This window comes from Perna viridis, chromosome 11 (assembly GCF_037379345.1).
Source record: "Perna viridis isolate PV_CMFRI_1.1 ecotype Kerala chromosome 11, ASM3737934v1, whole genome shotgun sequence".
NCBI lineage: Eukaryota > Metazoa > Mollusca > Bivalvia > Mytilida > Mytilidae > Perna > Perna viridis.
This window is the reverse complement of record NC_142455.1, coordinates 8,668,851-8,957,208: the sequence shown is the minus strand read 5'-3', so window position 1 is coordinate 8,957,208 and position 288,358 is coordinate 8,668,851. Positions and strand designations below refer to the sequence as shown.

The 288,358-nt window shown below is 33.2% G+C and overlaps 14 protein-coding genes across 32 annotated transcripts; 7 read left to right on the top strand and 7 right to left on the bottom strand.

The window, feature by feature from the left end:
* Window positions 1-3,739: 3,739 nt before the first annotated feature.
* LOC148602882 (uncharacterized) lies at window positions 3,740-6,071 on the top strand. The gene is made up of 3 exons (XM_088553955.1): window positions 3,740-3,795; window positions 4,277-4,411; window positions 5,645-6,071. The coding sequence occupies exons 1-3, from the start codon at window positions 3,744-3,746 to the stop codon at window positions 5,773-5,775; spliced, it is 318 nt and encodes a 105-aa protein (XP_088410081.1). The 5' UTR covers window positions 3,740-3,743; the 3' UTR covers window positions 5,776-6,071.
* Window positions 6,072-22,138: 16,067 nt separating this feature from the next.
* Window positions 22,139-26,945, top strand: LOC148602881 (uncharacterized). Of its 2 annotated transcripts, none has more exons than XM_088552353.1 (3): window positions 22,139-22,237; window positions 26,188-26,322; window positions 26,634-26,945. In XM_088552353.1, the coding sequence occupies exons 1-3, from the start codon at window positions 22,186-22,188 to the stop codon at window positions 26,762-26,764; spliced, it is 318 nt and encodes a 105-aa protein (XP_088408479.1). In that variant the 5' UTR covers window positions 22,139-22,185; the 3' UTR covers window positions 26,765-26,945. The 2 variants fall into 2 exon arrangements, with proteins under 2 accessions (XP_088408479.1, XP_088408480.1); XM_088552354.1 differs by lacking the exon at window positions 22,139-22,237 and adding an exon at window positions 25,487-25,640.
* A 3,624-nt stretch (window positions 26,946-30,569) lies between these two features.
* LOC148602880 (protein fem-1 homolog B-like) lies at window positions 30,570-35,043 on the top strand. Its single transcript, XM_088551729.1, has one exon. It carries the CDS (start codon window positions 30,600-30,602, stop codon window positions 32,502-32,504), a length of 1,905 nt encoding a protein of 634 aa, XP_088407855.1. The 5' UTR covers window positions 30,570-30,599; the 3' UTR covers window positions 32,505-35,043.
* A 484-nt stretch (window positions 35,044-35,527) lies between these two features.
* LOC148602879 (peroxisomal carnitine O-octanoyltransferase-like) lies at window positions 35,528-62,289 on the bottom strand. 3 transcript variants are annotated; one of them, XM_088551730.1, is made up of 16 exons: window positions 62,134-62,289; window positions 58,591-58,724; window positions 57,570-57,694; window positions 55,860-56,041; window positions 54,888-55,015; window positions 53,935-54,140; window positions 53,298-53,411; window positions 52,003-52,104; window positions 49,418-49,501; window positions 48,778-48,885; window positions 47,521-47,651; window positions 46,130-46,253; window positions 45,742-45,820; window positions 45,038-45,131; window positions 43,595-43,714; window positions 35,528-38,506 (listed from the first exon to the last, which is right to left on the bottom strand). In XM_088551730.1, the coding sequence occupies exons 2-16, from the start codon at window positions 58,715-58,717 to the stop codon at window positions 38,371-38,373; spliced, it is 1,860 nt and encodes a 619-aa protein (XP_088407856.1). In that variant the 5' UTR covers window positions 58,718-58,724; window positions 62,134-62,289; the 3' UTR covers window positions 35,528-38,370. The 3 variants fall into 3 exon arrangements, with proteins under 3 accessions (XP_088407856.1, XP_088407857.1, XP_088407858.1); XM_088551731.1 differs by lacking the exon at window positions 62,134-62,289 and adding an exon at window positions 61,850-62,026; XM_088551732.1 differs by lacking the exon at window positions 62,134-62,289 and adding an exon at window positions 61,277-61,420.
* A 7,471-nt stretch (window positions 62,290-69,760) lies between these two features.
* LOC148602878 (uncharacterized) lies at window positions 69,761-73,362 on the bottom strand. 3 transcript variants are annotated; one of them, XM_088552887.1, is made up of 2 exons: window positions 73,291-73,362; window positions 69,761-71,597 (listed from the first exon to the last, which is right to left on the bottom strand). In XM_088552887.1, the coding sequence occupies exon 2, from the start codon at window positions 71,590-71,592 to the stop codon at window positions 70,057-70,059; it is 1,536 nt and encodes a 511-aa protein (XP_088409013.1). In that variant the 5' UTR covers window positions 71,593-71,597; window positions 73,291-73,362; the 3' UTR covers window positions 69,761-70,056. The 3 variants fall into 3 exon arrangements, with proteins under 3 accessions (XP_088409013.1, XP_088409016.1, XP_088409014.1); XM_088552890.1 differs by having other exon boundaries at window positions 73,265-73,312; XM_088552888.1 differs by lacking the exon at window positions 73,291-73,362 and adding an exon at window positions 72,734-72,872.
* Window positions 73,363-77,183: 3,821 nt separating this feature from the next.
* On the bottom strand, window positions 77,184-102,597 carry LOC148602877 (uncharacterized). Its single transcript, XM_088554051.1, has 9 exons — window positions 102,510-102,597; window positions 93,164-93,369; window positions 91,998-92,072; window positions 91,267-91,338; window positions 87,472-87,543; window positions 83,530-83,601; window positions 80,707-80,778; window positions 78,817-78,971; window positions 77,184-78,296 (listed from the first exon to the last, which is right to left on the bottom strand). Coding segments are annotated over exons 4-9 (438 nt in total). The 5' UTR covers window positions 91,332-91,338; window positions 91,998-92,072; window positions 93,164-93,369; window positions 102,510-102,597; the 3' UTR covers window positions 77,184-78,294.
* Window positions 98,859-137,419, top strand: LOC148602876 (serine/threonine-protein kinase Nek10-like). Of its 5 annotated transcripts, XM_088554045.1 has the most exons (26): window positions 98,918-98,970; window positions 101,425-101,496; window positions 104,924-105,028; window positions 116,070-116,130; window positions 116,467-116,687; window positions 117,394-117,520; window positions 117,860-117,938; window positions 118,215-118,282; window positions 118,699-118,778; window positions 119,368-119,454; window positions 119,991-120,080; window positions 120,593-120,724; window positions 121,273-121,360; window positions 122,000-122,044; window positions 123,136-123,495; window positions 123,892-124,065; window positions 124,727-124,868; window positions 125,456-125,680; window positions 126,227-126,305; window positions 126,622-126,751; window positions 127,542-127,612; window positions 128,451-128,600; window positions 129,546-129,760; window positions 130,359-130,990; window positions 131,829-131,961; window positions 132,387-137,419. In XM_088554045.1, exons 3-26 carry the CDS (start codon window positions 104,997-104,999, stop codon window positions 132,575-132,577), a joined length of 3,612 nt encoding a protein of 1,203 aa, XP_088410171.1. In that variant the 5' UTR covers window positions 98,918-98,970; window positions 101,425-101,496; window positions 104,924-104,996; the 3' UTR covers window positions 132,578-137,419. The 5 variants fall into 5 exon arrangements, with proteins under 5 accessions (XP_088410170.1, XP_088410175.1, XP_088410171.1 ...); XM_088554044.1 differs by lacking the exon at window positions 101,425-101,496 and having other exon boundaries at window positions 98,859-98,970; XM_088554046.1 differs by lacking the exon at window positions 98,918-98,970 and having other exon boundaries at window positions 101,433-101,492.
* Window positions 137,420-138,695: 1,276 nt separating this feature from the next.
* LOC148602875 (nucleolar MIF4G domain-containing protein 1-like) lies at window positions 138,696-158,952 on the bottom strand. The gene is made up of 14 exons (XM_088554050.1): window positions 158,630-158,952; window positions 157,019-157,150; window positions 155,983-156,124; window positions 154,336-154,416; window positions 152,696-153,482; window positions 151,849-152,048; window positions 149,624-149,736; window positions 148,143-148,236; window positions 147,370-147,591; window positions 146,121-146,240; window positions 145,503-145,630; window positions 144,238-144,402; window positions 142,758-142,889; window positions 138,696-141,469 (listed from the first exon to the last, which is right to left on the bottom strand). Exons 1-14 carry the CDS (start codon window positions 158,849-158,851, stop codon window positions 141,191-141,193), a joined length of 2,817 nt encoding a protein of 938 aa, XP_088410176.1. The 5' UTR covers window positions 158,852-158,952; the 3' UTR covers window positions 138,696-141,190.
* Window positions 158,953-161,802: 2,850 nt separating this feature from the next.
* On the bottom strand, window positions 161,803-205,163 carry LOC148602874 (integrin alpha-8-like). 2 transcript variants are annotated; one of them, XM_088553064.1, is made up of 21 exons: window positions 204,851-205,163; window positions 188,087-188,229; window positions 185,840-185,931; window positions 185,279-185,470; window positions 184,369-184,429; window positions 182,323-182,433; window positions 178,831-178,937; window positions 178,334-178,396; window positions 177,505-177,645; window positions 177,129-177,240; window positions 176,156-176,332; window positions 174,657-174,863; window positions 173,291-173,466; window positions 172,615-172,752; window positions 171,452-171,942; window positions 170,323-170,500; window positions 167,707-167,865; window positions 167,067-167,195; window positions 166,102-166,191; window positions 164,986-165,111; window positions 161,803-163,729 (listed from the first exon to the last, which is right to left on the bottom strand). In XM_088553064.1, the coding sequence occupies exons 1-21, from the start codon at window positions 205,009-205,011 to the stop codon at window positions 163,580-163,582; spliced, it is 3,204 nt and encodes a 1,067-aa protein (XP_088409190.1). In that variant the 5' UTR covers window positions 205,012-205,163; the 3' UTR covers window positions 161,803-163,579. The 2 variants fall into 2 exon arrangements, with proteins under 2 accessions (XP_088409190.1, XP_088409191.1); XM_088553065.1 differs by lacking the exon at window positions 204,851-205,163 and adding an exon at window positions 188,643-188,661.
* A 102-nt stretch (window positions 205,164-205,265) lies between these two features.
* On the top strand, window positions 205,266-235,051 carry LOC148602873 (polypeptide N-acetylgalactosaminyltransferase 11-like). 2 transcript variants are annotated; one of them, XM_088553067.1, is made up of 13 exons: window positions 205,266-205,350; window positions 209,605-209,775; window positions 210,280-210,361; window positions 211,663-211,829; window positions 212,976-213,103; window positions 213,647-213,891; window positions 214,318-214,435; window positions 215,634-215,786; window positions 216,666-216,797; window positions 218,267-218,350; window positions 220,865-220,978; window positions 225,195-225,341; window positions 226,850-235,051. In XM_088553067.1, the coding sequence occupies exons 1-13, from the start codon at window positions 205,284-205,286 to the stop codon at window positions 226,979-226,981; spliced, it is 1,740 nt and encodes a 579-aa protein (XP_088409193.1). In that variant the 5' UTR covers window positions 205,266-205,283; the 3' UTR covers window positions 226,982-235,051. The 2 variants fall into 2 exon arrangements, with proteins under 2 accessions (XP_088409193.1, XP_088409192.1); XM_088553066.1 differs by lacking the exon at window positions 205,266-205,350 and having other exon boundaries at window positions 208,907-209,775.
* A 98-nt stretch (window positions 235,052-235,149) lies between these two features.
* LOC148602871 (uncharacterized) lies at window positions 235,150-249,677 on the bottom strand. 2 transcript variants are annotated; one of them, XM_088553062.1, is made up of 5 exons: window positions 249,595-249,677; window positions 242,967-243,042; window positions 241,991-242,427; window positions 241,133-241,301; window positions 235,150-240,022 (listed from the first exon to the last, which is right to left on the bottom strand). In XM_088553062.1, the coding sequence occupies exons 2-5, from the start codon at window positions 243,016-243,018 to the stop codon at window positions 236,127-236,129; spliced, it is 4,554 nt and encodes a 1,517-aa protein (XP_088409188.1). In that variant the 5' UTR covers window positions 243,019-243,042; window positions 249,595-249,677; the 3' UTR covers window positions 235,150-236,126. The 2 variants fall into 2 exon arrangements, with proteins under 2 accessions (XP_088409188.1, XP_088409189.1); XM_088553063.1 differs by lacking the exon at window positions 249,595-249,677 and adding an exon at window positions 245,461-245,551.
* LOC148602872 (uncharacterized) lies at window positions 245,815-248,045 on the top strand. Its single transcript, XM_088553073.1, has one exon. The coding sequence runs from the start codon at window positions 246,253-246,255 to the stop codon at window positions 247,243-247,245; it is 993 nt and encodes a 330-aa protein (XP_088409199.1). The 5' UTR covers window positions 245,815-246,252; the 3' UTR covers window positions 247,246-248,045.
* On the top strand, window positions 248,765-252,234 carry LOC148602870 (uncharacterized). Of its 4 annotated transcripts, none has more exons than XM_088553068.1 (2): window positions 248,765-248,938; window positions 250,359-252,234. In XM_088553068.1, exon 2 carries the CDS (start codon window positions 250,380-250,382, stop codon window positions 251,373-251,375), a length of 996 nt encoding a protein of 331 aa, XP_088409194.1. In that variant the 5' UTR covers window positions 248,765-248,938; window positions 250,359-250,379; the 3' UTR covers window positions 251,376-252,234. The 4 variants fall into 4 exon arrangements, with proteins under 4 accessions (XP_088409194.1, XP_088409198.1, XP_088409197.1 ...); XM_088553072.1 differs by lacking the exon at window positions 248,765-248,938 and adding an exon at window positions 248,949-249,662; XM_088553071.1 differs by lacking the exon at window positions 248,765-248,938 and adding an exon at window positions 249,693-249,828.
* Window positions 252,235-270,457: 18,223 nt separating this feature from the next.
* On the bottom strand, window positions 270,458-275,066 carry LOC148602869 (heavy metal-binding protein HIP-like). Of its 4 annotated transcripts, none has more exons than XM_088553529.1 (5): window positions 274,836-275,066; window positions 272,749-272,910; window positions 272,316-272,456; window positions 271,892-271,996; window positions 270,458-270,961 (listed from the first exon to the last, which is right to left on the bottom strand). In XM_088553529.1, the coding sequence occupies exons 1-5, from the start codon at window positions 275,041-275,043 to the stop codon at window positions 270,582-270,584; spliced, it is 996 nt and encodes a 331-aa protein (XP_088409655.1). In that variant the 5' UTR covers window positions 275,044-275,066; the 3' UTR covers window positions 270,458-270,581. The 4 variants fall into 4 exon arrangements, with proteins under 4 accessions (XP_088409655.1, XP_088409653.1, XP_088409654.1 ...); XM_088553527.1 differs by having other exon boundaries at window positions 270,458-270,992; window positions 271,893-271,996; XM_088553528.1 differs by having other exon boundaries at window positions 270,458-270,992; window positions 271,893-271,996; window positions 272,773-272,910.
* Window positions 275,067-288,358: the final 13,292 nt, after the last annotated feature.

Genomic DNA, 288,358 nt, shown 5'->3' with positions numbered 1-288,358 from the left:
GGAGAACATTGTTAATACTTATTGCATGTATTTTTAGAATATTGGTCACTAAAGCGTGTTAAATAAAAAATCATCATCCGAGGAAGCAATAATAAAGAAAATGATAACTTGAAGAGGGAACCATCATCTCGTAGATGATAATACAAATCCTAATTCAAACTATTGACCAAACTTTACGACAAACGTGTTGACTTTTCATTCAGAATTGTCAACTTTCCTTTCGTTTGTAGCAACATCCCTTCAGCAGGTGATAATACAAATCCTAATTCAAAAGGTTTGATTACGATTATATACAAACTCACAGAAAGTTTAAATACAAAAGTTGATACCAATATTACATTTTATGAAAGCAGCATTTTAATCTCAGTTTCCGCCATAAAGATGATGTATTATCATAAAGCAATCCTAATTTCGGGAATTTGATACATGGCATCTATCATAAAGAACTTGAGATAAAGGATACTATAGACACTGTGAAGTCAGTCTCATATCTTGACCTTCACTTAGAAATTGATGGTAAAGGAAAACTATTGACCAAACGAAAACGAGATGACTTTTCATTCAGAATTGTCAACTTTCCTTTCATTTGTGGCAACATCCCTTCCGCATCTGCGTATGGAGTATTCATATCACAACTCACACGTTATGCCAGAGCTTGCCGAAACCACGCAGACTTTTCGTATCGCGCTAGACTTCTAACAAATAGGCTTTTGGAACAGGGTTATGTTGCTACAAGATTGAGGAAATCGAGTTGCTCATTTGCTTTTGTTGCTTTGTATGTATGACTTTTAGTTACTTTGTGTTCTATGTTGTGTATGTCTGGTTTCAATGTCTGGTTTCAATGTCTGGTATTTGTGCCTGGATTACATTTTTTTGATTAGCGCTATAACCTTGGTTTCCTTGATTAATCTTAAACCGCGAACCTCAAGAGAAAAAAACATTGCTAAAATAATTAAGAAGTTAATGGAATAAAAATAGAATTTATATCGATCTATCATCATAGATATGACGATTAATAAAGTAAGGGGAAATACAGGATAATTGCCAGACTATAGTAAACCAGATGCTTAACTAGTTCTTTTTAAGTTTTATACATTTCGGTACTGGTATTACTATCACATGGGAATTTACAAGCTAAGGACGTTCCGTCAAAGTGGTGACCAAATTTCGTTTTAAATGACAGAAATTTTCAACGTAATTTCGAAAATGTGTACAAAACTCAATCATGCATACATGTTCATTTTAAGAATAAACGTGTCCATATTCCTATCCAAGCAAAATTCAATACCAATGCCTTTCGAAATGAAGTGTATTGTTTTACCCCCCCCCCCTCCGATTAAGCATGCAACTGCAACGTGTTTACGTTTAATTTGATTATATTGTTTCATAATATTTTTTTTTCAGTTGTTTGGTTAAACAGAGATTCTAGTAAGCTATTTGCTGCACATTTCAAATAAGTTTTTGGAGTTGATTATCTGTTTGTATTCATTAATTTTCTGTACACAGGGGTTACCTTAATAATGTTATTCTATCTGCAATGTACTCATAAGAGGTAGCAGTTAGCTCTATTTTATATTTAGTCGGTATGAACTAATCTTTTTTTTCTGTTCACACTATGTTTCGGATAACATTTGGGTCAAGACGACCAAGGCTGCACATCCTCCTCAGGTACTCTAGCCTTTCATATCAATAGAGCCAAATATATTTTGCAATAAGTGTTCTCTGTCAAAATAAAGTATATATGAGACATAATTTGATGACTCATTAATGTATCAGTTTTCCGGTATATATGCAATTGGCATTTAAAATATTACAGCTTGAAAAATGATATCAAGAATTAGTTGTTGATTTTTTCTTTGTTTTCTTCAGTTCGGTACGTTTATTCAAGATTAGTTCGCAAGGAGAAATGATTTTTTTTACATTGTATTATTTTTCCTTTCCACTTTATTTTATGAAAAATAAGTTTCCCAATGAATGGTGCGAAGTTTTTGTCCTTTTTAGAAACGCCCAGAAAATCAATTGCACCTCTGTTATCATAGACATGCATTCTACACATGCAAGACATGCGATCCAAAGGGAACAAATGCACGACATTAACCGTGATGAACACTTTATAGAACCTTAAGCACTTAAATAGATATCAAAGGTCTTACCAAATTATCTACCTTTCCCAATGAATGGTGTAAAATTTAAATCCTTTTTTACGATCCAGTAATCTGAACAAAAACGCATGGAAAATTAATTGCACCTTTTCCACACGAAGAAATACAAGACATCAAACGTAATGAACACTTTATAATCCCTTAAACAGGTACATGGATATTAATGATCTTACCAAATCCTCGTCTCTTAATCTACTTTTCATATGATATTGAGGATTAAGTTTTTCTTATATTTTTTTTTTCGATACGCTCATCTTTTATCATAGACATGCTCATTTTTCTAAGGCGTTTGACAAATTACAGGCAGTGCTGCCATTGATATCACAGAAGTACGAGTTCGGGTCCAGCGGAGGCAGAGGGAAAGGCGCCACAAATGTGCTTCCCAGATTTTCTGTTCTAACATCGTTACATTTTCAGTCCCTTATAACCTTTCCTCATCTTCCGTTTTTTAACTAACATTCTGAGACATTAGTCTCATATTTATTGGTTGAGACGTGTCGATAAGTTGATCTTTTATCCTATATGAGGACAACACCTTGATTGGCTTCACTGTACTACCGTATATTGTGTATTAAGTTTCCAACCTAGATTTTTGCTATGAAGAGGAATGGTCCGGTCAGAAAAAATATAAATTGAGTCGGGAGCTGGACTTAGTGCAGGTGGTTTTGCGAAAGGTGTCACAGTAGGACGAGTTCGAGACCTCTGGCATTGCTTTCACAAAAAGTCGCAAGTGTGAAATTGATCGTAATTCATGACGTCACAATGCTATTTTAGTTTATGACATCATTACTTACGATCAACTTTACACTTACGACTTTTTGTGAAATCGAGATCTGGAGCGAACGACATCACTGGGATTTTTTCAGACCCAAATATGATTCCGATTTCTTCCCTGTTTCAAACTTGATTCGATGGAGCTGTGTAGCGAATAGTGTCGTCAGATTCTAAGTATGTTATTTATTTGATGTGACATGTATCCCTGATTCTATATTCTAAATAGCAACATCTAGATGAGCTGTCTAATGTACAACCATACATCGTGTCCAATGTTTTAAACCTGGATAAAGTTTTCAATCACAATATAACGTATGTGAATGGTATAATTAAGCCATTCTTTATTTTCTATTTAGTGTTCCATTATGTTTACAATGAGCTGGACATTTATGTCGATTATAAGCTAGGCTTTGCACTGGTCCTTCTTTTTGTTATTCTATTCTTTATGAAACGTGATGAATTATCAAAACTATGGACTTGAAATGATGCACCAACATATTTTTTTTAAATGACGGGAATCTCACTGCAATTTCAAATTACTTGTCTTATTTCTAATTCTAAGCATATAAAAGAATAAAACCTCATTAATGCATACCTGTTTATTGTTTACTCATGTATTCATAACATGAATTAAAATACAAAAAGTGGACGTTACAGACTCATTAATGTATCAGCATGCAAATTAATATATATATATATATATATATATATATATATATATACATATATATATATATATACATATGTATATATATATATATATATATATATACAATTTAACAGGTACACAGTTATAGGTTGGAGAAAATGATGTGTAGAATTTTCTACCCATTAGTGTTTCTTTGGCTTGTTCAGTTCGGTAAGTCTATTCAAAATAAATAAGTTCAATAAAAAATTATAAAGATAAGAATTATACTATTCTAATTTCCTACTATTATACAGCACTGTATGATCTCCCTTCATCCCTAATCTTGTGAGAATTGTTTTCTTTCATTTTCATGATCGATTAAAACTAAGTAGCCTTCATCTTCCACATAGACGACTCATGGGAATTATCACATTCATCGTCATGAACACTTTAAAATTGAAAAGATATCGAGGGTCATTTCAATCTAGTATGTCTAAATCCCACCTTGATATGAATGATTTTTTTTTATTATTATTATTCCGTGCGCTCATCCTAGAAACGTTTATTTAATATAATATTCAACCACAGAAACGCATGTAATCACTAGTGAAAATTGTTGTTGTAGATATGCCTGACAGACATTATGTTATGTTTATCCTTGTTTTGAACAACAAAAACGAAGAAAGTTTTGCTTTACTTTTTTTTACAAAAGGGAATGCAGGTTATAGATCATGTGCTGCTGTGAATGGTGAGTGTAGCACCAGAGACATGAAAAGTTTTGATAGAGGAACTACTGTCGAATTATGGCATTCGGACTGTTTTCTGCCACGGCGGTGCTTTGTAGACTGTAAGTGCTATCGTCGTTAACTGGTATTTAGATAATTGAGCGTTATATGTTCAATGAAATAAAACTTAATAAAAAATGGAGTACCTCAATTTTCATGAGAAACTTTCAGTACGATCTTGCTATATTGTTTTTGTTTGTTTGTTTGTTTTTTTTTCTTTTGTTTTATGTTGTTTTGGTTTTTGTTTTGTTTTTGTTTTGTTTTATTCTTTTTGTTTTTGTTTTTTTTTTTTTTGTGAGTTTTTTTAAGGAATACACTTTGCTCAAATATATTGTATATTTCATTCGAGCTAATCTTACATACATCCTCTCTCTATAGTTCTATGAGCAGGTATCACAACGTTGGCTATAAATGTTTTAACATATGTATGTTGTGTAATGAAACCTAATTACCTACGAGAAAATTTAGCACGACATGATCTTTACAAGAGTAATCAAGGGAACCAAAGTTATCAAAAGAATGTAATCCAGTGACAAAGACCAGACATGGAAAACAGACATATACAACAGAGAACATAAAGTAACTAAAATCATACATACAAAGTAACAAAAACAAATGAGCAACTCGGACTCCTCTAAAACTGGAAGCATGGACCAGGTGCACCGGTAGGGTAAGCGTCCTCTGCTTTTCTAGAAATACCCGCCGAGTTGCTCATAAAAAGTCAAGTCCGGGGTAGACAAACGAGGAAAGGAAAACTATGACCCGTTGAATAAATCAGTTTTCATGGTGCAGATAGATACACCATAACGATCCACGAGTTCATGATGACGACCATAAAACTTCTGTATTGATGACTTCAATCTTATAGCAACATAACCCTGTTTCAGAAGCCTATTTGTTCCAGCGCGACACAAAAAGTCGGCGTAGTTTCGGCAAGCTCCGGCATAACGTATGAGTTGTGATATGAACACTCCATATGCAGGTGCCGAAGGGATGTTGCCACAGATGATAGGAAAGTTGACAATTCTGAATGAAAAGTCATCACGTTTGTCGTAAAGGTTGGTCAATAGTTTTCCTTTACCATCGATTTCTAAGTGTAGGTCAAGATATGAGGCTGCCTTCACAGTGTCTGTAGTATCTTTTATCTCAAGTTCTTTATCTCAAGTTCTTTATCTCAAGTTCTTACAAGTGTTTTCTTTTTTTTTCTTTTTTTTCTTTAATTTTACTTATATAAACAGGGAACTACCCTCTGAAAACTGATATTGAATGTCAAACAAAATTACTTTTTTGTCTAGGCACAATCAGATGCAAGAAGTACAGGAACGGGTTTTGTTCTGATGTTTGTCCTCTGCAGTTTAAAGCAGACAGGGGTCTTTGTCGATGCGGAAGTGGACGCAGTGTCTGCTGTTACAAAGACCTGGAGTAAACTGTTTTGATCAAGGGTTTAGATACCGATGAAAATACCAAATCGTTACAAAGATTATTTTGGCAATCAAGAATGCTTTGTTCAAAGCATTTTGTCAGTATAGTTAAAAGTGAACCAAGAACTTTTAAAAAGATAATATTATGTGATTAGTTTTGATGTCCGTTCGAAACTACAAATTAAATTGTAAAATAAATGTTACCTCGTAACAGTCATAGTTTGTGTTTGTGAATTGTTTGTGGTCGAGCAAGTAAAATTAATGTAATTTTAAAAAATACCGATCAATGGACTATAGATAATCAATTTCCGACTACTGAGATATTGAGGATGTAACATCAACATTTGGTTTTTTTCTTACAAGGCAGATTCACAAAATCTGTAGATCATCTGTATGTTAAATAAAATTTCACGTGGCAAAAAAGAAATATCAGTGCAATAATGCTATTAGTATATGCTGAAGTTGTTTTCTTTTTCAACCTGAAGCCAGACCTGGCTAATTAAAATTTAAATTTCATTTCATTAGTTTAATGTCCATATCCACGTGAAAGCATATTCTTATTAGCGTTCATGTGCTTTTACAGGGACCGGGACTGAATTCGATTCCGTCTTTGCAGAAATGAAACTGTATTTGTGTATTTTATTTAATTGATTTCCAATGAAACTCATACAAAAACTAGAAGAGAAAAAGCCACCTCACGCTGAGACTTCGTTTTTTTTTTGTGTTTTTTTTTTTTGGTGACTTAAAACAAATCGATGATGGAACAGAACGAGGTCACAAAAACGAATGCGACAAAATTGATTCTTGTTGTCTCTATTCAAAACAAAAGAGCTGTGGTACAGCAAATTTTACTGATCACAATTTCTCGCTCATAGCAATAGTTGCAACCGTTAAATGCCTCCAAAATCCGTCGTACCTCCATGCCAAACAAGTAAACATATATAACATTATGAATATTAACTTAACAAATAACCAATAAGATAGCACAAGGATTTCAAGCTAGTTCATAAGTATTTAAAATGGCTAAAAGATTACGATGGCAAGCGTTAAGTTCATTTGCATATTCCAGAAAAAAAGATTTTTAAAGCTAGTATAAGAACATAAGTACTAAAATGCAAACCTCAAGAGTAAAACCACACTAAAATAAAAAAAAATAGTTATTATAATTGTTTTTGAAAATGACATTAAAAACCTTTAGATGGTCGTAGGAACAATTCGTGTTTGAGTTGATTAATTTGCGAAAAATCAAAATATTATTAAAGAGTAATCAAGGGAACCACAGTTGTAGCGGTTATCAAAAGGATGTAATCCAGAGACAAAGTCTAGACATGGAAAAAATATACACAACAAAGAACACAAAGTAACTAAAATCATACATACAAAAAACTAAAGCAATAAAAAAAAATAAAGCATCTCGAACTCCATTTAAAACTGGGAGCATGGACCAGGTGCAACGGTAGCACAAGCGTCCTCTGCTTTTCTAGAAACACCCGCAAACTTGCTCATAAAAAGTCAAGTCCGGGGTAGACAAACGAGGAAAGGAAAACTATGCCCCGTTGAATAAATCAGTTTTCATGGTGCAGATGGATACACCATAACGATCCACGAGTTCATGATGACGACTATAAAACTTCTGTAGTGATGACTTCAATCTTATAGCAGCATAACCATGTTCCAGAAACCTATTTGTTAGAGTTATAGCGCGATACAAAAAGCAGGTACTGAAAGGATGTTGCCACAGATGAAAGGAAAGTTGACAATTCTGAATGAAAGGTCAACTTGAGGAGTTTAAGAATCCAGTACATAGACGGTAAATCACTATCTTTGTTCTTGGCAGAGAAACCAAAAGAGGATAGCACAAATTTGTGGTTTTCCACAATCTATTCTTTGGAGAGTTTTGTAGCAGTATAGGTTTTATCACTGCTTTTATTTTCTACGTCTATCTCTGATCATAAACATTGAATGTAAAACGTTTTGCAGACAATAACAATGTTGTTTTGGGTTTTGTCTGCTGGTACGAGAACATATTTGTCATGTATAGTAGACAATGTTTTTGCTACATCGGGGTTTTTGAAAACTGATGTAGTTTTTGCAATCATTGACCTACTTGAAACTTTCATTCGTTTCAAAATTTAAGACCTCACTGCCTTTAACCACTCTGGCAGAGAATCAATGTCTTCTTGTTCTCGTTTTATCCATTTTCTTGCATAGTGCTCCACGGCATCCATAAGAACTTTAAAGTTATAATTCCAGTTGATGGAGCGTGGTTCACTTTGTCCATGCTTCCAGTTTTTTTCTTTTTCTTTTTTTTTCTTTTTGGAGTCTGAGTTGCTTATTTACTTTTTGTTGTTTGTACGTGTTACTTTGTTATTTTGTGTTCCCTGTTATGAGTCTCTGTTTTTTTGTTCCTGTCTGGTTTTAATCCCTGGATAGCATTTTTGTATTTCCGTTTGAAACTGTTTTCCCTTTGTTACTTTTGTTTACCTAAAATGCTAATTATGAAATATAAAACAGTATAAAAGGTATAAATTGAAATTTTTAATTTTCTTGTTGTATTTTTGTTTTGACTTTCGGTGTCACCATATTTCTGTTGTAATACAATACACTCCCATTAAATCGAGGTCAAAATATGGTAAATATGGTATTTAGTATAACTGTCTGTGGACAAAATCAGTGAAAGAATCGGTAGATCTTTAAAAAAAAACAAATTAGTAATAAGAGAAATTTAAGCTTTGTCATTAAGAGAAAAATGAAATTGAGTGACCACATAAAACTTGACGAAAGATATAGTAAAGAATTAGAGTTAGTATTGGTACTTCAAAAAGACATTTTAAAAGGTATTTTATTAACCAAAGTAGTTTTTGGTAGATAATTATGAACAAGATAATAAATGGCAAGTATAATAATGCAGTGATGATCTCTACTTGTCTTTTGTTAAGTCTTCATTTATTTCTGTTAATATTTGATAATTTGACGCTCCGTCAGAATGTTTGTCATGACTTACCGGCACTTTTTTCAACATCTAAGTTTCTCGACATTGGATTTGCTTATGCATTTTTTCTGACCAGTACACACCCACTTTTCTTTCGCTACCCTGCTTCATCGGATCATATTTGATACATTGTGTACTAAGTTACAAAAAATGTAGCCTAACTTGCTGATCTAAGGCTCTTGACAATATACAGACACTGCTGCCACAGTAGTACCCGTAGAGGAAAATGCCACAAATTTGTTTCCCAGATTTGCCATTTCAGACACCGTTAGAATTTTTTCAGCCCCTTACAACTCTTGCTTTATCTTCCGTATATCAAAAATTATTCGCTGGAGCAGTACAAATGAAGTTATTAGACATGTCACATTCTGAGACGTCTGTTTCATATCTATTGGTTGTGACGTGTGTCGTTAATTTCACCATACATCGTGTACAATGTTACAACCCCAGATAAAGCGTTAGATCACAAAATAACAATGGTATAATTAAGCCATTCTTCATTTAGTATCTAGTTTTCCATTCTGTTTACCAAGAGCTGGCAATCTATGTCGATTTCAACATTTGACAAATGACAGTTGGTAAAACAAGGATATGAAAAGATAAATTACCAGACCATAGTGCACCAGACTGTTATCAGTTCCTTTTTGTTTAGTTATTCCTATTACTAATGAAGTTTGGTGAATTATCGAACTATGGACTTGAGAAATTGATGCGCCAAAAGATTTATTTTTAAATGACAGGAATCTCAATGCAATTTCAAATTACCTGTCTTATTTCTAATTCTAAGCATGTGTAAGAATAAAACCTCATTCTTGTATTCCTGTTTATTGTTTACTTATCTTATGTATTCATAACATAAATTAAATAATAAAAATTGGACGTTGCAGACTCATCAATGTATCAGCATTCAGGTATATGTATATATATACAATTTAACAGGTACAAAATTAAAGTTTGGAGAAAATGATGTCTAGAATTCTATACTTATTGACGCTTCTTTATTTTGTTCAGTTCGGTAAGTCTATTCAAAATAATTCAGCACAGTAAAAAAAAATATTTTACTATTCTACTTTAATACTTTTATACTGCACTGTATTATCTCCCTTAATTTCTTATCTTGTGAGAAATGTTTTCTTTCATTTTTACAATCGATCAAACCTGAAACGGTTTCATCTTCCACATAGACGATCCAGAGAGAACAATAAAACTTCATTCATCGTCAGGAATCTTTAATAGTTAAACACATAAAGATATATCGAATGTCTTTCCAAATTATAATTTCAAAACCCCCCCTCGACATGATATTTGATAGGAATTATTTTTTTACTAGTCAATCACACGTTTATTGAATATAATATTTTACCATAAAAACGCATGTATTTACTACTGAAAACTATTGCAGTATATATAAGTAACCTATGCTTGACTATGTAATGTTTATCCTTGTTTTGATTATGTGGCACAACAAAACAAAGATTATGTTGTTTTCGTTTTCTGTTACAAAAGGGGATGCAGGTACTCGTTCTTGTGCTGTTGTCAATGGTGAGTGTAGCACCAGAGACATGAAAAGTTTTGATAAAGGAACTATTGTCGAATTATGGCATTCTGACTGTTTTCTTCCACGGAAGTGTTTTGTAGACTGTAAGTGCTACCGTCGAAAACTGGTATAAAAATTTTGTCATAAGTTCAAATAGAATACGCCTTACTAACAATGGATATCATAGTACATGCTTCATTTTTCATGATAAACTTTTTATACCAACGTTGGCTATAAATGATTTAACCTATCTATATTGTGTAATGAAACCTAATTACGTATAGTACGAGATAACCTTTATTTTCTTTTTTTTCTTCAATTTTATTGATATAAACAGAGAACTACTCGCTTGGAATAATTATTGCATTTCAAACAAAATTACCACTTTTTTGTCTAGGTACAATCAGATGCAAGAAGTACAGGAATTTTATTGAGTTCCATGCAAACTTAAAGCAAAAATAGAAGAGAAAAGGCCAACCCACGCCCTTACCCGTGGTCTGATGAAACAAAACAAAGAGATGGTTGATCAGAACGCGGTCGAAAAAAAAAACCAATACAACAAAACTAGTTATTGTCGTCTCTATTCAAAACAAAAGAGATGTTGTGCGGTGAATTTAACTGAGCCCAATTTATTGCCCAAAAGCAATTATCCCAATTGTTAATATACTGCTTCCAATGACCAAAATCCTTGTACCTCCATGCCAAGCAACTAAACATATCTAGTACATGTATAATGAATATTAAGTAAACAAATAACTAATGATGGCACCGGTATTTACGACACGAGATTGTCGTGTTTTAAGCTAGTACATAAGTATTTAAAATGGCTTAAACATTACGATGGCAAGTGTTAATTTCATTTGCATACTCTAGAAAAAAGTAGAATTATTAAAGGTAGTATGAAGAACATAAGCAGAACAGGTTGATATTTTTTTATAGATTTGTATGTATTACTAGAATATTGGTCACAAAGGCTTGTTAAATAAAACTTATATCATCCGAGGATGCAATAATGAAGAACATTATAACTTCAATGGGGATACATGATCTTGCGGATGATAATACACATATTAATTCAAAAGTTATGGTTGAGGTGAAATACAAACTCAAAGAAATTTATGAGAAAAACCTTACTAAAAATAAAATAGTTTTTTATAATTGCTTTCAGGACTGATATGAAGAGCTTTTAGATGGCTGTAGGAACACTCAGTGTTTGAATTATTTGATCTCGGTTAAACTTGACCATTGCGAGACAAAAATTAGAATCGACTGACCACATAAATTTTGAGGAAATACAATATTAATATGATATAGTAAAGATATTCATGAAGGAATATGAACTATTATCAGTACAACCAAAAGTCGGGTATACAATAATACTATACACCCAGACACTGTTTTAAGATTTCTGTCTTAAACTTTTTGACTTTTTATGAGCAACTCGGCGGGTGTTTCTAGAAAAACAGAGGACGCTTACCCTACCGGTGCACCTGGTCCATGCTCCCAGTTTTTAGTGGAGTCTGAGTTGCTTATTTACTTTTGTTACTTTGTATGTAAGATTTTAGTTACTTTGTGTTCTTTGTTGTGTATGTCTGTTTTCCATGTCTGGTCATTGTCCCTGGATTACATTCTTTTGATTACCGCTATAACCTTGGTTCCCTTGATTACTCTTTGATTACCGCTATAACCTTGGTTCCCTTGATTACTCAAAAAACAAGATAACGAATGGCAAGTTTAACAGACATTGAAGTGATTATCGCTGTTGTCTTCTGTAACATCTTCCTGCAATTGTTTCTGATTACATTGTTTAAGATAAAACATCTTAAACTGAAACATAAATACTCTAGGGGATTTGATATTGACAAATATGTCAATTTAAGCATTTTGTCGGTGGGGTAAGGGTCATATTTTTCATTTCACTCCAAAACCATAAGTTTTACTGCAATTTTTGTGGTACCAATGGAAGACTGAGATACTGGGCTACATGATGATACCTATAGAATGTAATGCACTTCGTTTCGACGATAAGAAGTTAGAAGAATAAAGGTACCTGAACATGATATGTTGGTTGATGAGTTGGGGATGCACGGGGGGAGGAGGTATCTCAGCCCACGTATTTATTGCATATATCAATTATCCTGGTATTTATTCACTTAAATCATCGATAATTGGTAGTTTTACTTCACCGGATTATATATAAAAAAAAGCATTTCTTTGAAAATAGAAGTAACTGATAAAGGAATAACAACAATATAAATGGTATACAAACCTATACTTAACTAAGGATCCAATTTATCATCTCTAATGTGTTGACTCACAATCCGTGTTATTGTTTCTATATAAAATGATCAATTATCAAATTCGTTTTTTATAAATAAAGTGTAAAGGAAGAAGAGTAAACTTTGAAAAACATGAATCATTTCACTGTGCATACTAATCTTGAATAAACTTATCGACATATTGAACAAAACAAAGAAAAAGTAACAAGCATTTAATTATAGACTTTATTTTTTCAAGCTGTAACCTTTTAAATGTCAATTGCATATATACTTGAACACTGATAAATTAATGAGTCAGCAACGTCGACCTTTTTGTATTTGATTCGTGTAATGAAAATATAAGTTATGTCCTAATTCGCTCTGCTCAAACGAACATAAAATATTTATCAATTAAATAACGAACTACATGTATCACATTTGAAGGGCCACCTGCAAGCATAAAGTGCTGCATTTTATTACAAAAATGAAATACTGAAACACGACGTGTGGTTGAAGTCAAGTTCGTTTATATTTGAGCTTGTCCTGATTGTAGGAATGATAGAACATCTGTAATGAAAACAAAATTATTATAATAATTTTCAAGAGAAAAAAATTGCCAGAACACTTGAGTTGCAATGGCTCGAATGATAAAAACCTCGCACCTTACAATAACTTTCCAATTTAAAGAGACACGAAAAAGTCGTGTGTATTTTAACTAATCAAAACATCTTACCTATTTATAGCACACACGTATCAATATTTACCAACAATCCATATTCGATTCAATATATGCCATTAATAAATATATATGGTGAAACAGTAACGAGCATTATAAGAATAAACGGGTCCACATTCCTATTCCAGCAAAACTCAATACCAATGCCTTTCGAAATGAGTTGCATCTGTTTAATCATACGAGTGTCTGTCTTATCCATCCGATTAAGCATAGAACTGCAACATATAGGTCCGGGGTTTGATACATACTTATTTAATGAAACTTAATTATAATATATGTTAATAGAGGCCACTATGATAAAATAATTACAGACTTAGTTACTTGGTTATTGAGTGTACGGGCATTAATGTGAGCTGACCACTCTCTTTTAGACTGTGGGACAGCATAACTCCCTCTTTCTCCAGAGGGATTTGTGTAGACCTATATACGATTTTTTTATTGATTTATTAATTTGAAACACATTTCTGTTTGTTTGTCAAATTATATAACTAATTATTTATCTCTATATATTACACTTCATACAAAAATCTTAAATTCTGATTGGGTAATAGGTGATGACTTATTTTAGTCTTTTCCCTGTACAGTCTTACTTGCCCCGCCCCCACTGAACAGTGATTGGTGGATCGATATAATAGAAGGTGTTACGCATCGTATCACACTCTGTAAATATATCATCCTCGACTTCGTCTCGTGTGATATTTTAACCTCGTGTGATACTACAGCGTAACACTCTCTACTACAGGCATTATGTGTATAATATAAATTGTACATATGTTTCCTCCCGTTGCATATTTCGTATGCGCCTGAGTTCATTGAATGAAGTGTTCTAATGGAATTTATATCGATCATGTCAACCTAGAGACGACGGTGGCTAAAATAGGGGAAATACATGATAACCTACTGACTAAATATAAAAAAAACTGCTACCTCCTATGAGTACATTGAACATTACCGAGGAAATAACATTATCTGCAGCAATTAACTTTGTTACAACAAATAAATATGAATGTTAAGAAACAATAAGAATATGTTTACCTAGTGAATGATATGATATTTTTGTTCTTTTAAACGATCTAGTAATCGGAACAGAAACGCCTAGAAAATTCATTGCATATTTTCTACACGTGGAACACAGGCGATCCAAAAGGAACAAATACATGACATTGATCGTGATGAACACTTTATAAAACCTTAAGCACCTTAAGAGATATCAAAGGTCTTACCAAATTATTGTCTTTCATGTAATATTTATGATAATTTATTCTTTTTAATTATGCTTCGATACGCTCAACTTTTCTCATAGAAACGTTGAAGTTTTTTTTTTTAAATAAGAAACGCATGTAATTACATATTTTATATATTTTCTTCAAGCTACTACTCCAAACATCATTTCTCTTCATTTTATACGTACATATTACTTGGCACGTAACTGTTTTCATAAATATATCAAATATCCCAAATATATCATATTAATGGTGTTATTACACGACAATAAAATCTGGAACGTGATGGCGAAAAGATCTACTGTAGAATGACCATTACAGGTATTTCCCTGTTTATTTAACTGACATAAATTAATGAAAACTACTCACTTGTAAATTGATACTGCATTTCAAACTAAACAGTCTCCTTTTTTTCTAGGCACAATCAGATGCAAAACGTACAGGAACAGGTTTTGTTCTGATGTTTGTCTTCAACTATTTAAAGTAGACAGTGGTCTTTGTCGTTGTGGAAATGGACGCAGTGTCTGCTGTTATAAAGACCTAGAGTAATTAAACTGTGTTGATCACGAATTAAATACACGGTCAGGATACCAAACTATTACAATGATAATTTTCGCCATAAAAATCCTTTATACAAGAATACTGTTAGTTAAGCTAAACAAAAACAAATGGAACTAACGAACTATTATTAAATGCATCATGTTCAATATTCATTCGAAACTAAATAAAATCAAAATGTTTAAGAAATATATCGCACAAAATTCAAAGTTATTTTATTTTAAATGTTTTTAGTCGAGCAAGTAGAATCCAGTTTCTGTAAGAGACATCGATCAACAGTTTTGAAGACGATGAACAATCTTTTTTTTCTGCTGTTGTATTACGAAGTTAACACGAACAAGCTAATAAGAGTGCGACAGAGAAATCGGAGACACCGAGTAGTTTTCACACCAGGTGGTGTCACAGAATTATTTTCTCATTTCAGCAATGGTTCCATTGTATTTCAATGTTTGCGGAGTTTCTTTCGTTGCCTTTCACTGACAAAAATAAAATGTGCGATTGTCCAGCCAATTTTTAACGCCTTGGGTAATGTTTCGTTTTATTGGTAATTACTTAAGGTTTTGTTTTTGTACATATAGTATATAATGAACCGCTTTCAAAATTTATAATTTCCATACTCACAGCTGTCAGATATGGTCTCCACTCTTAACAGAATACCACACACACAATAATCAGGACCTTTGATTTTTCAAACCTTTATACCTCTATTCCTAAAACTCAGTTTAATTCTAGTCTCAAAAATAATATGCATCTTTACTACTAAAGAAGAGACTGTACACCTAGATACAGATACGTAGTGCCTGGTAGAAATTCCTCCTACTTTGTAAAGGGACGATTATTATAACTAACCTTCCAAATATACCGAAGATGTTTTCAAAAAGCTTGAATTTTTTGTCGACAACACAATTGTCAAGTGTAGTGAACGCGTTTTACAATACACGGTCTGCATTTAAATGGGGACGTGTTGTGCTCCTCTACCCACCGACTTATTCCTTCACTCTTAAGATGCCTACTTTATAGCTGATAGAATAGATGGATAGATGGAACGTAGTTTTACCATATCATTTGAATTCGTTATCCGCTATATAGATGGCGTATTTTCGTAAAACAATCCTTGTTTCTGTGATTTTGTACATTGCATCTCTTCCAAGGATTTTCAGATAAAGGATACCACATACGCTGTGTAGTTGGCCTCATATCTTGACCTAAACTTATAGATTGATGGAAAAGGAAAACTCATTACCAAACTTTACGACAAACTTTACTTTCATCAGTCGCAACATCCCCTCAGGACTTGCGTATGGAGTTTTCATATCACAACTCATACGTTGTACTAGAGACAATCGGATAATTAACATACGTACCTAACGTTCTAACTCAACGAAAGAATCTCAGAGTCAGTATTTTAAATTATGGTTATCTCCCTTACCTCAATTTGTGTGATACACTGTAACAGTAAATAATCAAATTAGAAATACATTAAGTTTGATATAAAGAAATTAAACACTTTGTTGTTTGCCTTGTAAAAGTGAATTCTATTTGTATTTTTGGCCCATGGAAAGTTTATTCTTTTGTGTTAATCTCTGAATCCGCAACCTGTTTGGAATATATTTCTTATTATAAGCATGATCTATTGTTGGCCATGAAAATAATGGGTTTAAACTTTATTTTCAAATGTTTCAGTCAGCTTATTTGACAAAATGTACAATTGACTATATAGGTCATAAACATCTATATATATACGTCTTAAAACTATATACTAATATTTAAGTTACGTGTAGCACAGGTTAAGACAAATCTTTGACATATGTATGTAAAATTGTTTTTTGCATACTTTAATACCATACACATGTTTTCTAGGTCTGAAAACGGGTAGTTTACATTAAAAGATAAAATGATCGGTTAGCATTGAACATAATGTAAAATTACTCAGTCTGCGATTCAGATACACTGACTCGTTACGATTGACTATATAGGTATATATATATAGTTCTTTTTGTGGATATGCATAAAGCCAAAGCTTAGAGGTGGTATTGGTGCATTGTCGTTGGCATATAGGTTTTCTCCCTTTTGAGAACACTGAACAACCTCACAGCAGTAGATGTTGCGATACACATTGTCAATAGTACCAAAATTAGTAATTTAAGCGAAATGCATATCTTTTCAACACCCGTTGCTAAGGGGGTTCATAAGTTTGGTAAGATTCCCCTCCCTTTAAAACAAATAAGCACTTTTTAAGTCGAAGGTTTTTTTTGGTCTGATTATTGACTATTTAAGTCTATACCACTTCGCGGTGTGGGGCGCAGGACACGCTTTGCGAGTCCACATAACCCCCTCTACAAACACCTGCCTACGATCATGTTTACGTCCGTCGTTCATAAATGTTTTCCTAAATCTGTCTGATGCGGATGGTAAAAAAAAATCCGCCTTAGGCCCAAGGTATGAAGAAAGTAATTACTGCATAGTGAAGTCAATACGACATGTACGTTGATGTTTACATTACATACATATATAGTGAATACACACTGTTACCTCCAAAGACAGATATGACGTGTACAACGTTTTTTTGCATAATTCATTGATGACATCTTACTTGAGTCTCCTTTTCTCTCTTTTTCCCGACTTGTTACTTAATTGTTGCTTAGCCGATGTGTACACACGGTTGTTGTGACGTAAATGTAGCTGCGCCACTGTTGTTGGTGAAGAAAAGTATATATGTACATGTATACCAACTGATATTTTAATCTCAAATTTTAATCCCTGCTATACAGCTATACATTCGCTCTAGTTGCTCATTTGCTTTTGTTACTTTGTATGTATGATTTTAGCTACTTCATTGTTTTGTTGTGTTTGTCTGTTTCCCATGTCTGGTCTTTGTCCCTGGATTGAATTCTTTTGATTACCGCTATAATCTTGGTTCCCATGATTTTTCTTTTTTTAGTCTTTTTCTTGTAGACAGTGTAACCTAAGTTTTTTTTTTTAAATATGTTGGAAATGATTATAAACATATATGCATAATATACCATTTTGAAGTTATTTGATTTCTATTTTTTTTTTTTATTGTTAACATATCATAACTTATATGTGCTTTTTGGAATGTTTTAAAATTCGGGTTTTAGCATGTCCAATATCTTTGTAGGCATACCACGCGAACTAGTTAAACACAAATAAGAAAAAAAAACAAGTACTATCTTTAAAAAAAACCGACGCATTTAAATTTTACTTCTATGTTTCTACATTTCTTCAAGGAGTTATAGAAAATATTTGTAAATCCTCGAATTCTTTCAAGAAAATAACACATGGCACGCAATTTCAAATTTTCGATACAGTTTTTTTAACGTAATTTCAATTTTTTGTACAGTTTTTATGAACGCCACTAAGTTATCAGTATTTGCCCAATCGGGAAAAGAATTGCTATCAGGTGACTTGCGTTTCAATAGAAGAGCGTCCTTAAGGTCAAAGGGTAAAAAGCGAACCTATACCGACTGTTTCGGAAAAACAAACATAAAAAATTACCGAAGTAAAATATTCCCCTTATCCGTCACGTTATCATTTGCAGATATATATGAACTTAACAATAAAATGCATTTCCATTTTCAACTAATATGTTTTGATGCCAGAGTTATAAATGTACAGGAGGTTATGATGTTTTAATTATGTTAATCTGGAAATTAGTTTAAGGACGGGAAAAAAGAATTGAGTAATATCATATATCTACGTTATTAACCTGATATGGAGGTTCACCACCTAAAACATCACTGTATTGTATGAGGCGGTAATGGTTATACGTAACCTCTGCTTTTACAGTTATATAGGTTTTAAATGCTTTTGTTATGGTTTTTTTTTTTGTTGTATAAACCCCATAACTGTGTACTATGTATCTTCCTGTCTTAATACCCCCTCTGACTCATTTAGTTCACGATTTAGACCAGGACTGTCCCTCCTTATTATCTCTACGACTTCCCCTTCTATTTTCCTGTGGTAGAATGACCTCTTTATATCCTACCAATTGATTTAAACTTGTAATGGTATTTCTCTCATGAATAAAACAATTATCTGCACAAAACATGATAAAGTTAATGGACACTGTGAAAGATTTGGACCTTGTGTATGTATGTTTAACATTTATTTTCGTTGCTTATTCATGTCAAAAACGGAGTTCTTTATTTAGTTGATAATAAGTACTGGTTATCGTGTAAACTTTTAATGAAAGTTCTATTAATGTAACGCTGATTCCGGAGTTGTGTCCGGTTTTCGACAAGCCTTTATAATGCTTACGTCAGTAACCTGTTACGTCATTGTCAGCGTTCATGAATGGCGAACGGTTCTCAAAAATGAAATGCATGCAATTCAACATTTTCAACCTGAATGAGACGGAAAGATCAAAAGGAGAGAAGTGAGGAGAACGTGCAATATCGACTGATCAGTGTACGTCGATTCTAGCTCGAGCTGGAAAAAGGGCCTTTTTGTGGACTCTGTCAGTTCTGTTTATTAATCTCGATAAGTTTACTGCTTCATTCTTCAAATTGAGAGTTTTATTTTGTTTATGCTTTGAAGTTCAGGGAAAAATCATTTTTACTTGAAGCTGCTTTGTATGAAATTATATAAATAGGTTAAATCACCTTCAACATCACTATAATATCACTGTGTGTATAGGTAAACTATGGAACGCTAGTTTTGTCTCCGTCAAGGGCAGTGCAAAGGAGTTTTTGCTATATTAAATGGGTATGCAAACTTCGCAAACGAATCATCTACATATATGATAAGCTGGCGTTACTCTTAAAAGTAACAATTGGAATTTCTATTATCGTACATACATGTATGTGGCATTTACGGCTTTATTGTACCGCTGAAATGTGACTTTTGGGCCCGCACTAGCCCCATTCCAGGAGGCACTATGTAGTAGGTCAATTTTTGTCGAAATAAAGATGTCAAACAGAAAATTCTAGTCCTCCCCTAGAGGCATGATTAAGAAATTTGTATAATAATTCATGATAGTAAACACATAAAATGTTTTGTTTTTTTTTTTAATCGGGCACTTGGTTGTTGGTCGCAAGAGGCGGTATGCCAAAGTAAAAAGTGAAAGCAAGAAAACATTAATTAGATCAAGGAGCTAGATATTGACAGACCTAGAAAAAGGAACACAGTGACTGCAAAATCAGAAATTGAACTACATGTATCCCTGACACTTTAGGGAAATATATGTGTAACCAATACCCCGCTACAAGGGTTTCCGATACATGGTAAGTTCTTTAAGTTAACCCGTTTATATTTAGGAGAGAGAACATTGCGAGAGGGGACAGAAATATTTCGAGTACCTTATAATTACAAGTATTTACCAAATGTTAATGATATATATTACACAACATTCAAGGTGTTTTTGAAATATTTTGGTCCCGCAAGTAGAATCCCTGTTTCTGTAAGAGACACTGATTAATAGTTTTGAAGACGATAAACAATCATTTTTTCTACTTTGATATTAACATCAACAAGAGTGCGAGAAAGAAATCGGAGATAGTAAGTATTTTTCTCACCAGGCGGTGTACCAGAATTATTTTCTCATGTCGCCTTAGGTTTCTTTGTATTCCAACTTTTGCGATGTTTGATTCTTTTCTTTACATTGAAAGAAGAAAAAAACATTTGCGATTGTCAAGCCCATTCTAACGCCTTAGGTAACGTTTTTGTTTATTTGTACTTACATCAGATTTTGTCATCTGTGAGACAAATAGAGAAATTTAGCAAGGCTAAAAATAGAAATTTCATGCAAACAAACTGTGAGACATGTAGGATATAATGAACCTCTGTAAAAACTTTTAATTTCCATACTCACAGCTAATAAAGATGATCTCATGTTTTACCAGAATACAACAACATAAAGACCTCTTATTTTTCAAACCTTCATACATCTGTTACGTACATTTAATTAAAATCCCCTGAAAAGACTGTACCCCTAGATACAGATACGTAGTACCTGGTAGAAATTCCTTCTACTTTGTAAAAAGACGATTAAGAATATTCCCGACATTGGATTTGCATATGCATTTTTCTGACCAAGTCACAAAAACATTTGTTTCGCAACCCTACTCCATCGGATCATATTTGATACATCGTGTACTATATTATTTACCTAGATTTCTCATACACGGAGGAATGGCCCGGCCAGCGCAAGCTATATTTTTGTAAAGCCTTGCTTGCCAAGTGATCTAAGGCGCTTGACAGAGTACAGGCTATGCTGCCATGGATGTCACAGTAGCACCCGTGGAGGAAAAGGCCACACATGTGCTTACATGTACAGTCCTTCCTTATCTTCCGTTTATCAAATATTATCCTTCGGAGGAGTGAATCGGATAGAGACGTCACATTATGAGACGTTCGTTTTATATTTATTGGTTGTGACTGTTGTTAATTTGATCTTTTATCCTATATAAGGACACCTTAATTGGTTGTGCATTAAGTTTCCAACCTAAATTTATGGTACGAGGAGGAATGGTCCAGCCAGAAAAAATTTTATAGTAAATATTTCACCCGGCCGAGGGGTCTTGGGCTGGACTAAGTGCAGGCTGTTTTGTCAAAGATATCACAATGGGACGAGTTTGAGACCCCTGGGGGAACGGCATCGTTGAGACTTTTTCAGACCCAAATATGTTGTCTTTCATGTTTCAAATTTGAAGTTCGATGGATCTGTGTAGCGAATAGTGTCGTCAGATTATGAGACGTAAGTATTTATTTGATGTGACATGTATCCTTGATTCTCTATGCTACATAACAACATTCATATCAGCTGTCTGATGTACAACCATACATCGTGTTCAAGCTATGGACTTGATGCGCCCAAATATCTTTTTTTCTAAAATGACGGGAATCTCAGCGTAAATTAAAGTTACATGCCTTATTTCTAACTCTAAGCATGTGTAAGAATAAAACCTCATTAATGCATACCTGTTTATTGTTTACCTATGTTATGTATTCATAATATAAATCAAATACAAAAAATGGACATTTCAGACTAATTAATGCATCAGCATTCAGATATATATATTCTGCACCTGTTAAAATATATAGATATATATACATATATATTTTAACAGGTACAGAATTGCGGTTGGAGAAAATGATGTCTAGAATACTATACTTCTTATTGTTTCTTTGTTTTGTTCAGCTCGGTAAGTCAATTCTAAATAAATAAACAAATATAAAAAATCAGAATTATACTATTCTACTTTCATATTATTATACTGCACTTTATTATCTTCGATTTTTCCCAATCGTCTGCGAATTGTTTTCTTTCATTTGTACGATCGATCAAAACTGAAACAACTTCATTTTCCACATAGACGATTCAGAGGAACAAGAAAACCTCATTCTCTGTCATAAACCCTTTAAAATGTTGGCACGTAAAGAGATATTGAATGTCTTTCCAAACTAGTATTTCTTAATCCCCCCTCGACATAATATTAAATATGAATTATAGATGTTTTATATGGTCAAATAAAATGAAATTTACTCAAAAATGGATATCACAGTAAATGTCTCATATTTCATGAGAAACTTTTTTTAACGATGTTGGTAAATAGGTAGTTTTTTCATAAACTTTGCTTAAATATATTGTATATTCATTCATTTGAGCTAATCTAACATACATCCTTTCTCTACAGCTTTATAAGCAAGTAGACATTGTGTAATAAAACAACATTACCTACATAAAATGACTTTTACAAGAATTTTCTATTTCTTCTTTAATTTTACTGATGTAAATAGAAAACTACTCACTTGGAGATTGATATTGTATTTCAAACTCGAAGTACTTTTTTAATGTCTAGGCACAATCAGATGTAGGAAGTAAAAAATGGGTTTTGTTCTGATGCTTGTCCTCCGCAGTTTAAAGTAGACAGGGGCCTTTGTCGATGCAGAAGTGGACGCAGCGTCTGCTGTTACAAAGACCTGTAGTGAAATGTGTTCATCAAGAATTTAATTATCGATTGTAATACCGAATGGTTCCCAAGATCATTTTGACATTCAAAAATGCTTAGTTTAAATGTTTTGTCAGACTGGTTTAAGTAAACGAACAAATTTTTACAATATAACAATAACATCAATGTAATGAATTCATTTGAAAATTCCAAGACGGATAATGAGTCATGGCCATTGCCACTATATATCACCTAAGATGCACGATGTCGTCTTCCTTTCATACAAAATCCTCTTGGAATCACATTCAAACTAAAGTCTTTCATAGCTATATCACTCTACTATACTCCCTTTACAAAATAATCTTGACACTCCTGTTTCTGAACCTTCCTCATCATTATACAAACTTGCGGCCATCAATTGAAATATTGGTTTTCACAGCTAGACTTTTTAAACCAAATCGTGTAAAAAGTCAGGATGAAGAAAAAAGATTTTCTTCCACTACCGTTTGTCAACAAAGGTGTAGTTGCAGTTTATTTTGGCTAACATCCTTCTCCACAAAAACGTCACGAACAAAATTCCACGGTATTTCAAAGACAAATAAATACCGATTACATTTTTCTATACTTTACCTATTGCATCCAAAATTTTCAATTATAATAGGTTATTGCAAGGTCCTTTTAAAGGCCCCAACACTAAATGGTGTTGTTTTCTTACAAGGCGGGTTCGCATTTTATTACGTGCGTAAATATTCTTTCTGCAAGAGCCGGGATTGAGATCAATTTCGACTTTGCACAGATGTAACTGTATTTGTGTAAGTTTTTTGTAATTGATTACCAATTTAGTAAAACGAATACAAGAAAAATAGTTCTTTTCGTCTCCATTCAAACCAAAAGAGCTGTTGTGCAGCAAATTTAACTGAGTCCAATTTCTCGCCAAAAAAAAAAACAGTTGTCCCAGCCGTTAATGAAGTGTCTCCAAGGACCAAAATCGTTGTACCTCCATGCCAAACAACTAAACTCATCTAAACATCATCGGTATATTATAAATATTAACTATAAAAATAACCAATATGATAGTACCAGGATTTGCAGACATTAGATTTTCGTGTTCCAAGCCAGTACATAAGTATTTAAAATGGTTAAAACATTACGATGGTAAGTGTAAAGCTCATTTGCATACTCTTTAAAAATATTTGACTTTTTAAAGGAAGTATGAAAAACAGGAGGAGAACATGTTGTTACTTTTTAAAGACGTGCCTATATTACTAGAATGTTGGCCACTAAATCTTTTTTTTATAAAACTGATATCAACCGTTTCAAAAGATTCGGTTGCGATGAAAAACAAGTCACAAAAATACAAAAAATGATAACAAAATTACCTCTTATAAAGCAGTACTAAGAACCGCAAAAAGATAGCTGTAGGAACAATCAGTGTTTTGAAATGATTGATCTTCGAAAAATCTTAATATTATTTGAAGTTCAGCTCGACCATTGTGAGACAATACTGAAATAGAATGACCACATACAACTTGAAGAAAGACAATATCAATAGGATATTGTAAAGAAAACGATGGAGGAATATTAGCTTGTATCAGTACAACCGAAAATTAGGTATACAAGATTATTATGCTCCTAGGCATTCTTTAAAGATTTATGAACAAGAAGATTAAAGGCAAGTTAACAGACAATGCGGTGATTATCGCTTCACGTCTTCTGTAACATCTTCATGCGATTGTTTCGGATAATATTGTTTGATAGAACTTTTCAATGACATTTAGTATTAGTTGATGGTCCTGCAGTTTTTTTGCAGTTTTTGATAAATTCTGATTATGAAAATCGTCACAAGTCATCAAATGAAGCCCAGAAGTATTGTGATAGTACTAAACAAAAAACACCAAATAAGGCATTTTAAACTAAAGCATACTTTAGAGGATTTGACATTGAAAAATATGTCAATTAAGCAATTTTTCGGTGGTGTAAGAGTACATATTTTTCATTTCACTCCAAAACCCTAAGTGCTAGTGCAATAAGCCTGTTTAATTGTTATTGTTTAATGTGTATATGAATTAACTAATTATTAATCTCTAAATGTAGGCTGTATATATGTTTGTTCCTGTTGTTTACTTCCTGTGCGCCTGCGGTCATTAAATAAAGTGTTCTAATGGAATTTATAACGATCATGCCACCCTAGAGATGACGGTGATTACAATAAGGGGAAATACATGATAATCATGAGACAATAGTGAACCAGATACTAAACCACTTCTTTTAAAGTTTCATATATTGAGATATAACTATCACATGAAATTGGGGAATTTTACAAGATATAGACGTTCCATTAAAGAGAACACGTGGCCGAATTTATTTTTTAATGACGGAAGTTTTAAATTCAATTTCAAATTGCACGTCATATTTCTAATTCTAAGCATGCATAAGAATAAATTAATCTTTTTTAGATGCCTTTTACTGCATACCTGTTTACTGTTTAACGAAATTCTGTTTTCATTAAACGAATTAGAAACAAAGTACTTTTTGCAGATTCATTAATGTATTAGTGTTCAGGTACATATACCATTGGCATTAAAAAGATTACAGCTTGAAATAATAATGTCTAAAATTTGATACTTAATGGTTTGTCTTTGTTTTATTCAGTCCGGTAAGTTTATTCAATATTAGTATGCACAATGAAATGATTTTTTTTAAAAATTAAACTATATACTTCTTTATATACTGTATTCTATGAAAATTATATTCCCCAATGTATGGTGTGAGATTTTTGTTCTTTGTACGATCTTATCGGAATGGAAACGCCTGCAAATCAATTACATCTCTTCAACACGTACACAGGCGATCCAAATGGAACAAGTTCACGATTGATCGTGATGAACACTATAATCTCATATGCACGTAAAGAGAAATCAAATATCTTTCCAAATTACTGCCTCTAAATTCCTCATAATATGATATTTTATATGAATGAGTCTTTTGTTAAATTTATACTTCCATACGTTCATCTTTTATCAGAGAAAATTTCATTTATTTTCGTACACATTTATGTAAGATTAAAGCATAAAACCGCATGGAACTATTGGTGAAAACTGTGGTTGTACATATCAGTAACCGATGTCTGACTTTCTCTTTTAGTAATTCTTGTTTTTGAACATGTGGTACAAAAAAACCATTTTATTATTTTTTATATAAAGGAGATGCAGGTTATAAGTCATGTGCAGCTATAAATGGTGAATGTAGCACCAGGGACATCAGAAGCGTTCCTAAAGGAACTATTGTCGAATTGTGGCATTCTGACTGTTTTCTTCCACGGAAATGTTTCGTAGACTGTAAGTGTTACCGTCGTAAACTGCTGTTCAAATAAATGTTTTTTATAAAATAAAATAAATGAAATTTACCTAAGATATCGTATTTCATGAGAAACTCTTTGTACGATTTTCGTCTCTTAAAGAAACACTTTGAAGTGCATTGTATTATTTCACGACATTACCTACAATAGACTTTGGTATGAGATGGTAAATATTTTTACAAAAATGGCATAAACTTTTTTTTTGGGGGGGTGGGGAGGATGTCTTAAATAGCTGGTATATTTCTACAAAGATTAGAAAACTTGGTTTGTAAACATTTTTTTTTTGTCTAGGCACAATTAGATGCAAGAAGTACCGGAACGGGTTTTGTTCTGATGTTTGTCCTCCGCAGTTTAAAGCAGACAGTGATCTATGTCGTTGTGGAAGTGAACGCAGTGTCTGCTGCTACAAAGACCCATTATAGACTATATAGATCACAAATTAACTTACCGATTTAAATACCGATTAATTACAATGATCAAATTTGCAATCAATAGTCTTTTATCCAAAGAATACTGTTAGTTAATCTTAAAGTACAGAAATTAATTTTAATGAGATGATTTTTATTATTCATACGAAATTAAAAAAAATAACAATTTTAAAAATTTGTTTAAAATTTTGTTGCACAACATTTATATTTTGGAGAAATGATTGTGGTCGAGCAAGTAGCACCAATGTCTCTTTTCGAGATGCAAAGCAATGGATTTCGATACTATAAATAAGAAATTCTATTCTGATGAGATATTAAGAATTTAACATTGATCTAAAATGCCAGAAAGGCAGAAAATGGTTTTCATACAAGACGGAGTCACAGGATGTTTTTCTCATTTTTTGTGGTGTTTGATTATATGCCTCACACTAAAAATTTAATTTATGATTGGTTAGCCCGTTTTAAAAGCTTCATTTAACATTTTTTTTAATTACAAAAGGCTTTATTGGTTCGACACGTGTTGTATATAAATAATCTGTGGGTTAGATAAAGTTGCTTAAGTATAGAATTTTGCAAACAAAATGATAAATCGTAACGATCCACGAGTTCATAATGATGACAATAAAACTTCTGTAGTGATGACTATTAAATTGTAGAAACATAACCCTGTTCCAGAAGTGTAGCATAAAATACTAGTTTTGATTACGCAGAAGCTGAAATAAAATTGCCACAAATGAAAGGAAAGTTGACAAAAATAGGTCAGTGTGTAGCAGAACGCAATGTTGGAAATTGGAGGGCCGAGCGTTTGTTGAAAAACACGTCAACCGCACTAGCTGGACGAATATGTTGTCGATCATTCATGTAAAATTCCAGCATTCTCAATCTTTCATACAAAAAAAACGGAGCGTCTCTTCCAAAAACTGCATATTAATATTACCGTAACCGAGGGAACCAAGAATTGGAGTGAAATTCAAAAGAATATAATTCAAATATAAAGACAAGACAGGGAAAACAGACACAAATTACACGTACAAAGAAAAAACACAATGAGCAACCCGGACTTCACTAATAACTGGGAGCATGAAATAGATGAACCGGTAGGGTAAGCGTCCTCTGCTTTTCTAGAAACACCAGCCGAGTCGCTCATAAAATGGTACATCTGGGGTTGACAAAAGAGGAAACGACTATATGATACCTTGAACAAACCGGTTGTCATGGTGCAGATGGATACACCATAACGATCCACGGGTTCATGATGACGACATAAAACTTCTGTAGTGATGACTTCAATCTTGAAGCAATATAAACCTTTTCCAGAAAGCTAGTAAGAAGTTTAGCACGGTACAGAAAGTCCGCGTAGTTACGGCAAGTTCTGGCACAACGTACGAGTTGTGAAATGAAAACTCCACATGCAGGTGCTGAAGGCATGTTGCCAAGTTGACAATACGGAATGAAAAGCCAACGCTTTTGTCGTATAGTTTGGTCATGGGTTCTCCTTTCCCATTGATCTCTACACAAACATACACGCAAATGTCTTAAAACTTTATAATTTACAATTAGGTACTTGATATTGTTTTTCCGTTTTATGGTATTCCTCATCAATGGGTAACTCCGGATTTTATAAATTTTCCAAAATGTCTTTTATCTAGAATTTCTACGTGAATTAACATATTTCAAAGCCAAAATAATAGACAAAATTAGCCCTATTATCACCAGTTACCAATCAAATCACCTTCCACAACGGATACTGAATACTTTGGAAAGTCTTATAACCCATATGAGTAAGAAGAACGAAAATAATGTAAAAAAAAAAAACCATAATAAGTGAAAATCATGTTTTGTGTCCATCTAATGTAACTACAAAAAATATATTTTTTTTTATAAATGATCATGAAGCATCTCAAAATTAACCAATTCCTTCTTAAGTAGTATAGCAGAATCAATTGTGTTTCTCTGGGCATCATTTCAGTGAAAATTAAAATGTCAAGATATTCATTAAATTGTATTTAACTATAATACAATGGAAGCATATAGACCTATTCTGGTCACTGAACTTAAAATGAAAGGAAAAAATGTTGCATTTAAAATACATGTAGGATTTATTTTAGCAACCTCCGAAACAGAGGTCCTTGTATCTCCTACGAAGGAGCTACCAACCTCTGTTTCGGATATTGTTATTTTAGTTGTTAGTAATTGTTAATCTGTTTTAAATATGTTCAGCATGTTCAGTTTCAACTGCATATGATTATAGATGAGAGAAATGGGTCTTAAGAAATTACTGTGTATTTAAGTTGATTTTTACGAATAAGAATCAACTGAAATGCCCCAAAATTCAAATGAAGTATTTAGGTGAAGAATTCCACTTGTCTCGTATTTGTCTGCACTCATGATCGGTAACAGATTTTTTTTCATTCTCAATACATCAGGTACCCCTGTTTATTTGAAGAAAAGGAAAGGCATTTATGATCAATATATTTTAAACTACTTTGTCTTCAGAAACAGAAGTGATCGGGATAAAAAAAAAATAAATAAAAAGTCAAATATGAAAATATCCATTCTTCTCTCTTAACCATCAGGCTTCCGAATTAGGTGTGCATTATAAAAATCATGCTCTGGTTCCTAATCGGATATCCAATTTTGTTTATATACTTCCCTGTGTTAGTACCAGTTGGTTACAGGAAAAGAAAATAGTTTTAACCCGTATCCATAAACGCACTCTAACAAAACATACCATTCATTACAATAATCACGCACTGGTTCGGTACGAATTTTGACGTGTACCTTCGGTATACTCCCACCCCATAATATCAAATGGTTTCTCCCTAATTAATGAAAAAAAAATAGCATTCATTTAATTCGATTTACAATTAAGTCATTTAATTCGATTTACAATAACGTCTTAGTGTCTCAAAATCCTCATGGTGAACCTGAAATTTGCGCTCATGTATTATGAACAAAGCATTGTTTGGTACTTAAATAAAAGTTTAAACATATAAATCGCCCATCGAAAATGTTTAAGGCATTGACCTCACATTCTCTGGAGCATCCGTGACATTTTATATATTTTATGTGAGATCCAGTGGCGGATCTAGGGGAGGTGCCATCCCCACCTTAGAAAATTGCAATTTTTAAAAAATTATTGAAAAAGGTGTTCAAGACATCCTCAGAATGCAGGATTTGAGGTTTAATATTTCAAAATTTTCTTGGAGGCATGCCCCAAACCCCCTAGCATATTAGATAACTTCGTGACCCTCACCTGTACATGTGATCTTGTCAATAATTCTTTTGCCCCCTTCCACCCACCCTATCTAAAACTCTAGATCCGCCACTGCGATCGACCGAGTATTTTTTATACTGAGGGAGCCCAGGATTTTTTTTAAATACAGTTATTCCAAATTTATACAGCCCAGCCATGGACAAGCAAATATTATGATTCAATATCGCCTCACCCTCCATTAGTTCACAAGGTTGATTTTTAAATAAATATTTTGACAACGGCTGTTGCTTAAAAATATATTATTTTCCCGTTTTAAAACGCGAAAAAAAAAATCAAAATTGATATACCTCCTCCCCCACCTCGAGAAGAAATTGTTCTAAAGATGTGGCTTATTTATTGATACGAATGGCTATCTTTGTCTGCCCAAGGATTTTTATAGTACTTTGATCATGACTATATATAACTACTTGGTTCTTATTCTATATTGAAATTTTAACGTGATTAATTTTCTGGGCCGAAGAGAAAGGAGGCGAAGCGAACATAATATTGAAAAAGAATAAATTGTCGTTGCAATCCCCTCTCTCGAACATTCTCAGAAATCGAAATGTCAAAATGTCCAACATTTGTAAGAATGATATTTTTAATAAACTGAAGAAGAAAGTCCACGCGTGTGCTAGAGATGGAATGGCAATCAGTTTATTTGCGATGTTATGGAATTCTGACAAAGCGGTAATTCAGGAAGTTTTGAACCACAGAACGAAAGAAAATGATCAAGAAACAACCCCATTGATAATAGCTGCTAGGAATGGTTCAGAAAAGGTCGTGTCGATTCTTCTCACTAATTTTATCATTGACATTGAACAAACAGGAACTGTTAAGTTTGATGGGTATACCATTGAGGAGGCCACTGCACTATGGTGTGCTGCAGGCGCTGGTCACTTTGGTATTGTTCGATTGCTTATAAACCAAGGTGCTGATGTGAATCACCCAACAAAAACTAATTCTACTGCTTTGAGAGCAGCTTGTTTTGATGGGAGATTAGACATTGTTCGATACTTAGTAGAACATAAAGCTGATTTTAGAATTCCAAACATTTATCGTAACACATGTGTTATGATAGCAGCATATCGTGGACATTGTGAAGTTGTAAGGTATCTTTTAGAAAACGGTGCAGATCCCAATGCCATAGCACATTGTGGTGCCACAGCATTACATTTTGCTGCTGAATGTGGACATATAGACATTGTTCAAGTATTAATGAAACACGGTGCTGAGCAGATAAGAAATGATCACCATATGACTCCACTTCTATCAGCCGCAGAAGCTGGGAAATCAGATATAGTGGATGCCTTGGTGTCAGTTACAAACTGTACTAAAGAAAATAAGATTGATGCCTTAGAACTTCTTGGGGCGTATTATGCTAATAATAAATCTGACTATGACATTGATAAATCATTGCAATATTTTGAAGAAGCTTTGCATGTGCGATATTGTGATCCAAATAACATTGTTCAGAAGAAAGCATACAAGCCAGTCCCAGCTTATGATAATTTTGTTGAATGTGAGACCATAGATGATTTACATAGACTTAAAGGACGTCCTGATGCAGTTCATATGTTATCTTTGACAATCAGAGAGAGAATATTGGGGCCAGACAATCCCGAAGTAGCCAATACTCTAATCTACCGTGGTGCTGTGTACGCTGACAACACCCGCTTTCAACGTTGTATTGATTTATGGCTACATGCTCTAAAGCTACGACAAAGAAATGATAGTTCAGTAGCTAAAGATTTGTTAAGATTTGCTCAGGTTTTTTCCCAAATGATTCACATAGGAGAGCAAATAAATTTAAAAATTGTAGTTGAAGTCTTTAAGAGGGCCGTATCAGAGCTTGTTTGTGATAAAGATAGACTAAAATCTGAGGATAACTATACTACATCCATAGAATGTTACCAAACCAACATTCACACTTGTTTATACCTCCTAGTCATTGCTCAAAAGTGCAACACAAGTGATAGTGAAATGGAGAAGTTAAAGAGTGCTGTGTATAGATTTGTTAAACTTAATCCAAGATTAGAGAATGACTATACACCCCTTCACATGGCTGTTGATTTTTCAACTTTAGTAGATGATTTTTATGTAGACAATATAGTGACATTTCCCAATGCACCGTTAGCTGAGTTACTGATTGAATGTGGTGCATGCCCAAATGTTGTAGACTCTCAGAAAAATACACCACTCCATACCATAGTAAGACATGATAGTGCTATTGTAGAAGTTATAACTGTACGACAAATAGTAACTTATTTAATTAAAAATGGAGCCCACACTGATATGTGTAATGTAGAAAGAAAAATTCCATCTGAATGCTCACTTTCCGAAGAAATTAGTTCTTTAATCTTAAACTTAAGTCAGTTATCTCTAAAATGTTTTGCTGCTAGATGTATACAGAAAAACCAGATTCCATTCAAAGAAATTGTTCCCAACTTTTTAGATGATTTCATTCTAATGCACTGATTTAAGTGTCATTCTGTGTCATGCATGTATGATTATTAGCCCAGAAAAAAAAATACCTGTATTTTTGCTAACATGCTCTGAAGATCTAGGGTTAGTAGGTACATGTAGGCACAGTTCAGTACTTTTTCAAAAGTTTTTGACTAGTTTGCTTTTGAGGCACGTTTAGACTTTGAAAGTGCCTGTCAAAAAATGGTTAAAAACATTTAGGTGGGCTTAAAAAGAAGGATTGGTAGGGTTAGATTGAACACGGGTAATTTTTTAGGCCTTACATGTACAGTACAGCTCGCAGCATAGTCTGATAAATACAGGTATTGGAGGTACATTTTATATGCCAGGTATTTATCAGACTATGCTGCGAGCTATACTGTACAGTACATCATATGCATTTTGTACATGATCATGTAGGCCAATAACTAGTCAGATTAGTTATTGAGTTGTTGCAATGTCATAATTTAGTTTAAAAAGTAAACATGGTATGTAAACAGAGAGTTTTTTTTTCACATTTTAAAATTGTTAATTGTTATTGCATGCATCATATTTCCAGGCACAGCATTGATTTGTTTTTAATATTAGGCTAAATTAAATAAAATACACTGAATAAGAAATACTCTACCTTTTTTATTAAACATAGGAAAACATTTAATAGACACATGTACACTACCGTCAACCAAAATTTTAAGTAGCACTCCAGCTAAGGATCATGCAAAATGTGATTCATGGGTAAAAAGCCTACATATTTTTATTTTTGATATTTTGTTTGAAATGTCATAGTAAACAGAAATTAACATGTGGTTTATCATATCACCCATGCTCTTAGGAGATAAAAATTGTATAGAATGCACTGTAGATTTCAAAATTAAGGGAGATAACTCTGTAAATGACACTCATATACAATAGAATCTACTGGATTTTCAATGTTGATTATCTCCTAAGAGCTGGCAGATTTGAATGAATAATTACATATTTCGTAGTACAGACCCATGAAACAACTTAATTACAAAAATAAAATTATGCAGCCTTTTTTAGGGGTATCACATTTTTTTCAGATTTTGCATGATTCTTACAAAGACAGCTACTTAATTTCTCCACTCTTCACAGTGGAGTCACTCATTCTCCAGACCACTGTGACTCCATTGCAACTCTACCAAAGTCAAAACTTGGATAAAATTCCTCCCTTTCTATATTTTTCAATATTTATTTCTGTCCATTACTTAAATGTTGTTATACTGCTAGGACAATTAAGATACCTTGGTATAATGACAGGATTAGTAAACTACAGACCATTTTGTAAATGATGTCTCCATTGAGGAGAGTGGAGAAATTAAAATTTGTGTTGACAGTAGTGTATGTTCAGAATTTGTCTGATTTGATTCTAAAATTATAGTTGAACTGATGGAATTTTTTACCATTTAATTATCTGATTTGTCATACATAATCATTTGTACATGTCATACATCAGTGTTCTAGGATTTTTCAGAAATTGAGGTTTCCTTGGGGGAAAATCCAAATAAAATCAACTTTCCCACAGTCAATGACTGCTTTCCTAACAAAACAAATCATTACAGCACATGAAGTTTTCAACTTGCCACGGGAAAGTGAAACTAAGTACCTAACTTTCCCTGACCCAAATTTCACTTGCCCCGGGTGACGGGAAATAGGAATCTTAGATGTACATGTACTGTACACGTACACAATATTTGTATTTGAAGCTTCTTTCTATGCACCTTAAATTTTGAAGGAGTTAGTGGGTTTTTTTTTTTATTATTTTACTGATACATGAATCTGACTATGAATGTAAATTGTATGTGTACAAAATGTACATTTATATAGCAATCCCTGTTGGACTGAACTTACAAATGTACACATGTGAATGTATAGCGGGTACATGTTATTTTCATGGGGTGCTAATTTTTGCATATTTTAGCAGTCTGTCTAAAAGGACCAAAATAAATTCTGTGAAATAAAAATGTATTACATGTAACTCTGGCCTTAACTACTTTGTGCACTACTAAGCATCCCCTCAAATAAGAAATACCTAAACTTATTGTGTACAATGTACCTTATTGCCTTAAAATCACATTTTACACCCATCAAAATTTCCTGCTACATGTATACAGTATTTTCCAAGTGATATACATTGTACTTTCATTATAAACTAAATTTAACACTTTGTGGTATCAAAATTACCAGTAGAGGTTTATAAATGTTTATGATGTTGCTAGGGTACTGTCTGTAGATTCAAAATTGTTTTCTACCTTTCTTGTACTGGCTTGAAACACAAAATTTGATGTTTTTTTTTTTTTTTAAGTTGGCTCAAAATGGTGAAATGCTTGTAATGACCTTCATGAAACTGAGATTTTATTTGCTGCATGCACGGTATACATCTATTTTTATCTTCATGTTACCTTCTTTCATTGATGTGTGTAACTATTTTTGTGTGTAATTGTTAAACATGAACATGAATCATGTTAATTGTTCCCTTGCTTTTTACCATTGTTGATTTTGATTAGAAAAAAAATAATAAAACTGTATTGGTGCATATTTCTTCAATGAAATTTAAAGATATATTACTGTCTGTACACATATGTACATGTACTTCAATGTACCAGAATGGTGTTTAATGGTTGTCAATTCAAGAATTTAAAGTACAAGCACATGTAAAATACAATTGTACACACGTGTACCTGTGGCCCATCCAGGTATGTGTTTTTCTTCATTTGTTCTTCCTAGCTTCCATACTTAGCTTTTAATTTTTCTCAATGGATTTTAATGAAACTTGCATTGACCTTGCACACTGGCAAAACCTTGAGTGAAAAGAAAAGTACATACAGTTATTCTTTTAGAGCAGGTCAGAGGTCAAAGTCATCACTGCCATTAAAGGCCAGTCATTTTAAATTATACAATATATATTTTTTGTAGGAAGGGGTCCTCAGCAATGGTCATTTTTCTTCCACTCAAATTCATCCTCAAATACAGTTGTATATGGTATTAAATCATAACATAAGAAACTAAGACACTGCATATATAAATGTAATTTTATTGCATTGGTATTTGCTTACATACAAATGTACATAATTATAATTAATAAAAAAATAAAATACGATTAAAACAAATACAAACAAAAAATACACTGCATCAACTTATGCCATTAACAGATTAAAATGATTTAAAACCAGTAACAAATTGATTGCAATGTTATAATAAAAAAAACAATCACACACAAATACATGTACATGTATTAAATTATAATCAATTAAAATGACAACATATAATCATCAGACTGAGCATGCCAAATTCTGAACCACTTATGTTCGTCCATTCCATAATCATATGATAATGTGTAATCACAGTTTCACTTCAACTTACATTAAGTAAACTCCTATTTTCATTAAGTACCAGTCCACATAAAATTCAGACACAGCCAATGGTAAAGTGATATCATGGTGTAAAAAAAAACCCACCAAACAAACAATGCTTTTTCAGTCTACATTTGCTATATTTTCACTTAACAATAACCATTTCTGCGTTTACATGTAGATCAGCACTTTTCAGAAAATCATACATTCATCTCTTATTCAATTCAATCCAAGAACAATAACTCTTTCAAAGTACCAGTTTTATTTACAATTTACATTGTATATAAATTCAATCTCCAAAGCGCAACAACCAAATGAAAACTAAGACTGGTTATGTAATTTGTAACTGTTTCTGAACAAGAATAAAAACTGAATTTGATGGGTTTTTGACATGCACAAATCACCTACTGTCTGATTTTTAGAAATACTGCTTCTTAAGGCCAATAAGAGCTTGTCAATCTGTAAAAGTTGCATATACATAGGTGTTCAGTTGGTGGAAGCCTCCTAACATTACATAAAATATTCAACAATCTCCCACTCAAGTGCCCCTGTAAAGTGGGAGATTACCTGTAAGTCGTATTCAGAAATTTCTCTCATCTTGTTTTGAATTTTCGGTTTAAAATCACATTTAATGACTACAATTCTATCAATTCACAAATTGATCTTGAACCTGTAGTAAAAATGAATTTACTATCATTGCATTAAAGGGAAACATTTGTATAAGTTATCTTTCAGGGGAAGGGATTCTGGATGTCATCAGATATTGTCAAAGTGAAGATGAAATGAAATGATGTTCCAATAAGATCTATCGGTAAACATCAGACATGTCACAAAAACAAGACCTTGGCAAAACTAGCTAGCTCCAGCTTCGAGAAATCTATTAAGTGGAAGATTTTTCACTATAATTTTTGAAGGTCAACACCTATGTATAAGGAAGGCTCACCCTAGTGCCCTCTTGATGTTGTCTTGGTTGTACGTCTCTCTAGATTGGTTTCAATTTGTATTCGACACATCTTTCACTTACAACAAAAGTTAATATGAAATAAAGTAAAACAAAAACAAACATGAAATTGCATATGTCCTGCTAGGCATACCCACATCCACTAATATAGAAGGGAAAAGACTTCATAAGTAAGATGTACTTATGTCTAATCCCTTTTGCACGTAATTTGACAAATATGATATGTTTAAACTAAACTAATACAAGAAGTTGATATTGGTGAGCAACCAGAATCACTTACAATGTATGCCCCATTCATATGAAGCTACACACCAAATTAAAATCCATCAATCTTTTGGGAGCCAAAATGATTGTGATGAAATTTGTATGCACGACTGGACAAGGTGAATTCAATATACTATACACTTGTTGAGTGGGGATATAATAATGTACACAAATGATGCTTAGACTATGGTTTTCCAAATAGAATATTTTCTCATTTCTTTTCCCATCAGACAGTTGTTTGGAACAGGATGAGAAAGTAAAAATTAAGAATTTATGGCATCCCTGGGTAGGAATTCAAGTTCTCTTATGAGGCTCAACAAGGTAAGAATTTCAAGTTTTCTAACATTTAGGCTCTCCAAAATAAGAGAACACTGAGATGTCGATGTTTTCTGGTAGTGTTTGATTCTTTTCTCATTTATACAAATAATTTTGAGGACATGATTTTGGGTGGAACATCCTGCTTGCCTGTTTGCTTTTATTCCTTTGTATCTTTACAACTGAAGACATTTTATTGTTGTGTAACAATTTTTTTTCATGTGATCAATAGGTGAGATATATATATATATATACATACATGTATGGAAATTAAGCATGGATAAAATTACATCTATAAATATCCTTACTTTAAAAGTGAGAGACTCATTAAATGTTATAAGAAAGACAAATAATAAAAGGTTGATTGAATTGCTGTTTGGTGATGGTGTATATATTAAAATACTAAATATAATTTACTATATCAAAAAAAAATCTTACTTTAGTATGAATTTTGGTTTTATTTCTTACCCTTCATGCATTCAATGATTTAAAATGAAAGTTTCCGTTCTGCATAAATGTTTATTTTCATTGTTGCAGAAATGGCTAAGTATTTCTGATTTAAAAAAAATACTTATACACAGTCTTGTTTGGTAGTACAAAAATTGGAATAAAAAGATGTGATCAAATACATAATTACATTTAGGTTTTCTTTGTATATCCTCTGGCTACAAAGCCATGAGGTTAAAAAATAAATATTACTTTGGTATAATATACATAAAAAAAAAACATGGTCAATACATTTTCAGGATCACAATCCATCATACAGCAGTTGAGGTTGACAGTGTATACATCTGAATTGGATATTACTTCTATTTACCATAGATATAGGCGGATCCAAGGGGGTACTTAACCCCCACCTTTTTGCTTGAAAAGTTTGGTTGATTATATAGAAAACACTGGATATCTTTGGAGCCTGACCCCCTTTTTTATCGGTATATACAACTATCTGTGCCATCACATTATCTGAATATCACAGTTTAGCATGAGCCTGATGTCCTTTCTCTACTATATCACCCATCTCTACCAGACATCGATGGACTTCCTTTGTGAACATCACAGAGTCTGTCTCCTTACAAGATATCCAACATGATACCACACCCTCTATTCTGTAATATAAATATTAACATGTAATCAGCAGGAAATATTACCATTCTCTATACTACTTCAAACTGGAGATACTGTGAGTAAAATACACAAAGGATACCCCCAACACCCGCATATTTTTATGCTGGCTTGAGTAACTGAAGCTTAAACATTTCAATACAATGGTGCATACCATTCAAGGACAGAATCAGGAAATGTATGGTATAAATAATAAAAAATCAATAATTTAAGTTTCAGCTCAAATGTCAAGGTCATTCAAAGGTCATGAATGTGTCCAACATACTGTCTTATGGTGATTCTATTCACCCAGACAACTTAAGAGGCTGTCTCTGACAAAACCATGCAAAATTATAAATATTGTCCAAAAGTCACTTTTTAATTTACGATAAATACCTATTGGAGATTGATAATGATAAGATGAAATACCTTACTACACATTTTTTTTTCACCCATAAGCAGTTTTATTTTTAGTAAAAGCAGTTTATTTCATATTAGGCCATTTTGTTTGATTTGGCATGATGCCAATTCAATCCAAAGTCAGGTGGTAATTTAAGCTTGTGTTTGTATGGTTTCTTTAAAAGGTTATAATTGCTGAAGTAATGCTTTAAAATTGCTAAAAACAAGTTAGATACACTAAATACATATTAATTGTGCATGTGTAAAAGAAAATCACTGGGAAAATGAGGTTTTTATGTTTTCTTTGATTCAAAAAGAGATATTTTTTAAACAAAAAAACATACAAAAACAACCTTTTTAATTGAGAAACATCAATTTTCTATTATTTTTTGTTACTAAGGCCAAAATAGTATTTTTTTCTTCAAATTCATGTTTTCAGTGTGTGAAATTACTTAAATTCCAAACTAACAATTTTATATGAAATCAAGATGGACATAGTTCATGAGGTACGACTCATCATCTATGTACAACACAAATACATGTTTCTTTCCCCAGTACAAAAATACCACAATTTACCTTAGATTTGTCAAAAAAATTAAACAATATTTAGTCTAATTGCTGATGATTTGGTTATTTTTTATTTTCTTTGATGCATATTAAGTGAGCATATTAACGTATAAAATGTCTTGCCAGAATCTTCCTTCTAATATATAACTTATTTTATGGCATAAACTGAGATGAATAGATGTTTGTTTGGCGATAACTGTGGAAAATCCACCTTCTACAATGAAGCTGAACAATTTGTTGTACTATATCAGTGTGGTAAAAACACACATTCACATTTGTACCTGGAGTCTGTATACCAGAAGATGTACTGATTCTCTACAGAAGTGGACGCTTTGTTGTCAACACCACTACCCTTTCATTAACAATATGTCAGAAACATAGAGATGAACTTGGCATACATTGGCGTAGAAAGCAACGGATATGCCAATCTCCATTAAAAATGGAAACCCTACATCAAACAAAAGTTTTGTCTCACATGAATCCATGTAAAAAAATCTTATGATTTTGACCTTGAGGTCAAGAGTCAAGGTCATCTTCTGGTCATGAATGTATTGGCTCATCTATCATGGTGATACACCCATGTGCCAAATTTGGTATGCCTATATGAATCTATGTTAAAAAAACCTATGATTTGATCTTGAGGTCAAAGGTAAAGGTCATGAATGTACACTTCATATCATCTTATGATGATACACCCATGTGCAAAATATGACATGCCTATGTCAAAGAACAAAGAAGTTATTACCAGGACACATATTTGCACAGGCAGGCAGACAGAGTGATTCCTATATACCCCAATGCCATGTTCACAGGGCATAATTATACATGTAATCAGCAGGGGATGTAACCACCCTTTATACTATATCAAACTGTACATGTAATCAGCAGGGGATGTAACCACCCTTCATACTACAAGAGGCTCCCAGGAACCTGAATCGCTCACCTTGTTAAATTTTTGCCTTTTAAGGGCAACAACTCTAACAAGGAGTTGTCAGACAATTTTGACTCCATTTGATTCATTGGACACATTTGTAAGCCTTATAATAAGGCTCATTTCAGCAACTGAAAGCTATTGGCTAAACAGATTTGGAGACCTATGCAAAAATCTGCTGTCTGACCACATTGTTCTATTTTCAGAAACGGCAGCCATGTTTTTTCAGCAATCAAAAATCATCAATGTCACCTTTCATTGAATTTTGCACAATAGTTTCTGAGGAGGAAATTTATAATAAATTTTGTAATAACAGCAAAAACAGCAAAAAGCATAAAAAAAGAGCAATAAATCCAACATGGGTCAACAGATTTTCACCAATATTTAACCACAGATGGATCTCATCATGCTACATACTTTTACCAAGTCATAATTTGGTTAAACCTAACTGTTTTGGAGATATATGCAAAAATCTGCTGTCTGATCCCAATGTTCTATTTTTAGTAACAGCAGCCATGTTTATTAACCGATCAAAAATCCAAATGGTTATTTTGTTAAGGATACCCTATAAAACAAAAATGCCAACTTTCACTGAATGCTGTAGAGCAGTTTCTGAGGAGAAGATTTTTTGAAGTAATAACACCATAAACAGAAAAAAAATGTCCAAAAAGGGCAATAACTCCAACATGAGTCAACAAATTTTCACCAAAATTTGACCACAGATAGATCTTTTCATGCTGAATAATATTACCCCGTGACATTTTGGTTAAACCTAACCATTTGGAGATATATGCAAAAATCTGCTGTCTGACCCCTATGTTCAATTTTTAGTAACAGCGGCCATGCTTTATAACAGATCAAAAATCCAAATGGTCATTTTGTTAAGGATACCCTTTAAAACAAAAATACCAACTTTCATTAAATTCTGTAAAGTAGTTTCTGAGGAGAAGATTATTAAAATAATAACATTAAAAGCAGCAAAAAACGTCCAAAAAGAGCAATAACTCCAACATGGGTCAACAGATTTTCACCAAAGCTTGACCACAGATCTCATCATGCTGAATAATTTTATCCATGTCAGAATTTGGCTAAATCTAACGGTTTTGGAGATAAATGCAAAAAAACTACTGTCTGACCCCTATGTTCTATTTTTAGTAACGATGGCCATGTTTTTCAACGGACAAAAAATCCACATACCAGTTCTATACACGATACCCCAAGAAACATTCATACCAAGTTTGGTTCCAATTGGTCAGGTAGTGTCAGAGGAGAAGATTTTTGAAAGAAATAACATTCAAAATAGCAAAAAAACGTCGAAAAAGGGCAATAACTCCAACATGGCTTAACATATCAAAATGAAAATTTGACCACAGATAGATCTCAACATGCTGAACACTTTTACCCCCATGTCAGAATTTGGCTAAAGCTAACGGTATAGGATATATGCAAAAAACTACTGTCTGACCTGTATGTTCTATTTTTAGTAATGGCGGCCATGTTTTTTCAGTGATCAAAAATCGGTCATTTCATTAAGAATACCCTATAAAACAAAAATGTCAACTTTCACTGAATTTTGCAGAATAGTTTCTGAGGAGCAAATTTATAAAGTAATAACATCAAAAACAGAAAAAAAACATCCAAAAAGAGCAATAACTGAAAGTAAAACCATGAATCAGTCGTAGTTTGTAATTATTAATTCATTGACTGAATCGTTTTAATACAGAAGTCAACAGACCATTTAAATCAATATACAAAATGTGTTTGCAATTTTCTTTTATAAATAATCAACTTTTTTTTTTACCAATCGGAAGTTCCCCAAAACATACTAATAAAATTCTCGTAAAATGTTTTTTGTTCTTGCTATGTGATGTAAAAGTCTGAGAGATACGATGTTTTGGTTACATGTTAGAACGTCCACGTGTGGTCGAAACCAAACTCATTCACTCGCTCTGATATTTTGAGTATGTGATGAAAAAACACAATTTCCAATATTTATCTTAAAATAACTACATACAAGGTTTTTTTTTAAGTTTATTTTCGATCTGAGCATGTAAAAGACTGACACAAACATCCGCTGAAGTTTGATAAAATGTCCAGCATGGGCTGTCAAAATTTCCAGACCTTTGGTAATGAAGATTCTGTAAATGTTTTATTACATTCTACTCAATGGTATATAATAAGAGATGGGTACCTCTCTGTTGAATAGAAGGAAGAAAGTATAGACACCCCCATCACTATATACCCCCTCCACATTTTGTAAGTGGTGTGTATAATAAAATGCTTCACAGGAAGCAGCTTGATACAACCAAAGAGGTCATACCCTGGACAGTTGAGCTAAGTATGGATGCACCATTGAAGTTTGAAACAGCCTTGAATTTTGATTAGGATTAGACTTGGACACAGGATAAGAATTGGATAAGAAACCAAATGGTCCTTTTTTGCCCTTAACTCCTAAATGGTTCCAGTCACAACCTCCAAAATCATTCCCAATCTTAATTTAGGAGTATGGCATTTTGTAGCACAGTATCAATGACATCTGTTCTGTTTAGAAGATACATGAGATATGATATATATAGATATCAGGAGAATGTTTGCATCTGGCCCTTTTAAGCCCTTAATTACTAATTGGTTCAAGTCACAACCCCAAAATTAATCCCAGCCTTCCTTGTGTGGTAAGGTACCTGGTGGTACAAATTCAGAGGCTACAGTTTACTATTTGTCAACTTATTGTCTGGACTTTTTTTAGAATGCCTGTTTCTGACCCCTTTTTGGCACTCACTCCTACAATTTTTAAAACAATCCCAGTATACACCAGCAGTATAGAGTATTTTGGTGCAATATAATAAACATTCATACACATTTACCAGATGTATAAACATGTAGTTAAATACTATAAAATGCTTCTTTTGGCCCCTAATTCCAAAAGAGTTTAGTTCAGAACCCCGAAAGTCAATACCAGCCTTCCTTGCCTGGTATGGAACCTTATTTTAAAATTCTATAATGATCACTTAACCAAGGGTCTACGAAAGAGAATACAGAAATCAGCAGAATACGATTTTTGAGCTGGAAAAGTTTGGTTAAATAAGCAGAAAAAGCAGAAAATCACTGAACCACCAAAGGCAAATTTGCAACCCCCCCCCCCAAAAAAAAAAAACAAAATATCTGGATAAGCTACTGGTATAAAACAAATACATACTTATCATTCTCAATATGATAAAACATTCCATATCCATTTTCCACCATTGCTGATACTCCTCCATACACTGTACTGTAACCGGTAAAACTGGTGGATAGTATGTAGTTACCTCCCCCTCCACTGAAATTGAACATGCACTCATGTTGTCAGATTAAGTACTTTTAACCAATTTACATCCACTGTCATGCCATATATGACAGTAATCAATTCTTATGAGAAAATTTACTCAGCTAAAATATCCCATGACATGAGATTATAGCATCTTACAATAAAACAGCTGAATAGAAGAAAAAACTATTTGACCACCCCCACTACATTAAAAATAATGAGAAAGCTGGATAGTTACAACTGCAAAAAAAAATAATAACAAGAGGCTCTAAGGAGTCTGATTCACTCACCTGGTTAAATTTTTGCCTTTCAAGGACAATAACTCTAACAAGGAGTAGTCCAACAAATTTGACTCCAATACGACTTTGGTAGGACTTTGGTAAAGATCATTTTCCACCCTTTTATGGGCAGTAACTCTTACATGAAGTCATCAGACAAGTTTGATCCCTAAAGATTTTTTTGGGCCTTATAATAAGGATCATTTCAGCAATTTAAGAATTTGGCTAAACCTAAAGGTTTTGGAGATATACGAGAAAAACTTCTGACTGACCCCTTTTGTTCTATTTTTAGTAACAGCAGACAAGTTTTTTTATGGATCAAAATTCCCTACATCAATCCTATGAAAAATACCCTAAGGACATTCATACCAAATTTGGTTTTAATTGGTCTAGTAGTATCAGAGAAAAAGATTTTTGAAAGAAATAACATTAAAAATTGCAAAAAAACATCGAAAAAAATGGAAAAAACTCCATTATGGCTTCACATATTGAAATGAAAATTTTAATGCAGATAGAACTCATTATGCTGAATACATAAATCTCATATCAGAATTTAGATGAACCTAATGGTTTTGGAGATATATGCTAAAAACTACTATCTGACCCCTATGTTCTATTTTTAGTAACCATGGCCATGTTTTATGGCCTCACATGGCCATTTCTGCTAGGTGAGCTAAAAATTGCGAATACTTTTTTTGCATTTTTGGAAATGTGTTCTCCAGGAGTTTTAAGCCCTAAATTGGGAGGTGTTAGGATTCACTTCCGATATTATTGTCATTTTTTTCCCTGCCTTTTTGAAGGTCTAGATGGCATCAGGGTTGTTTCTGGTTTTGTGAAAAAAAAAAAAAACTAATTTTATAGCTCATGTTAATTAGTTAACATGTAGAAAATTTACTGACAATGACCTAAAACATTTTCACATAGACACACATGTAATTTGGATAATAAAGCTTTAAATAACTTATAATTAGAGATTAAAAATGACCACAAAACTCTGATCTTTCGATGTACAACTGGTTCTGTCTAACCGACTCACAAAGAACTATTCATAAATTACCTCTTGGTAAAAGATGGATCAGTAAATATCTCTGGTACTGGTAAACCCTCTTCTTTGGCTATGATTGATAGTCCTAGAAGATGTCTGTCACAACCTGAAAAATCAAAATACTTGAGGAATGAACGCATCTTAGTAAGAAATAGTCAATGTCACAAAAAATGAGGCATTAATGGAACATTATGCAATACTCCACCACATAATGCTAAAACAGGGGGATCATGGCTTAATGTTCAAAATGGACTAACTCAAAAACTTCATATTAGATTTTCCTGAAAATTGAATGGAATTTCTATTTTACAGTATTAGATAATTGTGCAAAGTTCTAAAAACATTCACTGATCTAATCTCAAGTTATCACCTGGAAATCATCAGGGAATGGACACACAACTTTTTAGAGGGTATCAAATAATATCCAAAATACTATTTCCTATAATGACACCATAAATTCCTACTAATTTTACACATAAATTTTTTGTAACACATGGTTTTGGGAGCATGTACCCTACATACAATCTGGATTTGATAGAAAGTCACATGCACTTTAAAATGGGAATAAAAAGAAAAATATATTTGAGAAAGAGTTAGTCTAAGTTATCTTATATAGAAGCAAAATTGAAGTAGTTGCCATCCTAAAATAGGAAAATAAGTATCCATGCCAATATATTGGAACACAGCAAAACTTACTATAGACAGTCATGTGTTACCTTGATTATTTTGAGCTTTAGCCATCAGCTTGTTATGTTTGTCTGCTGCACATAAATATAAACTGTATCTTGTTTGCATCTGGAATATACATCCATCAATAATTCAATTAATTTGTAATAAGCCTTCTGATTGGTTAGGTCTCTTTTTGTATAAACTAACTTGGTACTGTGACATTATTAATGCCGATTGGTCTGCAGTTCACATTTCAAGTAATCCTAAACTATGTAATGTTTTGATTAAGAATAAAATCTTAGTTTGGACAGAAATTGATCAGAAAACTTAACCATTGCACAACTCATTCAGTGTAAACTGTCTCAAAGATGATTTTATCACAATTTTTAAACACAATTAGCTAAAAATTGAAGTTGATAAGGAAGTGATTCTTACAGAAGTATTCATATTACACATAGCTTGACTCCACTCTATAGCCTCCACTGTGCACGATCTCATTGTTTCTGTACGGGCATGGTAGTATTTCCTGGTTGTTGCTGTTTCATATGTCGGTGCAGGTCTAAAATATAAGTACAAGGCAGCATAAATTTATGCTTGTCTCACCTTTCTCCCAAAGCTCAAAGGGACACAAGATAATAAAATTCCTGACAATACACTCAACTATACATTATGCCCTAACTACGTACAAAGTTTCATGAAATTAGGTGCAGTAATTTCTGGTGAGTTGCACTTACAAAAGTGTGGCCCACCAACAGACAGCTGGACAGGGCAAAAGCAATATTTCTATCTACAACCCAAATTGCTCACAAAGTATGTTTAATCAATATAATTAATCCACATATAGTCCCTGATCCAATCCAGGTAACAGATCGATGGCCACTGATTGAATGATTGCTGAAGGATTAACAAACAATGACTGGTGACTGACTCGATTACGGTTTTGTTATGTAAAATGACAGATGATTAGTTCATATAAATTTTAAATCTGTATTGAAATGAATCCAATATAGTGCCATATCAAATGTACTTTGACTTTTAAATATTAAATTCACATTCAGTATTTCATTTAAAAAATCAACTGTAAAAGAAAAGTAATTACATTGATGTCTTAATGAATATAATTTCCTAAATACTTTTAAAAATGGAAAAGCCAAACAAAGGAATCCAATAAATATCACAACCAATCAGCCGTAACATGATGGAAAATTGAAAGGTTCACCAATTTAACAGACTGGTTTGATGGATCAAAGACTGATCGAAAACTGATAGGTGACTGATGACAATCATACTTACAGGTGAACCGATCAGTTCAGGTACTGTACCTTTTTCCTCCATTGGAAGTCAAAATAATTGTTAAGAAATTCAAACTATCCGTTCTTCGTGTTGCGGTAATATGAACTAGACAGACTACCTACTTAAGTAACTGTCTTTGTAAGAATCATGCAAAATTTTAAAAATGTGATACACCCCAAAAAAGGCTATATATTTTTATTTTTGTAATTAAGTTGTTTTATGGGTCTATACTATGAAATGTGTAATTATTCATTCAAATCCGCCTGCTCTTAGGAGATAAAAAAATTGAAAATCCAATAGATTCTATTGTATTTGAGTGTCATTTACAGAGTTATCTCCCTTAATTTTGAAATGTACAGTGCATTCTATATAATTTTTATCTCCTAAGAACACAGGTTATATAAAAAACAATATTAATTTCTGTTTACTATGGCAATTCAAACAAAATGTCAAAAATAAAAATATGTAGGCTTTTAACCCATGAATCACATTTTGCATTATTCTTAGCTGGAGTGCTACTTAATTATACTTACTTTTTATAAATTTTATAATACGCATACTGTAAGGCAAGTTGAACATGTGTGTCAGGATGAAGTTTGTAGCGCCGTAAAAACTTCTTGCCATATTTGGAAAAGGTTGACGCATGAAACTGGATGTTCTTCCCCTAAAAATATTGAGTTCAGTAATATGTTCATGTTACAGACAATAGCAATACTAATAAAGCCTTCACTATATGAAGTAATAATGTCAAAGGAACGAAATTGACTGGATGTTTCGTTCAGTTTATTTTGGTTCAAGCCGATTACCCAAGCTAACTGACTTCAGAACATACTATGAATAGACATGTATCCAGCTTTGACATGCAATGTAGTTATATTACTCATTTTTTTACATGTCTAAACAGTGTTTACAGATAGTATAAACATGAATATTGTACATTTATGACTTTTTTATTTGTTTACTTTCTTTGATTTCGCAAGTCCATATATGAGGGTATTACCCCCACCTTTTCATACACAGGATTCGATCATTTATAAAGCATATGCATTGCTCCCACATGCGAGTACTTGATGTAAGAGAATTCTTAAAATGGACTTAGACACAGAGTTGTGAAAAAAATTGGACTCTGTCCAAAATTTAGGCTGTACTCTGGACTCATCTTCATTTTTTGAGGAAATGGTGCACTCAAGGGGGAAGGGGGGTTACAGCCCCATAAAACAATATTTGCACTGCTAGAAAATAATATGTACCGCCTCGCTTTCAAATTAAGAATGTGATGTCACAATATAAGATGATGTGCATGTTTTCTCCCTTCTTCCACACAAATGATCCAAAGTAAACTATATGAAGTACTTTAACCCTGCTGCATTTTTTGTGTACCATGTCAGGAATTTCTGGCCTTTGTATGTATTGCTTTGTTTTCACCTTTAGTATATTCTTATGTTACTTAGTATATAAGGGAAACTCTTTCACTTTACTCACTGTACCTGTGCACAATGATGTTTTAGGGCCAGCTGCTACCTGTCCTGTGGTGTGAACGTTTCCTTGTCGTTCATTGGAAATCCATAGGTGACCTTTGGCTGACATTTTCATTCTGGTGTGGTTGTTGTCTCTTTGACATATTCACCATGCCTGTCCTCATTATATATACATATAGAAAGTAAAAAATAGCAAATATGTCAAGTTACTTTGGGATAAATTGCAATATATGGACCCTCAGTATCCTGAAATATTTGCTAATTATTACATTCCTAAGTCATGGCTAATTACAAAGAGTTTTAGATATTTACCGTCGCTTCATACATCTGTTTGCCTATTTTCACATGATCTTTTATTGCGTCATCAATGTGAAACACTAATTCTCTTGGTTCAGGTAAGTTTCTCACTTCTTGTGAACCCTATATTGAAAAGAGACTAATATTAGTTCCAAAAACTTTCTTCTGCTATGAATTTATTTTTTCAATAAATTTTGTCTTATGCCAAAAAAATAATGTCTGTTTCCTGCCATCAGAAAGAAAAAAAAGGTAGGTATGTAGGGAAATTATTTTATTTTTCGAAAACATTTTACGTTGAGTTAATGGGGAAACAATCTAGACTTTAACAGTGCTAAAGCCAAAATGGCCATAAAATGTTTAGGATAGGCACAAAAAACTAGGGTAGGTAGGGTAAGAGGAAACAGACATATTATTTTTTTGGCCCTAAAGTTTACTTCTCTATTAGAAAAAATTTTCAAAAATTCACACTTGTAGGCTAAAGTATAAAAAGTCAAAAACTGAATTTCAAGCACAGGTCATTTTACAGGTCAGCATTCAATGTACTGTAACCTACTGTAATTTGTTTGGAAAATTTTGAAATCTCCTTTAAAATATTTGCTCATGAAATTCATTTGCAAAAAAAAAAAAAAAAACCTCCACAAACCATTGAACTTACCAACCAGCGTCCTTTATTTTTAGCAACATACAGATCATTATAGTATGTGCTAGTCACAAGTACCATAGCATCAACTGGAGTATGCTGTAATAATAAGACAACAAATGAAAAATGAACTGCACCATGTGTACCTTCAACTATGGAGGCTAGTATTGGACAGTTTTCTCCCTCTTCAAACTTCTAATACATTATACATCAATTGATTGATTGATTATGGTTTAAAGTAATATATTTTACGCATTTCAGGAAGAGAACAACTGACCAATCGAAACAGACCAACTTGAACTATTCTAACACTCTGAATTATAACTTTATTGTGGTAGCTCCCAGAAGCAACAGCTGGTAGGTAGGCAAGCCACCCACTCGGGCACATTATTCTGACTACAAGCCAACTATCCATCACTCTATCCCCTCAAATACGGTGTACTTGGAAGAGACTTATACATCAATAACCTAGGGTTGTAATATATTTTATCTATGCTACTTACTGTTAAACATTTTAGAAAAGACCATTAATTTTTTTTCTCAAGTGACAGATGGATATTTGTTTCAATACATCTGGAAATGAACTTTGTATCATCTTTTATCTTGCAAAACCTTAAGAGTATTCACATGAAAAGAAAGGTTTTCATTTACAAATGTAAATTCTGTCACCTCAAATTGAAATTGTACTATAAATATTAACAACTGACATATCACAAAATGCATCCAGCTACATGTATATGACTTTTACGGCTGTGAAACAGGAAAGCCATTCCTCTGAATGCTGTCAATTACTTGACTAAACACAGACTGCCATCACACGGATCCAGATTAGTACCAATATCACAGTAGGCTAGCCTTACTTAATTACTGCAATAAAAGGTTCCTACTCTTAAAATATTGCTCACATCACACTGCACTATAATCACAGTATCATCTGCATCATAGTAAACTATTCATTGCATTACTCACATCACAGTTAGCTATAAAAAAAATCACTCATATCAAAATAAGATATTCTCACAGTACATGTATAACTTATGTATAACTCAGTTACAGAATTTGCAAAAATTGTTGGACCTGTTGGTCGTGACCAAAAAAAGATTGGTAGGTCTGACTTCTTTTACCTCTTAGGCAGTCGGCATGTCCAACAGTCATATTAAGAGTTGTCTGTTTGAGTTATTGTTATTGTAATATCTGGCTTTGGGTACTTAGCTGAAAATTAAAACTGGTGGCCAGATTTTAAAGTTTTTTCACAATACCAAGTGGCTTACCAGTATCAGTATAACAACATGGTGTGGCAGAATTTTTCTGGGATTGACATGATTTTTCTTAGTGTCTGACCTATGTCTGACAGAAATCTCTTAAGTTTCGTTAACTCTGAAGTTAGCAATCATCACAGTCTCACTCAAATTACAGTTAGCCATCATCACAGTCCACTCAAATTACAGTTAGCCATCATCACAGTCCACTCAAATTACAGAAAGTCATCATCACAGTCCCACTCAAATTACAGTTAGCCATCATCACAGTCCCACTCAAGTTACAGTTAGCCATCATCACAGTCCATTCAAGTTACAGTTAGCCATCATCACAGTCCACTCAAATTACAGTTAGCCATCATCACAGTCCATTCAAGTTACAGTTAGCCATCATCACAGTCCCACTCAAATTACAGTTAGTCATCATCACAGTCCCACTCAAATTACAGTTAGCCATCATCACAGTCCACTCAAATTACAGTTAGCCATCATCACAGTCCACTCAAATTACAGAAAGTCATCATCACAGTCCACTCAAATTACAGTTAGCCATCATCACAGTCCATTCAAGTTACAGTTAGCCATCATCACAGTCCCACTCAAATTACAGTTAGCCATCATCACAGTCCCACTCAAATTACAGTAAGCTATTATCACAGTCTCATTCAAATTACAGTTAGCGATCATCACATTCTCACTCAAATTACAGTTAGCAGCTACAGTAACTAAACCGATCCGTGCAACTAAAATTGCGATCAGTCATTGGTCACCAATTGGTTTTTAAACAGTCATCGATCTGTCAAATCAACTGTTAAACCGGTGATTGCATAATATGACCACTGAGCGGTCAATATATTTTTCGGATTCTGGTGTTTCCTTTGTCAATTTTTACAAATATCTACATATTGCAATATAGTTAAACATTAATTAATTACTTTTGTTTTATATTTGTTTTATTTTTAACCAAAAAAAAAACAATATATGGATTTGATATATTTGTATTCAGGTAAATTCAATATGGTAGTATATTGGGTTTGTTTCAATGGAAATTCTTAAATTTACATGAACCAATCATCAGTCATTTTACATCACAAAATTGCAGTCAGATCGGTCACTGGTCATCAGTTATGAATCCGTCATCGATCAATCAGTCAGCGATCATCAATCCGTCAAATAGTTGCGCGGATCGGTTCAGGGACTGTAGCTATCATCACATTCTCACTCAAATTACAGTTAGCATCTAGCTATCATCACAGTTTCACTCACATCAACACTACACTACTCTTACAGTCTTGCATCACAGTTAGTTTAAATTATAGATTTAATGACAGAATTACTCACATCACAGTTAGATCCACAGGTTCCATTCTCAAAGAAGATCAAATTCAGAGTTTTATCAAACCATTTGTCAGCTGCTTTCCTAGCTAAAGATTCTATAAACATCTAAAAAAAAAAAAAATAAGTGCAAATAAACAACATTCTTCAAATAACCTAGTAATCTGAAGTCCTATTCTGGTAAAAATGCTTGTAGCCCTGTAAGAATTAAAAAAAAAAACCACCCCTGTAATATAGTTTGAGCCTGTGAGTAAAATGGTTTACTGTGAAGACTAAAACAACAGTAAATATTATACATAACTTTAATTGAATTTCAAATTATTTCTTCCATAAGAACTCATAAATTGTTCATGGCTTTCAACTCAAAATTTCCTCATTAAACTAGAATTACCATCAGCATGACCATAATCAATTCTCCTCCCCTATTCATATATACATTTTCAAAAAGACACATTTAACATTGACATTTATTTATGAACCAACAATGCATGCACATGACATATTGCACATCAATCAATAAATGTCCCCAAATATGCAAAATTGGTGTCCCTATTTCAGTAAATGACTATAACTATATTAAACAAGTAGAAATCCAATATTCCTTCAGATCAAAGATCTAAAAAGTATGTGTTCGGTAAAATACTGTGATTATACATACAGTTCTCAGAGAGTTTTACCAATATTCATCAAGCAATTCAAGAAACACCACTGATAGAAATGCTAGGTCCTTCAACAGTTCATCAGATTAGAATGACGAAGTCCATGTTAGGCTAATACAAGATGTAAATGAACCTGGACTACATCAAAAAAGCATTATCATCATCGCCTGAAAGTTTCATGTAAATTTATTGAGTGGTTTCTTAAGAGTCAAATGAACAAAATGTATGACCCAATCCATCTATCTAACAAAGCCAATGTTATGCTAATGGAAACATGAGAATAGTGTACTATTACATGAAAAGCACAAGTCATTTAAAACAGGCACCTTCTTCCATTACCTGAGGATTACAAGTCATTTAAACCAGGCAATTTCTCCAATTGCCTGAGGATTATTTTATTATTGAAACCAGGTAGCCTCTCCCTTTACCTAAGGATCATGTATCATTGAAACCAGGCAGTCTATCTCTTTACCTGAGACCATGTATCATTGAAACCAGGCAATCTCTCCCTTTACATGAGACCATTTATTATTGAAACCAGGCAATCTCTCCTTTTACCTCCCTCTCCATTTATATAATTATGTATTTATATAATTATGTATCATATAAACCAGGCAGCCTCTCCCTTTTATAGAACCATACCTCAGAATCATTAGTTGGTGAAGCACCATCCAAACTTATTGTACATATACAGGTCTCTATAGTCCGTAAATGATGAAAATTATCTGGATGGAAAGACAAAAGTTTGCTTCTTATCTGTAAAACAATATATTACGAAGGATTCCAATTAATGACATACCTTTAAATTGAATAGGAAATAAAAAAACAAAACTTGCTTGTAATAATAAGACTTGTATTTGCAAAAATAATGAATTTTTATCTACTTCTTGAAAGGCAACATCCCACAATGGCTATGTGATACAAACAAGTGATAACACATTTTAGCCACTGCAATTGGTTGTTGTGTGATTGTGTTGTACTGTCTATAAAATCTGATTGGTTGAAAATGAATTTATAACATTTCTTACATTATTGTCCCGTTACAACTGGTGACATCAAAAAGGTGTGACCAGTAGAATTTTCACCATGACAGATACAAAAGTTAACCAGCCAAGTATTCCAAAAGAATCGAAAAATATGAACTCACTTTATTGACTTTAAAAATGAAATTAAACTCGCCATGGCTCATTTGTTAATAATTTGAGTTGATATTTTGCAGTATTTAACTTTCACTGATTATGAACCTATAAATACCAATGACATCTGTAACCAGTCTTACTTGAGCCCACTTAGTCCTTTCAAGAGCAGTTAAAGCACTGATTCCCTGTCCTACTGGTTTACTGTTACAATAGTCTTTAATTCTCTGTATCTGGAGGCTAATTTCAGGGGGAGATAATACATTAAAACCTTCATCAGCAATGTCAAAACTAAACAGTCTCTCCTTGCACAAGACTACAACATGTCTTGGTCCATTCCCTTCTTGTTCTGAAATCACATAAAAAAAATGGGGGTCCTCAAAATGGAAATCCTAGGTACATGTAAAAGGCATATTCTGTAGAACAATAATCTTATAATGGGAAAAAGTACATTGCACCTCCATACTCAACTTTTTCATACTTGGGGATGAATGGATTTCATACAGCACTTTTTCAACATCATAATGATCAATTCTAATTCGATCAACTAAAATAATTGTCATTAAGTGCAGGAATTTATAAGAATCGGGCAAATTGAAAAATAATTCGTGCTCAGAAAAAAAAAAATAATTTGACAATGTAGGAACATAGTTTATGGTCTATTGAGGATGAATTGACTATTTGTTTGTCTTAAAACTGTCAGATTATGCAGAAAAGGGAGTTCAAAGTTACAATACATTGATAGGGGAAAGAAAGTTATCTCCCTTTGATGGTGAAATTGCAATTCATTTCTCATAAATTATATCTGAATTACTGACACTTAAAATAAGAAATGAATGCCAATTTGGCATTTTAGATAACATTTTGAATAAGATTTCTTGGAAAGACTTGAATTTTTTTTCACCATGATTCACACATTGCCTGATTCTTACAGAAAATAGCACTTTAATGTCTAATTTTGTAACATTCATGTTAAGAATACAAAAAATAAACAATTTAAAGTAAATGGTGGTTGAATCTTCACGAAATTCAATGGAGACAGACAAGTACAAATATAATACACCCAAGATCTTTTTGAACTTTGACCTTGACCTACCTGTAAGGAAGTTGAAGGACAAATGATCTACTTTAACTCCAGGAATTCTACAGGAACTGTAAGCTCTTTTAAACTGATTCATACACATCTTGTTTCCCTTGCTGTCTTTATCTATTTTTAACCTCTCTCTAGAAGAAAAAAAAGAATAAAGTTTATAGTACCTGTGAATGGTTTTTTTTTTGTAACTGCTGACCTACTAACCTATAAAAGATAGTTAAAGAGGGTCAAAATTGCTGAAAAAAATATAATTAATTTGGACTAAAGTGTATGTCATGAGTCTTCACAAATAGTAGTATTTGATGACCCTAAACTGTTTTTGTAATTACTTAGAAATGGTCTAGTCAATACAGGTGCTTAAAAATGATAAGTGTCCATAAAAAATCTAATTATGACTTGAAATATTTTGCATGTGAAATGTTAAGTGTCAACATGCAAGTTCCAAGAAGATATTTTACCTGTAATTTACTTCTAAAATGCACCTTTTGTGAAGATTGATTATTATTTAAGCCTAATATGGCAGAAATTTCATGCATCTCAGGAGCAATCAAACAGACCCTGTTTTGTACTGGTCTGACATGTTGAGCCAATCAAACAGACCCTGCTTTGTACATGGTATGAAAAAAAACACCTTTTTCAAAGTTTAATTTGACTATTCACGCCATCAGAATCAAGGAAACAAGACGAGATTTTCCATATCACTTCGGTAAATTGAGTTACAATTTCTAGAAATCCACTGAAAATGAACAATTCAAGGGCAGATAACTCTGGCAAAACATCATTTTTCTAACATTCTGTTGAAAAATTTCTTAGCAAATCCAGTGGTGCAGAGATCAAATAATAACCTTTTCAAATAGAAAAAGTATATTTGAGTGAAATTTAATTTGATTACGGTGACTTTTTGGCATGCATGTTTCTGATTTTTCCCATTTTGCCTGATTCTTACAAAAACTCACACTTAATTTGTTGACTTACTCTCTGATCATACTCCAGAATTTAGCAGTGGAATGCATGATTATGCCTGCCCTGTACACTTGTGTGCCTGATTGAGGAGGGAAAGCATGGTGTATGTATGGACCAGGTCCACCAAAGTTAACTAGCGGGGCAATAGGATAACGACCCTCCAAGTAGGCAGCATCATCCCACCATTTCTCTAACTGAAACATCAAAGAATATTATCAATTAATGACTGAAGTTTCATATTCATATTCCAGATTTGCGGACCAACATTTTGTCAACATTTATCTCCCTTTGGAGAAGGTGTCTATTCGGAACATGTAAGGTTTTCCATCCAATATCGACCATACTTTAGAAAATCTCGAAAGTCAAAAGGGAATTTGTCGTTCTACTGACCCTGCCATAAATTTTCTTTAACCTGGGATACAAATGAAAATCATCCTTATGTAACCTACCAACAAAATGAAACATCCCGTAAATTTTGGAAACACCGTTGTGATTGCCTGTGGGGATTCCATTTTCATTCGATTTACCTCTTTTTTCTGTACCCGAATCCAAACATCGATTAGAGAGACTCCGAAATTATACCTGCACTTACGGGAGATAACTCTGCAAAAACAGGATAAAATATGGCTGCATCCCAAGCTCCACAAGTAGGTAATAACTTGAATAAAAGGTTAGATGATGTGCACCTAGATGAAGCTGCAAATTTTCAACTCAGAAGTGTATACAATGAACTAGTTATCATACACTGAATGTATGAGAACTTTTTTTTATTAATATTAAGTAGTTTTCTTTGATAAAAATAAATTATAATTTCTTTCTCAATGAAATTAGTACATGAAAATTATCACAAGAAGCTAAGAACAAACACCAATATGGCAATATCAATATTTCAAACATCATTGATATCATCAGCAAAATAGCAAGATCAGATTATAATATAATTGATTATGTACACTCAAATTGATTTCCTCATTATCACAGAGCCAGCTCAAGCAAAAAACAAAAAAAAAACAATCCTGTGAAGAAAGTCAATAATAACCTATAAGCAGGTACACTTGACATATATCAAGAAGCAAAGGCAGATCAAAAGGGGGAGCTGACCTCCTAAAAGTTTCATTGATTTGATAGAAAACTAGAAAAACCGTGAGCAATGGTCACTAACTTGATACAACACTCCCCCATTTGATATCATGCACCTTTTGACCTGCATATTGATTTAGAACAATATCCAAAACAGGAGGTACACAATGGAAACATGTAATAAAGATGTAATAAAGAATATGTGAACGTTTCATTCAATTCCATTCAGCGGTGTAGGAGGAGTAAAGGTTAAGAGATAGGTACCCAATACAAAAAAGAAGGAAGGAAGGAAAGACACCCTATCACTACATACTCCCTACTTTGCAAAGGGGGGATATAAAAGCAGAAATTACATGAGCCAGCCCCCTTAAGGCCAGTTGGTGGTCCCCCTCTATTCAGAATTTCTGGATCCCCCATTGACAAGCATATTACATTCTTCATCTTTATCAAATTGAGCATAAGAAACAAAAGCACACTTACGTGTACCCAGTTTCTGGAATGAGTAGCCTTTTCCACCAGTTTACTAAAGAACACTTACCCAGTTTCTGGAATGAGCAGCCTTTTCCACCACTTTACTAAAGCACACTTACCCAGTTTCTGGAATGAGCAACCTTTTCCACCAGTTTACTAAAGCACACTTACCCAGTTTCTGGAATGAGCAGCTTTTTCGACCAGTTTACTATGAAGCTGTTTTCCTACACCTGAACCAAACTGTTGTACAATAAATTCTGTCTGTCTATATTCTTCTGGAGTAACATGGGGCTTCACTGAAAAGGAAGATATGAACAGGTGTTTAATGTTGACGATACTTCGAGTTTGTACAATTGGAAATCATATTTTTTAAAGAGAATTTTTTCTGGAACTCAACAGAAACAGAAAACTTTCCTAGCACAACATACATGTACTCATACAGTCTACAGGTATTAAAGTTTTACTTTGTTCTAGAATAGGTATGAATACCTTTCTAGGTAATTATGGCACTCCTCTTTCTAAGAATCAGGCAAAATGTGTATAAGGAGTGGAACATGAAGGAAAAGAACAGATATTTTATTGCATTATCGATAATTTCAAATTATGTGCCAACTATCGCCCAATTTTTACACAGAATGGTACTTAATACCTGCTAGAAATCTCTTGTGTATGAATCAATTCATTAACTGAGATTGGTGGAACTCACCTCAATCTAATTGTCTCTAAAGTGTTTGACTTAGTTCATAACTAGGAGTGGTGGTACTCACCTAAATCTAGATATAACCTCTCAAGTGTTTGACTGAGTCCATAACTAGGAGTGGTGGTACTCACCTAAATCTAGATATAACCTCTCAAGTGTTTGACTGAGTTCGTAACTAGGAGTGGTGGTACTCACCTAAATCTAGATATAATCTCTCAAGTGTTTGACTGAGTTCATAACTAGGAGTGGTGAAACTCACCCAAATCTATGTCACTCCAGTGAATGACTGAGTTTAGGAACTGGAATTGATGGTACTCATCGGAATCTAGATGTCTTGTAGGGTATGATCAAGTACATAAATAAGTTGAGGTACTCACCTGTATCTAGATACCGCTGTATACAGTGTATGACTCAGTTCAGGAACATGGACTGTTGATACTCAACAACATGTAAGTACTGATTGAGTACATAAGTAGGAGTCATGGTACTTACCTGAATCTAGATATCTTTCAAGTGTATGACTAAGGTCAGGAACTGGGAGTGGAGGAAGTTTGTCTTGATTACTGAATGTTTTCTCTTTGTTAGTATTGTACAACTCATCAGGATCTAATGGTTCCATTTAGTACCTGTACAATAATGTATCATGATAAAATACAAACAGTGAAAAAGAAGGTATTGTAATCTAGCATTTTCCTTCATAAAACATGATATCACTTGCAAGATTTTTGGCACATAAAACTAATAATTTTAATTCTCTTGGAATCCAGACCAGTCAGCTAATTGCCATCAATATTTTTATTCATAACATATTCAAGAAGTTTTCACTCATCCAGCAGTAATTCAACTCAAGAAGACTAAAATTAAATCGATCATTCCAAAGGGTGCAGTATAAAACTATTTCAATTGGAATACCTCCTTTCAGTTTTGAATATTGGAAATTGGTATCTAATGTATTGAGACTAAATTTTTAACCAGATACTTATTTCGTCCTCAAATTAAAAACCTTTACTTAAAAAAATTTATTACTATCAGTTATTGCCTTTATACATGTTGTATATACTTTCAGTGTAATAATACTGTACATCATTTACTTTTTTTTTAAATGACCTACATCAAAGGATATATAGTTAGATGGATGTTAATAAGAAATTCTATTTGTTATTAAAAAAAGGGTAATAACTAAATTAATAAACTAATAAATTGTAGGTTATAGGCAAAATGAGAAGTCAAAAATGAAAGTCTGTATTACAAATGGCAATATCAACGCCAGTAGGCAGAAAGAACATAAACACATGTTAACTGCAAGGCAGACAAGTTTATTGATGAAAGGAAACTGTGACTAACGTCGCACATGTGCAATTACAAATTTACCCCTTCTATTCTGGGGGAGAGAACTCAAACTAAATATTACACACTGGCACAAGCAAAAACCAGGAGGTTGGAGACAATAGCAATGACCCTAACTTGCACTAATCCTCCCACTTACAAATACATTTCTCCCATTACAGTTGACTGTTTCTGCTTCATTGCAATATACACAGGCAGAGTAAAATTGCCACCATGAAAAGTTAGCACAAACAGTAGCCAAAACAGTATAAGAAAAGGATTGATGATATTATGAAAATCCATTATCTATAATCTTTCTGTCAGAAACAGAATATTTCTCAATAAGATCTTGATATGGTAAATAAAACTTTTTCAGGCAGCATATGGCATAATTTTATAACCTTGGTCCAAAAGCCTGTCTTTCAGGCAACAATGGTGCATTATCATATCAAAATGGTGGCTAGTAGCTGTGGCATACCTTAACTGGGAGATATCGGTCCATCTAACACCACAAAGACAAGTCTTAATACACTATAAGAGTAAACACATAAAAGTAGCACTAAGCCCCATAATATGACATTTTTCTGAAGTAGAAGTACTACCATTGGAATGGTAATTTAAAATTACATAAAATACTCTAAATTTAGTGTTAGTTTTTTGTGCTAAAATTGCCAACAATCCTATGTGTAACAGACCACGACTGAATGGATACCAATTGAATAAACATTGTCGTGTTAACAGTTCAGAACTACATTTCAAGAGTGGAATTTATGAGTGATTAGAGTGTTGGAAAATAAATGTTAATTGAATATCTTTTTTGTAATTTTTGCTCGTTTTTATGAAAAATAGTAATGCTGATTTTGAAAAAGCCTTTAAAAAAATGAATTATAAACAGTATTAATTAAGTCATACAGTTTTAAATAATGGGGCAATAATAATTACATTAATAACATTTATGGCAAGGATTGTAAAGACAACTTGAAAATTTTTTCTGTGTTCTATTTGCATGAGGTCTTTTATATTGATTAGGATTTTTTTTTATGTCTAAGGTATGTTGCCACTACACGTTTTCCATATGTTGAACAAACAGCATTAGAAGAATTCCTTTATCTAATAAAACTCTCTGATACAGAATTTCTTTCTCCTCAGTAGATGTTGAAAACCAGCTCCGATACGTAACTGCATATCTCTTAAAAGAACCAAATAGTTCACAGTTTCCTGTTCCAAAGAGGACTTTTTTTGTCTGTGAAAGGGACTCTAACAATGTCATGTAATGCAGATTGTATAAATGATCCATTTAATGGAAATATAAAAATGAAAATATCAGGAAAAAAATCTTGTTCGTATAATTACTTTCTACTTTCAAATTAGATGAAAACTTCTATGTAAATGACCAAAAGACTAGTCTAAACATGCACTTTCGTAACTAAACGAAAACAAACCAAGGTCTCCACCTAGCAGTTTTCAAAGTAGAACTAACATAACTATGATGCGTGTATATCAAATTTTGTTAATAAAGACATCATTCACAATTTTTTGGCATTTTATATGCATTTACTTTTATTGCTGAGTACATTTTGAAAGGATTTAACTATGTATTTAAAACATTTCCCATGCATTATATTTTCAACTTCAAATAATAATGAAACCACCGAGGAGTTAAATATATTATATATATTCTTGAAACCATGTACAAAAATTGAACATAATTAATGTAAAGATGGTGCACTAAGACTAGTCTTTGTGGTATTTTAGACGTACCCGTGAGATATACATGTAAATACCATACGTAGGGTGAGGCTGGTACATTTTGGGAAAAAACAATAAAAATTAATGTCTGGCGTAAATTTACCGAAAGATTATGCCCAGAATGTGTTGGTGTTTGTGGTGACTTGGAAACTAATTCCCGTGCATCAATGATGTTTTGGGGCTGTACAACGTACTCTTACATCTGTGCAAGAAAACATGAATAGCGAAAAGTATATATCAGTTTTTGATGATTGTTTGTGGCCTGTTGTTTGCTCAGCACTTCTCAAATCATCGATGAACTTTTCAAGAAGACAATGCACCTTGCCATGTCTCGTTGCGGTCAAATCAATGGAAGCAGGAAAATGATATAAATACTTTATCAGGGCCACCTAAAAGTCCAGATATCAATATTATTGAAACTGTGTGGAAAGTGGTTAAAGCTCGGGTTCAAAGAAGGGTAAATGAAATTTATAATGCTGGCAACGTGGAAAGAGTGGTTCTCGACATTTTGCACTACATTAAGCTTTTACAATAGAAATATGCATGGTATTGCTGTGATTTTATTATCAAGATAGTTTGATATCGGCCATTTTGCGAAGTCATTCATGGCAAAGGACTGTACATAATATAAAAATAATGGGAACTTCGAAAAATGAAATATTAGCAATCAATTTACTTTTAGTAAACCTGGCACGTCAATATCCAAAGAAAAAGAGGAACATTGCAGGGTCAGAAGTAATTCGGTCCAATGAAAATATGAACATGAAAGATTAAACGTTCTGAAAAGTCGGGTTTTATTTCAGAACTTGAGACAGTTGAGTTGACCTCGTCAAACCAAGTCCTATTTCAGGGTGAAGAAAAAGTTAACACATTTTTTCTATATCATTGTTAAATATTATTTTTATTTATATATAAGCAAATAGTTAATGGTGCATAAAGATAGGTGACAGTGCAGCATACCTCTTCAGTACGACAAATATCTCAGAAATATTCCGGCGGCTGCTATATGTTACTGCGATACAAAGTTCAATTCTGGCTAATAAAATATGATCAGATCGTCCAAGTGATAGATTGCACCAAGCAGCTTCGCCTCGTCCTCACATTTTATGTTGTTACCACACTTGTGTTACCATCAAGATTGTGAGCGAGTTTTAGATCCAATTGCAATCGCCTGGATTTTTTTTTCTAGATTAGCCTGTATTTTGTTGAATGAAAGCCATGAGGTTAGGGATTTACTATCATCTTCTAAAGAGGAAATGACATTTTCTAATTAAAAGATTTGCCAGAATTAACGACAAAGTTGTAGTTGTAAGTCATATTATTTTATAAAGAGAAAAATATCGTTAATGAAAATATTGGATAGTACAGTTTCGAAGTATGGAACCATGTGACACATGTTTATATATATCTAGCATTTAAAGGAGACCTTGTCAAGCTCTTACTGTTCAGTTTCTGTTAGAGAGATAGCTATCCAAAAGATTTAGAGCAGATTCACGAAGTCCTTATTTTTTTAAGTTTTAGATTTAACAGGGGTAAATCATGAGTTAAACAGTCAAAGGCATTACTTATGTCCATAAATATGACTGCTAGATATCCATCCGTATCTGTCGCACTTCTCCATTCTTCAAATATTTTTAGTGAAGATATTAATCAACTAACAACGATAGCCTGATCGAAAAGCAGCAAGTAATGGGTTTAAAAAGTTTTCGAAATGTTTTGATATTTGGGTTTCAATGGCCGTTTCAAATATTTTTGATATATATAGGAGGGAGTTCACTAACAGGCCTGTAATTGCCTTTGTCAAGAATATCATTCTTTTTTAATTGGCGCCACTTCGACAATTTTCAGCTTATCTATGAAGGTATATGTAGCAATAGACAAATATAGATTCATATGATCGGTAACTGGTCTGGTTACAATTGGTTTGGTGTGATGTAATATTTTTGTTGATATGCCAAATACCAGTTGATTTTATTCATACGTTTAGCAAAAGGAGCTTTATCAACTGGTTGAAAATTAAGATGTCACATTTTTTTTCTCACATGTTGTCTCATGGCTTTGATAAAAGGAGGGTTGTTATTTACTTCAATATTTGTATCAGCAATATTTTTGCTATATTGATAAACAAGTACTATGTTTTAAAAAAAAAGATAGCCGACGCAAACAAATTTTGTTCTTTTTACTTAAAAATTTCTACATTTCATTTAACAAAATAACACATGGCAAGCAATTCCAATTTTTGATACAATTTTATTGAACGCCATCAAGTTATCACTATTTCATCAATCGGGAAACAGAATTGAGATCAGGTGACTTGCGTTTCCATAGAAGAGCGTCTTTAAGGTCAAAGGGTAAAAGCGGAACTATAACGACTGCGTTGGATAAAGTGGCTAAACATTTCTGCGATGTCATCTTCCCTTAATGAATTCGTCACGGCTCCATATTCAACCCAATGTTGATCATTAATTATCAGAGGTAAGTCGGGGAGTAAATGAAAACAAAATCTTGATTACAGAAAAACAAAACAAAAAATGCGTACAATTAATTTGTAAGACAACAAATGTCAAGGATGTAAAGAGTTTAGTTCAGTGGCGTAGCTAGGCCTGTTTTAGTTGTACGCAAAATTACGGCGAGGGGTCCTGGGGGGGGGGGGGTCGCTCAAGGCCCCCATTGAGTCCGGCAAGGCAAAGCCTTGAGGGAAACTCCTGAATTTTAACGATTTTGGAGCCAGTTTTACGTTCATGGTACGTATATGTGATAAATAACCTTTATTTCATCTTTAAAATGTGTGTTTTTATTTTTGTTACTTTTTCCGAAAGTACGCAACTGCGTATTTGCGTATAGGCAGCTACGCCCCTGTAGTTCCATGCATCTACCACCTACCACTGCATTTTCAAATCTCATTTCCATCCTCCTCTCTATCTCTTTTATATAAATTAATATCACATCCCGGAAAAAAACAAAAAAAAAGGCTTTAGAAATAATTAAACTTAATTTTACTTTTAAAAATAAAATCACATCTTGACAGATACATGTATAAGGTCACTTTCTCATTTGATATATATTTTACATTGCTTTTACGTTTATAATCCTCCCACTTGATTGGTCTTCCGTCTTTCACCCTTTTCTTCCACCCCCTGTCCGTTTAATTCTCTCTCCCAACTCCCTACCCCTCGTTCCCTTTTTCCCACACCTTGTATCCCATACTCCTTTCTGACTGTGTAGATATTACATATGTTAATTCATCAAAGCCGTTTTAAAGTAACAAGATTTGTATTTCAATAGTACCTCAGTGCCAGTCAGTAGGAGCCCGACTTTTTCCCCATAGAGACGGAGCGTCCGTCACATACCCACCATGTGGTTGCAGACAGGCCCGGTTTCATAAAAAAGTGGAAAATTACCTAAAGTCCTGTGTTTTTGCTCAAATTTTCAATTTCAAGTTATCTGATTGATCGAAACTTTAGTTGTTGGAGGATTTCAAGAAATTTGAGAAGTCTTATGACATTGGTGTTTCCAGATGTTTCATGTTTGCAATATAGCTTTTTTTCTCTCGATATATGAATAAAATGAGGAGACGATTATAACCTCAAAAATCCAACATATCGACACTTTTCTATGATATACTAAAACAAGCAAATATATGTTACCGTGTTCTTCCGTCAATTTACGAGGTATGATATACTGATTTATGATTTCTATATACACAGCTGTCAAAGAGGGTCGCTAGTCCTACCATGACACTTGTTACTACCGTAGTGATATTAATTCAATGCGGATCCTGAAAAATTCGGAAGGTCTTCTGGTAACCTCGATATATGAATAAAATGAGCTCATTGGGCTTTCCTAATATATCAAAAAAGCCGTGGTAAAAATAACAAAATATGTTTTGGTGTAAGTCATGTAAAAACTCGTAAAAACATTTTATCACAATTCTGTTGCCATTTAATTGATGGATCTATAACCCTTGGACTCACGCCCTTGTGCAACTAGGTCGCAGGCGCGCGTTATTGAAAAATAAAGCAGAGGTATTGAAAAGGTACATACCCTGCAAGTGAAGCCGGTCCTGGTTCCAATGTCCTCTGTTTTCCGTTAACCCAATTTAAAATGTTGCGCAAGTTTGTTATTAAGTAGTATTCCTACTAAGAATCATGCAAAATGTGATTCATGGTTAGAGGCCTACATATTTTTATTTTTTATATTTTTTTTAATGTTATAGTTAACAGAAATTAACATATGGCTTTTCCTGTGCTCTTAGGAGATAAAAATTAAATAGAATGTACTGTAAAAGTCAAAATTGAGGGAAATAACTCTGGAAATGACACCAGAATACGATAGAAACTGTTGGATTTTCCATGTGGAGTATCTCCTAAGAGAAGACACATTAGAATAAATCATTATAAATTTCATCATACAGACCAATAAAGCAACTAAATACAAATACAAAAATGTGTGTAGCCTACTATCACATATTACAGAATTTGCATGATTCTTACAAAGAATTCTACTTAAAAATTAATTTATAACAGTTGAACTTCCAAGTTAACCTGTACAAAGTGTGGTATTATGTAACCAAAATTACTTTATAGAAATGTTTATTTCTTTTTGTAAGAATATTGATTTTTTAATTGATCTGATTTAGAGAATACGGTAAGCCGTCCCTGCGAAAATTATTGGGACAGCTAGGGTACCGTCGTACCGACCGCTATACGCCCTTGTTTTCAATATTTTCATTATTATTTTAATTATTCCTTTATATATTGACACAAATTACATGCTTATAAATACTAACAATGAATGTGATTTTCCTCTACCCACAGAAAATGTCTAAAATACAAACAAAAACAATAACATTTTTAACGAAAAATTTACAGGATCGAATTTTTATTTATTCATTTATTTATTCATTAGAATTAATTATCTATCCATCGCCGAGAGTGCCTGTGAATTTTCCATACTTTCCGTCTGCTGAAACAGTTAACTGTATACACAATATTACAGCAGATGATCATGCCTTATCATCATCCGAGACACTTAATTATAAAATGCTCCCGAGGACCTTCCGTCTAACTAGGGATTGTATTAAGGCTAAAAACCACTAATTCCACTTTCCATAGGCTTCTATGCTAATTTCACAATATTCAATGGCTTCTCTGGACTTTACCTTAACTTTAACCTGCAGAGGACTATATATCAGCATGATTCTACATATGTCAGCTCACAATCCTCAGAATGGCATGTGGGGTTAGCAGACTTGCAGTGCAGTACTGGTCACCGGAAGTGAAGGGTCTATAAATAGCATGGGAAATCCCAGTGTTTTCACAAGATAGGGGTATATTTAAAAATCATTATGGAGATTAGGCTTCACATCACAAGAAGCAAAATGCACCTATAAAATGTACAGAAATGTTTTTCCTTTCAGAAACTGTTTAATTTTTTTAAATAAGATGAGAACTTTTTTCACAGCACTATGAGGAACAGGGGTAATTTCTGCGTAGGACTATTTTTGCGTACGTTCCAAATGCTCATTGGTTGAATTGGTGGTCTGTAACCTGTATAGGTGGGATGCTACCGCATTTTCATACCGATTTTGACATGTTCGTCACATATTTCAATTATATTTCAGTGCGTTCTGATCCATGTAAGTGCTGCGACAAAGTTGGTGCGATAAATTGTAAACTTGGGATGAATGTCACCGCGACTTTTATGATGTACATTTTGTAGTACACAAAGACGCACACTTTAATCTAAATATATGATATATGTGTATGCATTGTATACTTGATGGCAGTATTTTCATCTTCAACTGTTATTAAATTGTTTACCACTGGCTTGAATTCATGTCTGTGTTAACTTTTAATTACGTAACCCTTAGTATACAACTTGTTTTTTTATTTTCAGCTTTAAATTTTGTTCGTTATTTTTTTTCCGACGCAGTCGGTATAGTTTCGCTTTTTACCATTTGACCTTCAATGGAAACGCAAGTCACCTGATCGCAATTCTGTTTTCCGATTGGCCAAATACTGATAATTTAGTTGCGCGTTCGAAAAAAACTGTATAGAAATTTAAAATTACGTGCCACTTGTTTTTTCCTGGATGTGATGTAGAAAGTTATAAGTAAAAATAACAAATTTTACTTCGTCGGCTATCTTTATTTTTAAAGATAATATACTTGTTTTTGTTCTCCCGGTTGTGTTCATGGATTTTATTTTATTGTTTTTCTTTTTTTATATTTTGATGATTGCGATGACTAAGTGCCTAAAAATATTCTTACCCTTTTTGCCGCTGTAACGTGTTAGCTTTAAGCGTAATAACTAATTAACAACTAAGGAAAGAGTCGAAATTTTACTTAAGAAAAATAACAACTTAGAGTGGCCAGTGTCAAAAAGTAACAAATATTAAAATTTCACAAATAAAACCACAAAATCTCAAACAAGCACTCGGCACTTCTTAATTTTTATATTCTCTAAAATTGATCACGCATTACATGTAGTATCAACGGGATCTGATATACTACTAAAATTTAAGTACCATTTTATATTAGAATCAGGTACTGGATGGCGCATCTTTATTCTCAATTTGGTTTGTTTTGCCTAAATATATTTAATACATCTAGAAAACAAGTTTATCCTGAAACATTTATGAACAAGTCATTTTTTACTGCTGATATAGGGGAAAAGTGTGGGAAATTTGCCCACCACTCTACCATAGTGCATTTCAACTTAATTTGACCTATTAATATCTTAAAAAGCAAACCATACACACACACTTTGATTGTTGCTTATGAAAGATACGAGGGATAACTGCATGGATAATGCAATAAAATATCTGCGTTTTTTTTTCATGTGTCACATCTTACACATATTTTCCTGGTTCTAATACAGAAAAGTACTTTAGATAGCGGTTGAGCGAAGCGTTCTATACTAGGGTAGTACAAAACGATTAATTTTGATCTAATAATTGCTATAATGAAATAAAATAAAATGTTTCGAAGAGTGAAGCTTGATATGACCGCAGAGGTCGAACCCTGAACATTTAGGGCAATACTGACACAACTGGATACTATTTGATACAGATCTAAAGTTTGGTTTCGATACAAAAGGTGACACAGGATGGAAATTTGAGCAGAACCAAGCGGTCCCAGTTTCTACATTGTAATTTGGTTTCTACTGTTGACTTTTGACAGATGACGCATTTTGCAGAATTTAGTATTTCATTAGAAATACAAGTTTTATCCGGGAACATTGTGATAATTGCGTATCTCAAATTAATAACCTAATTCTGAACAGAAAGGGTCACATTGTCATGCTGAAATTAGTAATCATCAATTTTTCCAATGTCATAACAAGTGTTATAACTAGATTTTTCAGTCGAAAATATCTCACAATTGAGAGCAGCGCCTACTACTTTTGACACTTTAGGACATTGGAAAAAACTTTGCATTGCAGCATATTCTCTAGAGAAAGAGTAATAAGGGAACAAAAGATGTAGCGGTAATCAAAAGAATGTAATCCAGGGACAAAGACCAGACATGGAAAACAGACATACACAACAAAGAACATAAAGTAACTAAAATCATACATACAAAGTAACAAAAACAAATGAGCAACTCGGACTCCACTAAAAACTAGGAGCATGGACCAGGTGCACCGGTAGGGTAAGCGTCCTGCTTTTTGTCTAGAAACACCCGCCGAGTTGCTAACAAAAAGTCAAGTCCGGGGTAGACAAACGAGGAAAGGAAAACCATGACCCGTTGAATAAATCAGTTTTCATGGTGCAGATGGATACACCATAACGATCCACGAGTTCATGATGACGACCATAAAACTTCTGTAGTGATGACTTCAATCTTGTAGCAACATTACCCTGTTCCAGAAGCCTATTTGTTAGAGTTCTAGCGCGATGAAGAAAAGTCTGCATAGTTTCGGCAAGCTCTGGCTTAACGTATGAGTTGTGATATGAACACTCAATACGCAGGTGCTGAAGGGATGTTGACACAGATGAAAGGAAAGTTGACAATTCTGAATGAAAAGTCATCACGTTTGTCGTAAAAGTTTTGTCAATGGTTTTCCTTTACCATCGATTTCTAAGTGTATGTCAAAATATGAGGCTGACAGTGTCTGTAGTACCCTTTATCTCAAGTTCTTTGGGGGTAGATGCAATATATCAAATCCCAGAAATTATGTTTGTTTAAAGATAATACGTCATCTATATACTGGAAAGTGAGATTAAAGGATATAGCCAAACGATAATATTCTTCCTTTCGGATCACATCAGCTATGAAGTCAGCCTCATAAAAGTGAAGGAATAGGTCAGCAAGTAAAGGAGCACAATTTGTTCCCATTGGAATGCCGACCGTTCGTTGAAAAACACGTCCACTTCACTGAACAAATATGCTGTCGATTAAAAACTCCAGCATTATGTAAACATCAGTCCTCTTTATATTTGGGGGATGATTTGGAATTATTTCTTACAAAGTAAAAAAATATATATTTGTATCTAGGTGTACCATCTTTTTTGGAAAAACAACGATGTTTAAAGTTTTTAAGTCGGAATTTTAACTGAGAATGGGGAATAGAAGTATACAGTGTTGAAAAATCATAGGTTTTAATGCGGTTATATTCAGATAATAGTCTTGAACTGATCGTCTCCAAAAGATCTTTCGAATTTTTCAGGATCCACATTGAGACATGATAATAGATATCTTTCTTTTTTTTTAAATACTTGATTTTGAAAATTAAGACACTATGTGCTAAACGTAAAAATGGATTACTGTCAACAGTAAATATTAAATTTACGACATAACTCTTTGGTGATTGTGATTTTTGAGGCTAAAAAGGATTCCCGTCCTTTTTTTAAATTGAAATGGAAGACAAGTAGCAAATATCACGTGCTAGATGTTGACGAATGTGATATTATTTCCATGTCCCCAACCACCATAGAACTTAACGATCCACCTTCAATCCTGTTTTGAACCAAGTGTTCAAGTTCTGTCAATATGTAATATCGGGCCTCGGTCAAAATTTCATGTAAAGCAGCCTCGTTTCTCGGAAAGCTCGATAATGTTTTAGATCCGTTCCGGAGGTAATTCAAGATATGTCTAAAATGTGTGCCATCCCGATCAAAGAAGTAACTACCATCTTCAGAGGGTGTGATAACACGTGTGCCACAGAACAAATCAACAAAAAGAGATCCCTCCGCGCTAGTAATTGTCGACAGTGATGTATTAAATCTGACTCCTCCTATGTTCAAAGTGATTTGAGAGTCCTGAATCATGTTCTGTTCCCGAACACGTCTCCATTCTGTTTCAATACGAGACTTTTCTTTCATAAAAGCATGCAGTCCTTCTTTATACTGTCCCAATTTTTTCTGCAGTTCTTCTTCCTCGCCCGTTACTTGCTTCTCTCTTTCAGTTAATCGTTTTTCTTTCTCGTCCAGGTTTTGGATCCTCTCTTCAAGCTCTCGTTTAAGGCTGCGAGTTGCTGCAAGCTTTTCGTTTATTTTTTCTCGTGCTGTTTCTATAATGACATGATTCTTGGTCGTTGCTATTTCTGATATTTCTTTCGTTAATTCAACAAGACTCTCAGTAAAATACTGATCAAGTTCACTGTCAATGATTTCCATGGTTACAATATCAGTGCCCCCGCACTCTAATTCAAACGAATCAGATAATTGTTTACTCGTCGTAAGTTGGCGAGTTTCGTGCTCAATTCCAAGTTGCTCTATAGCCACACATAACCTTGTATTATGTTTATTCAAAAGAAATGGATCTGTCTCAGAATTATTTATATCTACACTCTGATCTCTGTTACACAGAACGTTAAACATCCAGGACAAGTGCCTGGATAGATTGGCTACTACCGGTTCTGCTGTCTCTCCGATTGTGTCTAGAATTACGTCATTTCCGTGAACTTTGACATATATCCAAAGTCTACATTTTGATCTGAGCGAAATGCTAAATTTTCTTCGAATTTGATATTCTAAAAATTCAAATGAGTCCCACGCATACATTGTAACTCGGTGGTCGGATTCCTTCTGCAAATCTGAAAGTAGACAAATGTCTATGGTCAGAAGATCAGATTCACATCTCGCGAGAGCCGAATGACGATCTACACCATTAGTTATTTGAATGTATTTGGAATGGGTTGGACGTCTGATCATACAGCATCCAGGCTTCAGTCTGAACCATGAACATAGAATTTTCCACCATTTTTCTGATACGAACTGGTTCAAGTTGATATCCTGGTCGACACACAAAGGACCAACAGTACTAAGTGTCTGCCCGTCGTCTGTGTTACAATTTAACATTTCTTTATAATTGTCTAACCAAGACATTGAGATTCCATACAGCCACGAGTCTGTAACATCGACACTGTTGATGTTCGACAGAACATATTTTTGGACAACATCTGGGACTGACATGTCTTCTGAAAGAGTAATCAAGGGAACCAAGGTTACAGCGGTAATCAAAAGAATGTAATCTAAGGACAAAGACCACACATGGAAAACAGATATGCACAACAAAGAACATAAAGTAACTAAAATCATACATACAAAGTAACAAAATCAAATGAGCAACTCGGATTTCACTAAAAATTGGGAGCAGGTAAACAATAAATTTCTGCACTAAGATTCAAACTTCTAAATATTCTGGTTTGTAAATAAGCATTCGCGACGTGTTGTGAACTTCCGCTGATATTACATAGACATGCATATATTCAATTTATTCATGAAATTTATTTAATGATACTCCATGCAAGGGATAGGGTTGGTCCGAGGATTTCGGGCTTAATGCGGACAAAAAAGAACAATTAATAACCTGGACTCCCTTTTTCTGGAGTCTCTCTGGAACCCCCTTTCAAAATCATTCGATCCATCCCTAATACAGAGACTTGGTGAAATGACACGTAAAACTGTACTTGCAGCTATCGTAAACAAACAGTGCTACAATCGCTTCGTCAAAAGATAGAACCGATTTCAGGATTAAACGATATTTTCTACTTTGTTCCATTCATTTTCAACACCGTATATCCACAACATCAATTTTAAAGACATATGGTTAACATTAGCCTTGGTTTAATTCGAATGTATGTCACTATGTCGGTTTTATGCTGCCATTTACCATGTTAATTTCAGGATAAAGGATAAGCCCAAGAAAGACAAAAACACATTAATATTATAGGTTTTTTTACTTTGGAATTATAAGGATTAAATACTCAGTCTGCTTCACTAAAGTTTATCGACTTATGAACTCTTTTTTTGTTTTTGAGGGAATGGTTCGATTCAAAGGTGGCACAGCCGGCGCGCACCTCTCACTAAAATTGGAAGAAAAAAATGCATGAAATCTTAGATTTTTCACAAATTCTGCATCTAAAATCGTTTTGCCTAGCTTTGATCGGCGCTTTATTCTATTAGTACCCCATACTTAAAATCCTGCATCCGCCCTGGATTCTACATCGATAAATTCTGAATAAAAAACAGCGTAAAACTTCTATATGCTATCATAAATCAGCTCGTTGAACTGTAATCGGATTGATATTTACAATAAAAATCTATTTTTTACCTGATTTGGATCAATATCATGTGTATGAAAGAAGTCAATAGCACTATTACACGTACAAGATTTACACCTTTATGTAATTGGTATATGTACATACATATAAAGTCATATACGTATATGTAAAGCTAAATTATCATTTACTTTTACGCGTATCACGTGAAGTAAATAATATACTGAGTCAACAAAATATTTATAGATCAAAGTCCAATCCCGTTAGACCTTCTACAGAAAAGAGTGAAAACTCAGTTGTCGGAAAAAAAATGATAAAAGTTTAGAAAGTGGGAAAGACCCAAATGATTTTTTCTAAGTTTCAGTTATGTATCCTTCTCTAAATATGTACCGCATATAACTAGTATGCATTCACCACATTATATTTATTTACTTTATGCATAAGAAAAAGTTTCCGGAATAAAGTAACTCGTTGCCACCTCACTGAAATGCCTTGAGTGATTAAAATATAAAGCACAAAATGTATTAGTATCAAATAAATGAAGAAAAAAATGAAGAAAAAAAATGTTTTAAAAGTGTACTAACTAACGAACTGTATAAATATAACATACAATTTTCTTCCTTGTAAGGCTGTGTGATCTGTGTTTCGTGTAACAGCTGTGTAATGCAAGGACCAGTGAAACTCGAGTTTTATTGAGCGGGAAAATTCAATTTTACGTGAACACTCCATTCTCCCTATGATATAAGAAAGGTGTACGCTCTATTCTTAAATCCTGTAACAACAAATGATTTAATGGGTGGTAATGAAGGATTAGAATAACATTACTGAACTGATAAACTCTAGGCAATAATCAAAAGGAATAGACAAAAAAAAGAAAGTCCCTATCACAAAGGGCAATTGCGAGTAAAAAACCGGAAATTTTGAAACAACCGCAATAATCATCCTTTCGTACATGCATTTTCGATGGAAATGCTGGTTTGAACAACGTTTTATTACGCGTTGACACCACCCCCGCATTCCATTACGGTTTGTTTTCGGTTTATTTTAACACAAACATGCAGCAGCACAAACCTGCCCCAAGGCAAAGATGGTAAATAGTACAGAAGATATATTGATGAAAGATTGTAAAATCAATCGTCAATAATTCGTTCGCGAAAGTAGTGGCGGGTCCAGGGGGGGCCGTGGTGGGGGCGGGCCACCCCTTAAAACAATTGTTGAAAAATTGTGCTTGTTAAATCATGAAAAACACTCACTTCGTGATCCTAACCGGTGATCCTGTCAAGAAATCCCCCCCCCTTTTACCTAAAACTATACATATATGTTGTTCTTCTCTATATAATGATAAGTCGTTAAAGTCAATATTTCACTTTTAAAAGGTATGTCACACTGAGGTTTTTTTAAATAAAATGTCTACTATTATGAACGATACTAAGGTGCACGAACTTTAACTTTTTCGATGTTATGGAAAGATACCTTAGCTATTACGTAACAAATATAACACAACAGAATAACTTCTCCCACAGGTTCTAAATAAAACATCTCAGTGTTACATTTGTCTAATAACAAACACACAGTGTCAATCAACAATCTCACTATGATCAATGTCTATTAACAACCTCATTGTGATCAATGTCTATTAACCTCACAGTGATCAGTGTCTATTAACCTCACAGTGATAAGTGTCAATTAACAACTTCATTATGATCAGTGTCTATTAACAATCTCTATGTGATCAGTGTTTATTAACAACCTCACTATGATCAGTGTCTATTAACAACCTCATTATGATCAGTGTCTATTAACAACCTCACTATGATCAGTGTCTATTAACAACCTCATTATGATCAGTGTCTATTAACAACTTCACTATGATCAGTGTCTATTAACAACTTCAATATGATCAGTGCCTATTAACAACCTCACTATGATCAGTGTCTATTAACAACCTCATTATGATCAGTGCCTATTAACAACCTCACTATGATCAGTGTCTATTAACAACCTCATTATGATCAGTGTCTATTAACAACCTCAATGTGATCAGTGCCTATTAACAACCTCACTATGATCAGTGTCTATTAACAACCTCATTATGATCAGTGTCTATTAACAATCTCAATGTGATCAGTGCATATTAACAACCTCACAGTGATCAGTGTCGATTAACAACTTCACTATGATCAGTGTCTATTAACCTGACAGTGATAAGTGTCGTTTAATTACCTCACTATGATCAGTGTCTATTAACAACCTCAAAGTGATCAGTGTCGATTAACAACCTCACTATGATCTGTGTCGATTAACAACATCACAATGATTAGTGTCTATTAACGTACCTCACAGTGATTGGTGTCTAATATCGTACCTCACAGTGATCAGTGTCTATTAACAACCTCACTATGATCAGTGTCTATTAACAATCTCTATGTGATCAGTGTTGATTAACAACCTAACTATGATCAGTGTCGATTAACAATCTCACTATTATCAGTGTCTATTAACCTCACAGTGATCAGTGTCGATTAACAACATCACTATGATTAGTGTCTATTAACGTACCTGACAGTGGTCAGTGTCGATTAACAACTTCACTATGAGATCAGTGTCTATTAACCAATCGGAACACCTCAGCCTTTCAAGTTACACAAAAGAAAAACCTCGGAGGCACCAGGCGAATGGATCTCGTTGAATTTTTTTACCGTTGCCTTTTTTCTTAGATTTCTACGTTTTCCCAATCTAATTATAAGTAGACCTATCAATTGTCCATTCAGTCACTGCATGTATGATCTAACTTCACTCCATTCTAATCTGTTTTGATGACCTTTCTGCGTGATCAGCCAATCAAATTTCATCATTCATGATTTTGAAAGCATTATTCGAAGGGGAAAACCCGAGGGTTATGGAAAGATCATACATACAGTGACTGAATTGGACAAATGATAGGTCTAATTTTCAAATTTAGATTGTACGATCTCCTTCCCGTGGTTCGATTCACTATTTTTGTGGGAGTCTGATATTACTTCAATTTACAATCACTTTGAAACTTTAGTTAACCGATCGCTTCCAGGTATAATTTAAAGTTATTTTGTAGTGTTAAAATCTGCTAGCATTCACAAAATAGATGCTGGGGGTTTTGTGTATTAAGGTTGAAACTAGAAGTTTCATTTCGGTATTGTATGGGCTAATAGCTACATACCTCTTTGTAGGGATATGGGTGATTAGCATACTTCTTTTTAGGGGTAGGGATGCTAGCTTAATATTTGTGTGATGATAAATACTCATAAGATTTGCGCACCAAGATTCTCTGATGCTTGTTTCCTATATATTGTTTTTGTTTTGTTGTAGTGCTTAAAAAGTATATTTTCAAATGACCGAAGTTTGATTTTCCCCTTGTCTCTTTGATTGCTAAGGAAAGATTGAGTGACTTGTACAATGTCGAGGATTCAGCATTGAACTCTTCTGATTGATTAACATTGGTTTACCGTTCTATGGCAGATATAACAAGAATGTTTAACCAATCGAACAGACCTTGCTTGTACTAGTCCTGATCTTTACTGTGCTAGCTCACGGAAGCCACAACCCACTGGTAGGCAAGCCACCCAAATTGAAACATTATTTGACTCCCCTAACCAACCAACCGTTACACTATCTCCTTAATCCTCGTGCATGGCGGAGAAGCAGTAATTACCAATTCAAAAGTCTGAAGTGCGATTCGACCAGGGAGCGAATTCACGACCTCCCGCATTTGAGGCTTGTATACGCTACTCCGAAGCATTTATATCAATAAAGGCAACTGGATTAAGACGAGGGAAATTAAATATCTTTAGATTCATTAACCTATTACCGACAGTGACAACTTACATCGTTTGAGAAAGTACGACATCCCTATACCATGAAGACAGTACTACAAACAGAAACATATCGGAACTCCTCAGCCTTTCTAGTTACACAAAAGAAAAACTAGTCATATCTAATTATTTTTGGCATCATCTGGTGGATAGAACTACTCAGAGTCGGGTATGACCACAATGCCGGCAATTTTTTTTCAAGAAGAAATTCTCCTTTCTACATCGTTATGTGTAGCGGAAATAGCCGAGTAGTTCCGATTGAAACAGAAACAAATGAAACAAAGTACAACAAAACCTGTCATAACCGTTTAAACTTTAAACCTAGTTCGTTTAAGCCAGTTGTTGGGTTTACCAAGTTTATAAATACGTTTATGTTGAAATCTAGGACCCTTCAAAAGTGTCTGGGTTAGACAGGTTTTGGGATTATTCGGGGTTTGGCTTACACGGGTTTCCAGATTGTTGAGGGTTTGGTTTACACAGGATTTCGGGTTATTTAAGATTTGGTTTACACGATTCCCGGATTATTATGTGTTTGATTTAGACAGGTTTTCGAATTATTCAGGGTTTGGTTACGACAGGTTTCATTGTGAGACACACAATAATTCAATTAATTTATGCACACAGACAATAGCAAATCGTTTATTTTTTTAAATCCGTTAACAAATTAATGCAAAAAAAACCGGCAAGCGAACAATAGAGAAAGAGCACAATGCTAAATACAACTTGTCTAAAAAAAGAGACACGATGAAAAACGAACAGCCCACATCCCATTAGCTTATAACAAAACATACATCAGTTCAAAATACCAATAACAATTAACAGATGCTTTTTTCAAACCTAGACCATCAACATTCTATAATTATACTTTTCAATGTTGATTAGCACTAGACAATATTAATTACAAAAAAGACAATAAACTTGAACCATTGGGGACATTATATCACAGATGAACCACATATATAGATAGACCAGCTGGAAACAGTCTAATTCCAGTGGCGAATCCAGAGTACGGGTGCAAGAGGTTGGCACCCCCTTTGTTCATTGGAAAATTTGTCATGTGTAAAATTGACAAAAACAAAAAAATAAACAAATATAATCCTAGCACCCCCCTTTTTTGAGGAACCTCGGCAGGCAAAGTGTCTGGATCCGCCCCTTAATTCTTATTTTCCCAAACAACCAAGTATCACCCGAACTATCTTATCATCAATCAAACCACTTGGACAGAGATAGCAGAAGAATACCTAACATTGTCAAACTTACAACCACCTGGACAGAGATAGCAAAACAATACCTGACATTGTCAAACTTACGTCTATGACAAATGACATATCCGGTACTTCAATTACTAGTACAGTGGAACTGTAAATTGCCATAGTAAACAGAAATTAACATTCAGTTTTTCATATAACCCGTGTTCTTAGGAGATAAAAATAATATAGAATATACTGCAGAATTTAACAAAATAAGGGAGATAATTCTGTAAATGACACTGAGATACAATAGAAACTATTGGATTTTCCATGTGGATTATCTCCTACGAGCAGACAGATTGGAATGAATAATTATATATTTCATCATATAGACACATAAAGCAACATAATAACAAAAATAAAAATATGTAGCCCTTTTTATGTGTATCACATCATACAGAATTTGCATGATTCTTAAAAAGACTGCTACTTAAATACATCAAATTGTAATTTCAACTGATACTCTCTTTCATGGGTCTGCTGTTTGCAAGTTATCCCCAATATTCGACGTTGTTATTCTGAAAAGAAAAGATATTTATCATATGAATACATATGTGTCTATTTCTGACAGAAACAAAAATATCAGACTTTGATGGATAGGTGCTTTCAATCACATGTTGATGAAAAATAATCTTTGAAGAATAATTTAAATTTATTTTTCATAAACATTATAAACCATCTCTGTTCATAATCAAGTACTGTAAAAACGGTCTAAACTGAACCCTTTTAAAATCTGTTCGGTTTAGCAAGGTACATTAAGTGTTAGTCCCTGTAAGAATCAGGCAATAGGTGAAACATGGTATGAAAACACCATCATTATGATAGTGAAATTTGACTAGTTGAACCATAGGAATAAAATGAAACAGACAAGATTTTCCATAGGCTGGCCCATTGAGTTACAATTTCATTAAGATGCACTGAAAATGAACATTTCAAGAGCAGATAACTCTGTCAAAAACATCATTTTTTACTGGGGCCATGTGAGCTATAAAGTACATGTATAAGAAACAATAGACTGAACCATCGCCGAATACGTACAAGATACATAATTGCGAAATTCCTCTTTGAAATTCTCCTTTGCGTTTTGCCCTATATTATCGCACTTTACGTCTGTCATTACTGTACTTGTATCGATCCATGTTAAAAAGGTAGTCGTCGTACTATCGCAAATTAATGGATTCAGCCAAATAAACCTACGATTGATAAAAACAGGTATTAAGAGAAAATCAGCAGTTGGTTATAATGCACAATCATATTAAATCAGAGACACTAGAAATAAGGTACATGTAAACCAGTTAACAATATTACTATACCATCGTTCACATCTACATACAGTATGATGCCAAACTTTCCAATACAATTTCATGAACCCCTTGAGCAGTTTAGAAGGAGTTACTCTTACAAGAAATGTGGACAGAATAATGAACGGGCAGGCAGACAAACAAACGGTTGATGCCTAACCTTTCTTGAAAATCCACTAAAATCAAAGACAATATGTTCTTCGAAGTATTTAGTTTATTTTAACGTTCCGTATTTGCTTATTATAACCCCAAATTGCGTTAAATGGAGTGTCAGTCCTTCCTTCCTTCTTTCCTTCTGTTACACAGGGGACCCATCTCTTATCCGTTAGTCCTCTTATACCACTGAATGGAATTGAATGAAACTTTTACAGAATCTTTATTACATGTTTCCATTGTCCACCTCTGTTTTTAGATTTTGATCTAAATCAGTATGAGGATCAAATTGAATGTGCATGTTATCAAGGAGTGGGGTATCACATTAGTGAGCATTGATCACTATTTTCCTATTTTTAATTTTTGGTTCATACATGTTAGCTACATAGTAGGATGCATTCTATTTTATCTAAATGGAGAAATTAGAAAGACTAATGTTTTTTTTTTTTTTTTTTTTTTTTTTTTTTTTTTTTTTTTGAGTAAATGAGTATTATATATTCATAAGCACTGACTTCATAACTATGTTCAGTGGTATTGACTTTAATTCATCTGGCCTGGTGCCTCTTATAATTCCTTTGTAAAGATAAAGTAGCCAAGTCGTCCGAACGTTTTATCAACCATTGCATCAGAAATGGATAAGAACGCGTGTTTCTTAAATTCAATAATAAGGAATTTTCAGTGTAAAAATCGATGGTTTCAATGTGATGCTTAACCTCCCTATAATATTTCCTCCAAAATTCTTAAGCGGTTTAGGAAAAATGACCCATACAAAGTATTAACAAGAGGTTTTAAGTTAGATAATCTCCCTTTTGAATGTCTGTACAATCTTATTACTTAAGGCTAAAAACCACTAATTCCACTTCCCATAGGCTTCTATGCTAATTTCACAATATTCAATGGCTTCTCTGGACTTTACCTTAACTTTAACCTGCAGAGGACTATATATCAGCATGATTCTACATATGTCAGCTCACAATCCTCAGAATGGCATGTGGGGTTAGCAGACTTGCAGTGCAGTACTGGTCACCGGAAGTGAAGGGTCTATAAATAGCATGGGAAATCCCAGTGTTTTCACAAGATAGGGGTATATTTAAAAATCATTATGGAGATTAGGCTTCACATCACAAGAAGCAAAATGCACCTATAAAATGTACAGAAATGTTTTTCCTTTCAGAAACTGTTTAAATTTTTTAAATAAGATGAGAACTTCTTTCACAGCACTATGAGGAACAGGGGTAATTTCTGCGTAGGACTATTTTTGCGTACGTTCCAAATGCTCATTGGTTGAATTGGTGGTCTGTAACCTTAAGCACGTTTTATACATGTTTTATGCGTCAACTTCCCGTTGAATGTCTGCTAAATCTCTTTAGGTATTTGAAAGGAGTTGGACTCACAAGATATACGAACAGAAGAACGAACGTGTTAACATACAGTCAATTAATGAATAAATATAAGCATATAGTTCAATACTCACACGACTTTCAAAGCAGGTAGAACTTTTAAGGGGTCTGGACTAAACGTTGTTAATTTGTTTGCCGTTAAACCCCTAAAACAAACAGAATGAAAACTATAAACAATAATGTCTATGAATTTTAATTTCGTGTTCACTAACATTTATCTGTTGATGTAGAGTTGTTCGTGGCCATTGATCTAAATATCATCAAAAAAAAAAAAAAAAAAAAAACTACCGAAGCGTCAGCAGTGGGATATTTCAAATATGTCAAAGCCTGAACGTGAAAACATGAAACCGAGACGACCTACATACATAATACCGAACAGAACAAAGTTGATTAATTAAACACAAAATCTTAAAATAAGTAAAACAAGACGTAATATAAAAGAACTAAAAACTCCCACAAAAGACCACGTGCTCCGGAAGGATAAGCATGTTCTTCCCCGCCAGCGATTATATTGCAAGTGAGTATAATCTGGTATGATCGCAACAATTATGCAGGTCTCCGATACCAGTCACAAAGAGTTCCGTAAAAAACGAAATTAAATTGTTTAAGTACTTCTCCGTCTAAGAATCGGACAAAATATGTATAAGGTGTGGCACATGAAGGGAAAAAAAACGCTGAGTTTTACTGCATTAACCAAATATTTATACCTGATTATCTCTAGAAATAATCACCAAAGTGTTATTTGCTTGTTAAAGATAATGATAGGTCAAATTTAGTTGAAATGGCGGGAAGTTTTCCGGCACATTTTCCTTCTATAAACAGTCAAAACATATCTACGCCACATATGCTTCAGGATGAAGAAAGATCGGTAAGAACCACTTTGGCCTCTTAATTTGGGCATTTGTGAAATTTTAATAATTTTAAGGAGGTAGACCTAAGGTAAGGGACATAACTCACGAAATCAGTGAAGTTTTTGTATTATATTTAATTTCAACAAAGCCTCTCAAGCTTTCATTTGAAACAGAATAAAATGAATCCAAATTAATTAGACACTTACATAAGATTGATGTAAAATACTGAATACAAACGTTCCAATGATTTTTAAGAGTTGTGTCCCTTACCCTATGTCTACCCCCTTAAAGCTGCTTTCTATGTATTAGTACATGTAGTATAGTGAAATGGTCGCAAACACTGAATATAAGATGTTTTTGACGAGATTTATAACGTTATTCTAGGAATAACAGTGTCCATTTATGTCACTTTAACAAAAATCTTCAACTTTTAACATTTCTGCAATTTCTGCAAGACGGTTTTTTTTTTGTCTGGAACGGAAGTTGCCACACATCTGTTTACGCGAGATATTTTTACACGAGTTGTAACTGACAATTATACACAAAACATATAAAGCACGGGAGTCAACACTCATGTGGCCATTATTAAAAGAGTGAAAAACTGGGTGTTTTCAGGGGCGTAGCTGCCTATACGCAAATACGCAGTTGCGTACTTTCGGAAAAAGTGACAAAAATAAAAACACACATTTTAAAGATGAAATAAAGATTATTTATCACACATGCATACCATGAACGTAGTATAGGCTCTGAAAAACTGGCCCCAAAATCGTTAAAATTCAGGAGTTTCCCTCAGGGCTTTGCCTTGCCGGACTCACTGGGGGCCTTGAGCGACCCCCCCTCCCCACAAGACCCCTCGCCGTAATTTTGCGTACAACTAAAACAGGGCTAGCTGCGCCCCTGGTTTTCCAGCCTTTTTAACAGATTTTCCCAATCACAGCCAAGTGTGAAGGGCATACATGACCACATATGGTCAAATTATTACCATAAACGCATCAAATAAACTATTAAACACATTAAAGAGCTGGAGAAACAACAAAATTTTCTTCATGTAGACTTTGTTTTTTAGGACAAATTTTGCTCTTACCGAACCAACTTCTTTGAAAACAAAACGTAGCTTTTTCAGTTGTTTTCTAGATGTATTGAATAAATTTGAGGCAAAAAGACCAAATTGAGAATCAAATGCCCCATCCTTTGCCTTAATAGTAAAATATTAATATATATATAATGACCAGAAAACCGATCATTGTCACAACATTTCACAATAATGACTAGCTGGGGAATTTAGAGTTATGTCCCTTTAATATTCAGATAGCCCAATTAAGCAACTACGTCTGCTGCTTCCAAATTTGTCTTATGGAATTGTTGGAAGGGGACATGCATCTTCTTGTAGTATAAAACGTTAATTTTCCATCATTTTTCTCATTATAAATATTTCTAGGTTGAAAGTGGAACAAAACAATCAATGAAGGATATTTTTCTTCAATAAAATAAACATTACTAAACATAGTAGTAGAGGACACTTACCCTACCGGTACACCTGGTCCGTGCTCCCAGTTTTTAGTGGAGTCCGAGTTGCTCATTTGCTTTTGTTACTTTGTGTGTATGGTTTTGGTTACTTTGTGTTCTTTGTTGTGTACGTCTGTTCTTTGTCCCTGGATTACATTCTTTTGATTACCGCTATGGCCTTGGTTCCCTTGATTACTCTTTCTTTGATAATCTGGTCAATACCGGGATATAGCCCGTAGGACTGCCGCTCGATCACTATCGCTATCCAAGTCAATACCACTATCCTTTGAGCAGTCTATATACATGTATCAAGATATTGACCCGTGCGTCAAAATATTCCATTAGCTAATCACTTTACGAAAGACAGAAAAGTGTACACCCCTTTCTTCTGCGTGTAAGTAAGCGTCATGTTGTAAATTGGATATAAATAAATGGTTTTATATTCATTTAATGCTATTTCGTAATTTTGAAGGAATATATGTTTAACACTTTTGTTATATGACAAATAAAAAGATAAACAAATTAACACTGAATACATACAATGTCGTCAGTTTTGGAAGTCCTTTGAATGCATCATGGCTGATACTTGCAATCTTGTTATTATCCAAAAGTCTAAAAAAAAAAAAGGACGGGTATCATATGATTACAAAGGTTGCTTCATCATTTTTTATTAAAAACTTAACTTTTATTTATATTAAATTTTGTTTATCTATTAAGTTTACTCCTACAATATAAGAAGTTGGAATTCCGTTCCTCCATAACCCAACCTCTTACTTCCGAGCACCATATTGCATACCGCTCGTTCCGCCTTTCTTTGAAATCTGCAGAATTATCGTAAAATATTTACCATTTAAAAAAATTATAGAGTTTCTTTACTATAACACGGTATAAGATGAATAAACTGAAGAAAAACAAATGATCTACCTGATTAGAAAATCCAGCAATCCTGGAAATCCTTTGTAAAAGCAGTTTAAATGAACTTCATATTTGGTTTTTAACCTTTGATCGTGTAATTCCGGCTGATAAAATTACGGGTTTTAAAGTGTGCAAAACGAATATATTAAATTAACCTACGAATTTCCTTTACCAACTTAAAGTTCGTTTTGTCAAAAATATTTTATATTCCGTAAAATTAGCGACCTAATTCTAAATGGCTGGTCACTTTGATAACTGCCTTTATTACAATTGTTTTTTTTTTTCAGGTATTTAATAAAAACATAGGATTTTTATGGCTTGATTTCCGGTAGGTTAAACTTCTTTCATAAAAATAAAAGATTTTAAAAATTTAAAAACCCGTTTAGCTAATTCACATTTGCAGTGGCTTTCAACATGTCAGATGCTAGAGATTAGGATGGCACCAAGTCAGAAAATAGCTTGTCAGACAACCTCTAGCACTGCTGGAGTACTATTAAGTTACGATTCAGGTCGGGCGCTTTATTATTTAAATGATGTGTACTTCGATCTTTTTATCTTGCGCACATGGATAAAAAGGTACTTATTCAACCATCATAGTGCTTTAATATTCAGAATTTTAATTACAGAAAATATACAAACAAAGTTTCGCAATTAAAGATCATGATCCAGAAGTGGAAGTTGGTAGATATGAAAATATACCCCGTGAGCACAGACTTTGCAAAATATAAGGTTTTAGATGACGATGAACATTTCTATTTCAATTGCTAAATTTGTGCTGGTTTTAAGTGCTGATTTTTTAAATCGAATATCTGATAAATCAGATTTTAACCAGCCTGACTCTTCCAAATAAACTTATTCATATTTTAAATTCAGATATGGATGTATTGCCCATTATTGTTGATTTTATAAAGAAATCTTTGGAGTAAAATAAGGTCCACAATTGTCAAAGGCAAACATGTTTGTCATCTCCTTTATATGCCATGTCTGTGTTGTAATTTGTTCTGTTTATTTGTCTTACCTGTAAAAGATTTATTTTGCAATAAATATACATTAAATTTATTTTAAGTTTCAGTCTTTATAAAAATCAGACATGAGGTGATTCATGAATGTCAAAAATCCACCAAGTTCAACTTTATTTCTTGTTCAGAAACAGTTGCTGATCACATGACATGTATCAGCTTTTCATTTGGTTGTTGCGCTTTTGAGATAAAAATTATATAGATTGTACATGAAGTCTGCTATAGTTCTTGATTTGGCTTCATTTGGTTGCATTTAGTGGGAGGTGATTGTATGATTTTCATGAATGTGATGAATTTATTTGACAAAAATCCAAGACGGGAAAGGAGTCATGGCCATCGCCACTATACGTCACCTAAGTTACATGATGTCTCCATAGATGGTCTATTGCAGAACTTCGAGATTGAGGACTTCAAGGCTAAACCACCTGACTGTTCTTGCAAAACTTCTCCATTCAAATATTCGAGATTTAACCATTGTCGAAAACGAATCTTTGCGTAATATCATTTCTAAAGGTCCCAAGTACCGTGAACCACGCTCCATAAATTATGATAACTTTAAAGTTCTTATGGATGCCGTCGGAGACTATGCAAGAAAATGGATAAAACGAGAACAAGAAGACATTGATTCTCTGTCAGAGTGGTTAAAAGCCGTGAGGTCTTTAATTTTGAAACGAATGAAAGTTTTAAGTAGGTTAATGAGTGCCAAGGCTACATCAGTTTTCAAAGACCCCGATGTAGCAAAAACATTGTCTACTATACATGACAAATATGTTGTAGTACCAGTAGACAAAGCCCAAAACAACATTGTTTTGTCTGCAAAACGTTTTATATCCAATGTTTATTATCAGAGGTAGATGTAGAAAATAATAGCGGTGATAAGACTTATACTGCTACCACTCTTTCCAAAGAAGAGATTGTGGAAAACCATAAATCTGTGCTATCCTCTTTTGGTCTCTCTACCAAGGAAGATGATTGTGATTTACCGTCTATGTACTGGATTCCTAAACTTCACAAGAATCCATACAAACAACGTTTCATAGCTGGATCTGCAAAATGTACCACCAAACCCCTTTCAAAACTTTTAACGTCTATACTCACAACTGTCAAAGAGGGTCTGCAGTCCTACCACAACATTTGTAATTCCCTTAGTGGTATTAATTCAATGTGGATCCCGAAAAATTCGAAAGATCTTTTGGAGACAATCAGTTCAAGGCTATTATCTGAATATAATAGCATTAAAACCTATGAATTTTCAACACTGTATACTTCTATTCTCCATACTCAGTTAAAACCCGGACTTAAAAACATTATACATCGTTGTTTTTCCAAAACAGATGGTACACCTAGATACAAATATATAGTTCTTGGTAGAGATTCCTCATACTTTGTAAGAAATAATTCAAATTTATTGTCCAAGTATACAGAGGAAGATGTTTACAAAATGCTGGAATTTTAAATCGACAACATATTTGTCCAGTGCGGTGGACGTGTTTTTTCAACAAACGGTCGGCATTACAATGGGAACAAATTGTGCTCCTTTACTAGCTGACCTATTCCTTCACTCTTTTGAGGCTGGCTTTCTAGCTGATCTGATCAGAAAGAAAGAATATCGTTTGGCTAGATCCTTCAATCTCAGTTTCCGCTATATAGATGATGTATTATCTTTAAACAATCTTAATTTCGGGGATTTGATACATCGCATCTACCCAAAAGAACTTGAGATAAAGGATACTACAGACACTGTGAAGTCGGCCTCATATCTTGACCTTAGAAATCGATAGTAAAGGAAAACTATTTACCAAACTTTACGACAAACGTAGTGACTTTTCATTCAGAATTGTCAACTTTCCTTTCATCTGTGGCAACATCCCTTCAGCTCCTGCGTATGGAGTGTTCCTATCACAGTTCATGCGTTGTGCCAGAGCTTGCCGGGACAGCGCAGACTTTTTTGTATCGCGCTGGAGCTCTGGCAGATGGGCTTCTGGAGCAAGGTTATGTTGCTGCGGGATTGGGGTCGTCGCTGCAGAAGTTTTGTGGTCGTCATAGTGGGCTCGTGGATCGTTGTGGTGTATCCGTCGGCGCCATGAAGGCTGATTTATTCAGCGGGACATGGTTTTCCTTTCCCCGTTTGTCTGCCCCGGGCTTGGCTTTTTGTGAGCAGCTCGGCGGGTGTTTCTGGGGGAGCGGGGGACGCTTGCCCTGTCGGTGTGCCTGGTCTGTGCTCCCGGTTTTTGGTGGAGTCCGAGTTGCTCGTTTGCTTTTGTTGCTTTGTATGTATAATTTTGGTTGCTTTGTGTTCTCTGTTGTGTGTGTCTGTTTTCCATGTCTGGTCTTTGTCCCTGGATTGTGTTCTTTTGATTGCCGCTGTGGCCTTGGTTCCCTTGATTGCTCTTTCTCAAAAGTGCAAATCTGAATGCAGAAAAGTTTGTTGTTACGTGAAAATATAGCACATGTAGACTGAAACAGCATTGTTTGTTTGGTGGGGTTTTCTTGACCATGAATCAGTTGTGTTGTCTGAATTTTATGTGGACTGGTACTTAATACTTACAGTTTCTGTAGGTTTTCGAGACCTTGGAATATATTTCCAACGATACTTGTCATCTGGTTATAATTCAAATACCTGTGATAAGATCAAAATGGTTGGGTACATTTAATTTCTTTTAAAGGAGAAGACCATGTTATTGTGCAAGTCATAAATATCGGAACTAATCTGCTAAATATTCATGAAAATTAAATTGAAACAAAATAATTTCCTTTTCTTAATTAATTAATCGAGATTTATTATTAAGGAAATTTGAAATTCCTGCGCCTATGGCGCCACCATGATCGGTTGGACTGTGACGTCACGAAGTCGGTTTGTAAAGTGAAAGTAAATAGGTAATAGGGTTTGTAAGTCTCGTTCTAGTTTCAGTTTTCCTTCAGAATTTTAGATGTAGAACGTATTGAAATCCAAAGGCCGGTCTGCATTTTATAGTTCACTTCCGGGAAATGAAAACGCTGTATCACTACGCAAAATCTTTTATTTCCATGCTTTTCTTAACATTTTTCTTCAGTATAACTAGATATTTGTCATTTTTTATCAGTATGTTTTCACAAAAATATATTTTGCTTTTAACATTTAACTCAAAGCTGTGTTAATGACGAATCTCTATGCATTTGAATGGGAGATGAGGACCCATTCTCATGAAATCACGGAGTCACGTGACGAGACTTACATACCCTATTGATTACGATGTCAGAAGAAATCGCAAATTTGGGATATTTCCCCTATAAATTCAACCAAAAATAAATAGAAGAAGAGATTGAGGCACAATATGTAAGCAAATGTCAGACATCATTGACGAACAACGGGATTTGCAACCAGATACTTCCATGACTTCCAGAAAATGTTCGTGTTGCTGGTAAAAAAAAATTTTAGAACATTTCTCTTTTATTATTTGTGCAATTGTAAGCTTGACAAGTCATCGTGTTTTGGTGATTAAATAAACAGGATCGTAGAAATATTTACGGAAGATTCTTTGTTTACAAATTATTTGCAGTACTTGTATCAGTACCAAACCGACTTAGTGACGTGACGAGCCAATCGGAAGCTGTCGGTAAAAATCAATAAAGTCTGACTATGATCTTCCTTCAGATAGGAGAGTTCTGCAAGATGGCTATCCATTTATATTTCATGGATTTCGAACTTTGCATAGTATGGCAAGCCAAAGTGGACAAAAAATCAATATTTTGTAATATCAGAACAGATTTTTTAATATTAAAAATTCAATTTGTAATATTAAAAATTCATTTTCTATTACAAATTCCTGATTTAGTTATATTATAAAATATCACAAATTTTGCAATATTACAAATTGAATTTTGTAATATTAGAAAATGAATTTGTTAAATTAGAAAATGAATTTGTTAAATTAGAAAATGAATTTGTAATATTAGAAAATCAGTCACATTTTATTTTGCAAAATGATTTTCTAATATTAAAAAGTCGTCAATGAATGCCACAAATCCATTTTCTAATATTAGAAAATCAATTTCTTATATTAAAAAATCGTTTTTTAATGTTAGAAATTCAATTGATTTTTTTAAATATTAAAAAAGTGTTTTGTGATATTAGAAATCTAATTTGTAATAATAGAAAATGAATTAGTAATATTAGAAAATCGGTCACATTTTTAGTATCACAAAATGATTTTCTAATATTAAAAAATCGTTACTGAATACGACAAATCTATTTTTTGATATTAAAAAAGTGTTTTGTGATATAAGAAATCCAATTTGTAATATTAACAATCATTTTTTAATATTAGAAAATGCTCATTTTTGTCCAATTTGGCTTGCTATAGCATAACCTTGAGCATTTTACAAAAGCATATTTTGCATTAAAGGTTATTTATTTTTGTTTACGTGGGTATGATTTATCATAAGATTCGAACTTCATGCAAAGGTGGTCTTTCCCTTTAAAGATAAATCTTTGAATAAAAATACTTTCTTTTTCTGGAATCCTGATCAATTAAATATTCAACATTAAATTATATATGTTAGTAGTATGTGTGCACCTGGTCAGTGCTCCAAGTTTTTAATGGAGTCAGAGTTGCTCATTTACTTTTGTTATTTTGTGTTCTGTCTTCTATGCCGGATCCTTGTCCCTGGATTACATTATGTTGATTTCTGCTATAATGATCTTGGTTTCCTTGATTACCCTGTTAACTTTATCATTTGTTAAAAATTTTGTCACTTATCCACTACTTGTAACAAGCAAAAACAACTGGGTTGTGGTATGATGTACAGTAACAGTAAAATCTGTCTAAGCCAAATGCCTGGTCGGTTTCAATAAGTGTTTGGTTTACCAAGGATAAAATTCACGGTAACAAAAAGATCACGATTTTTTAAAAATAAAAATGATATAACAACACAAAGCCGCATTGACAACCAACATAAAATCAACGGTGGGATAATTAGATTTATGAGGCTTTAATCATCCCCTTTTATGGAAGTCAAAACAAACCAACACCCCATAAAATTCTCTCATTTTACATCCAATTATCTCCATTGAATTCATCAACATACTCTATACAGAAAGAAAACGAGATATCCACTTGATGCTTGGGGTTACTGAAAGCTAGCTCTTATTATTATTAAAGAATGACAAAACCATCAAAACTACAAGCATAAGAAACAATTCTAGCGAAATGGATTTGGAGCAGTAAGGTCAGGTACAATACTGAGGCTTTATTTGATGTAGAACAAACTGAATACTCAAAAATGACTTTTTTACGGAGGAATCGAATATCTCGTTTTGCGAAAGCAATGTCCAAAGAATAGACAATGATTTGAATTAAAATTGTATCCTTTATGAATTAAGATCAATTGATAAATCTATCGGATTTTGTTTGAAAGAATGTGCATATAAACTACATATTCCTGTTACAAATGGATAAGCATTGCTATCATATTTTGCATCAAAGTTTTGTAATGGTACAAAAACTTAGTTTATGTTTTTTTAGAAGTTAGTGATTTCGATACCCCTACTACAGAAGCTTTTGCGTAATGAATCTGCTACATTCATTCCATTCTTAAACTTTCAAACAAAGTCGAGCAAAACGGACCAGTTGTAGAATGTAAGTAACATAAGAGAGTGCTTTAGGAATATCAATGTCTATGAATGGAAAATTAACAATAGGAAAATCAAACCATTTTACATGATAACAGATTTGTTCACCGTGTCATAGTTATTCTTTCTTCTTTGGTTTACCCCTGAGTTGACATTTCGTGAGCAATTCGGCGGGCGGTTTCAAGAAACTTTAAAGCAGATGACGATTACCCTACATGTGTACCTGGACCACGCTCTCAGTTTTTGGTGGAATCCGAGTTGCCCATTTGCTTTTGTTTCTTTGTACGTGTCATATTGGTTATGTCATGTATTTTGTTGAGTGTGTGTGTTTTTTTTCTCTGTCTAGTCGTTGTTCTTATCCTTTCGATTTCTGATCGAATCTTTGTTCCCGTGATTGGTCTTTGAACCTAAAACATGACTTTGAATAAGATTTGGATATGTTTACTCAATAGTTCCTTACACTTCCAAAAAATATAAATGCTATTATGAATAGAAATTGAAGCCTTTGAACAATTATTCAGTGTCACTACTACTTAGTATTTCACTATTTCAATTAAATTTTAATACTTCGATAGGACTATGAATTCGTGGTTAGGGTTAGAACTTAAAATATCCACCCTCGAATATCACCCCTTTCACAGTTATGAGCTACATTAAACGTGGTTTATAGTATTTTAGGAGAAACACTTTAAAATGAAAATAATGAAACGCAAAAGTGGTAAAGATACTCACAAGCCATAGAGATTTGTAAGGTCACTGAAAGCTCCTAACTCAATAGTCGATATCTTGTTTCTCATCAAGGATCTGAAAAAAAAATTAACAAGATGTGATAATTAAGCGTAAGTGGATCAGGCAAAATGGGAAAAATCAGAAAGATGCATGTGAAAATCATATGATAATGTAATATTACTCAAGGTTACTTTATATATGATCTCTGCATCAAATAATAGCCTAAAAAATTGCCTAACATTTTTTGAAAACCATTTTATATAAATATTATGATTTTTTTTTAATTTATGAACCATTCGCAGAAAAAGGGTGAACTTTGATCCCAAACGTCATCTGCTTAAAATACCAAAGAGTCGAGACGGTTTTGCTATGACTTTGATTGCAATTTTAGTTAGGGAAATGAAGGCATTATTCGAAAAAAGTCAGTTTATAGCTCCGTCATTGTTTTAAAGGTGTCAATTTTTCAAAAGTTCCAATATAATCGCCTACGGGGAAAAAAATAGTACCGTTCTACCTGTAATCTACTAAATGTGGTGCAAACTGCGGGATAGTCGATGAGCGTGCTTGGAGCTTGGTTAATAGACATCCTTTTGTTCTACCCAAGCCATACTTCTCGGAAGTGTATATTGAGCATGATTATAGACTTAGCAAGAAAGGGTCTATTGTGAACTTGATTTGAACTATAATTACACAAGAATCAGATATTTCATTGCGCTTTACTTGTATGTACTTACAGATGACGAAGATTTTGGTTCGGGTTATTGAGGGAATTTGCGTCTATAGTTATTATCAGGTTTCCATCAATTCTTCTAAAATTGACAAGAAAAGCCAACGTTATTCCGGATTAACAATTTTCTGTAACATAATTTGTTTTAAATGATCATATGTAAATATCAATAAGCATATATTAACTGCAGCAGAAATAAATTCTAAACACACAATTGAATACACACAATAATGTTCGTAGCTCTTGTTGATTTTTACAGATATATTCATTTAGTATAGTACCAACAGCCATTTCATGCAACCATCCGCTTATACTTGTACAATGTCTATTAACGAGGGTTGCTGCAGCATTCGGGTCACGCTACAGTTATAGTAAAAATGAAATTTATATTCCTCATTAAAAATAAGATTTTTATTAATCCTTGAAAAACTAGAGGCTCTATAAGGAGCCTGGATCGCTCATCGGGCTCAATAAGATGTTTGACCTCTATCTTCTATTTTTAGTAATTGCGGTTATGTTTTTCAACAGATCAAAATTCCCACATCAGTTCTATGCAAAACAGCATACGGAACTTTCAAAGCAATGTGTGTATTAATTGGCCTGGTAGTGTCAGAGGAGACAACTTTCGTAAGAAATAACATTAAAAATAACGAAAACCGTCGAAAAACGGCAATAACATTGCTCGACCAAAAAGCACGACAAGATTTCATCATTTATAACAAAGTCAGAGGAGAATGTTTTGAAAAATTGTTAACGACGGCAGACGAAGACAGCGGACGCTAAGTGATGGCAATAGCTCACATGACCCATTGGGACAGGTGAGATAAAAATGGAAGATAAAACGTGTTGACAAGATATGATATGCATATGAGCATATGCAAATGATATAAATGGGGAATGATGTCCAAACCTTGACGTACATGCTGATTTACGCCCAAAATGGTACACTCTATTTGTGGATAAAATCTTACTTTACTGTATTTGAGAGAGATGTGCTTTTAAATTCGATGTATTTCATATTTGATTCGTCAAGTTATCAGGACGATTATACTTGTTTGTTGGTCTCACGAAATGAAATAATTCTTGTAAAAATGTAAAACCTTAACAAACCCTAACTGCAATTTTTTAAATCTTACACTTCTAGTCTTTTGACAAATATTTCAATAAACTCACATGGAAGGTCCAGTATAAGTACCAAGATCGGCAGGAATGCTGGCTAAATTTTTATCATTACAGATCAGTTGTTGTGCATAGCAGGTGCAGGCACTATTACTTCAGATGTCCGCAAAAATTGGTGTAAGAGTTGTAAACATTAATAAACAAGTCGTTTGAAAGCTAAAGATGAAACGCATACTGCTCTGTTGTCTGTGTATGATTTTCTAAAAGTGCAGTAAAATAGTATGCTAAACATCAAACTCTAGTGGCATGTATATAATCTCTATTTTAGACAGTAGTGACAAAAATGTCCACGAAGGTACCAATATAAAATGAGAATTTCGTATTAGCCGCACATTATACCCTCGAACAACTGTTTTGGGCCAATAACACAGTCTTCGCAAATAATAATGTGGGGTCAATATGAAAATATATTTATTTACAAAACACTGTCATACTGTATCAAAAATCCGTATCGGACAAGAAGTCAAGTTGAGGAGCGTCGTGGGAACGCTGAGTTCTACTTTTCCTACACATTTCGAAAGCGTTCCAAAACGTGCGTGTGACCCCTACAAAATGCTACTGTTTTTTAAAACAGATAAAACAAAAGCGATTTTTAAAAAATACGCTTGAATTGCGAGTTCAGTCACAGTAGTATGGCAATCCAAAGTGGACAAAAATGAGCATTTTCTAATATTAAAAAATGATTTTTTAGTATTACAAATTCATTTTCTAATATTACAAATTAGATTTCTTATATCACAAAAACTTTTTTTAATATTAAAAAATCATTTTTTTAATATTAAAATTTCAAATGAATTTCTAATATTAAAAAAATACTTTTGAATATTAGAAAATGGTTTGTTCTATTCAATGACGATATTGTAATATTAGAAAATCATTTTGTAATATTAAAAAATCATTTTGTAATATTAGAAAATCATTTTGTAATATGAAAAAAATGTGACTGATTTTCTAATATCACACATTCATTTTCTAATATTAAAAATTCAATTTGTAATATTACAAAATGTGTGATATTTTATAATATTACTAAATCAGGAATTTGTAATATTAGAAAATGAATTTATAATATCAAAAATGAATTTGTAATATCAGAAAATATAAGTGTTTTCTAATATTAAAAAATGATTTTTTTAATACTACAAATTCATTTTCTAATATCACAAATTAGATTTCTAATATAAAAAATTCAATTGAATTTCTAACATTAAAAAACGATTTTTAATATAAGAAATTGATTTTCTAATATTACAAAATGGATTTGTCGTATTCAGTTGCGATTTTTTAGTATGAGAAAATCATTTTGTAATATTAAAAAATGTGACTGATTTTGCAATATTGCAAAGGGATTTTTCAATATTACAAATTAATTTTCTAATATTACAAATTCATTTTCTAATATTACAAAATGTGTGATATTTTATGATATTACCAAATTAGGAATTTGTAAAATTAGAAAATGAATTTGTAATATTAAAAAATCTTTTTTTAATATTAAAAAGATGATTCTGTAATATTAAAAATTCATTTTTTAATATTACAAAATATTGATTTTTGTCCACTTTGGCTTGCCATACAGTAAAATGCATTAAGGATGGGCAAGGCAAAATATACATGTATTATCAGATATTGAGATTCGAATGTCTTTTTATGTGCCATTATACGAGTTTAGGGCCGTCAATTTCCCCTACAAGGTAAGAGGTTGGAATTAGGATGGCACCAAGTCAGAAAATAGCTTGCCAGACCACCTTTAGCACTGTTGGAGTCGGCCGTCGGCGGAGTTTGGCAACTATTTCCCATTTCCAAAGTCGTATACATGTACGAATGTTGTTTGTATATATTCTTTATACGCTAATTTCGAATCGAATATATGGGAAGGACGTTACGAATATTTATTTACATTATTTCAAAGAGTTAAAAGAAAGATTTTTACAAAACAGAAATGGAAAGCTCTTTACAAAATACACTTACCTTCTGGTGTGTATGTGCTCTTCACAGAACACTAGGGCAAGATATTTCAGTGACAGCTTTATCTTGAATTTTGAAGGAAACAATTGCAACTTAGATATTTAGATAACTTAAAAGTTTGTAACAGTTGTTGTCATTTTCTTTTGTTTCTCAGTAAATTGCCCATTATATTTTCGATAATATCTTCATAAACATTTTGATGTTGCGTAATTATGAGAGATGTTACTATGCGAATAAAATTTAAAATTTCGACAGAGGCTGCATTTATTTGAACAATAGTCACAGACACACAGGTGGATCATATTATTAACGAGTCAAGCACACCCAGAATGCCAATTCAAACGAACAGTAACTAAAAAAGTTTACACACAGAAAAAAAACGACCGCATGATCTACCATGAATCACATAAATACTGGGTTTGTACTCAGGCGTTCCAAAAGGGTTAGCAGTTCCTTAGAAGTCAAATATTGTGAAATTTTGTACAACTAAGCAGTATGCAAATTTCATATTGAATGAAAAAAAAATGTGTTGTCTGTTGTACATGCAGCAACAAATATTTCTTTTGATATACAAAATTTCGACTTTCTAGCCAAAATCTCGTGTTTTTGATATGGGACAGGTCCTGACGTCCTACAGGAATATGGTGTTGGTCTTCAGGGCAATCTCGGACTACTGTATCCTGAATCTCTCTGGCGATTCCAAACACAACGGCGTCCTCCACTGAAGGCGGCAAAGAGTAATCAAGGGAACCAAGGTTATAGCAGTAATCAAAAGAATGTAATCCAGGGACAAAGACCTGACATGGAAAACAGACATACACAACAAAGAACACAAAGTAATTAAAATCATACATACAAAGTAACAAAAGTAAATGAGCAACTCAGACTCCACCAAAAACTTGGAGCATGGACCAGGTGCACCGGTAGGGTAAGCGTCCTCTGCTTTTCTAAAAACACCCGCCGAGTTGCTCATAAAAGTCAAGTCCGGGGTAAACAAACGAGGGAAGGAAAACTATGACCCGTTGAATAAATCAGTTCTCATGGTGCTGATGGATACACCATGACGATCCACGAGTTCATGATGACGACCATAAAACTTCTGTAGTGATGACTTCAAACTTGTAGCAACATAACCGTGTTCCAGAAGCCTATTTGTTAGAGTTCTAGCGCGATACAAAAAGTCTGCGTAGTTTCGGCAAGCTCTGACATAACATACGAGTTGTGATATGAACACTCCATACGCAGGAGCCGAAGGGATGTTGCCACAGATGAAAGGAAAGTTGACAATTCTGAATGAAAAGTCAAATAATAGCATATCAGAAAAGAGGAAAGCCCAGTGTTAACTTGACACAAGATCAACGGACATCTGATAACTTAGAACTATGAAAATAGCACATCACTAAAGATTAACCTTTTTTACTAAACACAAACCGGCGTGTAACACGCCCTTCTTAACAATTAAGTACCAGTCCAGATAGCATTCAGACACTGCCCATGGTAAGGTTATTCATGGCGTAGAAAAAAAAATAATATAAGAAATAAAAGTAAATTTGTTGTTTTTTTTTTACATGCATGATTCACCCCCTGTATGATTTCTATAAAAACTTATACTTAAGTCCTTTCTAGACAAGACATATTACAAAAACCTTAAGTTTTGTTTAGACGAGTTAATCATTCGATATGTAAACTGGACAATTACCAAAAAGGAACGCCTTTAAAAGCAGTGGTGAATCCAGTGGGAGTGGGGTTGGAACACACATTTTTTAGGAAAATTTGGTTAATTTTATGCGTAATTGGCAATATTAATAACCTGCAGGGCTAAAATTATACGATCAAATGTAATATATTTCGAGTGAGTATTTTAAACATTTTCCCCCTGAAATACATGATAATGGTGTTCATTTCCGGGGCCCCGCCCTTTTGGATCAGCCTATGATTTTTAGATAGGGACATCTATTTAATTACGGTGTAATTTTTCAGTTTCTGGTGAGAAATGATATTCAAACTCCCACCTAGAGCATCTTTTTGGCCGAGTCGTCAACATGTGCTCGTGGGCGGAAGAGAAAAAAAAGATAGTTTAACAATGTACAGTAAGGGAATGGTCGTTTCTTGAGTAAAAATACAAGATTTTGTTGTTTTCACAGAAGATGAATAATTTTAAGATTCAATAAAAAAGACGAAAGGTGCCAATTATAAAGTTTGAGCGAGGAAATGAAGTGATTGGATAATATGATGAACTACAATTGGAGATACTAATTATTATCATGTGCAGTCTTTATGTTATCTGACTTAAACATATAAATTTGTTTACTGTGGAGAAGAGCATAGGTCACCAAAAATCCATCTGATTCGGTTCAGGGTGCTACGAAGAATCTCATGCCAATTATAGCCTGCCTTCATCATCTGCTCTGTTGTTGGCCTTCAATCTCCAGGAGTTTCTAGTTCTGCCGCTTGATCGTTTTCCATTGAAGGGACTGTCTTGTAATTCTACCTGGACTTTTTCTGAGGGTATGCCCTGTTCCGGTCCACTTTCGCTTCCGAATTTGCATGGGAGATGGTTTTCCAGTATAATTTGTCAGAGGTCATAGTTGGTAATGCGATTTGGACAGAAATTTTGCTTTATCTTTTTCAGAAATGTTGATGTTTGGATCTTGTCATAAGAGACAACGGTGGTTCTCCATGTTTCAACTTCGTAAAAGAGGACTGATCTCATTAATATTCATATTAGTTGTTGGTAAAAACAAATGTGGACATGCACAGACATGGATCGATTTCCCCAAGGGGCGCGTATAATTGGACATTGAAAAGTCTTGAAAACAGCCATTTCACTATTTATCAATCCCGGCCATCGTATTAAGGTATGACACCTTGTAGCACAATTTCAAAGAAACCCACTTGTCCAGATATAATGAAAATGTTTGTTTATGGTTCATAATACCTACACGGTTCAAGTGACGACCCCCCCCCACCCAAATCTATCTCATCCTTTCTTTTGTGGTATGGCACCATGTGATATAATATCAGAAAGATACGGAACACCAGGGCGAATCCAGGATTCGAGTTTAGGGGTGGGGGCGTTAATTGAATTAAATGCAGTACAAGGCAAGGCAAACAATATTATGGGGTGAAACTTGTGGTACAAAAAAAAAATTCTTACCGATTAAGGAGGGCACACGCCCGGTACGCCAGTCCTTGGATCTGCGCCTGTACACTTCTACTCAAGTTATGGAAACCACATTGTGTACGGACGCATGGCGACGACAGCATGATATTATTATAAGACAGCAATGTTTTGTGATCCTATAAAATAATTGTAAATTAAGTGGGAAATACACATTTTACATAAATTTAAAATAAACTCCTCCTTTTAAGAACTGTAGGAGCCAATGACTCCATGTTACCTAGCTTCCTCTGGCAGAAAGCAAACAAAAATAAAATGTTTCGTGGAACGCAGTTAAATAAGCCCGAAGAGGTGGAACCCTAGACAGATGGGGTTAAATGGACACACAACTCATAGAGTTCTGAATTTTGATTGTTTTATGAAAATTGTTTTTGAAAGCATTTTCAAAGGAAAAACCCAAGTATTCTGAAAATGTCATCTGAACAGAAAGTAGAATGAAGTGTTGTTAGAACCCACACATAGTGACAGGATGAAAAAATTATAATAAGATTGCCAGGACAGTTCATGTGTCGACTAAGGTAGTGATATTACCTATGACGAAGATTACATGGGGCGAAGACACACTTACATTTCCTGTTTACAACGATTTTGATTGGTTAAATTTGTCAAGAGAAAATGGTTGAAGTTAATCGATTTTTACAGGTAGATTCAGGTAAATTGAACATTATTATCTAGTGATCTCTACCTAGGAATTGTTCCAAGTATCTTAAATGGTGCGATATTTCATATATTATCCTGGACACTTAATGCTATTAAGTTTACAGATTGATTTAGATGGCAAAAACTGTTCATGTTTACATATTTGTCGAACTGTCAATTTTAGATCAGTCATCCGAATCAAAATACCGTTATGGCCTTCACGACTTGTTAAAGCTTAAGAATTTTCGAAGAATTTAGAAGTAGACTAGAACTACATAAACTGTATAATGTCAAGAAATATCAATACTTATGCAGACTCTGACAAACGATACCAAATCATGTATATTTAAATACGTGTACGTGCTTCAGATCACAGTTACATGTATCATCAGTAGGAATTTTCTGACTCTACAGCCTTCCTACTTTTTTTCTTACACTGTTATGTAGGATGGTGGTCAAAGCTATTATGTCCTATCCAAAAATTTAAGAGGTTTTGCACCCCAATCTCAGAATCTGTCATTCATCTATTTTCTCTTTTTTATGAACATGCTTATTTGACCTTCCTAGTTCCCAGTATGATTTTTTTGAACATTTTTCATGTGTACAGAAGTCATTATTGTTGCTGAAATTTCACGTCAGTTAAAATCATTCATACATGTGTAACAGGACAGCATGATTTGACTCCCAAAATTATACTCAGCCACCGAGGATCGAACCCTAGACCACTCGGTGACAAGCCAGCGACAAACCGATTCAGCTAAAGAATTAATCCTTTAGCCAAGTCAATAAACTGGCTATTAAAATCTCACTACCTACTACAATGCAGGTAGGCCGGCCTGTCACATTTCCCCCACCTTAAGAGTCTTTGTACCATGATGACTCCAACACTAGCCCATTAGCTAACCAAACCCAGTGGGTTTTTTAGTTGGGCACCAATTAATGGGAGAGCAGGATTTGACTCACAAAATTATACTCCACCACTGAGGATCGAACCCTAGACCGCTCCGTGACAAGCCAGCGACAAACCGATTCAGCTAAAGAATTAATTCCTTAGCCAAGTCAATTAACTGGCTATTTAAATCTCACTACCTACTACAATGCAGGTAGGCCGTCCTGCCACACATGTATTTAGCCCCAGTCTTAATTACAGGTACAGTGTCATTATGAAGTGCATGTATAGACAACTTTCACATTCACTTCTGTTTCGAAAAGTTCTTGATTTAAATCAAGGTCAACTGGGGTCAACAGTAGTAAGATAAGAGTCTTTGCAATGTACTTGAATGATCAGTTACTGTACAGAGAAGTTTCAAATGATTCATATATTATAGAAGCATTTCATTTTTATGTTGAGAGAGTCTGGGATGTATTTCCACACAATTAGTTACAGTTCATGTACATCCATTACCCTTTTCTGCCTAATATGAAAGCATAAACCCATTTCAACCTGATTCGACATAAATGGCGAATGAGAAAGTTTTCTACTTCCATATATGATTTTTTGTACCTAAAATTGTATTCATGTTAGAAAGCAAAAAGAATAAATGTTTGTTTCCTGACCAACCTTCATGAGTCAAACTACTCACCTGGAAATATTCTGATTGAAATTGCTCCCATTAGTTAGGTAGCAAAAATATCGGACCTAGCCCAGTTATACATGTACATGTATCTATGAACAAACATGTATGATGACTGTTCTTTATTTATCTTTTGGTCTTGGAATACATGTACATCCATGTTAGGCAAGTAAAAAAAAATTAATCCTTCAAAAAAGTTACATGTACCTGCATGTTCTTCTAATTCTACTAACCCCAATGTTTTTTTGCCTACCATAAAGTTATTTTGGTGATCTTTTAACTAGCACTGTTAAGTCTAAAATCATGTCAAGTAAAAAAAGAAAAATTCCCAACCTGACATTTTTGTCTTGATACATGTATACATGTACAAATGTACATACATTTTATAAACTGTAAACCAGCATTTTTTTTTTGGCTTAATACATTGTAAAGATATGATTGAAAGTTGACAAATATTTCATTATACTGAATAAAAATCCAAATTTGTAAATGACTGTCCACTGACTGTTCTTTGCACTTACGATATATTGCAAGTTATTTTTTTTTATTTGCATTAAAAAGGGGGTGCAGAGTGTCTCCCAAAACACTTTTGACAGGTTGAACAGTGAATAAAATGTTTGTCATGCAAGAGTGAATTGTGATATTTATGAGTTTGTAATTTCCTTGATTTGCATAATTATCTACATGTACATATACATTGTATGTTAAAGTAATGAGTGGTCATTAAGTAATTTGTTCAAATTTGCCATTTTTTAACAAATTTTAAGATTTGGGTCATTTTTAACATTCTTAATAAAATTCTGTAAAGTTCTACAGCGTCAATGGGCCTACGGCACTATGGCACTTGCCTTCCGAAATCACTGATTAACTGATCTGTTGAATATTCCTGATAGGTGTCAGATACACAGTGAGATACAGTGAAACCTGTCTACACAGAACTCCTTTTGAACTGTGAAATAGTGTTAGTAAGTCTTGTTCCAGTTTTATTTTCCTTACTGTGATTTTCTACGTAGAACGTATTGAAATCCAAAGACTGATTTTCATTTTATTGTTTAAAGGATGCTACATATGCATTGCAAAATCTCCTATTTATTGCTTTTCCTAACACTTTTATCATGTAGAAGTATATATTTATCATTTTCTTCGATATAACTTTCAATTCTGAATATAAAGCTTTGTAAATGACAAAGTTTTCATGCATTTGAATAGTAGATTAGGACCCATTCTTATTGAAAAAATGGAGTCACATGACCAGACTTACTGGTACATACCCAATTGGTTCACATATTTGGTTTAATTACCAAGGTTAAAAATACATTTTCACTGATATCAAGAGACATTAAATAGATTGGTTTTGGGGATTAGATAGGTTCCACTATACATGTAATTGAAGTACCGGATATGTCATTTGTCATGGTAAGTTTGACAATGTCAGGTATTGTTCTGCTATCTCTGTCCAAGTGGTTCATTGACGATAAGATAGTTCAGCAAATACTTTGTTAGGAAAGGTGGGATTTATACTGTTTCCAGCTGGTCTATTTATCATACATGTACTCATATATGTAGACATCTGATCATTATACCTTAGTTTGAAAGCTTAGCCCCCCTCCCCCCTCAAAAAAAAATAAAAAATATCTGTTGCTTGCCTTACCAACTTATTGTTTTGTGCCTACATGTACCTTGAAAATTTTATGGCCATTTTGATCCAAGCACCATTTATAAAGCCTAGATTGTTTCCCCATTATAACCCAATATAAAATGATTAACACGCTTCACTGATTTGACGAAGGTTCAACACTTTTCATTTATTTCCTTCTAGGAACTGTCTGTTGATAAAATCAATTTTGTTATTAAAAATCAGTATTTTCCTTGATTTCCATTCCATATAGGCCGAGTGAAATTAATTGGTAGATTCTCATCCAACCTCCACAAAAAATATGGGGTGGGTGGGAGGATTTAAAAAAAAATTATTTCTTACCAGATATTTGCTAGTCTAATTTAAGCTGTTTGAAGTAAGGAAACATTATGTTCTAAATCTATAGCCACATCAGTTTATGAGAAGAAACATAGTTTTAGTTACCAAGAAATGAAAGATTTGTGTGTTATCTCAATACTAGAAACGGATGTATAAAAAATTCTGATTTTGAAATTCCCACCCCTATTTATTTTTTATTTTTGTCAATTATGTAGGGGTGGAAGGGTGTAAGGATCTACTTATTATTTGACTTCGTGGAAATATCATTTTATATACATGTACATGTTATGATGTAAATGATACATGTACATGCATATTAACATGTAGCTAAAAAATCTTTTCAATATTATGAAATTTTTGGTTATTGACTTTTTTTTGGAATTGACACTTAAGGGAACTAGGGAAGATCTAATTTGTTACATGTACATGAAACATGAAATATTGGATTTTAAATTGCATGGCTGCATGTACCAGTAATCTTAAAGTTGATCTTAATAGCAACATGATTCAATTCAGATTGTCTTAGTAAAATTGGAGAGTATTTTGATAATTGAAATCTGAAAATATCTGAGGTGTGGGTGGAAACCTTGAATTTACTGTTCTCAGATTCTGAAGTTACCATATATACAGTGAAACCCTGTCCATACTGACCCTCTAAATAAATGGAAAACTATAATTGGGACACTTTTTGAAGTCCCTTTGTTTCAATTTTAAAAAATCCAGTGTTGCCCCATAATTTTTAAATAGCACAGTGCTTACTGGCATAGCACAGTACCCATAGTGCATTACTGATAGCACAGTGCTACAAAATCATAGTGCTGCAAAGTACAGCACTACAATGGCCTTGGGAGAACTCTGAAATATATTTTAACCTGTCTAAACTTAACCAGTTTTAATGTCAAAAAGGGATTAAGTTAGACAGATTCCACTATATTTTCTATTTATAGGACCCTTGTGATATTGTTAATGGATATTGTTTGTAGAATGAATAATTTTATGTTCTAAGATGTTGATCAGTATTGATGGGATCTGAAGATGAGGTGTTTGTATTATGTAATCATACGAGTTGTTTAGATTAAAGTCTAAAATTAAACATGTTGTTCGGGTTAAAACCTAAAAGATTGTGGTTATAACATCAGTAAATGAAAAAAAAGAGTAACAAAATTGGAAGGGCCTTTTAATTATAAAAGATTAGCTTCTAATTGCTGGTAATTAAAATGTCATATTTTAAAACATTTTTTACAGGATTCATCCAAATTCTGGACGGTTTTTAAAAAATTGTGCAACATTTTTTTCCCGTGACTCTGTGTCTTTTTTTCCTCCAAAAATGATTTCATCTGTTTTTTTTTCCTCAAAAAATGATTTCATCGTAACAGTGGTCATGTGTTTGTTCAGTAGTCATGGTTGGATCCAGAAATTTTGGAAGGGGGTTCCAATTTTTGTCAAAAAATTGTACAAATTCAGTTGTCCAAGAAAATGGGGTTCCAGTAAGGAATCCCTGAATCCACCAGTCTGCAGTTTACAGCCTCACTCTTGCAATTATTTGTACAACTGATAAAATGATAAATGTATTGGAAAATAAGAAAATGAAGATGATATTAATGTTGATTGTTTTTCGCACTCATTGCGTGTTTTCTTGATGAAACAGTATCACAATAATATATAGATTATTTCTTGTTTTCATTGATTGACTAATTATGATGGTAAACGATAAACTTCATTTCATATTTTACATAAAATGATTCACAAATAGCAACTGCATTACTGTATTTTCTTAGTAAAATCTTCACCTTGAGAAGTGACTCATAAAACAAAACCTTCAGTTACATGTATTAATTAGAATTATAAACATTATAAATATACTATACATACATGTATATAACTAGTGGGCATCATGCTACATTTTATGGTTTAATCATCCACAAATTTAAGCTACTAAATTTTAAAGTGCACATAGGTTCAAAACAAAATGATGAGTGTTGTTTCCTACAACCATCAAAAAATAAAAGACATTTCAAAAATAGGGTAGGTAGGGAAAATATTTTATTTACATAGAAGTAATGGGTATACAATCTACCAAAAGGATAGAGCCAAAAGGACCATATACCAGTAATGTTTCTTTTTCACCTGTGCCTGGTTGAGTATCACATAATGTTCCATTAATGCCCTATTTTTCACAATATGAAGTGAGTTGGGGTATACTTACATGACATGTAGCATGACAATGTGAGCACTTCATGTTTGTGACATATTAAAGAAATTTTCACAGATATAGAAAACTTCAGTATAAATAAGGAAAACACATATAAAATTAGGGGTCAGAAGATGAGAAGTGAATTACAGTCCCTATACATGCATATTAATACAAAGAATGATTGTGTAGTATTGCTTCATTAATATTTGTTTTATTATTGCAGGATTATAATCATGTGATGATGTAAGAAGTAAAGTTGAAGAGGTTGTTTGCCCTTGTTGATTCCGTCCAGAATAATGCCCAGTGAAAGGCAGAGTTCACCTGAACAGTAAGTTTCTGTACATGTAGATATTCCCCCTCTTTTCCCTCCAGAATAATTTGTGAAAGACTTCACTTGGAGAGTGCAATTGAAGAACTTTTCTGTCTCTTTTATATACAGTATTTTGTATGCATGAACAAAAATGTGCATGTGAATCATGGAATGTGTGATTATATTCTTGAATTTGTTTTTTTTAACAAGTTTATGCTTGCTTGGATGTCAATAGATGTCATCAATTGGCAAAATTGGAAGGCTACTAGCTCGTCTTTTGAAAGCTACTCTATTTTCAAAAATGGATGAAGTCTTGCAAAAGTTTACTCTATTTTCAAAAATGGATGAACTCTTGCAAAAGTTTCATCAGTCTTCCTGCTACTTTTTCTTTTTTTCCTGCTATTTAAATTCTAATGACATCTTTGGCTTGTCCTATTTTTAGTTGTGCTGACGGTTAGATTTGTTGTGTTATTTTCATTTCAGAATCTGTGCATTATTGACATAATTAGTTTGAATCAGTTCCAGAGATCACATTCAAATTTTTGTAATGTTTAATGATGTATTAAGTCAGACCTCTTGCGAACATGGTTTTAGGTGTGTGTGATATCCTAAGAAAGCAGTTGTGTTGGTCGAACTTTGCATTTACTTATTTTTGTTATTGTTAAGTTCCTGTTGTATCTAAGTTTTTTTCTGTGACATTTGTTGATCTCAATCATGGGTTAAAAGTTGGTTAGTCCTAAATTTTAACAACTTGGCGGGTGTTTCTAGAAGAGCCGAGGATGCTTACCCTAGCGGCCTATCGGTGCTCCTGGTCCATGCTCCCAGTTTTTAGTGAAGTCTGAGTTGCTCATTTACCTTTGTTACTTTGTATGTATTATTTTAGTTACTTTATGTTCTTTGTTGTGTTTGTCTGTTTTCAATGTCTGGTCTTTGCCCCTGGATTACATTCTTTGTGTAGTGTAGTATGCAGACTGTTTCCCTTTATACAACTGTAAATAGAGCACAATACATGTACATGTATGTGACAAACCGCACCTGAAAATGATGATTTTTTTTTCATGACCATTGGATAAACATTCCATGTGTTTTTTTCTGCATCTTCTTTGTTTTTCCATACTGCCTGATGTTTCCCATCAAATGCTACTGCTGTGATACTCAAAATATTGGCAATTATCGATGACAATGTTACATGTACATTTTGTACATCAAGTTGACTATGACATGGCTAATATAGATTCATGTAACTAGAATTATATCAGTTTTGAATCTATCGACAGCATGTTGCATCTTTCCCAATTGGGCTCAGTGTGATTTTCTGTCATGACTTTAACAGTGCCATTCTGTATGTGGTAGCTGTACAACAAAAATGTATTGTAGTAAATGTTGCTTAAAAGTACATTTATTCCATTTCATACTAAGACATATCAAGGGCATGTAGAATGTTGTTGATGAAAAAAAACAGACTGGTTTCTGTACAAAAGGGTTAATGTAATTCTTAACAGTTAAATCTGTTGAAAAGTTTTGCATATTATATTAGAAATTATATTTCACTTGATTAAACAATGTGTTGTAACTTTTTTTTATTATCGGAAGAATCACAATGAAATTTAATGTATTAAAATCTTTGTTGAGAATCAATCGTTTGGATTTATAACTTTGTATATAGTATTTGACACAGATTGTATTTTAAATGAGTAATGGTGCACATATTTCAGGCTTTTAAATACATATATGTTTCAGTTGTTTAAATTTAAATTTCCAAAATAAATTTGCAATTTGAGACATGTTGGGAAAATCACACTGGTACATTAGGGTTTTTAAAATGTGTCATTCTGAAAATATAGGTTTGAAATGAATGAATAGCAAACAAATTGTTGATTTAATGACATTTTGAGTGACAGGGTACTACATTTAAAATAAATGTTTTGACATAATTTTTAAAAATGAGGTAGACTTCTACCCCCTGCCTACAATGTCTTATTTAACTATATTTAACTTGAGTAGTAATAAGGAAAGACATTTACACAATATGATTGATGGTTTAATTTCAAATTGAACAAAAATAGAATATTGTAATTTCTTCTGATCTCTGCATGTTCTGATTTATGATACGGTTAAACTCGTTTATTATATAGATAGCAGTGATTTACCAATTGTTCCCTTTGTTGAAATTTTTTATTGTGTAACACTGTGTAATAAATTTGGTAATTTCATTCCTGCCTAAATGTCACAACATGTATATGAATCGGCTGTTCACAAAATTTGAATTTTATGTTGAAAATAGCAATGAATATGGGAACAAATCTTTATAATAAATAGGATAATCAGTTACATATGTAATTATCCTATTATTATACTGAATTCTGAATAGACAAAAACCTGTCTTAAATAGACACTTAAAAATAGCAATATTACATGAATTGTAGTTAGAGAGCACCCATTTAGGGGAGGTCGATTGGCAATATTTTTTTTTAATCAATTTTATTCCTAATCATTTGCCTTATTGAATTTATGTGGGCTGTTTATACTGGTGTTTTTTTCTCTTCATTTATGTGATTCTAACTGATTATTGTCTTGCTTTCCTCTTTGTATTTTACTTTTCAAATACCAGTGGCAGATCCAGAGAGGGGGTGCAGGGTGTTGGCAACCCCCCCCCCCCACTTTTTATAGGAAAATTTTCTATTTTCACATGTTAAATTAACAAAAAATGGCAAATAATGTCCTAGTACCCTCCTTTTTCTGAAGAACCATGACTGGCAGCCCTCCTTTTTAAAGTCTCTGGATCCGCCCTTGAATACTTAGTTGACCAGTTTTGGGCATTCACCCCTGACTGTACTTTATATCCCCCTATAGAAGATTGAAATGACAAGCATGAAAATGGAAGACCCATTCAATGAGATTTCAGTGCCGGATCCAGAAGGGGTGCAGAGGGTTTGCACCTGTCCCTTTTTATTCGAAAATTTGTCATTTTCATGTATGAAATTGGTTGAAAATCACAAGTAATATCCTTGCTTCCCCCCTTTTTCTGAGGAACCCTGACTGGCGCCCCTCTTTTTAAAAAATTCTGGATCCACCCCTGGATTTGCAACATTCTATTACTTTTCACTTGCATCTACTTCATGTAAGAAGAAAGTCAGTATTTAAATTTTAAGATTGACAATTATATGGCCACCTTCACTTCCCAAATATATATCTTTATCACACATAGTAAAGTGATAACCCATGATTTACTGAAATTAAAGTTATGACCTGTGTGATATTTACTTAACAGATAAATCCATTATATTTATCTACAAGGTAATTAGAGTTTAACATTCCATGATCCTTGTTATGTAATGAAGTCAATGGCTTGTTTATATATCTCACTGGGATGTGTGATTATCCACTTAAAACTGTTTTAACCATAAAATTGTCTTGGCAGTTTGGTAGAGTTCTCAGAACCTTTAAATGTACAAGTTTAGATCCCATTTGTTGTTTGCATGTGTATTAATTAATTATTATTATTGTGAAATACACATGTTGTCAATATTAAATTGGCTGTTGCAAATATGCTGACATATGTCACAAGTATTGTATGCTCTGTGTCCTTAATTTAATAATTCATGGTTGACATCTACAAATCTCTGAATAAAATTATTTCCTGATACAGTGCCAGATATATTTTATACAGAGGTAGAAATAAGAAAATTATTCAGCAGGAAAGTTTTGCCAAGACTGAACTGGCATGGAGAGAATTATCAAAGCTTACATGCTGTTATGGTATGTTGAATAGGGGAAAAAACATCCAAAATTAGGTGGCCCAGCAGGCAAGCTCTGTTTGAATTTAACTTGCCAGTGATGTAAATGACAGAAAATTTCTTGTCAGGGGCCAGCGGAAAATGCTGATTTCAACCCCTGCATGTGTATAATACATACATAATGAACTTACAAACATAGACTGTATGTTTGGGATATTACAGATCTACATTGTATAGACTTGAAATTTTTACTGTATTGGGTACCTTTCTGTAATGACTTTTGTTGATCTATGGATGAATTGATTTATAACAGAATGAGCACCTGCTGACTGCAAACCATTACAAGATTTGCTTGCCCTAGAAAGTGATTGTTCTGTCGTTTTTACCTGATTGTTCATCCATTTAAATACACAACTGTATAATGGTACCTTGATAGGAGAGAGAGTTAATAGTTTTAATTACTATTGACTTATTGCAAATTAATAATTCATTCTAATCTGTGTTTCTTCAGGTGCTTTCTCCAATAAATCTATAGGTGCTTTCTCCAATAAATATATAATAAATGTAATAAATGTATTTTTTATATTCATTGTTTCTTTATCAACTGTGATAGATATGTGCACACAGGTGTATGGCTTAACAAATTTTAGGTATTTCTCCATTCATTATATAGGTCAATTAAAGAGTCATTATTGGGAAATTTAAGTTTCTTACATTTGACCTTCTTATATATAAATCATTTTAATGTCATAATAAGGAGCTGAATTATAATTTTATTGTAGTGAGGTTAATTGTGCTGTGAAGTTGTGTCATTATAAGGAATACAGTAATTATTGCTCACTATAGATAACTGCTTTAGATAGGTAGAAGTCTGTGTCACATACATTTCAAATTTTTTTGGATCGACCTAATAATAATTGTTACATTCATTCCTTTTGATCATGCATAGTTCAATTTAGTATTCAATTGTAAAGAATAAATGGTAGAAAAATGTTAATAACATGACCGTTATTTATGGTAAAATTTGGTCAATTAGATTATAAACGAGTACATTTTATCCAATTAGAAAAATAGTTGTACACATTTTATTAGAGGAACCAATTTTGTATTTTGTTGACTTTTAAGGAGGTTAAGGATATTTATTTATTTTCACCTATTGTTAATTTTGTTAAACCAAATTAAATTGTGATTTTTATTTGTCAAATACAGAAATAAAATCACGATTTCTATTAAAAAAAATAGGATATAGTATGATTTTCAGAAAAATTAGTACAACGTTAAACCTGTGTCTTAGGTCTGATACTGATCTCATTTCCTAAGAAAACAAGAATTGTATTTCGATATTGAATGGTCAGTTAACTTCTTTCTTTAATGAGACCAATTATGTTTTGGTAATTAAAGGTACATTGAGGTCAGATTTACCTATTGACTCTGGTAAAAATCTGTAAAGTCATCAGTATTGGTTTACAGGTAACCCTGTTCAAGTCCAGTCATGAATCTAAAAGATCAATTTAAATTTATGTTGATTTCAAATTTAAAGAATTGTTTTTTATTCTCACATTAGCCTGTGGCTTTATATACAGGTAGACCAAAACAGCTGACTTTTGTATACCCTACCACTTACTGTAAACATCAGGCTCGGATGATCTATAGGTGTGAAATACTTTGCTTCAAAAACTGAAGAAGATTGTAGTTTGGAGATAATATTTTGCTTACATTTTTTACCTTAGTTTTCCTGAGTATTGTAACAGTGCTTTCTAGCTAAGCTCAGACTTTGTTCAAAATTGCAGCACAGTGCTGTACATTTCAAGTAGAACAGTGATATTAAATTACAACACAGTAGGTAGACTTTGGAACACAAGTGTTAATTCTACTGGCATATATTCATATATTCTCAAACTTTTTGTGATACACTAGGAAGTCATTTTGAACTTAACAGGGCCATAAAGATATGGTTAAATAAAAGAATTTACCTGAACAGTTTTTTTACCTGATTCTTGTTTATACCTGTTCCTGATTTTAATAGACATATAATACCATTTATCTCACGCCCCCAACTGTTTACACAATAATATGGTTATATGACGTTAACATTTCAGGGTACACTGACATCGGAATTTAAATCCATGGTCCCGTTATTGTTGGATATTTAATTGACGAGTTATTAAGAACAGTTTTGAACATGAAATATGAAAGTGTGTGATAAGTTTGATCTTGTGCAATCATTAAAACATTGTGATTTTGTATTATGGGGACAGTAGAAGAAGACTTGTTCTAGGATAAGATAGGATTTAAAGGAACTAAATATGATTATGGATAAAGCTTATAAAATGTAAGTCACATCTTTGTTGTTTGTAAACATAGAACTGTCATAAAACATGTACAGTAGAATTTAACAAATCACTGTCTACAACACCTATTGTTGAAATTATTGTTTTTCAAATTGTCAGTTAATTTTTTTAATGAGAAGTTCCAAGTCCCTTATATTGGTAAGGTCTGATTACAAAATATATGATATACCTGGTATTCCTGTTTTAAATACAAAATTAATATTGCCAATTTCAATATGCTGTACATGTATTTTTAAGGAGTAACGGTTCACGAAGATCTGCTTCCTAAAGTAATTATGTATAAGAAATAATCAAAACCAGAATTAGAAATAGTAGCCCATAAGTCAGAGACTGGCTATTTTTGGCAGGGCTGGCTAATTTTAGCAAAAATCTGTATTCATGTAGCCGCATAGTAAATATATTGAACAATTATATTCGGGGTTGGCTAAAATTTGAGTGTGTTTCCTACCCTGTCAAAACCAAAACTATTGAAAGCAAGCCAAAGGTTAAACCATGTGCAATACAAGGAATGAAGCCGTAATGTTTTGAAATATTGTTCATGGACTTGTTTAACAGTTATTCGTTGTCAATATGATTTACTTCAAAATGGTTGTGATATATATTTTAGATGGTTTAATTACTGTATGATTATTCTTAATCAAAATGTCTCTTTTTTTAAACAAAGTACTGATATTATATAATGTTTAGTGCCAAGAATACTTATAAACATGTGCATTATTATTTATTTGAAATGGGGGCAGTGGAGGGCTTGGTGTTACATGTTAGTTTACATGTACCCATACATGTGCGAGCTAATGACTCACACAACCCACCTTCTCCCCCGCCCAAAAAAGGTGGGGAACAAAAAGTTAATAATACTTCAAATTTATATTGATATTCATAAAACCATAAATAGATTTTGAATTATTCTGTAGTATCCCTCCTGAACATTGTACAAGTAATTTAACAGCTATTTTAGCCATACCAACTAAATTACCTCAGTTTTCACCCAATTTCATCCAAAAATATTTTTATTGAAAGTCTTAACAAGATAAAGTTTGAAAAAAGATCATTTTATCAATGTGATTGTATTTGATGAAAGATTAAAATCACATGTATAAAAATCCTTTACAAATAGTCTGATACAAGTATTGAGTTTTATCTTCAAAAGGTGTAACAGTCTAATACAATATTATCTAAAACTCTCTTACTTTTCTCCTGGATTTGTTGTAAATTATTGCCTTGCAATTTTATTTGAAACTAGGCAACTGTTTTTATCAATGTTGATATTTTCTCTTGCATTTTTCCTGTAAAAAAAGACCCAGAACATAATTTTGAATTTTATGTTCATGAAAAATCTAATGTATCTGCTTTGTAAACATAAATCTCACCCTCACTGATCTTTCTTTTTGGTGAAAGAAGATGTATCTCCCCCGTTTTTCAGTTTAACTGATCAAGTAAATTTTTTACTTAATCTTTGTGAAAACTGCTTTTTTCCCTGTGCCAGTATTGGTGTCACTACATGTGAATGTACCTGTATCTAGTTCTTCATCAACATAAATTTGCATAAGTTTTGTACCGTTATGTAAAGATATTGGGCATTTTTAAAGTTGAATTTTATCTGAAGTCCTGTTGAGTTAAACTATCGAGGACCATAGAAACTTTGTTTTTGGTCTGTCCTAAGACTTCATTGAGTGTTACATAGTACATTAATGTTCAAGTACTCTAGGGGTTACATAACAAAATCACAGAACTGATAAAATCTAGGCAGTAGTCAAAGGAAAGTATGTATGACAAATGGAAATATCAGGGTAAAAACTGGAAAGTTGAAAACCATCACAATGGTCCAGACTGGGTACAGGCATTTCAAAATGAAAAGTCAGGGATAAACCAAGTTTTATAGTGTGCTAAACCTCCCACTTCCAGGGGCAGATCCAGGATTTTAGATTAGGGGTAAGGGGGGTGGGGGACACACAATTAAATTTTTTTTAGGTTAAATTTTTGAAATATTCTGCTAGAGTGGGTGCAATGTAGATATCTTTTGTGGTAAAATTAGTGAGAAATTAAAGTTTCAACCTAAAACTACCCTTGACAACCCATGCTTTGCAAATTTTAGGGAGGGAGGGGGCGCACGCTGGTCACGCCCCCACCTGAATCCGCCCCTGACTTACATTATGGTTCATTATTTCTGGTATATTTTAACACAAAAGATCAGAATAAAATTGCCACCAGTCAGTAACTACATACACATTTGAACATGTAGTATTGATCAGATGATACCTTTACATGTATTTGGCACTTGAAAATAACCTTTTAAACTGTCAAACTGGTACAAAAACAACAATTAAACCCCTAAGTATTGGCTATATTTAAATTTTAATGATTAAGATATTGAGAGACATTGTGCAATAGTACTTAATTTCAAGAGATTAAGGATTAACAGAAATATGATTTTAGAATTGAACCATTCAATATACTGTAATTTTCTTTACTGAATGGGGAATATTTTATGTCTTTTGACATTATAACATTCAATATATTCCCCTGATTTCAATCACAGTTTATATTTTTGAGGGTTTCCAATGCCTTTTAATTATCCTCCTTTCCAACAAACAATATTTTTTTTGTATGTAGAATACATATTTGTCTATATGTCCATTATAATTCATGTAACTTAAAGCTGAACTCTTCCTAAATTGTGTACTTGAATTTAATCAAATTTCTTAATGAAGATGTCACTAAGAAAATGTCCATGAAGCAAGACATTCCTCGAAGGGAGATAATCCTTCTAAAGATGTCAACAAGTAAATGCCCATGACGTAAGACATTCCTCGAAGGGAGATAATCCTTCTAAAGATTATCTTCTTGTGCAAATTGTGTTGCAAATGAAATAATTCCTAAACATTCAGAACTTTTTATACAACTTTAAATGGGGTGGAGTATCATATGTAGATGTACATGTTTCCATATAATTTGAATGGATAATAAAAGTTTTACATATTGCTAGCAGGGGGTATCTTTCAGTGATCTTGCTCAGATCTAGTTTCTGCTCTTGAAACAATGCTGAATAAAATTAAAGTTCAGGTTGTGCTATGTATGTGCCAGATTGAATGCTGTTCAATTCCCCCAGCTGATCAGACTATTGACTTTAAATGGTAGAGTAAGTCAACAATATAAACTCTGTCAATCACAGTTGAACTACATTAACATAAAATAATAATTTAAAAAGAACTTATTCAAACAACAGGATAGGTAAATTGTTGAATTAGTGACTTGTATTCGTGAGGCTTTGACCGAATTTAAGTTCTTGGTTTTTCCTTATCTTTAAAACCCACTCCAAAATCTAAATATTGTATTCTGGTTCTCATAGATATGATGGAGTGTTTAATTTTGACCCTGTGAAGTTTTGCCATTTTTAAATCTTAAATTTTCTTTATCTTGGAGTATTGCACTTGAGTAAAATATATATTTACTATTTTCCTATCAAAATGATGAAAAATTTTCTCATATCGGAAAGTTACTTAGTTTAATATTGTTTTTCAAGTAATTCTCATTGAGACATTTTAATAACATTTGAAAAAGTTGTGAATAGAATATGCACTTATGCATTGTAATCTAAAATTGATTACATTTCTGTTCTAGAATTTATAATTGGTATTTATCAGATTTGGTGACCTTCTAAATATATGGTTAACAGTAACTTGAACCCATGAAATAGCTGATATATTGATAGACCTTATTGTCTTTATCAAGCAATGTTTGAAATTTAACACTCTTTGCAGAACTATTTAAATTTATTACGTCACAAAGGAATATGGATTATCTCATCATGATTTGAACTCTAGTAATTGGGTCAGTTTGGTTTAGAATTACAAAACTGCCTTGAATTACAGTTTTGCATTATTTTAAACCCAAATATAGAAAGTGGAAAAAAGTTTCAATTTAGCTATTAGTGTGTTTGTGTGTCAGGTGTAGCATCGAGGAGGTAAATAATTGTCTCCAACACTGTAATTTTATACTGTTTGGTACTGAGTCATGGGAGTAGATAACAGAACATGCCAATCATGTAATAAGGCAATGAAAAGGTTCAAATCTATATTCCAGCATGATATGTACATATCTGTAGATTGTTATAGAATAAAATTGATTGATTTTTAAGTGCCGGGGTACACTGGTACGCTGTTAATTAAATCCATGTACAGTAAGGTTGAATGTTCTTAAATAGCAGTCTTAGTGAGTATCATGCAAATTCTGTTAAATGTGATACACTGCAAAAAAAAGGCTACACATTTTTATTCAACAGTTTCTATTGTATTTTAGTGTCATTTACAGAGTTATCTCCCTTAATTTTGAATTCTACAGTAGATTCTATATAATTTTTATCTCCTTTGAACAGGAGTGTATGGAAAGGCATATGTTAATTTCTGTTTAGTACAACATTTTAAACAAAAAATCAAAAAATAAGAATATGTACCAGGTAGGCTTTCCAACCATTATCACATTTTGTATGATTCTTACCTTGAGTGCTACTTAAATGGCCCTGAAAAACCTTCATATGTAACCATGAGGTTAGTATAATGTTTACATAGGCACTTACCTTTCCTTACAACACTTGTCTTTTTTTAAAGTTTTTTGTATGACTGAGATGTCTTCTTGTACTTCTTTGTATGTTTTGTTATGGGTTCAATTCAGCCTGGTCAGAGGTTTGGGACCCACAATTTCTTATGCTGGCTTATTGAAATCCATTTACCTAGGTTTTGGATCTACCATTCTTTACATTAACTCATTTTGAGGACCTTTTAACAGGCCCCTTCACTTTTCAAAGTAAATTTGAAACCCTGCATGGATAGATACATTGTATAAATGAATATGTAATTACATTCAAGATCCCCATAGAAATATTGGTGTTTGACATTATGTAATTTGAGTACATGTATTGTCAACTTTAGATTGATACTGACAAATCATTAATCATTTCTATTTTCTTTTCAGAGAAGGAAAGAACCTCAACAACCTATTACATCTGATCAACACACCTGCCAGTAAACAACAGGTAAGATTGAATGGAAAGAACTAACAACCAAAAAATACAATGGCAAAAGAAAAAAAATTGGTGAAATGTATAGCATACGTTAATCTTAAACAGTAAATGCCTTCAGAGGTTACCATATGGTCTAACACACATTAAAGCAAGCTCTGATTAGTTCCTCATTCATACAAAATTTTCACCGCCAACTCAGCGAGTGAGTATGTGGTTTATTGGAATCACCTTGTCCATGTGTTGTAAGCAATTTTGGTTGCTGTCTGATGTCAACTTGCTGTATGAATTAAATGAAATTATTTTGGTGTCTGAACATTCTTATAAGTTTTTTTTTAATTTTCCTTCAAGCTTCCGTCCATAGAGTTATCTTCTAGTCCTCTGAACAAACGGTCACCATGGCCTCTACCTCAACCAAAATCTGGAGCCCACCAACAACAGTCCACAGAATCTGTAGCACTGGAAAAGTTCAGGTCTCACTACCAAGCTGAAAGACATTTCAGTCAACATACACATTGTGCCAAGTTTAATGAAATATTTACAGCCCTCATCAAATATAGGCTGGTCTGCGAGTAAGTATATAATCCTGATAGAAAATATAAGGGGGTATGCGAATAAGTAATTTAATCCTGATAGAACATACAGGCTGGTCTGTGAGTGAGTATATTTTCCTGATAGAATATATAAGCTGGTCTGTGAGTAAGTATATAATCCTGAGAGAAAGTACAGTCTGGTGTGCGAGAAAGTATATAATCCTGGTATAAAATATTAGCTGGTCTGCAAGTAAGTGTTAAGTCCTAACTGAGCCCAAACTTGTTATTGTCTATTTTGTGGTTTGGCTACTCATCCTCCATTTGTACTCTTTTCAATAACTAGGTATTTTCCAGCATGTAAATTAGTTTGTCTAGAAGTGGATTTGGAAGCTTTATTAACAAGGCATTACAAGAGAGAAACCTATCAGTTGTGAGATCAAAAGACTAAAGGTCAAAGTGACCACTACTGAAAAGAACACATAATTTGAAAAAAAAAATTTTCCTCCACATTATTTTGATTTGCATTGATTGAATTAAATGAAACTTTCACAGTGTGAACTTCAAGTTATTTCTTTTCTTACATCACAGTTTGATTGTTCAAAAGTTGTCGTTAGAAGTTGTTATTGTAAGTGTGCAGTGAGCAGATACTGAGTATTTTGGGTGAGTAAGAACAACCAATACAAATAAAATACAATGAAATCTCCAATAAAATGAGTAATATATGTATAACATCTTTTACTTTCAGAGAATGGATTCTGCAGGCACCACCCAAAAACATTTTCCTCTTACTGTCTTGTCTACGGATTCTGATGAGGGACCAGACATTCCAGAAACAATTTTATGAACTCAGTGGTCTAAAGTCTCTTTCAGATGTAAGTTATGTCAAATCGTGTATGCTAGTCCAATAATATAAATAAGTGGAACAAACAAATAGCAGTATTGCTACAGTTGCAGATGAAAATTAGAATTTATTAGAATTGTTAATCAAAAAAGACTAGGGGTGTAGACATTGTGTAAAATTCAGAAAATTTCAACAATGATTAAAAGAGAGATTTACTGAAGAAGACAGCAATGAGTTAATTAAAAAAAATTGACAAATTTTAATTTTCTACCTGTCTTATCATTGATAAAATGAATAAATACATTTCAGTGTTTGGTCATTTACTTTAGCTTTTGGCAGTTCATGACTGTTTTTTCGTATATGGTTTCAGCATTTCCAGAAGGCAACCAACAGCTACTTGAGATATGGGGAGAGTCCTTTTATTGTGGATATTCTTAAAGAAATGTCTAGTAAGTAATTGCAATTTATATAAAACTAAGATTTTAGTAAGTAACTAGTTTCAAAATATATTAGAAATGCATTTGATTATTATAGCTATGAACCTTGTGTTTTTTTTTTTCTGGCAGACTGGTCATTGTATTTTGTTTTTTTGCAAGGGACAAAATTGTTAACAAAAGTACCCTTTAGATTATGTTAGTCGTGGTAGCATTTCCAAACCAAGATCTGAGTTTAAAAAATAATGAAACTGGCTGAATTTACTTAACTTGATTAATTGTATTTTATAGATATTATCCAGAAGATTTCAGCCATTGCAGAACAAAGAGACTGGCTAGTGGAATATAATGCACATAATGTAAGTTTGTAGCAAAGGAACTTTTATGTTATGTTATATTAGTTGTCAAACAAGTTAAAATCTGTACATGTACAGGTTATAGGTTATCGCTAAAACCAGAAATACTTTTCATTTTTTAATTAGTGGCACCAACATTAAAAAAAATATGGCTAATTGGTGCCTAATAGTTATGTCATTAAAACATAATCTGAGTCACCTCACCTTAGCCACTCCTGTCATGGAAGATTGATGTGACTGTTCATGACCTTTAACCTTTCTATTTTCAATCGTTAGTCCTGGTCCTTCATGCCAATGACCTTTGACCTTTCTATTTTCAGTTATTAGTCCTGTTACATGCCAGTGACCTTTGACCTTTCCATTTTCAGTCTTTAGTCGTCCTGTTACATGCCAGTGACCTTTGACCTTTCTATTTTCAGTCTTTAGTCCTCCTGTTACATGCCAGTGACGTTATTGTTCTACACTGTTCCTTGTATGCCTTGATTGGATTGGCTCAAAGGTAAACATTATTCTCCATTCCTTTCTCAAAAATGGGGGTGTTTAAATTTCAGCATTATTTTGTTTGTTCCTCCAATTAAAATTGTTTCCACCAATTTAGTTATCTTCAGGAAATTTTTTTGTTAAGTTTAATCAGATGCACGTTTGAATGACACAAAATAAATCTAAAAGAATTCAGGGCACTAGATTAAGGGTCCTGATTTCATAAAGGATCTCAAATTGACATTTTCTTCAATATTCAATCCACCAAATCACTAAATTGGGGTTGTAAAAAAAACTCAATGATTTGAGGAAAATCTCAACTTGCAATTTTTATATGAAATCCCAGGTCAGGTCACTAATACTTAGAAGGGTATTTGACCTTGAGTAGGCATAAGCTTTTAAAAACAAATTTTGTAAGACATAACAGAGAAAAGCAGAAACCAGCAAACCAAATCAAGAAACATTATTACTGTCTACTGCCAAATTTTAAATTGAATAAATCTTGTCACATGAACAATGACTTCCAAATATAGTCATGTCCAATCTGCTTCTTAAAAAGTTGGTGTAGTTTTCAGATTGATAACTAATTTAATTTTTTCCCATTTCAGTCCCAAGCCAAGGCAGGAGATAGGAAAACTGAACTGTATCGAGATATTATTAATTATTCTACAAGAATATGACAACCTGTCTAAAAAGTAAGTTATATACATGTAGAGTTAAATGTGTCTAATCCTGAATAATCTGAGGATCTGTCTAAACTGGACACTTTTTAAAGTCCTTTATATCAGTTAAAATTTATTTTGAAACTTGGTTAATTGAACGTCTGTGTAAACCAAACCAAAAGGTTGGGTTTTGGCTGGTTTCACTGTGTTTTGTAAGAGTTATCAAGGGAACCAAGGTTATTGCGGTAATCAAAAGAATGTAATCCAGGGACAAAGACCAGACAAGAAAAACAGACTTACACAACAAAGAACATAAAGTAACTAAAATCATACATACAAGGTAACAAAAGCAAATGAGCAACTCTGAGTCCACTAAAAACTGGGAGCATGGACTAGGTGCACCGGTAGGGTAAGCGTAAATGATGGCAATTTCTTTTATAGAAAAGCACTTCATAGACATTTTAGAAAGTAATCATCAATCATTGATTGTTTTGACTTTTAATGAAAACTATGTAGAACACCAATTTTTTTTCTGTGAATATTTATTTTATGGTTATTTGTACTTTTAGATTAGCAGCTAAGCTGTTACAGTTTTTGTGTCAGGATGTGTTGTCAAGGGAACTTGTTATGATGCATGATGGGATACCTATTCTATTGAGGTTGGTACGAAGGAAATAAATCATTCTTATATATTCACATATTGAGTTTCACCTTTTACGGAACAAAACTATGGAGAAAATTTTACTTTATTTATTTCAAATTATCATTATTGATATGTTCAAGTTGCTTGTTTGTTTATCATTCTGACTGTCACTATTTTTAACATTGTTGTAGACTTCATAGTGATAATCTGAGCCCATGCACATTTTTTGCCTGGTTGCTTTTTCATGCAAATTGCCTTATGGAATGATGAATGTTGGTTGGATTGGCGGTGGACAGTCACTGGGAAAATATTTTCAGAGCATTATTCTCATCAACTATATATCACAGCCACTAGATATTTTATATCGAACTTAAGAATGGGTTCCCATATCGTGGGATGTGATTTCAGGTCTGTCACGTTTTTACTTCTTGTTAACCAAAATTACGACAACCCTGCCATTTCTGTTTTTGACTCATTTTATCATGTAATCAAGTCATGATTGTAATGAAGTTTTGTTTTTTTTTACAGTCAGCTCCATAGTGACAATGTTAACCTATTGTGGCATGTAGTTTGGTGTTTAGCTCAGCTGTGTGAGGACCCTGTGGCCAGTAAAGAGATCAGACAGATGGGTGGAATTCCATTGTTATTGTCTTTACTTCAGTAAGTTTTGTTCTGCATGGAAGATTTTGTATGTTTAGGATCTCTCTAGACAAGTGTTCATATTATATTGAACATTTACGATAAGAGAGTTAGAAGTGTTATAGTTTCAGGTAATCGTGGGTTTAATCACATATTTATACTAGAATATAACAAGAATAGGTATGGTGTATAGGTCAAAAAGACAACAACCCCACAGGGATGAATATGTCATCCCATGGCCACCCATTGGTCTTCAATAAATGACAAGGAAATCCTCTGACCACAGGGCAGGCTGCAGCTGGCTCCAAAACATCATTTTACACAGGTCCAGTGAAATAGTTGCCCCTATATAGTGTTAAATTCTCTCATAAGAAACAGTTTTAATGCTGTAGCCAAAGAAAAACTTTTTTGCTGCAATTTTTAATTTGTAACATCATTCAATGCCCAGAGATAGTTGTTTTTATAATCTGAAGTTAATCAGTAAACTCATTACTTCATTATTTCCAGGAGAATGTGTCGATTTTAAATTTGTAATTTAAATTAAAGAAGTATTTGTTATTTTTTTTCAGTGATAGAACATTTGTGACTGAGAGAATGGAAAACAGTGAAGGACCTGCCAGTGCTGGTCCACATGGTAGGACCCCAGCTGTTGATGATGTAAGTCAGGGTCAAAATATAGGTCATTATGAAGGGGTTGTAGTGGGAAATGGTTGTTGTTCTTTTGTGCTTGTGCTCAGCATTTGGTATACCCACTGCTGTTTATGATACTTCAAACTGTCAGAATTATAAATGTAAATGAAAGCTGATGTGTGACGGATTACTTTTTCAAATGTCAAAATAAGAATTTATTTTTTCTAGTTATGTTAAATCTAATCTTATCGTAAGTCTGACATATCAATACTATAGTGAAACTTGTCCAAACCAAACCCTGCATTATTCAATATCTTGTCTAAATGATACACTTTTTACAGGAAGGATTTTCTTTCTCTTCTTGGTGGATTTCTGATTTTTTTTTGTAATCTCGGTTTTACCCGAATGATTCTTTATTGTACCATTATTTATTTTCAATTTTGCCAATTTACATTTTCCCGTTGTTTCTCCTAAAATTATCTCTTTTTATTTAAGTCCCTTTGCATCAATTTTGATGCATGTGAACCTTGGTAACCAACACTTGTTTAAACTAAACAGATTGTAAGCAAAAGGGATTTATGTATTATACAAGTTGCACTGTATTTATTAAGTGAAAGAAAATATTTTCTTTTTTTAAATTGAAAATCTTTATTTCCTGATTCATAGGCTGTTTGGGAATCAATATTAACAAAATCAAGAAGTTCATCTAAGGTATAAATGTGTGTGCTATCATTTTGCATCATTCACGAAATCATACAAGGTGACACATTCATTTCCCTCCAAATAACTTTGTCCACGAAAGTCATCATTCCAGTCACACCATACAAACTCAACACAAGTGTTTATTTAAGTATTAGTAGAAGATAACTTACACTGATGTTGTGACATTCACATGTGTTAATTTTAACTATGCAAAAAGATAGTCACGCCCACAGCAAGATATTCACTAGAGATAACTGTCATAATGTTAAGAGATAAGTCACACTCACAGTGAGATATTCACTTGAGTTTACTGTAATAATGTGAAGATAAACTCACACTTGCAGTGAGATATTCACTAGAATGAACTGTAATTACATGTATGTAGAGGAGATACACTCACAGCAAGAAATTCAGTAGAGTTGATGTATAGAAGATAAGTCACACTCACATTGAGATACTCACTAGAGTTTACTGTCATAATGTAAAGAGATAAGTCACACTCACAGTGAGATACTCACTAGAGGTAACTGAAAAAATTAAGGTTAAAAAAAGACACTGATAGTTGGATCTTACCTGTCATCAATGAAGTACCTACTAACCACTCTGATTCACATCTCTGTTTTACAATCATTCGTGCCTTGTGCTTCCTTTGTAGTGTTTTACTTTGGTTTTGGTTGAGAAATCTTTGTTATCTAATACTTGGATATGTGTTTCATGGTACAGGTGTGTTGATATGTAGGCAGCTTACATGGAATTACAGAAGCAGATTGAATTTTGTTCATATGATCATAAAACTTGAAAGCATGTTGCATCATATTAACTTAAAAATAAGGCCGCAGATATTTGGTATCCACTTTCCATGATAAAATAGTGAAAATCAAACTAAAGTAACAGATTCTATTTTGGTACAACTCTATGATTTTGTATACTTTCATCCTCATATATTATTTTTTGGGTATGAAAACCAATGATGAGATAAAAAAAACATCAAATAAATACCGTTTTCAGTATAGAAAGAGAACAAATCCATATTGAGTTACCTTGTCCTATTAAGTCTTTATTATGATCATCAATTGACTTCTTTTTTCTGATTTTTGTAGAGTGAAGAGTTGATGGAGATCCAGTATTCCCTAAAATCAGCATCATGTGCAGCGCTAATGGAACTGGTTTTAAATGATGCTAACGGCCAACATATAGTACAAGCTAATGGGATATATTCCCTCGGACTACTGATCCTCCCACCGTGTAAGGAATGTGTCGGTAAAGAAAGGAAGTGGGCTAAGAACCTTCAGAGAAATGCATTCCGTGCCCTTCGTTTCACATTCAGTATGGAAAGGAATCGGAGGTTATTTAAGAGACTTTTCCCGCCTGATTTATTTGATATATTTATAAGTGTTGGACATTATGTGAAGGAATTATCAGCATATAAAGTTCTTGTGGAAAAGATTAACAGCTATTCTGTAAGTGTTTCATATGTATTGAAAATTGTAATTTTATCATATAGTGGGTGTAAAATTTGGGAACTTTGAAGCAAACGGTAAATGAAAAAAATATTGGCCTTTCTAATTTTGGTAGATAAGTGATGCATTAAGTACTTCAGCCTAGAGTAAATATTTTGCGGAATTCATTTTGGCTTGTTTAGACAAACCGTTAAAAGACCCTTTGAAAATTAACCTCTTAACAATATATCGATTCTGTCCAGTATATACAAGGAGAATGTGATCTACTGATTTACAGCAAGTAGTATAGTTAGCTTCAGGGAATATAGTTTATTTTTTCCTATCAAACACGGATTGAAATACCTGTAGATTTTACTACTTGCATTTTATTTGTAATTTTTTTTGTATAAATTACAGAGTAGTATAGTAGAAGATATCAAAGTCAGCATAATGGAGACTAATCACAATAGAACTCCCAGCAGATATATAGGGGACTACGCTGTATTTGAACTGCTGGGGTCTGGGGCTTTTGGTTCAGTGTTTAAAGTGAAGAAGCAATCTGCTGGACAGCAATTTTTAGCTCTAAAAGAGGTAATGTAAACATATCCAACTTGTGTTCACTATTTTTTGACAGAAAATCTGAAAAATAGTACAAGCAAATTGATTTTTATCACTATCTAACACTTACCAATTTTTGAAACTGCAGAAATTGATACCTGTGAATATATTCATTTAACAGAATCAGCGAAAATTAGCAACCTCGAAAATTAATACATTTACAGTAATACAAGAAATGTTATAGGTAATTAGATATATAAAGAATGTATTCTGTACTCATAATAATTAAACAGGCCTGGTTTTTGACTGCTTTTATATTAGCTTAATATAAAGCAAAACCATAATTAATTCATTATTTCTTTCATTGTAATTATGCTTTTATGTTTTGTAAGCTTCCATTTCCTGAAAATTAGGGATTGAGTGTTAGCAATGCCTTATATATGTAGATGCTCAGAAACATGTATGGCTCAAAATAGTTGTCTGAAGTGACATATTTTGGAAAATGACTTAATAAAATTATGAAGTAATTGTTTGAACTTTTAAAACAGATGCACAGCGTGTGTTTTAGTGAAGTCTCACATATTCCAGTTGGTTGAGACACCAGCGGCATATCAACACAGTGGTGCATCGAGACATTTAATGATGCAGAAGTCGCTATGAGTATTACTGTAATATTATTGAAATCTTTTTCCAGATAAATGTAGACAATCCATCGTTTGGGAAGAACAGCCTTGAGAGAGATCAGAGTGTTGGTGAAATCATGAATGAGATTGCTATCATCAGAGAACAAATGAAACATCCTAATGTTGTCAGATTCCTTAAAACTTTTGTTGAAAGTAAGTGTACAAATCAGAAGATAAATATTTTAATACAAGAATCACTTAACTATACACCATTTAGGAACATTTGTAAGGTATCAAAGATGGCCTAACATTTAGCATTCAGTGAAAATTAATAATAATTTGTTTCTGGGGCAGCTTTAGTGATTACCCAAATGTTTTATGAGCTAATAAATTTCTAAACTGATACATTGTTACAGTGGAGTATTGAAACTAAAGTGATTTCTGATCAGCACTACAAACCACCCTGCAAGTACAGTTCTGCCCAACATTCCCCTGATTTTTTTGGTGGATGCCAAATTTTGTGATTTGCTCTGTGATTATGGATTTAAATTATCATACCTTCACACCTTCAACTTTTAAAAAATGAAAATCATACATGTATGTAAAATATTTGGACTTGAATTTGGCAATCTTTTATTTATGGGATTTGTCAGACCATGTAAATAACATAAAAAATAAGAACCTTTCAAAAATGTCCTGCTATATAGTGCATGGGTTTCTTCATTTACACATTACTAGGTTAAACCATGTATACATGGTACATTTGCCATTATATAACCCAGCAATTTTTTAACTTACAGACCAGAAACTTTACATTGTAATGGAACTGATAGATGGTGTCCCTCTGGAGGAGAGATTAAACAATCTGAAGGATAAGAATGAGAAGTTTGCCGAGGACAGGATCTGGCATATACTGATGCAGATGGTTCTGGCACTCAGATATCTACACAAAGAGAAAGGCATCCTTCATAGAGATCTGGCTCCTAAAAATATTATGTTGGGAGAAAATGATAAAGTTACAATCAGTAAGTACCAGATACAATACAATGCTCCTTATGCTATAATGTTAGGAGAAAATTACAAGTTAACAATTAGTTGGTATAGGATGCAATACAAAGATCTGGTATTTAAAAACATTTTTATGTTGGGAGATAGTGATAAAGTTACAATCGGTAACTATTAGTTACAACACTGGGATGTCAGATCTGGTTCTTGAAAAATATTTTGTTGGGAGAAAACGATTAAAAAAACTATCACTAAGTTTTAGTATCGATACAAGAATCTATTTCCTAAAAATATTATCATGTTGGGAGAAAATGATTAAATTGCTGTCAGTAAGAAATTGATTTATTGGAAAAATTTCAATTTCTGGAAATATCGTTCCTGCACCGTAACCGAACCCACAATTATTGTAGAAAATGGTGATCTCCAGTGTCTATAAAAAAATCAACTTACTTTTTTTCAGCAGGTGAGTTAACCCACATATTTTTTTTTGTCTGGCCTAAGGGCAATTTTTTTTTTATATTGTAATATACATCACATACTTAACCCAACTAAATAATCTGTTGCAGCTGATTTTGGTTTAGCAAAACAGAAGAGAAGTGACTGCAGTAAGATGACATCAGTCGTAGGAACTATCGTATACTGGTGGTAAGTTGGTAGTCTTTATTTTATACCCTATTGACAGGAAAAGAGGGGTATAAGCAGGTGGTATGCACCATAATTTGAAGCTTTTTATCTAGAAATAAGGGATATATATAGCATTAAAGTGGGGGTATACTTGATTGTGTATATATATATGTTGTTTTAGCTTCTGGTTTAATTATGCTGAGTAGGGCATTAGTGTCATTTCATTAATTTTCTTCATTAAGTTAAATAAAAATTTGCCTGGGAAAAAAATCATTTGTTTTATTGAAATAAAAGAAGAGTATGTGTCTAAATAAGACAATATACATGTATATTACAGTCCAGAGATTGTACAGAATCAGCCATATGGAGAGAGAGCTGATGTTTGGGCCCTGGGATGTATCCTGTATCAGATGTGTATGTTAAAACCTCCATTCTTCAGTGATAATATGCTGTCACTTGTCACAAAGGTAGGTAACTATTGATTATACCCCAGTATGAGGCATGAACATAGCTTAGTATTTTAATTTTTGCGAAATTCTGAATAGTTCAGCAGTATCGAGCAACATTGTCCATTTCGTATAACCTAACTTGGTGTATAGCCCTAACTACGGAACTTCTTCAGTTGGGTACCCTAATACATTAAAAGCATGCATGTAAATTACAAATGGTGCAACCGATTGACAGTCGCATTAAATAAATGTTGATTTCATATTAGAAAAACAATATATTGTTATTTTTTTATGTTGCCTGTGTTTTTCAATTAAAATATAAGGATTGTTTTCAATTATTGGTTTGATTATGGGATATAAATGACTTTGGGTCGCTTTTCTCTGCAGTGTTAATTGACCCAGTCATTTATGTCCCATAATCTAACCAACAATTGAAAACAATCCTTAAATATTTACTTGGTCACTTGGTGGTACCTGTCTGCTGGATATCTTGTTATATTAATGTAATTAATTTTAGATTAGATAGATTAGCCTAATCTAGACTTCAAAAGCAAGGAGAAGTTTTAGTAAATTTTGTTTGAAAAAATAACAATATAGACTTACGTGATCTATTACAAAAATTTCTCAGTGTTCAAGACAAATTGGAGAAGTGAGCACAAATGAGGAGAAATTTTTGCTCATTTCTCCCTTAAGATAAGGCTCTGTAAGAGATTTAACATTTTTACATATTCATTTGCCATGGTCAGTGCACTTAAAATTTTCTATTTCACAATATTTGTAAATTAATGAATCAATACTTATTTTTCAGATCTGTTCTGCCTCTTATGAGCCTATTCCTGATGGTTCTTACTCAGAGAGACTGGTTAATGTTGTGAAGAAGTAAGTAATATTATACACCTATGTAGACGTAATTATACCCCTGCCCCGAAGGAGAGGTGGATACATTGTTTTACTCTTGTCCTTGTTTCCAGAGATAACAAGTTTTTCTGTCAAAGTTTTTTTCAGCAACTACTCATCAACATTTTAACACATTATTCCTGTAGGTATGCCAAATAGTGGGATTCATTTTCGACAACAACTTCCTGTTTACCGAGGACTTCATTCGTTTCCTTACATTGTTATTGAGAGCAGGCATATTACTAGTGAGCCATCACTCACAGATTTCTTGTTTTATTACTGTTCTTATATCTGCACCTAATAAAATGTTGTCTACTTAAGTACCAGACCATATAAAATTATATTCAGACATTGCCAATAGTAAAGTGATTCATGGTGTAGTAAAACCCACCGATTGAACAGTGGTTGTTCAATCTACATATGCTATATATTTACATAACAATGTTTATTTCTGTATTCGTAACCGCACTTTTGAGAAAATATTACATTTATCTCTCACTAAAATCAACCAAATCAAACAAAACCAAGAACGATAACTCTTGCAAAGTGCTAATTTCATGTACAATCTATATAACTTTTATCTCAAAAGCGCAACCCCCAAATGAAAAACTAAAACTTGTTACGTGATCAGTAACTTTTTCTGAACCAGAAATAGCTTCGAATTTGTTGGGTATTTGACTTGTATGAATCACCTCCTGTCTGATGTTTGTAAAGACTGATACTTAAAAAGTTGAGTCTGATGTGTTGTTCTGTGCTTACAACCTTTCTCTCTATTACATTGTTAATAGACAGTTGACTTTTTATGTGTGCTTTATTCTAGGTGTATCTGTGAATCACCAGAGAAGAGACCCGATACTGTAGAAGTGGCCTCTTTAATGGCTGACAAACTAATGGTACATATGGATAGTCTTGCCACAAATCAGTCAACCATGGAGAAAAAATTAGAGAAAGAAAGACATAAGGCCCAGAGGTAAGGGATTACTGATAAATGTCTAAGTGACTTTTATTAGTAGACAGGTACATAAACCAAAATTAAAAAAAAAAAATATCCTAGATTCTTAACACCCCCCCCACAATTTTTTCATTCCCTTCAAATAATTTTAGTTTTATTTTTTGTCCAATTTAGGTCAATTTCTTTATAATTGACAGCAATTTTTCATTACAATTGATTAAAAAATTTAAAATTGAGATTAGCCACTGCAAATTTTTACAATGTTGGATGAGAATATAGGATTTTTTTTTTATTGGGTTTGTGTTACTGAAGCATAGCTAAACTCACAAAATTGTATCTTTAGGAATTAATCCTGAAGCCAAAGTTAATTTATTGGTTACTTAAGGAGGTAGCCCTAAGGTAAGGGACTCTTACAAATCATTGGAACGTTTATATTCACCATTTTACATCATTCTCATGTAAGCATCAAAGTAACTTGGACTGATTTCATTCTGATTCAAAGGAAAGCTTGAAAGGCTTTGGTGAAATTGGATATGGTACAAACTTATCACTGATTTCAAGAGTTATGTCCCTTACCCTAGATTTACCTTCTTAGATCGACTTCTTACTACACCCCAGACCAACTTGCCATGAAAACAAAACAAATCATAGAACTCAAGGGGGATAGTTAAACCTTATTAGAAACAACTTTCATGTAATAGTGAATGAGTGTACTGATACACACATGAAAATGCATCTGTTTATTATTAAGGAGTGTCATCAAAAGAAAGATGTCAGTTCCTATCATTAAAATGAAATAATTGTATGCAAGATGAAATACAACATGATAAAAATTGAATACAGGTCTAATACATCACTAGATGGTACCATAATTACAAATGGTTTCAGGAGTTGTCAATACTTGTCTTATATTAATAAGATAGCCTGCTTGTTTTTCTAAAATTTGTATTTTTGAATTTGTAGACATTATTTTGAGGCCAACCACAACATGCAGAACTACCATAGATTATTTGTGCTGTCACAGGAACGTTACGATCGTCTGGCTAACCTGGCTGGGAGTGGTGGGGCTTCAGATCTGAAGGACACTGAGATCTTAGACCCAGCATTTGTGGACATAGAGATGTTAAGGAATACTGTCTGTCCATCTGCGTTCCCCAGTATCAGTGATACGGACAGAGGTATGATGAGTTTAGTCATTTAAGGTTCAGTACTACAGATCAGAATAATAAAAGGAAAAAATAACAATCAAAATGTATTTTGTTTCACTTGAAACATTTCAGTGCCTAATTAGCTGGAGAAATGAGCAAAAAAAACTTCTCCTTGTTTGTTCTCACTTCTCCCATTGGTCTTTGACAGAAAGAAGTTTTGTATTAGATTACATTAACAAAAATGTCAACATTTTTATTTTTTTTTACAGTGTTTACTTACACTTTTTTTTGTCATCGATATCTAGATTAGACCCTGCCTTAAATTTCTCTCTTCTGCTTGAATCATATGTCTTCAGGTTTGCTTGTTAACTGCCAGTGAAAATTTCTGAGAATTGTGGCTTATTTTCTTCATTAACACAGGTAGCTGCTAAATACAAAAGAAATTTACAAAATAGTGTTTATTTTATGAATCATACATAACATTGTGTTTGTCAATATTTTGATGTTCATCATAGCAAGCCAGATGGTACTTTTTGATCAACTAACATTTTCGCTAACCATTGTTCTGTAGTAATACATGTAGATCCATTGAAGATATTGCATTCCAACATGTAAATTTGTATTGTAGGATGGACAAGCGATGAGGACAGTTATCCAAGCAGTGAAAATGATAGTAGAGAAAATAGTGCTGGTAGTCAGCGATCACTTGACCGCTCATCTCTCTATATTACCCACCAACCACCAAAACCTCCAAAATCACCTAAGGTTCTCAGGGGAAGTCGGTTGAAGAAATCTAAGTCATCAATTACTCCTCTCAATTTAGACATTCCATCCAAAAGTTTAAGTAGTAGAGACTCTGGACTTAGTTCTGGTGATCCATCACCTAATAATAGCACGGCTTTGAGTACTAACATTTCTGTGGATGTGCTGACTAATGGACATATTCAGGGCATTGCAGCTAGGAGATATTGTCGATCTAATAGTAGTCCAACTGTTAACCATCTTCAACCTAAGAGCAAGAAGAAAGTGAAACGTCCAAACAGTGCTAACACACCAACACTGACAATATCACAACGTCGTGTGCGACAAATCAGTGACCCCATTCTTCAAATGTTACATCAATTACACAAGATTCTATATATAACTCAGTTACCTCCGACCTTACGACCTCACACCAAGAGGAGAATGATCGAGAGGTTTAAAAGGGCATTGTTTGCTACTGACAGTACAACTTTTAATCTGAAAAGTGAACTTAAGAAGGTAGGTGAATTGTATATGTGAAAGTACTATTGTTCTTGGGGTGCCAATTTTCGTGGTTTTTGTGGGTAGGCCAAACCATGAAATTTGGTCCCAAACAAAAAGGAGATTTACATTGATGTGTATACTGAAAACCTCAAAACCATAAATTCAAGAATCCACAACTTCTGTTTCTTCCCTATTCCCGAAATTTGGTATCCACGAATTAAAGTAGTTTCAGAGTACTAGGTAGTTTCTGATTGTACTTATTCAAATAACGTTGGTGTAATAAACCATTTAGCATCACTTAGAACAGGCTCATTGTGGACATAATTTTATCACCTGATACGCGACTTGAAATTGAGTTTGATACACTTTTAGCAAAAGACTGCTTTAAAACATGTTTAATGATGTATAAGTACCTTCTGTGTCTTCATGTCTGGTGGCACATAATGCTTAAACCACATGACTCTATTTCTGTCTGTAGCTATCTTTCCAATTTCTTCCAGGCTTTGCCAATGTTTTTAACTTCTTGACTGTTTTGAAAAACAGCAAGAGTCTATCTGGCTTCCACACTTAATGTCACTAAAAAATAAGCCAAGTATGCTGGCCTTGGAGAATCCTCTATGATGTATACAGTGTATACAATCAAAGAAATAATACAGACAAAAAAGAATAGGTGGTATAAAGATACTCCTGTCATCACTTTGAAGTTTTAATCATTCACATTGATCCCAATGAATGAGAAAAAAAACAAGCAGAGATAATGATCAGTTGGACTGTTCATCTTTAATGAATGGCGAGAAGTGTACAACCATATTACATTTTGTATGTGCATATTAAATTCCTATCTTTATTTCAGTTGATGTCTGGTTCAAGGGAGATAATTGACCTGAACCTGGGACCAGTAGATGGAGGCAGTAGATCCAGTTCAACCAGTTCTCAGGACAAGGAGAATCTCTCTGATGGAGAGGCTAAAGGTCTTGAAAGACTTGGTAAGTTTCTGTTTAACTCCATAATGACTACTTGTTAAGCTAACAGAAAAATTGGATTGAAATCACAAACATTGTTAAAATATTGATTCCTGGATTGTTGCTTTAAAGATTGTGATGCACCAATGCATTAGTGGTTCATTCCCCGTAGTTTTAACACTTAGGTAAATTTCTTTTGCTAAAATTAAGCATGAACTATTGAAATACATTAACTGGTTTCACAATATTTATAAGTCAACATTATTTAGATTATTCTTTACTAGACAAATATAGTCTTATTCTACATTTCTTGTGTTCGATCATAAAAAACTACTTCTTCCCTTGCCAAATTCAAGGTGATGTCTACAGTGGACTTTAAAAATTAATATAACTTTGTTTCCCCAGAGAATCTCAACAATTATTTTCAATTTTGTGCTCATTTTTTCCAGAAACCGACCCATCTGACCCTGACAACAGAGAAGATGGGGTTACTTATGAACAGTTGCAAAACATGATAGAAAGTGTTTTAAGACAATGTGGATATTATAATGTTTCCCCTGGTTCAAGGGAAAGGACTCCTCCTCTTGCACCAATCAGAACAGAGGTTACAAACAGTAGACAGTATGAAACACCTAGGTAGTACTTCTACCAGTCAGAACAGTGATTAGGATACTTTGGTAGTTGTTGCCATGGAGATTACTATAGATACAGTATTAAGAATCTGGAAAAGCATTAGAGGATTATGTATGAAAGTTGATCTGTGTGTATGAAATTATTGAGAGAAAAATATGTGAAGTGCAATCAAATAGAATACCATTGGGTTCTAAAGTTGAAGGGCAGTTGAAAGAAGTGATTAATTTCACTAAAGAAGATATTTAGTTGATCTTTCTGTATGTTATATCTTACCAAGAAGATTCCTTGTTCTCAGACTATCTGTTATGAACAGAAAAAAAGCCTTAAGTGGGCAATTCTTTTCGAAACAATTAACAATTGGGGATACTTCTCCTTCTTTGCTGGCTTTAATGATGCTTAGGGTAATAATGCTATGCATCATTTCAATTAAAAGATTATATACTTATTTTTGTCTTATGATGGTCTGAAAATCAAGGAATTAAATTTAAGGTGGTAGACTTAGAATGAAATTTGTCAAAGTTACTTTGATGCTTACATGAAATTGATGTGAAATGCTGAATACAAATGTTTCCAATGATTTGTAAGAGTCTCCTTACCCTAGGTCTACCTTCTTAAAAGCCATAATCAGTCTCCATTTACATTTGGCTTGATGTATACTAATTGTTTCGTCCTTTATTTACTTGGCAACAGTTATTCCATTACACAACACATTCCATTTTAACTAAGTCAAATTTTAATCATTTTGTACCATTGTCCAGATTGTATTAGTGATTGTCCTGGTTTACACTTGCGTGATCATGAATGTAAGCATATTATTGTTCTTTCACAGAATCATGAACATCATATATGAACTTAAGTAACTGAAGGAAGTTCACACGTGGAACTTTTTCCTGTCAATAGTAGTATTTTTCACAGAGTATTGATTTGTGTTTTAGCAATCAAATAGAAATTAGAAGTGATTATTTATTTGTAAATAGAAAATTAATTTAAATATTTGTTGATTGATAATTAATTTATTGATTTGTTTTAAATTAAGATAGATTTTATATGTATACACAAATTATATTTATATTATGCATGTACCGGTATAGTGTTCTTCCTTGTTATTTTGTATATTTTACAGCAAATTTGATAGTTTACTTCAGTAATAGAGTTGTTTTTCCCTTGAATGAATGACCATTACCTGATGTATTAGGTATTAAAGTGTAAGTGTTTTTAAGAATCAGGTAAAATGGGAAAAATCAGATACATGTCAAAACCCCACAGATCTGACAATGTAATATCACTCAAATATACTTTTTCTATTTGAAAAGACCATTATTTGATCTCTGGATCACTGGCTTTGCTCAGAAATTTTTCAATAGAATCTTAGATAAATGAGGTTTTTGACAGAGATATCTGCCCTTGAAATGTTCATTTTCAATACATTTCAATGAAATTGTAACACAAAGGTCCAGTTTGATGTGGAAAATCTTGTCTGTTTTCCTTCATCATCTTCCGGTACGGAAGTAGACTCCGCAAGGAGTGTGGAAACTCCCGGAACTTGCTGTGCTAAAAACATGAAAAGGGGTGTTGGAAATTTAACGTTAAAAGCCAAGTTCGCAATTCATTACAATTAATGTTAAGATGTATAACATAAAAGTTAAACATATTTACATTATGTACAGTGGTTGGGGTTATTTTATTTTATTATTTAGGTAGATAACGTCCTTCAAATAATATCGTGGAGTTCACTTTTGAAGGACTCTGGGGAAGGTGACATACAGATAGATTCTTGGAGATTGTTCCAATCTGTTATAGTGTTTGGGTAGAAGGAATACTTAAAGAATTCTTTGTTTGTATAAACTTGCCTAAATTTATGTTGGCCTCTAGTGCGATTAATTCTGATAGTGCAAATAGTCCAATTACACTGTCAAAATGAGGGGTTTTTCATAACCATGTTTCACCTGCTGTCCGATTCTTACAGGGACTGATACTTATCTGTACAATTAAGAAGGTGATTTACACTTTCTAATATTTCATAGGTATTATTGATAGGAAGTTTGAATCCTTTGTCAGTTGTCCAGTTAACTGCCACAGGAAGTTCATCAATCATGGTAAAATGAACTTTATTCCATGAAGATAACTATACAACTTGCTGTAATGTTTCTAATTGATGAATACTTATAGAAAATTCTAGTTTTTAGCTTGAGAAAACTATCATTTTCAGGGATCACATAAAAAACTGTTGCTTAATTGATGAATAGTTAAGTGGTCAGACCTATTAAAAATCTTGAACATATTATTATCTATTGGCAATTTGAAATTAGTGTTGGGCTCCTAACTACATATATTGGAACTGTTGATTTCAGTTGAATCAATTGAAGTGAATTTGGGTCAGGACTAAAAATTTGCTTCAATGCAAAGAATCATGTTTAAAATAAAAAGATTGTCAATGCGAAATTACATCATTAGTCAAAAACATGTGCATTACAGAATGCCCCGGAATGTCCATATATTATACATGGATTATAGAAGGATGCTCCCTTTGGTTTTACAATGTTAAATTTTCCATTGCTAAGTATTAAAAATGCAAAAAAGGTGGGGGTATATCATGTGCTTTTCAAACTTTCATTTCAAAAATCTCTAATTGTTAATATAATGCTGTTGTTATTAGTTGGTATGTAAATTGTAGATTCTGTTATATTGTGTTTTACAACTTATAGAAATTTTAAAGTGCTGTTGTATAAATAGTATTGATTTAGAGTTTAGTATCATGTTATCATTTGATATACATATGGGTAGATATAAGTGGGCATATTCACCATAGAAAAATGAATTGTAAAGTGATGATTGGAAGCAGTTGTCCAACAAAAAAACATGATTTTCTTCCATTTAAGACACAATTCGGCTTTTTGAAATCTATGATTTACTGTTAGTATTCTTTTTTACTGTACGTTTACTTCCAATTTTGCCCATTATGTTTTAGACGACCTCATAAGATTAGGTTTGCACAAATTCAAAGATTATTGGTCTGTCTTTATGACAGGTATTTGTCAGTCAACTAAGTATTATATTTCAATGTTATAATTTACCTCCCTTGGTAACACATAGTTATTAAGTCTTTTACAAGTTAAAAATTATTTAATTGAATCTGTATTATACATGAATTTCATATTTTAAGATATGTGTGCCCCACCAAGTTATCAAGAATAGACAGTATTTATATTTGTTACACAGGATTTTAGCCAAATCGTGAAGTAAGTTGATTGTGGTATTAACAATGTGAATCATAACCTTCTTTATAAATATATGCATATGATATGTGGGTTTGTACATATGTAATGTTTGTTAACAAACTAGAGTTGATCCATGTGTGAACTGAAATGAAGAAATTATTTTATAAGGATATTCTCTAATACTTTTGACAATGGAGTTATGTTTTCAAACTCAGGAATTTTCTGAATGTATCTAGAAATTAGTTCCTTTCTGAATTTTAAACTCAAGTTCAAACATGGACTGATGTCAATCTTGCTTGTACAAGTATCCAAGAAAGACTCTGCTTTTAAGTACTTCTCTTTTTAAGAATCAGGCAAAATGTGTATGAGGTGTGGCACATGAAAAAAAAAAAAAAATACCGCTTAGATTTTATGGCATTATCCAAGTATTTATACTTCATGACCTCCAGAAATAACCATCAAAGGATTGTCAAGTTTGCCATTTTAAGGTATTGATAGATCAAATTTAGTTGAAATGCACTATGGGAAAATGGTAGGAAAATTTCCCAGCACAATTTCCCCTTTATTAGCTGTCATAATGTCTATGTCATAGATTTAAATAGCTTTTTGGTTGTTTTCTAGATGTATTTCTAGAATGCATTTGAAGCATAAAATGCCAAATTGAGAAAAATAATGTGCCATCTATTGCCTGATTCTTACACAGAATGGTACTTTTAAAAATTATAGCATGCAATTCTTGACTATAAATGAGACGACTCCTAACATTTGTCAAGATGCTCTTGTTCAGATGTGGAAAACAATGAAATCTTGAACTCATTCACATGTATATACATTATGCACTATACTTTAATCAAATCATGTTACCATTTATCATATGTCATATTTTGCCATTGTTGCCATAGTAACCAATAGCCAATGTTCAAATGTGTGTGACCTTTTAAGGTAAAATCCGTCCAATATGTTTAGACACTTATTTTTATCATGCCGTCCTTAATTTTTCTTCTTGTATTTTACTGTATGTTCATTTTATTACCAATTGTGAAATCCATCCATTTTTATTTATTTGTTTATTCCATCTTTGTTTTCAGACTTTTTGTTGATCTTTTATTTTATATTTTGTCTATTTTGCACTCAACCATGTCAGGAGTAGTGTTGTTTATCTATATAGTATGAGCTACATTTACATTCCGTCAATGGTATAATTATATAGAAGCTGTGAGGCAAATCGAGAATGTGCTTTTAACTGCAGTGCATCACATTATTGGCTATGTGACACATCAGTACACAGCCAAATGTGCCACATATGATAATCATATGGTACTCGTTTCATATGATAATCATATGACAATCATATGATATATGATTCTCATGGTAATTTTGGCTTAAAAACATATGACAGTCATATGTTTGTGAAAAACTCATGATTATCATATGATAATCATGCGATAAACATATGTATACTGAAACATGATTATCATATGGTGCTCGTATATATGATAATCATATGATGCAAACCATATGATTCTCATGTGTGGCACATTTGCCTGTGTACTCTACCCAGCCCTGTGTCATTTAGTAGCATTGTTATATGCTATGTCAAGTTTGAAAAAGAATAAATTGAATAAAACTGACTTTTTGATTTGTTTTTTACTGTTTTGCTACAAGACAGGGCTTGCAAGTTTTGAGAAATTCTGTTCAGTAGATTGCATGTTGTGATGCCAAATTGATTTAATACTGTACTTCAAAATGGCATGAGAGACCAAAATTTCATGGTATTATGCACCACTACGTGTACATATTTTGTCCATAGGCTCCACACTACAAAGCAAGTTTAATGAAATTCGGTTGAGTAGTTTGAGAGGAGTTGCAATGTGACTGTCAAACAGACATGCCAAAACATTATACCCTCCAAAATTTTGTATTATGGGGTACAAATATGAACCTAAAGTTTCTCAATAGAAAAATGCAGTAGTCTATGAAAAAAAAGTTGTCCAGTTTGATTTTGGCAATAGGATGACCCAAATTTAAAACCTTTTATTATCTACAACCACAACATTTGTAATGGTGTATTTCGTATTGTCTGTGATGTGACTGTTTTATTTACTCCTTGGATGGCTAGATACTTGGTGATATCAAATCATGGACGATGTGATAAAAGCAATATAAAAAATTTTCCATTGCAGTTGGTTGTGTGGTTATGTTGCAGTTGATAAAATCTGATTGGTAGAAAGTGACATGATATTTCTTAAGTTATTCTCCTGTAACAACTAGGGACTTTACAGATGGACAATCACTATAATTTGTGCTATGAGAGATAGCAGCCAAATATTCTGATAGAATCATAGAGAGAAAAGTTTTAGAGCTTGTGAAACTTAAATATCACAAAATATCAACTTGCTGAGGCGTTTTCATCATGATTTTGAATTAAAAAAACTTGTGTTGATATTTTGCAATATTCCATCTTCACTCATTCATGAAACCTGTAACTGTTCATCTTTATATTAAAACATCGTAATTTTTCTCAAGCATTCCAAAATCTTCCTTAGGCACATCTATATGTAATCTCAAACTTTTAAAAACTGCTAGTATCATCAAACATATTAAGGAGGTAGACCTAGGGGAAGGGACACAACTCTTACAAATCACTGGAACATTTGTATTGGGCATTTTACATTAATCTCATTTAAATATCAAAGTAACTTGGACTGATTTCATTCAGTATCAAATGAAAGCTTGAAAGGTTATGGTGAAATTGAATATAATACCAACATATCCCTGATTTCAAGAGTTATGTCCCTTACCATAGGTCTACCTCCTAAAACCGTCCTGCAGGAGTCGTACAACTATTTGAATAATATAGAAAATTTGCTCCAACTACCAAAATTTCATATTCATCAAACAAATTGATGGTGGCATGCAAGGCAAATAGTTCCTTTATTATTGTCAAAACAACAATATTTTAACAAGTCAGGACATTGATTAAAAAAAATATAGAATTACTGTAAATGTATAAATTTTCATGGAGTACTTATTTTTGCATAGGACATAAAAATGTGAAAAAAAGGTACCTGCTAAATTAATTTTTAACACTATATAAAGCTAATTGTTTTTTTAAAACTTGACAAACACAAAAATCAATATGTTTACAGTATACAGAAGAACATACGAGGATGTATGGGTGAAAATATTGAATACACCTTTCATCCTATATTTTTTCTATCCTGAAATGTTTTATCATGTTCAGACATTCTCAAGAGTAAAAAAATACTTGTACAAATAAAATATGACAAAATAAATGACTTATAAATGTGTAACATTTTCAGTAACAGTCTATATAAAAATCAGACATGAGGTGATTTACACGTCAAAAACCCACACAGTTCGTTTTATTTCTAATTCAGTAAGTTACAATTCACAATTTCAGGAGGTAGACCTAGGGTAAGGGACATAACTCTTAAAAATCATTGCAACGTTTGTATTCAGCATCTTACATCAATCTTATGTAAGCATCTAATTAACTTGGATTCATTTATTCTACTTCAAACGAAAGCTTGAGAGGCTTTGTTGAAATTGAATATGATACAAACATATCACTGATTTCATGAGTTATGTCCCTTACCCTAGGTCTACCTCCTTAAGTACAGTTCGTTATTGCACTTTTGAGCTAAAAATTGTACAGAAAGTGTATGAAATTTTTTATTGCACGAGTTATTTTCATTTGGTTGATTTAAAAGGGAAATGAGTGTAAGTTTTTCTCAAAAATAAAGATCTATATTCGAATGGAAAAGTTACATAAAAATAGCATATGTAGACAGAACAAAAAAAAATGTTTGTTTGATGGGTTTTTCTACACCATGAGCAGTACCTGAATTTTATATAGACTGGTACTTAATGTCAACAAAATTTAATTTGACACAAAGAACATGTGTAGCTGCCTTAGTAAAAATTGGTTGTGTAAAAGTAACCATCTCCTAAACACTTACCATATAGTAGGTTATTTTGGTGAGTGTAAAATTTGGCAGTTTTAAGGTAAAAAGGTGTACAAAAAATTTTGACATTTCTATTTGTGGTGAATGCTAAGTGATATACTTAGAATAAAGTAAAAAAAGAAAGAGTAAAATTTGACTGTATTTGTTTTGTCAATTTTAGACAGACCACTAACATATGCCAAAATTAGTACCCTATCAAATCTACATGCTATACCACATAATTCAACATCACCATTTAATATAAATGTTATCTATCATTCATTAACAAACAAAAACATTTAAAACATGTAAAATCACTATTAATTCTTAACATGTACTTCCATTAACTTTTGGTATCTAAGCTTATTATTTCAGGGACAATTTTACATTTTACAAAGAAACTGAAAGAGTAATCAAGGTACCCATTACAATTCAAGGGAACGGTAATCAAAACAATGTAATCCAGGGACAAAGACCAGACATGGAAAACAGACGTACACAACAAAGAACATAAAGTAACTAAAATCATACATACAAAATAACAAAAGCAAATGAGCAACTCGGACTCCACTGAAAACTGGGAGCATGGACCAGGTGCACCGGTAGGGTAAGCATCCTCTGAACACAGCAAAAATGGTAGTAAATAAAGAGTAAAAGAAAGAATTGTTAGAGGGCAAAGTCAAGATTTTAAAAAGCTGAAACCTGCTAAATAGCAGAATATCAACCCTGCATGTACATTAACAAGACACCCATTACACTCAATTACACTCCATCATACAACTCAACACTCTCCAGTCTTTTATAAGGAAATTATACAGGGATTCAAATTTGATTTCAAAAGTGGAAAGTCCTGGACTTTTGCCAGTTTAAAATCAGATACACAAGCAATCTCCTCTGCAGACCTATTACCGCTAGCTTATAGGCTCTGCCTTATAGGATATAAAATTCATAGGGCATGAGCACTACTCATTACCAATCTGTGAAGCTGTTCACTATGTACTGTACTGATTTGCATAAAGGGTGGGGCTTAGCACTGAGTATGGCAGAGGTGTAAAGCTTTGAAATAGCTAATAAACCCTCTGAACAGGAGGTTGGTCCCCTGAGGAAAACAATAAAATGTCAATTAAAGGAGTTGAAGATCTAGGACCTATGTTAATGAAATTTCAAAGGTCCAAGGTCAGAAATTGTGGGTCCTGGACCTCGGACCATCACTAATTTGAACACCTGAATTAACTTCGTTACTTTCAATACCATTCTCTACCACAGAGACAAGTACATGTACATTTACACTCCGCTCATTTAGCTTACTTCATGATGACACACCTCACAACTTGACCTTCCATACTCAGTAATTTATCAGTATTCCATCACAGCACCCTTTCTAACCTGTGCTTCCACATTCAGTCCAGTACCAATACTCCACAATGGTACCCATTACAATTCAAACTTTGTTTGCCCAGATGACAATGCCTTTTCAGCAAGTGACACTCTCTCCAGCAATATTTTATTCTGATCCTGTTTTGTTTTCTTTCCAATCAGAAAATGTCTCATGAACAGTTTTAGCCCTTCATGGAGCAGATGTAACTTAGTCAATGGAGCAATCCTACAGAAGACGTCTTGGATCACCTGATCTGAATTGTCCAATAGAATTTCTTGTAACACTTGCTTCAGGAATCTAACCATGTTCTTGTCTAAAGTACCAAACTCTACAACCTACATACCAAAAGATGATGCAGATGACATTTCAAGAACATTATTTGAAAATAAAAACAAGTTGTGACTTAGGTTACCACATTAATTTAGCTGGTTTATCTGAAATACGGCAAGCGCAGCATGAAGCACACTAAAACTGAAAATTCCCAGAATCCCTGCCTTTTATTGATTCTAATCTTGACAAATTATAACTGAGACAAAGTTGATCTTTCATCAAAGTCTCATAAGTCTAAAATTAAACATGGCTATTTTTGTTTAGAAATATGTGTCCAATAAAAAATGGGTTAGTCAAATCACAAATTAAAACTTTTTATTGGTTTTATTTCATTCATGACATAAAGATATGAAAATCAACACATGACCTGAAGTTAAAAGTTCATAGCTGTACTGTATAGATAACGGTTCTTGAATTTTGAACATGAGTATAGGAGAAGTATATGAAAAAAACAGAGAGTTAAAAGTGTTAATTTCCACAAAACATTTAGGTAAGTTAAATTCCTTCCTGAACCTGAATTTCACAAATACCATAACAAAACAAGTCAAACTGTTTACTTCTACATCAAATGCAAAACATGGGTTTAAAGCATCCAATTATTCAAATTATCAAAATTCCGGTTATTAGCAAATTAGGACAAAACATTCTTTGGAAAATTAAAATTTTCTTTGCTAAGCTTTGATTAGACTTACCTTGAAAACTGAGAAAAGACACAGCTTTGGTAGTTAACAGGTGTCACACAAGTTTTCCTGAGGAATCCTACATAGGTTCAACTTACTTTGAAGACTGACAAGGAGACAGCTCTGGTAGTTAACAGATTACAAGTTTTCCTACGTGATCCCTACATAGATTGAACTTACCTTGAAACTGATAGCCAGAAAGCATTGGTAGTTATTGGATAACACACAACTTTTGCTAAGTGACCCCATTCATAGGTTGATCTTACCTTGAAGATGGACATGGAGACAGCTTTGGTAGTTAACAGATGACATACAAGTTTTGCTAAGTGACCCCATTCATAGGTTGTACTTACCTTGAAGACGGACATGGAGACAGCTTTGGTAGTTGACAGATGACATACAAGTTTTGCTAAGTGACCCCATTCATAGGTTGTACTTACCTTGAAGACGGACATGGAGACAGCTTTGGTAGTTAACAGATGACATACAAGTTTTGCTAAGTGACCCCATTCATAGGTTGTACTTACCTTGAAGACGGACATGGAGACAGCTTTGGTAGTTAACAGACGACATACAAGTTTTGCTAAGTGAATCCTTCATAGGTTGAACTTACCTTGAAAACTGACAGGGAGATAGCTTTGGTAGTTAACAGATGACACACAAGTTTTGCCAAATGCCCTCTACTTTGTTCTGTCTGATGACTCATCTCTTTAAACTTGTCCCATAACATAAATTGGAAAGTCATCTGTAAACAAGATATTTCAATATTATTTCAAAATTACTTCACAAAAAGTTAGCAATTAGCAGATCAAGCCTTTCTGTCTCCATGGCGATAACAATCAAACAATTGACCATCTATTTCCTGAGGGAAAAAATTTTTTCAACACTCTTCTTTTTCTATAAATATATTCTTCTATACATGAAATTTTTTTAATATAGACAGCGCTAACTCCAGCAGAGCATGTAGTCCATGGTCAAAGTTTCCAGTGGATCCAAGATAGCTGATCTAATTTCAATTTCTGTGTTTGTATTTTTTGATGATTATAGTTTCTGTCTTCCCTTTATCTCTTCACTGCGACTTTTAAGACGTAAATGTTGCTTTAATATTTTCCATCGATTTCACAACTTAGCACAGGAGAATAATGGACATTATCTTCAATTCCCAATCAGATATACCTCTAGGTCACTTCAAAGACATTGTTAATATACATATACAATATAGGTACATTGTCGAAAATTATTGAAGATATGTGATGAGGGCGACGGAACAGGTAGGAAATGGGAGGCTCCGCTGAGCTATTTCTCTCGTTCTAAGCTGAATACACATATCTTCAATAATTTTCGACAATGTACCTATATTGTTTTTATCCTGTTATATTAATAGTTTTGTGCGTGTGTACATTTTTAAAATAAAATTTTAAAATGCATATCCCCTGAGGAGTCCCGATTGTTAAACCCGAAGAAAAAAATTAATACGCATGGGGCATGACTCAGTAAACATTGAAATTCAATCCGCACCATATAATCCGTCAAAGCTGTTTGAAGAAAATAAGCAATGTATCAAAATTTATTTAATTCCATGAGACAAATACGTAAAATGAACAATAAATACAAATATTTTGAATGTTGTAAAGTTGATTTTAAGAACATTAAAGTTTTGAATTTCGCGAGGAAGGTGGAAGCGGACGTGTTTCTGTTTGGTATATTGGAAGTTGTCAGCAAACTGATAATGAATCAAATCTGAACGAGATTTGGGATTTGCCATATATATGACCGTGAAAAAAATACAAACAAAATCATTATTTGGTTTACATGAAATCTTTTATTTCATTCAGGTAAAAACGAAACAAAACGGCAAAAAAAAAAGATTAACCGGATACGCAATCGCAATTTGTTTATATCGTATCTATGGTGGCGGCCATGATTAATTTACGTATACCAGAAAAAAGTAGTTCTGCCGATCACATGAGTGGGAGGAGCCAGAAAGTCGATAACCTGCTAATGTACGGATACAGCAAAAAAAATAACCGTATACCTTTATTCATTTAACAAATAACCTCATTGCAGGATAAATGTATAAATGTGATCCCTACCTGGAATCGTCTGTCATATTCACAGAACTTCTGTAGTAAGAAGCAATAGAAAGGATTGTATGATTTCTCATTAATACAGCAATCTGTAATGACATGGATTATCTCCCTTTCCTGCTGGCTCTTCAAACCAAGTCGTAACAACTTCTCAAATGCATCTACATAATCCTAAAATTAACACAATGATGTGTACAGGAAAATGTGCCACACATAAGAATCATATGGTTTGCATCATATGATTATCATATAAATCAAGCACCATATGATAATCATATGTTTCAGTATACTTATGATTATCGCATGATTATCATAATAATCATGTTTTTCACAAACATATGATTGTCATATGTCTTTAAGCCAAAATTACCATATGAGAATCATATGATAATCATATGACTATCATATGTTCAATATCATATGATTACCATATGATTATCATATGAATCAAGCACCATATGATTATCATATGTGGCACATTTGGCTGTGTAGGTCGAGTGGGATGCAGGAAATTGCAAAGGCAAAATTATTTCAAATAAATTTTACCTTAATTGAGCAAATAAAACTTGAGACATAGTTCACATGAAATTAATGTGCATTGAGTCTTCAGGTGAATTTCATGTGAACTTATCAAATAAAGTTCATGTCTAGTTCATGTGAATTTTATGTGACAGTTATTTCACATGAAATTCACATTAATAGGTGAAATGACTTTCACTTCATGTTTGGAAACAAAACTTATGTCACACTTCAAATACTTCATTAATAAAAAACATATCTTATCTCTACCACAAGTTACATGTACACAGAATGACCAATATCTTAACCATTACAATTCAAAATACAGCTTCAAATATAAAATATTAAGATGGCAAAGATGATAGTGGTTTAAGACAATTGATGTCATAAAATATTTTGTGTGACTACAGATGAACAATATTTGCCTAGGTAGAAGACTTCTGAATAATAACCATCACGGGATTAATTAACATCAAATTACATTTGAATTATTAAATATAGATAATTTTAGTACATAGTGAACTTTATCATATATATCATTATACAGAAGTATTTTTTAACCAATGACAAACTTAGCTTACAACCCCTTACCTTGCCATATTATACAACCAGTATTATTAGTTTTTAATAATTCATAGATATTTAAAAAAAAAAATACCACTAAAAATGTGAATACTTTACTTTGCTAAGCAAGAGAATGTCACAAGAAACCAGAAGTGGCTTCACTACAATTTACCCATAATCTAGCCTACCTCACTTGTCATAATAACACAGAAAACGTTTTTCCTTGTCTCAGTATTCATTCTCTGTTTCCTTGCCAACTCAAGAATCTTATTACTCATTTCACCAAGGACTGTTGCCTGAACAACCTCTGAGGCATCTAAAAGAAACCAAATGTTTATTCCTACAATGTTGAATAAGTAGTACTGAAAATAGTATGCATTATTTTAGGAGTTAAATTTTCAATAAGGAAAATCGCTTGAATTTTTTGTAAATTATAATTTAAAAAAAAAATGAAATAAAGAGATTTTAAAGATCTCACTGAAAAAAAGAAACCATCTCTTTAGTAATAAATCAAAGCAGCAGGACTTCCCAAGGCTCAGGCCCCAGCGCTACAAAACTTGAAAAATTACTTAAGTCTGAGAAAATTCTTAACTATTTGTGACATCATCGGTTAGAAAGACGTTGATTGGTGTTACCATGGGAGTCCTCAGTAAAAATAACTCAGCTTAAGCTCTATATAGGATTTAACCATTATGCAAATCTGTGTGCTATTCTATCTATCAGTTTCAACAATGACCCAAACTTTTTCCTGTCTTTATTACCTTTCTTCCAATACACATACTGATTCAATAACCTTTAACCTTTACCTTGTTCATGTCTGTCTGACCTTCCTTCCCATGCTGATCCTACAACCCACCAGCGACCTTTGTCTTCAGCATTCATTAAATCCTCCAAGCTAATTCTCAACTGATTTGTACCAAGACTTCCTACATTAAGTAAGATAAAACAAATTAATTTGTAACTCTACACAGGCAAATATATCTCACGTGAAATTCATGTTAATCGATCTTCACCTGAAGTTCATGTGAACTCTTGTCATAAAGTCTATTTGCTCAATTCAGGTGAAAATCCTGTGAAATAATTTTGTCTGTGTACATCTCAATGCAATAACAATTTGGACTTCAATAAAAATGGTTTTATTTTGATAATTAAGCTTCAATGAAAGCTACCTACAGTGAAACCTGCCTTAACCCCACCCTGAATAATCCAATAACCTGTCTAAACCAAACACATTTAAGGAGGTAGACCTAAGGTAAGGACAAAACTCTTCAAATCAGTGATACGTTTGTATCGTATTCAATTTCACTGAAGCCTGTCAAGCTTTCATTTGAAACAGAATGAAATCAATCCAAGTTACTTTGAATGCTTACATGAAATTGATGTAAAATGCTGATTACAAACATTCCAATGATTTTTAAGAGTTGTGTCCCTTACCCTAGGTCTACCTCCTTAAAGTCCCTAGATATCAATTTTTACTAAACTGAGTACCTATCTAAACCAACACAAATTTAAAGTCCAAAATGGAAAGTTTATTTCATGGTCACTCAACATGTTCAATAGAAATTACTGTTAACATATTAATTTTTGTGGATTCTATGAAGTGAACATATGCGTTGGTATCACTTATCTCAGTTTCAAAAAAATGTAGTGTTAACTAATTTCACAGGTATTATTTTTTGTGGTTTTCTGTCCACCGCAAAAATAGCAAAAATCAGTACATTTACAGTATTTAATTTTTATGTGCTTTGTTGTGTGCGTTTGTTTTACCGGTCTGGTCCCTGGATTATATTATTTTGATTCCCATTAGAACCTTGGTTTCCTTGATAACTCATTCCTTCGCTATGTTAAAAAAATGTACCCAAGTATAATTTGAAAGGATGGAGTCCAATGAAATCTTAGCTGGTATGAAAATTGATGATGTGACTTATAAACACCATGAAAAGTAGACACAAAACATTCATTCTGATACTTTAAACTACTATTATAGTATGGTATCTTTAACACACCTTACACTTCCTACATCAACTGATTCTAGGGAATGGCACTGCCACATACCTTTTATATGATTCCTGGCTGATTTCTTCAGTTCTTCAAACTTCTCAGGATCATAGTTAGGTATCTTCCTCATGTTATTGTTCTTAATGGCCAATAGAACTTCCAGCATGAATTTGATCCTAGAAGAATCTGTCTTTTCCAATGAGTTTGCCTTGCCTTGGATCAGTAGTATGATATCCTTCAGGGTATGGGGATCATCCTTTCGTAGATTAAAACCTACATCTATAAAAATAGTTTCCTCTGCTATCATATATTCATGTATTCCCATCACCCATTGCAAGTGCAGTTTTGGTGTTGGAAAGTTATCTAATATGCTCAACTTCCCCTTTAGCACATTATAGAAGACCTGAATTTCTGAAAGGACTAGTTAAGTTCAGAAAGTAGACTTCAATTGGGGGAAAGTTTATCTTCATCTGGAGTTTTCACATGGATGTCTGTAATTTTTTTTGAAAACTGTAAAACATTGAATACAGGTGTATTTGGGAGCCATATTTTTGGCTAAAAAACGATTTATTATCAGTGATATATTTAAATTAGAAACCAAACAAATGAAATGGGATTAAAAAAAAAAGACAGTGAAAAAATGTACGAGTTTCATGAATAGTTTATCCATTGTTAATGGTATAAAAAAAACGGCTTACACAACCTATAAATTGTGATGACGTTGTTTACACAATCACGCTAATGTCAAGCAAGTTAGTATTAAATACAGTGAAAATCAGTCTCCTTAATCTTGACCTATATTGTAATATGACTATCTTGCCATAACTTACTTTTCAGCAGCAATAAAATGAGTTCTATATCCTTCTCTGTAAATCTCTCAACAAACTTCTTGATGAGGTCAAAAATTAGAACACAATGAATAACCTGTAAGTTGATGAGGTCAAAAATTAGAACACAATGAATAACCTGTAAGATAGATAACATTGATTTTCAGTTAAGTGCTACATATTTTACCTGAATTTATACTTTTCATGACCTTTTTGTGGTTCATTTTTTGTATAATAATAAGGATGGAGTGACAATGTCCTATATATGTAAATACCATGAAAGTACTTTAATTTGTGGATACCAATTTTCGTGGATCAGGGAAGATACACATGTTTGTGGATTCTTGAATTCGTGGTTTTAATGTTTTCAGTATACACATCAATGGGAATCTCTTATTCGTTGGAATCCAAAATTTGTGGTTTGGTCTACCCATGAAAATTTGTACCCCATGAATTTTAGTACTGTCACAGTACTCCGAATCACAAATTGCTTTCAAAGCAGACACATGGCATGTGGGTCTGGGTAGCCTCCCATATTCCTGTTGTTTAAGAGTAATCAAGGGAAACAAGGTTATAGCGGTAATCAAAAGAACGCAATCCAGGGACAGACATTAGTAATATAACAAAATAGCAGAGCATTATCAACAGTCAAATGTTATTTACAAATAGTTCCATCACTCAAAGGAAAAACCTAATATCATATCATAAACAATGAAAAAAAAGGAACAAAAAAGGATATTTTACATACAACAGTACCCTTAAAACATGACAGAAATTAAGAAGGTAGACATAATGTAAGGGACACAACTCTTACAAATCATTGGGACATTTGTATTCAGCATTTTACATCAATCTCATGTATGCATCAAAGTAACTTGGATTGATTTCATTCTGTTTCAAGCAGAAGCTTAATAGGCTTTGGAGAAATTTAATATGCTACAAACATATTACTGACTTCAAGAGTTATGTCCCTTACCATGGGTCTACCAACTCAAATCAAACAATTGTACATCGCCCGGTTACATAAAAAAATTTCCTCAACTTCCTGAGTTTCCCATAAATCTTCAATTTCAAGTGTTCTGATTAAATGAAATTAGTTAAGTAATCAAGGGAACCAAGGTTATAGCGGTAATCAAAAGAATGTAATCCAGGGACAAAAACCAGACATGGAAAACAGACATACACAACAAAGAACATAAAGTGACTAAAATCATACATACAAAGTAACAAAAGCAAATGAGAAACTCGAACTCCACTAAAAACTGGGAGTGTGGACCAGGTGCACCGGTAGGGTAAGTGTCCTCTGCTTTTCTAGAAATACCCGCAGAGTTGCTCATAAAAAGTCAAGTCAGGGGTAGACAAACGAGGAAAGGAAAACTTTGACCCGTTGAATAAATCAGTTTTCAGAACGACAATGAGGAAAATCTCAATTTGAGATTTTTTTAGGAAACTGGAACCTACGCCTCTGCCATTGTATCCTTTACCTTAAAATTGTACAAATGTGCAAACAATAGTACAACATTATCGAGAGATTTTGTTTCATTGTCTTCCCGTAATGTCCTCAGTCTGTGGGCTAACTGCTGGATAAATAAGCCACCTGAAATATAAAAAATGTATATTTAATTTTTACTTCAAATTTTGTTCTGGTTACATGTACAGACCTGTTTACGTTACTTTTAGACAAAGTGTAGTTTTAGTCTTATTTTATGAAAAGAGTCATAAAATCTTTAACTACGTGTTATTTTAACATGGGCATTATGGAGAGATTCACACTGCGTAGACCAATTCGCAATCAACATTTGTAGAATCTACAACAAAATTGTAGGGGTAAATAGCTCTGCTTGTATACAATATCTCAAGACATTTAACTCAACCATTTAGGGTTCATTACAGTAATATAATTAACTTGATGTAATAGAAATAGTCTTCTCTTCATTGGATGACAATCACCTGATGAACGTTATGTAAATAACTGAACAATTGACAAACTTTCCATGAAACTTTGATTAAAGTATCCATGAAATAAAAAAAAAAAATTAAGTACCATAGAAGATTGTCCACTTAACTACCTAAGACATTATGGCAGGTAATGGACATTCAATCGAGGCTTCTTGACAATTACTACATTTGTATATTATTTGCTGAGTTAAAATGAAAATGATATTTATCAAACCATCAAATGAGATGAAAAGTGAATCTGGTTATTGCAGATGACCTCACATTCTAATTGATTCATTGATTTATTAATTAAATTGTGACAGTGATCAATTAGAGAGTCTTTTATTATTATAATCCTACATTTTTTAAAACACTTTAGTGACCAGATAAACAATATTTCTTCAATAGCATGGTTGAAATATACATATAAAATCAAAATTTCACAACAAAGTCTAAATCACATGTTGTTTCAATCCACAACATTTATCAATCCTTTCATTGGTGGTAAATTGGAAAGGATGAGTCACGATAGAGGATTCTTTGAGCACCTCATATTCCTCTCAATGTTTTGCAACCACAGATTTTTTGGAGCTAATATACCTACATGTAAATACAACTATAGCAATTATCTACATATCTTCTTTTGTTCTTTTTACCCTTGGAAGAATAGCCATCACTGAATACCAAATATTTGTCACTGATCACACAAAGTAAGTTGTGGGGTAGATAAATATATATCGTATATTTAGATCAAAATATATCTTTTTTTGTACATGCATTATATATAAACTCTATATCATCTACCCTGTATCACATACCCTATATCACACCTCTAGATCTATATCACATATCCTATATCACACCTCTAGATCTATATCACATACCCTATATCACACCTCTAGACCTATATCACATATCCTATATCACACCATTAGATCTATATCACATATCCTATATCACACCTCTAGATCTATATCACACCTCTAGACCTATATCACATATCCTTATCACACCTCTAGACCTATATCACATATCCTATACCACACCCCTCCACAGCAGTCAATACGTGAAGTATAGTTGAAATATATGATATAATGAACACGACATATTAAAATCTGTATCACATGATGTATCAACCCTCGACCTATATATATAAATATATAGAGTCTAAGGTTGATACAGCATGCAATACAGATTTTGACATGTATCCCCGGTAATATTCAGTATTTTTCAGAAAAGAAAGAACTAATTTTTGTCACAGACTTAGATAGCCAACATAAACAAAAATATTCAGGAACATTGAACCGCTACAATTATGTTTAATGTATTCATTCATATCTTCTAAAAAGTTAAACTGTGCCACTTATGATTATTATTAACTGTGGTTTTTATTTAAGGACTGTTTTCAATTTTTGACCTATATAGTTATGCGAAGAAACCAACTTTGGGCAGTTTATGCTTCATGAATCGCAATGCGTGGTTATGAACAAGCGTAAACTACCTCAAAGTTGGTTATGCGATCATAATTTGGTCAAATATCAAAAACAATTCTTATAATTTAATTTCCTTTCATCATAGCCTTATTTAGTATGGAATTATTTGAAATGTGGACTGCAAACCACTTGACATTAATGACATCACAGTGCCAAATTAGTTAATGGACAATAACCTATCTTGCCCAGATGAGAAATAAATAATCAAATTTAATTATACAATAACAATCATCCTCACTATATAACTAACAACTATGTTCCTACCCAAACTTCCTTACCAACTTCCATGCCGACATTATCATTCAGTATGGACATCATCATCATCATCTCCATAGCGAGCCTTTCGGGAGTCAGAACTTCAGTTATGGTGGACTCCATGATTATATCACACAGTGACTCGTTGACATCACCTCGACTGTTGGTTGTGTAAACTGTTTCTAGTTGAGAAGTTATTGGTCCCATATTTGCATCGGATGCCCTACAGGTAAATCACATGACGTACATTTGAGAACAATTCAATCAGTAAATAATAGATGTTTAAGTTTTCATGCATTGGTTTATGACACATCAATTTTTTTCCCACAAATACATCTAAAATAAACACATGTATATAAAAATAATACTTTGTCAAAGGATTAAAAGATCTAAACATGAACAATGTATTTACAAACTACTAATCTGCATGAGACTGAAAAAAATGTTTTAAAAAGATGCTGTTTGGTTCAAATGCCAATTTACTAAGTCATAATTGCTTTTGGTTTTTATGTGCAAAATAAACTGTGGATCTCTCAGTTTTTATGTTTGTTCTATAACTTTTATAAATGTCACCATAGCAAAGTACAGCTTTGAATGGCATACAGTTAACGTACAGCAAGTAATTTGCGCATGGTGCTGATTATTTCTTATTTAAGGGATCTGTTCAAAAATGCCAACAAAAATTTCGCAAAATACTTACTCTGGTCCAAAAAACCTAGTGCACCTCTTAGCATCTGCAAATACTAGAAAGGGCAAAATATTGGTATACCTTTCTGAAGCGAAATTACCAAATTCAACAGCTGTCAAAATAACCAACCATACTGTGTTTTCACTAATATTATGTGCAAATAACAAATTCCAAGAATATACCTATTCACAAGACCCTTCAACTGTTTCTTTAACCTCTCAAGTTTAAACCTTTTCTTTTCATCCAATGTTCCAGCCATTGCTAATCTTTTGGCTGGAGGTACATAAGATCCTGTTGCTGTGGTAACAACATTACCCTTTTCATCTCTCAGTCGACCATAAATATCCTCTTTTAGATCAGTGCCAGATCTTTTTTCAGACTTTTTTACATTGTCACAATAATCCTCTTCCTCTTCATCACCAATGTCGCCCACACTTCCTTCCTTGTCACTATCATTGTCCCTCTCACTTTCTTCCTCTTCATCACCATCAGTCAACATTTCTTCTGAATAATTGTCTTCATCTGAATCATCTTCATCTTCATAAAAGTCAAAGTCATCATCATTACTAATACTTTTTTCCTTGTCACTTTGTTTTGAATTTTTCATCTTTTCCATTATCTGTAAAACATATCTATCTTCAATTTCTTCCTTATCATCGTAATCATCTCCATCATCATCATCATCATCATCATCATCATCATCATCATCTTTCTCATTTAAATTTTCATCTTCATCACTTAAATCATCATCAAACATATCATCCCCAGACAAAGAGTTTTCATTTTCATCATCACTTTCAAATTTGACCTTTGACTTTATTTTGTCACCTGTCTCAGGTTTATCTGATTTAAGTATAGACTTTGCCTTGGCCTTTTTTAAATGTGACATGATTTCATCTATTGTGTGTTTTTTCATATTTTCTTCAACATCTTCATCACTGACTTCCTGGTTGCTGTCACTTTCTTCACCTGATCATAAAAAATTTTCATATTAAATGTACATAAAAGAGAAACCACACTAAGGATCAAACTCTATAAAGATGGCAACATCAACTAAAGCCAAAAAAATAATATGTTTGTTTTCAGCTACCCTATCTACCCTAGTTTTTGTGTCTATCCAAAACATTTTATGGTTATTTTTGCTCGAGCACTGTTAAAGTCTAGACTGTTTCCCCATTAACTCAATTTAAAACGTGTTGAAAAATAAAATATTTTCCCCACCTACCTACCCTTCTTTTTTCTTGCTGGTAACAGGAAACAAGACTATTATTTTTTAGCCTAAACAGTGATACATAGTACTGTAAACCAATTTATTTTCATGAAATGTCAATCAAATTGAAGAGCTACTGTAAACATATAAACATTGTGAATTCTCTCCAGTGAATATATTTGCTGGTTATAATTCTTGCAGTTTCAAAAAAAATGATTAGTGTTGTATTGTGCTGTAAACAATTATGCAGGTACAATATTTCACACTTTTATGGCCACTGTGAAAAGAGCAAAAATTAGTAAATACATTTATTTAATTTCGCTTCTCACTCTGATTTTCAAGCATCAGATCATTGTCATCAACAGAAAAACTCATAAACAGCTGCCTGCTGGTGACAAACATGATTCTCCGAGTACTGCTATAGTCATACCGAATGTCCATTACATGTTACATAAAACTTTGACAATAATGTCATACACTGATCCTGTTGAGTCGTAAAGAAACCTGAATTATCATTTTCAGAAAGCCTTTAAATGGTTGTTCATTTCATTCCTATGCTTTCTCTATAATTTTACTCCACATATTTCTCTCCATTTGTAAAGACTGGCTTACCTAATTTAATAAGATCATCTTCCCCTTCAGATTCATCATATAAAGCAGACACTTTCTCTTTGTCCACCACATCCAATAAATCTGGTATAGGTCAAGGATCAATAATACAACTGGTTCATAAATAACAGATGCTGCTGCTTGGTATTCCTACTTATTGAAAACATTTTTTTAACCTTGGAATTCAAATAATTGAATACTTTAAGGAGGTAGACCTAGGGTAAGGGAAATAACTCTTGAAAGCAGTGATATGTTTGTATCATATTTAATTACACCAAAGCCTATCAACCTTTCATTTGAAACAGAATGAAATCAGTCTAAGTCACTTTGATGCTTAAATGAGATTGATAAAAAATGCTGAATACAAACGTTCCAATGATTTCTAAGAGTTGTGTCCCTTACCCTAGGTCTACTTCCTTAAGTTTATCAAAATCATACAGCAGGGGTCATAATAAGCATTCTCCTGCTGGCCCTAAGCTAGCAAACTTTAGGTTGGCAAGTTAAACACACAGTGCTTGCCTGCTGTACGACCTAATTATATGTTTTTTTTCTTATCAACATATCATAAAGGCAAATAAACTGCATAATAGGTTAGATGAGTTTCCACGAACCAGCCTGCTTGACCAGTTGGACTAATTTTCTGATTTCTATCCCTTTTACAGACAAAATTTTAGCATAGTGCTTGTATTTTTTCTTACATTTGAACAGAATTAGCAGTGACTGGGGGTAAAATTTTGAAAATGGTCCATTTTAAATGATCTTCAGAATTTGAAGTCTATGAAATTCATAATTGTTTAGCATTATTGAGCAACATTGTCCACTTCATATAACTTAACTTGGTATTTTAGCCAGGCCTACTAATTACACAACTACTTAAATGGTGTCCAATTCTCTTAAAGCATGCATGTAAATTATAAATGACGCTACAGCTTGATCCACTTAAGAAAATGCAGATTTCATATTAAAAAACAATTTCTTGTTAGTTTTCTGGTGATTTTGAATTAAGATATAAAAACTATTTTCAATTGTTGGTTAGATTATTGGCTATAAAAGACTCTGGTTCAGTTTAGGCTGCAACATAAATCAACCTGTTTAGGCTGTAACATAAATCAACCTGTTTAGGCTGCAACATAAATCAACCCGTTTAGGCTACAAAATAAATCAACCCGTTTAGGCTGCAACATGAATCAACCCAAAGACATCAATATCCAATAAACCAACAATTGAAAACAATTCTTAAGTACCAGTCCATATAAAATTCAGACACTGCCTATGGTAAGGTGATTCATGGTGTAGAAAAACCCATGGATCAGATGAAGCTTTTTCAGTCTACATATGATATATTTTAATGTGACAATAGTCCTTTCTGTATTTAGATCTGTACTTTTGCGAAAAATACACTTTAACTTCTCACTAAAATCAACTAAATCAAACCAAATCAAGAACGACAACTCTTGCAAAGTGCTAATTGCATGTGCAATCTATATAAATTTTATCTCAAAAGTGCAACCTCCAAATGAAAACTAAGACAAGTTATGTGACCTATAATGGTTTCTGAACAAGAAGTAAAACTGAATTTGGTGGGTTATTAACATGCATGAATCACCTCCTGTCTGATTTTTATAAAGATTCAGAAGTAAAAAAGGATACAATCCAATCCATCATCAAGAAAAGACTGGGGCAGGTTTTTGCTTTTCCGTTTGTTGAGATGAAGTTGTTTTTCCAGCTGTTTTATTGTCCTTTCCTCTTTCTGGATAGCTGCAAACATCTCTTCTTTCTTAAATTCTTCTTCCTTAAAAATACAGATGCAACTACAAACCAAACCAAGAGAAACAGAATATTTCCTTTTAGCCAGTCAATTATTGTACTACTATATATACTTAGATGTATATAACTCCTATTACATGTATTATGACAATGAACTGATCTAAGACAAATACATGTATCATATTCTTTCCTTAAATAAGAGAATTACTTTTTTACGCAGTGACTGTTACATCAAAGATTACGGTTTCATTAGTTTATGTAACCTGTATGTATTTAGAAAAAAAGACTATTTCAATATTACAACCACTTTGTCATAATAAAATAACAATAGAATAATGTTGTTAAATTTTCTCTCTTGGAACAGAAATGTAAATAACATACAGCTTCAGGTTAATATTCAGTACTAAGAAAACTGACACATTTACACGTACACCATCAAACATGAGTAGTTATATTGAATATCAAATGTACAGAATTCTACATGTACATGTATATAGTCTTTTTCATTGAAATATACTAAAATTTCAACAACAAATGATCTTAAAGAAACAATTCATGTATGTTTTATGCAAGGATCGACACTAACAGTAATCTGGTAGTCCAGTGTCACCCTAATTTTGGAGAGGACTACCTGAAAAATGTTCACGGTAGTCCTCTAAGGTATCTAAATTTTGCCAAATTTTTCATAAGATCTAAGACCAGAAACATCCTTATCATCTGCAGACTACCTGTTTCACCTCTGAAGTAGTCCTGTTGACCACCAAACAAATAAAGTTAGTGTCAAACCCTGTTTATATAGTCTTTTTCATTGACATTTACTAAAATTTCAACAACAAATGATCTCAAACAATAAATATACATTTTATTTAGGAGATGAACTTTCAAACACCAAGTTTTTTTTTTAATCATGATTGTGTACTTGTTGTATTTTTTCTTTCTTCTTTTCTTTTGACTTTTTCTTCTTTTTCTTTTGTTTTTCTAACTTCAATCTTTTCTTTTCTTCTTCTTGCTGCATTTTTCTCTTTTTTACTTCTTCTTCTGGTTTAGGCATCTATTAACAATAAATATTTATTGCATGAATATTGTGAAATATTGTTGTGCAACCACATTTGTATATGCAGTACATCAGAGCCTGGTAAAATAATATATAAATTCAGGATCAAATCATATGTCTTTGACTGTTAATGACAACAATGGGAATAATTAACAGGAAAGGATGAATAAAGCTTCAAAGTCAATCAAATACTTTGAGTATAGTTTCAAAAGAATAAAGGAAATTATCTTCATATTAAGGAACTGTGAGGGAGAAACGAGCCAATGCCAAAAATACTGAAAGGAACCCAGATGGAAGTGTAGACAGAATAAGTGAAATCTGAACAGTGTTGCAATTTTGTAAATTGTATGTATTGGCAAGTTTTGTCAATGGCATAGCCATCACTGCCACTTGTTTTCATATTTGATAGATACAAATGCCTGTGAAGCCATGTGCAAAATTCAAAACTTTAATGGCTTTCAAATACCAAGTTAAAAAAGTTGCTGCAGGAAGACAATTATCATGTGAATCTCTGTGCAAATAAAAAAGAATACATTTGTACAATGTAACTTAACTGCTGAGTATTCTTATTTCAAAACATCAATTCTAAGTTTGTTATCTAGTTTTTTTATTATTAACACTTAAATCATCTATGATTGGTACCAATCTGTTTTTGCAGACACCTTTTCTGATTTAGGTTCTTATAATGTGGATACATTGTAGTTTTTTATATATTGATCCCATACATGTATTCCCCCTCTGTCTCTTCATCGAGTTAAAAATCACAAAATATTACAATTTTTATTTTAATTTGCTTTCTCATTACACAAATTTCTGCAAAAAGGCATATACATATTTTTAACATTTCAAGAGCCAAAAAAGTAGTGAATTTGACTTTTGAAGGGCAAACCAAAATTGGTGTGCAATTTCATGTGTTTTGATATGGGACAATCTCTGACATCCTCTGGCAAATTAGCCATTGGACATCAGAGCAATGTCAGACTACTTATAAGCATAGACCTGTAATTAAAGAGATTTGAAACTAACTGAAATCTCACAATAACATGTGACAGGGAACGCAATCTTGTACCAACTTAATCAACAATGACAAGTTAATTTTAATTGATCATAACTAAAAACGTATTGCAAATATTGAAATAAAACTTTCAGTTTCCCATTCTACCATATCTAAGCTTCATGTTCATACCATATTTTTCTTTCTCCCAAAAAAAAAAGTATTGAGAACAACCTACCTACCCCCTGATTTTCACGAAAATTAAAATGATTCAAAATTGAATTAATTATTTCCACATTAACCTATCATAACTTTTTTGTTTTTAAAGATACATGTAATTGAATAAAACTTCAGTGTCCCATTTAACACCTCCATGGCGTCTGTTAAAATTTTTCACAGATCATTTCATCTAACAGTAACAGTGGACAAAAGTAGGTCTTTACAACAATTTTTGTCAATTTCATAATCTGCAACTTATTTACCGGTTTCCTTTGGCTGTAAGCAAGTCTTCTAGCCTTTTTTAGGTGCCTCTCTTCCTTTCTTTTCATCTTTCTCGGCAGTTTCTTTTTTCCTGGGAAAAAATCTGATTTGGAATGAACAAATTGACTTCCACTTGTGGAATCAGGCAAATGCATTATTTCATCCCTGAAACGTTTAAGGTTTGCAGGATCGTCTGCAAATGGTCTTCTTCTTTTCTTTCCCATATTGTAGAAGAATCTACTACTAAAACTGATTAATCTTTACTTGTCGATGTAAACATGTTCGTCCATGGGCGCAGCCATTTTTTTTGTCATCGTGAACTCAAGTGATCAACTCGCCCCTTCATAATTTCGTATAAAGAAAAGATATGCGGAAAGCGTGACAGACTGCGGAAAAAGCCATGACATCAAATCCCAGAAATAAAACCAATAGAGCCATATATTAAGTCAAGCAAATCGAACAAGAGTAGCAAAAGAATAATTTGAACTGAATATTGACAATTTGGTTCTGGAAAATACAATTAAATTAAGTCCCATGCATAAGAGCTCAACTATTTCACCACTACTCCAGCAATGCTAGAGGTTGTCTGGCAAGCTATTTTCTGATTTGGTACGGGTATGGAGGAACGGACTTCCAACCTCTTACGTTGTAGGAGTATTCCACCATCCCATAAAAAAAACATCATTTAAGTTGACAATGTACAGTGTTTTCGGAAGATGATGATAAGTGTGGCTACTTTGTCTAGAATATACAAAGCTACCATACCCTAATTGTGCACCCGGTTTAGTGAAGGATGTTCAATTATTGTTGTATCTATGTACTTGTTATTATGATTATTTCGTCTTTTTTTCATTGTTTTGTAGTTACCTTAAATTACATTCTTTTTAAATTCCGTTCGAATCCTGGTTCCCTTAATTTGGCTTGTTCCCATTTCGACTTAGCTGTCTAATTCGGTACATAAAATTACTCCCATTTCGCCTTAGTAAAATTTGCGGTGAACTAAGGCGAAATTGGAACTTGTGTACACATGTAATTTTAAGTGCAAGTTGTGTTTTATACCATTTAAACCTAATATACACATGCATATATAAATCTTTATATTGTTTGTTGGTGTTTTTGGTCAATTAATTTATTTTTATTTTGTGAAGTGTTTAAATGGTTACCGTATTAGTTAGGTTTTTGTCTTATTTTTTTTTATGAATGGCCTTTTCATTTTCTGATGTTAATCACATTTTTCTTTTTTTATGGATACTATTGAAGAACAAAATTCAAAATAAATATGACTGACCTCTTTGAAAGAAACTTGACTTAGAGAAGCACATCCAAATATTAATAAGCATAAAAGAATGAAGAGGCAAATTAAAAATATTCATACGAAACATACAACAAAGAATGAGCAAAATCGTAATAAAAGCATAATTCCTGCAGAACAAAATTTAAAAAACAACAGCAGAATACAGTATCAGGCTGAGGTCAGCGGCACAACTGCGAAGGTTCATAGACCATATATAATAATCCGCGAAGCTTTAAGATGGTGAGGCTGCATTCCAAAGTGATTTGTTTTTATGTATAAGCAAGTTAACGCTCAATTATATGATGTTTAGCGCATTTCATTTAATTATCAATTATTTATGCTCCCAAATATATAATGTCAATTTATTGAATTTGGAAATAAATAAAGGATTTGAAGATTACACGTCTACATATTTGTGTACATGTACTTCGATAGTAACATTCAATTAAATACATATACAGTCATTAGGTTTGTTTTTAAAAAAATCACATCTCATTTTCGAACTTAATTACTTGTTTTTTTTTCTAATAGTCCCTGAATTGTATGTGTACTAAAATATGAAACAAATTATATATATTTTATTAGTATCTTTTTTAAATGAATTTTTATCAAGACTTGAAAAGTATTCAAATATTTTAAATTAGCGGCTTAGATAAAAAGCCTATAAAAATTGATTTCATAATTACTTTTGCCTTAATCATTGTAACAACACCACATCATTAGTTTAGTGTTTTGTTTTTACAACATAAAAATATAAAAATTTCCATTTCGCCTTAGTACTTTTTCACCTATTTTTACCTGTAATTCACAGCAAAGGCAAAATGGGAACACACCCTTGATTTCCCTTAAACGGAGCAAGTGTTCCACTTCCTCATTTAGAACCTACAACCAACACTACCAAAACTACCATTTCAAAAAATAGTTATCAGACGTGTGATTCTGACTTCATTACTCACAAAATACTAAAAATATATATCAGGTGCGAATCCAACGACGGGCGTGCCGGACGTATGCCCCTCTAGAACTGAAAAAAAGTTACATAGAATCTTGATTTTTCATAAATGTTACCCACAAAATTTTCTTTATACGCCCCCACCCCACTTACCTGAGATCATGTATCCGTCCTGTATATGCTCCAAAGCAGCAGCCGTTGGAATATTTGACATATAATTATTTGTTTTAGTTATATCGGAAAGCTGTAAATACAATATAATGCTATATACTTTAAAAAAAAAGAGGGAATCCAAACTTCATAGCCACCAAATTAATGACCAATCAACTGCTTTGTGATTTATCGATGGCAGTTGTGGAGGCTTGGCACAGGAGTTTTTTTATACATAAAATGAAAGCCTTTGGTGTAGTTGGCAATACACAGCACGGTTTAAAGTATACATCAGTTCAAGACAAATGAAAGAGTGGTCAATACTAATTCATCCTCTTTTTAAGTGGTATTGATTTTGGTGTTACACAGGGGTATGTACTTGGTCTTCTTTTGTGATGCCACATGCCATTTGAAAACGAAACTGGTTGATAAACCGGATAATTTTGATTTTTCAACTTTAAGCTTCCACTTTCTCATTGGCAATGCATGCACAGCTATATCACAGCTATTACAAAATATATTCAGTTAGTTTGGATCGACATCCAAATTTGACGCCTACTCATTTGCAATATGACGGGTGCCACGCTGGAAGGACATACCTACCTGTCTAGAACATCTGTTGTCACTCCTGTAATTTTTTTAGGGGGGGGGGTCGTGGGAGTACATATTGCAAGTGCTTTATACTTTTGTGTAGTGTCTTGTTTTTTATCTTCAGTTTTTATGTTAGTGTATTTCATTTCGTTGTCTACAGAAACTAACGTACATATATGCACGAAACGTTTCTATATTATTAACAAGTTCATGAATTTATTATTATAAAACAACTATTTCAGTACAACTCCTTACTATACATACACAAATGCTCACACACGTGATCACCGACACATTTGTACATATTTTCTTCTATGTTAACATTTGTACACATTGTGGTAACTGGATATATTTTAAAGGTCTCATATGTAATAAATAACTAAAGGACAATCAGCTATGCATTAAATAAAAGAACTTACAAACATGAAACACTATGAATAAACATAAACAAATAAATTCGATGGATATAATTAATACAAAATTTCTGAAAAAAGATATTACACAATTTCAATACATTGAAGCAGCACTAATGAAAAATAACCATGCAGTAGTCATGTTCTATATTCCCTCACAAAAAAATTGATTTTAAACATCGATAAAGTCTGAGAATACAATGTTAAAATAAAATAATTCTAACCACAAAAATGTAATTTTTCATTCTTCATAGTAATAGCAATTATACAAGGGTATAACAATATACCCTCTCTACCTCTTAGCGGGGGTATAATAATTTAAAAGTTATTAAGCACCATATGATATGTTTGTAAAACCCCTAATATCTGCAGTAGGGTTGTAAGTCTCGTTTAAGTTTTATTTGCCGTTCCGGAATTTCTAATGTAGAACGTTACAAAATCCGATTTGCATTTCATTATTCACTTCCGTGATCTTGAACCGCTGCATTGCAATACCAAATCTTTTCTCGACATTTTTATCTTGCAGAACTAGATATTTGTTATTTTTCATCGGTATTTTTACACAAAAATTTATTTTGCCTTTGATACTTAACTCTGCTATTTTCATGACGAATCTCCATGCATTTGCATGGTAGACGTGGACCCATTCTTAGGACAACACGGAGTGATGTGACGATACTTACATACAACTACTGTGTAAACTCCGTTGTTACCAGTAGATTCAGGCGTTTGAAGCTTCAATGTCGACTTGGAAATTATGGTGTCGATGAGTAGCATACCATCATACCACATTATTGTCAATTTGATACGAGGTAGGGCTTCTGTTAGGCCTAGCTATATATTTTGTAATAATTTTGTTTGGGCATAGTTCACTTTGTGTTTTTAATCGAATCTTAATCTTTCAGAGCGGCAGGTATAGCAACCATATTCAGCATGGTGTTTTAACATTTATCAAGTGTAATCAAAGATGTATTCAACAAATTTTATTTTACCCAGAACAATTTAAATTGAAAGAGTAATGCATGCAAAATGTTCAAAGCCAGTAACATGTCCTGACAGAAGTTACAATTAAATAAAAATAAAATGATAAAATATGAAACAAATACGAAAGTAAAAAAAATGTGCATTAAAAGATACCTTGCGGAAAAAGAAAATAGCAATGAGTTTTAATTGTTATCAAAAAGCAAGTTAAATGAACAATTGCTGCCTAAGAAATACCAACTGCTGTGGAAAAAATATGCCGTCAAATTGAAAATTAAATCATTTAAATACTAATCAAAATGAAATGCACAGCAATAATGTGAACCACATGTTTTACCCTTTGACATACATGTACACACTGCATACGTCACCTTTTGTTTATCACACCAAGCTAATGATAGTAAATAATCATAACAATTTTCATATTTGATAGATAATGTCAAAAAATCACATTTCTATTATACTGGAATGTCTGATGTCATTTAAGTATCATCCTTGAACACGTTTGAATTGCGCTCGCACTCTTACGACGCAGATGTAAACAACTGCCGTACTACGACTATATAACCAATCAAGACCCATTATCAATGGGCAGTCTCTGCACTGTTTGATTGGATACATGTGTACTTAAAGCCATTGTTCGGCGCTTTTGTACTTCAGCTAAGTACATAGTACGTCGTTTCCTCACATCATCTCTCGTCTTACGTTCGAAGAATTTACACTACAAAATAACAAACAGAAACTTATAGTAAATTGAATCATGGATATAAACTCTATTAAAACCATCAAATACTGAAGATACAACGTAAAAAAATCCTTAACAATTTCCCATACCACCAAACACTGGAGATACAACGTGTGAACATACCCTTACAATTCATCATTACACTAAAAATTGATATATACTAAACAATAAAAATACAACGTTAGAACACACCAATAGAACCCTTATTCCACCAAACACTGAGGATACAATATTACTGCGCGGAGATACCCAAAAATGTTTTGCATATACATCATCAAACAGTGGAGACAAAATATGTGGATATATTCATACATATAGTCCCACAAAACCACCTAACATTAGAGATACAAAGTGTGGAAATACCCATATTATCCCCATACCACAAAACAAGGGAGATAAAATTTCAACGTGTTGAAATACTCATATAATCACAATACTACCAAACAATTGATATACCGTGTAAGACCACACCCCAATACGATTACCCAAACCGCCAATCACTATATATACAGCGTGCAGATACACCCATCCCAATATACAAATTATATATAAGTAACGTGTGGACGCATTTCTTTTTTGGTATTCCAACACTACGAAATAACAAAGGTAAAACAGTTGTCGTTCTAGATTAAGCTGCTTTCATCGATAGAAAAATGCATCGTTTTCCCAAAAATACAGAAAAAACTATGGTTACATAAAAATATGGCGTATGTAGTTCGAAAAAGTATCGTTTGTTTCGTGAATTTTTCTCCACCAGCAGATCTGAATTTTTATATGGATAATGTTCTTACAATACAATGCATTGAGAACTTAAGTTAAGGATAGCAATTCAATAGTCCTTTATTGTATTCCCGACTTTGACATCGTTTTTTAGGATTTTAGGCAAAGAGAAGTAACTTTTTCAATTTCCAAATCCGACAGACTGGTTTAGTTTACTGTCAAATTGGAGCAACGGACATTAGTAGACTACAAATTCAAATATTCAATTTATCAGAGCCGCGGCACTTACATGGATACATTTAAAAGAAAAAAAAAACTTATTTTAAACAATTCAGGTACGAACCAAAGTGAAAATAGTTGAAGTTTCCTAGAAAAAATGTGTACTGTTTTCCTTTTTCCCAATGAGACCGAAATTTAGGCTGTCGTACCTGTGTTAGTGGGTTACGTTCCTTTAAAAAAAATACCTAAAATGGCTAGCATTCCGTGAATATAAAGAAAGGACTTTTGCATACCTTCCAAAGAATAATACCAAGAATGACTAGTAAGACAAAGCCCCCAACACTTCCTCCTACAATTATCCACAGATTTATTTTCGTCTCTTCTGGCTCCACAAGCTGCGGGAAAATTTCACTTGAAATCTGTGAAAAAGCGTAATCGATATTTAATGAAATAAATGTACATAAATATTCTATATTTACTGCTTCCTCTGGTATACGATGATAGATCTATAATTTTTTTTATTACAGAAAAAACACAAAGACCGATATTGACGTATGCAACGAACGTAATCCAAGTATTTGTCCAGTATTGTCTATTTAATGCTCGTTTACTAAGAGAGTCAATATAAAGCGACTTGAAACAATGTTTTCTTCATTACTATTTTGATAGTATTACAAATTTGAGAATAGAAAGTTTGTTTAAGCTTTTTGTTGTTGGTAGATACTGTTTGAACGTTTTTTTTTCTGATACAACATAGTTAAAATGAGACGACAAACTCCCTGGACACACTGTGCTCTATATTGTAGGAAATGGTAAGTATTACCCGATGTACATGTTTAGTAAAGACATTAATTTTTCGTGGCCAACCAAAATGTTGGAAATTTCCTAGTACGTAGATAATCTTGTATACATGCATCAATTATCCAGGATATCAGTTTAATTTGGTTAATAGTCAGAAAAATGAAAACCCCTCACTAAAATGTCATCATTATGCATTTGGTAACTATACTTATGACAATTTTTCATTTATGATTTATTTCATTTTTGAAGAAAGAAAAGACGTTTTAAATACCAAACACCGTGACCAGCCATTTGAGAGAATTAATAATCAGATGAGAAAAAAAATGAAGCTTCAGAAAGTGAAAAAATATTGAATGAACACGGGTTCTGTTCTAATTATTCAATGCGATAAAAAATCTTATTCGTCTGTATAAAACTTTTATGTTTTACATTGTATGGTGTATTACTTAATTTTAGAAAAGTGAAAATAGATTGTTTATTTACCAATTCTATAACTTCAAACATTTATTTTGCAGTGATTTTCCATTGTATAAGGCGATATATTCATGCAACTCAATGTTCAAATATACATTTATATAGTTTGAAATACTAGTAAAAACTATGATTACCTCATACGAAGCATTAACAGCTGTGGTGAAGTACCTGGAGTCATTCCGCGTTTGTAAAATAGCTTTTGTTCTGTATATAATACCATCACGCTGTAAAACACAATAGTTACTTTTAAAATACCTTACCTTTTTACATTGGTAATACCCGATATATGCCAGAAAACCCTTCTATCATACGAGACTCACTATAAGTTATTTTCCTCTTTTCATCTAGAAAAGCTGAGGACGTTACCCTACCGGTGCATCTGGTCCATGTTCCCAGTTTTCAGTGGAGTCTGGGTTGCTCATTTACTTTTGTTGCTTTGTACGTATTATTTTGATTATTTCATATTTTTGTGTGCGTCTGTTTACTATGTCTTGTTTTTGTCCCAGGATTACATCCTATTGATTTCCGGTAGAATGGTGATTCGCTTGGTTACTCTTTTGAAGAATAATCAAGGGAACCAAGGTTATAGCGGTTATCAAAAGAATGTAATCCAGGGACAAAGACCAGACATGGAAAACAGACATACGCAACAAAGAATATAAAGTAACTAAAATCATACATACAAAGTAATAAAAAGCAAATGAGCAACTCGGACTCCACTAAAAAAGTGGGAGCATGAACAAGGTGCACCGGTAGGGTTAAAGTAAACATTCGGCGAAGTGTGCAATTTACCAAGTTTATCATTATGCCGAATAAATAAGGGCACATGCTAACATAAAAAGGTTTTAAATGAAATTCGCTTAATTTGACTGATAAGATGATCAATCACGCTGTCGAGTGGGAATTGAAATATTGATGAACAAGGGATTCATGTGTCAATTTAAAAATCAGCAGCATAAATAAGACAAAACAAACTGAAATGAGTTCTTCTTTCTAAAGTGGGTTGGAACTATGCTTGCAAAAAGGATTGTTCCAAAGACTTTGATTAACTTTGGTATTAAATCAGGAAGCGAGTTCTGTTTCCCTTGTACTATCATACCTTTGTAAATCTAAGTGCTTCCTCAGAAATATTTAAAGTTATACTAAATGCATCTTTTTCATCCTTCTCCAGCTGTTTTATGTTTACACGTATAATGGCTAAACGTTTAGTATCTGTTGTATCACATTTCTGAAAGATGATAGAAAAATGTATTGTGTTATAGATTGTAGAAAATGTTTTAATGCTCCCTGTATAACGAAATTCGATAATTAACATGAGAAATAATTTTAATTCCACTTTCGGGGTTTCTCCCACGAACACGTCATAAAGAGGTGATTTATTCCGCCTATTACAAAATTAAAACTTTATGTCGAAAATAGCAAAACGTAATAACGAAAATCTTTATGATGATAAAAATAATCAGTTGGCTATTGCAGATAACCAAAACATTATTACTCGTGCCAAGACCTCTTGGAAATTCTATTCGTGTGCGGAACACTCATAAAATCTGGGCGTAAAATTTCGTACTGCGAATATCGGTAAGCGACATTTTCGTTATAATTATTAAATCGCGGAGGGTGAAATTGTTCGATAATACATTAACAAAAAATAATTCTTATATTTTTTATATCAAAAGTCCGTTAACGTTACTGCAACTTCAACCAGATGAAAGATTTTTTGAAATAAAAAAAAATCTTACAATTTGTACCATTCCAGCTCCTCCATTCTCGACCAATTGCAAATTAATTTGTTGAGGACTAGTAGAAGTATTCCGTTGAGAGGAGTTCGTCACCTCATCGTTAACCATACCTGGGAACTGTATTACTTCCCATGATAAGAATTGGTTGTTACTGATGACCTGAAAAAGCATACATTATGATAGTTACTAAAATAATTTTTCATAATTTGACAATAATATTACTTAGCAATAAAAATTATAACAAAATTATCGAACTTATAGGCAAATAGCAAAGCCCCGTGCTGGTCTGGGTGTTAAAAGAATAGGCCTGCAGCAGCGCTAAGCTTGTCGTAAAAGGCGACTAAATAGTGCTCAGAAACCTAGCCGGGGCCAGGCGCTCTGCCCACAGAGCAACTGGGATGTGTGCCCCAGGTGGTGAAATGAGGTACCCCTGGCGTGTTACATGCTGGGGTTGTCAGGCTATAATACGGAAAACCTGACCGCAAACAATAGTGGTGCACCGTGTTGGGAAAGATGCCACGTTCCTCGCACGTTAAAGAACCCTGCTGTGGTATTCGATAGGAGTAGGAACCTTTGCGCTCCGCCACAGGCGGCTAAATTGCCCGACCTTACCCATCCCCCTATTTCCAGTGGCAATCAAAATTTGTCGACCCTATTATCCTTCTGACCCATCCTTTTTTTTTCATTTAATGTTCATTGTATCATCCATTTCATGTTCATTGTCTGAATATAGCTGAAATATTGCTGCTCGGACGTTAAACCCCAACAAACAAAACAAACAAAAGCAAATAGCAAAGGATTAAGTCCATGGCAAATGACAATATCAGGACAACAAAACTGGAAAGACTGGTTGATGCACAATACCTGCAACATTTTATTTTACTTTTTGAATTCTTAAAAAAATTCAGGTTTTATACTGCTAAATATAACAATTTTTCTATTGCTTAACTAGTTCTTGTGTCGTTGGAAACAATTTGTCGAAAAACAGAGACCAGAGTCCTGTCAGTTTATTACGTTTGCATTTTTAAACACTTTATACCTACTTTAAACAAAGGAAACTGTACACAAGTTCAAATACATGTACATGCATATATGCAATTGCCACGTGGATTAATGCGTTATTGACGTCTAATGTTATAATACACAATTAACGCGAAATCATAGAAAAAATAGATGACTCGAACGGTAATAAAATGGGAACATAATCCAGGGTAAATGAATGTACCAAGAAAATAAAAACACACATCAAAGATTATGAAATAATACACAAAAAAAAACAAAAAAAACAAAAAAAAAAAACAAAAAAACAAAAAAAAAAACAAAAAAAAAAAAACAAAAGTTATTGAGGAAACCAGAATCCAGTACTGGGAGTACGGATCCGGTGCACAGGTAGGGTACTATAAAAACTTAAGTATAATACCCACATCATCTTTTCACTTAAACAACTAAACAAACAGAAGTAAGACTAGGAAAACTGAGCATTGCTCAATAATTTGATACTCTCAATTCACTATTTGTCAACATGGACCACTTGACCTCCATATCGATTTATATCAAAATCTGAAAATAGAAGGTACAAATGGGATCATGTTATAATGATTTTTTGAAAGTTTCATTCATTTCCATTCAGTTGTGTAGGATGATTAGCGTGTAAGAGATGGGTCCCCATGTCTCCATACCCGCACACGACAAAATCAATAACTTGCTATGTGAAACCACCAAATTCATTTGGATCGAAATCTTAAGGAGGTAGACCTAGGATAAGGGCTACAACTCTTAAAAATCATTGGATCGTTTGTATTCACCTTTTTACATCAATCTCATGTAAGCATCAAAATAACTTGGACTGATTTCATTCTGTTTCAAATGAAAGCTTGAAAGACCTTAGTGAAATTGAATGCGATACAAACATATCACTGATTTCATGAATTATGTTCCTTATCCTAGGTCTACCTACTTAAATAAGGTGTGCACAATGGAAACAAGTTATAAAGAATCTGTGAAAATTTCATTCAATTCCAATCAGTGGTGTAGGTAGAATAACGGACAGGAGATGGACAACCCATTGTAACGGAAGGAAGGAAGTACAGGCTGGACGGACACCCTGTCACTATCTACATGGGAACATGAAATGAAGTTTCATTCAATTCCATTTAGTGGTATAGAAAGAGTAACGGATACGAGATGGGTCCCTCCGTGTAGCGGAAGGAAGTCCGGATGGAAGAATGGAAGGACGGACGAAGGACAGACACCCATATCACAATATACCCCTACTTTCACAGTGGGAATATTGAAGCTAATTATGGTGTACTGATGAAGTCACTTTTTTGATAGTACAAACAGAATAGTAATTTTAAGTTTTTTTTTTACATCAATGATATATATAGGCATGCGAATAAAATATTGTTGGCTGCCTGGCATTTGGTGGATGACTGTCTAATTGGCGATCATACCACATCTCCTATTTTTATAATGTATGCTAAATTAAACATGATAGAAGTTTTTAGTGTCCGTTAGTTTAAAGAAAAATAAAACAGCGACAAAATCTCAAGGAATTGGACAAGTAAATCGAAAATATCACATAAATATTGCAATTTAAATGAAGTAATCAATTACCTGTACATCATTTATATCCATCAATGGAATTCCCGTGTCATTTGTAATAGGTATACAGAGTTCAATTGTACTGTTGTATAGCGGACTTGGACCCTTGTTCAATAAGGAATAGGTATGCACATAATACAAATGCTCATCTTGATTATCAGATACCCTTAATTGTTCTGGTTTAGAGGCACTGCAAAAAATAAAATAAAAGAGATGTATCATGTGGCAAAGATATACATGCTAACATTTAACAATATTGTATATCGCATCCATCCATTTTTTTGTTTGATGGTATATGCACACATACTCTTTCTCACATTTTTTAGATTGTAAGAAATTCTTCCAATCTTCTAAGAGATCCTTTAATCTCAGTTTCCGCTAAATAGATGACGTATTACCTTTAAACAATCCTAATTTCGTGGATTTATTACATCGCATCTATCACAAAGACTTGAGATAAAGGATACTACAGACACTGTTAAGTCAGCCTCACATCTTGATATACACTTAGAATTCGATGGTAAAGGAAAACTATTGACCAAACTTTACGATAAACGTGATGACTTTTCATTCTGAATTGTCAACTTTCTTTCATCTGTGGCAATATCCCTTCAGTCCCTGCGTATGGAGAGTTCATATCATAACTCATACGTTATGCCAGAGCATGCCGAAACTACACAGACTTTTTGTATCGCGCTAGAATTTTAACAAATAGGCTTCTGGAACAGAGTTATGTTGCTACAAGATTGAAGTAATCACTGCAGAATTTTATGGTCGTCATCATGAACTCATGCATCGTTACAGTGTATCCATCTGGCCATGAAAACTGACTTGTTCAACGTGTCATTGTTTTCCTTTCCTCTTTCGTTTACCCAATAATCGACTTTTAATTAGCAACTCGGCGGGTTTTTCTAGGAAACCAGAGGGTGCACCCGGTCCATGCGTCCAGTTTTTAGTGGAGTCCGAGTTGCTCGTTTGCTTTTATTACTTTGTATGTATGATTTAAGTTACTTTATGTTTTTTGTTGTGTATGTCTTTTTTCCATGTCTGGTCTTTGTCCCTGGATTACATTCTTTTGATTCCCTAGATTATTCTTCCATTCCATGTCTTTATTTTTCATTCATTTTACGGAATTACTCACCCCGTAAACTCTACAACTGAATACAATCTAGTGTTAATTTCGTAAATATCGTAATTGTCTGAATTATCTGCTTCAACTCCAGTTGTACGAGCGTCCGTCCGAAAAGTCACCAGCTGGTTGAAACTTCCGAGAGTTTCATTGACCGACACCAAGGTTTCACGTGATACAAAAAAACGGAAGTTAACAATTACGTTTTGTTTGTTATAGAATAATGACCGTAGGTCACACTGAATGTATCCTGACGCCTGTATGTGTTTACAATCTACTATATCGGTCGCTTGATCCGTTGGTTGGTAATAGGTAATGAATAATGTGTTATTAGGGGTTGTCATGACCATCCACGTGCTATGAGACTGTTCACCATGATTGGTTAATATTACTGTTATGACTATCTCAGATTTGACGCCAAGTATGACTTCTTGTACACTAGCCGATGTTATCACCTGCAGGTTAGGTTTGCATGAACCTTCACATCCAGAAGAGAAATTTGCCTAAAAACAGATAAAATATCTTCTAGGATATAGGTATCGTTAACAAACATTGTTAATTTTCATATGATTTTCATCTGAAATGAGCATATAAAGGTTGGTGTACATTTATCGGTGATATTGGATCCTATTTCTTTTTGTTCAACGAAAACTGTCACTTGATGTACGAAGGGTTGAATCTTAAGTATCATAAATTGTCTGTAAAGTACAACTGAGTCATAATCAATGGACAAAACAGTTTGTTTACTTTAAGTTTGCTAATCCCAGAAGTGAGCATGAAATGCAATTAAAAAGACCCATGTAACGTCCATATATTTTTGGGATAATAGTTTATTTTTTATCTTGATTCACAAAAAAATTCTGGGTCTATAATGGTGTAGACATCGTACTTTTGAAAAACAGAAAGATTTATTTATATCCAAATTTTGCTTTTCTGTGGAATCTTAAATCAAATGTACTGTACCTTATCTAGTTAGGCAGTAATATTTAATTTATTTTACATACTTAATGTATCAGAACAGTAGAGACCAAAAGCATTAAAGTTCACCTCATCCATTGTGACAGATGAATTTCATGTGAATCTGGCTTTCAAGTGAATCACGTCAAAATTTACATGGATTTCATGTTATGTTCGCGTGATTTGAAACAGATATTATTGGTCCTTTGAATACATACAGAATCCACAGCCAGAGTGGGGTTATTTCGGTCGAGTACAGGTTCCACTACACCAGGAATATTCTTATCTGCTAGACCATACTCCATTTCAATAACTAGTTTCTCATTTAATGAAGCATAAAATTCTCTGTTTACAGGCTGAAATGTGAATATACCATATCTAAAAGCATGCAACATTCCTTGCTAGTGACTTTGATTCAATGCTCTAATTAAATTGGTGGCTTTTTTTCTTTATTTGATAGTGTTTTAGCGAGTGTGTATGTCACTATTGTTTGTTATTTTTCTGTATTTAGAAAAATGTCTAATGTAATTTTGGTTCTTCAGGAAAATATTGTTTCAATTGTTTCTTCTGGTATTTCTAGAAAAGCTGATGATGCTTATCCTACTGATGTACATGGTCCATTGCCCAGTTCTTAGGATCTGAAGTGAATTGATTTTGTTTCTTTGTACATGTTATTTTGGACATTTCATATTTTTTTATGTGTATGTCTATTTTCTCCGTCTACTTTTTGTCCTTGGAAAACACATTTTGATTTTCGCTTTTGTATTGGTTCCCTTGATTACTTTTTCATTACAAAACTTTGTTAAAATGAAGTTATAACTGTATTACAACTGTAATTACTAGGATCATATTTCAAAGCTGTATTTTTAATACGTTTCCTTTGATCTTACCAACCTCAACAATAACAGAAAAATTTATGCATTCCTCGATCCCATATTGGATAGACACATTTTGTTGCTGAACATGATTTGATCCTAAATCCGTTCTGTTGTGAAAAAGGTGAACTCGACTTGTTTTTCTGGGTGTTGCTTTTGTTCTTTCAGCATCAAGAAAAAACTTATATCCAACCACTTTAAAGAAAGAAAATGTAGATAAATATAGAAAGACGAAGGCTCACACATTCGTAACAATATTAAATAAGTACATGCATGAACAATTTGAAAGACTGTATTTAAATATAACTACAAAGAATTGGAAGTCAACGTATTTGTCGTAGAGCTTTGTCAAGAGTTTCTTCCTTTTATAAATTTCTTTATGGAATGGCGGCTGTAAAGATGTTCGATATTGTTCCGTAGTCATGACAAAACTATTTTAAGTTTGAAAAATATTCAAACACCGCTCAAATAAAAAATGCACGTCAAGAAAGTATCAAACATGCATCCCTGTGCAAGAATTCAATGTTTTCTAAATCGGTGGAGCCTCGTTAGGGAACTTGAATTATTATATATAGATAACAGTATTTTATCGAATGTTCCCAGTGTAATACATTTCGATAATTCACACTGTGAAATAAATTCGGTAATTTCACTCGTGGACTTTCTCTCGACAAAACATCACGACTTTGATATCAATTCGCCACTCACAGAATTTAAAATTCATATTGAAAATATCGATAAATTATATATAAAATCTATATAATAAATAGGATAATCAATTGGCTATCGCTAAAAACCAAAATATGATCACTCATGCAAGAACACTCGAGGATTTAACTCGTGGGAGGAACAAGTTCTGCCTACTCGCGAGATCTAGGCATTCTTCGGCACTCGTGCGACAGACAATACCTTAAATAAATATGCGTCACGTAGACGTAATGCACTACGCAAGCGCTAAATGTATCTCTGTTACTAGGGAAACACAATTAACCGTACAAATTCAATGCATGTATCCTTTTAATACCGTGAATATAATAAGACATTTTCACACGAGATTTTGGAGGAATTGAAGAAGAAACACGCAATTCTACCGGCACGGGTGTCGCTGATGGAGCAGAGGCTGCCGGCTGTCCCGGAGTACTTGCTATAGTTCCATAATTTTCTGGGAATTCATACATGTGCCTTAGTTTTCAGTGTGACGTTTTTTTCCGTACGTTTTTATATGTTATTTGTATATTCCCGTCATCTGCATTAAGTATGTGGATCGTCTCTGAATCCTGTTTCACATACCGACATGTATACTTGACATTTGATGACTCTAAACTTCCCATCAAATCCGAAGTGGATAAAAAGTACAGGACAATGTAGTATGTATGTACACTTACATATATTGTCAGGAACATCAATGCCGTCATATGAGAAACATATATTTACGGAGACACATGGCCTGAAGGCATCATCTTGACAATCCTGTCCGGAGGAATTAAGTGGTATCTCCTTGGGATAGATATCCATACTACTGTTCAGCGTTATGATTGGTCTACTTCTAAGAACTGTTACAATGTTGGAACTATACGATCCAACTATCATATCTGGAAACAGTAAAAATATTTTAGTCTTCATTTTTATCTTTAATCTCTATTTGTTTCCTCGATTGTTCTTATAATGTTATTAACCTAGAGCAATGATGTTATTGATGCTAATGTTTTTCGGTGTTAATCTCACCATATAACATAAATTCTTTTGGGGCTTTAAAAATTATTCGGTTAAGCCAGATGGTTGACTTACTATGGTTCAATCAGAATACTTTTGAATTAATATAACGGATTAAAAAAATAGACAGGTTGATGGGTTATTCATGGTTCAGTTTAAACATTTTTCACTATACAGTAAAACCTCTCTAAACCGAACCCCTTTTGGACTGTAGAATCCGTCGGTTTGGACAAATGTACAATTTATCCAGGTTCATAATACATTTAATCTGACACAATGGGACCTCAAAACTTGTCTGGTTTAGGCAGGTTTCCGGTTAATTCAGGATTCCGTTTAGACAGATTTCACTGTACTACGTAGACATTTAACGGTAAAATGACATCAACGTCAATTCACTATTAAAGGGAGCATCAAAACAATTTATACTTCTGTCAAAACATTGCAAATTGACGCATTGGTTTTAATTAGCGACATTGGAAGAAGTAAAATGTACTTGTATGTATAATCAAATATTTTGCCAGTAAAAAAGTGAACCCTAACTAATTGGAATACATATTGAACTTTAAAATTGGTTCGGTTTGGTCGGTTGTCCGGTATACCAAGATTCATAGTACATTTTAAAACAAATGATATAATGGAACTGTAAAAGCTGTCTGTTTTCGGATTTAAGGCTAAAAACCACAAATTCCACTTCCCATAGGCTTCTATGCTAATTTCACAATATTCAATGGCTTCTCTGGACTTTACCTTAACTTTAACCTGCAGAGGACTATATATCAGCATGATTCTACATATGTCAGCTCACAATCCTCAGAATGGCATGTGGGGTTAGCAGACTTGCAGTGCAGTACTGGTCACCGGAAGTGAAGGGTCTATAAATAGCATGGGAAATCCCAGTGTTTTCACAAGATAGGGGTATATTTAAAAATCATTATGGAGATTAGGCTTCACATCACAAGAAGCAAAATCATCTATAAAATGTACAGAAATGTTTTTCCTTTTAGAAACTGTTTAATTTTTTTTAAATAAGATGAGAACTTTTTTCACAGCACTATGAGGAACAGCGGTAATTTCTGCGTAGGACTATTTTTGCGTACGTTCCAAATGCTCATTGGTTGAATTGGTGGTCTGTAACCTATATAGGGTTTGGTTTCAACAGGTTTTATTGTACCTGTAAAGTTGTTACTATCAATGTCATATGAAACTCCAATAAACCACCCAAACGACCTCAACCCTGTGTCGATATTCCGGGCCTGTATTCTCTGTGCAAATACCAGCTTTGGTCCTCCATGGTAAATATATACAGATCCTTGTCCATTATTCTCATAGGGAGCACCAACAGCTACATCTGTGAATACAAAATCGAGGTACATGGTGTCTCCTAATGGACTTACTAATCTAATATTGTTATTTTAATATAAAGCGATGTATACGTATCTCACAATAGGGTACGTAAGTCTCGTCACGTGACTCCGTGGTTTCATGAGAATCCTCGTCTATCATTCAAATGCTTAGAGATTCGTCATTAACATAGCATTGCGTTCAAAATAAAAAGCAAAAAATCATTTTGTGTAAAAGTACTGATATAAAATGACAAATATCTAGTTCTACAAGATAAAAATGTTTAAAAAATATAAAATAGAAGATTTTGCATTGCGTTTCGTTTTCCCGGAAGTAAACAATAAAATGCAGATCGGTATTCTGGTTTCCATAGTTCTACATCGGAAACTCCGGAAGGGAAGCTGAAACTACAACGAGACTTATAAACCATATGGAAACTTTCAGTAATACTTTCCAATGAACCTTTGTTGTTGAGCACAATTAATTGCTTAGTACAAATATGGTTTTGTTGTAAGAGCACTAAATAGTACGTAAAATAACCACACTAACTTTCATAACTAAAGTATGCAGAAAACTGTAGCCACCATTTCTATCTTTATTTAAAGAATGACTGATATATTATTTCGGTCTATGAGGAAATAACCTCAATCACGTGGTGCACACCAAATAACTGATGACGTCACACTCTCATTATAAAATGTGGTCGATAAGATGATGGACATTTTTTTATCCAATCAGAAAGCGTGTTACAACTGAAATTAAATTATGTACAAGTAACCATATTATCTCTAATATATACTTACCACTGTACCCGTCTTTGTTGATATCACCAATACATTTGAGAGCAGTTCCAAATCGTCCATACACGACATTCCCCTCTAGAACCTGACCCGTTTTATTGAGTACTGTGGCTCCCTAAAATGACATTTCATCGTATATCTGATAGAGCACGTACTATAAGATTCTTGTTTAAAATAGTGTTCAGCACAATATGCAAATGTTTTATTCTCAACATTCGTGATCTTTATCCTTGCATTGTTTTTATGATGTCACTCGCGGTTGTGATAATGTCAGGTGAATGCTGTAAAACCCTTGCGTTTACAAAGTAATAACTTATCAGTATAGTAGCTTGTATAAAAGTTATTTTCATTTTAAACTTTAAAATTTAAAAATGCATACGTTTGACAACCCTGTATAAACATGTACCGCACCGGTATCTATAATATTATCAAACTGTTCTGGGGCTCCCACTAGAAGATCATTCAGTCCGTCGCCGTTCACATCGTCAAATACTAGAGCTGATCCAAATCCACCTGCTGGCTGTTAATAACAAGTGAAGTCTAAACTAACAATAGTATACACGATACAAAGTATTCAATGCCTGAGTAGATAGACAAAATAAAGAAATGGGGACTTAAATAACGAAGATAAAACTACATATTGGAAAATACAAAATGGATACGCAACCAAGTAACGGCAATGAAATAGAAAAAAAAACACACCCACTTGATATAGTTGAAATTTTATCAAATAAGGACATTTAAAGAGGTAGTCCTAGGGAAAAGGACAAAACTCTTACAAATCATCAACGTTTGTGTACATCATTTTACATCACTCTCATCTAAGCATCAAGTTTACTTGGATTAATTTCATTCTATTTTAAATGAAAGCTTGATAGGCTTTGGTGAAATTGAATATGATGAAAATGTATCACAGATTTCAAGAGTTATGTCCCTTACCCCAGCTCTACCTCCTTAAGTTACTTTGCTAACGAAAAAAAATGATTTTAGTTCTGTCACAATAAAGAGGGATACATGATTTATACATGTAAAAGCCACAAAAATATATTCATGTTGAAAGCACGATTTCGGTTAAAAATAGGTAACAAGTATACATAAGTCTATAGTAAAAGTATGACCCAGAATATGCCAGTTTCCGACAAGATTTAAACTGATTGTTCAATTTATTTTTGGACTGCAGTCACTTGGGAAACTGTACATGTTCGTACCTGTGGTCCTAGAAACTGTTGCTTAAATAAGATATTACTGCCTTTTACACACGTAATAACAACCTAAAATGAATTATGAAACATTTTATATCTACGTATTGTGTAGCACATACTAGTAGTATTCAAATTTGTATTTGGCTTTGGCAAAACATTTGATGTATTAATGGGCTGATCCTAAATTATATTGCCTAAAAACGCCGATCAAAAATTTTGTTTTTCTAGTAAAGCGTAAGCGTAAGGTCAGAGGCAATCTGTCTTGGCGTGGATTACACATTTGATAATATATATATTTCGGCACATATTCCTTAGTTCTGATGAGAGGATAAACATGAAGTACTACGTGGATCACATTTGGAAGAATCTTAAAAGTTAGTTGAAGAACAATTTACAACTAAGCTATGGCGAATAACATTCAGTAAGGAATACAGGAATGAATAAATATGGATATTTTATTTTAAATATTAAATGTAAATTGCCTTTATTTGGCAATACTTAACTGTTCCAACGATGCCCTCGCTCATCATATAATGTGGAGTTCCGGTTATAACAGCTTCCGTACAGTCATCTCCCGTGTTTTGTATTGTTCCTGTTGCTATGGAGTACCCTTAGAAACATACAATACCAATAAAATAAAATGGTTTAAGGTGCCTGGAATGTAATGTTCTTAAGTGTTTGTTTCTGGAAGAATCAGGCAGTGGGTAAAACATGGTAAACAAAACAACACTATTTTGAATGTTTAATTTGACTGTTAGCACCATCAGAATCAAGGAAAACAAACAATATTTCCTATATCCTTTTTGTAAATTGAGTTATATTTTCATTGAATGAAAATTAACATTTCAAGGGTAGATAACTCTGTCGAAAACATCTTTTTGGAAAGATTTTATTAAACAATTTCTGAGCAAATCCAGTGATGCAGAGACAAAATAATGGTATTTTCAAATAGAGAAAGCATCTTGGGGGTGGGGGGGGGGCTGAAATCATATTGTCCGATCTGTAGAGTTTTGACATGCATGTTTCTGATTTTTCCAATTTTGCCTGATTCTTACAAAAAAACTTACACTTAATTAAAACAAATAACTATTATGTTACAGTACCATGAAAAATAACTTTGAGATGGCTACAAAGTAATTGAAAGAATCAGTTTAGACTATTCTAGTAATGTCACATCAAAGGCAAACGTAAACAATACAAGAAATTACGTAATAGTGAAAACCCAAACAATACATATCAGCACTTTTCCTTCATTTTCTTGCATTTCCTGTTTAAACTGCGAAATGTAAGTGATGCTTATGGATAAATATATAAAAGCCGTCTGTTAAATTGGACAAAAGACACTTTTGTTAAATATTATCTGCCCAAAAGTAAAGGATGTGACGGAAACCTGAGAGGAACTTAGTTTCATATACAAGAAGGGAAACAATACTTTTGGTTACCACGATAAGCAAATGTCAGTTTAATTTGGATATTCAAATTTCTCCCATTCTAAGCTGGTGAATAAAAGTGCAGGTGACTTTTCAACAACCGGGCGGTGAATAAATTTCTGCGCGACTTTTTCCGCCATTTTACTTTTTCCGAGTTTTCGATTTATTTCATAGGAAAACCAATTTAGTCCATGGGCTGGGACGGTCCACGGTGCACCCCCCCCCCAATTCATCAACTTCATAGTGAATTTAGGTACCTTTATACCTGCCATTACCGAATCAATTTGTCGCCAAAGAATATTCTTGGATTTTTTTTTCAGTATAAACCTAAATTTGTACCCCACTTGATAAAAAAGCCAAGATTTTCGTGACTCAATTGTATGAGCGTCTACGCGCGGGACAGTAAGTGCAAACAAACTAAACAAATAAAGGTATAATCATGTAGCCAAATGTCTCAGCTTTCCATTGATACCGTGAAAATTGCGGACACCCTTAGGGTTTTGGGGGTAAAATGAAAAAAATGTACCCCTGCCCACCGAAAAATCGCTTAAATTGACATATTTTTCCATAACACATTGAGTATTTATGCTTCAGTAAAAAATGACTTATTTGGTATTTTTTGCTTAGTATTATCACAGTCAATACTTCTGGGGTTCTTTTCGGTGAATTCGGTGATTTTCGTTGTTGGAATTTAACAAAAAATGCAAAAAAATGGGATTTTCGATTTTTGCGTAAAACGTCTCATAAATTCGACTCTACAAGTTATTGATCAACTAAAACGTCTCAAATTTGGTATCATTCGACAGATAATTATTCAATTGTCTACATCAACAAACCACGAAAAACTAATTTGAAGATAAAAATTTTCAAACAATGTTAAAAATATTACTCATACTCTAGAAAACTGGTCTCTGTATGAAACATAATTATCATTCACAGCATACTGACAATGTATAACCCATATCTTCTTCCGTTTGTTTGTTGGAGTTTAACACCCAAGCAGACATTCATAATTAAAAGAATGATATACCTGACATATCTGATCAATTCAGGCGCTTAGATTTTCCTTTTGGGGTCACAATTACTATACCAATTTTCAGTATTTCAGAATTTCTTATATATCCCCCGTTATTGTCATTTTTTTCGGACTACCGCAGTTTAAACAAGCTTACGTATGATACGCTACATTAATATAGTGTCTTAGCTTCCATGAACCCAAATGTTAATTTTTAGCATATAATTGATGTAAAAAGAAGTTGTGTACTAGTGTTTTAATCATCGATGTAAAATGGGGAATTTTCGAAATTTCATATTTTCTTTCATTTGACCGGTTATTGGCAATTTTTTCAAGTACCCTACATTGGGCTACATAATGATACACATGTACATATAAATGTCAGTTTACTTCATTCTATAGAAAGAAGAAATTCGAAGAATAAAAAAACGTAAAAATTGGACGAACTTATTCTCCTTCAGCCCATTTATATTGAAGATCATTAATTTTACCATTTCGAGTGACAAAAATGATTTAATCCAATTATTACTTAAGGAGAATCAATATGTATAATATTTAGTTATAATTAGTCAAAAAGCTAAGATTTCAATAATTTAAACATCCTAGCGATTTATACTAATTTCAAATTAGGGAAATCAAGAAGTATAATCATGTAACCCGATGTATTAGTTTTCTTTTGGTAGTTACACTTATTGTTTGAGAATTAATGCAAAAATATATAACTTTAATTATGAATAATACATTGAAAAATGCATGTCAATTTAAGTGCTTTCTCAGTGAGTTAGTGGTGCATGTTTTGCGTACTATTTTACACATAAAAACTAAAGCACAAGCAATATGAACTCCGAATAAAAAAAAGAATAGAAAAAACGGGAGTGACATCAGATGCTCCGGATGGGGCAACATGCCCTGCTCCGCCAGCGGCACCCGCTATATTACAAGTAAGTATAATCCGGTAATAATCTTACAGCATAATGAAGCTCACCGACACGTGTCAAACACTATTCACACTAGGGCGAAAACATTCATTTCAACTATGTACATGATGAAAACGTAGTAAACAAATTAGAAGTAGCGGAAATATATCCTTAATTTGCAAAATTAGATTATGGTAACAAAACATCACCATAAAACAACTGTCGTTATCAATTATTTTTTGAAACCCCCAAAATTTGATCTTGAACTTGATATCACAAAGTAATATAAAATTAAAATATATGCAAAATAAGATTTGGCCAAAATTTTACTTGACGATTTCAAAACAAATAAAATGTATATCTCTTTTAACGCACTAACATGCTAGCACAATAGATAGAATGAGTTTAATGGAAAAAAATATTTATTTTAGCTGGACTTGCGCATGGATATTCGTTGATTCCTTAATGGGAAATAGAAGTACTTTAAATCATCATAAAGTTGATGGAAGGGGTTCATTTGAAAGGGTATTAAAGTCAAGGTATTAAATAGGATAACTTATCAACACATCTGTTTACTCCGTATTTGCAAGAGTTGTCACAGGAATAAAAGAAAAGGAAACTGCATGTACTTACCAAATAATGTCTCGATCTCTATGCTGCCATTGAGTTGTCCCTCAATGGATTCTAGAATGTAGCCGGCGAAATGTGCGTCTGTCTTATCTGTTGTATACTGTATGAAGCCACCTTAAACAAATTTACCATGTAAGAGTTACAATTATAGTTTAGTCAATTATTTTAAAAATACAGAGAAGAATTTTATTTTTTTATAGCGTTCATCAGTAATTAATGTAATTTTGTGAAAGATTATATTCTAATCATGATTTTGAAGAAATAAAACCTTTCTCTTACTTTTACCTTAAAAACAATATGCCCTTTTTGACGGAAGTTAATTAGCACACCATTGTCCGTCGGTAATGCAATAGTTATGGACCTCTTCGTGACTCGTGTCGCGGAGCGGCATTATTGTTGCTAGCCAATTACCTGATTACTTGCAATATGACGGATCGGCATCAGGATATGCTCACCATTCCTGAGAACCTGATGTCACTCTCAGTTTTTTGTGCGAGTTCATATTGCCAGTACTTTAGTTTTTCGTGTTACGTCTCTTTCCATTATCTTCAGTTTTATTATGTTTTACCTATTTTATTCGGTTCGCTTCATTGTGTATATAGATAATCTTTGCAAAATATACAGTAGAAGATATTTTCAAAATACTGGAATATTTGATCGACAACATATTTGTCTAGTGTGGTGGACGCGTTTTTCAACAAACGGTCGGCATTCCAATGGGAACAAATTGTGCTCCTGTACTCGTTGACCTATTCCTATCTTTTTATGAGGCTGACTTTATAGCTGATCTGACCCAAAAGTAGGAACATCGTTTATCTAGTTCCTTTAGTAGTCACAGGTACCGCTAAATAGATAATGTATTATCGTTAAACAATCATTGTTTCGGGAATTTGATCAACGCATTTTCCTCACGGAAGTCAGCCTCATATCTTGACCTGCACTTAGAGATCGATGGTTAAGAAAAACTATTGACCAAATTATACGACAAACGCGATGACTTTTCATTCCGTATTGTCAACTTTCTTTTAATCTGTGGCAACATTCCTTCAGCACCTGCATATGGAATTTTCATATTACAACTCATACGTTATGCCAGAGCTTGCCGAAACTACACAGACTTTTTGTATCGAGCTAGACTTCTTACAACTAAGTTACTGAAACAGGGTTATGTTGCTACAAGATTGAAGTCATCATTACAGAAGTTTTATGGTCGTCATCACGAACTCGTGGACCGTTACGGTGTATCCATCTGCACAATGAAAACGGATTTATTTACAATGTGTCAGAGTTTTACTTTCCTCTTTCGTCTACCCATGATTTGACTTTTTATGAGTAACTCAGTGGGTTTTTCTAGAAAAGCAGAGGACGCTTACCCTACCGGTGCACCTTGTCTATGCTCCCAGTTTTTAGTGGAGTCCGAGTTGCTTACTTACTTTTGTTATTTTGTATGTATTATTTTGGTTATTTTATCTTTTTTGTTGTGTGTGTCTGTGTTCCATGGTCTTTGTGTCTGGATTATATTCTTTTGATTTCCCTAGAATTTTGGTCCCCTTCATGACTCATTGGCTCCTTGTATTCACAATTACGTTTTTGGATTTTTACGTATTTGAATTATCCCATCGCTGACGCTTCGATACTTGTCTGCCGATATTCATAAACAATGCTTATAGGGGCTTCATAAACTCAAAGTTTTTTGGATAAAAATATACCAAAACAAACGAAACTATTTTTATTACACGTCATTTTAGTTTATTGGACTCTGATCATCGAGCATGGAAAGCGGGCAAATTATGAGCGATTGAATAGCTGATTATTAAAAACAAACAAATGACGTAAGTGTTAAATATTTCTGCAGATATAGTATTTTAAAATAAATTGCTATTGGCAACAAATGTAGTTTTCCTGCTTTTAGAGACAAGAGACAATCACGTGTATTTTATACAATGAAAGTATTGTTGCTAATTGCCCGAAATCTACTTTTGATCCCATGTACCCTTATTTCCTGTGCAGTACAGGAATATTGAGATTATGGTTATTCAATGTACTGACCTTTGTCCTTATCAAATCCTGGTGCCCCAATTACAATATTATAATTTGGATCTCCATTATACTGTAAAAAGGCAAAATTACTTGGTTAACATCTATTTAAAAATCTTAAATATGGTATCGAACATCAATATGAGGTGCAAAAGATCATACATAATTATTATTCTATTTAAGGACCCGTTTCATATCAGTTAAGTACAGTGGTATGTTGTCATAGCGTACTGAAATCATCTTGGAAGGGGGGGGACAGATAAGTTTATTAATTCCATGTAAATTGTGAAATATTCCATTCACCAAAGCGTTTATCTTGCAATTGACATCACTTTTAAAAATTCAAAAGCGTCCAACATCGTTTTAAAATTATTTCAAAAAGGTAGATATAACACTAGAAATGAGAGACAATACAACAAATTCCAGGTACAGCCAAGATATAGGTTACAGACCACCAATTCAACCAATGAGCATTTGGAACGTATCCAAAAATAGTCCTACGCAGAAATTACCCCTGTTCCTCATAGTGCTGTGAAAAAAGTTCTCATCTTATTTAAAAAATTTAAACAGTTTCTGAAAGGAAAAACATTTCTGTACATTTTATAGGTGCATTTTGCTTCTTGTGATGTGAAGCCTAATCTCCATAATGATTTTTAAATATACCCCTATCTTGTGAAAACACTGGGATTTCCCATGCTATTTATAGACCCTTCACTTCCGGTGACCAGTACTGCACTGCAAGTCTGCTAACCCCACATGCCATTCTGAGAATTGTGAGCTGACATATGTAGAATCATGCTGATATATAGTCCTCTGCAAGTTAAAGTTAAGGTAAAGTCCAGAGAAGCCATTGAATATTGTGAAATTAGCATAGAAGCCTATGGGAAGTGGAATTAGTGGTTTTTAGCCTTAATATATGTACCTTATTATCCGGTAAGCTAAAACCAATTAGAGCAAACTCGCTATCATCTGTGTTCGGCAGATCTCTGTTCTTGAACTGTCCATCAGTGTACGTACCATCAAGTATTTTTTTGACATTAAAACATCGTCCTATTGTATGTACAAAATTGGAACTTCGAACTGGAATTGTGTTCTTCCATTGAGGTGCACAGGTCTTCAAAGTTAGAAATGTATACACGTTATTAACAGTAATGAATGTGTATGTTGTGTTTACTTAAATTTGAAACTTTATATAATGGTTTATCTGATCGAAATTCTATTAAGCGAATTTTGTTGACATGCTTCTAACTTAATTTGCAGATTAAGAAAAATAATAGGGACAATACAAACATAAAAAATGATTGAAAGACTATAACAAGTCGGAGATACATATACAATTTCCTATAAGCAAGGCAATAAAATAATATATACAACAGATTGCGTTAACTTCTTTGTATTCTACTGTAGTTGATTCAAAACAGTACTTAATCTCGCTGAAGCTATTGTCATTGTTTTACTATAAAATTTACACAAACTGACTCACTACTATATCGTTGTCAATAAGGGTCATTGATGCCCCTAGCAGTTCATTATTTTCTTCGTAGTTAACATTATCATCTGGCCATCTACTGTTTTCTGCATGATACAAATAAAAAAATATATATTAACCAAGCATGTGTTTACTTGATTAAAAAAACACTGTAACAATAAAGTTGAAAATGATAGCACTTTCCGTATATCCGTAACATCCTTCATGTCGTTCATTGTAAAGCTAGAACATCGTTGCTACCAGGAGATAATTCGACTGTCTTTGTGGATATAAACCTCTAAAATTCCCAAAAATCTTTCGTAACACAGTGTTAGCCAATGATTTGCACGATATGAGTGACGCTGACAATCAGCTGACTGTTCGTATGCTTGTTTTAATTTTCGTTTTCGTGCTAACATATATACTCAATATGATAGACTCGGTTTGCATTCTTATTTGTAATACATGAATGACAAACTGCACGTTTCTAAACATCCTTGGCTATCGTTTTGGGTCCCTCACGGACGGTGTAAAGCATCAAAGCGTTTACACAGTCCCCGGGCAAAATCAAACCCGTGAATGTGGGACATTGTGTATTCGGGAAAATTAGTTGTCATGTGACCACGTTCATTCGTTAAATTCAATAAAATGAATGCATTATCACGAGATTTAATGTCGATCGGTGACCTAGTGATTCGATTTGTAATATGCACGCTATACACAGCGCTGTATAGCCTACAGTAGCATTTGCTGAATCTGACATTGCATAATACTTATGGGATAAAATCAACATTTTTCAGTGCATGTAATTTCAGACAGATATTGGTGTATGCCAGTCAATTAATGAGAAATTTCCAAGGCCGAAAAAATATAATGTTATGTTTCCGAGCACTATTCTGAAATTTTGTAGGGTCGGTAGGTAGGAATTTTTATTTTCATTTGATATTTTTGAAATGAAATAAGTCATAAAATACAATGAAAAGCAAATATGCAAAGACTAAACATGTAATAGACTTTGTCCACAGCCTAATCCCCTTTGGAATTCGGCGCATGAGTATTTTTTTTTGTTTTGACGGAGGTGGTAATAACAAAAAAATATCTCAGTGCCGAATTCCAAAAATGGATTATCCACGCACAAGAGCATACTCATGGCATGTGTGTTTTCAATTGTCTTCTTTTTTTCTGACAGACAATCGACAGAATTTTTACGTTATTTTTTTCTTCAAAATTTCCAAAAAAAAACCAACTTGTGATTGAGGAGTCTGAACGGGGGTCAGTAGGGTGACCGGAAACATTTTTAAAGGCCTAAATGGATGGTCTATTTATTACTCCAGTAATGCTAGAGATTGTCTGGCAAGCTATTTTTCTGACTTGGCTTGGGATATGAAAGAACAGACTTCCATCCACTTGCATCAACTGTCTATAAATATACAAATAAAGATTCTAAAAAAAAGTTAATGTTGTGTAGTGCTGAATGTACATTAAGTTGGTTTTGAAACCAAATGATACTGGCAGTGCATCTTGATATATTTTATACAGCTGCAAGACAAGTAAATAGTTTTTGTCCAAGGAAACATTTTTTATGTTACAAATGTATGTGACTATATTGAATTGGATAAAATTGTTTGATACAAGATTTAGTGGAAATATTGATTTTGAAGTGTTAACTGTGGGTCAGTAGCGATGGGTTTAGCCTTGAAGTCCTTCATATACCGATATTGTATTTTTGTATTATAGAAAAAAAAACATTTAAATGTCACGGTGTTTCAATTCAATTGGTTCTCTGATACAAGTTGTATGGACGTCAATAAGACGATTTAATGAAAGTAACGTTTGCACACCTGTGACGAATTCAAAATAGTAATTACATGCAGGACAATCACGTGTACAATTATTGTAATGTACAAGTTTTCATATTTTGCCATTCTTTTGAAAAAAGTATGCTGTCACGTAATATATTTATATCATGGTATAAAATAACGATATCCTTTTTATAAAAAAAAAACATGGTCTACATAAATAGTCAGCTGACCATGACACAACTTAAGAACTATTTAGTTTATTTCATAAACTATATAAATATGTAGTTTTTATTTAATTAAGAAAATTTACAATGACGAAATAAAAAAAAAATAAGACGAAACCTCTTTCAATAACTCTTTGAATCACAAAACCATTAAATCCATCACTTCACGACCGCTTTGATACCCAATACATGTATCTAGTTCACTTCCTCATCATGATAAAAAACTAAAAACTTACTGCTTTGACGGAGATTCATTGGTTCACAGTCATCTTGATCATTTCGTGTCAGGTTAATTGGACACTTAAACACATTTCCGGGTGTTTTTATCTCAGGAGATTTACCATCTGTAAAGTTAGCCTTTGGTGCTCCTGCAACAACCCTGTGAACAAAATAATAAAACATATGTTGTATTGTACATGGCTTTAGAGACGGCGATGTATGTAAAAATTTTCTAATGTACCCAAGCATTTAACCATTATAAAATCTAGGGTTAAAAGTCTATGAAACACCAAAATCTTTCATGGATGTTTAAAATACTTAACTACATATGTATTAATTAATTGTACGATTAGAGTATTTTCTTAAGTCTCGACCAAAGAAAATTCCTGTCGAATATTTCAAAATTAAAAAGATTTAAAAGATGTATCATTTTTTTCACAATGGAAATATATTTTACTTTTACAATGCAACAGTACAAGCTTTGACAAATGTACAAAGTCCTTGTTATATTACTACCTGTAACTACAGGGTATGTTACTGCAGAAGACACACACAGTTTCATTCTATACATACATTGATTAATTTATCCTAATTATATCCTATTTTATCTATCAATATATGCAGCTTTACAAAATAACAGAATACATAAAACACCGAGGCTTCATTTCTTTTATTGCGTATGGTAGAACTTCATGGTGATGGATTTGGCTTCGTATCCCAATAGTTGTGGTTCTGAGTACTTTTATATACAGTCAAATGTTGAATTTAGACCTTCAGATGTATTTTATTCCAATGCTGCTGATGAAATGATGAAAAAAGCTCCTCTAAACACGTGTACAGCTTATAGAATTTGCAATTTATATGATTGGTATTGTTGTATTTACTTACAACAACACTCTAATTTTAGAAAAAAGATTATCTACGTTTTATTTATTTACTTCAAATGATAAGATTTATCAGTTATAAACATGATATATGTAAACGAATTCAGTTGAACAGCCGATGCATTACGTATGTAAAATAGAGAAGAGTTTTTTTGTTTTATTTTTAAATAGCAAGTTTAAAAGAACAATAATTGTTGATACAGTTTAAGCAGTCAATACCGAACTTTGAATAAACCGGCAAACTGTCTAAATTAGAATTTTTTGGATACTCTTTCGTCTCATTAAAATGTAATCTAAACCCTAAGACTATTAACATATCAATTTTCAAGGTTGCCAACTTTCGTAGATTCTGTGAAAGGAACAAAATATTAGCGGGTATCAAATTTCGCGGTTTTAAAAAAATTGTTAGTGTTAATCAATTTCACTGTTTCAATTTTCTTTGCGCTTTTCTGTCTCCGTGAAAAATAAGCGAAGATTAGTACAGCGCGAAAATTGCGAACATTAGTACATCGCGGAAATAGCGAAATAGTACACCGCAAAATGATACATGTACAGTAACTTAACACCTGTCTTGATCGAACACATTCTACAGCCCTACAGGGTTTCGATTTAGACAGGTTTCGCTGTATTTTTTCTTGTTCCTATTATCTTTTTTAAAATTCAGAGATAAGAAACCGCTAATATTTGTTGTTGATAACCCACACACACAAAAAAAAAAGAAAAAAAAAAACCTGAATGTATTTCATTTCTATTTAGTTTTTAATCAACGTGTTACATTTCATCTTTACTGGTGCTCCCAATACTATCGTAGAATAAAAGTAGGTTGGACCTTGGTTAGATCTAAATGTTGTATTTACAACTAACAGTGAGCTTATGTTGTCGAAATTCAGTGATGTAAACAAATAGATGCATCTATAGTACCTATTATATAACGCTATACAGGGTAGTCATTTTGAGGTTAGGATATATAATTAAAAAAAATAATAATTATATTGTGTGAAAAAATATCAATATTTACGCACAGAATGTTGAATTTAGTTTATTTGACCTGTTGAGTAAATCCACATATAACTTAATGGACTTCTTATTATAGTTGACATCATAAAAAAATCTTCAATCTTCAAAAAGAAAGAATGTAAATACCTTAACACACATATCAGTGGTTCGGCTAGAATGTTAACTAATATGTACTTCCTTGAAATGTGGATTAAAGGGAAATTTGTCCTCTTTTCCATTTCCTCCTTTTACTTTATCAAAATATTAGACATGTCTATACATCTTCAGTGAGAAAAAAAAACTCAAGTCCATTGAGATACAATGGTTATTGGTTTGGATAGTATTTGTTCTAACAATATTTACTGATGCAGATTGTGTTAAAGTAAAATGGATATTTTGTAGATTGTGTTGTACTAACTATGGTTATTGGTGTAGATTGTGTTGTACTACAATTGGTATTGGTGTAGATTGTGTTGTACTAACTATGGTTATTGGTGTAGATTGTGTTGTACTACAATTGGTATTGGTGTAGATTGTGTTGTACTAACTATGGTTATTGGTGTAGATTGTGTTGTACTAACTATGGTTATTGGTGTATATGTTGTTTGTTCTAATAATGAATATTGATGTAGGTAGTTTTGCACTAACAGTGGTTATTGTTGTTGACCGCAATGTATTAACAATGTTTTTCGGTTTAAATTATATTTGTACTAACAATTGGTACAATGTATAGATGTATATGCTGTGTACACAATAGCTTTAGTGAGCACGTTGTATACGTAATAATAGATCAGTAAAATGAAGGACTCTATTGTAAAGTTGTTGGTCACAATATTTCATGAAGAATATATTTATCAGAAATTGTTATAACTTATGTATGGTAAATGGTTTACCAGGAATTATTGTAGAGATCATATTGAGGTACCCCGCCGCCTAGTTTGTATCTTTTTATTAGCATGAACAACATGTTTATTGAAATTGATATCTCGACCTATACATGCAGATGGCATGTTTTGTTTAAATCGTTTATAATCATTCAACTTCAAAAGGTCAGATTTGCATACCAGGAACTAAGTGAAAAACGAAAAGATAAAGTATTACAATGATTAATATCGTGTCAGGAAGATTATTCGTGAAATGTAGACACACGAAATTATCAACAATCTACAAAGCACTTGTAAAAATAGTTTCACAGTAACATGAGCTAGTTTACAAGTTTACAGATATGGAAATATCACAGATAATAAATACAAAAGAGGTTCTTATTTTTTTTTCTACAAAAATGACAAAAATATGTTCAAGAATATTAACTGACTAAAACGGTCACAAGTCATATCTTGTTCAATGGGTCCAATTCATGTTTCAAAAAATAGCTATTTACGCAGAGCAGATACAAAAACTAACAATGCTCAACTAATCGTTCTGGAAATGTCACAGCAAGTCGAAACATAAAGATTTTATCTCTTAACTAACCGCAAAGGCATGTTGCCTGGGATGCTCTATTTTATCAGTAAAAATTAGAAGATGGCATGGATAAAAAAGGATTATCCTTTAAAAAAGAATTTGCTCAATCAAAATACGATTTTGTTTTTACATTTAGTGAACTGTGTGATTACTGTGCTATGTTTCGAACTTCAATTATTTAATGGAGTCCACAAGTAAGCTATTTCCAATTATTCAATGTAAAGAAGATTATTCATAAGTCAACATATAAAAGCTATTGAACATCTTCCGGACACCAATGTCCCAAATGGAGCCTCGAATTTCACGGTTGCTTTCACTTTTGTCCAATGAAATGCGATATGGATAAAAAGTCATTGTGTAGTAGAGAGGGAAAAGACAAGGGTGAATTCATAATAGATGAATCAAAGAGTAGATTGTAGATGTACTGTTGGAGGAGTACATCAGCAGCATAGCGAAATAAATCAACAGAAGGAGAACTTGTCATATAAACCTTTAAAAACTACCACCACTTCCCCAGGTTTAAGGGGGCTGAGAGCTCAAAAATGTTTTAACACGCGCCACATTCATTCTTTGTGTGCCTGTCCCAAGCCAGAAACACCTAATCCAGTCGTTGTCGTGCCTTTATGTTTTGCGTTTTCTCTATATAGATAATGTCGATTTTCGTGCTTTATGAATAGTTTCACTTCATTTGTTCTGGGGCTTTTTACCGCTTGCTTTATGGTATAGGCTTCTTCCCATCACTGAAGACTGTAGGGTGACCTACTTGGGCTTTGGTGGATGACTGTCTCGTTGGTTATCATACCACCTACATGTATCTCCTATTTTTACACATTATTACACTACTGAGAGGAGTTTTAGCTGCCAGCTTAAGGAGGTAGACGTACGGTAAAAGACATTATTCATGAAATCAGTGATATGTTTGTATCATACTCAATTTCACCAAAGCCTCTCAAGTTTTCGTTTGAAGCAAATAAAATGAATCCAAGTCAATTAGATGCTTATATAAGATTGATGTAAAATGCTGAATGCAAACGTTCCAATTATTTTTAATTGTTGTGTCCCTTACTCAACGTTTACCTCCTTAAAAGGAAATCAAATATGTTTGTTTCCCCCAACGCCTCCAGTTTTGCAAAGAATCACCAATAAAAATATCAAATAATAGTTGCATATAAATAAATTCAAAGAATGTTTTAAGGAATGACTGTTATATTTTTTCGTGCTTAACAGGTTATTTTCAACGTGTACCATTGGCATTTAGGTTATTTCAAATATAACGAATGAAAATATCAGTCATTCCTTACAATTAATTTTAGTATCAAAATTAAACGAGTAAATCAGCAAAATAATTTGATGACGTCACAGTCACATGACAATATTTGGTTTATGAGATGATGGACAATTTTTTTTGATTCAGCTAATTAGGTAAGCAATTCTTGCACTTTTAAAATGAAAGAATAAAATAAAAGATGTTCACTAATGGTTTACATGGAATAGTAGTAAACATCTGGTAACTTTATAGGACTTACTATGTAAATCAAATACTAAAAATCCCATGTGTGTTTGACTTCGATTTCATGCTTTCAAGTATCGACACAACTGGGATTTTTGGGAAATGTTCTTTTCTCAAGACCATATGATTAGGTATGGGAGGTAAAAAACATAAAATTGAAATTGCAGCTGAATGTTGACAACTACCGTTGTTTTAAGTACATGTAGTAGTCTTTGTAATAATCATGCAAATTCTGTAATATGTGATACACCCTATTCCCCCCACCCCCCCCCAAAAAAAAAGATACACATTTTTATTTTTGTCATTTTTGTAACGAAGATGTTTTATGGCTCCATATTATAAAATGTATAATCGTTCATTCCAATCTGTCTGTTCTAAGGAGACAATTCGCGTCGAAAATCCACCAGTTTTTATGGTCTTTCAGTGTCATTTACAGAGTATTTTCCCTTAGTTTGAATTCTACAATACATTCTGTATATTTTTTGCTTCTCCTTAGAACATGGGTTATATGAAAAGGCTTTCTTTAAGCCCTATGCTACTTTCTGTTTACTATACCATTTTAGATAAAATATCAAAAATATAAAAGTGAATGAAAATCGATAGAGATACATGTAATTGTAAGTAAAAGCAGTAAAGTGAAGCACGTATATGTACAAGCACAACAAATGATGTAAATGCTAAAGCTAATCATTAACTAAACTATTTCCGGTTAAACTCGACCTCGGATGACTCGAACTTCGGATAATTTGAAATTTTTTACCTGGTCCCTTCGTCTTTAACTTAACGAGGTTCGACTGTAATCGTAAGTAAAAAAACAAGGAATTTCATTTGATATGCTTTGTTTGTCACATTTACGCATTCGATCGTAAAAAAGTAATTTCTGAAAAGTTCTGATGTTATAGAAATTGTTAATTGTAATGATACACGTGTGATTACCATTTTTAAAAGGCTTTGACCTACTTTCCCTGTATTTTGTTCATTGAAACGTACTAACAAATAAATGATAAAGCTAATCATTTCATCGTTGGAATTTGGTTGATTGTAAAACATCTGGAAAATAGGTGTTACAACATGAACTTTTCAAAATACATGTAGGAAGTTTCCTGTGATAAAATATGACTCATCGATTATCGAAAGTAAGAAATGGCATTTTAAAAATAACAAAAATTCAGAACATAAAAATATTTCCGGGTTAAAATTGAACCTAAGTCCTTCACGTTGACTAACGCAGTGTTTTTTTTCTAAAATCACACTACGCCAAAATTCATACACTGTGATGGTTGCGGATATGATTCTATTAGAACTCCGGGCTCAAAGTGTTCTATCTAGACCAAAATATCAAAAATGTATTTTCGACGATTTTCATTCCAATATTTTTCATTCATTCAAATGTTCACAAATACACATTTTTGGGACCAATATTCTAAAGACTCCAACAAAAATTCGGGACATGTGGACACTTTTTGAAGTTGGCCCTTCTTATGGTCAGAATCGAGGAAAATGGCCCCATGTCCTTTTAGAGGAAATATTACTCGGATTTCGTCGTATACATTCGAGTGTTGATGGTCAGTGAAGTGTTAAAAAATCGTTCTTGTTAGTATAATGGTCAGTATACTTTGGTTGGTAAGGAGATCGGGGTTCGCGTCCACGACATGGATTCTTGAATACAGTGTTGATCAATTCGAAAATGAATTAGTGTTTCATTTGTAATTAGTCCACAGGCCCCAGGGACCAGAATTTTTTTAACCACAAAAAAAATGTAATTAAATTATTTTGTTTCCATATTTGAGAGAAACTGAAACTGGGTATAGTATAAACAGCATTAATAACTCAAATACGGAAACAAAATGATTTAATTATATTTTTTGTGATTAAAAAAAAATCCTGGTCCCAAGGGCATGTGATTTAGTCAGGGTACTGTCGGTTTATCGGTTACAATATCATTTGAAAATGTGTATATTTTTAACGAAGCATTTACCATATATTTTAATGTGTTTCAGTAATCTAAGTATTTGTATAATGAGAAGAATATTGGATGCTTCATTTGTGTTCTCTGTACGCTTACCATACCGGTGCACCTGGTCCATGCTCCAAGTTTTAGTGGAGTCCGAGTTGCTCATTTGCTTTTTGTTACTTTGTATGTATTATTTTAGTTACTTTATGTTCTTTGTTGTGTTTGTCTGTTTTCCATGTCTGGTTTTGTCTCTCGATTACCTACTTTTAGTTTCCGTTATAGAATCTATGTTTCCTTGATTACTCCTGCAAGACTAACATGACAATTGACACATGCATTGCCATAATTCATCATTTAAAAAAATTTTTGGAATTATTTTGATATATATGTTTGTAACGGTAACAATCGTCTACTTCAACGCTATAGGCTGAGGCAAGTCAACAAAATAAGAGTTAGTAACATAATTACATGTAATTGATAGTATTTTATTATAACTTGGAGATACATATGTAAAAATATGAATCTGATTTATCAGTTGTATACTAAGTGTATTATTATCATTCTTCTTCTTCTTCTTCTTCTTCTTCTTCTTCTTCTTCTTATTATTATTATTATTAAATACACGCATTAAATTCAATCATTGGAGTGGAATATTTTAATTGTTTGTTTGTTTGTTTGTTGGGGTTTAACGTCCGAGCAGCAATATTTCAGCTATATTCACACGATGGACATGAAGTGGATGACAAATTGAACATGAAATAATGATGAAAAATGGGATGGGACACAAGGATAATGGGGTCGACACATTTTGATTGCCACTGGAAATAGGGAGAAGAGGGTAGAGTCGGACAATTTAGCCTCCTGTGGCGGAGCCCTATGGTTCCTACTCCGGGAGAATACCACAGTAGGGTTTTTTAACGTGCGAGGAACGTGGCATCTTTCCCAACACGGTGCACCACTATGGTTTGCGGTCAGGTTTTCCGTATTATAGCCTGACAACCCCAGCATGTAACACGCTAGGGGTATGCCATTCCACCACCTGGGGCACACAACCAAGTTGTTCTGTTAGTAAAGCGCCCTAGCCCCCGGCTAGAGTTCTGAGCACTATTTAGTCGCCTTTTAGACAAGCTTAGCCTGCTGCATGTCTATTCTTTTGACATCCGGACCTGCACGGGTCGGAATATTTTGAAAAACCGAGGTAGAAAACGAAAGGAAAATGTGTATGAGGTGGGCACATAAAGAAAAAAAATCGCAGTAATTTTATTGCATCATCCAAGTACTTACACCTACATGAAACCTCTAGGAATTACCTGTAATTTTGTTATTACATGTACCTATATCAGTCGACAACACATTTATGTATGTTAATCGTTATGAAACCTGATATCTGTAAATAATAAGGTTTTAAAATAGAATATTAACCTACGACTAGACAAGGAAAATAGACCCGAACAACAAAGAACTTTTATTTTGCATGAAGTCAAGTCCTTTCACAAGGTTTCTTGTCTTGCTTTATTCGGTCTATTTACATCCCTAACCTGAAGCTCTTGCCAGATAAGTATTGATTTTCTTCAAAAGCAATTCCACGGGGCAATTCAAATATGTCATGGCTTCCAATTTCACGCAAGTCTTTTGTACATATTTGAATTTAAATTGATTTAAAAAGTGTATAAATATCAAAAACGTTCCACTTCCCTATACAATTACATGCATGTAGTATTGCTTTGTTAAATGTCTTTTCGTATGTAAGAACAATCAAAGTTAGAGATATCATTTAAACCAGAATGAATTATTTTAAGGAAATAAAGTCTGTAGGCGAAATTGTATCCTTTCTTTTTATTAACTAAAAAGAAAACTATAAGGTGTTTATTTGCTAGATTACGAAAGCTTACGCGGGATGGGATGGAGATATGCTACAATATCAAGAATAAAATATCTCACTACCCAGGACAAAGTGCAATATAAGTTTGATATACTTCATAACCAATAGAGACATAGGTTAAAGACCGATGTTTTTGAGCCTTTACAAAAACCGTGACAGAAACAAATGGTTTCAAAAATCATATAACAAACCATATTCTTTTCATACGTTATTACCTCACCTGGTAGCATATGTCAGACATTGAAGGAATCTTCATATAATAAAGAAACCAAATCTTCACCCATCTTTTGCATATGTGAAATATTTATATTTATGTAGATGTCTTTATAAAACATCAGACTGGAGGTGATTTATGCATGTCAAAACCATCTCGATCGAATTAACGTTTGCTTCTTATTTAGAAACAGTTACAATTCGGTTGTTGCACTTTCAAGATAAAAATTTCGTAGATTGTGTGTGAAATTGGCATTGTGCAAGAGTTATCGTTCTTGGTTTTAGCGCACGTGCTCAAATACAGAAAGGCTTAAATTATCATCGCGTAAAAAATATAGTAAGTAGATAAAAACAAGTACTATCTTTAAAGAAAGATAGCCGACGCAGTAAAATTTGTTTTTTTACTTATAATTTCATCAGGAAATAACGCATGGCACGCAATTTAAATTTCCTTTTTCGAACCCCACTAAGGTATCAGTATTTGACCAATCATGAAACAGAATTTTGATCAGGTGACTTGCGTTTCCATGGAAGAGCGTCTTTAAGGTCAAAGGGTAAAAAGCGAAACTATACCGACTGCATTGGAAAAAGCAGAAAAACAAACCAGAAAACTTTTAATTAGACTCAGGCTTTTAGTGTGAAACGGTGGCTATTTGCACTTTTCATAATTAAGCATATTTCGTTCAAAAATTGGTAACATCATTTCAGTTGGTCAAAAATTAAAAAAAAACAATTCTGTAATAGACAGTTATGCTTATCAGAGTTTTGTGCTGTCAAATGCCGTCTATAAAACTAAAGTACTTGAACTGCCTAACATATAGTATTATATAACAAAAATCTAGTGTCACTTCCTTCTAATATTAAAGTAACTGAGTCCTTAACTTAATTTTGTAAATATAAAAACACCAATTATGTATAAGTAGCCTTGACATGATTCTGATAATTTTTGCTGCACCAATGTATCCTATATTCAAGTGTCCATTTTTCAAAAAGGAAAAAAATGTATGTTTAGGGTCTATAGAGTAAGTTTGTACATGCAGGGGCGAATCCAAACACTTTGAATAGGGAGGGTGCAAGCAGGGGTTCCTCAGGAAAAAGGGGGTGTTAGGACTTTATTTCTTCATTTTACAATATTGTTTTATTTTCAGTTAATGAGGAAGAAATCTAAAGTTTAATCGTGCTTCTGTCAATGCTATAGGGTATGCAGTAATAACTATTATTACCTAATTATAAGGTTTTATCTGGTTTATTAAATATACACATATTTTTCTCTATTTTCAAAATTTTATTCAGGACAGGGCGATCTATTGCACTGTCGGTGTACTATTGCACGGTGCAATAGTCTCCTTGAGGAGCCTATTGCACTGACCCCATAATGACCTTTATCTAAGCCTTTTGATTGGTTGAACTTTTTTTAAGCGCTTCATTGAATTGGAATTTACACACAAAAAAACTCGTGTGTAAAAACGTAGATGTGACTCTCGTCTGCCAATTCGTAAACATGGAGTGGTCAATTTCCTATTCCTGGTCGAATGTTTGTCTCTTAGACATATTCCCCATTTCCATTCTTTATTATATCTCATAGACAAATTAGGTAATAAAACAGTTATTAAACGGGTTGGATGCAATAGACCAGAACATTTGTTCGTTGGTACTGAGAATGATCAAGTGTTCTATTGCACTCGGCCGTTGGCCTCGAGCAATAAAACACTTGATCATTCTCAGTACCTCAGGACAAATATTCTGGTCTATTGCATCTAACCCATTTAATAACTGTATATTCTGGTAAGTTACCATATCCAACGAAATCTATAAAACAACTCTGAGAACAAAACCAATACCTGTCTGGACTGGCATCATCGTCATATAGTTTTCAGCACATGAGTACTAATGACAGCATATGCTGCTAAAATGTCAATTTTAACAAATTTAAACATGCTGAAAATATTATACGAAAAACTAATCAAATTTCCCTATAATAGGAGGTACACAACTTCAATGTGTTAGCAGTGTGAAACATTTATATATTAGAACAATATTGGTTTAATACTTTTTGAGTAACATATTTCACAAAATATATACCCCTAAGTGAGGCAGATCGCTGAACGAAAGGACGGAGTGGAACGTTTCATAGACCTGCTTTCTCTGTTGGTTACGAAGATAAAATCAGAGTACTCATATACTATTATATCAATTTATATTTGTTTTTAATTTGAATTTTTATGCCACAAGTAATCGTCAAATTGCAAAACTAGGGAAAAGATAATAGGAAAGAGCGCAGATCGAATATAAAAGTCATCTAAACATAGGCTTATTGTTGTAAATTCTTAGTATTATATAACGAGAACGGATATGGTGAAAATGTCAAGGATACAACAACCCCACCGGGATGAAAATGTCAACTCAAGGCCATTCATGGGTCTACAATGAACGACGAGGAAACCCTCACACCACAGGGCAGTTTCACAGTAAAGAGGCAAATTTTAATGTTAAATCAACTAAACACAGTAGAAGAGTAATCAAGGGAACAAAGGTTATAACAGAGTAATCAAGTGAACCAAGGTTATAACAGAGTAATCAAGGGAACCAAGGTTATTGCAGTAATCGAAAGCATGTAATCCAGGGACAACGACTAATCATGGAAAGCAGACATGCACAACAAAGAACATAAAGTAACTAAAATCATACATACAAAGTAAAAATAAGCAAATGAACAACTCGGACTCCACTAAAAACTGAGAGCATGGACCAGGTGCACCGGTAGGGTAAGCCTCCCCTACTTTTCTAGATACACCGGACTACTAGCAGTAAAAACGATTACAGATAGCCTTGGGTGCACCCGATTAATCAGTTAAGGTAAGCAGTTCTTACTTATTGCAATGCCACTCATTGAGGGCCATTTAGTGAAAGAGTATGATTATTTAAAGCAGATGGGGTTAATAATACCGTGTGGAAGCAAACTTACTTATCATTATATATACATTCAACACGGTACTAGCTAACGCACTGCGTGTACAAGACTCAAATAAGCCTTAAAGATGAAATCAACCAGCTTTTGTTTTGTTTTCGCAGATAAAAATTTAAGCCGGACTGATAAAGAGTCCAGTAAACGATCACACACAAGTATTTAAAGCATGAAAACCTGTCATTATAGAAACATTATGATAAACAATACTTCCCTGTGTTTTAAACTTAATAAAGGGGGTGTTATTTGTACATACAGTGAAATCAGGCTAACCTAAATCTAATTGGGAGAGAATAGTTTGTTCGGTTTAAGGAGGTATACCTAGATAAGAGGAGGAATATCTCTTGAAACCAGTGATATGTTTGTATCATATTCAATTACACCAAAGCCTATTGAAATCAGTCTATGTCACTTTGATGCTTAAATGAGATTGATGTAAAATGGTGAATACGAACGTTCCAATGATTTCTAAGAGTTGTGTCCCTTATCCTATGTCTACTTCCTTTAGGAGTTTATCGCTTTAAACAAGTTCAAATAAATTGAAATTGGTACGAATAGATTTGAGAAGATATGTCTGGTTAAGACAGGTCATTGGTTTATTCAGAGTTCGGTTTAGACAGGTTTCATTGTATCTGGTTTCGGACTTAAGTAAAATTTCATGTGTAAATAGGCTGTTAAACAAATCATAAAAGAGTAATCAAGGGAACCAAGATTCTAGCGGAATCAAAAGAATGTAATCCAGGGACAAAGACAAAACATGGAAAACAGACAAACACAATAAAGAATATACAGTAACTAAAATAATACATACATAGTAACAAAAGTAAATGAGCAAAACGGACTCCACTAAAAGCTGGGAGCATAGGCCATGTGCATCGGTAGGGTAAGCGTCCTCTGCTTTTCTAGGAACACTTAGTTGCTCATAAAAAGTCAAATCCGGGGTAGACGAAAGAGGAAAGGATATTGGAGTTTGCCATAGAATGGCTACAGAAACGACAACGGCTTCATGCAGTGAAATGGGTCAAAATTTATGCACTTAAATACCATATAAAAACAAACTATTTAAAATAAAACACTGGACTACTAGTAGTAACTATGAGTTTCTCTCTTCCATAAGTTGCTGCATGCGGTGGTATTGGTCTATGGCGATATTAAACTGGGGTTAATTATATAAAAAAAAATATTTGTCCAGTGTGGTGAATGTGTTTTTCAACAAACGGTCGGCATTCCAATGGGACCAAATTGTGCTCCTTTACTTGCTGACATATTCCTTCACTCTTATGAGACTGACTTTATAGCTGATCTGATCAGAAAGAAAGAATATCGTTTGGCTAGATCCTTCAATCTCAGTTTCCGCTATATAGATGACGTATTATCTTTAAACAATCCTAATTTCGGGGATTTGATACATCGCATCTACCCAAAAGAACTTGAGATAAAGGATACTACAGACACTGTGAAGTCAGCCTCATATCTTGACCTACACTTAGAAATCGATGGTAAAGAAAACTATTGACCAAACTTTACGATAAACGTGATGACTTTTCATTCAGAATTGTCAACTTTCCTTTCATCTGTGGCAACATCCCTTCGGCTCCTACGTATGGAGTGTTCATATCACAACTCATACGTTATGCCAGAGCATGCCGAAACTACGCAGACTTTTTATATCGCGCTAGAACTTTAACAAATAGGCTTCTGGAACAAGGTTATGTTGCTACAAGATTGAAGTCATCACTACAGAAGTTTTATGGTCGTTATCATGTACTCGTGGATCATTATGGTGTACCCATCAGCACCATGAGAACTGATTTATTCAACGGGTCATAGTTTTCCTTCCCTCGTTTGTCTACCCCGGACTTGGCTTTTTATGAGCAACTCGGTGGGTGTTTCTAAAAAAGCAGAGGACGCTTACCCTACCGGTGCACCTGGTCCATTCTCCCAGTTTTTAGTGGAGTCCGAGTAGCTCATTTCCTTTTGTTACTTTGTATGTATGATTTTAGTTACTTTATGTTCTTTGTTTTGTATGTCTGTTTTCCATGTCTGGTATTTGTCCCTGGATTACATTCTTTTGATTACCGCTATAACCTTGGTTCCCTTGATTACTCTTCCATATGACTGCAAACGAGTACAAATTAGATTGTCTTATAAGAGTTGTGAAATTATCAATATATATATGACTTGTACTATTCATATTTATTCGACAAAATAAGAAATTCTTTGGGTTGGTGACCTCAATAAAACGACATTTAAAAAGCTTGAATAGACTTAGATACAATTATCTTTTAAGTATTGTACTATAAAGTTTTTAATTTCACTTCCTGGCAAGATTAAATTTACGAAACGCTTGATGTATGAAAAGAAATAAGTACAAAAATAAGACATATGGTGAAATGACTAAAACATTCTGGACATATCATCAGCGTCACGCCAAACTAGGAATTCAAATATACTGGACAGACCGTTTGATTTTTGGGAGAGGTCTGGGTTTTTCATAGGAGACAAATTCCAGCCTCCCCCTAAAACAACCTTTTTAAAAATATAATGTGTCAAACGTTAGGGTGACTTCTTTGTAGCATTAGTGAATTGAATAATTTCAGTTACTTACATAAAGTGGTCAGTACGTAAGTTGTGGTAAAAAAGCAATTTATATTATGCTATGGAAGTAAAGAAAAAAATGTGATTAGAAAACATTTCTTATTCTTTTAAGTGTTATTCTCTGTACGAATTAGGCAGTGGATGAAACATGGTATGAAAAAAACCACCATTTTGGAAGTTTATTTGACTACTTCGAAAGTTTCCCATATTACTTTGGTAATCTGAGTTGTAATTTCATTAAATGGACTGAAAATGAACACTTCAAGGGCATATAACTCTGTCAGAAACCGCATTTTTCTTCCATTCTATTGAAAAAAAAAATGAGCAAATTCAGTAATGCAAAGATCAATTTATGGTCTTTCTAAATAGAAAAAAAACCATCTTTGAGTAAAATTATGTCGTCAGATTGATGGGTTTTGACATGCATGTTTCTGATTTTCCCCATTTTGCCTGATTCTTACAAAAACTTACACTTAAATAGTAATCATATACACGCAGCGGTTTTTTTTTTTTTCAATATGCTGTGGTTGTTACAGCATAAAGGAAAACGTTGGTGTCAGTAATACATAGACAAGTAAATTATTCAATATTCAATTACGGAAATAAACCCAGATTTCAGGCTAAAAACCACTAATTCCACTTTCCATAGGCTTCTATGCTAATTTCACAATATTCAATGGCTTCTCTGGACTTTACCTTAACTTTAACCTGCAGAGGACTATATATCAGCATGATTCTACATATGTCAGCTCACAATCCTCAGAATGGCATGTGGGGTTAGCAGACTTGCAGTGCAGTACTGGTCACCGGAAGTGAAGGGTCTATAAATAACATAGGAAATCCCAGTGTTTTCACAAGATAGGGGTATATTTAAAAATCATTATGGAGATTAGGCTTCACATCACAAGAAGCAAAATGCACCTATAAAATGTACAGAAATGTTTTTCCTTTCAGAAACTGTTTAAATTTTTAAAATAAGATGAGAACTTTTTTCACAGCACTATGAGGAACAGGGGTAATTTCTGCGTAGGACTATTTTTGGATACGTTCCAAATGCTCATTGGTTGAATTGGTGGTCTGTAACCTAAAGTCACTTCTCCGAAGATTCATGTTGACCGCAAAATACAACCATTATCTAAGTAGTAGGAGTCATTTGATCTCTATATGAATGAAACAAAAACTCCGTCGCGTGGTTTTCCTCTATCTATAGTCAAATTAGTATTGATAGTATAATATATAATAGTATCTATAGTGAGGACTAAATAGGATGAAATTTTGATGCCTGTACGCTGAATTTTAGAATTGAACTTTTGCATAATAATTGTCGTTAATTATCTAAAATGATAGCTTGTTACTTATGGAAAAACATAATTCTAACTTAGTAATATTTCCTTCTTGTAATTCATAAATTATTGATAAGCAAATATATAAAATAATGAATCAATATGAAACTTTAATTTTCTTCGAATTATGTTATAGTAAAACTGAACTACCGTCGACTGTACAAATGAAATTTAGTTATAATTATACAGGAAATGATCTAGACCGTAGGTGTATAACATTTGATGAGTAGATCTGTCGTAACATTGATAGAGGAAATTATGTTGTAGGTAGACGCAGATTTTGAAAGGGGATTCAGGAGGAACGGCAGAAAAAAAGGCTACTTTAAATTGCTCATTTTTGCACGAATTTTGCACCAAATTTACATCATTTTCTAATGAAAAGGGTGTTCCCTCCCCGGATCCGTCTCTGAACTTCGGCGTTGGTCGATATGTATTTATCAATTACAGAGATTTTCCAATAAATCGAAGTCTATGTACTGAATTCAACTGTTATCGAGCCTTAAGTAAATATTTGAAGGTAGATGGAAAGTTTCATTATTTTATCTAAAAAATATACCTTGCGTTAGTTAAAGGAACAAAGTAACGCAAGTAAGTTGGTTTTTACAATACGAATACACTTATCCGAAAAAAAAAATGCACATTACAGACATTTTTAAAGTAATTCAAATATATGAAAAATAGTAGAAAGACAATTTGTATCTGAACATTTCCGTTGAATTAATCTATGTTTTACACTAATTTTCTATTTTGAGTAAACAACATTTTCCAGTATAATCAATATAATTAGAAATCGAAATTGATGTACATGTAATACATATATAAATGTATATTATCCAGAAATGGCCTGACACAAAGCAACACTCCAAATGGTTCGAGAAAAGTTTCTTTTTTCATATATATGCAGTGTATAGGTAGACTAAAAATAAAAATTATTATTCTGATGACCTTGGAGTGCTATAAGCTTTGACTTACCATTTCTGATCTCCAATGGAATACATAACGGCTGAATATCCGAAATAAGAACCCTCTGGGCCACGGAAAGTTAAAACTTTGTCTGTGTCGATGTTAAAGCCTAAACAGCTGGCAAAACAAACACACAAATAACAAACTCTATTACTAAAACGTATATCCATCACTGTAGTATTGTTGTTAACTGCTGTAGTTTCCTTTTATATGGTTGAAATTGAAATTGAAGTTGGAGATAGTCCAACATCGATCATTTAATACCTAGAAATGATATTCTTTTTTCTTGCTTCCTCGTTAAATTTGTGTCACGGTTGGAAAGAGTTTCACCTCTACACCCGGAAGATCTACTTGTGATATCTAATCAATTCTTATGAAATTTTGCATTACTTAAATCCATCAAATGGAGTTGATGTGCTAATAAAAAGATAATACTTGATAAATGTACGTGGTTACAATAAAGGCATTTAATCCAAAGAATGTCAACTCTTATAAAGTGTTCACAGTTGGTAAGTAAAGAGCGTCTTAATGATAAGTTAAATATATAATTGAAGTTTTTTTTGTTTGTTTGTTGGGGTTTAACGTCCGAGCAGCAATATTTCAGCTATATTCAGACGATGAACATGAAATAGATGATAAAATGAACATGAAATGAAAAAAAAGGATGGGTCACAAGAATAATAGGGTCGACAAATATTGATTGCCACTGGAAAAGGGGGGGGGGGTAAGGTCGGCAATTTAGCCTCCTGTGGCGGAGCGCAAAGGTTCCTACTCCTATCGAATACCACAGCAGGGTTCTTTAACATGCGATGAACGTGGCATCTTTCCCAACACGGTGCACCACTATGGTTTGCGGTCAGGTTTTCCGTATTATAGCCTGACAACCCCAGCATGCAACACGCCAGGGGTACCCCATTCCGCCACCCGGGGCACACATCCCAGTTGCTCTGTGGTCAGAGCACCTAGCCCCCGGCTAAAAATGAATGTAAACTCTTATAAAGTGTTCACAGTTGGTAAGTAAAGAGCGTCTTAATGATAGGTTAAAAATATAATTGAAGTGATTTGGTGCGTAAAAAATATTTTTGTCCTCTTTAATGTCTATGATTTATTAATACAGTGTGGACGTGTTTTGTTAATACATGTATATATTACAGAGGCAATGATTATCTGTTAGGATCAAAGTGTCAACAAGGAACCTGGATTTTTTATTATTTGTTTAACGATAATGAAGATTTTACTGTAAATCAGTTTTCTTATTTGTTTAGCGATAACGAAGATTCTACTGTAAATCAGTTTATCATAGTAATCAACCAGCACACGGTTGCAGCGTATGTGATCTGTGTAATATGCTTGTGTACCATGTAGAAGTAGCTTTCTTAAACATAGAGTTGAAAGGGTAAATAGCCAACCTAGTAACAAGGCAACGAAAAAAAATGCTCACTTTTGTTTCACATTACTTAGGAAGTGTAACTGTAAAATTTTATTTTTTTCATTGTGGTTACTGTGGTAACCATGAGTATTTTATTTCCATCAAATCTATGTCTATTTCATTTCAACAATACAAATACACATACAAAAAGCTTAATTTTTATACACAAATCATACACTTCGGTTAAATAAATTTACGCCTTTTTCGATATGGCACAACAAAATGCTCAGAAATGGGATACAATCTTCTACCACGCCACAAATAGGTAAATTTCACATTGAAATATCTAAAAAAATCCTTGCAACTAAAGTAAATGACCCGTTACCATGATACATGTAACATCATACTTTAAAGTCTGTAAAACATTTTGAAAGGAACATCCAAGGAATTATATATATATATAGCTTAGCTGGCCGAGTGGTTTAGGGCGCTGGACTTTGTGCAGGCGGTGTTGCCATATATAGATGTCAGAGCGGTACAAGTTGGAGTCCCGCGGAGGGTACGACCAAAATGTGCATCGCAAATTTGACAGTTCTAACATCGTTGGGAATTTTTCCTATCTTTCTATATATATATTACGGGGCGACGGATCGTTAAAAACGATGCAAAACATAACAATAAATTAGATAAACGTCTAAATATGTTTAACATCACCAGAAGACGGTAAAATTTACATTGAATAATATTGATAACTGATATCCTTCTTCAGCATTAAATTCATAAAGCTTAATATCTAAGCCTAACTTGACTCCAGGCGAGAGTCGCTGCTGTGGTGACAAAAGGTGCAAATGTTGCAACCAAATGCACCATTCGTCATCATTCACCAGCACAGTCACGGGGAAACGCTACAAAATATTTTGTAACGTGCACTGCAAGAGTGCTAATGTAATATATTTGCTCCACTGTCCCATATGTGGCCTTTAATATGTTGGTGAATCTAAACAGCCTTTTCACAAGCGCTTGAACGGACACAGGAGCGACCTAGCCATTACTCCCAGTGAGTCAACACTTCAAATTACCAAACCACTGTCTCGATGATTTCAACAACACAATGAAAATCTTCATCGTGGAACCAACCACGGTCTAGAGCGATCTACAGAGAGTAAAGCGGGGGGATTTTGGATAAAAGAACTCCGTGTTTTACACCCACGCGGAATTAACCAAAAAACACTAAGTTCTTCCTATTTGTAGTTTCTTATGAGTGTTTGTAAATATTTCTGGTTTTATAGTTCAGTGTTCAAGATCAACACACAACATATGTCCAGAACACAATATTCAAGATTTTTTTTAACTGTCAATAAAATTTTCTACGTCACAGGTAGAGTATTCACCTGTTTAGGTAGTGAGTTGTGGTCACAGACCATTTACTTTCATACACTCAGTTTATTTTAGGCACTAAATATAATTGGAATTCTAATTTCTTCTAGAGCAAACTTGGATACCTAGATTTGCCGTATTAGGATTCTGGATCCTACTGAGTTTTAGTAGGATCTGCCATCACACTAAAATGTGATGGTCAGGGGGATTCTAGATATTTTACTTATCATTTGAAAGTAAAATATGCTTATGATTTATGAAAATGCTGAATGTTGTTGGACATATTATATTCAATGAACTACATTTTAAACACAGTTTATTCAATGAACTATAATTTCTTACATATAAGTACAAAATATTATTATGAAACACGAGAACATTAAGATCTCATTTATTACAACATTTTTTATGTTTTGTTCACGAGATTTTGTTTTTGGAAAAGTAGCCATGTCTAGTTAGGCACCATCTTCAATACCGAACACTCATCCGACCTTAGGTTGCAGCGAACCAAATATAGCATGCCACCTTGGTGGTGTAATAGCGAGCGCCGCAAAGCGGTGTGAGCTCTACGGTTATTACGTGTACTTTCTAAATTTCCCTTAAGGTTCCCTATTATACTACCGAAAAAAAAAGTCATGTCCCGGAAGTAACAAAAAGGGACTGTCCTTACGGAGAAAATTCATCATTTTCCAAACACATAAAAAAATATAGGTTAAGATTACGTTTTAGTTAGAAGTAAATTCATCATATCTGACAGTTTTCAAGCCTTTTCTAATTTGTTTTGCTTATTTAAAGAAGTGAATGTTATGTTTTTTTAAAACTTCGGGAAACACGTACGTGGATGCTCGTACGTGTATCTCCGCTGTTCCAATGTTGCTGTTGTCAAGAACCTAACCCGCCTTGGAAAAAAATATAACTCCCATTATATTATCAAAATCGAAGCATAGATTTTCTAAGATAGGAAATATTACAGTTTTCCATCCGTGGAGAACTGTTATATTTCCGGTATCTGTACAGATTGATCTGACATTCCAAAACTGAAATGGATGTTGCTAGAGATGTCCTTAAGGGATAAAAAATGTAAAGTATTGCAAAGTGCTATGAAGTTATTGATCATTTTTCTGGGCGAGGGGAAAGAGGGTATGGGATTGGATTTTTTTTTATTGGGGGGGGAGGGGGGGAATTGTCAAGTTTTTCAATTATTGAAAAAAAAAAACTATTAACAATGTAAATTTTCAAATAGAAATATTAATTTTGCCTGCATGCTGCTTAAATATAAAAAAAATATTGCCTTTACGAAGCAAAAATTTTCATCCGGGGTGACCCCCTCTTTGTAATGCCCTTTATTATTTTTACGAGTCTCGCACATACGGTACATGTATGGTAAGGATTACGGTGCTCGCTGATTTAGGCAATGTCTACTCCACATTAAGGGGCACACACACCACCGCATACGCAATTTTAAAGATTTTTATATGGAAAACGTGTAAAAAAATGCTGTACGTAAGTAAACATTGACAACTTGATGTTGTGTCCAAAAAAAAAAAAAAAAAAAAAAGCAATGGCCAATGTCACTATAGAGGCCGAAAGCAGATTTGGGACGAATTATACTAAATTTCACATGACACGTCAAAATGTGTGAGTTTCACTCCCCTTCAATAAAGATCCCCTAAATTGATTTTCATATTTTTACGAAAACAAACTGCATATTACTTTCCCAGGATGTGAGACTAGCGTGAGCTAAAATACTTTAGATGGATTGGAGATAAGTTTATTAAGCTGAAGCTATTCACAGATGTGGACCACTCTCCTCTCAGTTCACGAGAAGCGTTGAAAAAATTATGCTGGCCACAATCAGCTGATTTCCAATAAGATAAGATCAATAGCAATAGTCCATGGCAGTATGACGCCATGAGAAGAAGATTTAGTTTGAAATGTTGTGTGTCGATTGTTGTTTGTGTACTGTTTGTCTACATTTTCTTAACATTGAATCATTTTGACCTTGAAAATTCCAAAGCAGTTGACAGAAAGGCTCCAAAACACCAACCAGGAGATGATCATTTAAGCTCTGTGTGTTATGCTTTGAAGGATGAACACAACTCTAAGGTTGAACTCCACTATGATGTTACCACCTTGAATTTACTGGGCTTCATCGAAACCCCAGAAGATCAAATTATCAGAGATGAAGGTACACATATACAATGTTTCAACATACAATGTACATGTATCTTACAATATATGTACATTGTATATGATGTGTACATTGTCAACCAGTAAAATAAAATTATTTGGTGATGTCTGAACCAGCATGAATAGTCACAATTTCCTTCTTCAAACATACATGTACATGTAGCTCATGATATGTGACCAGTATATTAAAATACTAATGATTTTTTCCATTATAAAGCAAGATATTGAAACAAGCTTTAATCACAATATACATGTACATTTATTCATGTACATGTAAGTATCACATGTACAATTTATTGACAAACTTGCAAAACCTATAGAATAATTTGAGTCGCTTGAATTATGTGAAACAAAACAAAAATATAAGACAAGCTAGACTCGTAAGGATGTCCTACAATATTAAGATTGAAATTATGCTTATGTCATGTACATGTACACCTGTACATGTATGTGTATTATTACTTCTATGTAAACTTTAATGAAACTTATCAATTTTTTCAAGGATACAGAAGTCATGCCTTCAATTTGCTGATAAGTGATAGATTGGGCTATCATCGAGCCTTACCTGATATCAGACATCCAAGGTAAGTTACCACTTTATCATACCGTCTTGCCTGATATTAGACATCCAAGATAAGTTATCAGTCTTTCATAGTGCCCATTCTGATATTAGACATTTGTGGTGAGTTATCAGTCTAATTTAGAGCTCTGTCTGATTATCACACATTCATGGTGAGTTGTCAGACTATCACAGAGCCTTGCCTAATATCAGACTTCCATGGTAAGTTATAGTCTTTCATAGAGCCCTGCCTGATATCATACATCCATGGTGAATTATCAGTTTATCATAGAGCCCTGCTTGTTATTAGCCTTCCAGGGTGAGGTCCCAGTTTCTCCTCCTTCACAAATGACAACAGTTTTTTCAATGTTACAGCTTTATCACAGTATTTTGATTCCATTTTTAATTTCCTCTTGGAAGGGGGGACTGAAAATGCAGAAGATATCATTATCAGAGCAAACCTTAAACTTATAAACTAATATTAAAAAAATAAACAAAATTTTAGCTTTCTATAGTTTTAGTATCTGTCAAAAACATAATTTTATGGCAAAAGTAAAAATTATACCTTGAAAATAAAGTCTTACATGTAATATGAATCTTAGAAGAGATTTCTCCAAGCAAATTTTATTTTCTGAAACTTTCTGCAATTGTCGTGATCAACTGCTGACAGAAACGAAGTACTTGAAATGAAAATTTCTTGAACCAAACTTTTTATCCTAATATGAGTCAGGTGTAACCAGAAAGAGCTCAAATTTGAATATATAGATATATAAAAATCTAAATTTTCATGATTTTTTACCCTTTTGTCACTTTTTATAGACATCTTTATACTTTTTGTCACTTTTTGATCCTTCATGACACTTCTTGTTGCCAATTAGTAAGAGTGTAAACACAAAGAAATAGGGGTCTTACACTCTTACTAATTAGCAACAAGAAATGTCAAGAAGCATCACGAAGTGACAAAAAGTATAAAGATGTCTATAAAATGAAAGACCCCTATTTCTAAGTATTTGTACTTTAGCCTCTCCAACTAAAACAAGAAAGGCCTATTCTTATGGCCAATTAAAAGCAGAAAAAAGTTTCTGAATTTAAGTTATTATTGAAGACCATATATAATAAATGCATTTCAGTGAAGAAGATATGAAACTATTTTAAACTGTTTAAAAAGTTCCTCAGGACTTACATGTAACTTCCTGTCAGAATGAAATTAGGCTGTCAGTGCTTCAAAAACAATCACTTAATTTCACATTTAATACCATTATGAAGACTTTGTCCTCTATTATCCTTAAAATTTCATTTCATATTTAATTGAATTTTTTTCTATAGATGCCAAAGTAGAAGTTACTCAACAAATCTTCCACAAACCAGTGTGATAATCTGTTTCTACAATGAGGCTCCATCAGCATTGCTACGCACAGTACATAGTGTGTTAGATAGAACACCTGCATATCTACTGCAGGAGATTCTACTGGTAGATGATAACAGTGACCTAGGTATGTAGACCGAATACTACGAACAGTGACTTAGGTATATGGACCAAATACTACTAACAGTGATGTAGGTATGTAGACCAAATACTACTGGTGGATGATAACAGTGACTTAGGTACATGTATGTAGACCAAATACAACTGGGGGCGATAACAGTGAATTAGATATGTAGACCAAATACTAATGGGGATGATGGCAGTGACTTAGGTATGTAGGTCAAAAACTACATGTGGACGATAACAATGACTTAGGTATGTAGACTGAATACTACTGCTGGATGATAACAGTGACTTGGGTACATGTATGTAGACCAAATACTACTGGGGATGATGGCAGTGACTTAGGTATGTAGGTCAAAAACTACATGTGGACGATAACAATGACTTAGGTATGTAGACTGAATACTACTGCTGGATGATAACAGTGAATTAGATAGTGGACAAAATATTACATTAGGAAAATATATGAAAATGTAGACCAAATACTACTGGGGGATGATAACAGTGACTTAGGTACATGTATGTAGACCAAATACTACTGGGGGATGATAACAGTGACTTAGGTACATGTATGTAGACCAAATACTACTGGTGGATGATAACGGTGACTTAGGTACATGTATGTGGACCAAATACTACTGTTGGAGGATTATAGTAACTAAGTTGAATATGTATTAATGAAATTCTACTTTTTATCATTAACCTACGATTACAATTTAAATTAGTTTACAGGAGTTGCAAGACTATGTATATGATGTTGTTATGCTTTAACTGTAACCAGATGGAAGTAATGTATTGCTATTTGAATCAATTTTGTTTTCATTCCCCACCACACAAATTGGGGAGATATTATGTGATACCCTCGGAAAAGTTGCAGGTCTGTCGCCCAATATTTTCTGGAAGATTTCAAAGACAGATCAATGAAACTTTTTGAAACTTTGCACAGTTGTTTAGTATCATATTTTGAAACTACAGAATAAATTCAATTTTCAGGAAAATCCTAAAAATGAAGTTTTCGAGTTAAGCCGTTTTGAAGAATTTGCCATCACGGTGATTCACCCTTTTTTATTATTACTTCACAAGGTGTCATTTTATATTCCATTTATGCCCTTATGTTTACATGTACATATGATATCAATTTTTCTTATAGATCAGCTGTCTTGCCAAGTAGAGACTTACGTTAAAAATAATTTGCGTAAAGTAAGGTACTTAAAGACATCCACCAGGCAGGGTCTCATCAGAGCTCGAATGTTTGGTGCCAATAAGGCTGAGGGCAAGGTTAGGACCAATAGACCTTTTTCATATTCGCGAATTTGACTTTTGTTTTTTTTTTTTTAATTTGAACAAAGGGAAGTAACTCTCCAACGTGACAGACTAGTTAACTGTGCCATTGGAGCAAAGGACAGCAGTAGACTTCAAATTCAAATATTTGACTTACTCGAGCTATGTTAAGTATTTGGATATTTTAAAATAATTTATTTCAAACAATTCAGCTACTTACAAAAGTGAAAATAGTTAAAATTTCAAAGTAGTTGAAGTATTTGGGAAAAAGTCATTTCTTCTCTCTACAGATAATAATACTGAACTTGTTGCTACATCTTTAACTATGTCTAGTTCAAACAGAAGATGGACAGTCAACTTATACAGAGACTAAGAATCAGATTCATAACAATGAATTCGAAGTTAACTACAATCCCCTGAAGTTGAAATTATTTCAACAAATTGTCAAAAAAATTTACAAATTTGCATGATTAAAATGGAGATTTATTTTTTTTAAGTGTACAACATCCTCTCTGTGCTGTATTTCATGATTCTTTACAGGTGTTGGTTTTCCTGGACAGTCATTGTGAAGTCAATGTAGATTGGCTTCAGCCATTACTGACCAGGATCAAAGATGCACCAAACACAGTTGTGACTCCTATGATTGATATTATAAATTCTGAAACCATGGAGATCCAGTCATCACCATTGGTAGTAGGAGGATTTAACTGGGGTTTACACTTTAGATGGGACCAGTTACCTCCCCATGTCAGAGACAATGCAGAGGTTGCCTCTAATCCAGTGAAGTAAGCATATTGTACTATTGTAAATGGTAGTTCATGTAATACTGTCTTTGCAGAAAAGAGAATTCAAGCTTCAAGATCAGTTGAAAAACGTTTAAATATATACATGTAATACATTTTGTATGAGAAAAAAATGCTCTCTTTTGCCTCTTTTTAGCACAAAGGAGGGACAGAATTAAGATTTCCTTTCATTTAATATGGTACATGTATATCTTCTTTGATTTGCTATTTTTGCACCTGTGACAAGAAATACACCATCTGATTTTGACAGCATAAGTTTTGTGAAGGTCATCTTGACTATTCAAAAATGACAGTTGCTATGGTAATGACCTTATTTAAGTTTTGTGAAAAAGATCATTTTACCATATTCTAATTACTAACTAAATACAAATTTGAGATTAACCATGCTCATTTGACTGGTCATTTCAGGTCTCCAACAATGGCTGGTGGCCTGTTTGCCATTGACAAGGGCTATTATTTTGAGTTGGGAGAATATGATTCTGGTATGGATATCTGGGGTGGAGAGAACCTTGAAATGTCATTCAGAGTAAGTTAGGTGAATCAGAAGTTTTATACCTTAATTTTATATGTCCCTTGGTGAGTTAAAACCTCAGATAAATTACACTTAAGAATATATTCAATAAATTCTATGTTACATGTATACAAATTTTCAGATTGTTACACTCTTTCTTTTTCACATGTGTAACTTATAGTAGAAATCAGATTCTTGGATATGTTAACTTTATTTCATCAATACTGGGAAAAATTTATTAATGGGATCATATATAGATGTGTGTTAGTGAAAATCCCTCTTTTAAGGAGCTAGACCTAGGGTAAGGGACATAACTCTTGAAATCAGTGATATGTTTGTATCATATTCAATTTCTCCAAAGCATTTCAAGCTTTCCTTTAAAACAGAATGATTTCAGTCAGTTATTTTGATGCTTACATGATATTGATGTAAAATGCTGAATACAAACGTTCCAGTGATTTGTAAGAGTTGTGTCCCTTACCTTAGGTCTACCTCCTTAATCTTTAAAATTTATCCATTCAGGAACAAATACATTCAAATAATGTTTCCCATTAAACAGTACCTAGTCAGGTAGATTTGTTTCAGTGTATGGTAAAATCTTTACTATTTTATCTAAAATAAACAAGGAAAGTGATATCTTCATTTGAGTAAAACCTCAGTCTATATTGGATATACTGGTATTAAAGTATTTCAGAATAATATTTTGATAAGAACATGTATTTAAGAATGTTTCTTATCTTATAAAATCTATTTTTTTGTACTTTTGTCAATGAGATTAGTTTTTATAGACCGAGAATTAGCCACATCCTGTAATGTACATGTATAGGTTCTGAAACAAGAATTTATTTACCAAAAATTAGCCACATCCTATAATGTAGGGGGTCTGAAACAAGAATTTATGGACCAAGAATTAGCCACATCCTATAATGTAGGGGTCTGAAACGAGAATTTATGAACCAAGAATTAGCCACATCCTATAATATAGGGGTCTGAAACAAGAATGGTACAAAATCATTCTGCCAAAAATGAGGTTCCTAATTTGAAAGTGATTGTTTGAATAGAGTAGGTTTTCTAGAAAGTCTCACATTGGTAGAGACATCATCAACATGACAGCATGGCTGTGCAATAAATTATCAACAAAGTTATAATTGGAGTGAAAATTGAGCCATCCCTCGAAGTCAAAGCCTTAGATCATACTAATTTCTTTTAATAGATATGGCAATGTGGAGGAAGACTGGAAATCATTCCTTGTTCTAGGGTAGGACATATTTTTAGAAAGCGTCGCCCTTATGGCTCAGCTAATGAAGGTGATACAATGCTGAAGAATTCACTAAGAGTTGCCAACGTTTGGCTAGATGATTATAAGGTATTGTTATTCATAATAGAATTGAGATAAATTATAGAGATTGTTTAAAATGTGTGAGCAGTGAAAACACATGCCATTTTTAATATCTAAATAAAATATAATTTCTGTGTCGTATTTGTCCTCTATTGAATACGTGTATCCTGGATCATGTGTAATGAAACCTGTCTTAACGGAACCCAGATTAAACTGAAAACCTGTCTAAACGGAACCCAGATTAAACTGAAAACCTGTCTAAACCAGACACTTTTTGAAATTGTTTTTATCAGATTAAATGTCTTCTGAACCTGGTTAAACTTATCACCTGTCTAAGTGGAACAAATTTTACTGTCCAAAAGTGGTTTGCTTTAGACAGGTTTTACGGTATATTATGTAATGTGTAATGTGTAATGTGATTCGCATGTGTAATCAATAATTGTGTTGATAAGGCATAAAAAAATTTCTTGTTTCCTGCTGCCAGCAAGAAACAAGGAAGAAGGTAGGTAGGTAGGTAAGTTATTTTATTCTTCAAAAACATTTCACATTGATTTAATGGGGAAACAATCTAGATTTTTAATTGTGTTTGAGCCAAAATGGCAATAAAATGTTTAGGGTAAGCACCAACAAAATAGGGTAGTATGGTTGGGTAATTATTTTATTTTTCAAAAGCATTTTACATTGAGTTAATGGGAAAACAATCTAGACTTTAACTGTGTTTGAGCCAAAATGGCCATGAAATGTTTAGGGTAGGCACAAAAAATAGGGTAAGTAGGGAAACAGGAAATAGACATATTATTTTTTTGGCCTAAGGAGGTTTTCTGCTTTAAAATTCCTTTTGCCTAAATTCTTTGCAGAATTTTAGAGAATAAATAAGCCTTCAAAAACATTGTTATTATTTTTTAGAAATATTTCTACCAGCAGCGAGTAGAGGCTTTGGGCAAACCCTATGGTGACATTTCTGACAGGGTAGCACTACGAAAGAGGCTGAAATGTCAATCTTTTGACTGGTACCTTAAATATGTATACCCAGAACAGGTAATAGTTGTTTATCATGTAAACACAAATATTATAGGTAGGAACATTAGAAAGAAGATGAACAAATTGTATGTTTTAGTTCCCTAAAGTCAGGGAGATAGTGATTGATCCCTTATCTGATATTTAGGCTTAGTAATCTGAATGTGTTAATTAGACATTTTAAACATTCCCTGCAGTTTTTGTTTCCCTTGAATCGATGTATATTTTGAGATTATGTTTTGCTGGTTTTAGTGTTAAATTATTTACAGGATTTGGCAGGTTTGTTTTCTGTACTTTTTCATAATAAGATTACTCTTTCTTTTTGCATGTGTAATTTATAGTAGATTTACAGAAATCAGATTCCTGGATATGTCATCAATACTGGGACAACTTTATTAATAGGATCATATATAGATGTTAGTGAAAATCCTTCATTTAAGGAGGTAGACCTTGGGTTAGGGAATTAATCTGTAAATACATGTACTTGATTGTACGAAACCCAACTTTCACTGACACTGTCATTTTTGAAAGCAATATCTGCATGTATGAGGCATTCAGATTAATTTCCAGCAACAAGGTTTTTTTGTAAAGATATTCACTAATTACATATTGTCAGCTTTTTCATGATTCTAAGATTGCACTATACTAGTGTGAATTGACAATTTCAAATACAGTCTCTCCACCAATCTACATGACTATTTGACATGAAGAGCAATTACTGACTTATTTCTATTGAAACAAATCTGGTATAATGCTTCATGTATTTTAAATAACGTTTGAATTTAAAATATTAAATTCAGGTTTTATTTCATAAAAAAAGCAATAGTAAAAGAAAAGTAATTAAATTTATGTAAACACTTATAACATTTAGTAAAGTACACAGGCAAAATTATTCCACATGATTTTCACACGAATTTCACATGATTTTCACCTGAATTGAGCAAATAAACTAAGTGACAGAGTTCACGTGAAATTTGGGTGAATGGAGCCTTCACGTGAAATTAACACGAAATGTTCACAAGAAATTTGTGTTCAGTGAATTTCACATGAAAATCATGTTAATTTCACGTCAATTTCATGTGAAGCTCGATTAACATGAATTTCACGTGAAAAATATTTGCCTGTGTAGTGTAAAACGGAAACATAAAACAAACCATTGCCTAGAATAAATGAACTGGTAAACATTTACGTTGTATAATACAAAAACAATTACCAGTTTTACAAATTGGTTTGACAGACTGATGACTTATCTGAAGTTGATGGATGATTGATGACAGATCGCAATTATAGTTACATTGACTTGTTCAGGTCCCCGTTGCAGGAGATTCAGAACTTTACTCGGAATTCCGAATGTATTATTCGGAAATCTGGACTTAACTTCAGAAATTGTAAGGAAAGTTAGGACTTAGGCATTTTTTTTAACTGTATATATCATTATGTTGTATTGTTCCATGTTGTTTACTAATGTTTTGTGTTTTGTGTACTTGTAGATATTGCCTGACACTAAAGGTGCCGTCCCACCTGTCATTAACCAGCCTGAGAGAAAGAAAACCTCTGTATTAAGAACAGGACAGGTCAGAGTTAGAAATAGCAGCCTGCCCGCCAGTTGGAGACTGGCTATTTTTTGGCAGGGCTGGCTAATTTTATCAAAAAATTATATAGCGATATAGTAAATATAGTGAAAAATTGTATTTAGGACTGGCTAGAATTTAAGTGAGTTTCCTACCCTGGACAGGTATATTAAGGTTTTATTGAATACTTTGGGTAGCTGTAAAAAGCAAAATAGATAAAACAGATAGACATATATTAAAGTGTGTTTGATTTTGTAATAATTTTTTCAATGTGCCTACACAGGCAAATATTTTTCATGTGAAATTCATGTTAATCGAGCTTCACATGAAATTCATGTGAAATTCACATGAAATTAACATGATTTTCATGTGAAATTCACTAAACATGAATTTCATGTGAACATTTTGTGTGAATTTCACATGAAGGCTCCATTCACCCAAATTTCATGTGAACTCTGTCACTTAGTTTATTTGCTCAATTCAGGTGAAAATCATGTGAAATTTGTGTGAAAATCATGTGAAATAATTTTGCCTGTGTACATTTCAAAGGAGGAGAGTTGTGATCATGCCAAAGTACTTAAACCCCACAGCATTTTTTGTGCTTGTCCCAAGTCTGGAATTCCTGGCTCTGTATGTTTTGTTTTGTTTTCACCTTTTAAGTTGTTTTTATGTTACTTGAGTATACAGGAGCAACTCTTTCACTGTACCTGTTTATAATGATGTTTTGGGGCCAGCTGCAGCCTGCCTTGTGATGTGATAGTTTCCTCTTCATTCATTGAAAACCAGTGGGTGGCCTTGGGCTGACATTTTCATCCTGGTGGGGTTTTTGTCTCTTTGACTTATACACCATACCTTTTCTTGTTATATGAGCACCCTTTAAAATATATATATGTTTTTTAGAAAAAAAAATACTTGTTTTACACATTAGGGACATCAAACTTCGTTCGTAAACATCAAAACAAAACAAAATAAGAAATTTGGTGAAATTATTTAATTTCAGTTGTAAAAAAACAGGTAAAAATGACTATTTCTGACAAAGTTTGTTGAGTTTGATAGGTAATAATTCAGATCAGTCCGTATATAGTAAAGTATATACAGTACCTGAACCAATCCGTGCAACAAAAACTGCGATCGGTCACCGATCAGTTTCCGGTCAGTCATCAATCTGTCAAACCGATCCATTTAACTGGTGATTGCATCACGTAACCACAGAGCGGTCAATGTATTTTACGGTTCTTGATGTTTTCTTTATTAATTTTACACATATTTACATAATGTAATAGATTTAAACATCAATTTGTACTTTTATTTTACATTTCTTTAATTTAAAACAGATCTAACGTCATTTTATATAACAAAACTGCGATCAGACCAGTCATCGATCATTGATCCGTCAGCGATCAATCAGTCAATGGTCATCGATCCGTGAAATCGTTGAATGGATCGGCCAATTTTATATGATACATTTAACACAGTATTTTATTTTTTTTATATAACCTTAATGAAAGAATATTTTGTCAGAGTTGCTTGATTACATGATCAAAGATAAATGATAAAAAAACAGTTGAATAGGTGAGAGAATGAAATTTGCTTCTGCAATGTGTTTTTTATTTACATCCCAAAAACTCATTTTGTTTAGTCAGATTCCATCAATGACTGTTAAAGTCAATAAAAAAATAGAATAAAGTTATATTTCTATAAGTTTTTTGCCAAAGTAATTGATACAGGTTTACAAAGTCAAGGTCTTAAGAGGCCTTGACACCAAAAGCAGGTCATAAGGCTTAAATAATAAATTAAACAGTTACTATTAAATATAATTTTGATAATAGATTTATCACTAATATAAGTTAATCCTGGAGTTACATTGTTAATCTTTTTAAAAAATATTTATTGTTCTAAGTCATAGTGAGGACAATAAAGAAGAAAGTGTTCTTCATTTTCAATTTGTCCAGATTTACATACCTTTATGAAATTGGGATATTAAGTTGTCTCCCTTCTCTAATCATTAACAAATGTGAACTGGTTTGAATTTCTTATAAGGCAGCTTGATCTGTGATAGTAGTTAAATCATCTACTTTTGAAAAAAACTCAATTTTGAAGATTTTTTTTTTTTTTTTCAAATTACGATTCTGAATATTTTGATCTGTTATCCTTTGTTTTATGTTTTGAAGTTTATTTTCGAAAAAAATACATGGATTACATGTACATGTATATAAACCTAATATTTTTCTTATTTTAAAGAAAGCTTTTCTGGCTTTCTCCATCAGTGTATTAATAGCTAGATAAAATTTTTCATTATATCTCGATACAATACCTAAATATAAGTTTCACAGTGTCTGTTGTAGTGTTATTGTAAATACATTTATTCAAGAATGTCCTTCCATTGAGTTAAAAACTATAACTTAGGTTTTTTCCATTCATCTGTAGTTTCCAATTTGAGCTTTATGTGCTGAGTTCGTTTAAAACAGTTATGAAATTATGTATTTTATATCCATGTTTTTTTTATTCTGTCTCCAGATTATACATACAAATTCAGGATTGTGTGTACAATCAGAGAAGGATGTTTTTGCCAAGAGAGCCATGTTAATATTACAGCACTGTGGTGTCTCAGGGAAGGAAAAGAAATACCAGGTACTATTAGAATCTTGTTTTTTTTTGGATAAGCAGTATTTAAATTTTAGGAATCCAAAAGATGAATTAATCCAAAGCAAAGAGAAATATGTACTGAATATTACAATCTGTATCACATGTTGTATCATTCTGAGACCCCTATACATTGTATCACCTCAAGGGCCACTGGCTCAAGGTTGATATAGGTCAAGGGTTGATATAACATGTGGTACAATTTTTGACATGTGCTCATTATATCATATATTTTACCTATACTTCAAATGGGTTTAGTAGAGTTCTTTATAGGGTATGTGATGTAGATCTAGGGGTGTGATATACAGTATGTGATGTAGATCTAGGGGTGTGATATACAGTATGTGATGTAGGTCTAGGGGTGTGATATACAGTATGTGATGTAGATCTAGGGGTGTGATATATGGTATGTGATGTAGATCTAGGGGTGTGATATACAGTATGTGATGTAGATCTAGGGGTCTGATATACAGTATATGATGTAGGTCTAGGGGTGAGATACAGGTATGTGATTTAGGTCTAGGGGTGAGATACAGGGTATGTGATGTAGATCTAGGGGTCTGATATACAATATGTGATGTAGATCTAGGGGTTTGATATACAGTAGGTGATTTAGGTCTAGGGGTGTGATATACGTTATGTGATGTAGGTCTAGGGGTGTGATATACAGAATGTGATGTAGATCTAGGGGTGTGATATAGAGTATGTGATTTAGGTCTAGGGGTGTGATATACAGTATGTGATGTAGGTCTAGGGGTGAGATACAGGTATGTGATTTAGGTCTAGGGGTGAGATACAGGGTATGTGATGTAGATCTAGGGGTCTGATATACGGTATGTGATGTAGATCTAGAGGTTTGATATACAGTATGTGATGTAGGTCTAGGGGTGTGATATACGGTATGTGATGTAGATCTAGGGGTCTGATATACAGTATGTGATGTAGGTCTAGGGGTGAGATATATGGTATGTGATGTAGGTCTAGGGGTGTGATATACAGTATGTGATGTAGATCTAGGGGTGTGATATATGGTATGTGATGTAGATCTAGGGATGTGATATACAGTATGTGATGTAGATCTAGGGGTTTGATATATGGTATGTGATGTAGATCTAGGGGTGTGATATACAGTATGTGATGTAGGTCTAGGGGTGTGATATACAGTATGTGATGTAGGTCTAGGGGTCTGATATACAGTATGTGATGTAGATCTAGGGGTCTGATATACAGTATGTGATGTAGGTCTAGGGGTGCGATATAGGGTATGTGATGTAGGTCTAGGGGTGTGATATACAGTATGTGATGTAGGTCTAGGGGTGAGATACAGGTATGTGATTTAGGTCTAGGGGTGAAATACAGGGTATGTGATTTAGGTCTTGGGGTGTGATATACAGTATGTGATGTAGGTCTAGGGGTGAGATACAGGTATGTGATTTAGGTCTAGGGGTGAGATACAGGGTATGTGATGTAGATCTAGGGGTTTGATATACAGTATGTGATGTAGGTCTAGGGGTGTGATATACAGTATGTGATGTAGGTCTAGGGGTGTGATATACAGAATGTGATGTAGATCTAGGGGTGTGATATAGGGTATGTGATTTAGGTCTAGGGGTGTGATATACAGAATGTGATGTAGATCTAGGGGTGTGATATAGGGTATGTGATTTAGGTCTAGGGGTGTGATATACAGTATGTGATGTAGGTCTAGGGGTGAGATACAGGTATGTGATTTAGGTCTAGGGGTGAGATACAGGGTATGTGATGTAGATCTAGGGGTTTGATATACAGTATGTGATGTAGATCTAGGGGTGTGATATACAGTATGTGATGTAGATCTAGGGGTGTGATATATGGTATGTGATGTAGGTCTAGGGGTGTGATATACAGTATATGATGTAGATCTAGGGGTGTGATATATGGTATGTGATGTAGATCTAGGGGTGTGATATACAGTATGTGATGTAGATCTAGGGGTGTGATATATGGTATGTGATGTAGATCTAGGGGTTTGATATATGGTATGTGATGTAGATCTAGGGGTCTGATATACAGTATGTGATGTAGATCTAGGGGTCTGATATACAGTATGTGATGTAGATCTAGGGGTTTGATATAGGGTATGTGATTTAGGTCTAGGGGTGTGATATACAGTATGTGATGTAGGTCTAGGGGTGAGATACAGGTATGTGATTTAGGTCTAGGGGTGAGATACAGGGTATGTGATTTAGGTCTAGGGGTGTGATATACAATATGTGATGTAGGTCTAGGGGCGAGATACTGGTATGTGATTTAGGTCTAGGGGTGAGATACAGGGTATGTGATGTAGATCTAGGGGTTTGATATACAGTATGTGATGTAGGTCTAGGGGTGTGATATACAGTATGTGATTTAGGTCTAGGGGTGTGATATAGGGTATGTGATTTAGGTCTAGGGGTGTGATATACAGTATGTGATGTAGGTCTAGGGGTGAGATACAGGTATGTGATTTAGGTCTAGAGGTGAGATACAGGGTATGTGATTTAGGTCTAGGGGTGTGATATACAATATGTGATGTAGGTCTAGGGACGAGATACTGGTATGTGATTTAGGTCTAGGGGTGAGATACAGGGTATGTGATGTAGATCTAGGGGTTTGATATACAGTATGTGATGTAGGTCTAGGGGTGTGATATACAGTATGTGATTTAGGTCTAGGGGTGTGATATAGGGTATGTGATTTAGGTCTAGGGGTGTGATATACAGTATTTGATTTAGGTCTAGGGGTGAGATACAGGTATGTGATTTAGGTCTAGGGGTGAGATACAGGGTATGTGATTTAGGTCTAGGGGTGTGATACAGGGTATGTGATTTAGGTCTAGGGGTGAGATACAGGTATGTCATTTAGGTCTAGGGGTGAGATATAGGGTATGTGATTTAGGTCTAGGGATGTGATTTAGGTCTAGGGGTGTGATATACATTATTTGATTTAGGTCTAGGGGTGATATACAGTATGTGATGTAGATCTAGGGGTGTGATATACAGTATGTGATGTAGATCTAGGGGTGTGATATAGGGTATGTGATTTAGGTGTAGGGGTGTGATATACAGTATGTGATGTAGGTCTAGGGGTGTGATATACGGTATGCAATATACAGTTTAAACAATCACTTATAATGTATATGCTAAAAAGGCATATTTTAATCTAAATATATGATATATGTTAATATAAAAACAACATGAAGAATTTGAAAGGTAGTCAGCAGCCCAGGCGCTAAGCTTAAGGATGTTTGCTTGTCTAAAGGTAGTCAGCAGCCCAGGTGCTAAGCTTAAGGATGTTTGCTTGTCTAAAGGTAGTCAGCAGCCCAGGCGCTAAGCTTAAGGATGTTTGCTTGTCTAAAGGTAGTCAGCAGCCCAGGTGCTAAGCTTAAGGATGTTTGCTTGTCTAAAGGTAGTCAGCAGCCCAGGCGCTAAGCTTAAGGATGTTTGCTTGTCTAAAGGTAGTCAGCAGCCCAGGCGCTAAGCTTAAGGATGTTTGCTTGTCTAAAGGTAGTCAGCAGCCCGGGCGCTAAGCTTAAGGATGTTTGCTTGTCTAAAGGTAGTCAGCAGCCCAGGCGCTAAGCTTAAGGATGTTTGCTTGTCTATTTAAGAATAACAAAGGTTTCAAAGTGTTGTTAAATACTTTATGGTCTTTCATGGTAGAACAATATGAAAAGAAAAAAAGATGGGTCAGTGTGCTCTTTTTTAGATATAAGCATTCAAAATTTTGGTGGGAATAGGATTTCTCTAGATTTTTCATAGGTTTTGTTGTTGTATGTTTTATTTATTAAAAACACTGAAGAAATAACAAAGATTTCATCAAAATCTCAAATGACATTATAAGGTGTGTTTAATTAAATTATGAAAAGAAAGGTGGGGTCAAAGGACAAAAAATATTAATGCTATGAAATTAATAAAACTGTTTACCAAAAACAAGAATTCTGAATAACTAATCATGGAATGACTGTATTATACCCCCATTTCAGAAGAGGGAGGTATACTGTTTTAACTTTGTACGTTATTCTGTCATGCCATCTGTTACCAGAACTTCGGTAATATTTTTCTCAGGAACTACTGATATTGAGTATGCAGCTCACAGATCCCTTGTTTATTATTATTATGATATGTTGAAAAATACAACTTATTTCAGTTTTTTGTTATAAAAATAATCTATTAAATGCTATTCATAGATCTGGCATGAGACTGTAGACAAGGAACTGATGCTAGCCAGAGTGTTGTGTTTAGATGTGGAATCAAGAGAGAAGGGACACTCATTCTCCAGGCTAATGAAATGTCATGGATCTAAAGGATCTCAGGCTTGGATGTGGACCAAAAAGGTAAAAGAATTTTAGTTTATGGGGAAGTAGCTTTTAGAATATGATTTTGCACTATTTATTCATGAGCCATACCAAAAATTGGCAAAAATTTCTGATGTGTCAGCACTGGGATGGTGCAAATACATTCAAATCCCAAAACATGTCCTAAAGGTGAACTCATGAAACAGAGACGATCTACTTACATAATGTAGCAAACTGAATAAAATAAATTATAACTGAAGATAGGGAAAACAAGGTCTCACACAAAAAACTAAAGCACTCGCAATATGAACTCTCACTAAAAACTGGGAGTGATATCAGGTGCTCTGGAAGAGTAAGCATGTCCTGCTCTGTATTGTAAGTGAATATAACCTGATAATTATCTTGCAACAATAATGCAAGTCCCCAATACATGTCAAACACTGTAAAAGGGGGCAAAAAAAGATCTGTTATGTGTAACCAATCAAAATGATTTTAACATTCATATCTTGATGTTGCTGCACAATGCATTAAAGTCATTTTCTTTTGCAATTTGGGTAATACTTTGTATAGACCTAAGTTGTAACTAATTTAGCCAAAGGAATAGGCAAAGCTGCCAACAATTACTCTTTTATGATAAGTCTTTTGATTTTGGCCATTGAAATATGCTGTATGAGTAAGGAAGAAAATCTTACAATTTCCAATTTTTTAGCAAAAAGAAAATGGAAATCAGAATTTTTTTTCATTGTCATGACCGTTAACAATTTTAAAATAAGTAAATTCCACTTCGCAGTCTTTTCTGCGTTTGCCAGTAATGTATTTTATAATACTAAATGAACTTTGGTTTTCGATCAAGCTCTTGTAGAAGCTTTATAAAACAAAAATGTCTGCTCATCACAAAAAATCTCCAACAGACGCTGTCTTACTATTACTCATAAATTACAGTTAATTGGCAGGTTTGAATAGGTCTTCGAAAACATGTGTGAAAAACTGTTTTTATTTCAATAAGTAAAAGTGTAGTTTTTTGCTTTGGCCATAAAAATGAGAACTTGAATCAAGTGATCAGATAGTTGAATAATAATCTCATGACCCTGCTACGTGTAAAAGACTTACTGTTAAACTTTTATTTACTAAATCTTTACCAGAAAAAAAGATTTGTTCATTTAAGATATGTGTTTAGTTTATATAGGTACAAAAAATTGAAACTGTCATGAAGGGATTTCAGAATCTGTTTGGTTTATTCAATGTTTGGTTAAGACAGATTTCAATCAATATAATTCTCTAAATTGATACACATACTGTACATTTTGCCTGAAAATCAAAGAAAATGCCATTTAATACCTTTCACCCTACCGGTGCACCTGGTCCATGCTCCCAGTTTTTATTGGAGTCCGAGTTGCTAATTTACTTTTATTACTTTGTTATAATGTATGATTTTAGTTACTTTATGTTCTTTGTTGTGTATGTCTGTTTTCCATGTCTGGTCTTTGTCCCTGGATTGCATTCTTTTGATTACCGCATTACCTTGGTTCCCTTGATTACTTTTTCAGAGTGGAGTTTCATTACTATACAATCCTGCTACTGGTAAATGTCTGAAGGCCTCCAACAGGAGTAAGCGTGTCTACCTGATGCTGGATATTTGTCAGGATGATCCAGATATGGGGTTTGAAATGTCAGCATAGAAAAAGAACTAAATCATCGTAGAAAGAAGAAAATTGATTATAGATGACAAGCCTTTGCTTTTAAATCATTTTGATTATTTACAAGGGTGCTGTTTACAACTCAATGTAAAATATTATACAAATTATTGACTTGAACAAATAGAATTTTATTATAGCGATACACCAGGGCCAATCTAGAGGGAGAAATGGGCAAAAACTTCCCCTTGTTTGTGCTCACTTCTCCCATTTGTCTTTGAGAGGGAGAAGTTTTTGTAATAGATTACAGACATAAATGTGAATATTGTTATTTTTCAAACATAATTTACAAAAACTTCTCCTTGTCATCAATATCAAGATTATGTCCTGGATACACTCTACCCAGATTCTTGTGATATTCATCAATGGTCACATAACTCATGGGTTGAAATGTTATATTACAAATGGGAGATAACTCTACATAAATGTGTACATATAGATGTGTTAAGAGATGTAATATTTATTAGCCTTTTCCTTTTAAGGTTGAGAGGTGTATCATTGTCAGTCAAGTACTGTATTTAGAGTCTACACAAATCTCTTTTGAGAAATCAAAGAAGACACTATAATTTCGATACATGTATTTCACATGAGTGTCAGTCCCTGTAAGAATCAAGCAGTGTGTGAAACATGGTATGGAAAAACCTATCATTTTGAAAGTGCAATTTGACTATTTGAACCATCAGAATCAAGGAAAAAGGCCAATATTGTCCATATATTGGTACATTGAGTTATAATTTCATTGAAATGCACTGAAAATGAACATATCAAGGACAGATAACTCAAACACCTCATTTTTCTAACATTCTATTGAAAAATTTCTGATCAAAGCCAGTGATGCAGAGATGAAATAATTGTCTTTTCAAATAGAAGATATATTCTTGAGTGATATTACATTGTCAGATCGGTGGGTTTTTGACATGTATGTTTCTGATTTTTCCCATTTTGCCTGATTCTTACAAATACTTACACTTAAACAGTCAAAACTGTCTGAGTGACCACCTGTACTCAGCAATAGCATGTCTTCCTTTATAGTGCATTTTTGTGAAACTAACCTGTATATGAAGATCACCTGTCTTATGCGACCAGGATTTTGTTCTCTTTTGGAAGGTCACTGAAGATGGGCTTCACTGTAATATAACATTGTTTGTCTAAGTGCCATAAACAGTAATATTGATTTTTATCTCTACATGTCACATATTTTTTCATTTTTTTACATTAGAGGTAGATGCATGAAATACATACATTGTTTTAAATATAATGCATTTTAAACACCAAACAGAAATTATCTTGAGGATCCCTTTAATCTTGTTGAAACAAAGTTTCTTGATGGTGATGACCATCAAAACTGGTGCTATTCATTGTGCCAGCATTATATGACCTTGCCATTGGTAAGTGCAAATACTTTGGTATACAAACTAAATCTTGAGACTGGAGTAAATAATGTCTAAAATTTGCATTTATATTGACAAATTTTGTCAAATGAATATTATTTTTAAGAATTAATGCACGATTTTTTGTTGATGTTTGGTGTCAAAGATGTGTACCTGTATTTTTATTTTCTTTATTGATTGGGAAAATGTTTTGCTTTTTTACACTGTAAAAACAAAACTATGACCCAAATATTCCTAAGATTTACAGCATTCATATTGGTATATGTTCAATTATTCACAACTGTGATAATGTGTTTTTGTAAGCAAGATAGTAATTTTTAGCTATGTACTGTTTGGGTTAAAATTGAAAATGTTTCAAGCATTTCACATCATAACATGTAATTTTTACCAAAGAATATAAGTCTTTCTATGAAGATTCGCTTATGTAACAATAATTTGTACAGTATGAGTTACGAAATACATTGTATACTCATATGATGTTAAATGTTGAAAAAAATACTATGCAAATTGCCAAATCTCTTGATATGGGATAACTAAAATTTCAAACTATTGCATTGTATTGATTTTAATTTATTGGTCTGTTTATCCATGGAATATGTATTGTATAAAATAACCAGTTTTGATATTATGGTAGTTCATAGGAAATTATTAGTTATGTACATGATGCAATGTTTATAATGTCCAAATGATGAAGTTTACTATGGTTTAACATATTTTATTTGGTCATTTCATTAACAGTTTTTTTCAGTTGTGTAATTATTTAATATATACAGTTAGTGGCCAAAAGTGTTGACACATCAGATACTGCATTTCTGTCTGTGTTAATTTTAGCATTCATTATGAAGCTGTTAAACATGATGAAGTTACAGTCCTTGAATCGATACATGCAATGTGAAATGAGGTGTAAGAAGTAGGGAAGAAATTTTCCCAAAAAAATGGATTTTTCTTCATTGAAATTTTTTATTATGAAGGCAATGTAATTGCAATATGCCATGATGATTTCAAATGTTTTGTATGATTTTGAATTGAAGCAATAAAATTGCAATGCTATCAGTTAATATATTGTACAATTTTTTACATGATTTTTTATCTTTATAAACAGCATTGTGTTAAATCTTAAAGTATTTTGAAAAAATATTCTAAAATGTTGAAATAACGTTTACTGAAATTATTTATTATTTTTTAGCACTTGTTTTTACAGAACTTGTATCATCTGCACATTAGGAGGGATGAATCTGATATTTTATATTTTTATGATTTTATTCTATAGTTTTATGTAATCTATATTGATAATCTTTAACATTGGTTGAGAAAATATTAAAAATGAGATCATAGAAATTCTAGGCTATAATTTTGTAAGGTTCTTGTACATCCATATAAATGAGGTAGACTTAGGGTAAGGGACATTATTCTTGAAATCAGTGATATGCTTGTATCATATTCAATTTCACCAAAGCCTATCAAGCTTTCATTTGAAACGGAATGAAATCAATCCAAATTACTTTGATGCTTACATGAGATTGATGTAAAATGCTGAATTCAAACATTTCAATGATTTGTAAGAGTTGTGTCTCTTGCCCTAGGTCCACCCCCTAAAACAGGATCCCAAAAAATATATTTTAGAAGAATTTAAAATTTTCATTGTATAAAAAAATGTTAATTTTCTGTTTGCTTCTTTTCATAATAACCATTTCAGATGTGTTAGGGATAGGCATATCATGTGCTTTCGTGCAGCATTATACACCCACCTGATTAGCTTTTACATTTATTAATTTGATGAAAACCAGATTTAGAACTTCATCTGTCTTATTAATCTTTGGAAAAATGTCGAACATTTCTTTTAAAAACGAATAAAGTAATTAAAAATTTTATTGAAGATGTTCTCCATGATCTACCCATAGAATACATGTAATGTGGATTGTATTGTATAGTAAGACAGTTTTAATCCATTGTCCAATAAGTTTATAAACAAACAAAAAGAATTCACTTCTAGAAGGGTTTTACCATTATCTGTCTTTAAAGTGTAATTGGCATTATATTGTTTATAAACTAGGTTTTATTGTATTAAGGATGATACCATCTAGTCATGTAACTATGGTAATTTGTTGTCATAGTTTGCCTTTCCTCGTTTGTCTACCCTGGACTTGACTTTTTATGAGCAACTTGGCGGGTGTTTCTAGAAAAGCAGAGGACGCTTACCGTACAGGTGCACCTGGTCCATGCTCACAGTTTTTAGTGGAGTCCGAGTTGCTCATTTACTTTTGTTACTTTGTATGTATGATTTTAGTTACTTCATGTTCTTTGTTGTGTATGTCTGTTTTCCGTGTCTGGTCTTTGTCCCTGGATTACATTCTTTTGATTACAGCTATAACATTACTCTTTAATAGCATGAACAGTTTGTTTATACAAGTGTTAGGTTTGAAGAGCATGTAAACAAATAGAAGACTCTCACATTCACCATTTTACATCAAATCTTGTGGAAAAGATATCAGATTTGAAGGTTTCAAAAACAGTAATAGTGATGAGAAAATATGTCCCCATAAAAATATTAGGAATGCTTCTATGATATATGTATCATTCAAAAATTCTTTGTAGAAATTAAAGCAGGTTTCTATTCCCTTGGCTCCCATGGCAATGTCGCCCATTTTTATGCCTGTTAATCCCAGTTGACCTTGATATAGTTGAAAAAAAATTTTAGAATGGAAGTGAATGTTAAGTCATTTGAACATGTGATATGCTTCAGTTTTAAATGTTTTACTCCATTGATGTTTTTATGAACATTTTTACATGTATAGATTTATTTCACTACTTATGTGTAGTATAAAAAAAACTTTAAATGTCTTGTCATATATTATCAGGCCTGGGTTTCACAGAAAAAATCTCAAGTTGAGAATTTCATCAAGTCCTGTGTTTTTCCTCAAATCTTCAGTTTCAAGTGATCTGATTGGCCAAAATTTGATTTGAGGAAAATTTGAGGAAAATCTCAGTTTGAGGTGTTTTATGAAACTGGACACTGTTGTTCATGTTCCTAAAAGTGCAATGTTTTCTCCCTAATTTGAGAATGTAATATGATAATAAAAAGGGTATAGTTATAAATCAAATATGCAATAATTTGAGTGTCAGTCTTTGTAAGAATCAGGCAATGGGTGAAATATGCTACGAAAAAAACCACCATTTTGAAAGTTGATTTGACTCTTTGCACAATCAGAATCAAGGAAATAAGATAAAATTACATATATCATTTTGGTAAATTGAGATGTAATTCTCATTCAAATGGCAGATAACTGTCAAAAACCTCATTTTTCTAACATTCTATTGAAAATTATTTTTGGGCAGGGATCAAATAAAGGTCTTTTCAAATAGAGTCTACACAAATCTGTTTTGAGAAATCATAGAAGGCAATATAATTTTGATACATGTTCTTCACTTTAAAGTGTCTGTCCCTGTAAGAATCAGGCAGTGAGTGAAACATGGTATGAAAAATCCATCATTTTGATAGTGTAATTTGACTATTTGCATCATCAGAATCAAGGAAAACAGACCTAATTTTCCATATCATGCTGGACCATTGAGTTACAATTTCATTGAAATTCACTGAAGATGAACATTTCAAGGGCAGATAACTCTGTCAAAAACCTCATTTTTCTAAGAAGAAATTAAAAAAAAATTCTGAGCAAAGCCAGTGGTGCAGAAATCAAATAATGATCTTTTCAAAGACAGAAAGCATCTCTGAGTGAGTCAGATCAATGGGTTTGATGCATGTTTCTGATTTTTTCTCTAATTTACCCTGATTCTTACAAAAACTTATACTGACAGCACCAAGCTATGCAATGCTTAAGGAGGTAAACCTAGGGTAAGGGACGTTACTCTTGAAATCAGCGATATGTCTGTATCATTGTATCAACTTTTTGTTTACATATTGTTTACATGTGTTCAGACAACTTATTTCTATGTAGTTTTGTTTTCCTTATTTTGTGGGTATTTTTAGAAACTTGACCTGGCAATACAGTGAAATCAAACCCTTAATAAACCAAAAAATCTGTCTTAACCAGCCCAATTTTAATGATAAAATGTAATTTGAGGCTGGGTAAACCAAACTCCTGTCTGAACCAGATAAACTCTGAAGTCTAAAAGAGCTCTGAATAGACATTTTTCAGTGTATGCTTATTTAAAATGTGGTAAAATAATACAGATAATCAAAATAAGAAATCATTTGTGCTTATCTTGAAAAATTAACAAACTGATAAACAAATTCATCTTCTTTACATTTTTCACATGTCTTTACGTATGGGTTTGTCTAAAAATCAGGCAGGGGGTGGTTCATCATATCTCAAGATAATCAATGAAACTGTTTAAATACATTTATTACGCCCCAAAACACTATTTTGGTGTTCATTTTCTTGGATCTGCTATACATCATGAAATAAATTTTGACAGGTCATGGTGTAAATATTCTGGTTGGAAAATTTCCCTTACATCTCTATAATAACCAAACGTTAAGAGGTAATATCTCAAGTAACTTTCATTTCCGCTCTTATTGTCAAATACAATACAGTTCCTATGAGGCCTACTGAATGATTTCCAATCAAGACATTCTTGTTGGGATTAACACATGCGTGAATCACTTTTCATAAGCTTCTGCCTGGTTTTAAGGCAGAGCCGTACTTAATAGGGTTGTGGGCATATAATCGGGACCATTCATAGCAATTGTCTGTTTTTATATATTCATTGTTAAGTTTTATGTTTGCTACTGTTTTTTTTAATGATATGAGATTTTGATTTTAACTTTTATTTATTTGTTTTATGGATAATTTTGAAGTGTAACATTACAGCTATAATGATATTTGAATTTGTAACATTACATTTGAATGTGAATCATTACAACCAATGAAATTTTAATTTGTTACCACAACTGATGAAATTTGAATTTGAAATGATTCTCACTCCACATAATGTATAGACAGCTAAAATTAGTAACATATTGTTGTGGTTATTTAGTTTTACATTCAAATTGTGGAAATGATCACTATGTGTGGAATGTACTTTTGTAAAGATTGTAGTTTTAGCGGCTCCTGATTTTTGATATACTTTGTCTACTGAATGTATTTGTAGTTTAAGGAAGTAGACCTAAGGTAAGTGACATAACTTGATATCAGCGATATGTTAGTATCATATTCAATTTCACCAACGCCATTGAAGCTTTCCTTTGAAGCAGAATGAAATCAGTCTTAGTTAATTTGATGCTTAATGATTTTTAAGAGTTATGTCCCTTACCTTAGGTCTCCCTCCTTAAAAATGGTCAGTATGCGTTATACACGTTTGTTTGTCAACCCTGAAGATAGCAAAAAAAAAGTTGATACACGGGGAAAATTAACGTGTTTTTTTTTTTCTCTGACAAAGTTCAAATTTTGTAATGTATTGCTGTGTAAAATATGTTATTTTTTTCTTCAGGTTATGGTTTGTGAACCAGTTTTAAGTGCTATTTACATATTTGTTAAAAAAGAGTTAGTCTGCTTTGAAGCTTCTGTCAAAATTGTTTGCTGAAATAATAGTAGGTGTGACATGACCTAACGTGTTATCCGCTTTGGTAGCAATACCTTATTTGGATAAAGTGTGAAAAAAATACTAATTATTAAGTTGACCTGTTTTTTGTCCGGGTTGCACTCGTTTAAATCGACATATAGAATGTTGAATGGTGGCCAGGCGGGCGGCAGGAACGGGTAATATACTTTCGTAACATTTTTCTCAGCAACTAAAAATCATAGCTACTGATTATTTGATACGTAACTTCAGTATGGGGTCCCATATCGTGGGATGCGGTTTCAGGTCTGTCACACTTCAACTTCATGTTTACCGACTTGGAGTGTGTTCAATTTTAAGGCAACCCGGGCATTTGTCTTTGAACCATTTTTGCTGTAAAAAGCAACTAAATTCTTTTTTTTTTATTATTGACGCTATTTTTATATTATAATCATTATAAATTTCTAAATTTGTCTGCGGTCCAAGGTCCATCAGATAATTCAGAATCAAAGATTTCTACAGCTCAGGATTGGTTAATTTTATCAGATATGTACGATTTTAACATCTATATTTTGTTACAATTTAAGAGGGCTTTCATGCAAAAACCAGGCAGTGGCTGGCACCTAATTAATTTTGTTCTCTTAAAATTGTCACCCATTTCCTATCACAAATGCATACTTTTTTAAAATTAAATGTTGGTGTTTGGTTAACTGTAACGATTAAAGAGAAATAATTTACAAAGAAAGCATCGAAATTCAGTCAAAAGGGAGGTATCTCTTTATTTTATGCAAAATGCTTTGTTTGGGAACTATAAAATCATATATAAACTATAAAAGCCATCTATTGTCGATATAATAAAATCTTTATACTCTTTGACATACATGTGATATAAACATTACATTCGATCGAAAACCCTGTGCCAATTATGTCATTTGATCTGCCTGATTTTTACATGAACAGCCTCTTAATTGCAAAAGATAACTGACGTGTCTATAACAGTTAATTACAATTGTGAAACCAAGTTTTAAATGATATAATTATTATTTTACGATTTAAATAAAATAATATTGTAACAGTTTGTAAACTTGTGGTGCTATATAAATGGAGACAAGAAATATGTACATAATAAACGAATCAGAAATTGTTTACTTTTTCCTTATATGCCTTCTACTGTTGTTTTTATTGTGAATGCCTCAATCTGATTCAATAAATACTTGTTCATGTGAATGAAGTCCTTTTTGTGAAGCACATGTTTTTTTTTGGCTTTTCCTTTCTTCTTTCGTCTACCATGGACTTTTTATGAGCAATTCGGCGGGTGTTTCTCGAAAAGCAGAGGGCGCTTACCCAATTGGTGCACCTGGTCCATGCTCCTAGTATTTAGTGGAGTCCGAGTTGCTCATTTGAAATTGTTACCTTGTATGTATGATTTTAGTTACTTTATGATCTTTGGTGTGTATGTCTGTTTTCCATGTCTGGCCTTTGTCCCTGGATTACATTCTTTTGATTACCGCTATAACATTGGTTTCCTTCATTACTCTAGCATAGTGTAGAAACAATTTCTCATGAATTGCTTACTTGTTCCTGCGAAAACATTGAATGTTAGTAAGCCTTGTAAAAGGACCTTTGTAGATATTTGATTGCCATACTTTGACAGAAGTGGTTTGTCATTACATTTCAAATTAATACATATAGTTATATTGCCGGTTATTAAAAGAACATGTTTTACATGACTTACATACTTTCAATTGTATACTATATTGATTGATTGATTATGGTTTAACTTCCTATGACAAATGTTTCATGCTTTCCACGTTGACAATCAAACTTCAGATTCTATTTTGTACTAGTCTGACACGCTGAACCTGTCCGTTTTTGTGCTAACTCACAGAAGCAACAAACGGCAGGTAGTCGTGCTACCTCAATCGGACGAAACAGTTTGGTCCAAGCCAACCAGTCATCACTCTATCGCCTTCATACAACGTGCTTGGCAGAGAAGTAGCGACAAACAAAACATTTGGTGTAACTCCGTTACTCGTCCGAAAATCTAACCCACGAGGCGAGTATGCTACCCCGAGACAATGGAGGCGGTCTGCATTATATTTGGAAAATAACAAAGGTGGTATAAATAGGATGGAAATTAATATACATAATTACTCATTTGAAAAAAAAAACTAGCTAATTACAATGTACTTTGAAGTACTCATTAAAGAAATGTCTGTCTAGGAAGAATTTATATCGCGTTTGCCTGGAAATTCGGTAGTTAGAATACTTAACACCTTAAAATCATTCTTGAAACTAGCATAGCACAGAAGAGTTTTCATAATAATTTTGTCCTCTTGTAGTGTTCCACACTCGCTGCATAAGTTATAAAGCTCTGGATTTTTCAAACGCATATATAATGTTTTAGTTTGCGTGTAAAGGGTAAGTAACTTTTGGTTGTTGTAAGGTTCATAGTTGTGGTCAGATTCGACGTGAACTTCTGTTCTATATGACTTTGAAAACAGTCGTTGCAAATTCTTCTTACTAACTGATGTTCCGTGTAAGACTTCAGCTTTGCCCAACTCTAAATCAATGTTACAGCTTTGTCCCAAAACACGACAAATCTTTTTATGTTCTGGCCAATGATCTGTTTGACACTCTTTTGAGCAATAAGTAGTAATTTTACAAATTCCACACTTTTTTAAGTTTTTATAACATCTTTTGCATGAACAGCAGTAGTTCAAATGTTCTCTTGGCGCTGTAAATGATTTCTTGAATCGATCGAAAATGTTGTGTTTGTTAATGACTTTGGTACAAGTTAATTCGGAATCTTCAATATCGATATCAGGTCCATTGTGGTCCTTAATTGTATTGCCAACTATGTAGACAGACGCTGAGTTGATACCGACCCTGATACCACCACATCTGTTCGCTGAAATCTCGTTGTTTTGTATTGATGACGACGAATGATTCAATACAAGTATACCTCTAGCCCAATTATTGTTCATTTTGTTATCTTTTATTTCATAGCTACCCGTACTTAAAATCAGACCTGAAAGTCCGTTATGACAGAACGAATTGTCTTGAATAGACGCTTTAATTTTCTTGTCTTCTATATTTCTTACGTTCTGTACTATCCCAAAGAAAGCCCCATCCATTGAATTACCGTCTACGGTGTTTCCATGCATTGTGACGTCACAGTCAGTTCCGATCTCCATTCCATATAAGCCATTTTCAGATATTTTAGAATTTATCATTTTCATAGTAACGCCATTTTGAACGACAACCCCCGAACAATTGGATTTTGTTATTTCACAATTGTTAATGTCAAGTAGGGAACTTTGGCCTTCAACGAAAATACTAAATCCCGGACAGTTGTTGAACGTGCAAGAATGCAAACTGATTTGGGATCCCCGAGACCCTGAAACACTAGAAAACACCGGCCTATTTAATGTCAGTTTTGGGAATGTTAAAGTTGACTTTTTATCGAATTGGGTAAAGTTAGAATTGTTATCAACTTGTTTTCCATTCGCAAATTGACAACGATAAAATGTCGCTATGCCATTAAGACCAACATCTATTTTTCCGTCTGATACAAATGACACATTTTCGAAATGAATGGTTACTTTCTCTTCCATTTGAAAGTGAAAATCGAATTCGTCTGCAATTGGTGCTTCAATCAGGAACATAGTCCCAATGGTGAGAATAACACCATCTTCCATCCCTACAACTTGACAACTTTTATAGGATTTAACAGGAGTCGTGAAATAATAATTTCCCTTCTTCAAAACATATGTAGTAAAAGGACGAGCACCACTCATATCCATTATAAAGTGCCCAAGGGACACAGAAGATGGTTCAACGATTTTGTAACAAACGATTGGGAAGTAAATTTTCATCTTTCGCTCAACAAGAGTTTCTTTATCCAGCACAGCAGCGATTGATACACTTGATAGTCCAGAGCCCTCCATTTCTGCGTTTATGTTGCCATTTTCAATAAGTTCGGCAATGGCAAAAGCTTTCCTGACGTGACCTTCTACGTTAAAAGGATCAATGTCTATACAACAGTTCGCATCATTTAGAGCTTGATAAAACCGTTTAGTTTTCAGATACACCAGGCTTCTGTTTGAGTAGAGTCGGGGATCACACTCTTCCTTCCGACATGCACGAAGTGCTTCTGTATAGTACTGAATCGCATCTTCATATCGTCGTTCACGAACTGCATTGTTTCCCATATTTTGAAGAACATCGATAGAAAGAGGTTTTCCAGACGGATCAAGCTTTGAAACAATTTCCTCAGTCTTCAAAACAAGCGCAATACTGTTTCTTATGCATTGTCGATCTTGCATAAGGAGCGGAATCTTAAGCTCTATCAAATCAGTAATTGCGTGTTCCTCAATATGCAAAGCAGCAATAGTTGAAAACATTTTCGCTTGATCAGTTAAAGCAATATCTTGTCGGTTTTGAAAACTGTTGAAAATTGCTGATGTATGCAGTACTTTTGCCATTTCTAAACTACAAAATGCTTCATCATCTGTTTTTGAGTAAGCTGATACATGCAGTTTTAACACACTGGAATGAACTGCCAGCTTACTCCAAATATATAATGAGCCTCTATCAATTTCCCTTGATACTTTCCAGGCTTTGATTACATTTTGTGGTGATGAAGTTGACAACAAAGCTTTATTCAGCATTCGCACTGCATTTGAAACTACCATAAGCCTTTCGTCACATTTCATTTTGCTTCGAATGACCTCCTGTACTAGTCTGTGCACTGACAAACCCTCATTGCGACCTCTTTGAAACAAAGAAAATCTGGTTAAAATCTCGACGCTTCGTTTTATATCTATTGGATCAGATAATATATCATAATCACAGAGAACTGCAGGTTCACCGCCATTAAATATGGAAAGGGGGATATCATCTGCATGAAGAAATGCAGAAATTTTCATCAAAAGAGTAGGTGTTTCTCTTAATCCTTCTCTTTCGGCTTCTAAACAAATCTTTTCCAAGTTAAGTTCCCATGTCGTTGTAACTGCATATCTTTGACGTTCAGATTCGGAAAATGGAATAAGAGGTTTCTTAAAAAGATCAAGTTGCGTTTTCTTAAACCGAATGAGATAGTCTGTAAATGTGCAGTCAATACGTTTTATTTGTGCTGCCGCTTGTTCTAACGCCAATGGTAGTCCTCCAAGCTCTTGAACAAGTTCTAAAATATGTTCTTTATCTTCAGATCCTGTATCACGACCTGATCGTTTTGTTATAAATAAGATGCTTTCCTCGTCAGACAGACATTTTAGCTCATGACAGTTTTCAATTTCTATTTTGAATGACTCTTCAACCTCAATTAGCTCTCGCCTTGTTGTGATTAATAACGCTCCTTTAGAATTTCTTTTCCAAGCTCCAAACAATAGTTCTTTCATATAGGTGGAGATATGCTCAAAATCTGCATTATCAATTACAAGCAACCATCCTCGAGTTAAGGAAGCAAGCCAACTTAAAGTTTTCTTAAGTGTCTCTTTCGTTGTATTACCACTTGTGTTGACATCAATAGCAAGACTGCTTATGGTGTCCTCAATTGCCTCGTCTGATTCCGCAGATAACCAAAATACACCTCCAGGATAAGACTCTTGAAATAACCATGCAAATTCAATGGCTACAGCTGTTTTACCTGCCCCACCCAAACCACAAATAACTTGAATTTGCTTTTCTTTTAAAGAATTTTGCAACACAACTAAAATATCATCTCTACCGACAAAGCAGTCTAGTCTATCTGGTGGATAAAACAATGGCTTACCATTTGGTCGCTGGTGTGAAAAGTAACATTTCATGTTTTTTATGTCGCATTGTATATTCTCCATCTCACATTTAATATCAGTTATTTTCTTTTTTGTTGCGATGTCATCAAGTCGCAACTTTTCTGTTTCTTCTCTGATATAATCAATGTACGATTCAGCCCTTTTTAATGCACGCTTAAGTTCAGATATAATACCATTTAGCGATTCACCCACCCTTGAAAATGATCTTTCATTCGCAGACTTATTTAGCAAAATATATTTTGCTAATGTAGAAGTTCGCTCATTCATTTCAGTTAGCAAGTCAAGCTCTAAGGACCTCCCATTCAGAAATGTGAATCCTGCAAATAGATGCAAGTAAATAACTTTTTATATTTTATTTTCATAATGTCACGATAAGCGACTTGGATAGCAATTTGTTTACCACGAAATAAAACTAGAGAAAAACGGTAAGCAATGCCCACTAACTTTATAAACCTATTCCCGTATTTGATAACATGCAAACAAAATTGATGAAATCGAAATCTGAAATAAAAGGGGCATGATTGGAATGTGTAATAAAGTTTCTTTAATTTGTTTTATCAAATTCCATTTAGTGGTTTGGGAGGGGTCAAAGCAAAAATGAGTTCTCTGTGGGAATGAACCTTAATACAGACAGACGAGAGCAATGTTAGACATCCAAATATTTCCCACTAAAAGTGTAAAGGAATGAAAAAATATATCTCTTAAGTTTATAAACTATTGAATGAACATGTGATCATGGTGCATTTTTTGGGATCATTTAACTGATGCGCATAACTTTTTAAGTACATTTATGTTTAATAATCTGACAGGGGCCAAAGTAATTGGTCAAATAGTTTTATTTTAGTTTGGACGTTATTCTCTTTTAAAAGATTGATATCCTTGGTCAAGAGTTTAAAATGCATGCTTTTATACCCCACATATTTTTAGAAAGGACACTCAGTGAGAAAAAATATATTGTTCCCTAAATGATTACTATGAAAAACAATAACACAAATGCTTTTATTGTAATCAACACGATTAAATGAAGGAAATCAGATCAAATATGAACGTTGAAACTATTCTTTTCAGTTTTTTCAATTATTGCAGTCATTTTTTTTATTGTAACAAGCAAGATGTTCTTAATGTTTTTTAATCCCCATACTCCATACAAATAAGCGTCCCCTCCACACCTCAATATTTTCTTCTGGAAATCAAACTTATGCAAGCTTCTATGTTTATCACCACTTGTCTTGATGTTTTAAAGACAATCTTTCAAAACAATGATTGACAATCCATGTGACACAATAGTGACGGCCAGAGTGCTTATAGACCCATCATTAAAACGCATATTCAATATTCTCTTAAAACATGGAGACGCCTGAGACGCTAGCTGTATCGGACTGAAGATTTGTTTTATTTGAAGATAAAACAGTGACATTATGATATACCTTTTGTTTCCCATTCTGTCAATGTTGACAATATATTTTGCAGCATTGGAGGTGGAAGTTTTATTTCATTAATCAGTTGACGTATCTGTTGAAATGATGACAAGTACATTGGCATGTCCCATTGATCAAAATTACAATGCGCCCATGGATTTCTGACATCTTTTCGTATCTACAAATACGTAGGCAAACATACTTAAAAATTATAATTGTAGGGCCATGCCCTAGTGCATTTTCTTCACTAAAGTAAGCCTTGTTTGACTTTTTAGAAGAAAATAGTATGTTTAAAAGCAATATACACATTAAAAGATTTCGTATATAACAATTCCTCCTGTTGTGAATATTATACTTTCGAACACAAACTTGTGTCCTTTATAGAAGAATGTGTATCGCTGTATTTGATAATCAAACGAGCAAAAACACGACAAAGGAACTATATCTACATTCAATTCGCATAGGGATAAATGTTCAAGCACTATTTAGTATAAACCCGTATATAGAAATATAGAAACCACTAAACGTAATATTTTATGGAAACTTACAACGAGTATTTCAAATATCAGTAAAGAACTAAATAATATCTGATTAAATAATTTTCAATTGTAAGCTAACCTAAGTAGATTGTGATAACGTAAACATTGAAACTACAAATAATATGTTTGCTTCAGTCTCGACAACGTAGTCGAAATTTACATAAATATGATAGAAAAAAGTGAACTACACAAAACACAGGGGTCACTCTCTTATACAGATCCCTATTCCTTGCGTCTAAAACGTATTCACTTTTAACAACAACGCTTGAGGCGCATGTGTTTTATATATTGTATGTTAACATCGTACAATGACAAGTAGGCTACTTACTTGATCAGCAGCTTTGCCAAGCCTAGACATATCGCTTTTTGCCAAAGTCCCAAGCAAAGCAGACAAATCGCATGTGTCATCAAAACCAGTATAATTTGCCATGTTTTGAGCCAGGAAGAGTTTTGATAGATCGACTGAATTTTGAATCTTGTAGTCAAGACAAGAGGGATTTCGTTTTCTTCTGTCAGACGGAATTGTTGAATTATTATTTACACTGTCATAGTTCAGAACCGTGTGTCCAGGTGGAAATTTCTTCAATATGTTGGGGAACGACTGTTGGTGAATATTGTTCACTTGCTTTAAAGTGTTGTAAAGTGTATCCATGGCTGACGACACATATTTTCGGAGGGTCGGGGATACCACTGTATGGAGACATATACCGATAACAAGCCATCGTTTTTGATTATCGTCTAGGTCTGGTCCTTTCACTAGATTTTCTGAAAAAAAATATACCATTCATTTGTCCAACAATATTAGTTATATTAAGTGACTGATCCTACACAGACAAAATAACCACATATTATTATCATATGATTCGCATATAAAGGTATTAAATTACTTACATAAGTTAATCAAAAGGCTCGATCTATAGGATTATCATATGTTTTACTATTTTATCTGTCGTTTTAAAAAAGTTGCTTATTACTGATTCGGAATCCATGACTTTTGTTTGTAATAACTTTCTTATTGTAAATTTCATGTTGGTAAATATGCAGCACATAAAGTTGTTTTCATATAATGCTTCCTAAAAGAACTCGGTTATACATAAGAAATGAAAAAAAAATTAGGAAAAAAGGAAAAACTTAATAAATGACCTAAATAAATAATAGAACATCAATTGTATCATTCCAAGAACACAGTTCATGATTTCATGATAATCGACACCATGGTGTATAAAACCTTACACATACTTATGATGGTGAATGTTGCAACAACAAAAAAATAATAATAATATGCATGCGCTAGCATTACATACCTTGTTTTACAGTATTTTTTGCTAACTTTTCAACTTTTTCGTTCAGATCCATGCTCAGGCATTTAACAACATCATACTAAAATAATATGTATGAATACAATTAAAACAAACAAACAAAAAACTAAACAAACCAAAATAAAGCAAAACAAAATAAAAAAAAGCGTAAATTAACTACCAGTTTACAGTTTTTTCCTGTTTAGTCACAGTTGTACCTACATGGGAAAATAATTCTTATTTTATGCAACATGGAACACTGGTATGGCACTCGTAATGGGACATTAAAATAGACGGAAGAGGAAAGTGGAATCGAGATTTGATTTGAATTTTATCCTTATAAACAAGACAGTGCAAAAGAAAATTATGAAATACAGACACGTATACTGACAATGTCTGTATTTCATACTTCGATATTGTATTGACATTTTTGTAATTATAAAGTTCAAATTAAAGCGATTGATCATCTAAAAAGGCAAAGGTCTGAGGGAAATAAAGAAACATGACATATACTCTAATATAAACTCCTTAAAAGGCATTGAGATCACAATAGTGATTGATTTGCGATTACCATATGAGTAGCACCCGTTACTTTAAATAAGGTTTGTGTCTGTGTAAATTACCCACACAATTTATTTGGTCGTGTAAGCAAGCATGGTAATCGTAGCTATCAATGCATTTTCATTCATTCCAGTAGAGTCATAATATTCATATATAGTAAAACATAATAAAAGGACATCGGTGACCTTTTTGAGAAAAAAAAAAAAGAAAAGGCCAAACAGTAAATAAATAAATCAATCAATAAATTTAAAAAAATGTGTTATCACATACAGGTCGTCCACACAATGATTCAGTTCACACGTGTTAAAGTATAAGACCACGGATGAACATTGCGTTCTAAAAAATGAATTAATTCTGTCACGTAATTTGTGTTCACCGAATGAAAAGCCTAATATGGCGGAGGTTTAAGGACCCGTCGGGCATTAAAATATAAAAAAGCACCCCACTTTCCTCTAAGAATATAATTAATCACGGAATCTCCATTTTATCAATTTTTCTCATCGGGCTGGCCATTTTTGTCGATAATCAACCCTTCGCTTTTACTCGGAATAAAATAATGCGACATAATTGTCATGCCCTTTGTAAAACAATGATGAAATTAATTTAAGTTTTCGTGATTATTTTTTTTAAAATAAAATAAAACTATGTAACTTTTCCAAAATATATAAAATAAGTGTTGTACCGGAGTTAAAAAGGTAAATTCGTACAATAATGTCGTAACGTTTTTGAACATGCTTATGCCGTTCGTATCGATCTGTGCCTATATATTCTGCTCATTTCTCAAAGTGTGTCTATATCAATGCTACATTCAGAAACAACAAATGCATCAACAATTCTGTAATGTTTGAACCTATTAAATACACTATATTGTTTTTAACAGGAAGCACACAAATAAATCATTGTACATATACACTTTTAGCATTGACTGGAAACGGTCAGATTCATGTAGTTTTAAGTTAACTTGCAGTTATGATGCTCACTCTAGGTACAACTATCTTAATTAACAATACAATACATAAATACAACGAAGTGACTGCATTGTTGTCTTATACTATGGACCCCATTGGAAATAAGCTATTTTAAGATTTATGGGTTATCCCAGGCTATCAAGTCATGTGTTTAAAATATGCTATATTTATATGATTCTCTAACTATTGTCATTATTTTATTTGTATTGTAAGCTATTTTAATGTACTGATATTGCCTAAATAAAAGCTAATCTACTTTAATCTGATCAAAGGATGTTGGTTGGTCATACTTGCTCATTTTTGTCAGATTTTCGGACCCTATTGTATTTCATAGTATAAATATTTTTTTGCTCAGTGAATCCCGCTTTTCATTTCATAATTTCATTAAACACACCTTAAAATGTTATTTGGGAAGTTTTTTTTTAAAAAGAAATTCTTATTATTTTACATGGACTCTCAATTAATAAAACATACATAACAAAGCCTATGAAATAATAAGAGAAATCCTATTTCCGTCAAAATTTCAAATGCTTATATCTCAATAAACGATTACATTCACCCATGTTTTTTTTTAAGCAGAGCTGCGAAGATCCTGAAATGCCAATAAAGTCCACGCTAAGCATCTTTCCTATCGATGATTTGTTGTTTATTTCACAATGTTTACTGCATTTACAAAAACACAAACGACTTCGGGAAAAATCGCCTTTTTTGCCGTGGCAGGTACAATTTCAATATTTATAACTTCTTTCGTTATCAAAATATAACTTTTCAAAATTAATGTTGAACGACATTTTGACGCTTAAATCAAAGTAAGATCATTCGTTTCATTTTATGTTATTTTTAGCTGTATATTACTGTAAGAAGTTCTATCTGAAGTTAATACTTAACCCATTGATAAAAACAAAGACATTTTCGAACAAATGGTTGAATATTGTATTTTCTTTGTTTACAGATTCCAAAAATGGTCTTACGTGATACTGTACTGCAAATCTGTTTTAAAATATTCAATTTTACAATACAATTTTTGTTGTTTATTTAGGTAGGTGAGTCAATACTCAAGGCTTGTAGTCATTTAATGCTTAGTCATCGAAATACGCAATATATTTGTATTCTACGTAAGAATATCTAATAGCAACCGTTTTACATGATTGCATACTTTAAACCTTCAGACAGAATTAAACACATTAAAATATATCTATACGTAGGTAAATGATTCTATTATGGTAAAAACATATGCTTACAGTAAAATCCATTGTTGCATACTTAACAACTGATATATTCTTAAGTAAAAGAAAGATCGATTCAATTTTCAATTTCATAAAATCACCAATCTTCTCTTAGCAACTCAACAATGAAACCTCTATCTTTTCAATATGAAAATATGTTTTCAACAATGTTCAGCCTTTCAAATAAGTGTATTGCGCAATTTCATTCATGGTTGTTAAATTATCTATCATGTCTCAGATATTGACTTTATTTTGTTTTAGATTATGGAAAGCAGTTACTTCCTAACTCGAACGTTTGAAGATCATTCTTTGAGCTTTGCAAGAAAATGTCTTTTTGATTACAGGTGTCTCTAAAAGGGTCAAATGGCATTACATGTAAGACATAGAAGTGTAAACTTCTGCTTTTTATCGATACTAAAATTAATTAAGTAATAAATATTACCCCATCATAACCATTATTTCATTTCCCTATTTCCTTGGTACTTTGTTTTAATTTCTTATTTTTTTAAGCATCATCAATGCAAAAAAAAAAAATACATGACTGAAACGGAAAGTACATGGAAACATATCCTTCGAGCTTTAGAAAGTAGTGAAGAAGTGATGAAGTATAACATAAAAAGAAATCACAACTGTCAACAGTTATTCAAGAGTATTGCTTACTTTGATTATGATGTCATTTCATCTTTCCCGAACTCACCTACAGCCATGAAATATAAAGAAGCATACGAAATATTCGAAAAAGCACAATCGATCCTTTATTCATATTCAAAGGAGACAGTGGACAATGAGGATGACTGTAACTTTCTTCAGCCTGCATTTCAAGGATATGCTAAAGGGGAAATGTGCGAGAATCATTTGTTTGTAACATTTGCACCACCAAAGCATTCATTGGCATTGATCAATCAGTATCTTTCAAGGAAACCAAGTGATGTGTTGGCTGAATATTTCAAGATATGTTTCATGAAAGAACACCACTTATTGCCTCCTACTGGAAAACTGTCCAGCCATTCGGAGTATAAACATATGAAAAAACTTTCGTCCGCACATGAGAAATTCGCGCTAAAATTGGAGAGCAAAAATACGGCTTTGCAAGTAAATAAAGAAATACTGTTAAAGATGAATGTCGAAATCAACTTCATGCTTGGTTCTTTCTATTCAATTACTGATCAAAATATTCGCGCACTTGAATCTTTTAAGAAAGCATACAGTTATGATCTGCATGACTTAGATTCACTGTATGGTGTGGCATTTTATCAACAATTTTTCAATCGTGACGAATGTGTAAGACTTCTAAAGATCTTCATACAGAGAGCACCAAAATGTCATAAACGTTACTACGATGCGTTTTATACATTATCATTGGTCCATATAACCCATTATAAAGACATCAGAAAAGCGAAAAAGTACTTCAAGTTAGGAGAGAAGGCTGAAGAAAACCAGCTACCATTTTTGCCAGTGAACCATTTATTATCTAAAGACAATGTAAGAATGTTGTTGTCAGGGGAAGACTTTGTTTCAAATTTAATGTGACCCTCACATTAAGTCGAACATATTTGTAGAAATGTTGTAACTTTTATCTTTTAAAACGAAGAAATACAGTACACATCTTTTCAATGGCAATACACTACAAATTTGGATCTTTTAAAAGAACCACTTGAATTAAAGCTTAGTAGTTAGTTGAGAATATCATGGGTTTCTGGATATCATGGGTTTAAGGATGTAGACCTAGGATAAGGGATACAACTTTTAAAAATCACCGGAACGTTTGTATTCAACATATTAGAAAAGCAGAAGACGCTTACCCTACCGGTGCACCTTGTCCATGCTCCCAGTTTTTAGTTGAGTCCGAGTTGCTAATTTGCTTTTGTTTCTTTGTATGTATGATTTTAGTTACTTTATAAACTTTATTGTGTATGCCTGTTTTCCATGTCTGGTCTTTGTCCCTGGATAACATTCTTTTGATCAACGCTATAACCTTGGATCCCTTGATTACTCTTTTACATCAATCTCATGAATTCATCAAAGTAACTCGGACTGATTTCATTCTTTTTTCAAATGAAAGCTTGCTAGGCTTTGTTAAAATTGAATATAATACAAACATATAACTGATTTCAAGAGTAATTTCCCTTACCCTAGGTCTACCTTCTGGACAATTGGTTCAATTGGATATTATCGTCAATATGGTATATTAACTCTGGGGTAAGGTAAGTGTACAGTTGGCATTTTATGAAAGGTACATACTGCGCTTCATCTGCTGCACCAATAACATACTTCTTTTACTTAATTAGAAACGTTACAGTTACCTATGGTAAGGGTCCCGAATTGTATTTTCTGCTGTCATCTTTGTGATTGTTATCAATTATCATAACATGTCATTACCTTGATTCTGTGTTTATGACTTAAAGAATCATAAATATTTTAAATGTTGTCTTTGAAATTCCTGTGTTTTCACATAAATATATTTATCTATAATTATTTTCTATTTTGAAGATATTTCCCTAAGGCGTAGAAAACTATTTAAATTAAAACCTTTTTATTTTCTGTTCTGAGAAAAATATTACAAAGGCTTAGAAAAGTTAACAAAATGAAACCAAGTAGTTTATGACGTACATATAGACCACTTTAATGACCTTTTTCTATTGTAAATGTGCACTAAAGCGGAAGATCTGTGAGGATCAGTTTTCAACATTGCGGACACCTTGTTGTGCAATGTGATAATTAATGGTCAAGTATCGATGGTCATACATGACCTAGTTTGACCTTTTGATGACAGCTTGTCTAAGTCTAAGTGACCGGGAGATGGTGGAGACCAAAATTAACCGGGGGATAGATATACCTATTTTTATCTATTTTATTTACGATTTTATCGTTCTACGTTCTCGATGTTATACCAAGACCCATCTGGGCAACCATAATTGGAAATGGGTCACCGCCTCGTTGGACTTTGACCATTCTAACCACTGATCTTTGACCCTTTCAAACCCTTGCTTAAGTGTATTAGTCCGAGGCGGACGAGTTCAAGATGAGATCCGCCTCCTTATTCACGTCGTCCTATGGATTCAAATGATTTAATTGCTACCAATGGAATTCAAATGTGTTAATTGCAACCAAAGAAATTTAAACGTGTGCGATCCAATCGCGTGCGGTCGCGGAGGAGGATAAACTCTCCGGACATTTCATTTTCAAAATCGTCATTCTCTAGCTGACTTCAAGAAGAGAAAAGGTAAGAATATTAACATCGAAGTTAACTTTTGGCGCATGGTTTCCTCCTGGGGTTGGGTTCATTGGAGTGTTTGTTTGTGTTGAACCCAAACCTCGAAGTAAGTTTGCCTTGCAACCAGTGGCCATTTTAAGTAAAGTTCAATCAATTATGCCACTGTTCATTCTTTTTTGTTATTTCACAACTCCAAGTCATACCATATATTACACGATAAATTGATGTTTGAAACACCTGCTTCGGCAAACATCGGACATTGACCTCGAAGATCCTTAAATGCCAATAAAGGCCACGCTAAGCATCTTTCCTATCGATGATTTGTTGTTTATTTCACAATGTTTACTGCATTTACAAAAACACAAACGACTTCGGGAAAAATCGCATTTTTTGCCGTGGCATGTACAATTTCAATATTTATAACTTCTTTCGTTATCAAAATATAACTTTTCAAAATTAATGTTGAACGACATTTTGACGACCACGCTTAAATCAAAGTAAGATCATTCGTCTCATTTTATGTTATTTTTAGCTGTATATTACTGTAAGAAGTTCTATCTGAAGTTAATACTTAACCCATTGATAAAAACAAAGACATTTTCGGAAAAAAATGGTTGAATATTACTTGTATTTTCTTTGTTTACAGATTCCAAAAATGGTCTTACCTGATACTGTATTGCAAATCTGTTTTAAAATATTCAATTTTACAATACAATTTTTGTTGTTTATTTAGGTAGGTGAGTCAATACTCAAGGCTTGTAGTCATTTAATGCTTAGTCATCGAAATACGCAATGTATTTGTATTCTACGTAAGAATATCTAATAGCAACCGTTTTACATGATTGCATACTTTAAACCTTCAGACAGAATTAAACACATTAAAATATATCTATAGGTAGGTAAGTGATTATATTATGGTAAAACATATGCTTACAGTAAAATCCATTGTTGCATACTTAACAACTGATATATTCTTAAGTAAAAGAAAGATCGATTCAATTTTTAATTTCATAAAATCACCAATCTTCTGTTAGCAACTCAACAATGAAACCTCTATCTTTTCAATATGAAAATATGTTTTCAACAATGTTCAGCCTTTCAAATAAGTGTATTGCGCAATTTCATTCATGGTTGTTAAATTATCTATCATGTCTCAGATATTGACTTTATTTTGTTTTAGATTATGGAAAGCAGTTACTTCCTAACTCGAACGTTTGAAGATCATTCTTTGAGCTTTGCAAGAAAATGTCTTTTTGATTACAGGTGTCTCTAAAAGGGTCAAATGGCATTACATGTAAGACATAGAAGTGTAAACTTCTGCTTTTTATCGATACTAAAATTAATTAAGTAATAAATATTACCCCATCATAACCATTATTTCATTTCCCTATTTCCTTGGTACTTTGTTTTAATTTCTTATTTTTTTTAGCATCATCAATGCAAAAAAAACATGACTGAAACGGAAAGTACATGGAAACATATCCTTCGAGCTTTTGAAAGTAGTGAAGAAGTGATGAAGTATAACATACAAAGAAATCACAACTGTCAACAGTTATTCAAGAGTATTGCTTACTTTGATTATGATGTCATTTCATCTTTCCCGAACTCACCTACAGCCATGAAATATAAAGAAGCATACGAAATATTCGAAAAAGCACAATCGATCCTTTATTCATATTCAAAGGAGACAGTGGACAATGAGGATGACTGTAACTTTCTTCAGCCTGCATTTCAAGGATATGCTAAAGGGGAAATGTGCGAGAATCATTTGTTTGTAACATTTGCACCACCAAAGCATTCATTGGCATTGATCAATCAGTATCTTTCAAGGAAACCAAGTGATGTGTTGGCTGAATATTTCAAGATATGTTTCATCATGAAAGAACATTCCTTTTTGCGTCCTGCTGAAAGACTGTTCAGCCATTCGGAGTATAAACATATGAAAAATATTCTATCCGCACACGAGAAATTCGCGCTAAAATTGGAGAGCAAAAATACGGCTTTGCAAGTAAACAAAGAAATACTGTTAAAGTTGAATGTTGAAATCAACTTCAAGCTTGGTTCTCTCTATTCAATTACTGATCAAAATATTCGCGCACTTGACTCTTTTAAGAAAGCATACAGTTATGATCTGCATGACTTAGATTCACTGTATGGTGTGGCATTTTATCAACAATTTTTCAATCGTGACGAATGTGTAAGACTTCTAAAAATCTTCATACAGAGAGCACCAAAATGTCATAAACGTTACTACGATGCGTTTTATACATTATCATTGGTCCATATAACCCATTATAAAGACATCAGAAAAGCGAAAAAGTACTTCAAGTTAGGAGAGAAGGCTGAAGAAAACCAGCTACCATTTTTGCCAGTGGACAATCTATGGTCTAAAGACAATGTAAGAATGTTGTTGTCAGGGGAAGACTTTGTTTCAAATTTAATGTGACCCTCACATTAAGTCGAACATATTTGTAGAAATATTGTAACTTTTTTATCTTTTGAAACGAAGAAATACAGTACACATCTTTTCAATGGTAATACACTACAAATTTTGATCTTTTAAAAGAACCACTTGAATTAAAGCTTAGCAGTTAGTTGAGTATATCATGGGTTTCTGGATATCATGAGTTTAAGGATGTAGACCTAGGATAAGGGATACAACTTTTAAAAATCACCGGAACGTTTGTATTCAACATATTAGAAAAGCAGAGGACGCTTACCCTACCGGTGCACCTTGTCCATGCTCCCAGTTTTTAGTTGAGTCCGAGTTGCTAATTTGCTTTTGTTTCTTTGTATGTATGATTTTAGTTACTTTATAAACTTTATTGTGTATGCCTGTTTTCCATGTCTGGTCTTTGTCCCTGGATAACATTCTTTTGATCAACGCTATAACCTTGGATCCCTTGATTACTCTTTTACATTAATCTCATGAATTCATCAAAGTAACTCGGACTGATTTCATTCTTTTTCAAATGAAAGCTTGATAGGCTTTAGAGTAATTTGCCTTACCCTAGGTCTACCTCCCGGACAATTGGTTCAATTGGATATAATCGTCAATATGGTATATTGACTCTGGGGTAAGGTAAGTGTACAGTTGGCATTTTATGAAAGGTACATACTGCGCTTCATCTGCTGCGCCAATAACATACTTCTTTTACTTAATTAGAAACGTTACAGTTACCTATGGTAAGGGTCCCGAATTGTATTTTCTGCTGTCATATTTGTGATTGTTATCAATTATCATAACATGTCATTACATTGATTCTGTGTTTATGACTTAAAGAATCATAAATATTTTAAATGTTGTCTTTGAAATTCCTGTGTTTTCACATAAATATATTTATCTATAATTATTATATAATATGCAAATACGGAGAGAAAAAAAATCAACAAATAAATAGTTTACCCCCATAACATCAGGTCAAGTACACGCGAAATGAAAAGTATGAAAAAGAAATCAGTTTACCCGATAATCTTTAGTGGTTAGTCAAAATATTAATTATTCAAACACAACACGTCCTTACAACTGTAATGTATTCAATAAAGCTCAATAAAAAGAGGTTGAAAATCACTACACAAGCTATTGAAACCACCAGTAAAATGGGATATCTAATCCGTGAGACATCTATTCAAATTACACAATCCATTGAACATATAGAAAATCAAATCAAAATTTAAAATCTATTCAAAGTGTCCAATCCATTTGACATTATTACACAATGACAATGAAATTACAAATAATTTACAAAAATAATTAAAAACAATTAACAAATGAGATACCAATGGAGGCCGTTTTCCTTCCAACCTTTAAGGGTCCCCTTTTTAGGTCAAGGGTCCCATGGTCATTTTATTGGTTGCCATCCACTTCCGGTTCCCCCAGGTCCAATTTCGGTCATACTCAAGGTTCACTTTAACCCCTCCCCTCCCGGTCACTTCAGTTCCCCTCCATCCCCCGGCTAATTTTTGTCCCTACCATCTCCCGATCACTTAGTCCTAGACAAGCTGACATTAAAAGGTCAAACTAGGTTATATATGACGATTGATACTAGACCATTAGTCATCACATTGCACCAACAGGTGTCCGCAATGTTGAAAACTGATCCTCACAGATCTTCCGCTTGAGTGCACATTTACAATAGAAAAAGGTCATTAAAGTGGTCTATATGTACGTCATAGACTACTAAACCACTTCTTGGCATTTTTTTCAGCATCTTATCTACCAATCAGTGTAACAACATTTGTCAGAATGAATATATTATTACAAACCTATTCAAAACATTTATTGGTTGCTTTAAAACAATATGACAACCTTAAAATATAGTAAGTGTAACAAGAGTAACGTATGTTGCCATTTACATAGATGAAGATTTGTGTTAAGTATCCCAAAGAAACTATCAATATCCTATACGTAGTGAGTAGTTTAAGACTGTTATACTCAATGATGTTTTAAATATTTTAAAAAGCTAGAGCTGCAGATCAACAGATACATAATGTACAAAAGAACTGCGTTGAACCAATGTATATGATAGCTCCAGAAACTGCCACTTACAATTAATGCCTACAGCTATGCATCCAAATAATAAAGACATGAGCAAAATACACGCCAAATCAGACTGTAAAATAGGCAAAAGAAATGTACTTAAACGGGCTAAATATTAGCAGTAATACTTTAAAAGTGTGCTCACTTATGAAAGAGAAATCAGGGGAACCAAGGTAATAGCGGTAATCAAAAGTAATCCAGGTACAAAAACCATACATGGAAAATAGACATACACAACAAAGAACATGAAGTAACCAAAATCATTCACACAAAGTAACAAAAGTAAATGAGTAACTCGGACCCCAATAAAAACTGTGAGCATGGACCAAGTGCACCGGTAAGGGACACCCGCCGAATTAACAGTTTGATAGTACTGTAACATTTAAGCATGCAACGAGAATATCAAGCTTCAACAGGCATTTCATGGCAATACAAAGTCCCCTACTGGAACAATATGTTGAGGAAACGGAATATAATTGTAGTTGTCTCCCCTTCCTTACTTAATCTTTGAAATAATTCAATGTCTACTAGACTTATTTATTCAGTTCGCATTCATTCTATCACAATATACTTAGGTTTAACTATTTTGAGAGAGGTGAGACAAGATTCTGATAATGAAAAACGCCTAGAAGGCTGTTCAAGATAAATACATATAAATATATTTAAGAATAAGTGTGCGTAAACGTGAAAAGGGATTTTTACTCACTTTTCTAAGCATTTGGTAAATATTTGTTAAAATATAAAACACGTTCAGATCAGTAACAAAGTCGCCCGTTTTAATGTACACACACGCCACAGGCAATTAGCAGGTATCATTTATAGTTTATTTGATATTGCACTTTTGAAGTAAAGAAAATGATATTTAAAACAGTAGATTACAGTGAATTCGATGAAAATCAGAAATATTACAGCAGAGAATACATATTACGACCATGACACTAGTAGCCGAAACTTAACAAACTGAGCAAAAGAAGTACTTTATTGTTGCAGCAGATCAATTAAAGTACATGGCATGAACGCGAAAACAAGAAATGAAGACGATCTACATATCAAAACAGAAGATAATTAAAGCAACACATCACACAGAAAACGTAAGCACTAGAAATATGAACTTCCACAGTAAAAAAATGGGAGCGGCATCAAAGGTTATACATAATAATAATAGTCTTTCACTAATTTTAGTGCACGTGTGTTATGTCACATCAAACTGCACAAGTGAACTTGTCTTTAGCAGAGAATCATATTGTCTTTGAACATAAAATGGTCACTATAACTGACTGAATTTAAATGAGGTCTGTCCGAAGATCCCTCTTTTTGTGAAATGTAAGGGAAATCTCGTTCTATTATTGGCTCACCGACTTCTAGGATCCGATGTCGCACTACAAGTAAATTCAGAGCTATAAATATACACATGCATCTTTATGTGAAACTACTCTTTTTAAGTAAATTTAATGTAGAAGCTCCATAACAGTGAAATAAGCATTAGAGCCTATTGAAGTGGCATTAGTGGTTTGTAGTCTAAGTGCTACGGAATTCCAATTCTAATGATAGTTAAATTAAAACTGTAATGACGAAAATATCGTTAAGAGTCAAAGGATCAAGCTCCTTAACATGCTTTGTTGTAGTTTTATTGACATAGTGTGTCATACAAGCTACATCATTGCAACTAGTAGTTTTACTGTACGTTTGGTTGTCAATCCACTAAGACATGGAATATCAACGAAAATATCTTGTCTCATCTGTGAGAAAATCTTCATGTAGTTAAATCAGGTTGTGATGACAACCGTTTAATTTCGGAATGATAATACTAACAAAGGCTGACTTAAAGCTTGTTTGACAGTACCCGTGCTTTACAAAGAAAGTCATTGAATAGAACACAGACTCTAGGCTGTCTTAAAAATCAAACTTTTACATTGCAAAGGAAAGCATAAACCACCAAACACTGTCAATTCTAAGTAACTAATGGTGCATTCGTTGAGGGAGGTATAACGTTAGCCCATATTCTGTTTTAAATTTGATTTTTTTCTACAAAAATTTAGACAAAAAATGAGCACGCTACTTTTATAAATTTCATGATTAAAACTGCCTTTATAAATTTCTGGATCTTCCCTCTCTATCATGATGTTTTCTTTGAACTTGAAATACCCTTGTTCCAGCTATCCATTCCGTTGCAATTTTGATGCGAGCGACTACTTAGATGCACGAAACATTTTATCCGAAGTTCTTAAGAACCATTGAGGCTAAAATTGTTCAAAACTACAGCCTACGAGTTGACATATTCATGAAAATCTTTTTTTCTAAATCTCGCAGAATATTTCACAGAGCGGGTATTTGAATTGCCGCCATTAAAGTGGTGCAGCGTATAAATAATTAATACAGAAAACGTGATATGACGTGACAATCGCGCCTCATCTTTTTTCGTCCAATGCAAAATTAGTTATATTCTAAGCTGGTTAGACTATAGTTTTTGACACTAAAAAACATGTATTTTGTGTCAGAAATCGTGGACGTGTGGTTTCCATGGCAACCAAATAAAAATACAAAATTATGACTATTTTTAGTCATTACATGCATTACTTAGTCATTGCACCAAATTCCATCAAATTATGTGTTATATCATTTCAACACCACTTTGATGCTAATGAGAACTGCTCTTATAAAAAACCAAATCTCCAAGAAAAGCAGATTTAGTTGACGGGAAAAAATAAGGTCAGCATTACTTAAAAAAATCTAAGCAAAGCCAGTGATGCAAAGATCAAATAATGGTCTTTTCAAATATAGAAATTATCCTTGAGTGACATAACATTGTCGTCAGTAGATTTTTGACATGCATGTTACTGATTTTTCCAATTTTGCCTGATTCTCATAAACACTTACATTAAATATTTACACGTAGGTTTATGTTCATATAAAGGAATGATATAACATCATAAATAATCCAATCAGATTAATCGTACAAATGAATTTATTTCACAGTTTTGGTATTTTGATGTTTTTATATTGAATATGCTCGTGTTTTCATTTTTAAAATATGTGTGGATGTCGATGGATGTAAAAAGATTTGTCTCAACGTCTTATTTTATACGTGTAGAATAACTAACATATATAGAAATAATAAACCATGAATGTTGCTAGTTGGTATTTTCATGACAAATCTTATTTCATAAGTTCATCGTCTTTATTTGAAGCATGGAAAATTAAAATATTTAAAACAAGAATGCTGGTAATACAGGTATACATGAACCATTTGGAAGGTTTTTCGAGTACCTTTTTAGTTTCTATGTTTAATTTTTGGTGGGTATGTTATATTAATGTTAAATTAATGGTCTTTTGTTATTTTGTTTGTCTAGTCTTTTATCTTGCATATTCCCTTTCTGTTGTATAAGAGAGCAAAACTTGTAAAATAAAAAGGATATTCTTACCATATTTGAAAAATGGAAAGTCAAATAAATCAAGTGACGATCAGAAGACTCTAGTAAAATTTCATATTTGATAAATGTAACCAAAATATGAATGAAATTATTTATGTCATAAATATTTGTTACATAAAAATGCGTACTACCATTAATCAAGTTGTATGATGCTATCACATAACAATGATTAAAGTATTTACTACATTCTTTTTATGATTTTGTTTCCTTTAAATGATATATCCTTTAGTTTAACCACTTGCTTTATTTTTGGATCGGTGGGGTTTTGACATGCATGTTTCTGTTTTTTTTTTTTTGTTTTTTTTTTCATTTTGCCTGACTCTACCAAACACTTACACTCAAGCATAAACATTGCATAGTTCAAAGTGACACTGAATCCGATTTTCTAAATATATTAAACGACAGTATGCATAACGACTAATATTCGATTAAATGGTACAAATATAAAAATTTTTACTCAGAGACGCAACTCTTAGAAATTATTGGAACGTTTATAATCAACATTTAACATCAATCTCATGTAAGCATCAAAGTAACTTTGACTGATTTTATTCTTCTTCAAATGGAAGCCTCGATATGCTTTGCTGAAATTGAATATGATACATACATATCACTGATTTCAAGAGTAATTTCCCTAACTCTAGGTCTACCTCCTTAAGAACTTCAAGATTCAAATATTAATTGTATGTAAGAAGTACTCAAAAGCAAAATTAAAAAAATGTCAAACCAGAATAAGTCGAAATATCAACATAGTTGAAGACTCATGTTTCATATAAGGAATGAAGCCTTAAGTAGTGCTGTAGACGTTTCCAATGTTCTTTAACTTATATATTCAGTAAAATATGAAATGAAGTACATAGTAAAAGATGTTTTAATAAATTTTCAGAAACTCATATTACGAGATTTGAATATTTTTGATAAAAAAAAAGAAATTTGTATAATCTAAACTAAAGATTAATTTCATTGAATTGCAATGGATAGAAAATGTCGGATTTCATCTGTTATAAAAATAACGACTCTGCTCGAATAGTTGAAACACAAACTGGCTAAGTAACACAAGCGGGTGGTTCAAAATTTAAGAATTCACGCTTTGTGAAACAACAAGCGTAAGTTAAATTTAACATCCAAAAGCTATAGGCTAACATAACATTATTTAGAAACAAAATGTCGAAATGATTTAATAAAGAGAACAAAAATTAGGAACATGACTTACTCGCACACATCATATTATCCTCAGAAATGATTAACACAGTTTCAATTTAACTAATTCTGGCATTGACATCTGTTTCTGCACTCGCTGGCGTAACAGGTCCCTTTTTCAACAAAAGAAAAGTAACCTGTAGACAAATGGCAAAACGCAACTACATCAGTTTTAATATTATGCTGTTTCTTTTTATAAATCAACAAATATTTTTTTTCTTTTTTTTACAACAACGTATCAATTTTGAATACGCTCTTGACAAATACCTTCGACTCCCTATCAAGTATTGGTAGACAAAAATAAAAGTGTCATTGTTTAGATCCTCATTATATGTAATTACATGTAACATGTTTATTAATTCAATGCATAAAGACAAATTATTTCTATTTAAATCTTTTCAATCTTTCCTTCAATCTCAGTTTCCGCTATATAAATGACGTATTATCTTTAAACAATCCTAATTTCGGGGATTTGATACATCGCATCTACCCAAAAGAACTAAAGATAAAAGATACTACAGACACTGTGAAGTCAGCCTCATATCTTGACCTACACTTAGAAATCGATGGTAAAGGAAAACTATTGACCAAATTTTACGACAAACGTGATGACTTTTCATTCAGAATTGTCAACTTTCCTTTCATCTGTGGCAACATCCCTTCGGCTCATGCGTATGGAGTGTTCATATCACAACTCATACGTTATGCCAGAGCTTCCCGAAACTACGCAGACTTTTTGTATCGCGCTAGAACGCTAACAAATAGGCTTCTGGAACAGGGTTATGTTGCTACAAGATTGAAGTCATCACTACAGAAGTTTTATGGTCGTCATCATGAACTCGTGGGTCGTTATGCTGTATCAATCAGCACCATGAAAACTGATTTATTCGACGGGTCATAGTTTTCCTTTCTTCGTTTTTCTACCCCGGACTTGACTTTTTATGAGCAACTCGGTGGGTGTTTCTAGAAAAGCAGAGGACGCTTACCCTACCGCTGCACCTGGTCCATGCTCCCAGTTTTTAGTGGAGTCCGAGTTGCTTATTTACTTTTGTTACTTTGTATGTATTATTTTAGTTACTTTATATTCTTTGTTGTGTATGTCTGTTTTCCATGTCTGGTCTTTGTCCCTGGATTACATTCTTTTGATTATCGCTATAACCTTGGTTCCCTTGGTTACTCTTTCAGTACTTTATAAGAAATAAAATGATACTTACAGCCAAAGACACCTCTAATGGATCAGATATGTAATATCTCAGCCATGTTGTATTTGTAGTAATACGAGTAAATCATTTAAGTAGATTGATGACGTGTCGCAGCCCTTTTTTACACTATTTGGTCTATGAGATGATGGAAATGTGTATCAATCAGAAAGCGTGTTACTTATATTATAGTACGATATATGGAAAAGTAGTTCTGAGCATGCAATGATATCCATACTCATTCAATGTATATCAATATGCATGCTGATTTGCATTGATGGCATAGTAGGTTTCTAGACATAAACTTGCATTTATACTTCACCTCACATATAGTATAGAAAAAAAAACTAATATATATTAAACTAATCTTTCTTTTCGGTCTATGATAGTAAGTTGATAAGCAAAATGTTTTTTTTTATCTTTTTTGAAAACTAATGTTACTAGGTCGACTAGTCAGGTATTGGTAGAGCAAATGGAGAAGTCAGAAGTTCGAAGTCTACTGGTTAGATAATCTTTAAGTCAGAAGAACAGAGTTAGAAAGTCAATTGGTCAGCAGGTCAGCAGGTTTTGAGGGTATCATAAGATCGAAACGTCAGCAGATCTACAAGTCAGTCAGAGCCACGAGGTTGGCAGATTAACAAATTGATCAGTCAGTTGGTAAATAAAACTATTAGTTTCAGTATCTATGGCTATGTAAAGTGATCTTATTGTTTTGGGTGAAAATGTGGGAACAACCGAGAAAATTCGTATTTCTTGTTACGGAGCAAGGCAACTGGTATACCTTAGTACCAATCATCAAAGTAATATGAAGTTGCGACCATTCATTCTATATGCTGGATGGCGTAACTTTTGTGTGAATCACAGTGCAGAGCTCAAACCTGAAGACGGATTCTGTACCAATGAGACTGAAGGAATTTGGGGTATTAATAAACAAAATTAAGAAAATGCACCATTAAAGAATTGAATATTTAATTCATATACATGGTTTCCTAATAGCGATGTTTTCAACAAAGTCATTGAGGATTTCGGTCCTTTTTTGAAGCAAAGTTAGTCCAATTGAATATTAATGCACTTTACATTTCATGCCCTTATAATTAGATTTGTTTTCTGTCTGTTTTGACTATTCGAAAATGGGAACATATTTTGTTATCTGTTGTTTGCTTGTGAAACATTAAAAAAACGTTGCCAGAATAATTGAGAAAATATATATAGTGAATGGGATAATCTATTGTTGATAGTGAAATAACCAATATATAATCACTTGTATAAAGAACACATACAGATTTAAGTTCCGCACCCGGTTAACCTGGTTGCACTTGTAATAAAATTTAGTTATTACTCGTCTAAATCATTTATTTAATTATTAAATAGTGAGTTTTTTACGTTTTTCATCCACTTGTATTTTTGATGTCACTGGATAGTCCTCAATTTTGACAATTAGGTATATCTTTGCCGAAATGTCAATTGTTGTCTATGACTGTTTTGTGAAGAGATATTTTCAAAATTAACATTTAGACAGGATAAAAGATCATCAAGGTATAGATTAATTCATTCAGAGGATGTTGTTAATTATGTCATACATTATAGCTTTACATTAAAAATCAAGCTTAATTTTGACTGTTAACTTCTAAACGTATTAAAAATGCATTTTTAACTCAACTCTCTGCATATATTGAAAGCAAATATTTGTTCCATCAAATGAATATTCATATGTTTAGATTAAAATCTAGACATATGCGGAAAATGAAATGATATGTTACAGCAGTTTTATCAGGTTGGCTTTGAGTGACTGGGTTGAAAATGTCAAGGTTTAAATTTTCTTTACGACATACATAGGTCTTTAGACATACTTAAAGTAGAAAGAACTGTGAGTAATTATCCTTTAATTGTTGCCCTTCCCTTATTTGATAACATGCACCTTCGAACCTTCTCACTGACCTGGATCAGAATAAAAAAAAAGGAACAATGGAAATAGGTGATCAATTTGATTTCTGTGAAGGTGTATTAAATTGTATTCAGTTTTGTCGATTGAGTTACAGATGAGAAATGTAAGTGGATAACTCGACGTTTGCTGACGTGATGCCTTATAAAACCTCAGATCAAATCTAATTGGAAGGTGCATATTTTCAATATTTATTAAGTATTTTGTGAAAGTTTCAATAAATTCCATCCAGTTGTGTAGAAGAACTAAAAGATAAAAGATATTAATAAATGACTATGTCCATGTTTTGTGAAGTAAGACTTCAAAATTGTTTTGGATCAAAATCCAAAATAAAAAATGGAAATATATAATAAAGGTTCTGTGAAAATTTCTTTTAATACCATTCAGTGGTGTAAGAGGAGTAATGTATAAGAGATGGATACCCCAATGTCCCCGTATTCTAAGATTACGAAGCCCATGTTTTGCTAAGCAAAATCCCAACATACTAATTGGGATCAAAACCAAAAATTAGATGTGCACAATGGGCATACATATGTATGTAACAAAGATTCCGAGAAACTTTCATCAAATGCAACTCAGTGCAATTGCAAAAAGGGTACAAAGAATGTATATAGCCCTTCAATAGAACAAATATTGTATTCAATCATTCAACACCATACAGTGTATAAATAAGTAAATGTGTTAAGATGAGAAGTAATCACTTTTACTGCAATTAAAACATGGTGGAAAAAATGTTCTGACCAGTTAGTTAGCGTTGAAGTATATGTTCATCTCAGTCGCCCCGTGCGAGTCCGGATGTCGAAAAAATAGGCCTGCAGCAGCTGTAAGCTTGTCATAGAAGGCGACTAATATGCGCACACAGAACAACTGGGTTGTGTGACCTAGGTGGTTTACTGACTTAACCTAGCATTCTACATGCTGTGGTTGTCAGGCCATGATACGGAAATAAAAACCTGACCGCAAACCATAGTGCTGCAACGTCTGCGGAAGTATAGATGATACATTGCTCGCAAGTTAAAGAACCCTGATGTGGTATTTGATAGTTGTAGGAATCTTGGCTCTCCGCTACAGAATGCTGAATTGCCCGACCATACCCACTTCTCCCTATATCCAGTGTCAATCTAAACTCGTCGATTCTATTATCCTTTTGTCCCATCCCATGTTTCATTTCATCATCATTTCATGTTCATTTCATCATCATTGCATGTTCATTTTATCATTAATTTCATGTTCATGGCTTGGATATAGCTGACATATTGCTGCATGGGCGTTTAACACCAACAATCAATCAATCAATGAATTCATCTCAGTAAGATTTACATGTGTACTATCATAATGATATTATTTATGTAAGAAAGAAAATTGACGGTCGTCTCAATAAAAAAATGTGGCTTATTTGCATTATTTCTAGGAAAAGGAATTTGATTGGTTAAATAATAGTTAAGTTTACTTCCCAATACATAAATCAACCACGATTATTCTATCAATGCAGGCATAGTTAACAAAAGGAACGAAGTTTTAAAACTGATATCCTGATTAATAATTCACTCAGGCTTGATAAAATCTGTAGCGTTTCCTTGAGACAGAAAACATGTGCATCAGTTGATAGTTCAGTAATTCAAATAACAATCCTACCAGCCCATAGCATTGTCAAACATTGCAAACATGATGAAAGTGCTGCTCTTTTCTTTGGCTGTCTTTACCTGTAAGTATAATTTAAATTCCTATGAATTACTGAAAGAGTAATCAAGGGAACCAAGGTTATAGTGATAATCAAAAGAATGTTATCCAGTGACAAAGACCAGACATGAAAAACAGACATACACAACAAAGAACATAAAGTAACTAAAATCGTACATACAAAGTAACAAAAGTAAATAAGCAACTCGGACTTCACTAAAATCTGTTTGCATGGACCAGGTGCACCGGTAGGGTAAGCGTCCTCTGCTTTTCTAGAAAAACCCGCCGAGTTGCCCATAAAAAGTCAAGTCCGGGGTAGACAAACGAGGAAAGGAAAACTATGACCCGTTGAATAAAGCAGTTTTCATGGTGCTGATGGATACATCATAACGATCCACGAGTTCATGATGACGACCATAAAACTTCTGTAGTGATGACTTCAATCTTGTAGCAACATAACCCTGTTCCAGAAGCCTATTTGTTAGAGTTCTAGCCTATATATAGATATCATTTGTATGTCATACGAATCAATATAATTATATGTTAAGTAGAAATTTACATGATCCTTTTTCGGCATTTGAAAAAGGTTGCCATTCCATTACATTTGTATCAACCTATATCTTTGTACAATCAATAAAAAGTTAAATATCATTGTTACATTGCAACATTCGTACTTTCTTAGGAAACAAGTTATATTCATCCGTCGTAAAATTTCCTTTTGTGTTAACTGATTTATTTGTCGTTTTATATTCGCCTACAGGTTACTTCTCTTTTGTTGAAAGCGAGGCATGTCATCCTGGAGAATGCAGAAACAGATGTCATTACAAGAAGTTCTAAACTAGAAAATGTGTTAGTCGTTTTTTTCGGATTATATGACATATGCAAGTAAGTCATATTTGTAACTTTAATTTTCATTTTAAAGTTATTTAGACATTGGTTTCGTAATAGCCCCACAATATGTAAAGTGTTTTATGTTAGCTTATTGAAAGTTAAAATAAATCTTATGTTTGTTTTTTATCTCATAATTTATTTTAAAACAGCTGATTTCTATATCAACCAACCATTTTGTCAAACCTTTGATGTATGAATACATACGAACTATTTGAGCAAGTTTTATTTTTGACAAATGGTAAAAAATCCGATATTTTTATCAATTGCAATGTACTGACATGTTAGACTTTACTCGTAATAAAACATAAAAACCACGTTATGAAAGTCTCAGGAAATCATTAAAAATACATAAGGTAACGCGATTTCTATCTTAAATCAAGAATTTTGATATATACTAACTTTCATTGTAACGCTGTGTATAAATACGTTTAAACCTTTAAGAAAATCAGTCTAATTGTTATTTTGAATTTTCCAAAGTTTGAATTTTACATTTTTTTCTCTGTAATCAACATTATAGGTATTAAGAACCTTTAACCTTAAATGGTGGCTGACTTTATATCGATCTCAAGACTTAATACGAATTCAACAAACTTTTATATTCGTATTATTGTTGTATTTGACGTATTATCGTTAATAGATGTCATCTACCTTAAAGAACTTGAGATAAAGGATACTACAGACAATGTGAAGTCGGCCTCACATCTTGACATACGGCATAAATCCCGCTAATTTCAGTATGTGCATGTTCCAAGCCAAGAACCTGTAAGCCAGTTGTTGTTTTTTGTGTTCATTTTTATTCGTTTTACGTTTTTGTCTATAGATTAGGTCGATTTTAGTCTTTTATGAACAGTCTCACTTCATTTTTCTTTTTATACAGCTTGCTGTATGGTATGGTTTTTGCCAATCATTGAAGAAGTGTAGTGACCTGTAAAAGTTCGTTGCTTTGCTGTAGGTGGATAACTCTCTCATTGGCAATCATACCACATCACCTATTTTTAATTTTTTTTGTAATACATGTTCCTATATTTTAGGTGTACAAACAGCTGTTTTGGAGTGTTACATGCAATAAGGGCATGCAGAATTTTATGTCACAGGAAAGGATATCCTATTGGAACATGTAACCATGGAGACAACCTATGCCACTGCGGATTCTAATACGATCATATTGTATAAAAATGATGTCATTTTAAAGTATCGAACTTTTAATAAAATGTATTATTGATCTTTTGAAATTAATCAAGTATAAATACAAAAGTGTTCCATAGCATAATTTTACTTTTCACAATTAAGGTAGTACAAAGGCAAGTAAGATTCAGAAAGATTTCATCGTAAAAGTGATAAATGAAAATTTTTTTTCAATTCAACCGAAGAACAATCAATTATCTTTCAAGTTCGGTAATAAGGTTACTGAAATACACTGCATGTGTCGTTTGTCATTTTGATTGTTGTCATAGAACCAGTTAAAATAAATCTCACTGCAAAATTTGTTACAATAGGTAGAATGTACTTGTCGCTATACAATAAACTATACCACCTCTGTTGTAAATCGCTCTGACCTGCTGCTTATAGCAAAACGATACACCGTATATGTTTACCGTTATTTGTGCATTTTTGCTTTAAGATCGATTAATTTTGCATGTGGGTCCTTCCCGCGCATTATACATGAGATATCGCAACACCAATATTTAAAAAAAAATTGTTAAGGTAGCTTATGTCTTGAATTATTATTATTATTATTATTATTATTATTATTATTAATTAATCATTTTTATTTTGCCTTATAATAAAGTTAGTCAAGAAGTAAACGTGGAGCTTACCAAATAATGATTTTACATGTAGCATTCATCTTGACATTTCTCTTATTTTATTGTTTTTTTATGAACAATTCAATCCTCTCATCCTGATAACTAATTATCTTCTTTTCTTTTTACTTATATCCATTTATTTTCTTTTCATTCGATAAAATGTTTGATTCTTCTAGATACTACTAAATACCTAACATTTTGTGTGAATTAATTGCAATGTGTGTACAGCGAAACCTTCGTTTTAATTTGGAAGCAGACTTTTTGTATCGCGCTAGAATTCTAACAAATATGCTTCTGGAGCAGGGTTATGTTGATACAAGATTGAAGTCATCACTACAAAGGTTTTATGGGCGTCATCATGAACTCGTGGAGCGTTACGATGTATCCATCTGCACCATGAAAACTGATTTATTCGACGGGTCATAGTTTTCCTTCCTTTGTTTTTTTCCCCTTGTTATAATCTTTGGAACTCATGGCGGTCGAGTCCTCTCACATCGGCATACGCTGTAAAATAATTATGACCTCTTCTATTATTGCTATTTCAAAATTTTAATATTGTGAAAGGACTTCCTTCGCTTTTGATATCGGAACCTCCTCCGCATACTTTGTACCACTATGAGTAAAAAGTAAAGTATTGCATCTGATTCTTGCTTTCACCTTGTTATCTTTGTCCTCTTTTTTTAACCTGAATTAGCCGTTTACGAGTTTCAAGCATTTCTCCTGGGATTGAGGTAATATGTAGATATCTTTTATGTGTGTTTTGTTCTCACTTTTAGCTATTTTCATGGCATTTTTAGAAATATGTTCTCAGACATTTTTCTGCAATTGCAATTAGTGTTAGATTTTTTGGGTCTTGGATGATATGAATAAGCCTATATCATTTACTCTATCGATCTTTATATTGTCAGTTATTTTCAAATTAGTTTAAGGGGTCTAATCTATCTTCGATTCAATCCTTTGAGTATAAATCTTTTTATACCATTAATTTCCTGCGATTGAAAGTCAAATTTTAATGAAGGGTAGGGTAGATTCTTAATATTGAGTTATCAGAAACTTTTTCGCCACCCGCTTTCCTATCACATTCGGAGTTCGCCATTTGCGTATTGTCTAGTTTTGTTTACTGTCATGTGTTTCTAGCTGTTTTTCATAGCCTTTTCTCGAAATGGACATACTTCATCGTTTACATTATTCATCAGGTTTCCCCCAGTTTACTTTACAATCTCAAAACATCTTTTCTCGAATTTTGCTTCAATTTTTATCCGCTTGACCGGTGTGGAAAAAAATGTTCTCATCACTAGTGACTTTTTTGTTCTCAGAGTTCGATTGCCACTGTAGTTATATTTCATTTAAATGAGATAATTTTGGTGTTTTCTTAGCTTAAATAAGAATTATGGAGGGACTCCTGAAGATTTGAAGTGAAAAAAAAACCTTTTAAATCGTGTGGTTTCTTTTGTTTGAAATGTTTACCCTTGTGTCACATCAACATGTTTCCTACGAATCGAAATCATAACGTTTCGCGCGATTTTCATTTTTGGGTATTTTTGACGTTTTTAGGGCATAAAAGGAACATAATCTACATTCAAAGCTTGTTATGATTATGAATTTCTCACATCTCGTGAAATAAATTTTTATAGTTTGAATAGCTAGGCAAGCCTCGCGATCAAAACCATAAAATTTATTTCACTCGTTGTGAGAAATTCCATAATCAACTTATTATCTTTGTAGATTCTATGTTTATTTTTCAAAATTTTCTCAGTACTCGAAAAAAAGGAAAACAAACTAAATCGCTATTAAGAGGCGCTAAATTCATTTACAATCTGTCGAATTAATGATACCTCAAATCTGCAAACTAAGACAGGTTATTTGATTTATAATTGTTTCTGAATGACACAATACAAATTGCGTTTATGTAGGCCGCAAAGCTCCGTTTATAACCTCAATAAACTCAATATGATGACTGAAATATCTAATAAAAGGTTTCTGTATTATTCTTCATTAAGGGAGGCTATGTTAAACAATTTAGCAAGAATAAAAAAGTGCTTATCTTCTGCATATTTCTGGGACCACAAAGTTGTTTAAATTATTGTTTAACATTGTCATTATTTAATTTACTGAAACCTGAGTTTTCATTCCTTTCATGAATTAAAATTTATATTTCTTTTCTGTTCACGTAGATATAAAGTTTTTTTAAAAGTCTTAAGTCACGTGTAACTTATACGATGTGTACTTTTTTACGAGCAAACCGTGGTAGAGTAAGTGCTTCGGAGCGATTAGCTTAAACCATCTAGACAACAACTGCTACCTTCTAGTTTTGGAATATGATTATCTAGTGTGACATAGACTACAACTAACGTGTAAAATTGTATACTGCATTTGTTTTTTTTTCTATTTTGAAAAAGATAAAATCAGTGTGTATGATAATATCCTATGTAATTTTTGTTGAAATAAATCGACCAATTAAGAGAAAAAAATGTAAATTTAAAATTTTGAAATTACTTCTCATCCCTTTATAATTAAAGTTCTGTTTTACGTATTGTTCAATAGAGCGAATAATTATATCCCTGCATTCTTTGTAAGCTTTGTTAGCATACCTAGGACAACTTGCAATATATAGGTAATATTCAAATTGCTCGTATTTCATTTTATTATTGTTATACATTCTTTGTTGTGTAAACAGTAGGTAAATATGACTTTTCATATTCATATCAATATGATAATTTTACATGTTCACTGTTTTGTCTAAGAAAAAAAAAAAAAACACAACGTCAAAACGTGTCTAAATATTGCTTATAGAAATTTGGTAGTGAATTCGTACCATGCTCCAAATTTTTTTGTGGTGTCCGGGTAGCTCATTTACTTTTGTTCTTATGTATGGTTTTAATTGTTTAAAGTTATTAAAAAGATAGAAGTGATTTAATATGTGCCCTTTGTAAAATATTTTGATAATTCACACCCTGAAATAAATCTTTGTATTCCTACCGCTGAAACGTTAAAAAGTCACAACAAGAATATCAACCTACTTTCAGAAATGGCATATTCAATTGGTTATCGTGAAAAACCCAGATATGATAAGTGATGCCACGAAATCATTAAACTCGTACACGGAATACTCGTTTAATCTTGACGTTCTTTGGCGCTCATGATCATAATGAAGTCATTCATTTTTCATTAATTATGCTTTTAGTTTTCGTTGCACCAAACCTCTTTCAAAACGTTTAACTTCTATACTCACTACTGTCAAAGAGGGTAAACAAACAGTCGGGATTCCAATGGGAACAAATTGTGCTCCTTTACTTGCTGATCTATTCCTTCACTCCTATAAGGCTGACTTCGTAGCTGACCAAAGTCGATTATTGTGACCTATCGTCTCTATACTGGATTCCTAAACCACAATAATCCATACAATCAACGCTATTTTGCTTGATCTGTATCCTGAAACCTTTTTCATAACTTTTAACTCCTATACTCACAGCTGTCTTCGGTCTTACCACAACACTTGTTACTTCCGTAGTGGTATTAATTCAATGTGGATCCTGAAAAAAAGACCTTCTGGAAACCCTCAATTAAATATTATCATCAGAATTTAATAGCATTGAAACCTATGACTTTTTAAATCTTTATACCCATACTCAATTAAAATCCCTATTCAAAAACATTATACACCAAGTTTCAAAACTTTTCGTTCAAAAATGCTGGAATTTTTTATCGACAACATATTCATCGAGTGTTGTGAACGTTTTCGGAATTTCCATGGGAACAAATTGTGCTCCACTACTTGCTAACCTATTTACATTTATGAGGCTGACTTGATAGCTGATTTAATGCAAAAAGATAAACTTCTCTTAACCAGATTCTTTGATCTCAGTTTCAGCTATATCGATGACGTATTTTTGTTACATGTAAATAATCCCAGTTCATCGAATCTACCTCGAAGAACTTGAGAAAATGAATAACATAGGCTCTGTTAAATCAGCCTCATATCTGGACCTACAATGAAAAAGTCATTATAAGAAGCAAATGAAATCTAGAGAGATATTATCATATAGTATGTGACAAGCTAGTTCATTGTAAACTTCAGACGACTTGTGTATGGGTTGAGTTGTCTCATATGTTAAACATGAGTTTTTTTTACAAAACTCGATTTTCAGTAGATCAATTCCTGTCAGACTAAAATAAGTCCATAAATCTTCGTTTTCAAGTCACAGCTCACAATGGAATCGATTATCACAATGAGGACTTCGCACTCTACAGATTACTTTATAAATCTAAAATAAAGTGATGGATTCTATCAAAAAAGTGTACACAAGTTAATCTTATAAGTTATATTTATAACACGTCTTACGATAATTCAAATAGATTTTGAGCTCTCGGGGCGAAAAGTCTATTTAGATGCTATAACTGATTTATGACATGACTTGACTATACTCATTAATCTATTATTAACCGATGAAAAATAAACAGGCACGGTTAACTCGTGCCCTCTTTCCGCGGGGAGTCATTTTTGTCTGAGGCAGAGTTGCCCATGTGCAGTATTTATGCGAATGAGGTTAGATATTGCATGGCTGTTTTTCAATTGTCTTCTATGGGAACACATGACCTTTCATTCAATATCATACAAGATGTTTGAAGCACACTTGATCTTCCGCTCTTGCCACTGGAAATTCCCCATTTCCAGTGGCAATCAAAATTTGTCGACCCCATTGTCCCTGTGTCCCATCCCTTTTTCAGTTCATCATCATTTCATGTTCATTTCATGTTCATTTTATCACCAATTTCATGTTCATCGTCTGAATATAGCTGAAATATTGCTGCTCGAACGTTAAACCCCAACAAACAAACATCATCTTTTGTTAATTATTCATTCCTAAATTCTCAATATAAACATACAAAAGAAAAAATTTTAATATGAACACCCTGAAGAGTTGCTTAAAAACTTTACAATTGCAGTATAGTCTATAAGGAACCTATTCCTTGTGCATCATATACCCGGTGAAAGTGTTAAGGCTGTCAAGTTGACAATTACCAATAGAGTAATGTTTTTTACAAATCCAAACTTTATCTCCAGGTTCAAGATGTACAACGGACATTGTGCTGTCGCCTCCAACATCACCTTTTACGTTGAGGTATACAATTGATATTCGGGATCCGTTCTTTACAAGGTGAAACCAACAGGCATGATCTCCTCCCCATATTGTACGAATATCAGCATAGAAAACGTAGAATCCACGAACCGAACACAAAAATATACCAGTTTGTGGATCATAATCATTTCCAACATTTGTTACTACCGAATTGAAGACAAGAACTTGGTCATCGTGAATGGTTTTGATAAAGTTAGAATTGACTGCAGTGAATCCAACCACAGTAGCGTAGCCCATATGAAAATTCCCAAAAATAGTAAGCATTAAATAAAATTATTACTGTAAGCTTTGGGCTTTTTATAACATGACAAAAACAATATGAAGGTAAATCACATAAACACGCGCATACGCTCGGTAAAAATTAAAACATTGGTCGCAAAAAGTTGTAACAAAAAAGAAGAAAATCTCTTCCATTTACAATTAAGTAGTTCTTTAACTATAATGGAAAGTGTGAAGTGGCTTAGTAAACCATACATATAAATAATAAGTTAGTAAAAAGTAGCCACACATCAAAATATAACACGGACTGGGCGAACATTGTCTAAGATTAGGTCATCGCTAACACCAGAAACGCATAACCTAAGTTAAAGAATTGTAATTATTTTATCACGTTTATATTTCTTTTATTTAATCAATTTCTTCTCATCTTACAGTTTACCCACAAAGTTCAAGATATTTATTTTTACGGTCCAAAGGTCGTTTGACTTTTTTCCTTAGATATTGTAATGAGGGTTTCAATTGCCCCTGACGGAGGCATCCCTTCTGATTTTACACATTATACTTCAATAAGCATACTGTTTAAGTGAAGTTAAATAAGCATACTGTTTAAGTGAAGTTAAATAAGCATACTGTTTAAGTGAAGTTAAATAAGCATACTGTTTAAGTGGTTATAACTATTTAACGAAGCACATCATGTTTCATCAACAAACAAAGTGCAATTTATTTATTCTGGTTTTTGGTATTATTGGTAGGTATTGTAGCATGCAAATACATTTAAGTCTTTTAATATTTTGCAGAAAATATGTAGAAACAATTGCGTGGATGCGTAGATGATAGTGTTTAATGTTATGTATTTTTATGTTTAAAATGATTTAACAGTTATATTATATTCATAGTAAATAATGTACTTGTACCTGATATCTGTTTGGACGAATTTTTTAGCATAGCATGAATATACGTCATATCATCCTTAAAGGATACTGTACTTTGTAATGCAGTAGCAACTTTCGCCTGAATATCTGTGTTAATCAAAAAATACAAATGCTTGTTCTCGCTATGTTTTGGGACCATGTCAACACAACAAAGATTATAAGTATAATATTTGATGCATACATGAATAATTACAAAAGAATAAAACATTAACAGAATGGAAGTGAAAAAAAAAAAATGGTCAATAAAAACTTTGCAACTTGTTTACGTTTACATAAATACTTACATTTCAATCAGTGCCTTTTGAGCGAGTAAAATAAAGAAGTCGCATTGAATAACGCTAATTATTGTGTTATTTAAAATTGTATATCTAAACATAAATAAAAACAATATCCTTAATTGGTCTACCTGTAAACTGGTGGTAGTAACTTTTTTTTTGTCGTTGTAGGGTTTCATTTTGTATAGCTACTAATTTCGTCAGCCGCTCGTTTTCTAAACTGAGTTCATTTACAGTATCGTTCAATGTGTCGATTTGGTTTTGCTGGTTGCCTATAAATAATAATATAATGTTGAATAGTATGATCCAATAATTACGCAAACAATAAAACAACGGAGTTAAAACGTTGCTGGTGAGTTTAGTTACCGTCCCTACTGCTTACAATATTTAATGTTTACTTTCAACTGGAACTAAGACTACAGTTAGACTTTATTTTATCAAGTACATATTCGTACAAGTAAAACTATATATATTTGTATTATATTAACGGTTAAACATTGGTAGATTTATAAAATCTGCCCATTAATTCTTTTAAGACGACTGAAACATTATAATATTCCTTACTTAACATCTGTAAGTTGTTCTGACCTAGAAGACTCGTAATTGTTCGATTCTGTATACCAACAGTGTCAGCTAGTTGTTCGTTTTCCTGGTTTATCTTTATCATTGTATTATTTAGTTCTATATTTTCTTTGGACATTGCTATAACCTTCTCTTGTATATTATCTACAAATTATACTAGTCGATTGATACCTGTTTAAAATTTGATTAAGTGGTCGTATAGTCAATTTACGGCTTGCTTTAAACTACAGTGTATAAATTATAAGTGATTCAATCAACAGCATTCTCTCAACGATCGCATGCGGCAATTTAATTAGTTTATCAAGTATTTCAAGTATTAGTTTAAATGCTAAGTGGCTGCTAGAACCGGAAAGACGGTTTGTTTTAAAAGTCATGTGTGGAAATTTTTTTGAGTATAAAACCAAAACGAGATACCTGTACTTCGGTTCAGATACAAAACCATCGACTGCAAGCTAACATTAATCATTAGACTAACAAGTATTTCAAATCTTAATTGAAAGGTTCCTCCGTCATTTTTAACGAAACACGAAGTTATCACGTCTGTTTGAAATAGGCATGCGCCAATTATCTGCGTATGGATCCCCGTTTTGAAGGCCAATGAAATGATGTTTTGCTATGACGTTATAACGACCGGCAATGGTGTACTAGTAACCGTAACTGTAAACAATATTGTAAACAAATTCTAATAAAATGCGGCACAAGTACAACATTATCGCAAATCTCTTAAAGATTTATCCTGAAATAATATAATATAAATCAGTACTATACTTTTCTAAAGCCAGGAGTAATCTTTGCTACATTATTACATGTAGGGCTATATATCGCATGTTGTCGTGCCGAAGAAAAAAAATAATCCTCTTACGAGTTATGCCAGGAAATTATGCAGCTGAAGTTAATAATGTCTTTTAAACTAGTTACTACAAAATACTATCATAAAATAAAACAAAACACATGGCTAGTAATCAGATAACTGACATTATATATTTCATCCTTTTGATCAAGTGTGGTATTATTTCTTACAGTTTCACGTCACATGAGTGACTTTCACATCTTTAGGAGAAATGGCGAAATCATAGATAAGTCACCACCTACAAATCCTTAATAATAAGGCACAAAACAAATCTTCTGATATCCAACACATCGCGTCATCATTTTACGTACGTGCTTAATTTTGACTGGAACCGTATTTTAAATCAAGATGATCAATAGTCATCCGATAAACTAGTCCAAATTCAATAAATAATTTTGAATATTATTTTGAACAAATTTCAGATGACAAGCAGGTCTACTCTCTTACTTCGCAAGGTACCAATAAAAGGAATAATTGACGTTTTGATTTAGTGACTTTAACTGGGTTAACATCAAGGATCGCACTAGCAGGATTACTTAATATGAACCATTATTATAAATAAATCACTATCAAAAACAAAATGCCATTTATTCCTTATTATATGTTTCTAGAAAAGCAAAAGTCGCTTACCCTATCGGTGCACCTGGTCCATACTCCCATTTTTGTAGTGGAGTCCGAGTTGCTCATGTGTTTTGGTTAATTTGTATGTATGATTTTAGTTACTTTATGTACTTTTTGTGTATGTCTGTTTTCCATGTCTGGTCTTTGTCCCTTGATTGCATTCTTTTGATTACCGCTATACCCTTGATTACTCTTTCCTTATAGTAAATGGAGTTTTCATATCTCAGCACATACTCTATTCCATAGCTTTCCGGATCTGCGCTACACTTTTATGCTTCAGGAATATGTTGCTGTGATATTAAATTCACCAACAAAAGCTTCGTGGTCGTTGTGATGAACGCTTAGATCCTTACGCTGTATCCATCTGCAACACTAAAACCGATTGTTTCATCGCGTCATATCGCGTCCCTCTTTCGTCTAACCCGGTCGTCAAATTTTAAGCAGAGGACGCTCATCCAACCGATGCACCTGGTCCCTGCTCTCAGTCATAAGTGGGTTCCAGGTGCACAGAAAAATTCATGTACATGAATTATCTTTTGAATTTTATTAACAATCTGATATTGTGCTCTTTTTAGGAAAGGAAGTTACAGAAACTTACCATTAAGTTGTAGAAATCTCCTCATTTCTTGACTGAAATAGGAAATAGCGTTCTGAAGTTCATCTCTATGTACAAAATCCGACATATTTTGAACATGCAGGGACTGCACGTTTCGGAACACGGTCATACAAATAATTAATAAAAAAGTATTCAAACTCATTTTTAAAAGTAATATGTTATTTATTGTAGCCCGTATCTTTAAATTCATTATATTTGATTGTAAATCGCTGCAGAAACTACAATAATCATGTGTTATCGTAAAAATAAATACAACCTTTGTTATTGTCATTAGATATGGACTCATTTCTGATCACTAATTATTGTTATCATTATAGTTTATACTTTGATGGATAAAAGTGTTATTAGATGATGGCGTCCTCTCATAGTTTAAGTGACAAAAAAGCATTATACTCTCACAATTAAGAAATACAAACTAAGACAAGGTGTGAGTATTAAGCCAACATAATCCTAAATAAATATTAAATATTGTCATTATTTGTTTTTTGTTAGCAGTTTTTGCTATAAATCTGCTTTTGCGCAGTTTTAAATTCACCGTCGTTCATCAAATTGTACTGAAATCTTCAAAGAAAATATTCGCAACAGTTTCATTTTCCCGTAACGAATCTTGCTATCTTAATGATCACTAAAGATCACATAAAATTTGGGGGTAGGTAAGCAGTTCCTTGTTTCCTATTATCAGAATATGAACACAACTAACGACATTAGTTGGTTGGGGTCAGTAAAAAAACCCCAAAAATTACATTATAATTCTTGTAACAAGCCATTCAAGAATTTACAATTGACTGGTTATGTAAGACATAAACATGCCGGGAGAAGTTTGTGCATATCAGTCATCTCGATTCTGAACAATAAAGTAAATGAATTGTGTCAAAGGTGAATTGAATTTATTTCAAAAGTAAAATGTATTGCAATTTTAAGAACTTGTTTTATCTTCCTCAATGAAAACATGCAATAAAATCATTTTTAAATTTAGGATTGTGCGTTTAGAAGTTTTGAATTAAATTTCAACTGATTAATTTTAATATAAAAAAAAAAGATGCAGTTTTATCACTCACTCACTGGATACTGTTAGTGATTGTTATAACGCCAGTGCCGCTATGGTATTCCTCTATGTCTCATGAACTTTGACAGCATCTTCTAAAGCCAGCAGTTGTTGAGCAAGTTTCTTGTCAACGTGTCTCATTACCAGTAGAACCTTGGTTCCCTTGATTACTCGTCATTTACTGTTCTTTCCATTTCACTCCAAATGATTCCATTATTTTTATCCTCCCATCTAACGTCCTTCTCCATGCACCCATTGGTCGTTCTGCTTTCTTTCTGCCAACTGGTGCCCACCTTGATGCCTTCCTTACATACTTGATGTTAATCATACTAAGCACATATACTGTATATATCCATCTCCTTTTCTTTATTTCCATGTTTATGATACTACCAGTTCGTTTTGAGAGTTCAATGTTAGATACTCCATTTAATTCTTAAAATTTTCCTTAAATTCCTACTTCTCCAGTAGTTTTCTCTCTTTTTCCTTGTTGGTTCTCCACGTTTCCGCTCTATATACAGTGTAGTAATACTGCTCTTACATTGCTCTTGTATATTCTAATTTCATTTTGTGCGGTATTTTTCTTGCTTTCCGAACATTTTTAAGTTTGTTTGAGGCTGATGCTGTTTTGGCTATTCTAATTTCTTTCGGTACTTCTCCATCTATACTTAATTCCAAGATAGCAAATACCTAACACTTCTTCAATTGACTGGGTATTTATCATAACATTACCATTGTGTTGACAGTTTGTTTTCTTCGCTTCTTTACTGATTACATTAGATTTTGATAGCATGTGCTGGTAAGCATGGAACAGCAGACTTACGTCATCAGCAAAGTCCATACCTTCCAATACATCTTTTAGTCCCCACGGAATGTTTCATTATTCAGTTGTTACGTTTCTCATTATCCAGTCAATTGCAAGGAGAAAGCGTAAAAATGACAAAATACATCCCTGTCTTACTCCCGATGGTGTTAATTTTTTTTGAAAAGATGTACCTTCCGACCTCCTAATTGACTTTGGCCAGGATAAAAAAAGGTTACACAATTGAATTATGTTATGAAATTTCAGTGCAAGTTATATTTAATTGTATTCAATTATGCAGAATGAGTTATGAATAAGAAATGTGTACCAACATGCCAAGGGATAAGTCCATATTTCTGACGTGAGGCCTAATTTAACATCATATCTTAAATAGCAGGTGCATATATTCAATACCTTATAAATATATTTTTGAAAGTGTCAGTAAATTCTATACAGTTGTGTAGAAGTTACAGGTGAGAAATGGATACCATAATCATAAATTACTATGTTTATGTTATGTTAATTGAAACCCCCAAATTGTCTTTGATCAAAACTTAAAATAAGAAGTGCACTATGTTAATATCTAAAAACAAATCCGTCAACGTTTCATTAAATTCCAGTCAGTAGTGTAAGAGTAGTAAGGTATAAGAGATGGACAACCCAATGTCACCGTATTCTCAGATTTAAAATGCCCTTGTTATGCTAGGCAAAATCCCTAAACTAATTTGGATAAAAAACAAACATAGGAGGTGCACACTGGGCATATGTAATAAAGGTTCCGTGAAACTTTCATCAAAGTCCATTTAGTGCAATTTTAAGTGGGTGGTATAATGAACCTTCTTGGGTATGTAGCCCCTTGCATGAATTTATGGAAGAACATTTTTTGCTTTTAATAATTAAACACAACAGAAGGTTCCGATAAGTAAATATTTTTAGTTGAGAAGTTAAAATTACAAAACGTACTTTTACTGCATGTTAGCTAGCGTTGAAGTCTGAGTACATGGTCATCTCAGTCTGCATGATTTACTATCATGATGGTATTGATGATAATTCAGTGACTGAACGTTGCATAGCGGTAACTATGAACGATCGTAACGTCTTTGAAGAAAAACGGCGCGAAACTGATCGGTGACGATGTTGCACTGTTCCTGTCTTTAGCTCAGCTGTTATTAATTGTCTCAAAATTGATTGTTTTTAAGATAGAATTATTATTGAAGAGGGAATCATTGAAACTTTCGACATACATATATTGTGACATCACGAGATGATATATCATTTTGACAAATAGGAACTTTTTAAATAAACTTCTCGATAAGTTGCAATACCTCTAACATACATGTACAAAAAAAACTCGTGTTATCCAGCAAACAAGTAATCAGCGATCCTGTATATCCCGTCCTTAAAGCGATCGCCAATTTGCAAGCTGGTACTCTCATGGTTTTTGACCCAATATTGTTAGTGTCGACAGGTAGTTTATAGAATTAATATATTTTTGAAGTAATTATATTATGTCATGCTGAGAACTGCTTAATAACATGGGTTAACAGGGGTTCTATTAGCTGCGAATTTATGAGAAAAGAAGATATTACCTTTATAGGTTTACTGATCTCTTTGAGTAAAATTTTACTCACGGCCATTCTACCGACATATTTTACTGCACGTGCATGTATTTCGATCAAACTAGATATTGAAATCATGACATGTTTCCACATACCTCATCCGTAATGTAAGCTAAGAATGTCCAGTTCAGTTACGCAACATTTTCTCTTTCGTCTACCCTGGACTTGACTTTTTTATGAGAAACTCGGCGGTATTTCTAAAAAATAAGAGGACGCTTACACTACCGGTGCACCTGGTCCATGCTTCCCAGTTTTTTGTAGTCAGTGTTGCTCATTTGCTTTTGTTGCTTTGTGTGTGTGATTTTATTTGCTTTGTGCTCTTTGTTGTGTGTGGTCTGTTTTCCATATCTGGTCTTTGTCCCTCGATTGCATTCTTTTGATTATCGCCATAACCTTGGTTCCTTTGCACATAATTGTTCTAGGACAACATCGGACATTGACAGCTAGATTGTTTATTTAATTGCGGTAGTTTAATTTTTCTTATCATTACATGACATGAAAAATACGATATTTGCACTTAATGTCAAAAGAGATACAACAGACTCAAACCCAACCTTTGTTACCCTATCCACCCGACATGATCTCTTTTGTTTTCAGTGCATTCTTTGCCTATTATAGATATTAGTTATAACTATTTAAAAAGTGAGACGAGACGAACATATTTCTGGCTTTCTTAAGTGTCCGTTATGTTCATTTATAAAATACCATTAAAAGGACCAGTTCAGCGAATTCATTGTATTTTTATAACTACGGCATTGCTGTTTAATGATGTTATGCAAACGTCAAATAGGGGTTAACTTAAAAAAAATAAAAATCGTAATATTTAATCAAATTGCTAATAAAAACTTACATGCGCCCTGTTCATATAAATCGTCTGTGTTTCATCATAATGTGTTATCTATCACACAGACAAACCTTGATGTGACGAACTCGGAAGCGTCGAAATCTTGATTAACTCGAAATATTTTCATAGACCGATGAAACCTCTACTTACTCCAATACAATTTTACCTCGAATGACTCGAGGTTTTCAATCAATCCCAACCTCATATAGTCTATTAATTGCACCTTGCAAATACATGTACGTGTACTTAAAATTACCATAGATATCTCATCCAGTTTATGACTGATAAAGTGGATGAGATATCTATGGTAATTTGAAGTCCGCGTACAGTTACTGGCAAGGTGAAATTAATGGACTATATGAGGTTGGGATTGATTGTTTGAAATCAATTAGTTGTGCCGAAACCTTCATAAAACCGGCGATTTTTATGATAAAGAGTGATCCAAGCCTAACAGAAAAGCGTGTATTTCTCCGTAAATACCCAGGTAATCTTGGCTGAAAATCAAATTTAATGTTCAAATGTGTTTAAAATTTGTTATTTCCTTGGATATGGTTTGACATTTATAATAACTGAAAAAAATAAAAATAAAAAAATATAAAAAAATAATACTACGTTTTCAAGAAATATCTTTGGACCAGATTTTGTGTTCTGTATTATAACAACATATTATCTGGTATATAATTACTAGATTTCCAGTGATTTTTGTATGCTTTGATGTTACTTCTCAAAATGAAAGTCGTATTTTCCGTTAAAACTATGATAACTTATGCTGAAAATTTAGAGTGTTGTGTAAAATTCCAAGCATTAAGTACAGACAAAATTTTACAAAAGTCTATGGACAGGCGCCTTACTGATTCTTGACCTTAATGCACGAATAAAAAGATTTCTGTCGGTCGTGTCCTAAAGTTCGTAAAATAATTGGCTGGAAAGAAGTATAGAAAATTAAAAGTATAGTTTGATTGGTTTGATAACAGTTCTTTAGTTTAAGCTTGATTAGAACAGAAACACTTCCTTGAGAAATCAGACATGTGCGTGGGTTGATAGTTCAGTACTACATTAAAAAAGCCTGTCAATCCATAGAATTGTCAAACACTGCAAACATGAAGAGAATTGTAAGTTTTATTTCGGTTCTTATGATTAACTGAAATGCTTCACATTTAGATATTATTTGTTTTTACATGTATAAAATAATTATACAACTTAAGTAGCAGTCCACCTAAGAATCATGCAGTGAGTGATTTATCGATGTCAGACATTTGAACCAAATTGACTTGCAATATGTAAGATTTAATGGAAAAACAAGAATTAATATCAAAAAATGAAAAATGTTTCACCGTAACCATAGCAACGACCACTCCTTAGCAACCACCAATTTTGGGGCCTAAAAACACAAAAACATCACAATTTGAATGTATTTTTTGTATCTAATGATGGAAATTTGTCAAACTACATTATTATATTAATGAAGTATGTTTTATGAAAAAACAATTTACAATAAAGTACAAAGCAATCAGATCTGGTTACCATAGCAACCAAAATTCTTAATTTTTGACAATTTGAAATGTACGAAAATAGGCTATGTGCAGACCCATTTTGCTAAAAAGAGCAAGAATATATTAATTAAATGTATGCATGGATGTGTAGTAGGTGCTCTCCACTGAAAGATATCAAAAATAAAAATATGTAGCATATCTTTTTTTTTTTTGCTCATCTGCACCCAAAATTACCCCCTGTAAGGACTTTTCTTCTTCTTAAAGTTGTTCATACAAACTTGTCCAGACCTAGACTTCTAATATTTGGTATGTTGGTATATCCTCACAGGGTAGGTTGTTGCATACCAGTGTGGTAGACTTTTGATCTTGACCTTTAACCTCAAGGTCAAATAACATACAAATTTTGGCAAAATACGATACATAATATATCTGTGCCATTATTATGTGTTTTTTTTTACTTATATAAATGATCTTTGGCATTTACGTATATCACACCAAGGCAAGGAGTAATGTTTTAGGTGGGTGACCTTTGACCTTGATCTTTGGCCCCGAGGACAAATAACAAAAGTTTTGGCAAAATACCATAAAAAACTTTGTCTTGACCATATTGTTTTTTGTCTTTTTATCAATAAAGCTGATTTTTGGTATTTAAGTATATCACATTAAGGTAGAGTGTAATGTTCAAGATAGGATAAATTTGGACCTTGACGTTTGACTCCAAGATCTAATGACGTACAAAATTTTGGCCAAATGCCAGACAAAATTTGTCTGGGCTAACATTGTTTTGTCTTTTCACTTAGACATCGATATTTGGTATGGGATTATAAAACCTGAAAGCCAGGCACCACATACTAGGGTGGTTGACATTTGAACTTGACTTTTGACCAAAGTTTCACGCCATTCAAACAAATCTTGTCCATACCATAACGCTTTTTGTCTTTTTGACCTAGACTTCTAATATTTAGTAGTTGGTATATCTTCTCAAGGTGGAGTGTTGCGTATCAGAATAGATGAAATTTTACCTGAATTTAACCTGTCAACCTCATGGTCAAATAAGATACACATTTTGGCAAAATACCAACAAAGTGTTGCCTGTGCCATAACTTTTTTGCCTTTTTCCTAAGATATCTGACATTTGGTATGTGTGTATTTCACGCCAAGATTGAGTGTCATGTACCAATTAAGGTGTGTGACTTTTGAACATGACCTTTGACCCTATGGTCAAATGACATCTAGCGGAAATCGGAAGAATGTAATCCTGGGATATTTTGATAAGAAGATGTGCATTTCAGTAAATCATTAGAAAAGATTGCAACAATATGAAATAAAAGATTTTTGAAAAAGTCAACGATGACAACAGACAACTACAATGAATACAAAGTGATTGCAATAGCTCACACCAGATGAGCTTAAATATACGATGAGAAAACCAACCTCTTCAAAAACGGACTTTGATTAATTTAACTTTTAATTAATCTGAATTAAATATCATCTATTGGAACAGAATGTAAACTTGACCTGTAACTTATCATTGTGAACTTATCATGTCATTATCTGCAAGCGTTTAGGGAAAAAGTCCTTCAAACGATTATTTCTGTAAATTTCTGTAAATTTTACTAAGTTCAAGGCCCGTAATTTCAGTAAAGTCATCGAAGTGAAACCAAACACAAACTTGTATTGAAACTTATCGCGGTTAATTTATAATAAAAATCATGTCAATATCTGCAAATGTTCAGAAACAAAATGTCAGGAAAACGGTTATTTCTGTGAATTTGATGATTACAGAGCCCGTAATTTCGGGGAAAATAATCGAAAAGTATACTTGTCCTTTAACTTATCATGGTGAATTTATTAACCAAAAAAATATTTCAATATCTGCAAGTGTCCAGAAAACTTAAGACTGATGGACTGACGGTCAGACGGACGGGTCAAACACATTTTACCCTGCGCAACTGCAATGCGTGGGGTATAATTATTTCAGCTCAGAGTTCTTCTCCTTTGAAATTATGAGAACACATATTCCATAACAGATGTAAAAGATTAGTACTGCTACTGGAGTTATGCACACTCAGGTGATAAAGGGCAAGTGATTCTTTACATTTACGACATACTGTGAGGTGAAATATTGCATGAAATCAGTCATGAACTTAAGCCAAAATTGTGTATGTCATTTGACCATAGGGTCAAAGATCATGTTCAAAAGTCACACACCTTAATTGGTACATGACACTCAACCTTGGCGTGAAATACACACATACCAAATGTCAGATATCTTAGTAAAAAGGCAAAAAAGTCATTGCACAGGCAAAACTTTGGTGGTATTTTGCCAAAATGTGTATCTTATTTGACCATGAGGTTGACAGGTTAAATTCAGGTAAAATTTCATCTATTCTGATACGCAACACTCCACCTTGAGAGAATATACCAACATACTAAATATTAGAAGTCTAGGTAAAAAAGGCAAAAATCGTTATGGTATGGACAAAATTTTTGTCTGGCATTTGTCCAAAATTGTGTACGTCATTTGATCTTGGAGTCAAACGTTATCCTATCTTGAACATTACACTCTACCTTAATGTGATTTACTTACATACCAAAAATCAGATATATTGGTAAAAAGACAAAAAAAAAAACCAATATGGCCAAGACAAAGTTTTTTATGGTATTTTGACAAAACTTTTATGTTATTTGTCCTCGGGGCCAAAGGTCAAGATCAAAGGTCACCCACCTAAAACATTACTCCTTGTCTTGGTGTGATATACTTAAATGCCAAAGATCTTTTATATAAGTAAAAAAAACAAATAATAATGGCACAGATAAATTATGTATCGTATTTTGCCAAAATCTGTATGTTATTTTACCTTGAGGTTAAAGGTCAAGGTCAAAAGTCTACCACTCTGGTATGCAACAACCTACCCTGAGAGGATATACCAACATACCAAATATTAGAAGTATAGGTCAAAAGACAAAAAAGTTATGGTCTGGACAAGTTTGTATGAAAAACGTTAAGAAGAAGAAAAGTCCTTACAGGGGGTGGTTTTGGGTGCAGATGAGCAAAAAAAAAAAAAAAAACAAAGATATGCTACATATTTTTATTTTTGATATCTTTCAGTGGAGAGCACCTACTACACATCCATGCATACATTTAATTAATATATTCTTGCTCTTGTTAGCAAAACGGGTCTGCACATAGCCTATTTTCGTACATTTCAAATTGTCAAAAATTAAGAATTTTGGTTGCTATGGTAACCAGATCTGATTGCTTTGTACTTTATTGTAAATTGTTTTTCATAAGACATACTCCATTAATATAATTCTGTAGTTTGACAAATTTCCATCATTAGATACAAACAATACATTCAAATTGTGATGTTTTTGTGTTGTTAGGCCCCAAGATGGTTGCTAAGGAATGGTCGTTGCTATGGTTACGGCGAAACATTTTTCATTTTTTGATATTAATTCTTGTTTTTTTCCATTAAATCCTACGTATTGCAAGTCAATTTGGTTCAAATGTCTGACATCGATAAATCACTCACTGCATGATTCTTAGGTGGACTGCTACTTATGTTGTATAAATATACGTGTAAAAATAAATAATATCTATATGTGAAGCATTTCAATTTTCTATACTTCTTTCCAACCAATTATTTTACGATCTTTAGGACACGACCGACAGAAATCTTTTTATTCGTGCATTAAGCTCTAGAATCAGTAAGGCGCCTGTCCATAGACTTTTGTAAAGTTTTGTCTGTACTTAATGCTTGGAATTTTACACAACACTCTAAATTTTCAGCATAAGTTATCATAGTTTTAACAGAAAAATACGACTTTCATTTTGAGAAGTAACATCAAAACATACAAAAATCACTGGAAATCTACTATTTATATACCACATGATGTGTTGTTACTATACAGAACACAAAATCTGTTCCATAGATATTATAAATGTCAAACCATATCAAAGGAAATAACAAATTTTAAACAAATTTGAACATGAAAGTTGATTTTCAGCCAAGATTACCTGGGTATTTACGGAGAAATACGTGCTTTTCTGTTAGGCTTGGATCACTCTTTATCATAAAAATCACCGGATTTATGAAGGTTTCGGCACAACTAATTGATTTCAAACAATCAATCCCAACCTCATATAGTCCATTAATTTCACCTTTCCAGTAACTGTACGTATACTTCAAATTACCATAGATATCTCATCCACTTTATCAGTCATAAACTGGATGAGATATCTATGGTAATTTTAAGTACACGTACATGTATTTGCAAGGTGCAATTAATGGACTATATGAGGTTGGGATTGATTGAAAACCTCGAGTCATTCGAGGTAAAATTTCATTGGAGTAAGGGGAGGTTTGCTCGGTCTATGAAAATATTTCGAGTTAATCGAGATTTCCACGCTTTCGAGTTCGTCACATCAAGGTTTGTCTGTGTGATAGATAACACATTATGATGAAACACAGACGATTTATATGAACAGGGCGCATGTCAGTTTTTATTAGCAATTTGATTAAATATTACGATTTTTATTTTTTTTTAAGTTAACCCCTATTTGACGTTTGCATAACATCATTGAACAGGCAGTGCCGTAGTTATAAAAATACAATATATTCGCTGAACTGGTCCTTTTAATGGTATTTTATAAATGAACATTACGGACACTTAAGAAAGCCAGAAATATGTTCGTCTCGTCTCACTTTTTAAATAGTTATAACTAATATCTATAATAGGCAAGGAATGCACCGAAAACAAAAGAGATCATATCGGGTGGATAGGGTAACAAAGGTTGGGTTTGAGTCTAATGTAGTCTCTTTTGACATTAAGTGCAAAGATCGTATTTTGCATGTCATGTAATGATAAGAAAAATTAAACTATCCCAATTAAATAAACAATCTAGCTGTCAATGTCCGGTGCTGTCCTGAAACAATTATATGCAAAGGAACGAAGGTTATAGCGATAATCAAAAGAATGCAATCGAGGGACAAAGACCAGATATTGGAAAGAAGAACTCACACAACAACAAAGAGAACAAAGCAAATAAAATCACACACACAAAGCAACAAACGCAAATGAGCAATTCTGACTACTTAAAACTGGGAGCATGGACCAGGTGTACCGGTAGTGTAAGCGTCCTGTTTTTCTTAAGAAACACCGCCGAGTTTCTCATAAAAAGTGAAGTCCGGGGTAGACGAAAGAGAAAATATTGCGTAACTGAACTGAACATACTTAGCTTACATTATGGATGAGGTATGTGGAAACATGTCATGATTTCAATATCTAGTTTGGTCGAAATACATGCACGTGCAGTAAAATGTGTCAGTAGAATGGCCGTGAGTAAAATTAATAGCCTTCTTACCTCATAATTTCGCAGCTAATAGAACCCCTGTCAACCCATGTTATTAAGCAGTTCTCAGCATGACATAATATAATTACTTCAAAAATATTAATTATATAAACCTGTTGACACTAACAAAATTGGGTCAAAAACCATGACAATATCAGCTTGAAAATTGGCGGTCGCTTTAGGGACGGAATATACAGGATCCTTGATCATTTGTTTGCTGGATAACACAAGTTTTGTTGTACATGTATGTTAGAGGTATTGCAACTTATCGAGAAGTTTATTTAAAAAGTTCATATTTGTCAGAATGATATATCAACTCGTGATATCACGATATATGTATATCGAAAGTTTCAACGATTCCCTCGTCAATAATAATTCTATCTTAAAAACAATCGATTTTGAAACAATAAGCGGAAAATAACACACGATCCTAATACTTTGGAATATGAAAAAGTAATAGAAAATAACAGCTATATACTGGTTCCAGTTGGCAATATCTGAGAAGCTAAAGACAGGAACAGTGCGACATCGTCAACGATCAGTTTCGAGCCGTTTTTCTTCAATGACGTTACGATCGTTCATAGTTACCTCTATGCAACGTTCAGTCACTGAATTATCATCAATACCATCATGATAGTAAATCATGCAGATTGAGATGAACATGTACTCAGACTTCAAAGGTAGCTAGCATGCAGTAAAAGTACGTTTCGTAATTATAACTTCTCAACTAAAATATTTACTTATCGGAACCTTTTGTTGTGTTTAATTATTTAAAGCAAAAAATTGTTCTTCCATAATTTCATGCAAGGGGCTACATACCCAAGAAGGTTTATTATACCACCCACTTGAAATTGCACTAAAAAGAATTTGATGAAAGTTTGACGGAAACTTTATTACATATGCCCACTGTGCACCTTCTGTTTTTGGTTTTTATCCAAATTAGTTTAGAGATTTTGCCTAGCATAACAAGGGCATTTTTAATCTGAGAATACGGTGACATCGGGTTATCCATCTTTTATACATTACTCCTCCTACACTACTGACTGGAATTTAATGAAATGTTGACGGATTTGTTTTAGATATTATCATAGTGCACTTCTTATTTTAAGTTTTGATCAAAGACAATTTGGGGGTTTCAATTAACATGAACATAGTAATTTATGAATATGGAACATGGGGGTATCCATCTCTCACCTGTAACTTCTACACAATTGTATGGAATTTTCTGACGCTTTCAAAAATACATTGATAAGGTATCGAATATAACCACCTTCTATTTAAGATTTGATGTCACGTCAGAAACATGGACTTATCCTTTCTCCTTGCAATTGACTGGATAATGAGAAACGTAACAACTGAACCATGAAACATTCCGTGGGGACTATCAGATGCATTTGAAGATATGGACTTTGCTGATGACGTAAGTCTACTGTCCCATGCTTTCCAGCACATGCAATCAAAATCGAATGTAATCAGTAAAGAAGCGAGGAAAACAAGCTGTCAACACAATGGACATTTTATGATGAATACCCAGTCAATTGAAGAAGTGTTAGATATTTGCTATCTTGGGATTAGGTATACATGGAGAAGTACTGAAAGAAATCAGTATTAAAATAGGCAAAACAACATCAGCCTTAAACAAACTTAGAAATGTCCGGAAAGTAAGAAAAATACCGAACAAAATGAAATTAGAATATACAAGAGCAATGTAAGAGCAGTATTACTACACTGTATATAGAGCAGAAACGTGAAGGACCAACAAGGGAACAGAGAGAAAACTTCTGGAGAAGAAGAATTTTAAGGAAAATTTTAAGAATTAAATGGACAAACAGAGTATCTAACATTGAACTCGCAAAACGAACTGGTAGTAACATAAAAATGGAAACAAAGAAAAGGATATGGATATATACAATATATGTGCTTAGAATGGATAACATCAGGTATATAAGGAAAGCACCAAGGTGGAGACCAGCTAGCAGAAAGAAAGCAGAATAAACAAAAGGTGCATGGCGAAGGACGTTAGAGGGGAAGATAAAAAGAATGGAATCATTTGGAGTGAAATGGAAAGAACAGCAAATGACGGAGCTGTATCGAGGACCCTGGTGGACGTCTTATGTGTTGCCTAACACCACTTGTACCACATTTACCATATGAAGACAATTTTTTGACTAAATGAATATGTGTAGAATATGAACCTTTTGAGTTTTTACTTTCTAAAAGCACTTTATGCAAATCGAAAATGGAATACAGAAAGGATGCAAATTGCAACTAATCATGAATCATGTTCAGAGTGGGATGTTTCGTAAATTTAAATTTCAAATGAACGGGTAAGAGAAGGGCGTTAACATG

Coding starts and splice junctions, on each gene's coding strand:
- LOC148602882 (XM_088553955.1), top strand. CDS start 3,744: ATGATGTGTAGAATTTTCTACCCATTAGTGTTTCTTTGGCTTGTTCAG. Junction 3,796..4,276: donor TCTTTGGCTTGTTCAGTTCG/GTAAGTCTATTC, acceptor TTTTTACAAAAG/GGAATGCAGGTTATAGATCA. Junction 4,412..5,644: donor ACGGCGGTGCTTTGTAGACT/GTAAGTGCTATC, acceptor TTTTTTGTCTAG/GCACAATCAGATGCAAGAAG.
- LOC148602881 (XM_088552353.1), top strand. CDS start 22,186: ATGATGTCTAGAATACTATACTTCTTATTGTTTCTTTGTTTTGTTCAG. Junction 22,238..26,187: donor TCTTTGTTTTGTTCAGCTCG/GTAAGTCAATTC, acceptor TTTTATATAAAG/GAGATGCAGGTTATAAGTCA. Junction 26,323..26,633: donor ACGGAAATGTTTCGTAGACT/GTAAGTGTTACC, acceptor TTTTTTGTCTAG/GCACAATTAGATGCAAGAAG.
- LOC148602880 (XM_088551729.1), top strand. CDS start 30,600: ATGTCCAACATTTGTAAGAATGATATTTTTAATAAACTGAAGAAGAAA.
- LOC148602879 (XM_088551730.1), bottom strand. CDS start 58,717: ATGGAACCATTAGATCCTGATGAGTTGTACAATACTAACAAAGAGAAA. Junction 57,695..58,590: donor TGAAAGATATCTAGATTCAG/GTAAGTACCATG, acceptor CTTCCTTTTCAG/TGAAGCCCCATGTTACTCCA. Junction 55,016..55,859: donor TTCTGGAGTATGATCAGAGA/GTAAGTCAACAA, acceptor TTTTTCTTCTAG/AGAGAGGTTAAAAATAGATA.
- LOC148602878 (XM_088552887.1), bottom strand. CDS start 71,592: ATGTCAGTCCCAGATGTTGTCCAAAAATATGTTCTGTCGAACATCAAC.
- LOC148602877 (XM_088554051.1), bottom strand. CDS start 91,331: ATGAGAAACAAGATATCGACTATTGAGTTAGGAGCTTTCAGTGACCTT. Junction 87,544..91,266: donor CTTACAAATCTCTATGGCTT/GTGAGTATCTTT, acceptor ATCTTATCACAG/GTATTTGAATTATAACCAGA. Junction 78,972..80,706: donor CTACCTGCTTTGAAAGTCGT/GTGAGTATTGAA, acceptor TATCAATCGTAG/GTTTATTTGGCTGAATCCAT.
- LOC148602876 (XM_088554044.1), top strand. CDS start 104,997: ATGCCCAGTGAAAGGCAGAGTTCACCTGAACA. Junction 120,725..121,272: donor TTGTTATTGTCTTTACTTCA/GTAAGTTTTGTT, acceptor ATTTTTTTTCAG/TGATAGAACATTTGTGACTG. Junction 126,752..127,541: donor TGCTGTCACTTGTCACAAAG/GTAGGTAACTAT, acceptor CTTATTTTTCAG/ATCTGTTCTGCCTCTTATGA.
- LOC148602875 (XM_088554050.1), bottom strand. CDS start 158,851: ATGGGAAAGAAAAGAAGAAGACCATTTGCAGACGATCCTGCAAACCTT. Junction 152,049..152,695: donor TTGAAGGGTCTTGTGAATAG/GTATATTCTTGG, acceptor ATTTACCTGTAG/GGCATCCGATGCAAATATGG. Junction 147,592..148,142: donor CATTTTATTGCTGCTGAAAA/GTAAGTTATGGC, acceptor CTATTTTTATAG/ATGTAGGTTTTAATCTACGA.
- LOC148602874 (XM_088553064.1), bottom strand. CDS start 205,011: ATGGATATACGTTTTAGTAATAGAGTTTGTTATTTGTGTGTTTGTTTT. Junction 177,241..177,504: donor TTTATACAGGGTTGTCAAAC/GTATGCATTTTT, acceptor ATGTCATTTTAG/GGAGCCACAGTACTCAATAA. Junction 170,501..171,451: donor TCAGTTGTAGAGTTTACGGG/GTGAGTAATTCC, acceptor TATTTTTTGCAG/TGCCTCTAAACCAGAACAAT.
- LOC148602873 (XM_088553066.1), top strand. CDS start 209,499: ATGAGAAGAAGATTTAGTTTGAAATGTTGTGTGTCGATTGTTGTTTGT. Junction 211,830..212,975: donor AGATGATAACAGTGACCTAG/GTATGTAGACCG, acceptor TTTTTCTTATAG/ATCAGCTGTCTTGCCAAGTA. Junction 214,436..215,633: donor ACCTTGAAATGTCATTCAGA/GTAAGTTAGGTG, acceptor TTCTTTTAATAG/ATATGGCAATGTGGAGGAAG.
- LOC148602871 (XM_088553062.1), bottom strand. CDS start 243,018: ATGGATCTGAACGAAAAAGTTGAAAAGTTAGCAAAAAATACTGTAAAA. Junction 242,428..242,966: donor AAAAAATACTGTAAAACAAG/GTATGTAATGCT, acceptor ATTTTTTTTCAG/AAAATCTAGTGAAAGGACCA. Junction 240,023..241,132: donor GACAGAATGGGAAACAAAAG/GTATATCATAAT, acceptor ATCTATTTGCAG/GATTCACATTTCTGAATGGG.
- LOC148602872 (XM_088553073.1), top strand. CDS start 246,253: ATGACTGAAACGGAAAGTACATGGAAACATATCCTTCGAGCTTTAGAA.
- LOC148602870 (XM_088553068.1), top strand. CDS start 250,380: ATGACTGAAACGGAAAGTACATGGAAACATATCCTTCGAGCTTTTGAA.
- LOC148602869 (XM_088553527.1), bottom strand. CDS start 275,043: ATGAATTTAAAGATACGGGCTACAATAAATAACATATTACTTTTAAAA. Junction 272,911..274,835: donor GAGATTTCTACAACTTAATG/GTAAGTTTCTGT, acceptor TATAATTTGTAG/ATAATATACAAGAGAAGGTT. Junction 270,993..271,892: donor ATTCGTCCAAACAGATATCA/GGTACAAGTACA, acceptor AATTTTCATATG/GGCTACGCTACTGTGGTTGG.